Source organism: Falco cherrug, chromosome 2, assembly GCF_023634085.1.
Source record: "Falco cherrug isolate bFalChe1 chromosome 2, bFalChe1.pri, whole genome shotgun sequence".
Classification (NCBI taxonomy): Eukaryota; Metazoa; Chordata; class Aves; order Falconiformes; family Falconidae; genus Falco; species Falco cherrug.
In genome coordinates this window covers 106,200,661-106,489,018 of record NC_073698.1, presented here as the reverse complement: position 1 = coordinate 106,489,018, position 288,358 = coordinate 106,200,661, and the positions used below count along the sequence as shown (strand labels likewise).

The window sequence follows — 288,358 nt, the reverse complement described above, 5'->3', positions numbered from 1 at the left end:
CAGGTGTACTGATAAAGCCTTTAAGTGGACATGGTGGCAATAAGGGCCTTGCCATTTTCTTATGCTCTATGAATAGCAGAAAAAAATAATCTAGTAAAATGCACAAGGAAATCCAGCTACTATTAAAAAAGTTTATGCTGCTCCACAAGTTTGCTCTGCTACTGTGGGAAGATTACTAGGGTCGTGTGTGTGTGTGTGTGTGTGTGCGCGTGGGGAACTGGAGAAAGCTGGGACCTAACAGAAGCATAGTATTACAGAGAGCTTGTTCGGGTAAAACACAGCTATTGTTTTCAGGATGATTGGCATGCACAGAATCTACTTTACCACAGCTCCCTAAGCAACACATCCTGCCAGCTCAGCACATGCTGATTGGAGTGGAGACACCGCAGCCAGGCTCTGTGGTGCTCCGTGCAGGAATGGGAACTTGATGGTACCATGCAGCTGATAAATTGCACAGCAGTTGTCATATGAAGAATCGTCACACGGCTGCCGAGCCAACCACTGTGGTGAAATTACTACCCTCAGATGAAATAATCTCACTGTAGTACCAACCACACCTCTACCCAAAGTCACTCACTCACTTCTAAAGTATGTTATCTAAACTCCCCAATTACCACACTCTGATTTAGCATTTAACTACATACAAATCTGTGCATACAGTTAGGTCAAGCTGAGCCACTGCCTAAAGTTGTTATGAATGAAAGGACTTCTAATCAAGGGAGTCAGCCTTGGGAAGGATGAGAAACAAAGAACAGATACCGAAAAGAACACCATTACCTAAGTTATGCAGAAAGAAGCCTTCAAGTGAGGAAACTTCTGGCTATAAGAGGAGACAGGTTGATAAGGTGTTGCAATCCACTGACATTAACAGAAGATTAGTTGAAAACAGGACAAAGATAATCATGGTAGTGGGAGATCGTGGCTTCCAACTCAAATAGTCCCCCCGAGAGAGGGCAAACCCCCACTTGAACAGCATGTATAGTCAGTAGAGAACTTCAGCAGCGCTGTCTGAGGATGTGTACTAATTTGCATTTGAAGCGAGGAACTTGTAGCCAATCTTGTGTGACGAATGAATATACTATGTACCATGAAGTATAAAAAGTGAACAAATGAGGGGAGAAGTTAGGGAATACTCCATCATAAATTCTGGGATTAGTCAACAGGCTGCCCCATAGGGACACCTATCGAGTAAGAACTTTTTTCTATGACTAACCCATGCTAGCTGTTAAGTGTATTGTTTTAAGCTTGCTTTGCAGTCAGTGTATTACCACTGTCAATCTCTAAACCTTGTTCTGTCACAAACTTGCATTCTATATAATAAAATCTTCAGCTGAAGTTCATTTTTTTATAGATCTTTTGAGATTTGAGTACTTGTTATAAGGGATTTGACTCAGTGACGCTGTCTGCGGAAGGTCCCCGAGTAGTTTAGTTAAATCATCCCCTGATACAGTGGGCTGTCGAAATGCCGGTAGTGGACAGGCTGGCCGGACCCAAGGGTCTCATCTTTTTTGGGAAACCAACAGACTGATCAAATATAAAGGGTTTGAGGACACACACACTCACACACACACCCCTTCTTAACATGACAGCTACTTAACCTCTAATTTCCCTTACTGCTTAGAGCAGGTCTCTCTAAAATCTAACTCAAGGCACCACACAAGTTCAGTAAGACAGTTATTTTCAGAAGCTCAGTAATTTCCACAGGCAGTTGCACAGCCCTGTATGAAGTGACTGTGATCAACTATAACAGTAACTTTTTTGTGTAAATTAGGCATGTCCTGTATCACACTGGGGTATAACTAACAGGGAAATAAGAAACCCCACAACCAACAACCAAACAAATCTCCCGCACCAACCAAACTCTCCATGCTATTTTCTTGGCCATGTAGCATTTTTCTTCACAGATTTTACAGTAACTCCAAACAATTAAAAGCTGGATTTCAGAATGTGAATTAATGCCCTGGGGGGACATTAAGTGGTCAAGAGATAATTACAAAGAATGCTCTTGCTTGCTAGGTTGTATGTAAATAGCTATATACTTACATTCTTCCCTGCTGTATTGAGGATGCCTTCTGTGAACACTGGTAAGTGAAGCGCCTTCAGCTTTTTCAGCTTTCTGGACCTGGTTGTGATTAGGCCACAAAACACTGCTGCAACAGAAGGTAGCACCTGTTTCTTGTAACACACCAAGCCCAAAATCAGTGGATTCTCTTTGCTCCAAAAGAGTTTGTGAACAACTTGAGATGCCTCCAGAATTGCCATCTATCCATTTTGCAGAGTATCTAGGTACTGGGGAGTCAAATTGTGGGAGTAATTTTCTATCAGTCTGATGTCTGAAGTTAAAAAGCTGGTGTCTGGATGTTTTTGAGCTTTCAGGATCAGAGTCTAAATCCTTGTTTTGTGCATACTGTATGATCCAGTTAATTTTTTTGCTCAAGATATTTTTTACTTCTGCATATGGACTTTTAGAGAGCTTTGATCGTGGACAGTCCTGATTTGCTATTAAGTGGAATTTTTCAAAGCAGTCTCTGTGCCCCCTTAAAGATCTTGTATGTAGAAGATCTGACTTTGGTACTCCTGTAAAGACACAATAGAAAAAAATTCACTTATTGTATACTCAACTCAATTTTTAAATTTTTACTCACAACCAACCAAGAAAACAAAAACTTAACTGATGCTTTCCTATTAACGGTCTAATGACTGTAGGCGACAAGGATATGCGATTCTCTAAAATTTTTGAAATTCCACTCAGTCTTGAGTCCTTAACATAGAAAAGGTTTTCCACTCAGGAATCTCTAGTGCAGGATTTAACAGACTACCTTGCATGTGCCTCTTGGATGATAATACAGACAAAGCAAACTGCTAACTCTACATATTGCATCGCACCCACAAACAAGCATATAAGCTGCAGAAGTAAAATAATTGCAAGCATTATCAGAAAGTTCTACAGAACAATACTGAGGACCATTCTGAGAGCAGTCATTTGTGTTCCCATCTTCTGTGGATGATGCTATGCGCCACCTGCTCAAAAAACATACTGCAGTGCGTGAGCTTGTCACCCAAGTGGTCAAACATAATTCAGAATTCAGCCCTCATTCATTTTTTTTTTCATTGGTACAAGCCTGCAGCCTAGCTAGGTAAGTTCTAATACTTTCAACACCTGTCAACATTAAACTGTCCTGAAATTAATTTCATGTGTGCTGGTTTTGGCTGGGGTAGAGTTAATTTTCTTCAGGCACTAGTATGGCGCTAGGTTTTGGATTTGTGCTGAAAACAGGGCTGACAGAGGGATGTTTTCACTACTGCTGAGCAGTGCTTACACAGAATCAAGGCCTTTTCTGCTTCCTGCACCACCCCTCCTATGAATAGGTTGAGGGTGTACTAGTAGTTGGGAGGGGGCACAGCCGGGGAAGCTGACCCCAACAGACCAGAGGGATATTCCACACCATGTGACATCATGCTCATATAACATTACATATAAGGCTGGGGGAAGAAGGAAGCAGAGTGGACATTTAGAGCAATGGTGTTTGTCGTCCCAAGTGACTGTTAGGCATGATGGAGCCCTGCTTTCCTGGAGACAGATGGCTGAACACCTGCCCGCCCATAAGTAGTGAATGAATTTCTTGTTTTGCTTTGCAGCCTTGATTTACCTAATAAACTGTCTTGATCTCAACCAACAAGTTCTCACTTGCGCTCTTCCAATTCCCTCCCCCATCCCATGGGGGTACATGGGAGTGAGCAGCTATGTGCGGTTTAGTTGCCAGTTGGAGTTAAACCATGACATTGTGTAAGATGAATGTTTATTCTCCTCTTTGTCCTCCTTCAAAGACTATCCAAATAGCTATAGCAGGTAACCTACTCAAACCTCAAATTGGTAGTGATTGACATGTTGTAATGGAACACCATCTGTGAAGATAGACAGTTGGTGAGTGAACACAGATGACAGGAGAAATGACTATTTCAGGTAGTTAATACTACTCCAGAACAAAATTACTTTCTGCAACTTCAGTGGATATTTATTTTTCTTCAGATTCACCAACACAGTAGATTTAGTCATCAAGTCCAGGAACAGTTCAACATTTACCTCAACAGCCAGTATACTACTTGGGAGGTTTCCAACATCATGAAAAACAATTCTGTCAAGCTCCTCATTGCAAATAACAATGTACCTGTGAACCACTGGCTGTAAGTGCTCAATGCTTACTAAAGCCAGAATATTTAAATTAACATATGGTAACATAATTTGATCTCTGAAACTACGCAACATGACCCAGCGGCAGCCATTTTACCTTTTAGCACAGAAGGAAGTATATAAAAGCAATTAAAATAAAACCTATGAAATGTAACACATAACAAAATCTGATAATAGAGACTTCAACGAGCAATTAGCAGAATGCTACAACAGTTCTCAGGTATATCTGACCCTCTTAAATTCTTGTGGTAAATTTTAAGCCCCCCACCACAAATGACTACAAAGTGATAAGCTTTTTTTTAAGTGATTAAATTCTGCAAAATCTCAAACTAATCTCAGAAACAAGCTACAAAAGTACAAAAGTAAAATTCTTAACACGAAACTAGCAAAAAACAAATCCAAGCACTTAATTTTGATTATCTCTGTTGCTGGTAACTGGTGTTTAAAGTTGGGGAGTTCAAACATTGGGAGCAGCCAGTAAAAATTTTTGATTTTCCACTCCTTGGGCAGCATTGAAACTCAAAAGCATTACTTTTCTGGTCAAGTTTGTAAGAGCATACGCCAAATTTATGGGGCAAAATGACAACTGTGTGGGAAATTAAAGGACAGCAGTGGAATTTATTTTGTTCTTAGCGGCAGGGGAGAAAGGTAAGGTCATGAAAACAGACACTTCTGTCCATGAACTAAGCATCAGGACAAACAAAAACCACATCCTAGCCCGAGACACCTTTTAAGAAGGAAGTTCTTGAGCAAAGTACAAAGACAGATGTTGTATTCATGGGTACAGAGTCAAGATTCTCCCTCTACAGCTCAAAATATCAACCTCTTTCAGCAAATAAGACATTCACTAACTTTTCTTAAGCTCTACATGATCTACTGCCTACTTGCAAGGCTATCTTCCCTCTCTATCCTTACAGAGACTTTTAAAAAAACCAAACACATTTCTAGTGAAAACAAGGAAAGACAAGTCATTTGTTTTCATGACTTACAAGCACAATTTAAATACAGCAAGTATGCTTAACTCAAGTAGCATAATGGAAACACTTAAATCTTTAAGCCATCAAGGAAAAGCAAACACTGTCAACTGAGGTTATATGGCATATATTCACAACCTGGCAAACCCTACAAAACCAGAACGATTTGTTCAATGTCATCTGCTTTACCCAAGTGATTCTTCAACATGCCACACTGTTGATTCTTACAGTGATTTCTTTTACTTACAGAAAACAACGTCAGATTGGCTGAAAAACAAGTTTTAGACAATTTTCTATACAACAACAGTCAGGAACCCACCTAACAACTTGACCATAATGTGAGTGAATAAAGCCAACATCTTCTGATCACAGGACGGAGTAATCCTGTCTAAAGTAAATACTTGAAGATTGGGAGAAGAAGGAGGAAGAGAACTGCATAAAGCACAGTCAGAAAATCTGAGACACATACAGTTTTGCACAGACCGTTTCTGTGTTCATGGCTACCTAAAAAAACCCACTTAAATCCTTTGAGGCCTTCCATTTCATTATTTCCACAAGAATAAATGTGACGTGTCCAGTAAGATGGCAGTGTGTGCCCACACAAAATAAACACACCATTTCAGTTACAGAAAAAAAAAAAGAATGAGTGCATCACAACTTTATGAAGCCCCATCTGATTTTTATGTTCAAGCCATAAACCCAAGGTCACTCAAGTCTCTCCTCCTGACAAATCTTTTAAAAAAGAGCTCCGGACACTGTTATCTTCCCCACTTGAGGCATGCTGCTCAAAGAAATCTATTTTATCAGAACTCAGCAATACCAGATATGCCAGAATACCAGTAATATCAGAAATTAGCAACCATTACAGAAGAAAAAAAATGTTTCTTCTGAAGTCTAGGTTTTGCTATTTATATGCCACATATTAGCCATAATGTCACTGTTTCTGCACACAGAACATGTCACTCCAAAACACTTTCAGTATACAATAACAATCCCTTCCCGCCCGCACACCCCTCCTTGAATTTACGTACTTCCCCATCTCTTATTCCACTGAAAATCCAGCAAGGGTCTAGCTAAGTGCTCTTCAATACAGTAAGGAACAGAAAATGTAGAATTGCTAACAGACTTGCTTCAGATTTCACATAGCTGGTCTGGATTTCTACGGTAACAAATACATGCAAAAAAACCCCAAACAACCCTCAACCTTTCTTGTGTGCTAAGGTGATAATTAGTCCTTTCCTATACAGAGAACGTGAATAATATCAGCCACTAACCTAAAAGAGCTGAGCATTCATAGCAGCTGCTGTGCCAGCACAAACTAGTAATGACATACCAGTATTACAGCAAGTAAGAGTATGCTTCTTTGACACAAATACTTCTGTCATGGGCAATACCATCAGCTTTATGAGGCAGAAAAGATGCCTATTTCTCTTTGGTAAGACTTAATACGCTACTCAGATTACTTCATATTTTTTCCTTCATCATAACTGCAAAAAATCTGCCAGCTGGTAAACTGGCATGATTAAAACAAATGATATATAAAGATGACTCAGTATTAAAAGGCACATTATTCAACAATATACACAAAGAGACAAATAAATCAAGGCAAGACTTCTGTGCATTACAAGTAGTAATATCCTAATTTTGATAAACAGCTATTGTCAGTTCTGGTTTTTTGGTTTTTTTTTTTACAGGGTTTCAGTTCTGTCTCAAAGTTCCTGTTTGCTAATATCCATCTCAATCTTTTTATTTTTTGGCTGGTTGTTCACATCAGCAATCATACAACCATCAACTTTTTTCTCCCCACATTCGTAGGTATATGTATATTTTCCCCTTGTCTTACTTTCAAGAACAGGACTGCAGACTATGTCCAAGTACATCCTACCCTTCGTATTTATTTTTTCAGAGAAGGAAAAAGAACTCCAAAAAGCCTACAACCATCCACAGCAGGAAAGTTTTATCTGCAGGTGAAAAAAAAAAAAAAAAATCACAAAAATTCAGGAATATCTTGAAGACCATATCTAACTAATTTAAGACAGCAGATGCTATCAGGAAACAAGCTCATGCCAGAGATCATTCCTCAAATGAACAATATTCACAGGGGATGCCAAACCTCAAGAAAAATAATAGAAGAATGTAAGTTAAATGTTTGCCATCCATTATTTGCTTCCGATTCCAGCAACCCATGTGTCCTAGATGAAATATGAATGGCACCACTTCACTCAGCAATATCTTTGAATGTTGAGCACTTGTAAGAACAGGGCTGCTTATTTAACAGCTTGGTATTTAGGCATTTTTTTTTTTTAATATTTCAATTTGTAAGCCATGCAAGGCCGAAACTCTTCCTCTATACTGGTAGAGTTCTCAACATAAGAGTCCTAATCCACTTCTGCAAAACAATTTTGTAAATGAATGACCAGCGATCAGGCAATTTATAAAGTAGACATCACAACAGTGTGTACTAGTTATTTGTAAGTGCAAAGTATCAGGCAGCAAGGAGAGTATCTGCCTTATAACAAGGTGTGTAATCACACCACAATAAATTCCATGCCATTTTAAAGTATTTGTACTTGAAAGTAAATCAGTCTCCATCCTATTAAAGTTTTGGGTGGTTTTTTTTTTTTAAGAAGTCTACAAAGACTTTGTTTCTATCTTTGCAACTGATTCACCAATAACTATGTATAACTTCTTCCTGATAAAGATACAGAACTCAATTGAAAAATTTGCTCAGATTTATCTATAAAAGCTGGCTAGGATTATTGTCTTATTTGGATATTATTATGAACAAGTTCAATTCAAAAGGAATGCTCTTGAAGACTACTAGACTATTACACATATCTTCATAAATGTTTCCATTAAAAGAAACAGTGATCATGAGCCTGGTGTTTGTCTTCCACTTTTTTTTTTGTCGCCCCCCCCCATTTGCTTGTTATACATTTGTAAAAAACATTCTTATTTGGTCTTTCAGCTCCATCAATTAGAAATAATGTTGAAGAAAGCCTGTATTCCTTTCTTAGCAATTTATAATGCAATGATGGAAACTAATTGTTTTTGCAAGGTTGAATAACCTTAGCTTGAGCAGCTGAAGAGGAAAAAACCCCCAGAATTTAAGATGGAGTGAACTAAAATTAACAAGAATACTTCTATACACATGAATAGTCACTAATAAGTTTGTACTATGGCACTAGTTAATTAAAGCTATATTAAAGTCCCTTTAAAGAATTTACAAATACTTATGGGTAAGATTTATACCTGACCATAGAGAAAGGAAAAGCTGTCTTCTCAGTACAGTGCTGGCATCCACAATACATACAGCTTCCGTAAAGGTGTAAAGTACATGTGATTATTAAGGACAGTCTAAAGAAGAAAAAAAACACACTTCATAACACAAATCTGTACAGTATTGGCAGCATGGGTGAATTTACCTGTTTAAGTCAAAACACTTAGAAAAGGTATACTTCAGCTAGTTGTGGAGGCTGCCTTCACAGCAAGTAAAGAAACACTTCTCAGGCACAATTCACCTCATCTTAAACCGTTACTGTAGAAAGATTTGTGATAAGCACCCATGCTTTTTCCTTTAATCCTGTAAGTAAGCAAGAATCCTTGCGAAGGGTGCCAGTCCACTGCAGTGTACTTTTAAGAACCCAGCCTTCACTAAACGTTCTGAAATGTTCCAACTGCTGCTCCTCTCAGCTGTCCACCTCGCACATTATGCACATACCGTATCATCTGTGAACAGGGATGTTTAGCCAGCTCACGAAACGGTTCCTGAACATCTGCTAGCATCCACTAGGAACATGAAGATCCGATAAGCTCAAGTATGGTTTACCTAGGGCACAGGGCTCAGCACTGCAGCAGACAGGGAAGTGCTTCACAAGACGTTAAATGTTCACATCTGCCTATTTTAAGTCACTGCTGCATATCAGTCTGCTTATTAAGAGTGCTCAAAGAGGGGGGTTCTGAAAAGTAGATCCCAAGGCCTGTTCAAAATACATTGAATAAAACCAGCCTGTGATGACCTAAGACAGCAAGTCATCCAGATGTCTAAATGACAAAGGGATGGAGAAAACTGGTATTCTTCAGTCGTACAATTCTGCCGACACTGAAAAATAGGATCATTAGAGACATGTATCTCCAATACATTTGCCTGACAAGACTTAAAGCCAAATGCTATTTTTAAGTGTATGCATGCAATTTCATTTGTGAGTTAAGTCTATTTATTAGACTGCCCAGAAGGAAAATGCCACTGCTATTCAATAACTTCTAAAAACAGACACCTGTAAAGACCAGATATTATTTTGTTCTTAAATTAAAGTTCTCTCCTCAATTTCAAATGATAAAGCTGATGCATTCCGTACATCAAGAGCACACACAAATCATCTCCCACGGCATTTCTATTAGCTCATTTATATTCTAGCACATAGCAAGGATGTACTATGTAAGACAGAACCAAGATCCAACTGATCCTTCAAAAATATTTTCAAAATTCATCTTCCCAATAAACTACTGAACTATCTAAGAAGAGAATTTACTACTGTATCAGACAAAGCAGTACATTCAGATGAAAACTTTACTACTGAAACTACTATGTTAAAGGTGTCTCATACTTCGTAAGAAAAATCAGTTGAACTGACCTAGAAGAGCGTGAAAGGCATGAGACAGTATTTTTGTATTCTGGATGATGACAGGTAAGTAACAACTGCTCAGTTCACTTGTTTGCATGTACAAACCTTCCAAAATCACACACAGACAATTCAAAAATGTACTTTTAGCAGTAGCCATACAGGTCTACTATTACTTAGTGGTACTTAAACAGCACTTAAAGATTAAGAATACCATCTCCAACTATGTTTGGACTTGAATTCACAATTAAGAGGTTTACTGGAAACTGCAGCAAGTTCCTCAAGTCCATTCAAGTTTGCAGAAGTGAGTCATACTGCTGGAGTGCAAATGCTACCCTGAAACAAGTTTTCAACTGTCTAGCCTAAAGGGCAATGATGAAATGTTTTAGCTTTTGTTGACAGAGTAACGTATTTTATTGGTTATTATTTCATGAACATTGAAAAAATAAGGATATGCATGCATTCTGTAAGCAAGAACAGAATGAAATTAAAACAGCAGTTTCCAATCCTTTCAGTTATACCTTACAATCCGTTTTGTTTCAGTGAGATATTCTTTTGTAGGGTGCAAGAAGAAAAAAGGAAAAATTTGAGAATTTGAGTGCTTACAGCTTTTAACAACTAAATCCCCTCCCCTCTCCCTATTTCTTTTTAAATGTGAACACAGAATGAGGATATTACACAAGATTTTAAAGACCTTAACAGGAAAAAAGCCATGCACTAAGGCAGTTTTGTTTATAGCATCTTTGTCTCAACCTGGAGACTGGGATGCACCAACTTAATACTGAAATTGCTTCAAATGCTATGAGTCTATCAGCACTTTAGAGGACCACGGAAATGTAGCTATCTTAACATAAGTCAGGGAATAGATGCCCACTATCTGTTCTTTCGTATTACAAGACCTGGATATGGACTATCATTTGCTGTTCAGCCACTGTTCCAACTCTAAACAGAAATGGAAGCAAGCCAGTTTGCTTGTCAGCTAGCATTCTTCAAGATGTTATCGCAGTTAGCAGCACCAGATAAGCAAAAGATTGAATAAAAATCAGCTCAAAGAATCAGATTTTCCCCTTCTATTACAGTTTTGTTTCCTTTACAAACCCTTGTCTTTCAGGAAACTCACAGATTTTCAAATAATTCTGCATTAAGACATACCAGCATAAAACCAAGTTAAGATAGATACATTATCAATGACAAATAACGTAATGCTAAATTGTAATTATTACAGACTTTCAACTTTGAAACCTTCAGAGACAAGTCCCATGTTTGAACAAATACATTCAAGTACTAATTTCCTGAAGCTGGGATTTTCACAGGCATTGTCCAGAGGATCACAAAGCACGCATTAATGAAGGACACATCTGCACTGCACAATGCATTCCCATGTGAAGGTATACAAACAACTCCAAGCAGCGCCACCGGCAGCACAATAGCTTACTGCTCTAGCTGCCTCTGTCTGGGCTGCGAAAAACAGGCTAGGCTGTTAGATCCTGGTAACCAGAGCATTAGAGGGCACAGCTGGGTATCAGCGCCACATTCTTACCCAGAAACCCTACAACCAGAGTTTCAAAGCAGCTTGTAGGGACATCATACTCAGGCAGGTGGTTTTGTTTTGTTCATATATACAAATACATGAAGCATTTATACATACACACACATATATTCTTTTGTGTGTTCAGGTATTTTCCCCCTACCCTCCAGTTGTAACCGCAAATCTGTTGTTAGCATTATGTATTTCCTACCAGAATTCAGTTATCATTCTTCCATACTTTAATGAAATAAAAAAGGAGGAGGAATTTCTCACAACTGACCACAACACATGATTTCCTGGCTTATGCAGTCTAGTTATATGTGAATTTAAAATGTCTCCTGTTTCAATCCACAGATTGCTACTCTGACACCTACTTAGAAAAAGAAAACAGTACACAACAAACTCTGATGTTCATTTCGCCTGCACAAGGAAAAAAAAGCCAACATCAAACTCTGGCAGATCCAAACTGCCAGGATAGTCTAAACTTCATCTAGAACTTTAAAGCCACTGTACAGAATCAGCTTAATTTCTCAAAGTTTTAGTTTAGTATTTTGTATGTAAGTACTGTACATACTTTAAACTTTAAGAATCACATTAGTATTCTGTTGTGCTAAATCACCTGATAATTATCCTTCAGACATGCAAGCTAGTTTTGCAATGAAAGTATTTATGCACAGCTTAGTCCACTCAGCGTGTGGACTCCTCAAACTAAGTGAGCTGAAAGAGCAAGTACTACAGGGAGAAAAATACTGTCCTTTCCATACACACTGCCTCCCCACACTCACCCCGTTTAGACTGAAGATTAGCACTACCAAACTCTCCCATGCATGTTCTTCTTTCCCTGTTCATGAAAGGCTAGTAACATGTAATAGGAGAAAGTTTAAACCTCCATCTTGGGATTCTGCATGACTGTTTTCCCTTTTCTAACCTTTTTTCAGTCAACTTCAGAGAAACAGACCCTATAATCCATATACATCACTCCTGAATAAATGCTGGGACAGACACTGCAGCTGAACTCCAGACAGCACTCAAACTAGTGGTTTCTGTCAATTAACTGAACTTTGTAAAAAACAACCACATTTTAGGCTAAGCTACCATTTTATTTCATTAAAGAGCTAAAAATTTGCTATTAAAAAATTATGATGGAAACCTGACTTTTGACAAAAACCATAAAGGTTTTATGACACAGTAAATAACTTCCTCATTCAGAAAATCAGCAGTTATTTAATTAAGACAGACCATAGATCAGATTTTCTGTAGTCTTCTCTATAAAGGACTATAAGAATAACTTGACGACTCCCTGCCCCCAATTACATATCACTATCAAGCTGTTGTCCACACATAATAAAGGTTACAAAACCTCACCCCGACGGCAGCAAAATAAAGGCTGAGACGTATCACAACTGTGATCCAGGAAGAGGTCTGTTGAGTCATCATAGATGGGGATGGTGTCAGCTTTGCTCACTTCTAATTACTCATCTTAATTAACCAAAACAATCAACAACATTACCATCTACATGCAAGCAAAACTGTACAGCTGTTGAACTCGGATGTCAGAAGACACAAAGATTCACCAGTACTGAACTAAATGTAATTAAGTGCAGCAGGTAAATTGTATTTCTGTAGTGTTTCGTTTATATACATTTGAGACAGTCTCTTTCAGGGGGGTTCAGGTGATCAAGTCTTGGGCTAGATCAGTTTCAAGTGCACAGATTTACCACAGACAGCTTTAAGCTATCAGAAACTTGCCTGAAGGAAAACAGAATTGTCCTCATGAGTTTTGTTAAAGCATTAGAGTCTAGACACCCTTTTAAAAAAGGAAATTGGGAAAGCTGCTTCCAGAATTTCATACATAGATTCATGGAATCATAGAATCATTTAGGTTAGAAGAGACCTTTAAGATCACTGAATCCAACTGCTAACACTGCCAGGTCCACCAGCACTTGCACATGCATCCGCAACGCTCCCTTCTAACCTGACCCAACTCCCAGTGAGGTCGGGAAGGATGGAAGAGGTGCTACACACTCCCCTTAAATCAGACAGCACTTAGCACATGCAAGTTTGCAGAGTGCTGCAAACATCCTGTGAGATGCTGAGCTGTGACTAATAGGCTGCCTGTTATTGAACAGCATTTCCTACTTCACTGAGGGACAAGTCACGCACGCACATCAATGCTAAAAATGAGCAAGCCTTAAGCACTGTCCTAGCTGTTGCATTAATATCTTTTTAGAATAACCTATTTCACTCCCTCGAATTACTTAAAAATGTGTTTTATCGCTTGGATCTTTAAATATGATGGTAAATAAAAAGGCAAACTTTTAGTGAGAACAACACTTATTTGTAAGTGTGGGATAGCACATCTACAAAATTGATAGAACTTATACTTGATTCTGTTTAACAAGTAGCTATGATATAATGCAGCTGAACTTCATTAAAATAGAAGCAGAAGGTCAGTATGAAAACATCCACTACAACATTCAGAGTTAGTGAATTATTCATCTCACTCCCTACCCAGGGCTGCCAAATTATTTATTTTTTTAGATGTAAGTCACAGTCTTTGTCACAGGAAAATACAGGAATGTAGCAGACATGTCAAAAGTAGGAAGGGCAGAACCATGGACATGGTAAAGGGCTGGCTCATGCAGTGGTTCTGCTACAAAGTCTTACGATGATTCTTTATAAAATGTCACTCACACAGCCTCTGCTGGCCTTAAGCCTCCTCTCCCTATAAGCACGTTTTTTCAAAGTGGTACAGAGAACACAGAATATCAGAAATTGAGGCATTTTGATGCTACAGAAATCAATCATATTAATATTTTTCATTTACTATGCAAAATAAAAGGTTAAGAATGGTTCATGTAATTTCAGGTGAGCTTTCATCACTGTTCTGCTCCAGTAGCCTTCCTTTAAAATTAACTGAAAATTTAGAAGATTATGCAAAGTAGTCTGCTGCACAGATTAAGTCTCTACTATTATTAAGGCTACTTAGAGTTCCAGGAAGGAAAAAAAAAAAAAAAAAAGCTGTTCTAGCTAAAACACGAAATCATTTTGTAAAGTAATATCCGTAAGAAGTAACTTCAACAAATCCACAGCTTATCGCAAAACTGAGCACAGACAGAAACCATCCAGCGATTTTTTAATGTGTTCTGTTTTATCTGTTTCACCACTTCCAAAAATAAATTACATTCTGAAGGTAACTGAAGTACTTAATTCTCATTATGGCAATATTTTTTTCCTCATCTTAAAGCCTAGAGAGAGAAACATCTTAATCCCACTCCACACTGAGAACTGTAGACCTATAATTTTAAAGCAGTAAGAAAACTCAAGCAGACTGACAGGTTGTCTTATGTTAGATTGTTGCTCTGACTTTTATTGAAAAGTGCAAATACACAGGCATATACCTTCTAAACAAAAGCATTAAGCATTCAGACTACTAATGAAGTATGAAAGTATTGTTCAGATTAAAATATATTGCCTCTAGCAGCAAGAAAGACCTTAAAGGCATCACTTTTTAAAAATCAAAACACAGTACTGAGTCAGTATTTAAAAGTGATTACAATTTACTAATGCATTTTTCAGATTTCTGTAACATAAGAAGAAAATTTTATTACCTATACATGCATTGAAAGTCAGATGCAGAATTATAACTGTACAGAATACATAACCTTACAGCTCCCTACATTCCAGTCAAGTTTTATGCTTCTAGGGTTCAGAATAAGTGACTAGACCACTGGGTACAGTGCTCATATCTCACAGCACTTTCCACTTAGAAATACTTGATCTTAAGACTTTTAGTGTACTTTCCTATGTACCAAACACACAACAAATCTTACTATCCGTCATCAAGAAACAGTATTATCATGATAGTGTTAAAATCTTCCCATTCAATTGCCCCATACCAATACAGATTATCTTAGGCAGTCACATGCACATACAATTGGCAAATACTACTTTATATAACTGGAACAAATTACTTTGTTGCCCCCAGAATAAAGCGATAATGTTTATACTTTCAAAAAATGCTTATTTGAATTCAAGGGAAGTAACTAATCTACCGCTCATTCATGTCCAACACTTGATTCATACACGGAGAGCTGCAAAAAGATAGGTAAGTTCTTTAGCAAAACAAGGTTTGAAATTCTAAAACTATAATTCTGGAGGCCAAAATGGTATTAGAAGACTGGTCTTTTAAAGAATGGCCAAAATTGCCACTTTATAGTTTGCAGACTTTAAGAAGGTTTGACAATAAACTCAGCTTTATCACGGTACATGTATTACCACGTTATGAAAGCAGTAAGAAATAATCTCAATTATTTCTGGTGAAAGTGAAACATTGATTCTGCTTCAAAAAAAACCTACTATGCTTTAAAGTTTGCAGTAAGTTCTGTGCAGACACCTTTAACTATTGAACAAAAACCCTGAATAAAAGCAGAACATAAAACTCCTAACCTGAATTAACATCGGAGGTCTAATATCAGAAGATGAAATTATCACCAGGACATTTCAGCAGCTCTTGAAATGAGGGTACATCTTTACACCTAGAGGAGCAGGCGCTAGAGCAGCTACGACACCCACCTTTACTGGAAACGAGCTACTCTGCAACCTGACTACTTTGGCCAGCCAAAAAAGTTTCTAAGCACACACGTTTTCAAACCTAAGCCTTCTGGAAAGCTTTGAGATAAGCTCAGTCTGCGTTCAGCTCCAAGGTAAGCAATCTACGACTGAAGCTCGCACAAGATGACTCTTACTAAGACGTTACCTTCGATGTTCAGTTCAAAACAAACGTGGCAAAACGACAGCGTTTCCTTCTCGGTCCCCAGCTTGCAGACGCTGCAGACGTTGTCATCGTCCAAGTCGATGCTCACAAACTGCTCTTCGTTCATAGTGCCTCTGAGGGGGGAAGGGGGGGGGACAAGGGACGGGACCGTTACTCCAGCCGCCCCCCAGGCGAAGCCCCGGCCGCCCCCCGACAGGCAGCGCCCCAGGCCCGGCTCCGGCCCCCGCTGAAACCGCCAGCCGAGGGCGGGACGAGAGAGGCAGCGTCCCAGCAAAGTTTCTTCCTCGGGGCACGGCTAGGGCAGCGGCCAGACCGCCCCGCGGGCCCGCCCGGGCCCGAGCCCTCCCGCCGCCTACGCGCCCGCGTACCCCTTCCCTCCCCCCCCGAGGCTGCCCCGTCCCGCCCCGCTTCCCCTCCGCCCCGACCTCAGACCCCTCATCACCTCCACCCACCCCGCTCCGCACACCGGCGGCGCGAACGCTCCGCCACCACCAGAGCCGCACCGGCCCGTCCCCGTCCCGCTCACCGCCGCGCCGCTGCGGGCCGCCGCGCAGCCGCCCCGGTGCCGCGCTTCACTATTGTTCAGCCGCCAGCGCCTCCGCCGCCGGAGCTCGGCGCCAGGCACCGCCCGCCGCTTCCGGCCGAGACCACGGCTCCTGCGGGACGGGGAGGCCGGGCGTGCTGGCGCCGCGCTCCGCCGCATCCCGGCGGCTGGCGTCGCCTCAGAGCCGGGCAAGAAAGGGCGACAACGCGGGAGGGGCGAGCGACTACGGCCTCTCCGGGCCTTCGCGCGGCTGCAGCGACGGGAAGCTCCCCTGCCCCCCGGCTGCAGTTGGGCTCGCCCAGAGCGCGGCGGCTGTGGTGCCCCGCGCGGGGGGGCGGGGCGCAGCGCTGAGGGGAAGCCGCCCCGGCGCGGCGGGCAGGGGGAGGCGGCGCTGCCGTTCTGCTCTCTCGCCTTGGGCCGCGTTCCGCTATTATCGCAGCGTACATTTACGTTTAATTAGCTGGTGGTGTGTAACACAGCGTACGCTTGGGATTCGTGTTGGCTAGGTTTTGTTAGAAGTGAAAAAAATAACTTGCGTATAGGAGCTGAGACCAGGGCGGGCCGGGCGAGCGGCCGCGGGGCGTGAGGCCGACCCCCGGCAGCCAGCGTGCGGAGCGGGAGGGCCTGCGTGGAACTGTAACTGTGCGGGGCCATAGCTCAGGGTGGGGTGATTCCAACCTGAACTTTCTAGGGAATAAAAATAGCTCCTCAGGGACTGGTGGTTTTCACTTCATGTAGCTACGGAGGAAGGAAAGCAAAAAGTTAGTAGAACAGGGTTAACAGTCAAGTGTGTATGAAAGGAAAATTGAGGAGAAAGAATGTGTGAGAAACACATGAGAAACAGTCTTAAAAGTCCCAAGTATACATATTTGATGTGATGGAAAATACTAAGCACAGGTTATAAGTATGATCTGAATGGAAAGTAAACCCAAGCGAGGTCTGTGCCTGCACTTCGTAGATGAAGCCACAACTGGTAGAATGTACTGTCTGGAGAATTTCCACAACTGACAAATTACATACAACGCATTCCTACATGTCAGAGTAGGATTACTTATGAAAGAACTATATAATCTTCCAGAATCCCCTCTGTCAAAGCATGTCTCTACAGTTTTTATTGTTTCTGTCACTGTATTAACTTGGGTTTTTTTCTTCAATTTTATCAAAAAGAAAGAGAAAAAGGAAATCCCATGCTGTGCTAGTCCCATACTTCACAGCCATTAAGTAGCAAATTGACTTCAGATCTGCTTCTGTCAGAGGATGGCGGGACATGTTTCATCTCAGAGCTTCCTGAAATCTTCCTCAAATTGTTTTTCTCATGGGCTGAGACTGGACTTGGGAGAGGGGTTGCATTTTCTTGTCCCTTTGTCCACTTTTTTTTTATATACTTGGAGGGCAAAGAAGCAGCACCCTGACTTAATTGCAAAAGCAGTATTATGACAGAAAAAAAATTATATCAGCCTGGGGTAGAAGATTTAGAAACGGTAAGGACTGGACAGATGATGGTAGAGGATTAGAAAGTCCATAAATATCGGAGTGTTTTCCCTTTCAGAATCAGATATAAATCCAAAGGCTATTGAGTTTCAACAGCCCATCACCACAGTGCAGCAGCAGCAGCTGTGAAATCCAATGGCAAAAAAGCAATGAATCTTGTTAAGAAATGACATGTGGGAGACAGCATGGCTCTCAGTAATTGAGCTGCTTTTTTTGTAAAAAATTGCACTAAAATATAGAGATCATTGCAATAAAAATACTGAAAGAGAACCAATGTTTCAGGCGCAAAGTTATGAAAAAGCCTAGCAAATGCCAAGATGAAGATAGTCTGTGCATTCTTAGCACATGCATGCTGCCCACGATGTGGTTTATATCTGTACATACACATGTATATTTCCTCCCAGGTCTCTTGATTCATCAGTGCATGTTATTTGAGCTAACAGGTTACTTACATTGGGAAATTATTTTAGTAGCAAACAGATCAGTTGTCTTTTTATAGTTTTTTTTTCCCTGCTGAGTTTGCATTTTCATTATGGAGAAGCTTTGGCAGTGATCATGTTTTAATAATTCCCACTGCTTCACCTTCTCCCAGCTGCTTGGTTGTGTTGCCACAGTATTTTATTGTAGATTTAAAAGAAAGAAAATTAATTCTACCTCAGATTCATTCATTACTTTGCTTCACAGTGCAGCCCTATAAGCACTGGTGGAAGGCAGCTGAAGGGGTAATCCATGGATGAGAATCAGTACTCTGGCATCTGTATCATGAAATCATAGCTTGAGCTTTATTAGGATCTTCACTCCAAATAATGAAAAATCAGAAATGAAAGCTTGTGTCAGTGTTTTATAGACATACTTAGTTCCAGTTTCCTGAGTGAAGGTTTAGAAGTTCAAAAGTGAAAAAAACATTTTTACTGAAAAATACAGTGTTAAACAGAAGTCCCAGGGAGAGATGGGGTTGCTTGGGCATTATCAAAAATATGCAGCAAATACCCAGTGAAGAGAACAAATAGTATTGGCATTCCTCAAATGGAAGTATCTGTGTGGGATTCCATTTGTAAATTAAAAGAGACTCAGGAAAGGAGAAAAGTTTATAAAGAATTTTGCTTTGAAACTCAGTGTCTACATGAGGTAGGTCTGCCCAGCTCCCCTGAAAGCATCTAAAAGGAAGCATTTCAAAATCAGCCTGGCTTTTTTCTTTTCCATTTCTGCTCTCTTCATTCTGCTCTCGCATAGGCTTGGGGATATTTTTTCTTCTCTGGTTGGTCAGGCGATGGGGGCTTTTCCAGGCACTCTGGCAGTTGTTCATATTCTTCAGGCAGTTCTCTGTCTGCAGCTAATAAACACACATATTTTGTCCAGCTCTTCTGTTTTTTTGTATTCTGCTGGGGTTTTCCTAGTTTGTTGTTGCTGTCTTTTTAAACAGATGTCTTTTTTATTGTGTTCTCTAACCTTTCCTAGTTTATTTTATCTTTCACCTGTGCAAGACTGGATGAATGTAGATAGGAATACTTTGCTGTACCCCAAATCTTTACTCCTCTATTTTGTGACCTGTTTTCTCTTCTTAGTCTCCCAGTCCTCTTTTAACTTCACTCAGTGTGCAACCTTTACTAGAATGATCATTTTAAACCTTTTTTGACTAATCTTAGTTCCCTTGTTATAAAACCTAATTGAAGAGAGGTAGTTCCACTTTTGTTCTCCCTGCCATTTCCTTTCTATTGGATCTGGTGATCTAATGGGTGCTGCAAGGTGAAATGAGTCACTGAGGTGATCAAATACAAAAACAACAACAAAAAAAACAACTACCCCCCTTCCCCCCAAGTTTTTCTTGATCAGCTTATTGAAATGACTATATCTTCTACTTTATGACTAGATTTGGTGTAAGGGGGTTTGGGGTGGGAATGCGACTGACCTTGTAGCAGTCTGAAATTGCATCAAACTCGATGTCGTATCACCAGTTTTATCTCTTACTTCTAGTCCTTCTGTTCATTTATCTGGTCTCTTTGCTGTATCTTCCCGCCAGGCTATGATCCTATGATCCTCTTTTTGGGAGCAATGCCAGCTTAAGTATTCCCGGCTTCTATCCATTTCCCCCGTTATTCTGATTTTTTGTTGGGTTAGGTACTGAAAAGTAACCAATATCAGTCAGATTCCTTGAGATCTCTGTGGAAATTTAGTTTTGTTTATTAATCAGTGACAGAAGAAGGTGTAGGGCTGTTCTCGGTAAACTTAGCACCAAATTTGAAGAGACACTGCTAAGGAAAATTTTTAAAGCTAACCCCAATACCACTGTTCTAATTCACAGATATCATCTCAGTAAAACCAGCTAGAAAAGGAGATGTTCATTGTTAAGTTTTTTGGCTTCATGATTGGCCCCTGAAATTAAATATCCAGGCAAACTGAAAAATTATTCCTTGGAAAGTCATGTCCTATCGTTTCTGAGGTTAGGAAAACAAATCTGCAACTGTGTACATCTAGTAGGCCACACAATGGAGGAAGCTGAGCCAACCTAAAATTGCTGCTGAGTCACAGCACCCAAGGGTGGAGCAACTGCAATTTGTGTCTTACAAACAAAGGCTTATAGCAGGTTGCTGGCTACAGTGGATCAGAGACATGATAAATCAGTATGTGAGTATTCAATTAAGTCCTGAATAGGAGACAGAGGGAGGGGGTGACTTCTCTGCCTTCACATTCTGGTAAAAGACTTCCTAGTGACTGGTTTATCCAGACTTTCTGTTCAGAACACACGTTTTCCTAATCCAAACAAGATCTTATTGATGAATTATAATCATGAAATAGCACTTAATTTCTAGGTGGTGTTTATGCATTCCTTTTTGATCCATAGATTTAAATATCCTTTATAGTACCTCTTGCCCCTTTAATAACCAACAGTGTTCTTTTTACACTTCTTTCAAGGTTTACTGAATGTGTTGTCTACTGCCACAGCCTTGTTTCTGGCACAGCCTTGTTTTCCTCCTTGATTGTCACAATCTACAAGTTGTGGATGTCAAGTCACTGAAAATGCTCTCCCAAGCTCAGCATGCCTTCCTTCTGCCCAAATCTCAGCCTTCTATTCCACCTTAATCTCCCTTGACCTCTCAGTATTGTCTGACAGTGTAAGTCATTCCATCATTTCTCAGTTCAAGACTTTATATTGGCTTTTGGGTTCTGTCCCATGTGCCTTCCAATTCTTGGCTATTTTTCGTAAAGCAGCTGATTCTTGTTAATCAGCTTTTAATCAGGATCTGTAATACATCCCCCAAAGTCCTCACAGCTGCGAGCCTTGTCTCTAGTTCTCTTACTCATGAACCTGGCATTGACTTGTATCTTATTCTGATGATTCACAGCTCTCCATCTCTATTCTGGCCTGTCTTTCCACACCTAGCGAAAATCAGTACCTTTTTGCCACCTCCTTGAGGGCAGCTACCACAGCTTACACTTAGCACAGTACATCGAGGTCCTGTTTTTTCTCTCATAAACGTCTCTTTCTCCCTCTTCTTACTCTGAATGCCACACTGCCCTTCCACTCATTTAGGTCTTTAATTTGAATACCGCTTGCAGCGTAGCAGTTTCTCTGGATCTATATGTGAATACTGTGTCTGTAGCATCTTGTTTCTTGCTACGTGCCAATTAGAAGATTCAGCCTTGTTGACTGTCTCAGCGCCCCTGTCACTTCACACCTCAGCTATTACCAACTTCTCTCTCTCATGCCTATGACTTCCACTGTGTTCTCTGAAAGCTCATTTGGAATTGCACTGTGAGGATTATCTTCCTTGCTGATGTAATGTCTATGCCTCTCTTCTGGCTTTCTGTTTCATCAGCATCAAAGGCAAACTCATTGTCCTCTTCAAAGTTTCTGATCAATTGCCTCTGTACTGAATCAGCTTTATTGTCGCATCAGCCCTCATGTACTCTGTCAGTAATACTAGTCTTCACTGTCTCATTAGTGTATTTCTCAATCACCTTTGGCCTTTTTACAAAATCCTTTCTTTGGTGGAAGTTCCTCACAAACTTTAAAGGAATTAGTTTATGCTGTTATCTCACCCAAGACTTATTTCTGCGTTGCTGCCTAGAGCTGTTGTTGGAGCTGAACATGTAAAATGCAGTCACTGTGCTTTGTACCTTTCATTCTCTTCAGTTGTTCCCTTTTACTAGAAATGCTTATGCAATTGTTATCAAAGGCTTATGGCTGCCAAACTGTGGTCTGCTGAATACCATCTTAAGTAATCTGCAGCCTCATGTTGCTTGAGTAGAAGTTTTGGCTAATTGGTATATAACATTATGTGAGAAATTTTGGGAAGTGCGAGAGTGCCGCTGGATCTCCCAATGTGAGGACCATAGAGTAACACAAAAATCCCTGATTTTTGGTAGGAGAATTTTTGTAGTAATATATTATTACAACATCAACACAGTGTTATGAAACCTACATGTATACCTACAGTGTTATGAAACTTCTGTGGGCTTTAATGGCTTTCCACATGTTGAAATACCAACCTAAAAAGTGTACAGCAAGATAGTTACCTATCTGAGAGAGCAGAAAGATGTATATCGGTGTCTACCATACATGTGGCTTCTGAGCTACGTGTTTCAGTATTTTAGCAATTTCAGTATCTGCTACCTAGAAAACTGATAGCATTAGTTGTACTATCTGAACACAGTATGCTGTCTTTGTACTACAGTCTTCTAGTGGCAGCAAATGCAGGAACACTGTCCTCCCAATTTTTTTTTTAATCCTGAAACTGCTCTTTAACAGGATATCAGAAGTGACACACATTAAGTGGTTCCTTCCCCTGTTTATTTCCTAGAGCTAAAAAGTTCAGTAGACCAACGCCCCCCCCCAAAAAAACCAAAAACCAAACCAGAAAAGTCAAATACGTGTGTAAAATTGTACCACAAACTAAAAGCATTCAGTGAAACCTGTCAAGAATGACAATCTCTTTTGAATGCCCTTGTTTGAATTATTTCTTCTCTACACTCTGTGGTTTGATGGTAGTAATTCTGCAGGTGGTAGGATGCCTCTGTGATGGTTGTGCTTGCCTCAAGAAACATACACTTGATTGAAGTGTCAGCCTATAGTTCTCTTCATGCTCCTTCTGGCCCTTCCTGAAGGTAGAGGTGACATTTGCTTTCTTTCCAGTCCTCAGAAATGTCTCCTAATTGCTACAGCCTTTCGAAGAGGAGTGAGAGTGGCCTCACAGTGACATTGGCCAGCTCCCTCAACAGTCGTGGGTGGATCCCATCAGGTTACAGGGCCTTGGGTATGTTGAGGTTTTTTACATGCTCCCTAACCTGATTCTTTTCCATGAGTGTTAAGTCCTCCTTGCTCCAGACTTCCCACTAGTCTCATGGGCCTAGGTTCCTGGTCTTTACTGGTAGTCAAAGGCATTGCATACCGTGACATTTTCCATGTCCTTTGTCACCAGATCCCCTGCCCTGTTAAGTAGTGGGCCCACATTTTCCCTGGTCTTCTTTTTGCTGCTGCTGCACCTGTAGAAGCTCTTTCTGTTACCCTTTGCATCTCTTACCAGGTTCAGCTCCAGATGGTTCTTGGATTTCCTAATCCCATCCCTGAACATGCTAGGTTTCTATGATGTTAATTCAATTTATCAGCCTCTGAAAAATGCAGGTGGTGCCCCGTGCGTCTTCCCAATATACGTGTTGTCTCTATTAAACTTAATGAGAAGCCAAGGCTGTGTTTTTGTGTTTTTTTGCTTAATTAAAATTAAAATGACACATCACTGTGTGTATAGCCTGAGACTTAATCTCCAAAGAGTGTCACTTAGTATTAGTCTCATTGTTGACAGTGGCCTAGTTTCCATTGATGGATTCATTAAAAGTTTTAGTCTGCAAAGTCAGGAAAAAGTAGTGACTGATAGTCCTGAACTGAAATGAGGGGGAAAAAAAGCTCAAACCCAACCTGTTTTGTTAATCCGTCCATGTACATGAAAACAGCACAGCAGGATTGGGGAACTAATCCTATTTCAAATCAGATGCCTGCTGATTCTATTTAATGAGCATTATGTCTGTTTCTTTTTTAACCCTAAAATATCATAATACTAAATACAGCATTCTGATTCCTCTCCCCCCCCCCCCCCCCCCCCCGCCTTGTACTTTTGTACTTTTAAATCTATTTGGGTAAGGTACTTCCTTCTGTAACAGCACAAAAGATGGGTCACTAACTACCATATTCACTGCTAAACCACATGCTGAATTTCATTCACATGGAAGTACCCAGAAAATGGAATTAGCACAGAGTTCTGTAAGCATTGGTACTAATGACATTTCCTACAGATTTGTACCTTGTGAGTAAACTCTGGTGAGTAGGAAGGAATAAAGTAATGGGAAAGATTGTTTTAGGATTGAGACACTCAAAACATCTTGCTTCTCACATATCTCTAGGACTTAATAAATGCTTTGTACTTTCACATGCACTGTTTTCCAGTATAGGGGTACTGTTAATATCTCTCCACCTTAAATTTGCAAAAAATTGTTGAGACTTTTGTCGCTCTGCCAAATATGGCTGAGATTGGAGAAAGATCTAAAAATTATTAACAGGGGTTAAGGAGGATGACTAGACAGATGCATTCTTTGAACAGACCACCATAGCTATTCACAAATGTGGTGAGACACTCCGGTTAGGTGGTCCCCAGAAGTTAACCAGGAAATCACATATATTCTGGGAACCTTCCCTGAAGAGCTCTGGCTCTCATGGTAACAGGTGATTTTTTTTTTTTTTCTTTTTCACTTAACATTTGTGCGATATAATGAAAATCAGCAGTTGTCTGTTACAAATACGACATGACAAATTCATGTGTTTCTGTACTATGAAATGTAAACAAATGATGACTGTGTGAAATCAAAATGAAAATAAAAACAAAAAGTGAAAGAAGAAAACCAGATCAAGAGTAACATAAAGGTTGTACTGTTTAATAAATACTAGTAAAACATTGATGAGAAAATTAGCCACTGGGATAGAAATCTGATCTAATTTATCCAAGTTAATTGACCACACATCAGGAAGAATTTGAGTATCTACAGTTGAGAACCTCTGCATGAGCTATAGGTTTAAGAATAGAGGAAAACTTGAGGTACTTGACTTGTCCTTATATTGTCTTAATAGTACAAAAAAATCTTTAATTTATATAAAATAATGAGATATGATTATACTATCTTAATATAAATAAGGTAAATTCACTCGTGCCAAACTGGCTGCAAGTTTATTTGCTACTTGGCCTTCAGACTGTTGCTTGTAATCTTATCTTGTGCCAGTGGGAAGCCTAAGCTTACATCTGTCTTGCACCTCAAATTTATTCTGATACTATAACTTTTGCTTATCTTAACTAATGCTCAATTGTCTTAGTCACTCTTATAATGTATAGCATATTCACATGCTGTCACTGCTGGTTACCATACCTATTTCTGATACTCTATTCAATACTATACTCAGGGCTACTAAAAACATTAGGACTGACAGACTTCCAGATGTCATAAGTCTCACTTTTTTTTAGAACAGAAAATTTAAAAGCCCAAAGCTAATATATCGTGTCTAGTTAACCAGTTAACGAGCTTAATATTCCTGCATACCAAGTGATTTTGGAAGATAATGGGTTAAAGCACAAACTATCTAGAACATGTAGAACAATGCTCAGGTCACTGGAGAAGTATCAGCTATAGGTCATTCCCGTTGTTTGTGACAGATCAGCATCTTCAGTGCTAAGAAAGATGTTTGCAGTAGTCCAGCCTGACATCATGCATAGCTCAAGCTGGGGAAAGAAATCCAGAAGTTCTTTTCTCAAGCGTATGGATTGTTTAGTTGCTAGAGCTGTGGGCTTTAGAAAGACCATCAGTTTTTATGAAGATGGCCATTTTATTATAAAGAAGTATCACTTTGTAAACAGGCCAATGGTTAATCAACATCACTGTTAACAGCATGCAAATTATTTCTAGTCTAAAATGCCTGGGTTTAGCCTCTGGATGTTGTTGGGTGGATTCAGTGTATCAAAAATTATGATAATTTACATGGAACCCCAGCAAGGGACTTAAAGTACAAAACCCCCATGACTTTAACAGCATTCAGATGCTGCTTGTCTAGATGTCATAACATACTTGCTGCCTTATAAACATTAACAGAAAACAATAAATAGTAGGCAACCTACGAAAATGCATATTGACAATACTGGGGAGGCATTTTTCATTACCCTATGCCAAAGGCCATGTCAGCAGAATGAGTGAGTGCCTAATGTACTATTTTAATTTGGCAATATTTACATTCCTTGATAGCAATACTTGCACAGAGTCCAAGGTAGGGAAGAATTAGATTTACATGGTCCAATTTTATTGATTATTGATATTAGCTTATTATTAGTCTGATAGCTATATATTGATACTAGGGGAAATAGAAATATATTTATTTATATTATTTAATGTTGTTTATTGTGTAATGTGTAAAGCACATAAAATATATGTAAAAATGTTATGTACTGGCAGTCATGAAAAATCAGTTTTCTAGAACTGAACTGTATCACTATAGATGTATCAGCTGGAAAAAGATATTTCGGAGAATAGAAGCATTTGTTGTTAAACAAAGTTGTGAGCATCTTTATGCCGAGGAAGACTTTGATTTAAAGCTTCTTCTTAAACTGATCAAACCACTGCTATGACACAGCTTCTCCAAGCTCTCTCTTTAATGTTTGCCACCCAGCTCCACTTCAACCATCAGCAAAGCTCCCCAAGTAAAGCAAGCATGACTACATCTATGCTAGGGTGGGATTTTCTGTTTTATTCTTCCTGGCTGGGGAGCAGCCAGCTGAAAGCCATGTTTCTCTGAGGGCCATCTCACCAATTATTAGGTAAAAGGCAGCATAAGTGCCGACTTCCTTCATGGAACTACCACACCACAAAGCTCCCTGTCTCTGCATTTTAAAACAGTAGTTTGATTTTTTTGAAGGGAGTAAGGTAGTTCTGCTTATTCTCTCAGCATCTACTATATTGTAATTAATTTTCTGTCCATTTCAGAATTTCTGGGAAAAAATTTATCCTCCGTCTCCAAAATGTCTTCATCTTAGATGTCATCTAGAAATACATGAAAATAATATAGAACAAGTTAAAATGGGTAGAGAATTAATTAAAAAATTGTTACCTACATATACAGAAGTCTATGTAAAGGAATGCTTGCAATAATGATTAGTTCAACGTCCTCTTCAGCCTAGACATCCTTAGTATCCTCTGTTGGTTGACTTGTTTAATCTTCAAGTTAGGGCAGCCTTTTCATGTATACAAGAAGCCAAGAGTCTGCTCAACAGTAGAATATTTGCAGTAGCATATTTGCAAAATGCATTGTGTCGTAGTAACACTTGATGTTATTACCTGAATAGAAACTTGTGACTTCTCCATTAAAGATCAGTTAAATAAGGCTAGTGCATTCAGTCACTTCACCACATAATTGACCAATTTTTATAATTGTTATATATTTCAGACTTTGCATGTTGTGAGCAGTGACTCAATGATGTGGCTGATCCAATAAAGGTATTTGTCATCATCCCAAATCAAGGGTGATTTTCTGGATAGCTTGGATGATTCTTTCTTCTGTGCAGCAGCTTAAAAGGCAAAACATTTTGGACTGTTGAATCACAAGCAATTCTCCATGTTATATGACACACATTATAACATTCAGAAAAGAATAAAAATTTGCAAATGCTGGGTTGTCAAGACTTAAAGGTAAATGGAACAATGGGAGATTTCTAGTTCTAAATATATCTCATGTATAAAATTATGTTCTGTAAACAAAAGCTATACTCCATGGACTAGAGCAGCCAAAAGGATAGACACGGCACGGTAATAGCATAATAGAGCTGACCTACTTGAGCAAGCTGTACAGTAACTAGCTTGTAGCTCTGGCTCTTTTTCAGTAAAACAGTATGTAACCTTCCAAATCAGCATGCAATTTGAAACATAAAATGACCAGATATATCTTTTGGCAATGCAGTTATTAACTTCTTAACTTTATCTGCAACCCACAAGGCCACCTCTTACATCACAGTGATGCAACATCTCCTAATTGAAAGTCAGCTTTGTACCAGCCGAGGACACGGGCTGCAAAAAGCAGACACAAATGGGGAAGATATTATCATTATTTCTTCCTCTGTCTCCCATACTCTACCTGCTGTCTCTCTTTGATTCTCTCTCTCAATCCCCCCTCCACTTGCCCATACAGAGAAAAACCCCTTAAAACAGTTTTGGTTTTGGGTTGTTTGGGGGATTTTTTTGGGGGTGCGGGTGAAGGTGATGGGGTGGAAGTGGAATGATACATGCTGGCCATATGGAATGATCTCACAGTGAGAAACTGAAATTTATTTCTTAAGATGTTTCTTGGCAAAGTAAAATTGTGATCAGGTGTGTCAAATAGCATTGCTACTCTTTTTTTTTTTTTTAAGGGAAAGATAACAACTGGCTGATGAAATCTTGAGGACTGTGAACAAAATCTGAACGAAAGTTCTCTTACTTTTCGGTGCAGGTTTACTTAGATGCTGTTTATATTCATAAGACGTACAGGATTCAGACCTAACATTTCACAAGTCTGCCAGATGCTCTGACAGGGTTTAATATTTCTGGTTAGAGCTTTTTTAAAAATCTAGCTCACTCATTCACTATCCTTCCTGATATATTTATCTAGGGCACATTTTTGTACAAGCTATAAAAAACGTAGCAGAAAAAGATCGTTGACCTGGAGATTTTATGGATCTTTAACATTTTGAAATTATTTCATAACTATAATCAAATTGTTACTGAGTGTAGGAGAGGCTACGTTACAGTGATTTTCTTCTGAATTGCTACTGGTTTTGCACATGGTGGGATCCCGAATGCAGCTGTTTCTGACTGCTCACATTGGGAAAAATACCCAGGGAGACATTAATGCCAAAATCTAGAGGGGACCACCTGAATAAACAGAGGTAGAAGGAACCAAAATTTTTAGAACATATTTGTAAGGACTAGTAAGATATAGACAGAAAAAATGAAGGTCACAGCCCGCTATTGGAAAGTGAATTCTATCATGAGTATCCCAGATTTTGATGCCACCAGATACTCATACAGCCCACTCACATAAAACCTCATAAATTCAGTGGAAGGATTAAATTTCAGTGGGTTTTGGCCCAGAGGGTACTAGTCTATTCAGTTGTTATCTTTCTCATTTTTTGTATGTTCTCTCACTTGGATGTATGGAAAATTCCTGTTTCTTGCTGCAAATCACCTGGCTTCTCAATCAGTGTGTTAATACAGAAAATTTGATGAGCCACAAAATTAAAGTGTTTTATTGTACAAAATGGAAGAAATAGTGACATTTGAGACTGCTTTGTAATTGTAGCAGACACAACCCTGATTCATATGTCATCTAAGCTTTGGATGGCTCCAGGTCTTCCACATCTCAGTAGTGTGTCTTTGGCTTATCTTTACCTTTCAGAGTATGAGTAAGGCTTGTGAGTGTTTTATTTTTATGTATTTTCTCATCTAGCAGCTATGCTCAACCTCTTTGTTTTCTCTAAGCTTGTCACAGAACTTAACACCTGATCATGAAGTTCAGCAAGTACAGTGTTAACATCAAGGGGAGCCTGCCTGACTTGCATGCTGATGTTAATGAAGCTGTGAATTGTGTCATATTAACCTCATTTGCTTCCCATATGCTTGCTCTCATTTTCCCCTCAGAAGCTGCAACTCCACTTTTCATCTTCATTTGTATGCCCAAAATGCAGCCAGCTTAATTACCAATTATAACCTTACTCATTTAAAAGCTAAATCAACTGGAAACAACGCTAAAAAGTGTCTCCCTAGAGGAGAACTAAAGATTTTGTGTTAATTTTCTTCACGTATTTTGATTAGTATAAAGCACTATGTAACTTACAAGTCAATCTCCCCAAATGATGTTAATTTTAAATCGAGATGACACATGCATACTCGTGGGATGCCAGTCAGAGCAACCTGCCTTCTCTTCCTCCTTCAACCCTGACCTGCTGCACAAAATTATTTCTCCCTGGGAAACTGATAATGAAGCACCATAGCACCCAGCTCTGCCAGCAGCTTTTTATTTATGTCCACCTTTTCTTGCTTTATTTCTTTACTGCCTGACCTGTGCTATTTCCTCGAGTTTGGAAGTCACTTGTGGGTTTCTTCTAAATGCAGTTCCTTCCATCATCTTAGGAAAAAGAGAACTCCATAAGCTTCCAAGTAGGTTTCATGGGACCCTGTCAAGCCATGGAAGGCATAATAGCTGTTGGGCTTGATTTACTAGTGATCGCCACAAAACACCCCTCCAATCAATACTGTAAAACTCTCAGACACTTCTTAGGTCCTGAGTGAGTTTACGTCTCCTAGTAACAGCAGTAAAGGCCAGAATAACTATAAGAAAACTAAATGTGGAGAGCTGCCATTCTTATTTATGGAATATTTGCATGATATAATTTATCATTTTGGATCTATTTGGAACATACCACCCTGTCTTTATGGGAGATGCAAGATGTTTTCCAGCTGTTCTTTTCTTACAGATCTAAAAGTTTAAAGTATTGAAAATTGTTCTTTTTTAATAAAAATAACCCAATGCAACTAACAGAAACTACAATAAATCTTTGGAAATGAATGAAATACTTGCAAAGAGATGAACTCATTGCATTTACATTGCCAGTAGGTCAAGTGTGAGCAAAACCTAAGGCTGAATGTGACTGTTGTGTGCTCCACATGTGCAGCAGCCCATAGTCTCCATACAGAGCCACTGGCATCCATCCCTCATCTTCTTTTGGGAATGAAAGGCTCCAGACCTACTTCCATCCTGGGAAAAAGCTAACAGCATTCACAGCTCCCTTGTCTCATACGATTCATAAAGGTTTTAGCCTCTGACTTAGCAGAGAAGTCCTGGTTACGCTTCCCCTTTCATACACCTGGAAGTTACTCTAAACACAACCTCATAATAAGATTAATACATACCTCTGCATTTAACAGTATCTCTGGTTTGTGCCTTTGATTTATTTGACCTATGAGGAGTTTATCGACCACCTGTCTGGCTGTGATAGATAATATTCTGATCCTAGTAAAATAAACAATAGTTTTGCTGTTATTCTAGACAGAATTAGGATTTTCCCCTATGTGTCTCCCTTCTGATTAATTATACTGTTCTTTCTTAAAAAGTGTGAAGGTAAGCTTTTGTTCTGTTCAGCTTGCAATAGGAAGGCCTGAAGGGATATGATTGCTCCTTTTTCCTACAATGAACAGATGAATGCGATGGAAAAGGCTTGAACACCAAAGAACAGTGGTTATATGAAAACAAATGTATGTAAACTGGCACAGTACATTTCAGCTTGAAACCTAGCAGAATGTTTCTAATAGTCAGAAAAAGTGAGCTAATTAAAGCAGTGTGATGAAAAACCTAGACAGTTTTCAGATGGGAGTTTCACAAGTTTATGGAAGATGTAAGTATCTGTGAGAGCAGGGTGTTGGATTCATTGACTGAAGTTTTCTGTTCTTGTCTTATTTCTGAGGTCCTTTGTCCTTAACATTATCATGTCATACACAAACACACAAAAGGAGATGAAGCTACAGTGCAGGTAATATCTATTTCACCAATTTTTCTTTTTCCACATTTCAGCCTCCCTTTTCTCACACTGCCTGACATTTTTATTTATTTACCAGTTCCTGGGAAATATGTCGTTTTTAATTTCTCTTTAAGCTAAAGGGCAGGCTCTCAAATCTTAATGAAGAGCACGAGTGCACTGTACTCATTGAAAAACTGGCAGGCAAGAAAAGAAAATTTTGAACTTTTGAAGGTGCTTAGATGGGGATTTTTCTATGAAGATCTACATACTGGCTTTAAATATTGGTTTTGAGGGAATTTTCACTCTGCCAGTTACCCAGGAAGCTTGCTCTTGGGAAGAGCTGGTGCTTTTGGAAGCACTATGGAAGAAACTCACATTTATACACCTCTTACATTGCACTGGAGATGGTGGCATGGTTCACAAGCCACCTTCTTGTCTTCTATTTTTAGCATAGAGAAGTAAGCGCTGTGAGCCGTGCCGTGGAGGCCAGCACACAATGTTTCAGCATGCTTCAAAGGAACATGTTTCAGGGGTTTTGCAGCAGCATTAGCATTACTCTTACCTGTGCCTCTGCAGTATAGGCATGGTTCATCTCAATGCCTAGTGATTTCTGTGAGCTTTCTACTTCATGATACTTAGCACCTTGTTATGAGGATTGAGTGTTGTAAGCACAGCAGCAGGTGTGTCCCTGAGTTTAGCTGCTCTATTTATAGAGTTTTCCTGCAAGCGTAACCCTGCAGCTGTCATTCACATTGTCTTCCTCCAATTCTGCATGGCACTAGGCTGGGGATGTAATAAATGTCCTTTTATGAACACGGCCTTCTTGGAGAAATAAAGATTAATTGCCTAAATAACATAATATGTAATTAAAAAAAGTATGAAGGAACTTTACATTTAATACTTACAACATCAGGAAACTCTGAACTGAATTTTAATATAGCAATATATTTTATTTATTAGTTTTTACTTAAAGTAATAAATTTACATCGAATTGCCTGTGAAAACGATGTACATTTTTCGTACATTTTGTACAAAAAATTCAGCAAGACAGATTTTCTGCATAATATAGTGAATAAAAATAAAAGCACAGGAGAATTGATTATTGCATTTCAAAATTGGTCATAAATTTACAGTTAACTATTAGCCATTGGTAGGGTAAGTTATAAGAGTAGGTAGAATAACACAATAATTTTTTTTTTTTTCTTCTGAAGCTGGTGATGTGTGGACTGTGGTAAATGAACTGGAGCAAGAGACAAGAAACCCCCAATCTTACTTCAGTTCATGTTTTGTGTACAGGAAACTTCAACAATGATGTGTCTCATGATATGTATTTGCAAAAGAAAGGGGTTGTGGACCTCTAGAAGCAGGCTTGGTCATTGTGCACCATACTTCAGTTCTGCATCAGACACAGTTGACTGAAGGAAAGCCAGGAGAAAACAGGTAGCTGAGCTCAGAACAGGACATCTGTGCACGGGCCATGTCCTTGCCCTCTGATGAACCTTTACAATAACTCAGCAGTGTGAAAAAAAATTAGTAAAACTGAAAATTGTGTCTGTTTTTAAAAATCATATCTGCTGCTTAAGGAGAATGTTATTCTATTGATTTAGACTAAGGTGCCATTTTGAAGACTTTCTTCACAGCAGAGGTGCTGAAACATAATCTGTTGTAGATAAAAGCTTTTAGATAAAAGCTTAGATTCTGGTGCACAACTTTATAAGAGGGAATAAAACTGCAGCTCATTTTACTGCAGCTAAATTAGAGAAAATGCAACAGAGGCTCACTCAATTTTTTCCCTGATACATTTCCACAAATAATGAACCAGATCTTGCCAGCACATCAGCCCCACAGGGGACTCATTCCCAAAGCTTAAGTATTATTTTTCTTTCCATCTGCTCCACATGGAGCTTGATGTAAGCTGTTCTTAATGTCTTGTGAGGATGACAATTTCTTGAAAGTAAATGCACTTTTCATTTTCTTCTTTAGACAAGAAAGATCTTATTACTACCTGTCATGGCTTCTTTGCTGCAGTTGCCATTACAGGTTTTAATTGGTGATTCACTAGTTTTGGAGATGAGGTTTTAGAGTCCATAAAACTGTAGGGAGTTAGCACTCAATCTAAATGGACCTTCTGAGGATATGGGGAAGCCTCAACAATGTTACATCTCACAAAAGGCCATGAAAAGCAGTGCCTATTAATTTTAAATCGTTTCACAGTCAACTGCTCCTTCCCAAAACTTTGTTTATTTCATATTAGACTTTTAAGTACATTCCAGGTTGGAAACTAAATAAATGCCAAGGAAATATGCAAGTTCTTCCTGCCAGGGATCTCTCCCAGGCCAATTCCTTTGCCCTCATCTACCTGAAGTGTTTATGTACCTGCCTTAGTCTCTGTGAAGGATTAGCATAAAATCCTTATTAAGGGCCAACAGATCTATTTTCCAATTATGGAAACGGGATCAGTAGGAAATTACTAGCATGCAGTTGCAACTCCCTCCTGATTCAAAGGTCTCTTCAAGAGCTGAGCCTCTGGGGAGCTTTTTGCCTATGGCTCATCCCCAGGAGGCCAGTGCTTGGTCATGCCTCCTTTTTTAATACCCACCTGGCAGTACCACGACCTGTGTCAAAGGGAAGATCTTGTTGCCTGACATGGAACAGCAGTCAGCCAGTGAGTGCCGTGGGTCAGCAGCAGGAAGGCTGGAAGCAGCTCAGGCAATGGCAGCTTGAGCTGGCAGCCAGTTATGCCTTAGGTGTGTGGGCATGAAAAATAGCCAGGCTCACTGGCTCAGCGTGGTGGGAAGGGAGTTTATGGGTACCAGTGCGCTGGAACGGGAAGGTCAGTTGTTTCTGCTGACTCCCTGCACCCAAGACATGTTTACAGCATGATCATCTGGTATGGAAACCCTCATGTACTGGAGTATTTCCCTGTGTTTCAAAACACCTCTAGGCACACCTGAGCCCCTGCAGCCTTTTCTGGGCTGCAGTAGCCTGCTCACAGGTCTAAAGCAAGCCAGGGACTGCTCACAGCTTTTCCTGCTGTCTCTTGCCTTGGATCCTGGTATCCTATGGGCCCTTCACCTGACCTGGACATGACCCATGTGGTCTGGGCTATACCTGAACATGTGAAAAAATCAGATCTAGGATATTAGTCTGAGTGGGGTGAGTAAAGGCAGTCCAGTAAGATCTGCAGTTCCCAGGGGAGGTCTCTGACGTTCTGTGGCAACACTGTGAAACCAGGGAGCAGCACCTGCAGGTGAAACCGGAGGAGCATTAGCTGACTAACAATCTGTAAACACTAAATGTAAGGAGAAGTGAGGAGAAGGGCTGCAGTGACTTTTCTTGCTGTTTGCCTCTCTCATTGCCATGCCTCTGAGACCTCTGTTAATGTTGCTTTCTGTTTTGTACTCAGACTAGCTTCCTACCTGTGCCAGCCTTTTAAATGTTTTTTTCCCTGCTGAAAGTCACTTAGAAATGACATACATAGAAGTATGGTAAAGAAAACAGGCAATTCACAAAGGAAATTAACTACTTCCCTTTCTCCATGTTACTTTGTTTTTTTAAAGAAAAAAGGTTTCAGTGACTGTACTGCAGCCTAGTAGCTTCATAAAAACACTGTTGCTAGTAACTTGCAATGGGATTTGTACTGATTTTGCAAGACCTCGGGACGAAGGCTTGTCAGATTTGTTTTGTTTAAACTTGTCTTGACTTTTCTGGAGCTTTGTCTTTGTGTGTTTTAGATGTGACAGCAATCTTTCTAATGACTAGGTGACTATGCGCGTTTTTTTATCTTTGGTTATCTTGTGTGGTATGACTGTAATTTTACACAGATAATAGTCACAAGCAGTTATTCTGAATGGAACAAAATATTTACGACTAACACAAAGACACGGTGTAAGGAAACACAGCCCTGGTATAACAGCAGAGGCCTTCAGAAGTGGAGCACAGGACACTGCTTAGAGGTGCACAGGCGTGGGCTGATCAGAGATAGGGCACAGCATGGCCCTGGAGGCCCCTTAGCTATACACAGCTCACCCACAGTCCTTTACAGAAATACAGACCTGGAGCTAAACACAACTTTTTTTAGGGTAACGAAAAGCACAAAGAAAAAATGTCTGATCTATGTAAAACACACCATATATATAAATTGAAATGTAACATGGACTGCAGACAAATGAAGAAAAGCAAGGTTTGAAAATGTTAGCAAATATATAAAAATAACTCTAAGCAGATCCTAAGGTGGGGAAGAAGATACCATCAACATCAAGCTCGTCCTAGTGAAGGAGCTGGGATGCTGATGGCTCACTATACCCTCCCCCCAGATTGAAGCCACTGGTCTTGAGAATCAGAGGGGCAGTGACACGGTAGCATGGCACCAGAAACCAAAAAAAGGTAGATATTAGAAGTGTGTGTAGAGTATTTTTAACTGTATCACATTATTGTTATTATTGTCATTATCATCAAGTAACTTCTGAACCTGCTGAGACCAAAATGAAGAGAAGTGTCAAAGTCTCAAATATACCATGCCCCTACTAGCTTGGTGAAAACCAATGCTCAAACAGGAGACCTTAATTCTCCCACTGAGGAAAACGCAAGAGAACAGTGTTACCCATTTTCTTTGGCAGCAATCAGTGCACTGCTGCATGTTATCCCCTGCCCAGGGGACTGGTAGAGGGAACTGGAGGGAACTGGGGCTGTAATAGTGAGAAGAGGTTATTTAAAGGAAAAGGACATATTTCTGTAGGAAACCTGGCTTAATAGTTCTGTTGTTCATGGAAGCACTATTCTCGTGACACTTTTGGACATTACATTCTATTACATTAAGCCATTTAACTTAAGGAAAAAATTCCTGTAATTTCAGTGAAATTTCAGTTTAGGCCCTGGGTTTGCAGGAAGCTCAAAAATATTTTCATTTACATCAACTAAATGGAAAACAACTTCTGGTTTTTTCTTAAGATCAAGAACCATTGAATATAACAGAGTCATTGACTTATATCCTTAGATTTCAGTGACTTCATAATCATGCAATAATCAATTTTAAGATTTTTTTTTAAAAAGATTAATAATGGGGAGGGGGGCATTTAATTAGGAAATCTGAAACTACACTTCAGCAAGGATGCTGAAGAAAATAATATCCTTTGAAGTGCAGCTGAATGCCCCAATTACTATAATTTTTGTAATTACTTTTTTCTTTTTTTGAAATTGAAGTAGATTAATTGCAATTTCCTCTCACTGAAACAGTGGGAAGTGAAGAAAATCATATTGAAGATAAACTCTCTTCACACAGCCACAGCACGATTCCATAGCCCAAAAGACTGAGGGCAGAATTTTGCTCTGGCATTGGAAACAACATTAGAAGAGTTTGTAATATTATGCCTCTGCAGAAATGAAAGTCACTTATCAGAGCATTTAGGTCTTGGTGCCAACGAGAAGTCTTCTGCTGGACCATAGAAGTAGTCTGTAATCTCCTACAAGGACAGGATAATGAGCCCTATCTATCCAATGAATTCAACAGCAGCAAGCCTAGGCTCAGAGTCCCTCAGCAGAGAGAGATACTAAATTGATTTCTATACTTATATCAAATAGCCTCATTTGATTCCAGTGGGGATAATTTTTCATTCAAGCAAAGATCTTGGCTTGAATGCAAATGTTCCTTCATAGGCATCCAGTGAATGAAAGCACAGTGATACTTACATGGAATTCGTTAGTTTGCTTATTGTTAATCATCTAGGAGAAGATAAGTGAATCTGTTTTCACTTGTTCTGATGCAAGGATGTCACCATCACAAAAATGATGCAAATGCAAGCAGAGCTTGATCCAAGCTGTCCATAGAATTATTTTGTACTGTATAGTACATTTGTAGCATTACTGCTTATGGGGTTGAACATTGCTTGCTTGCTGTTGACATAATTAAATTGCATCTCAGCCATCCAAGTACATTATTTCTGCACTGTGAGTTACCTTCTAGTATACAGCAACTAATGGTCATTAGTCTGGAGAAAAATGCAAGACCTCTGTAAAAAGGATTAACTATTGTATACCTAACAGCAAAAGCAAAGTGCTTTTTGTCCAATATCAGATCTTACAAGAGGTGATATATTACAGCATCCAGGAATGTCCAAGAGCTTTGACAAAGCTAGGTGCTAAGGGAGAGAACCTGCCTGTGCCTGATTTACTTAAAAAAGAATGATATATCTTTTTTTTATATCTGTTCCAAATCTCCTGGTGAGACTGCATTATTGCTAAGAATATAGCCAGCAAGGTTTGTAAGGAGAAGGAATAATTATACTGGGAGAGCTTATGGGTCTGGGGTGTTAGCCTTTTTTCGCCTAGTCATACAAATCCATCTAATAACATGTGGTTTCTTCTTTGCATTATTATTATTAGTATTACTACTACTACTACTACTACTTCAAGCAAGTTAAAAGCTGTAAACAGAACTGCATCTGACTGTACAACATGTAGTAGTGCAACATCTAACCTTGAGGGCACCTCGTTTCTCCCAGAAAAATCACAGTCTTCAGCTGGGAACCTGGGCTTCTTCTGTGATGCATGAGAAGAACTAGGTGCCTGAGATGATGTAAATGCATGCAGAGCAGGAGACAGCCACAGAAAACACTGAAAAACAAGTGGGTCTGCTCTTGTCTTGGCCTTAAACAATGTATTGTGTTTCACAAGTCCAATTCATCAAGCTCTCTCCAAGTCTCTGTGAAGAAGAGACTATTATATGAAGTGCATGTAACAAGACATACAGTAACTTTATTTATCTGATACCTCAGTATTTAAAATTCTTGCCGAGATAACAAAAAAAAATAGAATAACGTTCTGCCTCTGCCTGAGAGGTTGTAGATCTGTATCTCTCACCTCTTGCAAATGGTCTAAACATGAGACCAATTCAGAAGAGAGGACCCTTACTGTGTCTTCTTGAAAAGGCTTCAATTTGCAGGAAATTATAACAAATTTATTTGTCCCGATAGAAGGGGTTTGGTATCCCTGCACAGAAAAAAAATATGTGGATTTCTGTCCTTGAATATCCTATGTGATATCAGTTTAATATAAACTATATAATCTGTAATTGAAATTGTGCCTGAAACTGATGTCGTGGGTATGCTGTGAGGTTGTCACTTTACATTTGCCTGTGCAGCTGAGGGAAGGAGTGAAAAGTGAGGTCACTGGCTCACATTTAGTCTGGGATGCTTATTTGCACAGTACTTTCAAACCTTAGACAGCTGCAGGCACAGGTATGGTTTAGGCACCTTTGGAACTAGGTATCCCGGTGCTTCAAAAGCCTATTGAGTGGAGGATGTTCCAGTTTCTCCAGCATCTTCACCTGAAGTGTGAAATTCTGGCTGTGTTGAATTGCAAAATTCCCATGGTTTTAATAAGGCTGATTATTCAGCTCTGAAGCAGAAAGAACAAGGACTAGAGAGTAAGAAAGAATGACTGTCAATTTGAGGAACAAGAATAAGATCATCAGTGAGTACGGACTAGGCCATTCCTTTTCTTCTTTCAGATTGGCTGAACTATGAAATTTATCTCCTTCTGTAAGTTAGCACTATGTATGCATAGGCTTTGTAATTTCTGCTTAAGCCATCCCAAGTATTCTCTGACTTCTAGTCACATTGTAAAAGTTCAAACAGAAATAGCAAATAAAATATTAAAAAATAAGACAATATTGAGAAATGCAGCAAACTTGATCAAGACAATTGGTTAATGAATTTATACAGTGAGAGAATGAGTAGGTCAGAATGCTTTGCACTGTACAGCAAATGTAAGAAGGCTGAACAAAGGCATACTGTCTAGTAAAAGATGGTGTATGGGATGTACAAAGGGTACAGACATTTCCTCTCCCCTAAAATAAAGCGTGATAGTTTAACAATAGCAAGCTGATTACACACAAGACAGAGTTGTTATGTGGAACTCTGCCAAAAGATACAATAATGTTTAGGCACTTATACAACTTATTTAAAAACAAGTGGAGAAACAAAAATATTTCCATTATAACAGCATGAAGAGACTCACAAGTTGCACTAAACAAGTTGCAAGCAAACTTCAAACTCCTGTGTGTGGGACATATGGACTCATACACAAATAGTCACGCATGCACACGTAGTCGCTGAATGACTGGAGGTCAGAATAAGCCCTTGTTGGAGAGGTTACTGATAACTATCCACTACAGAGACTCCTCTGAGGCTTCCAGTGCCAGGTGGTGCGAGGGACAAGCTGTTGGACCAGGCAGACCCTGTGTTTGATGTATTATGGCAGCTCCTGCGTACTTGGAGCTAAGCACTGATGCTGTGATATGAAAGGCCCATAGGGACTTTAGTTGGCTGTTCTGTCAAAAGTACTAGCTATTAGATATGTCAGAGCGTGCACTTGAGAACTGGACAGACAGTGTATGACATCTTTGAGGGCTCATTAAAAGGGCTCAGTCAAGTTAAGCTTTTTGTACTTTCCACTGACAATGCAGCTTCAAATGCTGCTGTCTAAACTGAGAAATATCAATCCAAGCATACCAAATATGTGCTTTCTTGTTGCTTGGCAGTGATTTGGGGATCCAGGCTAAATCATTACTAGTCAGAAAAAAACAGTTTAACGTGTCTATTGCTGCCTTTCATCTAGTGCACAGGCAAACTTAGAAGGTCATGTTACATATTTGCTTGGGTATAGGACATTAGAAAATAGAAATCTATTGCTACAAGGTGACTGAACCTAGAGGTGAATAAGATAGATGTTAGATATAAAATGTCCAACAATGACTGCCAGAGTGAAATTTCTGTGTCAACATCTACAAAATTAATTACGAGAAATGTTCATATTCCTAAGAAATAAATTGTGTCACTCCAGTGGCTGTATGTCAGTTTAGTATAAATAGCAAGGGAAACGGAGATGCTGCTGCTGCATACCACAGCTTTTTTTCTGACAGGTTCCCAAAGCCAAATCCTATCATTGGGTTACTTAACAAAATTCACCCTGAATGCTAGAAGGACAAGGAAATGTTTTGCCATCAAAGGAAGGTGTGCAAAGAGGCAGAGTGAGGGAATGGCATATTACTTCAATGAAAAAAAAGCATGCAGGCACCATGTTGTCCTGTAGGATGGCTTCAGGCATCACATGTTAAGCAATTTGCAGAGAAGCTAACTACTAAAAATGTCATTTTGTTTCAGACCCCTTCTACCAAGCCTGGGATATCAGCCCAGGATGAAGGCCATATCACAGTTTTCTACTGTGAACAGAGAAGCTCATGAATAGATGGAAATATTTTACATATATCGGAGTACAGGTGATGAGGAGGCAGTTCAAAGTATACCTGAAATATTAAGGGACTAGACTCATATGAACACACTTGGACACATAATATTTTGGAACACATGTTAAGGTCTCTGCTGGGCTGTACACTTTAGAATAGAGCTGGTGAGGGCTTTAAGACATGGTATATGAAAGGAAGACCTGTAAGAAACAAAAAAGTCCCTTCTGTTCAAGCAGATGAATCAATACAGTTTGTGACTTTTCTGAAGCCCAGCAACCAAACAGACGCTGAGAGTTTTACAGCAGTATAACAAATGCAGCTCACTTTCCATAGCTCGCTCTTTGTGCAGTGGTCTTATTTCCATTGCTATTCACATAACGCTTGTTTGGATAATATGGAACAATATATAAGCCATAGCCCTTTCTAACTTGTGTACTTGTTGATTAAATAAGTGCTTTGATAGCACTCTGTAATATTTATAAGGTAGATTTTGGTTCTGAAAAGTCATCAATGTTCCTTTAAGTGTCATTCATGTTACTTTGTACATTTACTGGCAAAAATGAGAGGCACCAATGGTGAGAAGCTGAGCTAGACTGAGCTATGGCTTGACTGAGCTGTAGCACGGTATATAATTTGTGACTCACCAGAATCAGTAAAGAAAATATTCTTTCATTAAAAATGCCACATAGACCTGAAGTAATTAGATGCAAGTAAAAATTGTAGTCTAAGCCATTTGAACAATCTCCTGCCAGTCTAATTTTCCTTAAAAAGCATATAGGTATAAATGAGGATATTTTATAATCCCAAGTGGATTAAACCTTTTATCTCAGCATGCCATGATGTCTGAATGTCTTCCTTTGTGTTCGTATGACAGTATGAATAGGAATTAGTAATGCACATTTACTAAAATAAACCTAAACATTGGTGCTCACAGGATTTCACAGCTTTTGCAAAGTGCAGTTAACTGAATATTGGTGAAAATCGTCTTCTGTAATGGACATCTTTAGGAATTCCATATAGTTGTATTTTTCAATGGGCAGGACACTTTTCACTGATGGAGGCTTTCTTCAAAGAACATTTTGATTTTTCTTCCACTTCTAAATTGTCTCTCCAGAAAATATTTAATGCTGGATTGGAACAGACTAAGCCAAGGCATTTTGGATTCTTAGTTTCCAATGATCTGTTTTGTGTAATGATCCCTTTTGGGTGACCTGATGAAATGCCTTGTGTAAGGCAGGCCTGGGTTCCTGTGCTTCTGTTGGCCTTTATGATCTAGGTGTGGCATGGTCTTAACCACATTGTCTGCCATCTCTTTTCTTGTTAAAACAATATGGAAGAAAAACTCTATTTCATATCTATTTCATATGGAGGACTGTGACTCTAAGCACTCAAACTGTGATGTGCTCAGGAGGAGAAGCTGTCGGAGTAAGATGGAATGAAACATTTTGACATTTTAAAATTCCATTTTCTCAAAAAAATTAATTCCAGCAAAAAAAGAATGATGCTTTGACTCCTCATGCTGTTTTGGGAGAAAAAGAAGATTTTTGAATGGAATTTTCCTCTCGATATAATGTAGAAATTTGCATAGCTCCCTGCGGTATCACAATGTATCATATGGGATTTTAAATTTCCTGCTGCCCTCCTGTGGATGAAACAAAAAATTACTTACAGTAACAATGTGGGGGGAAAAAAACCAAAATAGGGAAATAACTGCCTTAGTAGAAAGTAAATTCCAGATAAATTAATAAGATTGTCTTGGGACATGAATGTGATTTCCAGTCCTCAAGGAAACTGTTGAAATCAGGCAAATCGGTTTTAATTTCTGTCACACTTTTCTGCATCATGTAGACAACAGTTGGCTGTGAAGTGTATTAAAATCCTTAGAAGAAAGCCAGACAGAAGTGCAAAACATTTTTATGGAGTACATCGATGCTAGACCAAGCTTGTGATCAACCAACAAGTTCCAGGATGACAGAAATCACGGGAGTCAATCTAAACGGCCCCTAAAACTGCTGCCATACAGAGCTGGGCTGCCATACGGGATGTTGAATAATTTTTGGTTCTCCTTTTCTGTCACTGTAGCACAGGATGGATGGATCAATTAGAAAGCTGTCTTGAACTTTAGATCCAGGGAATTCCTGGATTTAGAGTTCCTGTCAAACTGCTTTGTCATGAGAAGATGAAGAGAAATGACACAATAAGTTATATCTGAAATTAACAACAGAGAACAAACCAAGAAAGATGCAAAACCAAACCAGAAGGTGTTGACCACAGGCAACTAACCTGTCTGTGGAAAATGACACATGCTTTCTGTTAACCACTTAAGCCCCCTTTCCTAAGACAACCTCAGATCCAAATTTGTTCTTTCCAGCCTGAAAGATCTTGAGAGGCCAGCGTCACTTCTAACAGTTGGTATTGGGCAAAAAGACAGGAGTTTCACATGACAGCATGATCTGCCAGAATATGTCATGTCACAATTCAAAACAGCATCTATGAAACAGAGTAAATTGCTTCATGTAATTTTTTTTCCAAAATTGTACAATATTTTTTAGAGCAGATTTTGGAGTTTAGAACCCAAATCCTGAGTGCAGGCCTGTAGGTCTTGTGTTCCCAATCTCTTTGACAGTGCTCCAAATCTCACACAGACCAATCACCATTTGGTCGGGTTGTGCTAAAACACAAATGGAGCTACATCATTTTTCTGGGGCTGAAGACAGGGCTCGAGGCAGGAAGAGTCTTTTTATTAGTAACTGTGGGTGTGTTCATAAGATACTTGGCTTGGATCTGGGTATGAATCTGTATCCAAAGTGCCACACTCTGACCTCTCATTCTTTTGGGGTGGATTTTATGTAATATTCAGGGAACGTCCGACCTGACACTCAGTTGTGTGGGTTCCTCATTTCCTTCTGTATTGGGCTTCATCAAAATTTGAGTTCCAAACTCTGGACAACCAGGACTGAAGTTTGTCACTTGGACCTACAACTCTGATACCTATTTTTTGGGTTGTGCCTCTGCATAAGCAAGGTGCTACATCCAGCTTTCGAACAAACAGGCTGATGTGTTACAGGACAACAGATTCCTAAATGAGTGCAGATTTCTGTGCTGTTATAAAAAATTGCTGCTCCTGTAATATGCATATTTTTTTGTTAATCAGACACTCTTACTCCATATATGTATTATAGAAACATACAGAACTTGACAAAATGAAAGACAGTCAATATTTTGTACAGAAGCTTTAGAGCTGAGGTGCAGCACAATTTTGTTTAATTAGAGTTGTTTAGGTAGTGGTTATTATCTACAAATAGATCTATGATACATTTTGCCCAAAAGAAGAGAAATGTCAAAATGAATGTTAAGAAAAAAAGGATTTAAAATTAAAAGAAAAGTAAACAAAAAACCCCAGAGACCAAAAAGAACAGACACTCAAAAATTTTGATGGCTCAGGATTATGGGTATGTTACAAACTCTTAAAAAGCATTTCAGAAAGTCACATCTTCATAGACAATATAAGAGAAAGATGAAACTGATCTGTTAAGAGTGTATTATTACTCTTTGCGGAAATATGTACTGCACTCAATACATCTCTGAAGAGCAATAGAAGTATTTATTATTTATATATTGTATTAATTAAAAGTGCATTTGGGAAAAAAACAATAAAGCACATTGTTCTAGAAGCTATATTTTTTTTTTCTGCAACACAATACTAGAAAATACAATAAAAGAAATAAATAGAAAGGATAAAAAGATAGGTAGTGTGGGGGATTGATTCTGTCTGGATGACAGTGCACACCAAGCTGCTCCATCATTCCCCTCCTCAGCAGGACAAGGGGCAAGGAAAACAGGATGAACAAGAAGTGAGGGAAGGGGGCTGAACAGGAGCATGTGTGCAAGGCTCCAGGAAGGAGGAAAGCCCGGGCACTATTTCTTTTCTCAGAAGAGCAACAGAGACGGGTCAGGGTGCGATGTTTTTCAGAGAGCAAGCAGCCTGTGGAAGAAGCAGTTGGTGAAATGCTGCCAAGGAGCACAAGCAGCAAGCACAGGGCATGTCCTCAGATACATGCTTGTCTGGGTGCTTTGTGTATGTTCTGCTCTGGAAGACTCTTTCCTCTCTCCAGCCCTCTGCTGACGCAAGGATCGCGTGCCCAGTTCCCCAGCAGTGCGTTGGGTGGGCAGTGGCACTGGGGGAGTCGTCAGGCGCTCGATGGTCTCCTGCAGACACCTGCATCTCTCTTGCAGCTGCTGGGTGAGGGCAGCCTGCTTAGCACTTGTCTGCTGGAGCTGCTCTGCCTCCTTGCAGCCTTCTGGAGAGCTTGCCTTTCTCAGGAGTTGGTTCTCTACCTCCAGAGCACCGTGTTGTCTCTCCAGGTCTTCCAGGGCATGCTACAGACAGGCCTTCTGCTCCAGCAGCCGGCTGGCCACAGCCGGTGCCCAGGGCCCGTTTCCATCAGGGGACAAGAGCTCTGCGTCTCCTGGTGGCCCTGGTGCACAGGAGGGCCTTCAGGCCATGCCCCACGGTGCAGCCCGTGGGAGGGGCTGCTGCGCACCACAGGACCCCGTTCCGCACCACGCTGCCTCATGGCTGAAGGCACGGGGAGCAGCCTGTCGGCCACCCAGCGCTGCTGCCAACAGTCACCACCGGTCGCCTTTGCTGGGTCCGCGAGGGGCGACAGCCCCCTGAGCCCATGTCAGCTGCCGCCTGCCTTCCCCAGGCAGGAGCAGAGGCAGCGTCTGCCAGGGGTGGGCGAGTGTGACCCTAGATATGGGGTCTCCTGGCTGCAAGGCCACAATGGAGGGGTGGGTCAGTGTGGCCATATGTGGGATGTTCTGGCCCCACCCACCACAGCAGATGAGAGGGGCACTGTTGCCTTCTGTGGGACGTCGTGGGCCCCAGCGCACAGGGCATGGGTGTGTTAGTATGACCGGGTATGGATTTCATGCCATCAATCATTGCCCCATGCTCCGGTCTGTCGGGACTCCTGTGCAAGGCATCTTGTCCTTCAGGAGAGCCAACAGCACTTCCCAGTCTGGTGTTGTCAGCAAACCCATGCATGGAGCTCCCGCATCAATAGTGTTGATAAATATTTGGAATAGAACTGGCTCTTGAATGGAACCCTGAGGAACACTGCTGGTGACTGGTCTCCTAGAGGCCCACACCGGGTCTCCCCATGCCTCCACATTAGCCACCAAGTACACTCAGGTCCTTGAGTGAAGCCAATCCCAGAGGCTGTTTTGCCTTTTCCCAAGGGAGGAGCGATCTGCACCACCCACCCCATCCGTTTGCCTATATGCTTTGTGGGCACCTTCTCTGTTTCCTCCCATGGCAGGCAGGGGTTTGGTTTGGGCGGGACCAGGGGAGTTAGCATACCCTCCGCTGTTAACCGGCAAAGGGGCTGGTTTAAGTCACTCTGTTGGCAGCACTGGGGTCTTCAACCAACCATGGCCCCTTGACAAGTAAAGAAGAGGAAGGCCAATGGTTGTGCGCTTGTGTATTGTTTAAAAGCAACGCTCAAGAAAGTGTTGACTAGCTCTGGTCCTTCAGCTTTTATCAATCGGATCACTCCCTATAAGGCATCTCAGCTGCAAAATGCAGGTGGGTTTTCTCAAAGAGATGTGGAGCTCTTGTAAGTGGTTCATCCATAGTTCTGCAGTGGTTTATTTTCATGAACATTAAAATCAGTGTAAGCTTATAACAAACTGTTTGCTTTTCAGACACTTTTGGGCTAGAAACAACTCAAGATTTTATGTTTCCAGCGAAGAGGTATGTGAGGTAGGGCAGGAAAAGCTTCACGTGATGTTTCAGATGTGGTATTTCTGCAGAATCAGGAAATACATACATAGAGGCAGACTGAAAGAAAACAAATATATACTTTTTTGAGTTTTCTTATATGTTGTTTTATTATTCTCACCATAGCTGAGGTAGTTCAGTTGTTTGATGTATAAAGCTATAGAGATTCCCAGGATTAAAATGAGATGATTGGTCTGTGATGGGATGTCTGCACTATGAGCAGTCTGTGGCATCTTTACAGGTCAAGTAATTGTGGAACTGCTGGGCACTTTTGTTCCCTTGAACAAATGTTCCAGGAAGGGGTGACATCAGGCTGGACCGATAGGCTGAGGCCAGCTGTGTGAGGTTCAACAAGGCTCAGTGCTGAGTCCTGCCCTTGGGTCACAACAAGCCCACGCAGCACTGCAGACTCAGGGAAGAGCGGCTGGAAAGCTGCGTGGTGGAAGAGGACCAGGGGGTGCTGGTCGACAGTCAGCTGAACATGAGGCAGCAGCAGTGTGCCCAGGTGGCCAAGAAGGCCAAGAGCATCCTGGCTTGTATCCGAAATAGTGTGGCCAGCAGGACTGGGGAAGTGGTCGTCCCCCTGTACTCTGCACTGGTGAGGCCGCATCTCAAATGCTGTGTTCAGTTTGGGGCCCCTCACTACAAAAAAGACATGGAGGTGCTGGAGCATTTCCCAAGAAGGGCTATGAAGCTGCTGAAGGGTCTGGTGCACAAGCCCTAAGAGGAGTGGCTGAGGGATAAGAGTTAACTTATCTGAAAGGATAACTACCTGAAAGGATTTGTAGGCAAATGGGCACAGGTCTCTTTTCGTATGTTACAAGCAATATGAGATGATCAAATAGCCTCAAGTTATGCTTAAGGTTTAGATTGCATTTCAGAAAAAAAATTCTTCAGTGAATGTGCTATTGCTCTTCGGAACAGTCTGCCCAGGGAAGCGGTTGAGCGACCAATGTACGTGTGGTATGTCGATTTCCAGCTGCTCCCCTTGCCTCTCCTGTATTTCATGTAAATTGCTCTGCTGAACTTTATTTTACTTAGAAGAAGTTCATACTGATGGGGGTATGGCTCTTAGGGACATATATTAGTGGTGACCTTGGCAGCGGTAGGTTAACCTCTGGACTCAATGATCTTAAAGGTCTTTTCCAACCTAAATGATTGTAGGATTCTATGGTTCTGTCACTTAAACATGGTGTTCAGTTAATCAGAGCTGTGAAAGCAAAATGCAAAGCTTTGATTTTGTTATCATTGACATCAAGTGATCTTGAATGTTTCCAGGATAGCAACACTATTCAAACACAGTTTTGGATTGTTGGGTTTTGGATGCTTTTAATAATGAACCCACTTTTTGGATAAATATTTTGCTGTTACGCATGGGACAGGCACAGCAGAGCAGAGAGCACTTCCCAAGATTACTCTCGCTCTGCTCGGAAGCCTTCCCTGCGGCGATGTGCCTTGGTATAAGTGTTTTTCGGGGCGCGGGGGCGCGGGGCCGCGGGGCCCGGCCCGGCGCAGTGTCTGGCGTGCCCACAGGGGGGCAGCAGCACCGCACCTTTAGCGCCGGCACCGGCAGCCGCCTGCCCGGGGCGGGGAAAAACGGCTCAGCTCTGCTTCCCGGTAGTCGGAAAACTGGAGCCCGGCCAATTTTTTTACATTCTGCCGGGTCTGTGTAACTTCTGTGCGCAGACTGGCAGTGCGGTGTGTGAGTATTACAGTGCTTGCTAGGGATGGACTCAAAGGATGTGGTCGATTTCGGTTGATTGACATTCATAAATTGGGGATTTTTGGACATGTGGTTTCTCACATGTAAAGCCAAAGCACTTCTGCAAAATGTGCTGTCCATGTGGTTTTAAAAGGACACCTTCAGGAGAAACTTCTCCTGTGTTTCTTTAATATTGTTACAATTACAAAGAATAAGAAATTTGAGAGCATGTTAAACTTAATGCTTCGGCAATTAAACTAATACTAAATCAGCAGAAAGCATGATGATATACATGGTGATGATATACAAACAGTGGTGATATGTATATAAGGTCACAAGAACCGACCTACTTTGGGGTTCTTGCTTTCCTCCAAAATGCCTGATACTGTCAGGAACGGGATCCTTCATCAGACAGATGTGAGATCTGATCCGCTGGGGCAAATTCAGTCTGGTCCCAGACCCATTTTATAAAGTGATTTTCAATGTTGCTGTAGCTTACAGAAGCAAAAAAGTCCATAGGAATCAGGCTGAGAAAGCATGGAGTTTCTGGACGGTGTTATGCCCATGCCAGCTAAAGGAAGGACTTCTCTAGGGTGTGGGTCATGTTCCAGGATGCTGAGACTGTTTCTGCCTGGACAGGAGTGACCAGACGGAGAGTGACTGGGCTTTTCCTTCCTCTGTTTGCATTCACTTTCTCCCCTTTGAACTACCAGGTCATCATTGCTAAGAACTTTAGTCATTACCAGCAGTAAAATGCTGGGCTTTGGGACAAAAGTCATGTTTGAAAAATGACCCACAATTCCTCCCTCCTCTTCCTCCTTTTTTTTTTTTTTTTTTTTTTTTTTTAAGTGCATATGCACTGGACAATATTTCATGTTATTGCTGTATTTAAGATGTTTACCTGGAAAAAAATCCTGAGCTTTTGTTTATCAGTGTTCCTGGCTCTTCCCCCCACTCAGTCTCTGATGCTGGAAATCAGCTACTGATCCTGACTGTAGCCCTTCAGGTGAACTTCTCAGTAGTATTTACATCTCTGACTAAAAAAAATTTAGATACTTAACTTGCACAACATTACCGAATAGGGATTAAGTAACTAAATGTCTTTGAGGATCTAACTCTTAAGGTGTACCTGCACAGAATTTAAGAGCTGTGCACAGGTCATCAAACTGGTAATGATCAAATTAATCTTGAAACAGGAAACAATCTAGCTGAGTTCATTAGACTTATTACTTGCCCTGATGGTTGTAGTTAAAATAGTTTGGAAGCCAGCCTGATACATCTGGCTAGCATAGCGTGGGGCACACCCTGTGGAAGTATCATTGAAGGTAGACACCATCTCAAAGATCTCGCCTCTGTTCCCCATTGCATTCTGGAGGTGAAACCTTGTTTCTAAGTTTGAGGATCCTGATTTTAGCCTTGCTGATTTTAGAGTTGAACTCCTCAGTCATTACAGAGTTGTTCTCTTTCCTTATAAAACAGCCTTTCTAGGTAGGTAATTGGAAGTCATCTAATGGAATCAATCAATCAGATGAGGCATGGCTGAAAGGAAGAAGACCTACTTCCTCATCCCGTGTCCCTGCCCTCTTCCAGGCTTTTTATTCCTTACTTTTATCAGACATCTTCCTTCAGTATGTCAAGGGCAAGTTATAGGGAAGATAGAGCCAGTGTTGACTTGTAAGTGCACACTGAAAGAGGAGGCAATGGTCACAAGCTGCAACAGCAGGAATTCTGAAGGACTTAAGGGGTGCAGCAGGCAGGAGGAGGGAACAAGTTGTCTACAACAGATATGGGAGGACAAATGATCTGGTTTGGTCTAACCTCACATGAAGCCTCATGGTATATTAAACTTCAACAAATATTCTGAATAAACTTGAGTCATGACAGTGAGTTTATAATGGAACAGAGTTTTGTATCATGTTGTTAAGATGTTTTTAATCCAGAATAAAGAATTTTTAAGCGGGAGATACTGTATTGTTGAGCTACAGCCTGAACATAGACTTTCTCCAGGCAGCTGTTTTATTGACTGCACACCCACACGGGGTAGCTCACATGACCAAAGAACTGAGAAAAGCCTTTGTTAGAGAACTGATAGCACATTGTAACAGACATCATTGAGATCTATGTTTCTAATTAAAGTAGGAATAACTAGTTTTGTTCTTGTACCCAGAGCTTATATTTTACTATGCTTTTGCATACACATTGTATGTATTATTTGATTATTAAGTGACAGCCCCCCTGATTCTCAGCTCTGCAAGTGAGATTTATTTATGCTTATGCATATTAATAGTTCATCCTTAAAAAGGATCTTTTTAAATTAGCATTTTATGTGCTTTGTTGAGTAGACAACGTGAACAAGAATGAAAATGGGAGGAAACGTAACAGAAAGAGACATTTCATAGATGGTGCTGTGGCAAAGCTAACATTACAATGAACTGTGATTAGGAGTCTTGTTATGTGAAATAATATTTGAGAGAGACAACCACAGAAAATAAATGTTATTGAACTACCATATAGTCTTCAGTTTTTTTCAACGTTTCTCTGTTTTGTTTTGATTTGTTTTTTAATTCCAAAGCCTTAGTTTCTTTATTTGTTGCCAAAATCTTAATCCCTTATGATCAGAAAAGTAGTATCTTAAAAGCCAATTAATGTCCGAGTTAAATCAAGTTTAAGAAACTGCATATAGAGCTATATAAACCTATTTGTGTTTTATATAAATGGATAGCACTCCTAAAAGAAATAGTAGGTGTGTCCTTGAAAATCTGTGTCTTTTGATTAACAGTATAAGGGATTCAGGGGAAGGTAAGGACGGAAAATATTCTGCTAGGCCTGTGCTTGTCAAGTTCTGAGGTGTAACTCAGCAGCAAGACAAAAGGAACTGCAAATGAAGGATGAAGCACCTCCTTACCCATCCACCTGCCAGGGGCTGGGTGCTGTGCTGAGGTGCTAATTGACTGTGAGTCACCTTCCTGACATGTAGGCACTAGAAAGAGAGAGATGCACTATACAGATGTATTTTGGGTTTCATTCAGCCATCATATTATTTTCTGGGTTATGAGAGAGCACCATCATTTATAATCTAAGGAAAAAAATCTTCTCACATCTGTTAGGCATTTGTCATATGAATGAGAAAAGACAAATCTTTTCTTAGCAATAGCATGAAATCACTACTCCAAATTCCCTCTAGCTTTAAAAATAGCTTTGTGCTACAAACACCATCACATCAGACTTGGCATCAGCAAAATTCTTTAACAAAGGAAAGAAGATTTGGTCAAAAAAGGGTCACTTTTACCCCAAAGCACAGTTTTCTTTGGATCCTTTCTACTTTTAGTGAGTAGAAAATAAGGGAAGGATAATCTTTTCCTGTGAGATAAATAAAAGAGACCTCAGCCTATTCAGAACTGTAAAAAGAACAGTAGGATAATTTAAGAATGAAAATCCTTTTAATATTCAATTTTTATGAAGTGAATACTATGTGATACCTTTAAATATTTTCATATTGCTCATGCCAGATTATAAAAAACTTTTCCTTCAGAACAGTGCACAGATATTTCAAAAAATCAATGTCAGGCATTTAAATGATTCTCCAAAAACATACACCCCAGAAAAAATTTGCTACTGTAAGACATGATGAGTAACCTACTGTGTGTTATTTTGTACAATTTATACAATTTTACAGTTTTTACAATTCACATTTTCACCTCAAATTTACTATTTTTTTCTGTTGAATGTTGCTGAGTACTATGCTTTTATTGCAGCCTGATTGTTTTTATTATTGCTTTGTAGCATGATTTTCACAGTGTAATTCAGATACACGATTTATCAGAAAACATTCTGAGATTTTAGGTTAGACCTTGAAATTACAGAATCATGGACTCATAGAACAGCCCAGGTTGGGAGGGACCTTGAAAGATCCTCTGGTCCAGCCTTTCATGGGAAAGGGAGACTAAATAAGATTATCTAACACCTTGTCCAGTCGCATCTTGAAAACCTCAAGTGATGGGGACTCTACCACATCCCTGGGGAGGTTGTTTCAGCAACTGACTGTTCTCACTGTAGAAAAAAATTTCTTTCTTACATCAAGATGAAACCTCTACTGGTGCAATATGTACCTATCACCCTTTGTCCTCGCCACATGGCTCCTTGTGAAGATGGAGCCACTGTCCTCTTTGCAGCCACTCTTTAACTACTGGAATTCTGTGATGAGGTCCCCCAGACCCTTCTCTGGGGTGAAAAGACCTAATGCCTTCAGTCTTTCCTCACAGGCTAGCTCTTTGATAATCTTCATGGCCCTCCTTTGGACCCTCTCCAGTCTTTCCAAGTCTTTTTTGAGTTGTGGGGACAAGAACTGGACACAGTATTCCAAGTGTGACCTGGAGTGACAAGAGCTGAGTAGAGTGGGGTGATCACATCTCTATCTCTGCTAGTAATGCCCCTGTGGATGTAGCCCATGATCTCATTTGCCTTCATTGCTGCAGTGGTGCACTGCTGACTCATCTTCAGCTTCTTGTCCACCAGGACCCCTGGGTTCCTTCCAACAAGTCTGCTGCTCAGCCACACAGATCCTAGCGTGATATGGAGTCATCCACACCAGTGGAACTACACTAATTCTCAAAGACAGACTACCAGGCCCACAAAAATTCATTTTTCTGTCACTTTCATTTTTGTAGTAGAGCCACTTTGATAAATAGTAATCATTCAGCCAACCTTTGCCAACTAATGTTAATTAGTTGAACATTTAAGATTGAGTATCATGAACCATTCCTTTATTTTAATTATAACTTTAATGGAAAAAAGTGCTGGTAATTTTATTGCCCTTATTATTTACTTTAAGTCATTCATTTTGATATGTATTACAGCCATCTGTTTCATGTATTAATTTCCCCATTCTCCCTTCTATTATGCTTTTTTTTACAGTGTTTGGTTATCAATTTTAGTCATTCATTGTTAATATGATCAAAGAGAATAAGTATGACAAAAAGACTCTGGGGTTGTGATGCTTGCTGTTATGACATCTAACTTGTTCTGATGTCCTCAAAAAAATTCATGGTTTTTTTGAGACAATATTTGACTGATCTTCAAAAGACGTGGGAAGAGTAACCTGCCTTGGATGGAGATGCCCAGATAAGTGGGCCTTTCTCTTTTTCTCAGCCTAGCCATCTAACACAGGATGAAAAGGCTGGCATGTGTCCAGTTGCAATCCACAGTCCCGAACCCTTGGCTTAGGCAAGCCTCTTTTTCCATGTCCTCGAAATACAGCAAAGAGATCCTTTCTTTTAAAACCATCGTGGTAGCTGTCATGCTCTTTTATACAGTATCCTCCTGTGTACAGCGCTGACACAGGCTCGATTCAATTTTCAACATCATTCCACTTCCCTAGGTCCTATCAACCTGATGTCTAGTGGCCTGGCTCAGACACCAGCGTGCCTTGGAGATCACATAAATGCCATAGGTCTTGATGGCCTCATTACCTCCAAAGGGCTCAATGAGAATTCAGTTCAAGGGTGGATCATGACCAGCATATTGGGGAAAATGTCAGCAGACCAGTTAGAAAAGCTGAAAACTGCTGTGTATCACCAGCATGGCACACACAAATGAAAATATAAACTTGGGATTTGGCTTGATGCCTGCTTAGAAAACAAGTGTCTCTGAATTTCCTCAAAGACTACAAATATGGTTTTGCACAGAACTGGTTCCATAACTTCCTGCACTGCTACTGCTCATTTTTTTCTTCCTTTGGAATGTAGTCTTAAATTTTTAGTCATTAGATGTCAGCCTTCCTTTGGTAGAATCAGAAATTTGAAGATACATCATACTTTTTTAAAATTTTCACCTCTTGTTGAGATCTGGGTTTTTTTAAACTAAAGAGTAGAAAAGGCAGAATTAAGATAATTAATCCAAACCTTTGTTAATCTTTGCTAACTGTATAATATTAATTTTAAATTGCAAGTAAATTGGCTACAGCAGGTTTCCATGAGAAATGTTTTCAAATTATAAATTATACAAGTCTTGAGAAGTACAGTTCACAATGTTCCAAATATTCTACAAGAACAATGCAGATCTTTTATTTACAATTACAATATATTAGGCAAATTTTCAGCCCACTTTAATTTTAGTTTAACAATTTTATATATCTATATATAGAGAGATATCTATATCTATATATCTGAAATTCTTTAGCTTAAAATATTTAATTCAGAGTAGCTATCAGAAAAGAAGGTTTTCTTCTTGTTAAGTAGTAAAGAATTATTTATTTCATTTCAGCACATGTGCCTGGAGAGATACACATTATTTTCATACTCTTTTCAATCATATTGAATAGGTAAAAATTATAACCAGGTGGGAATTACTGTCCTGCTCCCATCTGGAAAGCATGAGATGTGATTTAATTTAAGAAACTTACTGATACTTACTTTTATTCTTTACTTCCTTCCTGCCACTCTGGTTATGCTGACTTTTACAATACAGTATTTTATTGAGCCTGGATTTGAAATTATAGCTTACCAATTCCTTACAATAAAAATTAAGATCTGAGATAATGTCTAGGAACCTATTAAAAATGTGCCGTTTATATGACATAAAATGAGCAGCAACGTTCTTGGTTTCCAGGTTTTCCGTTAATAGTTTCATGTAAGCATAGTGACAGGTAATGTGATGTCTTCTGCTTTTCAGCTGAAGCATGTGCTGAATAAAGCTGTTTAGTTGCCTTTATAGCTTTACCAGACTGGTGAAAAAAAGGGTCCCTAAAAAGATATCTTAAAAAGATATTTCCATGTAATAGAAATGGGGAAGTGGGCTGGAACACCGATAACTGCTGAGCTGCAGCGAGAACCTCTCTAGGACCCTGTTTGAAAGGTGGTAGAGAGCCATAATTTTTCCTTTCATACACATGACATTAAAAAGGTCGGTGGCCGCTAGATCCTTTTCTCTAAGAATATTCCAGCATTGCTAGTGTAAATATTTAAGTGAGCACTGCAATCTTTTTTTTAATCTCATGATCTTTAATTAGGTTAATGAGAAAGTAAATAATAGTATAAATATTAAAGATGTGGATGTCAGCTTGGTATTTACATAAATTTAAGATGAAACTAAGGGGATTCAACTCAAAGGTGTCATGTTGAAGTCACTGTGTAACTTCTTAATGAATGGGCTTGAGAAGGTAAGAGTTATACTAATGCAGACCCCTCAACTACATCCAAAATAACACCCTAGAAACCACCGATATTAATACTTATGCAATATAGTGTTTATGCATCCCAAATATTGAAGTCTTGCTCACAGAAATGTGCTCTGAACTTGGAAAGTAGATGATCAAAGGTAAGGGTTGTAGCAATATGCTTCGTGACAGCTGGATCTTTGTTATGCAGCCACTTCGTGCTGCCTTCAACTACAGGGTCAGGGCTGGGGACTCTCAAGCCACACAGGGAAAAATCTCAGTTCTAAAGGAAATGTGCTCATGGACCAGCTGAGCAAGAAGCCAGCACTACTTGTAATTGAATGAAATACACAGTAAACTGCATTGACCTGTACATATTTTTGAACAAAACAGGCAAGAGACAATTCTCTGGCTCTTAAGCCAGTAGCATGGCCTGGCTGCATCCACACTTCAGTTCCATGCGGTTCTCCATGGCCCTAGGACAAAATAATAATATTTTTCAGTCTGAAGCATTTGGGAAAATGTGAGAGCTGTGTGGTCACATGATGCTAATAAAATTTATTATCTGTGCCGGCTTAAAACATAAGGGCAAGTAAAAGATGCAAAGCCTAATGGGATAATGTTGGAGGAACGCAGCAGATGGAGGGACCTAAATCAGGCAGACCACCTCTATACCTTATATTGGAAATAGCCCTTGGCATGTGTATTTCCTCAAACATACCCCTGGCTGCCTGGGACCATGTGAACAGGCAAAAGCTGTGCTGGGAGCACACAGACTGTAAGCAGTCTGGAAAATTGCAGACCAGAGCTTCAGCCTGAGCGTGTGCCTTTATTTACTAGCACAGACATATTGCCTAAGGGCCTGATAAGCTCAAAATAAGTCTCTCTGGTGTGTCCCATTTGCTAGGTGAAGGAGACCAGATGACTTTAGGAGATGCTGTGCTGTCGCAGAAGTGTAAGTGGTATCTTGACTGTCTTCAGATCTCCTCCTGTGCATTCAATTGTTTGTAATTTTTGCTGGTTTGTTCTATTATGTTTTTTTCAGCAGGGAGACTATAACATAGTCATCATCACAGAAACATGGTGGGGTGACTCACATGACTAGAGCGCTGCCATGGGTGGCTACAAACACATCAGAAGAGATAGTCAAGGAAGGAGAGATGGTGGGGTAGCTCTGTATGTCAGGAAGTGTTTTGACTGCCTAGAGCTTAATGATGGTGACAATAGGGTTGAGTGTTTATGGGTAAGAATCAGGGGGAGGGCCAACAAGGCTGATATCCTGGTGGGAGTCTGTTATAGGCCACCCAACCAGGGTGAAGAGCAGCTGGGAGAAGTCTCAAGATTGCTAGTCCTTGTTCTCATGGGGGACTTCAGCTTACCAGACGGTCTCTGGAAATACAAAACAGAGCCAAGGGGAAACAGTCTAGGAGGTTTCTGGAGCGTGTGGAAGATAACTTCCCAACACAGCTGGTCGGTAGCCAGCCGGGGAGGTGTCCCTCTGGACCTGCTGTTTATGAACAGGAAAAGACTGGTGGGTGATGTGGTGGTCAGAAGACGTCCTGGGCAGTGTCCACAATATGATAGTTTTCTTTTCTTGGAGAAGTAAGTAGGGGGGTCAGCAGAACCAATACCTTGGACTTCCGTAGGGCTGACTTTGGCCTGTTTAAGAGCCTTGTCAACAGAGTCCCTTTGGAGATAGTTCTGAAGGGCCAAGAAGTCCAGGAAGGCTGGACATTCTTCAAGAACATAGCCTTAAAGGTGCAGGAGCAGGCCATCCCCATGTGCCAAAAGATGAGCCAGCAGGGAATGAGACTGGCCTGGCTGAACAGAGAGATTTGGCTGGAACTCAGGGGGAAAAAAAAGAGTTTTACCACCTTTGGAGGAAGGGGCAGGCAATTCTGGAGGACTACAAAGATATTGAGAGGTTATGCAGGGCTAAAATTAGAGAGGCAAAAGGCCAGCTAGAGCTCAGGCTGGCCACTACTGTAAAAGATAACAAAAAAATGTTTTTACAAATACATTAAAAAAACCCAGCAAGGTGAAGGGTAATTTCCATCCTTTATTAGATGCAGGGGAATGGCGGGGGTGGGGTGGGGGTGGACATTGCCACAAAGGCTGAGGTACTTAATGCCTTCTTTGCCTCAATCTTTAGTGGCAAGACCAGCTTCCCTCTGGGTATTCAGCCCCCTGAGCTGGAAGACAGGGATAAGGAGCAGAATGAAGTCCCCACAGTCCAGGAGGAAACAGTCAGTGACCTGCTGTTCCACTTAGACATGCACAAGTCTATGGGCCAGATGGGATCCACCTGAGGGTACAGAGGGAGCTGGCAAAAGAGCTTGCCAAGCCACTCTCCATCATTTGTTAACACTGCTGGCAAAATGAGGAGATCCCAGAAGACTGGAGGTAGCCAGTGTGATGCCCGTCTACAAGAAGGGCAGGAAGGAGGATGCAGGGAGCTACAGGCCTGTCAACCTAACCTCAGTGCCAGGGAAGATTATGGAGCAGATCTTCCTGACTGCCATTGTGTGGCATGTGCAGGACAGCTGGGGGATCGGGCCCAGCCAGCGTGGGTTTATGAGAGGCAGGTCCTGCTTGATGAACTTGATCTCCTTCTATGACAAGGTGACCCACCTAGTGGATGAGGGAAAGGCTGTGGATGTTGACTACCTGTACGTTAGTCTTGAATGCTGTCTCCCACAGCATTCTCCTGGAGAAACTGGCTGCTTATGGCTTGAATGGGTGTACTCTACGCTGGGTAAAAAACTCACTGGACAGCTGAGCCCAAAGAATGGTGGTGAATGCAGTTACACCCAGCTGGCAGCCAGTCACAAGTGGTGTTCCTCAGGGCTCAGTACTGGGGTCAGTTTAATACCTTCATTGATGATTTGGGCCAGGGTATTCAGTGCACTCTTAGTAAGTTTGCAGATGGCACCAAGTTGGGTGGAGTGTTCATCTTGAAGGTAGAAAGGCTCTGCAGAGGGATCAAGATAATCTCAATCGATGGACCAATTGTATGAGGTTAAACAAGGAGAAGTCCCAGGTCTTGCACTTGGATCACAACAAGCCCACGTAATGCTACAGTCTTGGGAAAGAGTGGCTGGAAAGCTGCCTGGCACATCCAGCTGAACATGAGCCAGAAGTGTGCCAAGGTGGCCAAGAAGGCCAAGAGCATCCTGGCTTGTATCCAAAAGAGTGTGGCCAGCAGGACTAGGGAAGTGATCGTCCCCATGTACTCAGCACTGGTGAGGCCACATCTTGAATACTGTGTTCAGTTTTGAGCTCCTCACTACAAGAAATGCAGAGGTGCTGTAGCATGTCCCAAGAAGGGCTACAAAGCTACTGAAGGGTCTGGAGCACAAGTCCTGTGAGAAGTGGCTGAGGAAACTGGCGTTGCTGGGGGAACTGGATGACAGTGCACACCAAGCTGCTCCATCATTCCCCTCCTCAGCAGGACAAGGGGCAAGGAAAACAGGATGAACAAGAAGTGAGGGAAGGGGGCTGAACAGGAGCATGTGTGCAAGGCTCCAGGAAGGAGGAAAGCCCGGGCACTATTTCTTTTCTCAGAAGAGCAACAGAGACGGGTCAGGGTGCGATGTTTTTCAGAGAGCAAGCAGCCTGTGGAAGAAGCAGTTGGTGAAATGCTGCCAAGGAGCACAAGCAGCAAGCACAGGGCATGTCCTCAGATACATGCTTGTCTGGGTGCTTTGTGTGTGTGTTGTGGTTTGACCCCAGCTGGTAATTAAGTACCGCGCAGCCGCTCGGTCACTCCCCCCTCACCCAGAGGGATGGGGAGGAGAATGGGAAAGGAATGTAAAACTCTAGGGTTGAAATAAGAAGAGTTTCCTAATGGAAATAGAGTAAAAATGAAAGAATACTACTACTACTACCACCACCACTACTACTGCTGACAATAACAGTTTTATTTGATCCACGCTTTCTATGGTTTTTTAGCCCCTGACACCCCCTCTAGACCCTCTTCATCTTCCTCCAAAACAGGCGAGAGACAGAAGAGGTAATAAAGAGGATCATTGCAGTTCTGGTTTTCCAGGTCCTCATCTGAAACTTCTTTGAAACGAATCCTCTTGTGCCATCTGCCAGCTCTCCCAGATACCAGCTGTCTTCACTGACGTGTCCAAAGACATGAACATACTGTCCAGCAGTTAGCAGAAGCTCCAGTTCCGGCTGCAGACTGGGGCCAGCAAAAGGGTCGTAGCTGTATCGAGCTACGAATGTTTGAAGCTTTTGTGGTTGTGGTCCCAGAGCCTGCTGGATGGTGCACAAATTGTTGGCTAGTGGTCCCTGTGCCGCACTTGCGGGGTCCTCCTCTGACAGAAGGACCCTTTCTCTCATGGTTTTCAGTTTGCACTCTATCCTCCAGCCGGCTTTGAAGACGGCGGATGGCTTGGGCAGCAGATTTTTGCTTCTTTACCACTCGTGTTAGTTGCCCCTGCAGGTCAGCGCTTTCAGCTTGAAGCCTTTCTGCCCAGAGCAGCAGCCCCTGAAGGCGAGAGTTTTCTTCCAGCAGCCTGGCGTTTTCAGCTGCCATCTCCAGAAGCCACCCCTGTAACACCTCACACCTTTGCCTGAGGGTGCTCGCGGACTGTGAACCCCCTTTGTCTGCAGCCATTTGTGCCTGAAGCTCTGCAGCCGGCTTCCGTGAGGCTCCATTTGCCTTGTCCTGTGCCAGCCAAGCTCCGTCAGGCTCTCTCCTCTCTCCAGCCCTCTGCTGACGCAAGGATCGCGTGCCCAGTTCCCCAGCGGTGCGTTGGGTGGGCAGTGGCACTGGGGGAGTCGTCAGGCGCTCAATGGTCTCCTGCAGACGCCTGCATCTCTCTTGCAGCTGCTGGGTGAGGGCAGCCTGCTTAGCACTTGTCTGCTGGAGCTGCTCTGCCTCCTTGCAGCCTTCTGGAGAGCTTGCCTTTCTCAGTTTTTTGTAAGCTGGAAAAGAGGAGACTCACTGGGGACCTTATTTTTGTCTTCAACTACTTGAAAGAGGTTGTAGGCAGGTGTGGGTAGGTCTCTTCTCCTATGTTATAAGCGACACGACAAGAGGAAGTGGCCTCAAGTCGTGCCAGGGGAGGTTTAGAACTGATATTAGGAAAAATTTCTTCACTAAAAGGGGGGTCAAGTATTGGACCAGGCTTCTGAGGGAGGTGGTGGAATCATCACCCGTGAAGATGTTTAAAAAACACGTAGATGTGGTGCACAGAGGCATGGTTTAGTTGTGTATTTGCAGTCCTGGTTTAATTGTCAGACTTTCTGATCTCAAAGGTCTTTTTCCAACCTAAATGGTTCTATGTTTCTATGGTTTATTCTATGAGATACATCCTCAAGGGTGCTGCAAAATATGATTTGGGGTATGCATGCACTAGCTGGTCTTGTCTGAATATCTGTTGTATTGTGATTGAAGTTTGATTTCATAATGGAAATGGCTCTTCTGCTATTAAATCTCTAAATCCTCCCATTTTCTGATTCAGAGCAGGTCCTTGAACCTTGTCCTAAGATACTTTTTGTTGTTATTTGGCCGTTGGGCACATCTGTAAGTACAGACAGGAACAGTCACTTTTATATTCAATCTGATGTGTGTCAATTTATTAGAAACCTGAAAAATCTGCTGCTGCTTCTTTTCTTGGGAGGCAGGGTGAGTGAACAATTTGAGAAAGCATTATGAAAGAGGTATGTTTGAAACAAAATAATTCTGCGTAAAAATGATGGGAGAGAACGATCTGAATGATTTTCAGGCTGATGATTACATGAAACTACCCTGGTCTGTCTTAGCCATCTCAGTTCAATTTTATAGGAATAGAAGTGACAATAAAAAGTGTGCAAATTGCAAGAACCAATTTTTGTGAATACTTTTAAGAGTGAACAGAAATATCTGCAGTAATTCTCACTGCAGAAAGGAAAGGAAAAGAAGCCTAAAAAGGGGTATTCATTAAATGTTGAAGAAATGGTCCACATTAGTGATGAATGTACCAAATTGTCGTCACAATCTAATTTTCACTTTTTTGAAAGTAATTAACCTGTTAGCTCATTGTGTTTATAGGGACAAAAGGAGGTAAGGCTTTTAAATGCATGCCATTTTTAATTCCTTTTATTCTATTTTTATCTTCACCTTTTGATTTTATCTGCAAAGCACTTAAAAGCTTATCTGCAAAGCCTTTAAGAGCTTCTATTCTGAAGGCTTAAGGAGCCTTTCACTGTCTCTGCATGGAGAATGAATTCATTTGCTCTTAGTACCAGGCCCAGATGTGTGCAAAACTTCATGACACAGAGGAAATTTACTCCTGTAGGACAAAATCAAAATGAAAAACCCTCCCTGGCCCAACATTTATAGTAAGAGAAGTTCTTACCTGCAAGAAACCAAAGTATCTTGCTATCTAAGCACCATTCATCATTTTTAGTAAGTCTGCCTCTGTGATGATTTGAGACAATCCACCTACAGAGTTTATGAACTCCATGTGAACGTATGAAGTCTGTATATGATATGACCAAACTGCCACCTGCATTTTGGATACACCAACTTTCACCTTCTCTGTTCTCTTACCATCTCACACCGAGTGAAATCCCAAAGGGGCATTCGGTAGAGAAACTTGGTAATTCAGATGCAAACATCCTAAACAATAAGATAGGTGATCTGGAAAAGAACCAACCAGTGAGAAAAACCTGCCACTGACCTGTGACTCCCTGGGCAGGTGTGCAAGACTGCCTGACTGAGGGACTGAACGCTGTTACAGGCTGAGCCCTCAGCCACTTCTCAGCTTTACCTTGTGTAAAGAGTACGTCAAAGAGTCCAAAAAGAAGGATGGGTTAAGGGAGTCTGAATTTTATGAGCACGTTCCTTCATTTACATGTGCTTATAACAGAGCTCATGACATACAGAAATGTTTAGAAATTGCAGAAGCTGGACCTGGCATACAATGCTTGGTGTCCATGCCTCTGCAAGCAATGAGCAGGTGGAAGAAACATCTGATCATGAACAACACTGCGTGTTTATGCTCTGACAGTAATGCTGAAAAGAACAAATCCTATTTGCTTTGACTTATTGTCAGTGGCTTTGACTCTGCCCTTGTATCTCTGCTAATCTATTCATTTTAATGGCGAAGTAAAAATTGATTTAGTAGAACAGTCGTATTGATTATAGACAAGAAGGTCTTTTTCTTCATCATTTCATGAAAAAAATTTCTCCAAGTGGCCGTCACAACTCCTACCTCACTATAATTCAATTTTAGGTCCTAACAGTCTTTCTCAGTTATACTGAAGGTGTTTTACTTCTGTTAGCTGTCTTGCTGTAAGAGACTGAGGGCTGCAGTTTTCAAACAAGACCAATTAGGCAGGTTCTCTGAAAGTTCTGGCTTTGTAAGGATTTAGTCACTGAACCTAGCCACTAAATCGAAAGTAGTATGTGATGGAATTCAGGCAGAGTAGAAACACAATGGAGACATATTCTTGTACAATTCAAATAATGGAAATTTTCTACTTGGTTCAGTAAGAATTTTTCCATGAACCCCCCATAGTGGTCATAGTATTTGCATTTCTTTTGTATTACATATAAGTGAAAAAATGTCTGTATTTATGTTTGCATGTTATATAAATTAAATGTGAAGTCTTGAGTCTCCTGTTCAACTCTCAGGTTTCTTTATCAACAGATCCTTTCAATAACAGGCCTTTGTTTTTGCATGTCCCTCAAGTGTACACTTGCTCTGTGTTTTATTTTACCTCTGTCCATATTAATTTAAGACCAAGAAAAAAGGGGAATTACTGCTACACAGCTTGCTTCAAGTTTTATTGTCTATAAATTTTGTTCCTTTTCTTTTGTGTATAATGGAATTATATTTACCTTTTTTGTTGATGTCTGCTATTACTACACACATCTAATATATCTACCAAAAATTCTACATTTGTGTATAAGAAAATTCTTGGTCTGATGTTACAAGGCAGTGAAACTGACATCAAAACCATGAAATATGGCAAAAGAAAACAAACCAGTTCTAAGCTAATTTGACTATCATAACATATTTCAGTTACATTTATAGGATCACATGGCATACAGCATTCAGCTGAATGGGACTACAGTCAGAGGCAGCTGTGAGGCCCCGTCTCAGATCTCTTTCCGTATAAAGGTATGATATATACTTCTTATCATAGAATCATAGAATCATTTAAGTTCAAAAAGACCTTTGAGATCATCAAGTCCAACTGTTAACCCAGGACTGCCAAGCCCATCACTAAACCATGTCTCTGAGCACCACATCTATGTTTTTTTTAAATACCTCCAGGAATGGCAATTCCACCACCTCCCTCATCAGCCTGTTCCAATGCTTGACCACCCTTTTAGTGAGGAAATTCCCAATATCCAGTCTAAACCTCCCCTGGCACAACTTGAGGCTGTTTTCTCTTGTTGTGTCACTTGTTATCTGGGAGAAGAGACCTACCCCCACTGGCCTACAGCCTCCTTTCAGTTAGTTGTAGAGAGTAATAAGGTCCCCCCTGAGTCTCCTTGTCTGCTAACTAAAGAACCCCAGCTCCACCAGCTGCTCCTCATAGGACTTGTGCTCCAGACACTTCACCAGCTTTGTTACCCTTCTCTGGACACACTCCAGCACCTTTTTGTTCCTCTTGAAAGGGATCTTCTAGGCCACAGAATCCTCTTCCTTGTACTGTGTCCTGGTTTCAGCTGGCATAGAGTTAATTTTCTTCTCAGTAGCTGGTGCAGTGCTGTGCTTTGGATTTGCTGGGAGAACAGTGTTGATATCACAGTGATGGTTTTGGTTGTTGCTGGGTGATGTTTATACTAAGCCAAGGACTTTTCAGCTTCTCAGGCCCTGCCAGCGAGAGGGCTGGAGGGGCACGGGAAACTGGGAGGGGACACAGCTGGGACAGCTGACCTGAACTGGCCAAGGGGATATTCCATACCGTGGGATGTCATGCTCAGTGTATGAGATGGTGGGAGCTGGCTGGGGGGGATTGCTGCTCGTGGACTGGTTGGGCATCAGTGAGTGGCTGGTGAGCAGTTTCATTGTGCATCACTTGTGGTTTTTTCCTTGAGGTTTATATATTTATCTTTCTCATTTTGTTACCTCTCTTTTCATTACAATTATTAATATTATATTAGTATTATATTTTACTTTATTTCAATTATTAAAGTTTCTTATCTTAGCCCACGGGCTTTACCTTTTCCCAGTTTTCCTCCCCATCCCACTGGGCTGCCGGGAGTGAGCAAGCAGCTGTGTGGTACTTAAGTTGCCGGCTGGGGTTAAACCACAACGTACTGGTACCATTCGTATAAGTGGGTAAATATATAACAAACACATCATATGAAGTCACTAGGGAAATTGGCCAAACTAGGTCATACTGAATAAACTCTGTTTCTCCTCTAACTTGAAATACAGCAAAATAAACAGCAAAGACTATTTAGGACTTTCAGATGGGATTCATTGAACTTTAGCTTGTCTAAAAGTTAAACATCTGGTTAAAGATAGTTCTTCAGACTATTCAGGGCTAAAATGAATCATTGTTGAGGTAAATGCACCTCCAGCAAGTGATTCATCGCTTGCCAAGATAAGTATGTGGTACAGGTGTGACGAAGTGCTGCTGAGAGGTTCCTGACTTTCCACAGGTTCTCAAGGGAACCCAGACAATCAGTGTTCTCTGATTTTCAGTGCACCTTTAAATATCTAAAGTTAGCGAGACGAATCTCTGCCAAACTGACTGAAGAAAAGCACAGTAATGACATTAAATTGCAGAGATTACCTCTTTGCTTATGAAACCCAGAGGTAACAAGAAAATGTGAAGTTCACCGAGGTTTGTCTTTTGCAAGGACGCTGGGCTCCGCAGGAAGCTTTTAAGCACCTCCAATCTCAGGGTTTCTAGGATCAGACCCTGATGAACCAGAAATAAGCACAGCTTCAGAACCAAAATGATTCAGCTATGCAATGTTCATAATGCATAGTGAGGTCAACGGAGAAGCAAAATCTGTCTGTGTATTCCAGCCAGATGTGTATTCCATGTATTCACCACTCACAATCCTTTAAGGCACTTTTATTCTACTATTCCAGGTTCAACTGCCAAGCAGATACCAATACAGGTATATTCCTGGGCACAAAATGTGCTGAAATTAGGTTAAAGGTATGGTTGGCTACAGTTCACCAGAGTCAGGAAATGTGAAATTAAGCCTGGAACTACGTACTTGACACACCGTTTTCTGCTCAGGTATTGAAACTCTCCTGAGGACGGTTTGCTGATTGACCACAATGGCCCTGAAGAGAGGCATGATAAGAGACAAGGTAAGATGGAGAAATCATGAAAATGAACAACCGGTGTACGTATGTAGTCTTCACTGACTTTCAGATACCTGCTTTCTGTCCCAAAACTTTGCAATTATTTTAGCATGGTGCATGTTTTGGTAAATTTCCTTTAAATAAAAATATAAATAAATCCCTCTACCTTTCCAAAGAATTCCCAAACCCAGACTACATGGAAGCTCAGATAACTTTTTAACATATATTATTTATGCAACAAAACAAGATTTACTATACCTGTGAAGTTAGAAAGAATGACTGCATTCTCCTGTGGTCTGTAGTGTCAAGCGTGATTTGGGAGAAGTTAGATTTGTACAGCATCCTGCTGTCAAACGTGGCCAGCAGTATGATGCAGAAGGTGGTGGCTTTTTCACTGGAACAGAATCAAAACTTGTTTCTTCTCCAGTAAAGAGAGGATTGTTACTGAATTTCTGTGAAAGACATTAGTTGTTGACTTTTGGCATTTAGGTGAAACAGCCAGTCGACATTTTCTGAAATAATATTTTCATTTTGGAAAAATGACATTTTATCAAGACTTCTTAATCATCCTTTGGAAAATGTGTCTTTTGAGGGGAAGCTCCCCTAGCTGTTTGATTCAGCATATTTTGTCTGAGTGTTTTCACTTAGTTTTGGATTTTTTTGCAAAACTTAAAAAATGGTTAGTTACTAATATGTATAGCAGTGCTATTGTACACGCTTGAATGGCTGCTGACACATATCTTTTCTTTCTTCTTCACTGTGTGATGTAGTCAATCTTTTCAGTCCAGCCTTAGGATTTCATGGCATCAGATCTTAACATGGACGGGTTCCTTCGCCTCTATACTGATTGGGAGAAAGTGACACATTCTTCTGGGGAGTGAATCTTCTGAGCAGCCGACACCAGTTTAAAACCCACCTTGTGTTGCCAGCAAATATAATCTAAGCAAGCCTCTTTGAAATTGCAGTATTTCGTGACCTTAATAATTTAATCATACATTTGAAGCTCAAGTGTATCTGGAGTTGCTAAATTGGAAAGAGCATATGAATGTTTCTGGAACAACAACAAGGCATGAGTGTGATGCAAATCAGCTTGTAGATTCATCTGCACCTTGACAGATCCAGTCATAATCATACTATTTGCTAACTCCCGGGGAGGGACATTTGTGTGCCCTTGGCACCCCCTTCCTCAAGCCTTGTCCTCTGTGTGGTCTTCAGTGACCTGACTTTATTGTATCCCTGACTGCTGTGGCTGAAGTGGAGGAGAGAGAAGCATCCAGCTCGTTCCCTGCTGGGTGGTACTCAGCTTCATCTGCCTCCACATCAGTCCTCTGTGCCCCTGGTGTACTTTGCTAACACAGCTACTTACAATTCAAGGTGTAAAATAATAAAAAATACAGAAGTATACTGTCTGAATGCTTGCTTTTTAAGTGTAGAATCCTCTCATTCTTGTGTATGTTTTTAAACCAAAGATCGTGGGCAGAAATGTTCTTTACAACAACGTCTTTCCACCTTGCATTTCCCTGTGGAAATTTCTTACGATCTATTTACAGTCTCTTCATTCCAGTTCTGGTCAACTGACAGTTGCTTGAAGAGGATTTCTGTGCTTTTATTTGGAATAAAAGTGACACATTGAAGCATCCATGGTCTGACAAACTGACTGCTACAGAACGCAGATTCAGAGTCTTAGCTGTTTCCATTACGTTTCGCCACAGCACTGAGCTGTATTCTACTAATCACAGCAGATGGTGGCAGAAAATCCTGTACCCAAGTGCTCTGGGAAAACTTCAGCCTACGGCTTCCCATCCTTCTTCACTCCCTGGATGTACACATGGCCTTGGACAGGTACACATGCACTGCAACTGCATGCTGTGCTTCTGTCTACAGTGGATTTTCTCTTAGACACCTGAAACTTAAAAAATAAAAAATGCTAATGTTGTCCATCTCTTGAAAATCATTACTATTTTAACTGTTGTCTCATTTTGCATTGAGTTGAAATGGTGTCTATTGGTGTATATTATTGCTCACATGCTATTGATGTCTATTAATTTTCTCGTCTTTGTTGACCCGCCTACAAGTCTTTTAGACAGCAGGAGTGGGAAATGTTAAGGAAAAAAGCACCCAGTCATGGACACTGTTTATACAAATAAAGAAGTAATGTGCCCAGTGCTTTCATAGCTAAATGAAACGTGCTTATATTTCACTGAAGAGCTTTAGTTCCAGAAGACTTATCTGTTTATTCAAACATTCACCATCTATGGGCACCCTTTAAAGTTTTTTTTTTTTATTATTATTATTTTATTTCCAGTCTGATCTTAAAATTTGAGTCATAAAGATCATGTAAAAGGTAGAAATGACAAAGTTGATTAATGTCAAAGTACATTTATAAAATGATGTACTTCCATGAGAGGACCAAGACACCCATTATTTTGTGGATTTCTCCAGTTTATTTGATTTAGATATCTGATAGCACTAAATTCATTTTTGTTACTTTTTTTTTCCTTACAAGCAAACCAGAAATGCTACAATAACTTTTTCATGAAGTATATGAAAGCTTCTGTTTGCAAGCAATTCTGAAAGTAGGATTTCAGAAGCTAGAGAAATATAAGATGCATAACATGAGACTAATGTTGAAGGATTTTTCCTGAGTCTAATTGCAGTTATTCTGAAGTCATCTGACAAATGAGTTTTCCTTTTTCTTTTCCTTTTTTTTTTTTTTTTAAATGTAAGCTTCTAACCTTAATGGTTATCGAAGACAGCCTGATGGAAGTAAACCTCAAAAATGTAAGTAGCAGTAGACAAATAAAGATGTTCCACAGTGAACCTGCTAAAAACCCATTTTTTTTTAAAGCCAATCTTATGTTTTTGTGACCTGATTTCTGATTTTTGATTGCTAAGATGAGAAAGAAGGGAAGCTAACTAAAGGCCAACTATAACATCATCTAATCACAACTAATCTCCTAGGCCTGGCACAGTCTGGATTTGGGCCAGGACACAAAACCAAAAATGCTTTACTGGCAGTGATAGATGACCTCAGCTGTCAGTGGACAGAGGGCAGACATTTCCTCTCATAATTCCTGATTTCTTGAAACATTTGTTTCTGATGGCCATCAGATAATGCCATTTCATCTGACAGGAGTGGCAGGGCCCTTGACTACAGCACAAAATGGATGAAAACCTATTGAGAATGTAACATTTAAAAAGTAGCGAAGGGAAACAAAGTCCATGCTACTGACCTTTTACTAGCTGAGTCTCAGAAAAAGATTTTTTTTTCATTGTTTGGTTAAGAACTGTCCATGGATGAACTGAAGTCCATGGATGATTGAGGTGATGCTGACTGGGTCAAGAGAAGGACTCAGAAGGGTTTTAAGCAACGTTCAAGTTTTCTTTTGATGAAATCCACTCCATATTCACAGTTGGTACTTAAGTCTCCATAGCACTATCAATGAGTAAGATTTTCTTCAGTCTTTAAACGGCTTCAGAATTTCAATCTCATTTAAAACAGTTTATCTAGAGTAATTTTTTTTCTTTTCTTTGTGGTCTAGAGCTAGGAAAGATACACACACAAGAAGTGTTCAACTCTGCATGATACTGTGACCGATCTGGAATGGTTTAGTGTTTCTTTTCAGCACCTTGTGTCGCTTCCTGCAAATACAACATGCAAAACCTCTCAGAACTGAAGGATCAGTCTGTGACTTGACAGGTTCCTGTCTCAAGAGCATGTCCTTCAAAAAGAGTAAGCACCCACCTTTGCAGGATGCAAAAGTCTTCTGGAGGGCCAGCTCTGGCCTGTGGACTGAACTTCTTCAGGACCACAAGCACAGTCATCATCTTCTGCAACGGGCAATTCCTTCACTTCTGCTTTGTGGAGCTTCCTTCCTTCGGAGAATAAGCAAGACTGACAGAGATGTGAGAAGGAACAATTCCATTATTGAATGTCACAATAAAAATGCATGCAGACATAAAGAAGAATGTTGTGTTTGTGACAGTTGAAGAATTTTTAACTTCCCAATGGATATTTAATTTCTGGATAATGGATAACTAACTTCTAGATAGACATTCTCTTCTATTACAGTGCGTCGTTCCTTCCTTTTAAAATAAGTGCTAGCAAGATGAGAAAGAGATACTATTTTCAACCAAGAGTTAAAATGACTGCAGAGTATTTGAAATTAAGTTGGCTGAAATGTTGGCTGAACTAAAAAAGCTATTAATTATTTGGCACATTAGCTAAATGAATCCTCGATGAAGCCCATGAACTGAAATCTGAGGTGAATTTGGCCTGTTTCTTTTTAGGAAAGCATTTTTTTTTTTTTTTTGTGCAAAATGGGTGCCTTCAAATCTGACAAGAAGTTAATAGGACATACTTAAGGTCTTGGCAGTGGATTGATATTGTTTTCATACTAAGAGGTTCTGTGAAATGCTTGAACTCATTCAGGATGCCATTTCCCAGCTTAGAGCAACAATTGCAATCCATGAATCTATGTAGAATAAAAACGATCATTACTATAGTAAGGATGTGTTAAAGTGCAGGGTCAATTAAAAATGCGTGAATAGGGGCAACTACATCTTGAAACAGTAGTATAGTATTTTGGAACTTAGAAGGTGAAGATTTATACATTTAAATTTGGGTGGGTTTAATCTTTAATTTTATAACTGTAGCCACAAAGCTTTGCCTTTGAGGTTAAAAATGTAAAGAAAAGACTGGTTTATTTTTTTGTGATATAAGCAATTATTTAAATAGAGCTCATTTAGAAGAGGCACATGATTCAGGAAGTCAAAAGGCCATATTCAGAAACTGCTGAATCATAGTTGGAGCCCCATAAAGAGAGGAAAAGAGCCTGAAATTGGTTGCAAATGTAAATGTTTTTATTAGGCCTCATTGCCAAGGTTTACTGTCCAAGGATATTTACCTCACATGTGCTTTCATTTCCAAGAAAAAGATAATTTCCACATATATTATGCTTCCTTTATAGTAATTTCTTATAACATACAAAGTATTTAGAAGTTTCAAGTTCCAGAAAGATTTGTAAGGAGTGACCGAATTCTCTGTCTAGCTTTATAACTCCACATCACAAACAGAACAGAAATGGTTGAACAATTGCTTTACTATTCATAGTTTCACATAATGCACTTGAGAAAGGGTTCTCTGTTCAAAAGAATTCTTGATCAGTCCTAGTACATATTTTTAGTTCATTCTACATGTATTGAAAGGAAATATTTCAGGGGAAAAAATACGATATAACAAATTTTTGAAAATTGAAATGACAAAAATTGCAATTTTATCAGAGCTATAAAAAAAGGTAGGGGTGTCCCATAGCCAGTGAGATGGATAAGGCAAGACGTACCATCAAGACTGAAGTGTATTTAATCTCTATTGCTGATCACTGCACAGCTTTAGCTTGTTTTCATCAAACTAATTGATGGCAAATGGAGCAGATGCATGATGAGATTATATCCCCAATTTATGGCACGCTTATAAGAAAATTTGTCCTTTTTTTTTCCATTACAAGTATTGGAAATTTAGAAAATGCACTGGACTGGAATTGAAGTAATCTCTTCTGCTTGTTTAATGCACTGCAGATTTTTCTTATTATTCTAAGCATATCACTTATCATAATCCATTTCAGAAAAAAAATTAAAATAGTTTTATGTTTGGTGTATTTTATAATTAAATCCTTGGCATTGACACTTCACATACTTGATTCTAGGCTATGATAATACATTTAGTATATAGAAGTTACTACAGCTACAATAGAAAACAACAGATCCAGAATATTATACATACAGGTAAAAGCAAGTTATGCAAAGAAGAACCAGAGTTGTTATAAAGTCCACTATATTTAATCTTTCATTAGGATACTCATTTTACATACCCTTGTTCTGACACCTGAAATAGTGACAATACTTTTTACGTTTTTGTATTTCTCATGAAAAATAGTTATTTTCAGGCAACATCCCATTAGCTTCTTTGAGCTAAGAAAAATAAAAGTGTTTGTAGTGTGTCCATGGTAACAAGCTCCAAACAAAACACTTCAAGAAAGCAAAATTTTACGTAGGGGATGGATTTGTGAACAACTATAGCCTGAAGTACAGCTTCTTCTCCATGGCGTCTCAGGGGAGATGGCAAAAGTCACAACAGGAGTGCCTGAGCTGAAAACTTCTGAAGGATCAGGACTGTCTGCCTGCAGATGCAAGTACCTGAGTGGGAATGGACAAAAATTCCAGCAAAAGAAGCTCCCTTCAAAAATGATTAACCCGGGGAAGAAGCATACGTGACCAAGGATAAGAAACTGGTCAGAGAGTGAGTTTTTGGGTAGGGATGAGGGAGAAAGGGGAATTGGGCCGGTTCTGCTGGGAGCTTGGAGGATCCAGGAGGGACACTGCCTGAGGAGCTAAAAGCCACTCAAGTGAGATAAGCAAGAATGTGTTGAGACATAGTTGGGAAAAGAATGTATGCTGAACTGGCTGAGCTGAACCCGCCTAAGATTAGGGTTCAGGCCATGAGCTGGGCAGGAAGGCTGAGGCTACAGTGAGGAAAATGAGAATCTAAGCCTCATTATCTGTATTTTAACTACAGGACTAGTTGATTTATTCCCCCCCCCCCAAGACTTTTGCCCCATTTTGTGTTGCTGAGACGGTTCCATCACTGAGAACAGCGTTGGATGATGCAGAAGTTCGTCATTAAAACAGATTTGGTTTTTCCACACCTCCTGAAGTACACAGAGACAAACAATAGCCAAATAAACTGAATCAGGTTGCAGTCTGTTACTTTTCAGGCATACAGAAAAACCCCTAGAAGGTAACTACTGAGGCAAAAATATCTGGCATATATATTTATCCAGTATCACTAAAATGGTTAGAACTATTCATCAAAATAATCCTCCATAGTTTATTGATTGAGGTGTATTAATAGGTACTTGCCTGAAAGACAGACATAGTCCGTATTGAAAATATAGGATATTACAGTTTTAATGAGATTACGTTCCCTAGTGATTTCACATTTTTCTCCTTCTTCATGGAACCTGTCAGCTTCTGCTCAGAGCCCTCATCCTTTCACACATTGTTATCTTTATAAAGGGGATAAGACAATATATAAAATCCACTTAAGTAAAGGTCTCCCTTCACCCAGCATTATTGCTGAGATCCTTACATTGGCAGCAGTTTACCAAAGCACAAGCAAAAATCAATTTTAATTAATATTTTTGGCTTTAATGAAAAGTGATTACAGAACTGGCATTTTAGTTAATACTGTTGAGATTTATGGTGGGGTGATGCTAATTAATTTTCTGTTGAATTGCTGTGGGCAATGAATAACTGCAATAAAATGGCAGATTTGCTGATACCAGGACTATATCAGCACTTCAGAGCTTCTTAACAAAAGGGAGCTTAATGGTTTGCAGGTATAATTTTCATTACTTCTCATAAACTACACATTATTACTTCTTTGTAAAAATGTTATGAACGGCCAACTTTGTGTATTTTATAATGAGGGCAATGTCTTTTCCCACAATTTGGTGTCAGCATATGCAAGCCTTCTGTAGAATGTGATAATATTTTAGGAACGCCTAGATAGGGAAGATTTTATTGGGTCAGAAAATTAATCTTCATTTAAATTAATTCCTGTATATATCATTGTTATTCTATCATTAATTTTACTGTTTTTCTTAGTCGAAAGTTATAATTGAATAAGACACTTGCATTTAGACTTCCAGCAGTGTGTGTCAAGAGGACTACGTTTTGTTGTGTGCTTGAACAGTGCCTGGATCTACAGGCATCTGATTCCAGTTTAAACCTCCAGGTGCTATCCTAGACCCTACTGGCTCTGGGGGTGTTGGGCTTCATCTAATTTTCTTTAAGCTGTGGAAGAACTGGCACAGCCTCAGTAGGTTCAGAGCAGTCACTATTTATGAAACAGACCAGCCCCACTTGAGTCAAAAGAAAGCACTTCATACAGCCTGCATCAAATCACAGCTGTCCGGTTTTGTAAGTTGTGGAGCTCATGTGAAAACACAGAAATCCTAGAGCTACAGCATGGGAGGCAGTGCCATAGGACTGGCGAATATTTACCCAGCATTTCTGTTACTGACCTCCAGAAGAGGTTGACCTACCATAGGTGGGTTGATATCATGAGCAACGGACGATGTATCTCCTAAGTGCAGGACAACAGAATTGCTCACAAGGAATGATATCTACTCCAGACTTAATGGAGATATTATGACACCAACATCTGCTCCTGAATGAATGAAGTACTGCCAAAAATATTAAGAAAGTGATGAGCAATGGTTCCTCAAACAGTGAAATCAGCTGAAAAAAATCAAGGGACTTTTTTGCGTGCTTGTTTTTCCTAAGTAAATGGTCAAAAGCAGGGGTAAATTCCTCTTTTAGGTTTGTACTAGCTTTAAGCTTTTTTGGTAGGTATGAGGAATTGAAACTTCTGCTTTAAGCTTTTTGTCTCTAGTGACTGAGACCTTAAAAAAACACTGAAAAAGAAAAGGTTCAGAGGGAAATCATGAGCATTGCTATCACTTAGACAGAATTAAGATCCCACCTCCAAAGGTAGGTCCAGCTGCAGGTGCCTATCCCAGTCACCGTTTAACTCTTCTAACATACATGAAAGAATATGATGAAATTGCATGACATACTGCCTACAACAAACTGTTTTGGACAGGAACACTGGACACTTGTCATGTTTGATATAACCAGTTTACAAAATGGGTGGTTTAGTTAAGTTTGTTTAAAGAATCACCATCAATCACCATGAGTTAGAATCAAGCTAGAATGATTTACACAGAGATCAAAGACACAAAAGGGTAAGGGAGACCCTCCTGTTGAGTCACAAGGTTCAGAATAGATCCCCTTGTTTTCTAAACTTTTAATAGAGCTTAGGTACATCTAGGTCCAATCTTAGTCCCAGACTGGGGAAACAGTGTATATCTAAAGGATGTCTGATGTTTATTCACAGTTTAAAGCTGATCATAAGATGTTAGCAGCACTTAATCTATGACTGTGACATTTACAAAGAGAATCGATAGGATTTATTTAAATTACAAAAGTGGTTTAGTATGCATCCAAGATGGTAATACTTATACTATACTTATTATGAGATACCTAAATCAATTCACACACACACGCACACAAGCACAAAAGAGATACATGTATAGAGGTACATGCACAAAAGAGATACATGTATAGAGGTATATGCACAAATGTACAAAGGTATACCTGTTAAAAGTTCCCCTTGAGTTCGGTGAAATGCTCATGTTGAATGCCTTTCCATTTCTCAACGGGTGAAGGATTGAACCTCAAGAAGCAGGGGTATCAGCCCAAGCCCTGTCATCAGCTTTTGGTGATGGTCCCACTAGGATCACAAACCTGGTGTTTTGTAAGTGGTGCCCCACTTAGAGGGAGGTGCTTGTCACAGCCTGCTGTCGTCCAGGAAAGCTCAAAGATTCTCACTCAGGACCACTGTTTATAAGGTTGTGAGATGATTGGCTTCAGTCATCAGTAAATTTCCATCCTGGCCATGACTTGAGTCAGTAATTTTTTCAAAGTTCCAATAACAATGGTACTGTTCCACTCAGGTTAGATCCAGGTCAGGAATGTACCGGGTCTGTCAGGGAATAACTGACTGTCCCCGCTCTTGTTCTCTGCCTTGGCCAGGCCACAGTGGTTGGTACAGACAGTGTCATTCCCCACCTTAGCCATGCAAGAGTGACTGGTACGGTTCAGGGGTGCTGAACCGCCCAACTCCTTGCACAAATGCCAAGGCCTAATGGGGATTCCTGAGGTTGCAGGTTGGCCCAGAGAAGGCAGCAAAATGCACCACCACACTAGCAAAAATGGTTGCACCTTGTCCAGGGTAGGCAGTTATTTGGTAGTGGTAATTAAAGTTTTGATTTAAACAAATGATATAATATATAATACAATTAACAATAGTCTGAATATAATTATAAGGACATCTTAAAGACATTTTTCATACTTTAAGTCTCAGAAAACGTTCAATAATATAAAAAATATTCTTCTAAAGTTGTAAGTGCTTCAGGTATTGCACTATATATATATCTGGCGGTAAATTCTTGGAGAGCATAGGACCCTAAATATTGATACCAAGTAGAGTTAAGAAGGTACACAAATATATTGGAAAATCTTTCTGCAAGTCCTAGGTTTGAAGCAGAAGCATATGAGATATATCTTACTTGCACAGTGTTTTACAGTGATGACTGGTTTTATTATGGTTTAATAAGGAAATGGCAGCTATGTGATTACTTTATGTATGCAGGCATATGTGTGTCTATTTCTACTCTGCTTTCAAATATCTTTTGAATCTCCTGTCCAATTTTGATCAAATCTAAAAGAGGAGAAGATATTAAGTTATTAAGTTCCTTCAAGTGGCTGAATAGAGGGAAGAGATGCTACTTGTCTACGATCAGTAAGCGTACTGAGGAAAAGGCACACGCATGAGCTCACCCTTCAACAGGCATGGGAAAATCACAGCAGAGAGACTTTGAGATAAAAACCCATCAGGCAACATTAGTTTTGATGTTCACAGACTGACTTGGTTCTCCCTGTACCCCACCCCCCCAGCTGATGAAAATTTACTGTAGGCTGTTTTCTGCTTTGTTTGAATAATACCCATTTGCAAGACAACTGACAAATTAGGCACTACATCAGTATCCACGACTGCCACTATAATCCTGAGGGCCAGATTATTGCTAGTCCTGGATGGATGCACAGAGAAAGGTTGTGTGTACCATTCTTCCAGTACATCCCTTGTTACAGAGAAGCAGCAAAACAGCTCTTATGCCATGTGGTCATGCAAAGTTGCTCACTGCTAGCATAGTCATGGGGGAAAAAAAAAAAAAAAAAAGAATAAGAAGGAAGAGGCTGGATTTCAGCTTCCCAGCCATACTGGCTTGCATTCAGGACTGTAGATTATTAGAGCTGGTCTGAAATTAAATAATTTTATCTTTTATCTAAACAATACCATCAAAACATTTGTATTTAGTAGTAGATAATCCTGCAGTAGCACAAAATACAAACAATCTGAAGTTTGTGATGGTACTTGCAATATAGGGATGCTCAGTCATTTTCGCAGGAAAAAACTTTCACTAGCATATTAGTGGGTTTTAGCAAGAGGTATAGGCTCTAGGAAGAGTGTAAAAACTAAGAGCCTTTCTTAGTGACTGAGTAATAAGCAACTGAAAGTATTCAAATTGTCATAGAAACCTGAAAATGAAAACTAAGCCCACAGTAACATTGTCACCTAAAGCTGAATGTAAAATTTGATTACACTAACATCCACTACATCACTAACAAGCTTCCTAAGTACTTAAGCTACATTAAGAGCTAGGAGATAATACAAAGCTGGTGTGCTTAATGGTTTAGACTGACATCCATTATCTCATCTAGAGTTCCAGACATGCTGCACCCAAGAAACTAAAAAGTTTACGTCAAAATGTTTTTAGTCTCTGGTGGGTATCAGTCCTTTAGCAAACACACTGTGCTGGTTTGGGCAGGGATAGAGTTAGTTTTCTTCATAGTCACTAGTATCATGCTAGGGTTTGGATTTGTGCTGAAAACAGGGTTGATAATAGAGGGGTATTTTTATTATTGCTGAGCAGTTCCTACACAGAGTCAAGGCCTTTCCTGCTTCTCACCCCACCCCACCAGTAAGCAGACTGAGGGTGCATGGAAAACTGGGAGGGGGCACAGCAGGGAAACTGAACCCCAATGGACCAAAGGGATATTCCATACCATATGACATCATGCTCCACATATAAAGCTGGGGAAAGAAGAAGGAAGGGGTGGACGGTCAGAGTGATGGGGTTTGTCTTCCCAAGTAACCATCATGTGTGACGGAGCCCTGCTTTCCTGGGGATGGCTGAACACCTGCCTGCGATGGGAAGTTGTGAATGAATTCCTTGTTTTGCTTTGCTTGTATGTGCAGCTTTTGCTTTACCTATTGGACTGCCTTTAGCTCAACCCATGAGTTTTCTCACTTTTACTCTTCCAGTTTTCTCCCCCATCCTACTGGGGTGCAACGGAGCGAGCAGCTATTGGGGCTTAGTTTCTAGCTAGGGTTAAACCACAATGTACAGAGACATTTTCAGGATGTATTGTGGTCATCAGGCTTGACACAAGCATTTTGTCAAAAAATGACAAATGTTCAACTTCTTTTGGGCTGCTTCTCCACTTTGCCAGCAAACAGTTTAATGTGCCTATCTTATCCCCAAAAAACTCAAGACTCCATGAACAGCTCTCCATTCAACCCTCAGCAGCACAATCGCTGGGATGCAATTCACAGCAGACTCAAACCACCCCATCCACACTGCTGTGAAACAGGCTGGAGAAGAAAACAAATGCTGGGTGCTCACCTTACACAAAGGTTTCAATCAGACCTCAACTGAAGGGAGTTTAAACTTCACTCAAAATACATGTTGCTTTTAAGCACAGCTTTGTGTTTTGCCCCATACAAGGAGCCTGCAATTTAAAAATAGCAACCCTGACCACCCGTGCTTCACCATGCATTTTTAGTTGCCCTTTAGCCATTCTCCTCCTGCAGCAGCATTTTCCTGGATCTGAAACACAACATGAAGTTCTAATACATTTTCTGCATGAGAAAATGCCACCCTGCTTGGCAGTTTTACTCCACTCCAGCTGGCCGTGTTTGTCTATGCTTGCCACAGTCTACTGTTGCATGGGAACTGCCAGATTTGGAAAGGAGGGAAAGCCATTTGGCATTAGCTCCTGCCTCAGCCCCCCCTATTTCTGATGAGCTAGTCTGTGAGAGTGCCCTTTTGCTCCCCTCTAAAGCACAGCACATAAAGGACCACGAGACTCAGAAGACTGAGATGGAAAAGAACCTTAGCAATGGAACTTCATTAAGCATGTGCTTGAAGTGCAGCTGATGAGAACTGGAGGATTTAGGCACCTTGCTATGGGCTTTTGTAAGTTACAGTCTTGGCCTGGTGAGTTCTTTCTAGCTCAGTTATGGTGCCACAGCCCTTAATTTAATACCCTTCCTGAAGTCTATTAATGAGCAGTTTCCTAGAAATTAAATAATGGCTCTGGAGCTGAACACTGGAATTGTACAAGGAGGAAAACCCCTTCACTCTCTACTTTGCATTCAGCACAGTGGTTTCTCATGTGCACTCCTTTGTTTATAGCCCCTCAGCTAATTTTTGACCTATATGTTCTGTTCTTATCTAAACCAATTAAAATAATTCTGAGAATAGGATTTCATGACACACTGATTAAATGCTTCTGTTCAGCCTAAAAGGCCACAGTCTTTGCCTTTCATACTAATTTCATAACTGTGGTGAAGAAAGCAATCAAGATTTTCTGGCAAGACTGGTGCTTTACGGATTGTCATGAATGTTTCCAGCAGTCCTGTTACCCTAACATATAGGGCCAATCTGAAGCAATATAAATATTTTGAATGGGTAGCATGTAGCTGTGCAAAACACACTGGAGTGTCTTAGGAGAGGAACCAATCCTTAAGAAGACACAGTTAAACTTAACTGTCTTAGTGTCCTACCCGTAGGAGGGAAATGGTCTCTTTTACTGGTTGCGGGCAGTTGTTTTCACTATGTACCATCTGCACTATTTTGACGAGCACACTAGAGGATAAAGAAGTCAAAACTAGTCCCCCCCGCATACTTTCTCTCTCGCTCATCTGTCCTCAGAAAGAAGATCAGCAATGCCCATGACTCTTGCAGATGTCAGAAACCACCACTCAAAGACAGTGGCAATATCACCTTTGGCAAAGGGTGAAAGCCACCACCAGTTTAATAGGTACAGGGGTAAAAAGAATGCACTCTCTCGTCAGGAGCTAGAACCAGAGGTCATTCATGAAACACATAAAAGTAACACTTCAGTCCAGAAATCTCTTTTGCATCTCACCTTGGCCCACAGGAGATGGCCAGGTATCATCTGAACGGCATTCTTGAAGCAGTGGCCCAGCTAATGCTGGTCCCAAACTTGGACAGCCTTTTCCTCCCCAGGCTGGCACCATGAAACTTTGGTCTTGGGTGCAGCAACATGTAGAAACACATGGTTGGTCCAGTCTAACCCATTGGAGTATCTGGCCTCCATGCTGGTTTTATGCAACACGCATTGAGCTCTATGCTGCTGCTGAACTTAGATGCTGCTGATAAAGCTACATAAATACCCATTTCTGAGGCTAAATTTATGCAAATGTTTTATGTATTTCCTATAATCCTTCCCCATATACCTCAGTTCTGCCTCCCGAATTCCAGTTCATTGACCTCTGGTTGTACCAATTGAATCTTTTATTTATCTACTAAGCACATCAGGAAATGAATGTGATTTCTATTGAAAAAGAAAACACAATTAGCATGTTCCAACATGTTTGTTTCAAGCTAGGTAAAGTACGTAATACTGCAGACACCTTCTAAGTGTGTACGCTCACTGGTCTTCAGGTCTTTATCTGACTCTGTAGTGTGTGGAAGCAAAGGTTATTTACATTGATCACTTAATCTAGCTTTAAATATGTCACTAATTTATAGTAAGAGAACAGCAGACAATGAACAGGTGGAAATGAAAAAAAAAAAAAGAGAGTGAATCAAGCATGTAGATTATCTCAGGAAAAAAACGTTTTTAATTTTTGGTTTGTACCTTGACATTTCAGCAAGTCTGGGGCATATAGCACATGAATGTATCTGCAAAATATTTAATGAGGGACTTTACATGAGCTCTGATTTTACCTGTGGTATTTGCAGGCCTGCTGTCTGTAGGTTTTGGAAGACATGGGGACAGTTAAAATGTAATACATACATCTACATGGCCAGGCTTAGCGCAGTGTGATGGAACCTGGATTAACTCTGAATTAGTTATCTCAGGTGCAGAAGGAAGCTCAGCACTTCTCCTGGTCTAGCTACCTTGGCTGAGAGTATCACATTGCTTCACAATCCCCAGTACCTTCACATGGCATCATGGAATATTATATACTTATACCCAAAAAATAAGGTTTTATGAAGTGATACTCTATTATTTTTCTTTTGAAGGCCATGACTACTACCAAAACCCAGCACCTACTGTAGATTAGGTACCTTAGATTTTTATTTATAAACTCAAAATGGGTGAAAACCTAACTCTTCGCTCTGAAAATGCGCAAGTTTTGCGGTATTTTCAATGGAAATTTAAATTTTGCAGCAGGATACCAAACTAAAAGTGAAAGTAATCAGCTAGTGACCTGCTCTGTTTCATCTATTTAACTTTTTATCTACCTCAGAAAAAAGGTTTAACATATATATAGATGTATATGTATATAAAAATGGTGGTGAAGATAGCAGAGTCTCTTGTATTTCCATGACATATGAGAGTAACATTTAAAATTAATGTCATATTTTAAAGTGCATTTCTATTCTCAGCAAAGACTAGATAGTAATTTTCAATTTTTGGTAGTAAAACTAGCTTCAGAGAGGAAATGTTTTTAACTGCAAATGACCTTTTCTGCTCACAACAGTGCTACGAAACTGCCTAAATAAAATTACTCATGGATTTTTGGCAGCAGAAAATTTTCTGGACATAGGAGTGAGGGGAATTTATTAATCTCAAACCCAATATTTTAAACCAATAGAGGGTGCTTGATACCAGAAAGCACTGACTGTTAAGTAATATCAGGCAAATGTTAGATAGTGAATATCAAATCAGCTCACTGACACAGCACAGGTCCTAGTGGAGCAGCATCACATCGCAAAACAATGCAGCACTGACTTCTCAGCAATAATACTAAAATCTAATGGGCCTGTCCATCACCTCTGGACACCTGTGGACTGTCTCTCTGCTGCCTGCTTTGCTCCAGCTCAACACAGAAACACAGCTCTCAGGTGCTGCCTGCCTCCAGGCTGCTGCTTTTCCCAAGCAGGTCCATGAAGCTGGCCATCTTCCCTGCATAATTGCTGCTTTATGCACACTTTAATCTTGGAGATCTGTAGCTTCCCTCCAAGGGTTTTTTCTGGTCCTTCCCAAGAAAATCTTCTTTCAGTTGTCTCTGTTGGTCCCATCTGGTCTGTATTCCTGCTTTATTGTTTACTGACTTTCTGGAGCTGAGATAAACAGATATGACAGATACTTTTCCTTAGTGCTTTTCTTACCTCCTTCCCTCCCTCTTGCCCCTCCTGTTTTCCATGTAAAAGGTGAGAGACTGAATCTGCCGAGGTTCATTTTACTTTGAAGTTCATGGAATTTAGAAGATTATACTCATGGAAATCAAAATGGCCAAGGGGTCTTACTGGGGTAAGCTGTCCATGATGCGCCTACTGTTATTAGCCATTTCTGACGCATATGCCTTTTAATTATTATTACAAGATCCATACACAATGGGAACACAGTCTACATAAAATGGACAAACTTAAAATACAAATTTACCTTCAAAGATACCAGCACTATTGTATCAACACCATCACTGAAGCCTGTAACTTAAATGTAATCTATTGGTAAAACTAAATTTTAGTTATAATCTGTCACGATTTCAAATTTCTTCTGCATGCACCAAGCCTGTTTGAGACTTCTAAACCTCTCACTAAAATGTTAGGGAAAAGTCTCGAGTAGTAGCTAAATGGTACATATTTAAATGGTAAATTAACATGCTTGACAAATGGAAAGGGCCATCTGTGATAAGGACAAGATGAGTTTCAGTCAGAAGATGACTGAGTGGGAGGAAATCTTCCTCCAACATCTGTTTGGCTTGTTTGGATTAATCCTCTCCAATTATTCTGTACTAGGGAGGATGGATGGGTGGAGAAGCGTGTTCCAAAATCGAAGTGATTGATCTCATGCATGCAGGAGTTTGAAAGGTCAGCTCAGTAAAAGGGAGACTCACGAGAATTTGACTAACTGAGCTAGATATTGTGTATACTGAGTGTGGAGGGAAAAAATACATGCCAGGTCCTTCATCCTTCCTTGGCCACAGCAGGTGACACAGTCACAGTAGGTGATAAAGTGAGGGACTATTCCCTCCCATATTCTCCTTGCTCTGTCCAGGGCAGTTGCCTTGAATGGGCACGTAGCAGCCAAACATATCTCACAGCAGCTGGCTGCCCACTTGTATGTTTTGAACAGGTGACTTTCTACACATTCACTACCCTATGTTATTGTTATCACTTCGCATCTTTATTACACTAGCTCTCAAAGGGTCTGGGTGGATACATCTCACTGTGTGGACAGGAGACTTTACAAATACAAAGCACAGCCCCTGCTCTTGTGTTTACTGATGGTCTTCTCTTTCTCCCAGTAAACCCACCCATCTGTGCCCTCTGGAAGTCTCACAGAGTAGCCAGCTTAATGAATTTCTAATCTAAATTAACTGATAAATTAATAAAAATTATGTTATTTGAGTATGACGCTTCTTAGACTACCCTGACGCTTACACGCAGTTTCTTAAGGAATTCAGAAGAATTTCAAGTAGCCCATCTTCTATAGTACAAACATTTTAATATAAAGTCCTCGTCCAATAATCTGTGATTTGATCAGATGTATACGAGGCCTCTTCCACTTGTGTCATAAGCTTCTCTCAATAGAGTCCTTCAGCAGTAAATCAAGTGCCTTGTGGGATCCCCAGACCAACAATTTTTCTAGCACACTCTCCTTCACTTAAAGCTCCAGGGTCACGTATTTGGAAATACAGACAAACCATCAAGGCAAAAAAACTACTTATGAACTTTTCCTACCTTGAGTATGCTGTGGAAAGTCCCATCACTACCTATGGCAAATGCCTACCACAGATGTTAATGTGAATCATTGTGTCTGAAATGCCAGACCTCTCTGCATACAAGAACTTGGACCCACAGACAACTGTTCAGTATAATCCAGGGTAACAGTGCAATAATTAATGAGCCAAAATTTCTTTTAGTCTCCAATTTCTTCGCTTTGAACTCTCAGCAAAATGTTTAGGGTCTGATTTTATATGTGTAAATCTGACAAGATTTGTAACAAGTTCTCAATGACTGTATTTAGAGATTCAGCCACTTGATTTAAATGAGAACTGTCTAAATCCTTGGAGTGGTATTGAATTATGATGAGAAATAATTTCTTTAAAATACAGGAAATAACTATGTTTAAATGTATGAACGACTGCAGTATGAATTTTTTGCTTGGATTCTGAGTTATAGAGATTTTCTCCCTGGAAAAAGTCACGGTCAGTACAGCACACTAGAATTTTTATAGGCATAACAAAATATTTAGTTCTGGCAGCAATTCCATTGATTGAGCAAAACCTAAAGATGTATTCAATTGTCTATTGCCATAGTTTTCAGAGAACTGGGAAATAGAAGTAATACATAATTATTCTTCTGTGCTGCAGTTTAAAGTAGCCTATGCAATTTAATTTTTATTTTGCTTGGGGTTTTTTTTCTTCTTTTTTTCATGCTTTTTCTTTTCTTTTTTCTTTTTTTTTTTTCCTCCAAAGTGTAAACTGGTGCATTACCTAAATAAATGTAAAGTTTGTGTACAAGTGGGTTTTAACAGCTGATGGAGTTATTGATATTTCATTATTGCAGGGCTTACAATCTACAAAATTTTTTATCATTCTTTTCCAGTAAATCAAGCCAAGGTTACTTCCAGAAACACTAGTTTGTGGAGCAGAGGAGGAAAGTACCTCTCTGTTTTCACTGTTGTATTTTCCATCCTGGTCTTCCGGCAGGTGAGGTTTGCTCTCTGAGGAACCCATCAGTGCTAACTCAGGTGGACAGGTGGCTGCAGAGCTATGTGAAATGTTCCGTTCCCCTCCCCCACCCCCGCCCAGCATTTCCAGTCCTTGTTGGCTGAAAAGGTGAGAAAGTATTGCCAATTAAGATGACCACAGCAAGTGATTTGGAACTTATGCATGTACAGCTAAGTCTGATTGCCAACAAACCCATATAAAATAAGTCATGTTAGAGAATAAACAGCTCTGTTCTATGGTTCTGTGACAGCTATGCAGAGAGTTATGCGTGAAGAGAAAGGGCTTACTGATTGTTAAATGGCACAACGGATGAGAGGAACAGTATTCACCTAATTGTATCCCATGCCCTTTTGGAGATAAATCCCATAGATTGCAGCTGAAAGCTGCTTTTCAGAACTTAGCATTTCCATGTTGGGAACAGGATTAAATCAATGTATAATTGCATTAGAGTTACTCTTTACTTATTTTACAGTTTTGCAACAACTTTATTGGGGGATGGATAAAATCCGAGTCAATATCTACTACGATAAAGCAAAGAGATCACTCAGAAGAAGACAAACATTTAAGAATATTATCTGAGCCAAGAGCATGTGGAATGTATTAGTATATACTACTGATATTCTATCCTAGCTCCGTTGTCTGGCCTCTTAATCGATAGCCCCATAGTTTTATTGATTTTATGGGAGAGATAGTTGGTTCTGTAATGAAGGGTAACAGTAACAGCTCCTGCTGCTAAGCATTGCCAGCAGGCAGCTGAGCAGAAACCTAGTTGGACCTCTGAGCAGTACACTGGCCAAAGCTGCCTGGGAAAGGTGAGAAGAACACTACATACCACCCCAGGTCACACAGAAGCTGGCATTAAGAACAGCACAGGATTGTGACTTGGGTGTGAAAAGCTACTGTAGGTAGAGGAGGCTGTGAATTGGTGAGAAACCTACAGTCTAGAGCAAAACCAGAAAGGAGAATATGCAGAGGAGTTTGCTCTGCAGAGCAGAATGAGGATTTGGTGCTTGGAGTGTGTGCACACACGTGTGTGTGTGTGCGTAACTACGTATTAGGACAGAGGAAGGGAACAAAAGCCAATACTGGCTATGAATAAAGGAAGGATCATGTTTTAGAGGTGCTGAGCACATAAAATCTATATTTTCAGCTGTAGCAGTTGTAATCATTTGGTGCTTCTTTCTGCCTGTACAAGGCCCTGTCTGTACCAGAAATGCTGATCTGAGAGGGTGAGAGAAGGTAGAAATAACACAACTGGGGTGAAGAGGGCGGGGGAGCTCAGGCATTTAGTGCTCCTCAACTTCTATCTCTATTCAGCTGAATACATCAGTAGGATGCAACAGTGGTCAAATGCAAGTCAATGAAGCTGACTATGGCAAAGCTAAATAGATGATACAAGCAAATACCAGTGTATTTATGAGAACTTATACATAAATCATGTAGTGACTTAATTATTGCTCCAGCTTTACAGACCAGTCACTGAAAAGGGAACGTTGCTGTTGCAGAATGCAGTAGTTTCTGTAACAGGCTATCATTTGTCCTTTTAATGCTGTCTGAGAAACTCATCTTTAGTCCACATCTGAATAGGAAAACAGCTGTGGCAACTGTGTGGTTTATATTGGCAAGCAGTCACTTCTTAATGCTGATGAGAGTAGAGGTTAAAATTGAAACATCTCTTCAAATCCCAGCCATCTATGACAAGGCAGAATTTATTGCTCCTATATACTGTGAAATTTGGGTTGGCAGAAATCACAGAAAAATCAAGCACTACTGTAAAGACGTGCCAACTCTCCTACAAGGAGAGAAGTATTATTTGTGGAAAATACACCTACAGGAAGGCATAAAAAACTGGTGGAAAAGTTACTTAAGCTGCCAGTTATAAACCAGCCACCTTCTGTCTGGAACTGCCTATGCCAGAAATGACATACCAGGAAAGAAATGCCTAGAACAGAATACTTTTTTTTAGAAAGAAACAACAACAACAAAAATTGCAGAGGAAGTGCTCATGAGGAAAGAGCTGCTTTCAGTTGTGCTTATATGCCTCTGCTATGAAAAACCCAAACCATTTTGTTTTCATAAATGCACGTGCAGAGCAGAGAGAGGTGCACCTTTAGGAAGAAAAGAGAAGCACCCACCAGTGGGGTTATGTATTGACGGCACCTGCAGAGGGGGAACAGTCCAGATTCTGCTCCATGGTTCTCCTCCCCAGAAGTGGATTTGCACCTGAAAAAGCCTTAAAAGAACAAAAAGCCTCAAGTCAGGAACAGTTTAACAGAGCCATTTCAACACCCACTCACAGCTTCTTATCTGCTAACACTATTGTCTTCTTTAATTCATTATTACACCTTGTTTTCCACAGGATCCCTGCATCAGTCTTCTCTCTGGTCAATGCATCAAGCAGAAACACTGAAAATAAAATGGTCTTTCTCATCACTAATTTTATCTTCAGTTCTAGTTGTCATAATTTTTTTTTTATTTTATTTTTAGGTCTGGTCAGTAGTAGAGTGTTTCACTCTAATAATAAACATTAATTCTACTCATGTGAGATAAGGGGCTCCCATTAGTCTCATTTTTTCAGATAAGGCAATCGAGGCTGAGAAGAAAATTGATGATCTATTAATTTTAGTGCTCAGTATGAGACACATAATCTGACTTTTCAAGGAACTTAGCGCTATAAAGTTCTTTGTTTATATGTCCATACGGCATCATGAGGTAAGACTTCTCAGAAAGTTAATTGGTCCAGGATTAGAAATGCAGATACACACTGCTTTCAGCACAGCATTGTACATTAATATTTAAGGTATGTATCCCACTGACTTCACTGTACATTGATATTTAAAGTATGTATCCCACCAACTTCGGTTCCAACAGTAAGTGCACAGCATTTCTGCAAAGATAATACCCAAATTGCAAGGCAATGGACTGGAAAATGAGGACTCAACTGGTGAACGTTTGTAAAAATACTCCTTTGAGTAATGTACCCAACATCATACCCAAACACCTATGATGGATATCATCTTTCCCTTCCTGCAGTCTGCTCTATTTATTATATACCTTTCAACAGATGCAGCAAGAAAGTCCAGCATTTTGTAGATGTAACCGCAAATCTCTTCTTTATGCAGAGGAGATTCATCCTGCACAATTTAAAGGGAAAACTCCCTATGGAAAGTGTTCTGACTGAGTAATCTAAGGCTGCAATGAAACATACAATGAGTTAATTTGCACGAGCAAACTTAATTGTAGCATTCTCTCACTTGCATCCTTGATTCTCCAGCTGTTTTCAAACCTTGGCAGAGGTAATTTCTTTTTCCTTCTTCCTTCAAGCCCCCCACCCCTTATTCCCCTGAGGTATTATTCAATAAGGGGATATTATGCTGACACCCAACCATGTCCGCCTCTAAGCTTACACAGCAGCAGCAACAAGCCACTCCTAGTCACGCCCTTACCTCCTAGTGCCACACAGTGAAACGCTTTGCTGGTGTGGACTCTGCTAGGTGTTGGATCATGGATGACAGCAGCTTGACCGTCACAGTGTTCATTGCTATCTCCTTTTGATACCCGTTCACTCTACATGTCAACTAATTGAGAAAAGGTTGGTGCCAAGAGCTCAATTTCTTTACATCCTATGCGGAATATATAATGATGCTGGAAGTCCTGCCCTTTGGAGGACAGCAAACAGCCGCTGCCTTTTACAGTGCAAAAGACTTCCTTGTGGAATTGCTTCCCCAGTATCCAAACAGAGCAAGGCACCAGCTAGTTCATTGTTGGAAGAAGCTTTTTGCTCCTAGCATCTCCAGACATGAGTATCTACCACTCTGACCAGTAATTTCAGAGTAAAATAATGAGAACAAAACCTGGGACATGCTGCAGAAATGCACACACGGAACTGTGATTTTGTGAAGGATAATAAGGTAGGCCCCATACAATGGATTGCTAGAGATCTCAGCTTCAGATTTCATATTATGAAAAGAGATGTGCCTCTGTTAAAATAAATACAGCTTGTTAAAGGAGAGAGATAGATACTAGAACTTCAGCAGAGCTAAAAGACATGTATCACAGTTACTCACCTAATATAGAAGAGAATTAAGCAATATTTGTAGACAAATTTAATGAGGTGCAGGATGTAATAACACTTAAGAGTTCTTTGGCCTGAAAATTGAGTTCGGCATTGGTAAGTTGTTTGAAAGGAATCTAATTTTTAGCTGGAGTGCAGCAATAAAATTTTTTAAAAAATGCAAGTAAGTAGCTTATAAAGACATGCTGTTACTTCATATTTGTCAGATTCTGTGGCTTCAGTTAATCTGAGGGAGATGTATTAAAGAAAACTGCTGTAAATTTCATTCCAGGAAGCAAGCAACATTAATGTGTGAAGAAACTAGTAAAGCCCTAAGAAGGCTATATTGACCATTAAAAAAAATACCTTTAAATGAAGACTTTGGGTTTTGATTTTTAGTTTTTTGGGCTTTTGTTGTCAAAGAAAGCTAGGACAACAAGCTGTGATAGGTAAAACAAAACCAAGGTTAATTAGAAGTATTCAGAAGCTTTCATGATAGCATAAAAATTCTCTCAAAACCTGATCAGGATTCCCCCCCCCCCCCCCCCCCCCAAATCACAACTCTGTGAAAATGTTACAAATATTGCACATGGAGAAGTATGGCCAGAGAATTTCCAGATGTTTTTCTGGACTTCCTAATTTATTTCCAAAATACAGAGATTACTTGTTTACTAGGTTGCAAAACTCTTTTTATCTGTACTGTATACATCTCTAGCATTGATCAACACAATACCAGCAGACATTAGAAAAAATTGTACTCAATGAATTGCAATAGGACCAAGAGATCACATCTTTCTGGGGAATTTCAGCATTTCTTTTCTGAAGCAGGTGACTTCCAGGTGATTTCTGGCCCCTGCTCTATCTACATCAAACAAAGAAGCATGGACACTGTTGATGGTTCACAGATTTGATCTCTGTAGAGCTCACACAGCTCTATGGGTTTAATATACTACCTCTTGCAAATCAGTGGAGGGATTCCCATTGAATTTGCTGGCCACTACGTTGAGCTCCAGGGACCAATAACGAATGCCAGGAAGATTTCTCTTGGGCTTGCTTTTCTCTGGCAGTGACTGTAATTGCGGTTGATTTCTGGAGGAGCTGCCATCTGTAAAGATCTGTGAGGGTCATTTAATGCAATGCTGCAAAAGCCAGCAGAGGGGTGCAGGACAGCAGCTGTGTCAGGCCAGAGAGCACCACTGAAATGTGGCTGAGGTGTGTGTTAGAACTAGAAGGATTTTTAGGAAAAAGAACTGTATTACAGTATTTTCCTAATACAGTACACTGTATTAGGAAAAGGGAATGGGATTACAAACAGGAAGCAAATGCTAGACAAATCTATTCTGATGCAACAAGATCTTTAATGAACAGGGTAATCAGTACTTTAAGCTGATATTCAGTCAAAAGGTACATTTTCAGCTCAGTGGTCCCTAGAAAGAAGAACTGGAGCTCACTCAGAAGAATTGGTGCTTTCCACTAAATGAATATTTCTTGTGGCACTTCGAGATGTCATAGTTGAGCCTAAATTTTCCACGCCCTGTATCTGAGAACTGGTAGTACATTTTGGTAGGGTTGCAGGCTAGTAACAGCTCAAGCTATTTCTGCTGTAATGTTCTTTCTAAATATGCACAGAAGAAACTTGGATTAAAAAAATCCAGCTAAGAGGAAATGGTGAATTATACACAAAAGATAAGGAAAAATGTCATTGTTGCATTGACTTTAAAAAGTGAGGAAGGTGGAGATTTGCTTGCACTAGGAATCAGATTACCAAGACAGTAAAATGAGGAATTAGCAACAGAATAGATAACAGTTGAAGAGGTTATTAAAAGATTACAGAGTCTAGAAACTGATATAATAGAACAATATCTACTCAACCTATATTTCAGAATTCTAAAGCAAACTAGGAAAATGTGCAATAAACCTTTCACGGAGGCACACAGTATTGAGTTATTTGACAAAATAAAATTCTGAAAAATCATTATAAATCTGACTGAAATAGCTTTGCATTCCAGGGATAAATTTCTAAATATAGTCTTTAGGCTATGAAGAGAGAATTTTGGGTACTTCAAGAAAACAAACATGCTCACAATCCCCAATGGACATAGGCAAGCATTAGTCATTCGTATATGTATGTACACATGTGCATATATGCATATAAATGTGTGCTAGTTTTTGTAGCCTTCAAAAAAAATTCCTTTCTACAAAGCCTTAATTAAAAAAAAAGAAGTCATTCTCTTAATTTTATTATGAGCCCTGTGATACATAAGATTTTTCTTAAAGCTTAGGTCCTGGAGTCAAAACATTACATAAAATAACAGCAAAAGGGAAAAAAAAAAAGATTTTAGCCTTCTTGGCTATAAGCAAAAAGTTGAGAGCATGAAAGAAATGCAGAGTAAAAGCTCAGAATGTCAAAATGATCCTCCTTAAATAGAAATATCTCATCACTTCAGTTCTAATATGATTACTTTTGCAGGGCTTGCCCTACCTTTTTTATTTTTAACTTTTAGGATTAGTTATAGTGCAATCTATTCAGCCCTACAGGCATTTTGATGACACAAAATGCAAACAAAAGTGCTTTTGTGTGTGCCTCTCTGTAACTCACCGAGGGCTCAACAAAATGGTAATGGTTTTGTTCCTGCTTTAGACACTATCTGGGTTACAGATACCTGTTTCTCCTGAAAAGGACAGAATGCAAAACCATGATGCTCCAGCCAGAGCAGGTTGAGTTGTCTCTCAGACTGGAGAGCTTTAGAAAACATCGGTGTCTCCAGGTAGACTATCTGTTGTTACACTGGCAGTAACCACAGTCAATCTACACCTACATTCAGCACAGTTTGTTTGTTTGTTTTGTGGGAAATCACAACCAAATTACTGAACTGGGGTAAAATAACGTAAAAATGTATCTTCATAAAGCCATAGCCCTAGACCTTGTGTAGCTGATCACTATGTCCTTTTTCAGTGTCTCCATATTCCTTCTGTGATGGTTCAGTAGTAGCACTTTCCATACCAATTATGCTTGACTAAGAACCACTCAAATGAAAACTTTCTGGCCCATACTAACAATGAGATATGTTAGAAGTATCTTAAAATGGCATTGCCTAAGAACATTCCTGCGTGATGGAGTTGAGTAAAAATGAATTCTTTGGGTTTCTGATGAATCTAAATAACTTGGAACAAAATACCTGATTTAAGTGTAATACAAAAAATTTGGGTTTATTGAATATTTTTCTATTTCTAAAATAAAAAGTGTAAGAAAAAAAAACATGAAATTTTTTTTGACTATAATAAGGCTAAATACTTCTTTAGAAAACACTGAAATAAATAACTTTTCAGAGTTCCCTTTTCCCCTCCTATGAACAGTTTGACAAATGGTCCCAAACTTCAGAAAAATAGTCACCAGATTTTTTTCATTCAGAAATATTCCTCCATATTTTTCATCCAACTGTAGTGCCTATTGCAAAAAAATCTATTCCTGATCATGAGAATGTGTGTGGTGTTTCCCTAACATGAAATGCATATAAGAAGTTCACCTTTATTTACAGGACAGATAAAGTTCATGAATTATGATAGAGCATGCCTTGCAGAAATGGTACAGAGTTCATGCTTTTCTGTGCAATGCAAAAAAGCCCACCAGGATTGGAAAATTTCTGAACAGTAATAACAATAGTAATAAAGCCTGGACGGTAAAATGTAGAGGAAAGCCAGGAATAATTAAAGATTTCAAGAAAGAAGAGAAGGAAACTTGAAAATCAATTGCAATGTAAAGGAATCCCGCAAATATGAAACTCAATTAACTCCATGGAGCTGGGAATTGGGTTTATTTCGTGTGATATACTATTAAGGTGAAATGCATGCCACTTACAGAAAGCCCTGTTACTTTTCTTGGTACTGCACTGAGGAGGGGGCAGGGAGTGGGTTTGGAGAGGTCTTAAGTACAGCATCTTAATGGGTCAGGGTCTAATTGCTAAGCCCCTGGGCTAAAACATCATTTTTGAAGCTGACACCTCCAGATGCTGAATGAGCAAAGCTTTCTAGCAGGCCTGCAGACCCCACTGCAGCACACAGCCTAGAAAAGGATATTTAAAATCTTTGCAGTTTCTATGAGACATTCTTCTGAGAATATATAGATCACGGATCTAGAATCCTTTCCCCAAGGGGTCTCCTTATTATGGGCTGTATCAGTAACATAGGTCTCAGGTGACGGAAGTTGTCAGACTACCCTCCCCGTCTCTGTGGTAAATCACTGCTTAAGTTATAGGCAGGTACTTTCTGTCCAAGGTGTACTTCATTCTTAACCTCCTTTCCTTAATTCAGGAAGTGATTTTATGCTTGTTATTCAACAAAACATCTTAGTGCTTCCTTAATATGTATTTTTATATTATGTGTATATATATATTTGTGTATATATATATGTGTTGAAATGCACTTCTGTATATCATATATATATATGATAAAAATGTATCATTTTTAATAAGAGGATGCATATAAATTGCACGTTGAAAAGAAAGCTGGGCTTCAAAATGTGCTTCAGGTTAGTCACGTTTGTAGCCCTGTCTGGAGCTCATGGAAGAGGAAGGATATGCCCTGGTTTGTTCGAGTAGGTGTAGAGCTGCGGTGCCATATCACTTCTGGAGCTGACTTCGTAAACCTCCATGGCAAAGCTGTGTGGGCTCATGGGCTTACATCCCAGCTTGTGAGAAATTTACCCATTTTACAGGACAAAGGCACTGAAGCTGTGCTAGACACAACTCACTTGCATTTGGTAAAATCAGCTTGAGTTTGGTAAAATCCTACTCACAGCCCATTCCCCAAACACAGCTGACGTTATTTTCCATAGCTTCTTGCTACTGCTTTCCCTGCTCTTGCCTCCCTGCTTGAGCTCAGCATTGGCCTCGCAAAGGTAATGCCAAGCTGAGAGAGGGGAACTCATCTGAATTATACAGGAGCAGATGCATACATATGTGCATACATATATTTATGCATATGCTTTTCAGATTGGGCTTGAAAATCCCCAGTCCTGAAGGGTGGAAGGCCTGGCTGACAGCTGTGTTCCCACATCTAATACACTAAAATTATCACTGTATCTAATTGAACCAAACGAGGACTTTAGGGGACAGGACCTCACCATATATAGGTTAGAGAGTAAAAGGGAAGTGTGGAAAAAACAAGGACAATGACAAAGCCAAGACAAGGATGTATATGAGATGTTTCTCATCAAGAAAGTGAGGCAAGCCCTGAGTGGCAGCAGGGGAGAAAAAGGGCTAAGGGATTTTGAAATGGCTTGATCCCTTTCTGGGAGAAGCTGTATGGCTTAGCAGCCACAGTGGAGTGGGTGTCCTCTAATCTTTTTTGAAGGAAAAAGCACCACCACCTTTCCATAGCTGTCAACAGTTACATTTTAATACAATAAATACACTGGAAAGCAGACCTAGACAAGGCAGTTATAGTATAGCATATATAGTTCCACCTCTCAGAACACATTACGATGCTTGCTTTTTATTACTGATTAATTTTGTTAGACTTTACAGCCTTATCAGAATGGAAATCATAAAGAATGAAGCCAGATGTTACTGTTCCTCCAGTGAATTCTTACTGTAATTAATTTCTTCATCAATAATTAATTTTCAGCAACAGTTCTTTGGCATCATGACACTACTAATAAAACAATGCAAATATTAATACTGCTAAGTTATTCTGTACTGTCTCAATATTTAGATAGATTTTTTTTTTCCTATCAAAATACCACAGCACTAAACACTGTATGGATGCTGTAATGGTAAACATGAAAAGAGATGGACTTGTTTTCTCCATATTTATGTTAAAACCTCACAGTAAATCTCACAAAGTGAAACAAAGCTCCTGTGATTGTAATACACATACTTCACAAGGGATTTAATTTGGGACGAATCCTGCACCGCTGTAGAGCACTACTGAATCCTAGTTCCCAAGAAAAGGGTCAGTAAGGGCAAAGGAAGGTACTGGAACAGTTCCTCTGAAACATCTGTTAGGCAAGAATGAGGAGCAAGGGCTTCAAGCCACTGGCAGGGCTATCAAAAGCAGTAACTTCTTATGTTTACCTTAGAAAAAAACAATGACACTTCAACATCCTGTTAACCACCTAGGACATTTTTTAAGCACTTTGCATTTACCCAGAATGTCTTAACTGTTCTTCTCATGCTCCTTTCTTTTCTCTTTTGCTACATAAAATAAAAAAAAAAAATAATTTAGTACTCTGCTGTAGAGGAATGAAGCTGGGTTAATTAGCATTGATAATATACAGCTGTGTGCTGGCTTCAGCGGCGGCGGGTTGGCCGATGTAGGTAAGGTGCAGCTGTGGCTGGTTCTGTTAAGGGGTTGAGAGCCAGTGAAGAGAGAGCAGCCGAGGAAGAAGAGGGGAGAAAGAAGTAAGAGAAGAGAGAGAGTAGGCCCTGGATGAGGTGAGATGAGGAGAAGGCAGCAGAGGGATTGGCATGAAGAGTATGCTGGTATGAGATGGTAAAAGACCTTGTTGCAGCTGGGTAGTTTGGAGAGTGCTGCAACAATCTTCCAGGAAGAAGGCAAGTCTCCTGCCAGCACTGACACTTACCTATTTTAAATCTGGACAAAGTGGGCCCTATATGTTACAAAGTTACCTGACATCATTCCTTCAAAGGCCTATGAAGGTGGTCTAGTTCAAACTAATTAACGTATTTTAGGAATATGCTGAATCTAAGAGGCTTAAATATGGCATTAAGTCCCATTCCCAGTAAAAGGAATCCAGAAGTTCTTTTCTTCTTTCAGTCTTAATGTGAGGGTATTAAGTAATTATGTGTTTTTCCTGTTGATGATTGTCATTAGGTCCTTTGCAAAAATCCCATTTCCTTAAGGAAAACTGTCCCTCAAACCAGTTTCTTTAATAACAGAAACTCATGTTATAGAAAAGGCTGACAGTTACTGTACTAGATTTGGGTTCAGAAGACTGGGAATTGAGACATTCAAACAAGGAATATCCACCTGTAACAAATAACTGTGTTCTTTGTGAATACCAGATACCATGGACTAAAAATCACTGCAGATTCATTGATGTAATAACTCATTTGGGTACCTGAGTGGCAAGGTCCTATTTCTTGCCATCACACTGATGTGCCTGATGAGCTTAAAGAACTAACTTTGACCTTAAAGAAGTTGCGTATGTCACTGATATACCTTTATTTTTACGGCAGTCATAGGGTAACGATGACTGCTGTCTTTGTAAAGCATTTTGACACCTCGTGATACAGGAAGAAGTGACTTAGCTAGGTTCACCAGTTTTTATTCTTGTTTTTTATCTTCAAGATGCTATGGACTGAAGACTCAAGTGTGGAGCAAAGGAATAACAGAGGAGATTTCTGGTCGTTTTGAGTAAGAATGGAAGAACGCAGTCCACAGCAGTTGCTTTCTATAACAGAATTAAAGACTAAAGCACAGTGTGTTTATCTTGTTCCTATTACTATCAATATGGCAGCCTGTGGAAAGAATACTTGCATTCTTATCTACAGATAAAGCCTTGGCCATTTGCTCTGGCCTTTCATTGGAGGCAGTATACATCAGGGACTTCATATGCAGCGCTGTTTTTTCTTAAGAAGCATTAAGGGGAAGGTGATGAGGAGCAGAGAGGTTTCTGATGGGCCACTAGGGAAAGGAGTTACTGAGTGAAAATGTCAAGGTAGAAATTCTTGGCACAGTATTCAAGACAGGCTCTCAGGACTTTTTAAAATATGCCTTTAAATCTACTTACAGTCTGGCTGAAACCAGATTTACAGTCTATTTTTGCAGCTGCCAGTCTCCACTTAGAAAAGCTTTAGCATTGGATATGGATAGTGTACTTCAAAAGCTATACGGAGACCTTTGAAGTGCATGCAGGCTGATGTAGAGGCTTATTTGAAAGTATAGGTTTCCTCTGACAACAGGTATTTAGAAATGTTAGGAACCCAGAGGTGTTTGGGATTTCATCTCTCTAGGTGGATGAAGCCTTAGAGTTTACAACCAAATGTGTTTATGTAATTTTTCTATAGTTGCCTTATTAGTGTATGTGCATTGGTGAGGGACAGAAGCCACCTGGTTTTATTGTGATATTTTCCCACTTAAGAATTAACTAAGAATATCTTTGAACCTGTGGGAATAAACTCGGAAAATACCTATAAAGGGTCATCTCTTGAAGAAGCATAAATCAGTATCACTAGTATTTAATAAATCACATCTTTTAACTTTCAAATTAAAAAACTGTGCAAAATCTGGCATTGTTACCTTCTTTTGAACAACTTTTCGGTATGTTTATAGCATGTATCAAAGTCTGCATATTGAACAAAATAGTACCTAAAAATTTAAGTAACTACTTTAGAAAATATTTATGTAAAATAATTTGTCTGAAAAGATGGAAAATATCCTATTCTGTAAATAACTCCATTATTTATAGAGGGGTGGTTTTTTTTCAGTTATTGCAAATAACTATCTCAAAAATAGATAGGATACAAGCAAATCACTTTGCCTGTAACAAATTTTATTTTATTAACTGTATTATAACAATATTAACTGTAAATTTTATTCCAGGGGAGCTTACCTAGAGATATGTGGATGGTTAGAAGGTAGCTAACTGAATAGAGCACTGTTGATATTGTATAACAGTTCTGTACTGTTGACTATTATATTTCTATGAAAAATGAGAATTTGAAATAAAAAGTGGGTAGTTACAGTATAGATAGAACTACAAATCAAGTTTAAAAACTACATATTCACTTGCATTTTTTGTCTTTTTGCCATAGCTCTAGCAGAATGTGTAAGATACAAGTCTGTTTAAAAAAAAGGCAAAAAAAGTATTTGTTAAAAGAAAACAAAACAAATCCAGAATAAAGCCTAACAGATGTTTTTTTCTGAGTATGGTGGCAATTGATTCTGTTAACATACACAAAATAAATGCAAGAAAAAAACAACTCTAGGGAATGAATTATGCACATATACCACCAATGTTGCTTTTATTTGGAGTGCCGCTGGTGGACTGCCTGGCTGCAGAAGCAATGAGTTTAGGGTTATTAATTAGGTTCAGAAGTATTATGTGCAGACTGCTTAACTCTCCCACATCTCAGATTAATGCCTTAAATATTGGGCTGTGGCATATTCTGGAGTCTCTCCATTTCTCCTAGACCCGTGGAAGGTTTATTGCAAAAAGATGAAATTCGGAAAAAAAAAAAGTTTTGAAAAGTTTTCATCTTCCTTTAGCTATAATAATGTATTTTATCAGGTGATTTATTACTTATTAAAAATCTACTTATTTAAACACAACTGCCAGTTTAAATTTCGGTTTAGTGTAAGACTGCTGTTTATTGTCATACTGACCTGTATCTACTTTGTAACACCTTTTCATTTGAAAATGCCACTTTTACTAATAACTGGTGGCTCATAGTGAAAAATAATTTAGTATATGTGTCTATAGTACTAGAAAAGAGACATTTTATTTTTACTCCAAAGTGTGGCTTTCAAAAGGGAAAATATTTTGACCTTTAAAATAATCTCATATATTGTTAAAGAAGCGCTACTAGTACCTTTCTAATGCCTTTATTCCTTGGCATAAGAAAAGACAGATCTGCAGGTAAGCATACATGTAGAAAATTATACCTGTGGATTCTACATTGTTTACTAGATCTATGATAAACATAGTATAGCATTGGCCTGTGTCGAGCTGGTACTATGGTTTCAGAGACACCACGCTGCCTGTCTGAGCCAGCAAGCCTTCAGGATGCTATCCTGTACCGTACTGGTTTCCTGGCTTGGGTAACTGGGAGCTGGAAAGGTTTCTGTAACTGGGCTCTGCTGTGCTTTGGTAAGTGCCACAGCTAGCTAGGTCTGTGCTTTTCCAGATTCTCTAATCTCTAATCCATCCTTCTCTAAACTCTCTACAGTTTATCTGAGATGTTAAAATCTGTATGAATCTTGCTTCAAGTAAGGATCTAGAAGAACTTTTTCTGCTTTTAGTCTCATATATTGACCATCTACAGTTCCGTGATACACAGATTTTAAATTGACTAATGTAGATTGTTTGATTTTAGAAAATAAGCAAACATACAATTTTTTTTTTGTACAGCCAACCACTTTTTGTTTGTAATATAACAAGATAAGTGGAAAAAAGTATAAGAAAGCATACACTCATGGAGCTAGATCCACCAAACCAGGAGGAGAGTTTTGCACCAGTTTGTGGGGTCAAAGATGACCTGAAAACTAGAGTAGCTGGCAGCTGCTGGGCTTCTGTTCTATTTCAGGAATCTTCAAGCAATTGCTGCAGTAGTTTCTATGCCTTCTTCCCCTGCCATCAGCACAGGGGATGGTGGCCAGGGCCACTTTACTCCTGGCTGGTGTCCAGCTGCTAGAGCAGCTGGCCCCTTGAGGCGGCTGGCAATCAGTGAAAATCAAATCAGCCCTGTGCTGTGAACTGGTGCTGGAGTGAACTGATGCTGGGAAGCTTGCAGGATTAGGAAGGCATGGAGTTGGTATACTCCTCCTTCTTGGCCAGAAACATGGATCAGCATTTTCAGATGGCTACTTTCTGTCTCAAGAGGCCTTTCAGTTTTCTCTAATGCTTTAGAAACCTCACATTTAGAAACACACTTTTAGTCTTATTATAATGAAACTAGAGAGGTTAAAAACTAGTAAGAGAAATCAGGTCAAAGTCTTGGGTAGCTCAACTCCAGGGAAATTATTATATATCAAAACTTAATCTAAGGAGATATGAAGACAGCAGTTTTTACATGGCAAGATGAAACACCTTCTGGAACAAGTTTTGTAGGGGAAGGCAAATGAGAATGAGTCTCCTTGTTCTAGTGCTGTTCGAGTTTGTCTTCTCTTTTACGTGGACAATAATAATGTAGATATGCTGTCCTAGCTACAGACCGTGTATATAGGACCTTGTCTCATAAAGCCAATTCTGATTCGTCTTTCACTTACTTGGAAAGTCTGTCAGAGAGCCAGTGGCAGAGCTGACCAGGGCCGGCACCTGACAAATGACAGAGTACTTGATTCCCTTTTACTCTTGTGTGGCTTTGTTTCCCTGCCATTCTTAAAGGATAGGGAAAGAGAAAAATAGTATTTTGTGTCAGTCTTCTAACTTGATCCATTCTCCATCCAGACAGCCCCTCTGCTCATTCTACTCTGGTGCATCTTTTGTTGGTCCCTTGCCCTATCTACATAAATCTAAGACAGCACTTCTAGAGAAAACACCGCTTAATAATTTCAAAGAGCTATTGCTTCTGGCTTCATCAGTGCATGGTACAGCAGAGTAAAGAATAAAGAACAGACACAGAATGACCTGATACCAGTATTTGTTTGAAGACTGTACAGCAATACTTGTCCAAGAAAATGTGGTTTCCTTGGCAAGCATGCTGATGCCAGGAACGTGTGTCAATATTAACATCCCCAGAAAGACAGGCACTTTCTAAGGAGCAGCTTTCCATACCAGGTTTCAGGTGGTGAGAATCTGGTGCTTTGCCTCATTAACAAGCTGGAAGTACAAAGTCACTCTGAACTGATTTGGTGGTCAGTCAGCAAATGTAACTAGAGCAGCGTGAGTTTCACCTCAATTTAATCTCCACAATTTAACTCCTTTCCATCTTTTGAGCTTCCTGTGTATTGCTTTCTGGCCCTTGCTGCTATGAGATTTATCTTTAGCATCCCCAGTTCTTCCTCTCCAGCTGAAGGTTTCTCAGGTGAGGTAAGCAGTTATTTCGCACACACTGCTATATTTTTGAGGAGTGATTGGTGTCACAAAATATTGTAATTAGGAACAGTAATTTCTTTTTAACTGGTGAAGTTCAAAGGGATTGCAGGCACTTCTCACCTCCTTGCATTCCTCTAGAAACAAGGTGTTTTTGTGAAATTGGCTAGATTTCTATGGAAAGGAAAAAAATAAAGGCCCCAGAACCAAGATACAATGCACAGAAATAATAGCACATGCCGCTGAATCCAAATGGGGAATTCTTGTTAAGATAGTAACAAAGCTGTCCTCTGCAGCTTGCTTAGGCAGATCAAATGCCTGGAGATGCTGACATCTGCTGAGTACCTCAGCCATCATCACAGTGCTTACTGTGGCATCTGTGGTTTGTGCACAGGCTCTACTTTCTCAATTGTATGCTGAGTTTGAAAAAAAGGGCTTAATTATGTCTTCGAAAAGGTCCCATTACATATTTGATAGCTCAGTGACCTTCCACAAGGTTTTCCTAGTTTCTTCTCCATCAACCAAAAACTAAATTCCCGAACCTTTTGTATTCATCTGCCATCCTTCAATACTGTCCATGCTGTCCTAGCAGCCAGTGCCACCTTTTCTGGTCTGAGCCACAAGGCTCTCATTCTAAACATTTTCCACTATTTTCTTTGCAAGCACTGATGATAGCCTTACCACTTGTGTCATGCTTTATATCCTCTATAACTGTAATGATTTACCTCGTTACAACGAAGCAAATACCATTGTCACAGAATTCAAGTTTTTTTGTTTTTTTTTCTATGAGAGACTGCCGCTCCTGTTAACATGCATGTAAGTAATGGAACTAAACCAATCAGGGCCAAAATTGGGCCTTGGTGGTTTGGCAGAAATGGGGAGGTGCTCCCCATCTCAGCACCTAGACATGGCAAAAAGAAATACGATATTCAGATGGGAATCCTAATCAGTTGTTTCACAATAGAATAATAGCTTTAATACCTTTCTGCTTCTAAGCATCACATCTACCTTAGTCACAGATGCATCACATTGAGTCTTCCAACAGTTAAATTAGAGACAAGAGAAAGGGAGAGAGAGAATGTTCGACCTCATCTTACCTCTGCCTCCCACAGAAAATTCAATACAAACATTACATTTGGACTGGCTTGCATTGACAGCTGACTGATTGCTAAATTCACTACTGGCATCTCTGCCTAAATAAATGCAGTGAAGACCCTGGCCCTCTATTTCGAAGGCTCGCCTAACTGTGCACACACAAAATTGGAATAGCAGCAGTAATTTAGCTTCCTCTGGTTCTTTCAGGTTTTTTGTAGACCCCAACTGCCTCTTAGAAAGATTTGCCACTGCTGAATTTTTTTAACAGACCATCTGTCTCTTTTTGTATTCTAGAGCATTCTTCCCCATTTCTTGTCACGTTTCCAGCAGAGTAAGAAGTTAGTTGGACTGCTCGTGCTCTAAATAGTTAGCATATTGCTGTTCTGTTGCTGGTGCAGCAGAAAGAAGAAAGGGCAACCCTTTTTGCGTTCCCTTTCTCTGGGCAAGATGAATTTCAGTCCACTCAGCAGGGAAGGGTCTTGGAACCTTCACAGCTCCCCCAACAAGTTCACTTCCACCGAAGTCCTTACAAACTCAGGAGTAGATCCCTCCTGCAAAACCTTAGGACCAGACTGGCAATAGTACAGGAAGGCAAAAGGGACTGCAGAGAAGGTATAGCTTTCGCTGTTGTCATGCCCAGTTAGTTGAACCACATCAAGAACAATGTATTTGCTGCAGATCTCTTAGGCACCTGTTGATCACTAACACCAGGCATAGTAGGGATAGAACAAAAGTACTCTCTGGAGTGTGAAGCACAGCTGGAGAGAATTTAAACAGTGCTCCATGTTGCACTTTCAAGCTACAGGTGCCATCAAAACTGAAGGTGTAGGCAGAAAATAATTTTATTTCTGGGCATATCTGGTCCTGACAGTCATGTTTAACTGTTTCCAGTTAAAACAGGTAGAGAAGCTACTTATCATACAAAACCTGTGGATTCTCCATTCTCTAACAAAAAATTGAAACACAGCACTTGAGAGAAGTGAAAACATAGAACTCATTACCAATATAACGCTAAACAGTAGATTTTACTGAGTCCTTTACGGAAACCTGGGAAGATTTAAAGGCTAGTAATAATCCTCACTTGGCTTCAGATGCCTAGGGTGATGGTGTTTCTCTGAATGATTTGTACAGAATTGTCTATAGCCATTGGAGAGAAGTATGATCTTTTGGAACATGATTAATCTATTTTAGAAATCCACTTTAGGGTATGTTGAAGTGCTCGCTAGAAATACCTATTTTCTGTAGTTGATTACAGTCTAAGTAACTAACACTGTTGTAGTTACCTTTACTGCAGAGTGTTCTCATTTGACTAGGTAAGTCCCCCCCAAAGAAACTATTTTAAGATTCAGAAATAATCACTTAGGAAGACATTGAAATTGGCAAGAAAAGGAAGGCAGACTGAAGCTAATGGGAGTGATTAGTGCTCTAATTCAGCAGCCATCAGGATTATCACATCTGCGATACATTCTTGCAAGACAGCTTCATTGCCAGGTCACCACCCCCTGGCACTGGCCCTGTTTTCTGAACTCCAACCTTATGTCCTTGCTGAGGAAATTCTGAGCCCACATGACTTGCCCAGAGCCTCATGAGGCTTTGGAAGACCACAGTAAACAGGACATGAGATGACTACAAACTACAAATAAAACAGGTGTGTGGCAACAAGGCTGAAAACAACCTCCACAGAGGACTGTAGAAAACCATATACACAGCACATGCCAAGCCTGCTTGAAAAAAGATGCCAAAACAAGAACTATACTCCATTGCCATGCAAGTGTGTACAAACACAGTTGTAGGGGACACAGAACACGACTGAGGGATTCTTCACAGAAGCAATGGAAAGTGTTTCTGCAGGGCTTTTATACTCTTTTATACTAATAGGAATATTAGTATAAAAGCAAGTGAAACATTCACTGACTTATGCTGCGCATAAATATAAAGGCTGTCCATGGTGCCAAAACTGGCACTGTGAGTAGAAGATAAAATTTGCAGATAATTTATTGTTATTGCAGGATGATAAGATAAAACAAACATTGTACTGCAGTTTCTCTGTAATATAGGCAATGAGGCAAAAGACGTAGAAAGGCATTAAATTTGTAGCATTATCAGAGAAAATGAACATTACCAGGTTCAAAGCATGTCTGCTTGCTCCCTCTGTTAAGAAGGTGCACTTCTGGAAGGGCAGTTAATGTTTTTTAGGATGTAGGTGAATTTTCAAAGGACTAAATACCAGAACTATAGTCCTACCACAGATTTACAATTTATGTCTTTATAAAATTTCTCCTCCTCCTTTTTCTTTTCTTCTAAGGAATATAACATAAACAAGTGAACACTTCCTCATGTTGGGATTGGGCTATATAACCTCCAAAACCAACTAGCCTTACAACCTATTTTATCCTATATTTCCACAATACTTACAGGGGAAAAATTACTGGGGAGTTAGCTGATGCCATTTATGCTGCCTAATGATTGCCAGGGCTCTGGTTGGTTATGAAACCAGAGCACAAGCTAAGTTATGTTTTTTTTTAAACTTTCAGGAGAGCACCATTGTATGGGACTATCATTTGGTTCATTTATCTCACTAAAAAATTCAGCAGCTTGATAGTATGGACTGAGAATGATGAATACAGAAACAACCTGCTTACTCTTTTGGGAAAAGTAGTGAAAACATAGCAACAGGCATTTTTGAAAAGGTGAGAGATACTGAGATGCCAGTTCTAAAACTGTCAGACCCACAACTGAATAAAGATGGCTATATACTGTGTATTGGAAATTAAATGTCACAGGAGAGAAATGAAGCCAGCACGTTATTTGTCTGTGATGTTGCTAGACATAGTATCTTAAAAGCATTGATGTGCAAAACTGTTCAGTGTTCATGGATTCTAAATCTTGATAGAGAGCTTGGGATTCTAGCACTGCTGAGGTACTGTAACAGAAAGCACAGAATTAAACTGGCTGTACACAGCTCAGTGGGCAGTTTGGACTCAATTTCTTGACAAAATAGTCAGCCTGGCAGATTGGTGGCTTGTATGTTTATGGGTGTGAGCAAAAACAAAATGCCACTTGCCCAAAGAAAGGAGGTGGGTTTGGCCTCCATCCATTTATATAAAAACTGTATAATTCTGTCTATGAGAGGCCAGCCTCAGCTGAAACTTCCCATAAACTGATTAGCGCTGTGGTCAAAAGGCACCTGGCAGACTAATCATGTACTGAAAATAGAGATGATTTTTTTTCTATATCTACAAATGGATGCAAATTGAATGTTAAACTGGAATAGTCACTGGGGACTTGCAGAATGAAAAAAAACAGATAAGAGAAACTGAAATAAAAGTGCCTGACAGGATTTTTTCATTTTTGAGAGCCAACAGTACTTCATGATGGGTAACAAAGATTGCAAAGGAACAATTGTGTTAGAATAGGTTGCTTCATGGTTGCAAGACATGAATCTTTTAGCTGGACACACTCGAGATGAGTGACAACATCAAAGCAAAGTCAGGAAAGACAAGTCAAAAGCAGCATTGAGTCAATGTGGCCACAAGAGCTGGGACAGCCAGAGGCAATGAACTGGTCACCATAGCTAATGGCCTCCTCCAGGGACCGGCAGATCCAACCAACACACCCCCCATAGACTGTCTGAACACCACAGGGGAGCTTGTTGATAGTATTATGTGGAAAGCTGTTTCATTGAAGCATGACTAGCTATGGGCTTGGGAAAACAGGGAAAGTCTCTAGCCTACAAGGACTAAGCTTCTCCAACAGAAAATGTGGGCCACGGACAGTAAGGCTAGGCCTTTTTTGCTGAGCTCTGGACTTGGGGCAGAGAGCTGAGCTCAGGCATATCCACATCTTCATCATCTGGGACAGCTTGGGATAGCATAAACCCAGCCACCTTGGCTTGCAGCAGCAGCTGCTGACTGACCGCCTATGAAACTGCTCATGCATCTTCATAGGTCTTTTTTCAACATGACTAAAATATAAGTAAAGTAACAACACTAAAACACATTTAGGAAACAGTAAAAGGTAGAGGCAAACACCTCTCATAACGGTAAATTATGAAGTATTTATTTTCATATGTATATTATTTTCTTTCAAGTTAAATGTGGCCATGGGGATATAATTACTGATACACTGATACTTATTTTATTAAAGTGTTATTAGTTTAAATTTGCCAGCTTTTTATCAAATTTATAACCACACAGTTATAGTTCACATTTTATTTACAGAAACGTATTGATTTTGCTGGTTCCTAAAAGGCACTTGGAAGACATGGTAATGGAATGGGGACCTGCTTTTCCTTGCAGATCAATTAGTGTGAATTTCATGGACTATATAAAATGGACACATTTACAAAGCTCAGCATATTCTTTAGCTCCTCATGCAGCAGCTCCCAAGCCATTTAGCACTAGCGACATGCTTACTGGAAACTCTAGCAAAGTGAACCATCAAGCACAGTTTTTTGGCAGCCTCTTACACAGTCTAACTGAATTAATTCTGCTGATTATACCACCTGCAGTATTTACTTGATGAAACACAAGCGACGAAATCTGCTGCATGTATCGCTCTCCTGAATGCAGCACTCATCAGAACGGATGCCCAGGTTTAGTGATTGGCATAGGTCAGCCAGCACCGCAGAGGTGGGGATTCATTTGCTTAATTGATCTTCCTCATTTTCTCTAGCCTTACATATATTTTGCGCATAAACAGGCTAAATTATTCTTGTGAAATACTAGCTGAGATGTTTATATTTTTTTTGTTGTTGTTTACCAGACTGATTGACCAGATTGGTTCACACAAATCAATTATGTCTTTGGTTTGTTCAACGACTGTTAATTTCAATGATCTTTCTTGTTACCGTGATGGTGGCTTCATGTTACCATCTTGTGATTATCATTGAATTCGCACGGTAACATTTTGGCTGCTTGGCTAGATGACAGACTTTGATAAGTTTGTGACCAAAATTATTAAAAAATGAGGTCTTACAATCAAGTTATTCAGCTTGAGGTTCTGCTGAACATTTTAAACATTGATCACATCAAAACTTTTGGCAATGCCATTAGATTTTCTACTCATTGGATATTTTCATAAGTTTCTGATTTTCTCAGATTTTTGAATGTAATAAAAAATACAAGACAGATTTTTTTTCTTCAATTTTTAAAAAAAGGAAAATAATATCCCCAGACTTCTAAAATTCTGATTCAGGAGGGAAACTATGCTGCTTCATGCAAATTGTGGTTCATTTACATGCTGCCTCTCTTCTCTTCTATGGAGTGATCACCTCAAACTGTGTCGCCCTTCATGCACTATGAACAGGACTTGAGCATCAGCTCAGCAAATGTGAAGACTGCAATATTTGATAGGAAATAAGAGATAGGGAGTCCAGCACAAAAGAGAAAGTTACAAAGAATGAAAACAGGAACTGTTAAAGCAGAATTTTCTAAAATAAATTCAGGATTTACATTTTAACATTTCCTAAAATGTCAACTTTTTTATATTTCGGATTATTTCAGCAGTTCTGACAGTGATAGTAGTTGCATATTTTGCTTTCACCTTCCTGTGACTAGGAATTGATGTTGTTTAATTTTAATAACATTTATTGATTATACCTCAGACCTTAGAACAAAATAGAAGATGTAAGTCTACTTGAATTTCTTGAAACATAGGCTAGGACACTTTTGTTGTGTTGCCACACCCAGGTGTTTTGTTTGCATTCATTTACACTGACAATCTTTAAGTGCCTATTGCTTCAGCATTTAAGACACATCCATGACCTTCTCAGGGTAGCACAGTTTTCACACCCTGCCTGTCTACTGCTTCAGTTGCTGTTGATACCTGATAACTGTAAACACACAGTTATGTACATGCCCACTGCAGGCTGATGGACACTTGTATATATTATTGTACCTATGAGGAAAATATGGACTCATAGGTTCTTCTTGCAGGTACTCATAGGATAGCTCAAAACCTACACAAGTACGAGCCTTTGTTCAATCACTTGCTATGCAATTGAATTTGGGTCCCAGCACAGTATAAAACAAGCCTTTAAACATAAATATTGGTCTAGTGTTTGGCTTGGTGTTTGCTTCTAATTACATCAGCCATTATCTTCTCTCCAAGGTATGAGAAGTCTGTGACAGATATTTTGGGTGGAGTCAATTTGCTAGACAGCACCAAGCCATCGTGTTACATATGCAATCCCTCTAAGGTTAACATAATATTTAAATAACATTTATGACATACAGATTAAATACTTATAGGTTATTTCACAGGCTTATTGTATATTTTATGAGGAAAAAACCCCATATAATTATTTGATAATCCATTTTTCTAACATTTTTATCTCTGCAAAAGACAACCATAAGTTACTCCTGTGAAAGTGATGCTGGATTCATGGTTATTTTGCAACATTTTAAAATTTCTGGTATTATATACAGGCCTATTTGGTGTCAGTTTCATCAGATCAAGAGGATGAATGATTTTGAAGAGAAGACAGTTCTCAATGACCTTGTTTGTCCAAATTTTATTTATTTACACATGGCTTTTCAAATTGTGTATGAGATATGTGGAACTGTTGCTAACTTACTTCAAAGAAATTTCATAGATTAAAAAATAATTCATTATCTTCATTATCATTCTGAGGTACTAACAAGTGCTGACATATGACATTTTAAGATACAGCTTCTACAGGTTTTATGTACAAAAATTCTGGTGATCATAACTATGATTTTTGAGGTTTTGAATTTGGCAAAAATTATTATAAATACAAATTTTACTTTACCCTATTTAACTGAAATTGTTTTCCTCTCCTTCCTCCTCTTCCTCATATCAATTATATAATCTTCACTATTGATTTTTTCAAATCTTTCTCAAGAAATATTCTCAGCCACAACATATATGAACTACACATTTGAACAATGGTGTAATGCAGGGTATTAAATTAGCAAATTAAGTAGGTTGAGATAATTATTTTTCCTTAGAATTTACCCAGGCTTAATGTTTCTAAAACTAAGAGAGTGTACATACTTACTTTTTATGATATCCATGGTATAGGTCTTTCCCCTTGCTTTGTCTGAGCAGTGCAGTATGCCTGCTAATTTTAGTACAGAAATAGCTGGCAAATAAACATTTCTCTTCTGAAATCCTGTGGATCAGTTTGGCATTTGGGGCTAAAATATTTTTTAATGTGACGATACACCTAGAATGTTTTTTTCTCAGACAAGCCAACCAACCACTGGCTTGCTTTTTGCTACTTGACTGTATGAAGTAGGAGAGCCCTTTGTGTCTGGTTTCCCTTTTAAAGTTTCAGCGAAATTGATGAGTATCTATTTTAATTACACTGACTTATAAATCAACATTTTAAAAGGACTGGTGATTTATTTAGTTTTTTCAACGAGCCTTGATACTTTTAAAGGCACCAGGTATGTCTAATCAAAGATGTTCTTATGGAGAGTGGCATTAAAAACTCAAGTTAGTTTCTTTTATAGTCTTGTATTTCTTCAGAGTGACCAATATTATGGACTTTTACACTGAATTTCTTTTGAGACTTTTACACTGATTTTCTTTTGAGGAAACAAACACTTTTAAAAATCCCTTTTTCTTTTGTATTATGGGCTTACAGCCAAGATAGCAGGTGTGTAACAGAAAGCCAAAGTAAAATGAGCAAAGTGCAACTGGACAGCATACTATATGTAACAATAATTTTATATAACTATCATCATATTGGAGGACAATCAGTGAGTTTCATATACTAAATTTATTCTTGTCCAAGAGCAATAACTTCTTCGATAATAAATTAGCACAAGCTCACTGCAGTTAAAAAGTAACAGGCTATTTCAGGATTTGCAGTTTTTTCCCCTATTCTACTCTTTTTCATTATTTGAGTCTGTATGGCATGGGATTAGCAACAGAATTCCAAAGAAAACACTTATGCTTTATCTACTTAAAGTTTCACAATACTGGATTTTTAAGGAGATTATTTTATATTAGGGCAATAAATATTATTCAGATTTATATTGCAATGAAAACACTTAGCTTTCACACGTGGGGGAAATACCCAATCTTAAAGTAGTGAAAACTGCTTCTTATGATGGCAGTGGAGCAGAGAGAATTGAGGAAAACTAGTGATTATGGACAGCTAAAGGAAACTGCTTGGATGTTTAGATGTTCCTTGTCCTGGCACTCATCTGATAAGTCAAGTCCTTCAGAAGTGGTTCTTCCTTGGAAGTATGTTTAAAATGGAGTTAATTGGCATACCATTTGCCATGTGATGCCTTGCACCTGATTTTTTTCTTTTAAATTCTTTCCAAATTTGTACATGTGGGTGAAATAATTATAGCCAAAAAGGAAAATACTTCAGTGAGAAAAGAAATCAGAATAATTTTTTGCCCTTGAAATTTAGAATAGGAATGCATCACACTACTTATTAATTTACTACATTTCTTCTTAAAATGATTGTGCATTTACCTAATTTTATAGGTAAATCATTAACATAATGCTCTTTATATTATGCCCCCATCTCCACTCCAATTTTGCACCACAAGGTTGTTTAGGAGAACTATAAAACTGATATTAAGATTGTTTTGAGATGCTGAGTTAACCCACTCAGAACAGTCTATGGACCCCATTATTCAACTTTGGATAGCACAGCACAGCTATCAGTCTTAGGCTGGCAGCTTAACCTGCTGGTTTAAAGTCAACTGCTTCTTAATCTGCAGAAAAAAAACCCCAAACCCAAGACTTTTTCTTATCTCATTCCATTTATATTGTATTGTTCAGTCTCTGCCCATTCTACTTGACACAATCCAAGCTAAATCCTACGCAGTGACTACAGAATAGTCCCTATTGATAAAAATGGAGACACTTTTTCTTGTGTGAAATGTTTCCTTTGTTTTTTATGTATTCAGGGAAAAAACCATTTCATCCTTTCTTTGTAGGTACCGCTCTTCCCTCAGTACTTTCATTTGGTTAGAAAGTATTGGGACATAAACATATATAGCTTTATCTCTCCCTGGCTGTTCCCACACTGGAGCTGACATTTGTAGCCGTATATTGCTGAAAGCCAGAGAAATCAGCTAGTGTGTTTGCCGATGACCCAGGAAGCAAGGCAGAAAGCGCACACTTCCCTGACTGCTCTGACTGACAGATTGCTGTATCCCACGAGACAGCATGTACATATATTCACCTTTGGGTTTGTGGGCTTGCTTTCAATCCTCTGTATGCTCTGACTTGTGACTTGAAGCAGGCACTGGCTAGAGATTAGACACACACACACACACACACCCTTCTATGAATCTATCTGTAATTTTATCCGAATTAACAAACTTGAAAAATTCAAAATATTCTGTCATTCTGTTTTCCACCCAAATCACCTATGGCCTCAAACTGAACTTCAAAGTACTTCCAGAGGTCCAAAGCAGGATATATAATGGATTTTATTTTTATCTAGAGAAATGAAAGCTGTGTAAAGTTCTCCCAGCTCCTAAACAGGGCAGGAAACAAAAGGAGCATGTGAAGGGGAAAAGAAACACCCGAAGAGAACCTCTCTCCTCTAAAGGGCTCTGCCAGGGCAAACCCTCAGAGGCATTGGAGAAAAACTGCACCCAGATTTTCACTGTCAGACCCTGAACTCAAAGACCTGGACCCAGATTTTCAAAAGTATTCAATAATTCTGAAAGTGCTAGAAAGGGCTTGGATTTCTACAAAGTGCTGAGTGCCATTCCTCTGAAAATCAATTGCCTCTACAGTGTTTCGAGCCAGGCATATAAAACATAAGAACTCCAAATCACTAGCTGGTCTTAAAAAGTCTTGGCTCTGAAGCCTGCCAAGTCAGCACCTTCTTTGCCTACTTGTAAAAGCAGCCAAAGAAAGGAAATAGATGAGCCATCAGCTCTGAGCATAATTTCTACTGATTCAGTTCTTAGTTCATGAGCTAGCTGGAAGGGAAAAAGGGAAGCATATGAAGAGAATGTTTTAGTTCTTATAAGACAATTTCCAAATGCCTTTAAAACAATAAGTAAAACATTTGTTGCAGGAGTAGTTAGCCCTTCTGTACGCTCATAAGGAAGAAGAATCAATTAAACTTATTACTAAATACATAAAATCAGTATATTAATTAAGTCGTGTCCAGTTGCAGTAAATGACGCATCAGCAATTTTTTTTTGATATCTTATTTCGTTGATGACAACCAGTAATGGGCTTTCAGGCTCAGTACAGGCTCCAAACTCTGGGAGCAGCAGGTTGGGAAAAGCAGCCAAGAAATCTCTTGACATTAAAAAGCAGAGCTCTGTCACTAATTATGTTAAAAGTCAAGTTTGCAATTGCAAGTACATAGTCTGGGCAGCAAAGTGAATGTGGTAAAAACCATAACCCAAGACACTGGGGTCTGAGACTTTACCATAAACCAGAAACACAGTCCAAGTCTTCCCTGGACTAAAACAAAGGCTCCAAATTGAAATTTGTAGCTGAGAGGGTTTGGCAGAGGTCTAACTTGCTCAAGCTCACAGTGAATGAGGAGGTGATACAAGCTGCCTGTGAAAACTAAGGGAGACACTTGCCACTTTGTATGTTAGAGCATACCCACCTCATTGCACAGGCTAAGATTCCTCAGTAACTCTGCTTACTCTGGCCTGCCTGAGGATGGTGGGTTTCTCCAGTTTAATATAACTGTAGCTTACAAAACATACTTATCTCTCTCTCTAACATGCAGTACAAACACTTTTTAAAGTGTTCATATACATAACTGTCAGAGAAGTTTTACTTTGGTAAGGAATTTGCTTTTGTTTTTTCCCCATACACTACTGTTTTTAATTTGCAGCCAAAGGGAAGCCTTGAAAGATGTTCCTCAATAAACTCACAAGCTGACATTGAACACAGGAGTCAAGTGGAGGTCTTGTCCAACTGTTCTTTACAAGGATTTGGAGTCACAGGCAGGATATAAGTAAACTTCTGATCATGCAGAAATACGATCATTCAGTTGCTACACCTCAGCCTGGAGACACATCAGGACATCACAGAGCTCCCTCACCTTCTGCTTGCTCCCTACATGCTATTCCAAACGACAGTTTTAATCCCTACATCTCTAGATAGTTTGGGCTTTCCATCTTTCTTTTTGTGTTCAGTCAGTCAGTTACCTGGAACCCTAGTAAGGAGCCATTTCATGTTCTGTGTTTGAGTGCTGACAGCTGGACATTTCTTGAATTTCTTTATTCTCTCTCCTTGCTGTTTCACCAGAATTTAGGACCAGTGGGAAATTCTAGCCTAAGAGTGTCCAGCTTTTCCTCATTTCTCTAAAAGTATAGTCCAGCTGCCTTATGCAGGTCCACTAGGCAATGCAGCCCTGTTCAGACACTTAGGGATGAAATCCACAGAAGCACGATGGCTGAGTAAGGAGACAGCTAATTAAATAATAAAAAAAAAAATAATGCTTGGAAGGAGGAGTATTTGAATTCCAATTCCATTTGAGGGACATGTGACTTAGAGCTCCTGGGTCACAAATACATCTACGGCTGGTGACAGCACTTACAATGACTACTTTTTACAAAATATCTTAGTCATTGGCACAATTGTTCCTTTGCCAGAAGTAATTCAAACCTACAGATTTCAGGAGAGTAGTCTAGACAATACCAAGAGAGCAGCTCGTGGGGTCACTCTGTCAGTTGTTGTTATTTATTGATCTGCCATCTATTTTTTTCAGTTGGCTTTTTGTCACTGCACAGTCAATGTGCTGATTCCAAATTTTCTGGAAACAGAAAAAAATGCAAGGAATCATAACTGCAGATCCATGGCTCAAACAACTTCTAGGAGGTGGCATGCAGCTGGGTTCCGGCCATCATGACTCTGGGTGAGATGTTTTTACTGAAACAGTCAGATTTTGTCAATATTGCCCAGGGACATGTACAAGACTGCAGTAATATTTAAATTCTATAATTCCCCTTGATCCTTTAACAGCTTATCAAACAATGGTCCTAGTAAGTTGGTTGTTTTTTTTATTATTTTTGATGAGTGAATGCTTCTTAAAATAATTCAGACTGTGGAAATCTAGACTCACTGATCTAATAGCTTTCTCTCACTCTGCTTTCTATATAAAAGCTGAACTATATAACCAAGTTGAAACAAAAAAGCACATTTCACGTTGTTAGGAAGATCAATTAGTTTCAACAGTAAACAGAAATTTTATTTTTCACTCACAGTCTTGATCTTATAAAACATAATTTTGCAAAGAAAAGGCAACATTTTCTGAGCTTTCTAAAAAATATCCAACACTCTCAAAGCTTGTTCTTTCTCTGAAAGAAGAACAAATAACTCATTATTTTTAGCTGGCATTTAATGGGCTAAAAAAAAGAATCTGTGTATGAAACTAGTTCTGTCCTCACAATATGGATCAAATACATGGGAAAAGGTTTGCAATCAGCTTTCTCAGAATGGGGACATACAGATACTGAGTTGATGACCTGCAGAGACACATGGAAGCAGTAGCATGATGGAATTCACACTCAAGTGCACCTGCTGATCACTTCACCAGGACAGGCTGGGGTCTGCCACAACACATCTTGTGGGCAACCTGCTCCATATGGCAATGGCCAATCCACACTGTCATCTTACACTTGGCTTAGCACCTGTGCCCAACATCACCTGCTGGTGCATGTGGCTGTGTATGGAGCCTCAGAACAGGTGGCACAAATTTGAACATTGGTCAATCTCAAATTCTAATTCCAGTCATTCAACACCTGCAACGACAGATGAGGAACGTGTGATTGCCCTAAGTAAAGAACCTCAATACTTGTGCACTGCTGTGGTTTATCTGTCACTCCAAAAAGTCCACAAGGCCACAGGCTTTAAAAAGCCAGTGCTTTTTGGAGCTCTTACCCCACACTGGGCATGGCTTTCTGAAGAGCTATCGTAGCTTGCTCAGTTGTATCATATCAGACAATGTTTTATCCAGCTTTTGTCCTGTAGTTGAAGCATTTGCTCAGTAAAAGACTGGCAAAATTATGCTGTTGTACTGACCTCCTGCTTTCCCCTACACTTTCCAGGAAGATGAGAAATATGCATGTGGTTCCCCCCAAAACCAACCACCATCAAACCCTGGATATGAATTAGACTTCTTTTATAAAAACAAAATTCCTACATTGCACGTGGTAATTTAGTTGTAAATGTCTTAAAGGATTCAATGTGATGGTAGAAATGAAAGTACAACAGCTGGGGCAATTGACATGCCTGCTGCCATGGGAATGGTTCATGATCAGGCCACATTTTCTGCATATGAGGGGGGAGTAATAAAGCAGAGCTGCTGCTAACTCACTAGAAATGAGACTACAATTAGTGTGGGAGTCCTCCTCTCCTGAGGGGAAACTGGGTCTGAAAGGAAATCTGGGAATAGGCCAAAGATGTGTTAAGGTAATGTATCATGTGAGAAGAAAGTGGACATCTTTCCGACATGTTCATTACCCTATTCTGTCTTATTCAGAAAAGGTGAAGAGACCTGTCCATCTCTAATCAATACCATACCTCTCGTGGGCTTGAACAGATTGGATTATACTGAGAATTTCTGTATGGAGCCCTCTCTATCTTTCTTCAGACTGCCCAGAACACCATCCCCTACATCAACAAGAAACAGGTCAATTGAAAGCACAGGGGATGTGATAAACCTCTTCATCTAGCATGCCTGGCAGGGCTCCAGGTGAATCATACACTAAATATGATAGTGGTTTGCTCTCAGGAGTCTGTGACCACAAAGCTCCTCCAGGGAGAAGGAACATTATCAGCTTAATAAGCGATGCTTATCTGGAGGCTGCTGCTAGAATTTGTAGGTTGCATTTTCAAGTCCTTTTCCTTTCAAATGAAGCACAATGTTTGAAAACACACATCAAAGAGTTTACTTGTTTCCATTCCTCACTTTAAACAATGTGCAAATCCTGTTCCTCTTTTCCTGGAATTCCTGTGTTTCTAACCTGGTCCATACCTGGTCCTTACTTGTTTTTTTGACTTGCTTTATCAACTTCCTTTGTCTTAATGGAGAAATCAAATTGAATTGACCACTAAACCCCTCAGAGGGGTTGTTAGTAGTATGAAGTGAAATCGTTTTCCAGAAGAGAGAGCTTCTGAAAGAGAAGGTACAAGGAGTATGACCATCACTGCTGGGCAAAATGAGCTAGAAACAGGAACAGTTGTGTTACTGCCAGGGTACCGGCTGCTTTCAGTCCTTTGGCTAACAAAGGTACGCTGAGGAGTTCACACAGAAATAGATGTGTGAGTTCTCCAACAGGATATTGATTGACACCACTTAACTGCTCTGAATTTGTAGAGCAGAAGGGGAAGCCATATCCTACAGAGGTGTACATTGGTAGGTGCTTTCTTCTTCATTCTTCCTGCCTTCGAGAGTCACAGCAACACTCATGCTTTTCCTGGTGGGCTCCTATGGGAACCACCCATGAAAACCCAGTTCCTTACAATTTACTTTCACTGCATTCCATTTGTTTCCTCATTTAGGAAACCTAAGTCACTGGCACAGGAGGTGGGAGACCCTCAAGTGTCTTAGCTCCTCCTGCAGGCAGTATTTTCCAGCCAGTTGTCTATTTCCTTCTGTGGGACTGGAAATCATTGGCAGTGTATGCAGCTTTGGCCAGTCCAATAGTTTATGAGAAATCACTCACTCAATATTCCCCTGTATCTACAATATTATCCCATATAATATACAACACAGAGCATGTCCAATAGCCTTTACATGCACTGCAGCTCAATGGTGGCTTAACCTCAGCATGACTCTGTGGTGGGCATTTTTGTGGTATGCAACTACAACTGCATTTCTAGCCTGTACATGGAGTTAGGGCTCTGTGGGCTAGCAGACAAGATAAATGCGATCTATCAAAACAGTAGTGAAAAAAAACTGTTGACAACTTACAGGAGCCTTCATACATGATTGTGCCAAATTAGTAAACAAATTGACTTATAAAAATTTAGATAACAATATCCACCTGCTCCCATGACTATGGTCGATGTCACTATGGAGGGTCATGCTGCAGGTTATGTTAAATTTCGCCATAATCAAAATACATTGTCTTTATTACATGGAAGTTATAAATAGACGGCTGTTTTTCATAAGTTTCTAAGAATCACCAGTCCACCACACTGCACACAGAATGATCTCTTGCATTCGTTTTTCAGAGAATGAAGCCAAAATGCTTTATTTCATATTCTGGACCTAATACTAACCTCATTTGTTTTAAGTGAATTACTTGTGTAGTAATTCCAGCATTTCCTATGTTTGTTATCCATAGCAAGATTCAAAGTTTGGCATGAACTAAAATGGAAACTGGAATCTGCAACCTAAAGCATCCTAATATAGCACTGATTAACAACATCTCCACACACATGACCTAGGAAATGACAGTCATGCTTTGAAGGAGCTGAGCCTATGGCATAACTGCAGGTCACAGGGGGTCTCCAGAAGCACTGCTTCAAGTAAAGGAATGCAAAACCAGCAAGGACCAAAGAGTACAACTAGGATACACACCTTCGAAAAATCAAATGGGATTGCCAGCCCCTGAAGTTAACTTTGTAGTGAAGAGGCAATTGTAACTTTGCAATGAGACCCAAAGTCTTGCTGAATCCAAGATTCAGGATCAAGAATTTAGTGGGCCTGAATAAAGGTCTGTGTTGCTCAGTGTCATGTTAGAGAAGCGTAATGTTAAGTAGACGCTCAGAGAAGGCAAAAGCCCACATACATGTGGTATTTCTCCCAAATATTTCTAAAGCATCTTCAGCAAGCTACAGAAATCCCTGTATTTCTATGTACTTTTCACAGTCTCTTGGTGGTTTTAGTGGATTTCTTTTCTTATTTGCTTATTTTCCTCCTGAACCTATCTACAAATTAAAACACCCTACATTCTTCTATGAAAAAAGACTTCCACCAACATACCACTCCCTGTACAAAGATTTATCTCTTCTCATTTTGAAGCACATTCTTTTTAACTTCATAAAACATATTAAAACTAGAAACGGCTTCATAGCAATGCTCCTATACCTGACAAAGTTTTCTGAATATGACTTGGTCCATTTATAATCTTAGATTTTATTCTTCCATGTTATAAAAATTGTCAATGCCATAGGTTTATTTAAAACATATTTTTGAAGTATCTTCCTCACTGGAGTTTTTTTTTACAGTCTTAATTCCAATATTTTTTAGAGGACTATAAGTGGATAGAAACACCTGAAAAGAAAGAGCTTTAATCCTTAGAGTCCCAAACACTAAACATAGTTAATGCCATTGTAACCACAGGAATGATACTTCAGTCACCTATGTGACTCATACTGCTTTTATGAATGATTTGAATATACTCTTGGCTGAGCTTTAAACTGATCAGCTTGTGGGGTACGTATGTATACAGGAGAAAAATTATCCATTGAAATGACATGACTGAAAGGGAAGGAGCGAAACTGTACCAATTTACATACGATGAATACCTGATTTATGCACAGTACTTGGATCAAAACCTGCTTTGATTTTCAGCCCAGACAGGAAATTGATTTGCATCAGTTTAACATAAGTTGGAATTTGACTCTATTTGTTTTCTGCTGGAAAATTTCAACACTCATTCACCACAGGCTGCACTAGGTGTACTTACTAGCAATGTTGCAAAATGTTTTTTAAATGCTGCAAATACAGAAGCTAATGTTTTAGCCTCATTTTGCACTCACATAGGAGATTCCATAATACAAAGTGCATCCATGAGTCTAGCCCTTTAGCTAATATTTAATTTTTGTTTGTTTTAGATTTAGGATATTAATTCTTTTAAAAAACCCAGAATTTTAGTAAATGCAACATGCTGGAAGAATGTTTTCAGATTCTAATTTGGTAGCAGATGTTAAACTTAATATTTCAAAAATCCATAAAATTACATTAAACAGCATCTTCTTTCTATTTACCTTTCTAATATGATGCAACATTGAGTTTTCAGCTGAAACAGTAACCACTAGTATTCTGGACTCAGAATCCTAGTGTCTGAGTTCACAGTCTAGCAGTGCTCAATAAACCCCAAGTTGTCTTGTTTGAGGCAATGATGACTTTTTAAACCTATCAGTGTATGCGTGATGTAGACCTGATATTTCTAGATTCAGATGAATAACTATTAGGATAACAGATCCCCATCTTCTTGGGTCTTTCATTATGGATGTAGTAGGGCTACAGCTCTCTCAGGTGTAAGCTAAAAGAAAACTCTAAGAAATTAGGTCTCACCAGTTTTCTGCTAAACCATATTACTTTCTTCCATTTAATTAATCTTTGCAAAGTAACTAAAAGCAGCCATTGGAAACTAATAGGTACAGTACCGCCACCTGCAAATAATAAGACAGTTTCAGTGTTTTTACCTTAGTTTTAGGGAAAAAAAGATTATCTTGTGCTTATTTGCCGAGGGTTGGTAGTATGAGTCATGTTTTCAATCTTTCTTTTGCAAGTCATATTCACTGGGCACTTAAGAAAAGTAAAAAATTTGAATCAGATGAATTAGATTCTCTAAGCTCTTGACCTTTCCGTAAACTATCAGTGTTATAAGGCTAAAGATAAAACAATGACGTTAACCCCCATTGCCACTATTAAGTGTTAGAACTCAGTAGATAAACAATTAAAGCAGTACACTCCACATATGAAGACTATAGCCTGACCTTTCTCCTCCCTTCGTATAATCTACAGTAGTATTTTTGAGTCTGGGAACTCTAGTGTACATCTATGTACCTTAAGATAGTATTCATTAAATTAATTAAAAATGTAAATAAATTAATTACAATTAATTTTTAAAGAAATTTCCTGGCTTTAGATGGAACCTTCCCTTGAATACTGTCACTTCCCCTTTGTGAAGACTGATTTTCAATCATATCTATTTTAACCCTGCTGCTGGCCCAAATATTAGATGATGCTTTGGGTAAAGACCTTTCTGTATTAACTTGTTGCAGGAAACTTCCAGGAATCTGGGCCTCAGAACTGTCTTACATGAGCTCTGGGATGAGATGAATGTTGGAAGTCCTATGTTCCTAAAACAGTGATGGGACTAGGACTCTAAGCCAGAGCTGTAGCCACTTCCCTATAACAATCACCACATAACTGCCCAAAATGTGTATTCATATTCTCTGGAAATCCACAGTCTTTCTCTGTACTCATTTTCTGTGTGTCCCCTTTGGTTTCTTCACCTGTCTCACTCTGCACGGCAGCAGCTTCTCTCCCCAGAACATCGCTTGCTCCTCCCACAGAAGGAACAATCATAAGCTCCCCCTGAGAGATATCAACTTGGCCAACATACAAGGAAGGAACTAGTGGAAAGAGGCAGAGTTCACCCTGTTCCAAATCAGTCCCTTTCGTATAACACACAGCAAGAAAAGCAACAACACAGACTCTGGCCAACACAGATGTATAGCTCTGCAGTTCCAAATTATATTCCTTGCCTGCCCTCTCTGCTGAGACCTCTGCACAAAGAGTTTTCTTTCAAATACAGATTCATCAATATTTATCAGCTAGGCTACTGCCAAAGCAAACCTTGAAAAAAGTTTAGCCAGATGCTCCAATTACCTTACGTTAACAGTGGGCTCAAATGCACAGCTGTTCAAAAACTAAAAGGTATTTTCAGTGAGACTATGATTTAGGCAGCACTATCTTAAGGGATTTCTAAGCTCATGAGAAGTATGGTTTGTGTACATAACACAAGGGATTTGCATAGATAACACATAAATCTATTAGGAAATAACAATAGCTTTGGCTCACACAGCCAATAATGTAATGCTGCAAAAGCTGAGTACCGGGGACCACAGCATAAACACTTTGACCGGGGAGGGCTGACTCCATGGGCAGAGGGGATGAAGTATAAATCAACCAGCAATTATTCTCTGATCTGCTTGAAGACACATATGTACCATGATATGATAAAATTTCTTTTCTTAATTTTCAGCTAGCAAGGTTTTATTTCAATCTCATGCAACATTGTGTGGTAATTAAGTTAAAGTAGAGACTGGCACATCAAGCTGGCAGAAACATTATTCTTTTGGAAGATGCATTCACAAAATCAATAGGAATCCATTTGGGAAAGTGGAGTAATTTAGAGAAATATCCACTATCCTTATTTCAGTTCTGTCTGTTTACTGAAAACAGTGTGGAAAGAATTGGAAAGGCAATGTACACTAAACATCTACATTTAAGAACGTGCCAACAAAAGATTGTGTAGTTATTACCAAACATTTTTTTTTCTGGGTTCCATAACTTCCTTCCCTTATACCAAGAAAGACTTTCAAGCAGTTTAAGCAAAAATACTTCATGTGGAATCCTATCATAAATCCTTTAATGCTTTAAAGTTTATTCTTTAAACTTATATTACATTCCTCCAACTTTAACTCTCTTTTAGGGTACATCTGACTTCGTCTGATACCTAGCTCATCCTAGAAGTTTTCAGCAGTGACTTATATAAAAAAGACCTTTGCAAGAGCTACATATTTACAAATACAAATTAACATTGAGTAAAGCTTCAGTTGGTATATGTAAATATGCTCTTTCACTAGGCATGTTGCTTGCCATTAGACTGAGATCCAACTTCATATTCTGTAGGGCACACAAGGATAATGGCACAGATTTACCATCATAAAATAACAAATCTGTGTATTGGCAGGCCTCACAGCAGGAAAAATTTGGCCACACGAAGCATGGACATACGGTTGAACTTGTGTGAAGTCAGCCTGATCACACAAAATGTAGAGCTTTCTGTCGGCTTTACATCAGCTTCAGGAGAACTGGCATTTGGTCTGCTATAAAAAAGCCTGCTAACTGATCAGTTAACCTACTAGATTTTTTAAAAGAAAACTAAATCAGCAGACTGAGATCAAATTAAGGCTTTACAGCACATGGTCACCATGTTTTGGACATTCGTCAAAAAAGAAATTTTAAAGGCACAGAGGAAGGCTGTCCCTACGTGCTGAAAGACAAGCCAGTGGGGAAGAAGACCAGCCTGTCTGAACAGCTGAGAGTTGTTCCAAAGCTTTGGCTGGAACTCAGGAAAAAAAGGAGAGTTCTTTGGAACAAGGGGCAGGCAGCTCAGGAGGACTCTAAGGATGTCGTGAGATTACGCAGGAAGAAATTAGAACGGCTAAAGCCCAACTAGAACTTAATCTGGCTACTGCCATAAAAGACAATTAAAACTGTTTCTATAAATACGTTAGCAACAAAAAGAAGGTTAAGGAGAATCTCCATCCTTTATTGGATGCGGGGGGAAACTAATGAAAAGCTGGCTGGCTGGCTGAGCCCAAAGTGTGGTGGTGGATGGAGTTAAAGTCAGTTGGCAGCTGGTCACAAGTGGTGTTCCGCAGGGCTCAGTGCTGGGGAGAGTTTAATATCTTTATCTATGAACTGGACGAGTCGATTGAGTGGACCCTCAATAAGTTTGCAGATGACAGCAAGCTGGGGGAGAGCATTGATCTGCTTGAGGGGAGAAAGGTTCTGCAGAGGGATCAGGACAGGCTGGACAAATGGACCAACTGCATGAAGTTCAACATGGAGAAGTGCCAAGTAATTCCTGTACATGGGTCACAACAACCACATGCAAAATTACAGACTTGGGGAAGGGTGGCTGGAAAGCTGTGTGCTAGAAAAGGACCTGGGGGTGTTGATCAACAGCCACTGAACATGAGTCAGCAGGGTGCCCAGGTGGCCAAGAAGGCCAACAGCATCCTGACCCGTATCTGAAACAGTGTGGCCAGCAGGACTGGGGAAGTGATTGTCCCCCTGTACTGGGCACTGGTGAGGCCGCACCTCGAATCCTGTGCTCAGTTTTCGGCCCCTGACTACAAGAAAGACATTGAGGTGCTGGAGCATGTCCAGAGAAGGGCAGCAAAGCTGCTGAAGGATCTGGAGCACAAGTCTTATGAGGAGCAGCTGAGGGAACTGGGGTTGTTTAGCCTGGAGAAAAGGAGGTTCAGGGGAGACCTTATCACTCTCTACTGAAACTACCTGAAAGGAGGTTGTAGCAAGGTGAGTGTCAGTTTCTTTCCCTAAGTAGCAAGCGGTAGGACAAGAGGAAATGGCCTTAAGTTGTACCAGGGACAATTTAGATTGGATATTAGGAAAAATTTCTTCACCAAAAAAGTTGTCAAGCATTGGACCAGGCTGCCCAGAGAAATGGTTGAGTCACCATCCCTGGAGGTATTTAAAAGATCTGTAGATGTGACACTTAAGACATGGTCTGGTGGTGGACTTGGCAGTGCTAGTTTAATAGTTGGACTCAATGATCTAAAGGTCTTTTCCAACCTAAATGATTCTATGATTCTGTGATCCTGGCTGGAAGCCCTCAGATGGGGTTTCTTGCATGCCAAGCCTTGGCTTAACTCTTTTTTCACAGTAACCTGCCTTCAGCTGTGAAGTCAGCTTAGTAGGTCCCTATTTTGACAGCTCTGTCCTTTGCTTCTTAACCTTCTGTCTTCCCTGGTTGTGCACCCAGACAACTGCATTGAGTGGCCATCATATAAATGCAACTAGTGAACTGACCTGACCACTGAACTAAAAGCAACCTGTCCTGCTAAGTCACTTATTTTTCACAGAGATCTGTGAGCAGTTCGCTCTGTAGACTTTAACAGCTATAGGGAGACAACCCACACCACAGAAGGACAGCTGGGCCAAACAGTCAAAACTGCTTTTCTCACTTTGACTGCAGAAGACATTCAATCCTTTGACAGTCAGTCCCTATTTGGTGGCATGGTACAGCAAAAAGCAGCCACAGACATAAAGCAGACTTCCAGCATGAGGTATCTGTGACTATAGGAGAGGTCTTCTCTTCATAGTCTTAAAAGTAACCCTTCTGATTGCACTTTCTGTCTAGTTGTTGGTATTTCATGGAATTCTTCAATCTGTCATGTGTTTGGCTTTATGGGAAGGTTATCAGCTTGGGCAGATTATTACAGTTCCTTTGGGATAACAGGAATACACCACGGTTAATGTAAAGGCTCAGGAACTCCTCAGTACACAAGCATGCATTTTGTCTTCTTTATTGTAGCAGGATAATCCTCTTGATCTAGCTTTTGACTATCTACGTCCTATGGTACTGACATACATTCCCTAAGCAAGGAGATGCTGGAGCTAATGATTTTCTTTCAGCTGGTTGCTGCCACCCCCATGTCAGAAGGTACCACCCCCTGCAGAACCATGATGGGAGGTTTCAGCTGCTTTTTTTTTGGGACAGTTTAAACTAAGGAAGTAGAGCAGATGGCGAAAGAGCATAGGGAAATAGTTAATGTTTATTCACATGTTTTGCATGAACTCACATAAACCACTACAGCAGGAAAGGAGCCAGCTTTTTTCTTACAGGTTCAAGAACCTAGAGTTCCAAAGCTTCAGACTACACTGATGCACACTGCCTCTGTTCAAGTGAGCTCAAAGACTCAGAAGAAAAGATATACAGGGAAGACAAATCCCCTGGGATCTCTCCTTCAGCTGAATACACTTTGTGTGCCATTTCAGCTGTCAGGACAACCTGGACCTTGACAAAGTTACATACTTCTCTGAAAACTGAGAAGTTTTCCTTCACTGCTTCTAAAACTGCATGCATCAGACGTACAGTGAAGTAGTGATTATAAGCTGTACATTTGTTCAGGTCCTCATCCCATATGTGCAGTAAATGAAACAATAATTTCAGTCCCATAAGTAAGAGGGAAATCATGCAAAAAGTAACTTTATGCACTCCTCAGGAGTTGTCTGAGTTGTGACCTATTCTCTTGCTATTCTATCTTGCAGCTTATAAATAAATAAAAGCCTTTTAAGCAATTAACATTGCAGCACATTCTGTGTATTCTCGTTAACTTAAGCTGTGCTCTCTGTGGATCAAGTGCCTAAAATGGGATGTACCACCTGGTGGAATCTCAGAGTGACGATGAATGTCTCTGTTCTGAAACAGTGCTTTTACCTTCCTATTTCTTGTAGTTGTGGTGGATCTTGTGGAACTTCATTTCATCTAAACATTGCTTCATTTTAGTCCTATTTATATTAATTTGACATTCTGAGTTTCTTCCATTTTCAACACACTCTGGCTCTTTACCTAACATCTTCTCCTTTCGTCATCTCCATTTTGAAAAGAACATCTCCTTTTTATTTTAAGATTTATGGATATTCTATGTGCATGCACCTTGAATTTTGACCTTCATTTCTACTTGATTGCTTTTAATTTATTGTGCCACTGAAGCACAACTAATTTATTGTTAAAATAAAGTGCCTTTTTATTTCCCCATAACGAATGGGATCGAATAATACCTGGGTTCCTTGGTGGAGTTTCAGTGAGTTTTCTATAAAATAAGACCCAAGACTACTTTTTTTATTAATTCAGAATTATTCTTCTTGTATATTAAAACAAGAGTTGCTATCACATAAAAATACTACCCACGGAAATATAATCTATTACTTATTCAGAGATTAGCAAAACCTAAATTGCTAGTGTCCAAAAATCATGAGTGACTCTCAAGATAAATGCAGCGATATGGTTTAAAAGTCACGGATAGTTTGATTAGGATTGCTCGAACTCCACTCCCATTACATTGTAAGCTACTCTGAGTTACCTAATGCAGTTGACTGGATGTGATGGGCTTGTGGATGAGAAAGGTGTACTTAAAAGAAGAAAGGACCTTGCTTTGAGGAAAAGGTATAAGATTTGCACACGGCTTAGGTGGTACAAAGCGAGTGATAAAAAGTCTAGATGAGTAGAGAAACCTGCCAGGTAAAAAGAAGAAAGTAAAATTATAGGAGTTCTAGGCCAGCTTTACTGTCCAAAGCAATTAACTATCAGCAAAGTAGTCCACAGAGAACTTTTATGAAAAACTGTAGATGAAACCTCTTCTTCTTGTACTGCATAATTACTTATACAAAAAATGTCATTTATATTGGGCCAGTCAGAGAGAAACTAAATGAGTAGGGTTCCTTCAATTTTCCTTGCTAAAGTAAAATGGCTGATCATCATAAAGTAAAATGATGAACATAGCAATAAACACACCTGAAGAATAAAGAAATTGCCTTAGAGTGCTTCAAAAATATATCTTGATTAACTAATAGGTTAAATGTAAAAAACCTCTACTTTAATTGTAAACAAAAACAATGTATCAAAATAGATAAAGCTTGAAAATTAATACAAAGAAATAGCTTAGAATGAGTTGGTCACAAGGCTGTATAACATCTAAATGGATCTGCCATGTTTAATGCAGCATTGACCAATGTGTAAGTTGAATTATTTGTAATAATCATGCTTTTGCTCTAAAATGTTAAGCTTGGCCAGTGCTTAATTAATTCACCCTATAGCTATACGATTTCCACATGCAGTTTCCTTATACATAAGGCAAAGATTCCATCACACTATAGTGAAACTAAAAATCGAATTCTTTGTTTCCAAACTTGGGTATCTATTATAAAGCACAGAGCTAAGTGATCTTGTAAGGTATGACCACTATAAGGCTTCTGAAGATGGATTCAAATATGTATTTAAACTTAACTTTTCTAAGCTGAATACCTGAAAAAAGAGGATACTGGACTTCATGCTTCTAAAGATTTATAGGGACATCCATACTGAGCAAAGAGTTCAGAGAATCCACTGAGTGGTACCAAATGGGACAGGGATAGTCGTCTAGTGCAGGCTGATGCTATACAGAGACAGTTGCTTCCCTAAGCGTACTGCCACATTGCTATAGTCTTGGGGTGACTTAGCAGCTATGGATCAGTGCTCTACTGATTCTACTATATTACTTCTGGCTTCGCTGCAAGATGGAAATGCTCCTACCTCCTTGCATTTTAATTACTGCCAAATTGCCAGCCCCTTCTTTGGCCTATGAAATTGTAATCCTTGTCTCTGTCAAAAGACAGTGAAACTAGGGCTTGTGGGAATCAGCAGTAGCATTTATGAAAAGCAGGATACAGAAATTCTTATAACTAAACCATGGTAAGATTCTCTGAAGATACAAGGAAATGGTGTAAAAGCAAGAAATATGTGGACATATCGGTATTTACCATATGCTAAAGCTAAAGCTCATATCATAGAATTATAGAATGCTTTGGGTTGGAAGGGACCTTAAAGATCATCTGGTTCCAAGCCCCCTGCTGTGGGCAGGAACACCTTCCACCAGACCAGGTTGCTCAAAGCCCCATCCAGCCTGGCCTTGAACACTCCCAGGGATGGGGCATCCACAACTCCTCTGGGCAACCTGTGCCAATGCCTCACCACCCTCAGAGTAAAGAATTTCTTCCTTATATCTAATCTAAATCTATCCTTTTTCAGTGTAAAGCCATTCCTCTTTGTCCTATCACTACATGATCTGTGAAAAGCCCCTCTCCAGGTTTCCTGTAGGCCCCCTTTAGGTACTGGAAAACTGCTACAAGGTCTCCCCAGAGCATTTTCTTCTCCAGGCTGAACAACTCCAACTCTCTCAGCCTGTTTTCATAGACAGATATAAAACTCATTCAGCCAGGGAGTCAAGAATTTGTCCTCTTTTTTTTTTTTTTTTTTTTTTTAAATAATATATTCTCTTTCTGCTTAAATCATTAGCATTGCACAGAACACGCTATTCTAATCAGATTTGTCAGAATGCAAATAAAATATGCAATTTCCTATTCTCTTTCTCATATTCCACCAATACCAATTTGCTAATTCACTCTGGTGGAATACCAGGTGTCCCATTGTGTAAAAATGTTTTTAGTCATAAGGTAAATGAAAAGTTCATATCCCATTATTACTTTCCCCATCATTTTTTATAGTATCATATTTTCCTTTATGCTCTTCTTTTCTATAGTGTGCTCACGCAATAGCCCATCTGCAATACATAACTAATGACATGCAAGGTGTTTCATTAGAGTGTGCCTTAGTTCTGATATCCCTGCTTAGTAAACAGAAATGCACTATTTTCTCAGTTGCTTTACAGTTACTGATTACTTCCTTAATAGATACAGTTTATGGAAAATACAATCTCCTGTATCCTTACAGGAGATACCAATCCTGTGACATCAGCACTGAAAGATTACCAGATACTACACAGTATAAGGTACAGTAAGCAGTGATTATACTGCCTGCCAAACTATGAGATAGCCATTTCTTGTCACAAGCTCATGTGATCTTTGGTTGTGAGTCCTGAAGTTCTTTTGTATGAATCTTCTGGTTCTCTCCCCTGTCCCTCTGAAAAACAGCTTTCCCTTTATACAGAGTTGTTACCAGGTTAGCAAGACTTTCAGATACATTTGTTTGTTTGTTTTTCTTTACTTTGAAGTAAAACTGTGCAGAGGAAAAGCTCTCCCTAAGTCAGATGCAGCCAAAATACACTTTTTTTTTGTTGTTTTCTGTCTCTTGCTTTTGCTGTGTTCCAACCACACTATGTGAAGGAAGGAGGCAGATTTTAAATTAGGAACTTTAACACTTTTCTTTGGTGCTTAAGACTTCAGCTAATATTTTCATTCACTTTGCAGTTTGTCAGCCTGAAAAGAATGGCTTGGGTCCTCCAATGGAGCTTGTTACATTGACAGAAAACAAACAAGGGATGTGAAGTGCAGAAAGAGCCAGAAGACTGTCACTTAGCACTCCTGTACACTCTTCCCCTTCTACAGTTATGCTAGGTATCACAAAAGACCAAAACCTTATTACAAACTTCAATTTGATATACAAAGTGGGGTTATCTAATATAACTGTCATCATCAAAGGTTTTATGAATACAGTAATATGAATTCTATTCAGTAAAAGTATTTAATATTCCTAGGAAGTGAGCCTTGATCTTTTATGCCACATGGGACAACAAATCCTCAGACCATGTTTTTTGACCCAAACACTTGTGAAAACTTCCCTTACAGTGAATTTATGGGTTGAAGAACAGTGAAGAAACAAGGCTAATGCCTGTAATCCTGCAGATACTGCCTGTACCTATACAATTGGAAAAGTGTTTGCCTAGACATGCTGTAATTTTGTGGTGGAAGGAGACCTCAGTACTCAGGTTTCCATTAGAAGGGAATGCTAGATGCATGGGCACAGAGAACTCATTTCACTAACAGGGAAGAAAAAAAACAGAACAAACTAAATTGTGCTGTCACTGCTCTGTCTCCAATACTTTTTGTGTGGTTTTAGGCATCTTGGTGGCTAAAGACTTCCTTTCCATTTCTCCACAATTTCTTTGACAGAAATGCCAATAGAAATCCATGTTTATTGTTAAAAGAAGCTTTATTGATCTCTACTCAGGCAGATCTAAGAAACTATTTAGAAGTCAGCTGCAAATGGAGCAACATGCTGGAAAGTGGCATCACAATGGCTTTTTTGCCTTGTCCTTTACTGTCCACCACCCAGCCAACATAACAGAAACAAGGGAGACAGAAGGTACAATCCCAAGGTTCCTCACACAAATCATATCTGCAGTCCAAAGACAACAACCTGCCTCTTCTGTTATTCAGCACGAGACATTTTGCTAAGTATATTTCAACCTGACAAGTATCTCAAGAGACTTAAAACACACATCATCATCATCTTGCTGTGAATCCATCTACCTTACTCTTACATCTGAAGGGGTGGATGGATGATATTTCCAGCATTATTCCCCATGGAAAGAAAGCAAAAGACACATTAGGACTTTACAAGCAAGCTGCAAGCTGAGAACTGCATTTAAAAATGAGTCAGGTTAGTAGTCACTTCCCATGGACTATCAGGCACTAACTGTTACTAAAAACATGATCAGGAAAAAGCTCTGCTCTTACATTATGGGTTATTACAATTTACTCATTAGGAAGGCTTTTTAGTACTAGAGAAACCTGTTCAAATGTACGTTAGTATTAGTATTAGTATTAGTATTAGTAGTATTATTGGTATCATCATCATCATCATCATTCTTATTTTTAGTGTCTTGCAATATTGTCTATCTGGCTCGGCTTGCTTATCCCTAATAATCAGCAAAGTGACCTGGCTTCTACTTCATACAAACCAAGCACCAAAGAGCCTTGAAAATCAATTTCAGAAGTGACTGAGTAGCAAAATTGCACAGCAAGCGTGTATACTGAAATGGTGCTGATTTGTAGGGCTTTGTAAATCACACAGCTTAAAAAAGAAAAAAGAAAAAAGAAAAAAAAAAGAGAAAAAGAGAATAACAATCCATCAGTTCTTCCATCAGCTTAAGAGGAAGAGCTCAGATTTGACCTACAGCATATCTAAATTTACAGACTTCTGCCTGTAGCTCACTAAAATTTTGCATGCACAGAGTGATAAATGCATTCAGTACAAAAGAACACATTGTTTTCTATTCTAATAACTTTATTGTTTGAGAGGTTGCCCTTCAGGTGAGAGGTCGAACAAGTAGGCTAAATATCTCAAGAAAATTTAGTTAATGAAAAGTGTCATTAACAGAAGTAATTCCGTATTTGAGAGCAGCAAACAATGTTTTCAGATGTCAACAGTTGAAAGGAACTGGCTGAACAATTAAAAGCACTTACAAGTCCTTTGGGGCTAGTTAGAATTCATTACGTTTTTGTTTCAGATGTTGTTTGCTTTGGCATATTAAGCTACCCAGAATACTCCAGCATCTTGAAAGTATGCCTTAGCAACCTTAACGTCTTAGTTCTTGTCTGATCTACAGGGAGACTGATGGTGTTGCATGTGGTACTGCTCCAGAAATGGTACCTTCAGAGCAGCAAATATCTATCCACTGCCTTTGAATACTGCTCGTCTTAAACAGTTCCAGTTGAAACAACTACTATTATATTGAAGTGGATAGAAGTTACTATCCCAAATCCAGCTAACACTTTTACTTATATTCTTGCAACCTGCTCTCGGCAGTGACATTACCCTCTATGATTTGCTGCAGTGCTTCAGTACATGAAAAGAACACAACCCCTGAGTGAAACATTCTGCTGTTCTTGTGGAAATCCATTTCAGAGTCAAAATCACCCTTTCCCAAACAGATTTCATACTATACAAGGGAACACTCCATCCACTGAGCAGGTACTGCCCTGTTGCACTGCTCTGGCACATCTTCCCAGGCTCAGACCTTGGCTAGAACAAAAAACTTGTAAATTATCCCATCTGAGACAAATGTGTAGAAGGCAACCTTACTCCCTGCATTTGAGGAACTGTGTTTTCTGCAGTCTTCACAATTTATCAGTATCAATACACCATTGTGGGTGTCATGTCACATGGTTTTTTTTCTCAGTCTATCATAACTTGCTTGTTACGTAGGCTCATTTCATAATTTTGGAAGCTTGATGCTGAAAAGACCTACTGTGGGATTAAGGTCAACGTAATACCAATTGTGGAAAAAAAAGTGGGTCTTTAAGACCTCCTATGTTAGCTCAATTTTTGCTCATCACTAAAGATTTTCCCGCATAAAGGAGAAAATACCTCATTGATCAAAGAGCAGACCACCGTCACAGGGAGGGGGAGATAGATGCACGGGACCAGAATGTGCCAGTGAATTTCAGACAGTGTGAAGCAAATGAACAAATCAGTGCAACAGAGCAGAATGGAGGAGTGGAGCAAAAGAGCTACCCTGTTACCTCAGGAAACAGGTGGCTTTTTAGAAGGAAAGAGAAAAGACATAAATGATCTTCAGGAAGGAAGGAATATAGGGAACAGGTGTAACTGCAACAAAAAATACAGGAGTCGAATTGTAAGCAGAGTAAAAGCTGGCAAGCACTATGAACTGGGAGATAATAAACTTGATTTTTGCACAGGAGACTAACAGCTAATGGCAGGTCTGTTAGCAGAAAAGTTATGAACAGAATAGGTTTAGCAGAAGATAAGTTTGTCAGTGAGTTTAGTTGGAACACAGGGAATCAAAGTTCAGTGATTTTCATTACTACATCTTATGGAAGCTTTCACTTGATATGTATAAATATATAGAAAAACCTGCTCAGATCTCAGACAGAAGGACATTTTAACACAGTGCCTATTATATCATTATATATGGAACTGGAAATGTCTAACACCTATTAGATTGTCAAATAAATTAAAAATCGTTAGTACTTATGAAGGTTCTATAGCATTTATCTTTGGACAACATAGAGATAAAAAGGTCTGTCCTCTTGTCAGTAAAATTGATGCTAACTAAGCATCATGTATCAAATCACTAAACTAATGCTGAAGTGAAAAAAATCCTTCATTTTTATTTCAATGAAAACAAGATTGAGGAAAGAAAACCTGCAAATGGAAAAAATAACAATTGCCAGGGAAAGAATTACCGTCACAATGCTTCTGAAATAATATTGTAAACAATGTATAAAAAGTAGAAGCTAAGGTCTGTAGCTTTTTCTTCTAAACACTGAATAGTTCTTACTACAGTACTATTATATTATAATATGACTAGGAAATGCTGCAAATGGATCTAATTATTATTATAATCCTAACATTATAATGTTGAAGTCCTTGTCAAATGTTATTTCCAAGACATAGAGAGATGTCCTACAGGCAGGAGAATTAAAATAAATAGATTAAATAATTTCCTACTGGTGAGATATCCTAAAAAGCTAATAGGTTTAGATTCCAGATCAGATTCTGTAGCAAAGATATTTGATTTGCTTGTCAGAATTTAAAGATCTTACAGTGCTCCATCAATCATTATGTATAAGATAGATTAAGAAGAAAAATCAAACAACAATTACAATCCAGACAAAATGTTGGCAATGTGTATTAGCTAGGGGACAAGTAGGATTAGGATTGTGCCTTTAGTCTAATGTTTTCAGCAGTCTTGGATGTAGGTCTAGTTAGTACTAGTCCATGTGCTCTATTGTTTCAGATACACAATAATAGTTCTGTTTAAAAAAAGGTTGGCTTGCAGATACAGTGAACACTGAAAGCCTCCAAAATCTGGATGACTGGATCTTATTTGTATTACTTGAGCGATAAGTATTGAATCCAAGACAGACAAAATAAGTGAATCAATGTCTGCACTGATAGGATTCTTCCAACCCTGTCAGCTTGCTTTCACCTGATTTCAGAAAACTGTCCCAGTAATTCTTCATTAAACATCCACTCCCTCTGTAAGCAAATGTTCAGAATTGCTTCAGCTGTGAAGGGATCTTATGGTTTGAAATATATCACACTGGAAATAAGACTAGTCACTTAATGTGACCTTTGTGACGTTTGAATAGTTTCCAGATGACTTCCAGACGGCAACAGTGCCTCTTTGGAAGTAACTCTTGCCTGATTAAGGGAATCAAGGTATAAAAAAAAAGTCTCCAAGTGCATAAATATTATCAGTCAGGTCAGTGGTGTTCCAGTATGAGCCAATGTCCCTTATCTTACATTATGTTGATAGGACTGCCATCTGTTACACTTAAAAGCTTTCAAACTGAAAGAGAAGGAATATTCTATTAGCAAATAATTTCTGCTAGTGTACCATCTGCACTTCTGCTGCTGAGGCCTGACAAAAAAAATCACCTTTGATATCCTTTAGCTTACAATTGTCTCTCTAGAGTCTTGTGTGGTGCTGTTCGACAGACAGTGGGTCCTGTGGAATCTGCTCACTTCCCTGCCAGGGCACCTCTCACTCTGAGAGGGGAGAAAAGGAAAACACCTCACACTTTTTGTGCCTTTGGGAAAGCAATATGTTGAGTGAACAGATGAAGAGTGGTAGTGGAAGCTATGAAGTTTGATCATGTCAACTGTGAAGCCACACACAACCACCACAGATCTTGTCAGAGTGAGAATATTGTTTTCTTATCAACCGTGACTTCATGGTTCTGTGCATGCTTGGCATTTTTTCAGCTTCATAGAGCTAGCTACCAAAACTACCCCTGTTCAGTGCACAAGACCCCTCCTGCCCAGAGGCAGATAATTCTTCAGATATGAACCGTTTCACATCCGAAGTCCTGAAGACAGTTCTTTCATTTGAGAATGACACAGTACAATTCCAGACCATGAGCTGCTCCTGAGCAACCAGCAGTCCAAGAGATAGCTCCTTTCAAGGTCTGTACCTGGCTTTGTTCCTCCCCATAACTCCTAGCTAGTGTTATGGTCACTAATACTGTCAGCAATGCATAACGTTGTGGATGAGCTTTGCTGTTAGTGGCTGTAGGGACCTGGATCTTGAGCCTTACAGTGCTAAGGTTTAACTCTCCACTCTGCCACAGACCTCTGTGAACCACTGTTAAATCACCATTTCTCTGCCTCAGGTGATAAGTTACACAGCAATTTCCCTGTTTCTCAAGCATTTTGCAAGGATACATGCTCTGGAGTCAGTGAGAAGAAAGTCAGGTGTTTGTGATGCTGAAATGTGCCTTGTGGCAGTTCAAAGAAAACAAGGACAGGCAGCAACTTATGTCTGGAAAATCCTTAATACGTAAATTAACTGAGGGACAAGGTTGGTTTAACTATTGTTGTGCAATGGGAAAAAACTGTCTTTCTGAAATAAAGGTGTAATGTTTTTAACAAATCAATGATTAGTTATACTAATGACCATAATTTAAATTAGATGTATTGTCTGTGGTAGTTTTATACTCAAAATACTGTTATGGGTAAAGGCAGCATCCTATTTATTGCTTGTCTAATTAGCATTTTTACAGTCAAATACTTCAAATTATCCAATGAAAAAAAGCCTCATTAATAAAACAAAGTAGTTACAGGGACAAACCCACCTTCCTAGTATTTATTTACCCCTTGTCTGTGGTTGTGTCCTCAACCTCATGTCCCATTCCACTTCGTTACACATTTTCTCACTCCAGACTTTTCCCTTTCCCCTGCTCCCAGGGAGGGGGTGAAATCTTCCCTGCAGCCCCCCAGTATCCCCGGGGCCATTTGTCCAGCAGGTGCTGCCTGGGCTGTCAGCCCCTTCCCCAGCAGCGCTCCCAGAGCTGGAGCTCAGCCAGGCTGGGCCATGGGGCTTGGCCACGGGGCGCCTGGTCAACCCAGCTCAGCCCTGCCCGGGCCAGGGGCAGCCCAGCCACCCCCGGGACCTGCCACAGCCTGATGCCTGCTCCCAGCAGTGGCATGTATAACCATACTTACCGGGTTACAATATAGTACTGTTAATTTAAAATAAACAAAGGGAAGCAACACTGAATATGACTAATCTGTACTTAATTTCACGCTGAGGAAACTGAGATGGGAAATAATGTTTTTAATCGTATAGAGTCTGTTGAAATAATTGACTTCCTTCTAATTCCTTCTTCGAGAAAGTGAACATTATACATTCTCATAATGTATTTCATAAATGATGAGTGATTCATGAACGAGCTGCCTGTGATGAAGAATTCAAAACATGCGACCACAGATTCAAATCTTAATTGAATGCATTGTGTTTCCTAGTAATCTGATAATAAATCTTTCATCTTTTAGTGGTATAGCCAAAGTTACCAGAAAAATCATTTGGCTTTCAATAAAGAGGTCAGCCACTCTTCTGCTTCATTTCACCATATCCTGAGTTACACAAAATAGGTAGCAAATACTTCTCATTTTTCTGTAGGTGTTCAGCAACATTATCTAACGCCAATATTCAGATCTGAAAAAGGACATTACTTATGCCTGAAAGGATACCACGAAATAAATCCTCCTAGTATTAAAGATTCACCTAGCTATACAATTATTTGGTCTGAGAAATGTGAATTTCCTTTCTGCATTGCAAATTTAGGCCTTATTTTACCAGAGCAAGCCATTCCCACTCACTTGGCCATGAGGCACCTATTAAGGCCAGCTCAGCCTAAGGCAAGCCCAGGGTCTGTGGCCCTCTGGTAGCAATGGCAAAATCACATTTACTGGGTTACACACTGCATCCATGCTTCAGCGCTGACATCAGTGGGGGTGCAGCCTGAGAGGTACTGCCATCCCTGTGGCAAGGAACACAGCATCACTGAATCCAAGGGGTACCACGAGAAGTTCTATGCCACAGTGCCTGTTGCTGCACTGACACATGGCAGACAGTTTATTACATAAATGCTCTTGGATGCAAAAAGTAAAATATTACTGTTCCTATCACAGAATGTATATGGTTTTTTGTCTTAAACGTGCTTGCCACTCCACTTCCCAGTATTCTTTCCGAACAAAACAAAAGCACCACTGACACAAGCTGCTGCATTTCAAGGGAAAAAGTAGCAAGTCTTTGTTTTTTGAATCAGACCCCCTCCTTTTGTTTAAATCTTTGAGCTGCTTTGCTTAGTCTATGACAATTCAATAATTATTTGCATACCATTGATTTTCTTCTAAAGCTAAAGTCATTAGACCTTTGGCTCACAGACAGTGTTGCCAAACCTAGATGGATAGAAATCATTGCATAAATTTAGATGGTAGTTACATTCTGACTCTGAGGTTTTCTCCTGTTGTTAGATTGTCAAAATAAAATGCTGAACAAACACTCATGTCTCGTATCATTACATTTCTTGTTGAAAATTACTGGTCGATATTTGCTTGCACATTAACTAATAGCACTGAGTATTTCACTGCCCATACAATATCATAGTTAATAGTAATTGCGATGCCTCACACGACAACAAAAATTGGCTTAAAAAAATCAATAGATTCCCTGTTTTGTGTCAGGGAAGACAGATGAATAATACATTGTGTATTTTGAAGTGATTGTTTAGTCTGACACATGGTATTCAGAATTACTTTGAATGATAGGTATGATACACTGTAGAGCCAAATTCTAATATGAAATGCATCTCTGAGTGCCTTTGTTACTTCTGTTTAGAGACAAGTCACTGCAATAGTGTCTTAATGAATTTTCTAAACAAAAATGTGTAAAACAAGTTTGGAGTTCACACCACGAATTTTGCCTGGCTGATGACATTTGTGGATTGTTCAAGTTAGAGCAACATAATTTGGGCTCATGGTGCATCATGCATGTGACATCTAACTCTGTGGTTTGAGACAAATAGAATATACATACAGAATAATAGAAAACTGATTTACCTAAATTAACATACTTAAGTTTCAAATATAAGCATTCTAAGGTTCTTCAGAAAGAGGAGACTGACCAAGACATCTACCAACACAACTCACCAAGCAGGTATGGGCCTGCAGGCTATGACGGTAATCTTACACAAACCCATCAAAATGGAGTGGCTTTTCGGCAGCTGTTTAGACTGAAAAATATTGCTGCTTTTAAGGCAAGAGTTCTCTCAGTTTTATCATAATGATCCAAATACAGTTTTTGTAGTTTAAACCCAGGGTTTTTTCATAGCAGATATATTAAGGATGCAATATCAATGACATTTTAGCATGACAAATTATCTCCCTTCATACTCACGGTAGAAGAATCTCTTCTCTTTTGTTATCTGAACAAATAATGGCTTGCTGTAAGACTAAAGCATTGGTTATATTGTGTGAAGGTTTAATATATCACAAATTCAGTGTAGATAATTGCTAAATATACTTGACTGGTAATCCCCTCAGCACCTCCTTATCAAAGACAGTATCTTTCCTGCTTATGTATGTATTTGTCTGCATTGCAGCTTTGCTTCAAACTCGCTGTCTTTATTCCAGAAACATGTGCTGGAGTTTTGTAGCAACAAATAATACCTGAAGGGTAAATCTAGACCTGAAATATTCTAGACCTGAAATATTACAGTCTCTGTTTTGCTGGGTTTTTTGTTTGTTTGTTTGTTTGTTTTTTAAGTTGTGCGACTTACATGACATTTCTTTTCCCTACATGGCCCTAAACCATTTCACTTTTGTATTCTTTTGGGTTTTATGTAGCAAAAACAGAAGACCAAAAATTACAGCTAAACAAAACCAAAGACGAGTACGTATTATATTGACTAGCTACATTATGCAGCCTTTGTAGTTCTTTATTTTTCCTGTCAGATAGGAGCACCTTGAAGTCTCAAAGCAGTTTGATGCATTACTCTTCTTACACAATGTCATTTAAAAAGCATGCAAAATAAACATTTCCAAAAACTACCATTAAAATTGACCAGTGTAGGTTAAAGGACTATAATGCTTTTATTTTGGATGTTGAGATGTTACTGGTGGAAACAAGCATCCCGTTAGAATGCAAATAAGAGAAGGAATCAAATGAAAGAGGTAATTTTGATGGAGAAATGTTAAAATATGAGAACTAGAACAGAGCAATCAGGTGGTAAAGTAGTCTGTGTGAGTGACTTAGATGAGTTGGAGATTTGCCTGATGAGAGAAGGATAAAAGAGAAATGGACACATGGATATAAAGATGACACAAGGGAAGAAATAGGAAGTATTTAGCAGAATGAAGTGCAAGGGTACTGAGAAAGAGTAAAGAATCTGAAAAAACAGAAATTAACAGAGGCGTGGCATGTCCCTTTTCTGCCTGTAGGATTTCCTGACAAGCACAACGCTGTGCGTCTGAAGACCAGTCTCAGCTCTGCAGCAAATATTGATGCTGGTTCAGTGTGTGCAGCCAATGTAGGCAATGGACTACAGTTAAGTATAGTAATCAAATAGATTCTCATCAATGTGGTGAAGCAGCTTTTAGAGAAGGCCTGAATGTAATTGCCACACCAGTTAATTGTCTCACTGCTATAAATTAGCCAACATTTCAAACATTTTGTCTTATCTTTATTTCTTCAATATCGTTGTCAGATTCAATAATTGAATGCTTTGAATATGCCTCTACCCACAAATCAATTTATCATACATTTATATTTTTCATCAAAACTGGTGAAAATGACCAGAACCTTTAATCTTCGCTCTTTTCATGGCATTTCTTTTGCACTGCTGTCAATAACTGACTTCATCAGCTGCAATTACAGAGCAGTGTGATTGATGATTTCTTATTAATTTTCTTAACAAAAATCACTGAATTGTGTAATGTAATTGTAGTTAGGTAATGATCTGCTTTATTTTGCTATTTCATCCTAAAACAAAGCCAAATAAAAATGGGAAATGATTCTCCACCACAGGAAAACAAGTGGGGACCCCTCCTATTATTTCTTACTAAACAGATCCTGAAATAAAGCAACTTCCCTGACGATACTTTTCACTTTATCCCCAGGGTCCAGAATCTGGAACTACTAGGAAACAGCTGTGCTATCAAAGCATTCCTGTACAGAGGTCTCAAAGACATCAAAAATACCAAACTGGAACTGAATGTTCAGAAAACTTAGCCTGAGCAAGTACACCTCAAGATAAAACTGCATTTCTTATAGAAAGAGGGGGTGGCTGGGGGTGGGGGTATGCCTATTTTAAAGGACCAGAAAATTTGCTGGGAAGCCAGCTGCACATTGGGAAGAACTAGTGGGTAGCAGCAAGTGCCTCAGAAGTCACTGCATACCACTTCTAGTAGCAACTGGCCATAAATGGAATAAAAATAAACAAAAATAAAGAACCTATTTTGATTATTAAGGAAATTATTTTCATTTTTTATGAATTTTTGCCATAGACTTCTGATGATGATGTGGCAGAAAGTCCTTTTACTCTGATGCATAGGAAACAGAAAATAAGAAAATACGTGTTTTCCTGGAAAGCAGATTATACAGGGTTAAGTAATCTGCCTTCAAAAAGCCAAACAGATATTTTTCTTTTTCCTAATCTGTGATGTCCAAAACACTAAGTAATCAGAAAAAAAGAACTGGAATTGAATCAACTTCTGCAGAATGCATCAGATAGTTCATTTGCCACATGTCTTTCTATCATGTTATTTCTATAATATTCTAGGGAAATACGTAATTTGCAATTAATAAAGCCATATCAGGATCACAGAAAAGCAGAATTTAATGGAATTCACCTATTAACAGACCATTCTGCCAATGATTTCCTGTAACTGAGCATCTCAAAACCCATCCTTAAGATCACAGGATAATTCAGTTTGGAAAGGACCTCTGGAGGTCTGTCATCCAACCTCCAGCTCAAAGGAGGGTCAGCTACAAGGCCATATAGGCTGCTTAGGGCTTTGGCCAGCTTGGTCTTAAAATCCTCAGGGGATGGAGCCCATGAAGTCTCTCTGGGCAACCTGCTCCGTTGTCTTTCTGTCCTCTAAGAAAAAAATGTTTCTCCCTATACTCAGAATAGACCTCTCTTGTTTCAGCTCATGCCCACTGTCTCTCATTCTCCTGCCATGTGCTGCTGTAAAGATCCTGTACCTGCCTCTTCAGCAACCTCCCTGTATGTATGGGCAGGCAGCTGTTAGGTCCCCCCACCTCTGTCTTTTCATCTTTTCAACCTGGAGAAGCCATGGCCCACCAGCCTCTCCTCACAGGGCAAGTGCTCCAGCCTTTGACCGTCCTGCTGTCCTTCTGCTGAACTTTCTCCAGTTTATTGGAATCCTTCTTGTATTAGTAGGTCCAAAACAGGATGCAGTATAGATTTGATATGCCAAGCGCCAAGCAGGGGTGCATAACCCTTTCCTTTGATCTATCGGCTGTGCACCTGCTCATACAGCCCAGGGTGCTGCTGGCCATCTCTGCTGCCAGGGGAGGCTGCTGGCTTATTCTCAGCTTGATGCTGGCCAGAGCCCCAGGGCTTTCCAGCAAAGCTGCTCCCCAGGCTGGCAGTCACCAGCCTATATTGTTACCAGTGATTCTTCCTTCCAAGGGGCAGGACTACTCATCTGTCCCTTGATGATTTTCATAAGGTTTCTTTTGGACCATTCCTCAAGCCTGTCTAGATGTCTCTAGATGATAGCCCTGCCCTCAAGAGTAGTGAAAGCTCATCCCAATTTGATGTCAGCTGCAAACTTGAGCACGCACTCCATCAGCTCCTCCAGGTCATTGACAAAGATGTCAAACATGACAGATCCCAGGATAACCCCCACTGGTATTCCACTTGGTACTGGCCTACAGTTAGAGTAGGGCTTATTACATCAGTCTCTGAGCCTAACCATCCAGTCAATTTGGTCTGTTCATCTGGACCATAACACCATAATTTGAACACAGAAATATTGTGGAGGACAGTGTCAAAAGCTTTGATAAAGTCAAGGTAAATGACATCTGCTACTCTTCAATCCACAGACCTAGACATTTCATCTTGGAAAGTAATCAGGCTGATTAGGTATGATTTACCCTTGCTAAATCTGTGATGACTGTTCCCAGAAGTGCTCTGTGGGACTGAAGTGCAGCTGACCAGTCTGCAGTTCCCTGGGTTGGTTACTTGGCCATTTTTTGAAATGAGGGTGACATTCACCTTGGTCCATTCATCAAAGGAGTCCCTGCAATTTCCATGCCCTTTCAAATATGATAGTGGCTTTGCAAGGACATTGACCAGTTCTCTCACCACCCCTGGATGGTCTTGTGGACTTGTACTGGTCAAGTTATTCCTGACTCAGTCTTCACCTGCTGCTGGTAGCTCTCCTTATTGAACACTGCCACTAAGCACAGGGGTCTGGGAAACATTGTGATATAGTGGTAGAAGCACTTCATGTTGCCCTTTATGTCTTCATATGTCTTGACTCTAGCTGAACTTTGGTTTTCCTGGCACCATCCCTTCATGCCTGAACAACTTTTCTGGATTCCTCCTTTGCAGCCTGTCCCTGCTTGCATCCTCAATATATAGCTTGTTTGCACTGGGGGTCATGAACTCCCTGTCTTGCTCAACAGTTTGTGGCTGAGTTGCATGGCAGCAGACCAGAACTCTCTCTCGCAGGACAGTAATTTTATTGCACAAAAGTCTCCCTGTATTTCAGTGGGACACATGCAACAATTCATCCTTCAACACCCCTGCATTTTATGTGTCTTCCTCCTGTAGCATAGCTAGCCATCTAAAAAGTTATATCCAGAATCCCTGTGCTGTACGCAGCCAGAAGTATAGTTTAAATACACAAACCATGAGAACTCCATTAACCTTTTATGCATAATAGTATTTGTGGGGAAAAAAAAGCGATAGAATGTACTTCACAACAATCTGGTGTTTTTAAGCCGGGTTTCAGAGAGCAGGCATCCTGAATTCGAAGCATTCCTATGAAACAACGCGTGAACACAAACACTAAAGTAAACAGAAAAGGAGACAAATAAAGTCTCCCTATCAGTGCTGTTCCTCAATGGGAGGAACAATATGAGCAATGTAACACCAAATCAGCTACTAGTATAACCTAGTAGTTAATTCCTTAGCAAATGAGAGGAGGGATGTGGCAATTATTCAATAGAGTCATTTTTAAATAGATCTGAAAAGCATGAGTAATGTCTAAACTATTTTTTCATTTTCGTGTAAGAAATTTTGTGTAAGAAATTGGATTTGTCAGCTGACTGAGATACGTTACAGACCTTTACAGAAAGCAAGACAGAATAAGAATCTTTATATGCCACTAAGCACAAGAAACACAAAGTATAGGCTGGCAACCTTTGGAACCCTCTGGCAGACACTCCCTGTTCAGACTCAGAAGCTAAGTCAGGAAGATTTGCCTTTATTGTTTGGATGGCACAACAATCCAAATATTTCCACTCTTTGCTCAACAGTTTGGATGATGTGTTTTTGTCTAGAATAACGTGGAAAATATTGAACATTATACAAACAAAATGAAAAAGGCTTCTTATTCTGCCATATTAAACTTGATACTTCTAGACCTTTCCAAACACTTTAATCTGCGTGTTTTATTATGGTAGGGAAGACAAATTTGGAGACATGGAATGAAATCCTAACAGCAAATTTGTGTGAAGTCCACTGTTACCATACAAAGATAACAGTTTTTCCTAAGGAGGCTGTCTACATCAAGATAGGTTTAATCTAAAATTTAATATCAGCTTTTATGACTGAAAGAGAAAACTGAAATAAAACATGAGCATAAATGAAAGAAATTATACAGAAATTACTATAATTATGAACATCAAAGTTACTTATCAAAACTCCATCTTCTTTATGCTAATTATTTTCCCAACAGATTATTCTGAATAGGATGAAGCCATCTCAGTTATGAAAGAAAACTAGTGTTTTCCCGTTCCCTGATAATTAGTCATTCATATTTAGATAGCCTTCTTTCACTGCTGCACAGGTGCCTCAACCTTTGCCACACAATGTTGAGCTGTATTTAAAGAAATACTCTTTGAATATTTCTAAAGGAATAATAAAAAAAACTGTATTAACAGCTTAATCACCCTGCATCTCACCAAACAAGAGATCTGTCATGTGAAATTCATCTTTTTTGTCAGAAACACGCACAAAACGGTTCTGACAGACTAAAATATGACAACGTTGTATCAGCAAGCCTGCTTCAGCAGCCCTGCTAATTTAACACCCTATTCAGCAGATACTCCATTTCCGTGGCTGCTGGCCGTGAAGTTTCGGTGAACTTCTATGGGCTGGCACCTGCAAAGCTTAATTCCAATTCAATAAACGTAAATTCCTGCCTTTCTCATTGCAGATATGTTAACTGCTGACTATGGCTATGCCTGTCCAGCAAAAGCATGTCCTAATCACATATCTATATATAGAAGTCAGCATTTTATGTCCATCAGACTTGCAAGCTGATGTCTGGATAGGCTACAACTTTTGACACGTAAGTGGGAGGAAAATCCATGAAGAATGATGGAAATGCAGACGTGCTCAGAGATGTCAAAAGGAAAAAGGTTCCCTGATCAATGTATTCCCATCTGTCTGTACTCTGAAGAAGTTATTTACTTATGGCTGTAATAAGTCCTAGAAACCATTCAACAAAAAAAAAAAAATCCAACAAAACAAACACTCCCTGTCCATCCATCCCGTCTCACCCCCCCGCCCCGTGTATTCTGAGCTCATGGATAAAACAACTCACCTGCATAACCTATTCATTGTCTCATGAGCCAGGATCTTGTAACGGAGAGCTACTGCCAGGATGCCACACTGCATCTACCATAATGCACTTCACTCTTCCACTTACACTGATTGGTGCATTACAACTGATTTAGGCTAGACAGAGAGTTTATGTAAGATTCAATAAGGGAAGAATGCTTCTGAATGCCAGGACGTCTGGTTTTGCAATCTCAGCCACAAAACAACTCAAAATCTCAATTCTGAGTGATTTTAATCAGAAATAGCTGAACAGTGAAATTCAATGTTCCCATGGAAAACTGTCATATCTGATTCATAAGATAAAAAATTCATTATTTTTGCTATTTAAACTGATTCAGGATTAAAATCTAATGAAATAACCAATGAGATAGCAGTCTGCTATTCCAAAAAGTTCCTTAAATGAGCATCATCTATAAATAGAAAAAGCAATTGTGAATTGTCATCACTGATGACATCACTGATTTCAGTAAATAGAAATAAAAATAGACATGATTAGCTGTATCACTGCAAATACATAACATGAATGAGCAGATCAGTCCAATTTACAAGGCTATGGGAAGAATTACTTGATATTATTACCAGACCACACTGACTGATCTACAGTGGTCTCCCAATTCAATGCTGCTGGTTCTTTGTAGTTTTGAAGACCATTTACAAATATTAAAAATTAATAAAATAATAAAATAAACATAATTGCTTAGTTGCTTGAATGGGTAGGAGGAATTTCTACTGTTACTTAACCTAGATTATTGAATTCTGTTCAACAGTGTGTGCACAGTACAGGTTTTATAGTAGTAGAGATTCTTAATTTAGCTTTTAAACAAGCTGATTTATAAGCTATATATTTATATAGCTACCTAGTTAAAACAGGAAATTTGGCATGGTCTAATTAACCATGTAGAGATAAAAACAGACACATGGCACTGATGAATTTATATAGCCAAACTTTGACAAAGATCATAATGAAACATCACTGTAAGCATCTGTATTTCAGATGACCCAAAATAGCCCCCTTTCAGCTGGTCAGAGGAGTCTCAGTTAATGAAAAGTCCCACAGCCTTAAAGCCAGGTTGACAAGGAACTGCATGAGTTACTGCCTTTGCTAGTAAATATTAAAAGGGATGAGAGGTTTATGTGCTGATACTAAATTGATCTGGTTTGATCTCCTTAAAGAGAGGATATAACTTGAATATACTTATTTTTATTATCCCTCTAAACATAAGGACCATTTGCACAGTCTACGCCTCCTTCTTGACCATCACCCCAGTGTCACGTGCCTGGCTGCTGAAAGACGAATGACTGGCAGAACAGAAGTGGAAGTGCAGAGAGCTGAACACCAGAAATGTTGAATCACAATTGTTCTCTAGAAGATTTCTATCTATCCATTTTGGGAAAGATATATTGGCTTGCTGATAGCTGGTTGTCCATATGAAACTTTCATTGACTGGTTCTGTGGTGGGTTTACCTTGGCTGGAGACCAAGTGCCCACAAAAGCCACGCTGTCACTCCCCTCCTCAGCTGGACAGGGGAGAGAAAATAAAAAAAGGCTCTTGGGTCAAGATAAGGACAGGGAGATCATTCACCCATTACCATCACAGGTAAAACAGACTCGACTTGGGGAAATTAATTTATTACAGATCAAATCAGAGTAGGGTAATGAGAGGTAAAAACTAAATCTTAAAAAACCTTCCCCCCACCCCTTTCTTCTTTCCGAGCTCAACTTCACTTCTTCTACATCCTCCTCCCGCAGTGGTGCAGGGGGACGGGGAACGGGCATTGCGGTCAGTTCATCGCATGTTGTCTCTGCTGCTCTTTCCTCCTCCTCCTCGGGGTGGGGTGGGGGGCTCCTCACACTCTTCCCCTGCTCCAGCACGGGGTTCCTTCCATGGGAGACAGTCCTTCATGAACTCCAGCTTGAGTCCTTCCCATGGGCTGCAGTTCTTCATGACCTGCTCCAGCGTGGGTCCCTTCCATGGGGTTCAGTACTTCAGGAACAGCCTGCTCCAGTTTGGGTCCCCTGCAGGATCACAAGTCCTGCCAGCAAACCTGCTCCAACATGGGCTCCTCTCTCCATGGGGCCACAGGTCCTACCAGAAGCCTGCTCCAATGTGGGCTGCCTATGGGTCTCAGCCTCCTCCAGGCATCCACCTGCTCCAGTGTGGGGTCCTCCATGGGCTACAGGTGGATATCTGCTCCACCATTAACCTCCATGGGCTGCAGGGGGACAGCCTGCCTCACCGTGGGCTTTACCATGGGCTGCAGGGGAACCTCTGCTCCAGCGCCTCAGGGACCTCCTCCCTTCTTCTGCACTGACCTGGGTGTCTTCAGGGCTGTTTCTCTCACATAGTCTCACTCCTATCTTCTGACTGTAGTTGCTGTTGTGCAGTTTTTTGCCCCTTTCTTAAATACATTATCCCAGAGGCACTACCACCATCGCTGATGGGCTCAGCCTTGGCCAGCGGCGGGTCCACCCTGGAGCCAGCTGGCACTGGCTCTGTCGGACATGGGTGAAGCTTCTAACATTCTCAGAGAAGCCACCCCTGTAGCCCCCCCCACAACCAGAACCTTGCCACACAAACCCAATACAGGTTCATAGCATGACAAACTAGAAATGTTTAATAGGAATTCCCTGAAACAATAGGAATACAGGGAAGGACTTGAGGACAAGAATGGAGATAGAAGAGATAAGAAGTAGAATGACACCACACTGCCAGTATTCAAGGTCAAGGTGCTGAGAGAGCAGCAGGAGGAAGACATAAGAGGAAAACAAATCAGAAGGGAGGAAAATATGGGGGTATATCTCGGGTATCTTTTCACTGTTATTTGACATAGACCTGTCTTCACTAATTCCTATTGACTAATTTCTGCTGACTTCAGAGGGCTTACATGGTAGACTTCTAACACTGTGAAGGAGGGTAGGAGTTAAGTAAGGACAGTATGTAAGGCATGGAGACAGTAATCAATTTTAACACAGAAAATTCAAGACACTTCATGGATTTGCTAAATAATATGGGTTTCATTAATGTAGATATCCCCAAGTAAAAATGAATCTGAGGTTCATTATACTAAATCACTAATGGCTAGAAATTAAAACCTGTAATGCTAGCTCATATTAACTTTAATTGGAAATTTTAGTTCCCCAAAACCTGTCAATCTTCCTGTCTGTTCACAGTAGCCTGCCTTTAGTTCAGATCTTAACAACAAAGAACAAAATGCCCTTGCAGTGGTTAGCCTGGAAAAATATTGCACAAGGAGCCTGTGATCCACATAGTGATTAATCTAGGTGTATGCCTCTTCATCATAGATGTCATGTGATTGCTATTTAGTCAACATATAAAGAGAGTCAATGTATAGTTAGTAGATGTACATGTAGTCAAAGCATGTTAATCTTGAATATAGGTACAGTACCTTGTCATGTTCTGTTGAAATATTTTATGCACCTGTTCAGGAACTGCAGCTTTCTTAACAAGATAAGAATATTAGAATGCATTATCCAAGGGACTCCTCAAAGCTAAGTCCATATTCCAGAACTGACTCCTATCATTGACTGAGAAATCTGTACTTTGACCCAGACTCCATATGAATACCAGCGATTTTAGAGCTGGTGAACTGTAACTGGGATATGTGCAGCATGCTGTGCCTTGACCATACGTCCATCTGATACCATACCATCTTGGGGTTTCCAGCATCACAAATAAGTTATAACTGGCTATCACCTTTTCTGAGATATTAATGAACAGTTATCTGCTTTGCAAGTGCTTGTGCATGTCATGTGGTGTGGAAAGAACTGGCACCTCCTCAGTGCAAAACAGCCCTTAAGCTTTTTGTTATGCATACAAGAAGGACCTGACCTCTGTCTCTCTGTCAAGTTATCTGAACAAATCTAATTGCAACCCATTCAGGGTATGTGCTGTGTGAAAGTTATCACTAAAAACCACTGATATTGCCTTTTTTTTCAGTCCTACACAACATGATGAACCCTTATAGTGAACTGCACATCCATAGTACGCCTCTGAGCAGCACACAGAGTAATATTGAACTGTGGCAAATAGTGCAGTGGGTTATTTTTGGAACGAGGAAACTCCTTCCATTTTCCATAATGCAATAAAATATACCACTGCTTGTACTTCAGTGAAAAATTCACAACTAAGCCTTCAGTCTTTCTCTGTTTTTAAACTATTGGAAAATGAACAGCATGCTGAAGCTCTGTTTTAACTGGTTTTCCTCACTGATTTGGCCTCATTTCACAAGTGTAGACTCCTTATGCCAAGATTTTATACACTGTTTTTTCTTTCTCTCTCTACTGTGCCAATAAAAATGTTTTTTTCTTTTTTTTTTTTCATTTGAAATCTTATATTTATTACTTTCAGTGTCACTGTACCCTTTCTATAAGTGATAGGACAAGGGGTAATGGTTTTAAGCTAAAGAGTTTAGATGCAGATTAGGTATTAGGTTACTGTGAGGGTGGCAAGACACTAGCACAGCTTGCCCAGAGAAGTTGTGCACGCTTCTTCCTAGAAGTGTTCAAGGCCAGGCTGGACGGGGCTTTGAGCAACCTGGTCTAGTGGTAGGTGTCCCTGCCCATGGCAGAGGGGTTGGAACTGGATGGTCTTTAAGGTCCCCTCTAACCCAAACCATTCTATGATTCTGTGAAATCTATCATGGAGTAAAGTGCAAGTCAACAAAGTAATGTACATACATCAAGCAAACTATTTACCAGTTAAGGTACTGTGGTACAGATAATATTCTTTGAAACACACTGTAAGGTAATGTTCTTAACTGTAACTGTAAATTCTGTAGTAAGCCAATAAAAGTGTGCTTTTATGCTGTCATAAATGTCAGGTTTTAAATATCTTAAGATGGCTTAGCTGGTTTTAACCTCATCCCTATAGAATTGCTCCTTTGAATTAAATGGGAAATACATTTTATCTATTTTTCCTTCAAAATTAAAGAAAAAAAATCTGTATATTTAGTGGAGCATCCACAGAAGATCTGTAATGAAGACCTCTAACTCCTAATAGCCTCAGACTTACTGAAACGGTACGGTCACATAAAATAATTATCTGGAAGGTAGCTGCAGAAGTAAAATAGATACCCACAGATCATCCTCTCCTATTTATCTGGATGGGCCACCATAAACCAGAATGATCTGCATTCAGGCCAGAACCTTACCTTAACAGAGCAATTCTTAGACTATCTAATGCAGTTGGCAGGAAGGTTTAAATGTATTTTTTTTCAAATGTTTTGCTGGTAAATTAACAAACCCAGATAGCAAAGGGATCCATTTGGTGGACTTAACTCTCAGTGTGTGGGCTGAGCGGTTGGTTAGACAACCTTCAGGCTGACTGCTGTCAAAAATTTTAACAGAACCATCAAGTTGTCCATGAGAACACAATACCATCTGTAGCAGGCATTACAAGTGCATTAAAAAATGCAGATCAATAGGTATATTGATACATATACATATATATTTCTGAAATATTGTTATGATCAGGCAGATTCACCTCAATTTATTTCCATTGGCAGGCAGGCATTTTCTATTAATTTTCATATAGAACCTCTTAGAGTTTTCTTCAAAATGGTACATAACGAATGGTATACAAAACTTGGGTGTTGCAAATAGTTGCCCTCAGACAGGCCACACCACACTGATTTCAGACTTCTGGGTGTACTGCGTATCAGTAACTTTCAGACCAAATTTGCTCAGTTCACATGCAAAATGGCGTTTTGTTTGGATTTTATTACTACCAGTTCTTTCAGAGCATCTGTAAATCTGAAAGCCAAGCTACTCTTTTTTTTCCCCAGCTCATTTATTCTCCAGTAGAAGCAAGGTCTGTGATGGCCTAATTTCACTGCGGTTCAACTGGGACTAGTCTTGTCCCTGGTGGGTTTTCAACCTGTGTAATTCTATAGAAGGTGTGAGAGATGAGGAGATTACACGTATAAAACCAAATATATCATGGAATGCATTTTCACAGCTGTAACTGTGTGTCAAAATAAAATAAAAAACCCCAAAACCTTCAAAATTTTGGAAACAGCACATAAGAAAGTAAGAACTGACAACCAACCAGATGTAAACCATTCTCCTCTGGTTTGTTACAAAGATAATCCCAAAAGGAAACCACACACCTTGCAGTACTTGCTCCCTTTAAATATGCACTTAGATAAATGAACACTTAGATAAAACAAAATCAGGTCTTTTGCACCAATCACTTTTTTGACAAATTCTTATTAACACTTTGTGTAGTCTGACAATGAAAGTTCAAAGTTTTTTATAGAGCATTTAACACAGTACCTCTTCCAGTACAGAACTTACTTTATGTTGTTACCATTTCTAGTTCTTCTGAGCACTTAATTTTTTTACACTCAGTTTATTTGTGCAAATGGCATGCTGCACGAGGTCTGTAAGTACAGTATGCAAATCTTTTTTAAAAAAACATGAAATTAATTACAATGGTTAGCATTATGGTAAGAGCTGAGGTAGGGAAGTGACTATAGTTATGTGAATACTGAGCGGCTAACTTATGAATACTGTAAATATTAGAGATTTTTGAATATTGAAGACAATATAAAACCAGAACTGTTTTTACTGCCTTATCTAGCAGTGAAGAGGTTGCCAAGATTTCCAAGCACCTGATGGTGTCCCAGTGACACAGGTCAGAAGACTAAATACCAGCCAACACAAATGGCAGAAGAAAACTGACATTTTTCTCTTTCAGGAGAAAGGAGGATGATTAACTTGCAGATTAAATTTATCAAAAGAGAGAATTCTAATCTAAAGTTCTGCTTTGAGTAAGACAGTGGAACACAATGCCCTAGCAAAGACAATACAAGTCACCAGCGATAAAAAAGAAGCAAAAAGATCCTCAGAGTTTCTATGCAAGCAGATACTCATCAGCTCTTTGCTGGAATACTTTGTGCTCAGCATTATTTTTTGTGCTGCCCAGTTGCCCAGAATCTCTGATCATTATGGTTACCACCTTCGCTAGTGCGATCCAGAAGGAAATCATGCCCGTCTCAAGTAGCAGACTACTTTAAAAAGAAAACATAGGTAACATATAAAATCAGTACTGTTAACCTTATTTTACCGACTGGGATCTGAAGCACTGCCAGATACATTCCAGGATGCTGGAAAAGCTAGAAATGAAGCCCATCTCAAAGCTCAGCTTTGGTGACTAAACTACCCTGTCTTATCAGCTTTTCACTTAATTATTGTTAGAACAAGACTGACAACTGAAACAGGGCTGAAAGCTGCATCTGGTCTTCTGAATGCTAACATACTGTTATTATGGTTACATGTTTCAAATTATTTGATCCCATATGAACTCACTTTATATGCTTTCACATCAGAATAGAAGAGGTTTAGGTATTACTAAGGTTAGGCTTTGATTAGCAATCAGAACCAAATACGACTTAGGCAGTGCTGCAGACTTACTATGATTGCACACACTGCCTCAAAGCTTCCACCCATTGACACCAGCTTACAGATCACCAGCAGCCCAGCCGACTTAGGGAAATAGCCTTCCTTAGTGGGTACAAGATGTTCAAACTTTGAAATAGCCACACAGATATTTGACAAAATATTTGACACCCATCTTGACAACTGTTCCTGGATTCTGACCTTAAATGCAAGTAATAACACTCAGCTTTGTGAGCTGGCACTTCGTGAGTGAACTTCAGAGAAGAAAACATGCAGAGATAAGCAAGTGAGGAGGGTAAAGGGTAATAGAGAGAAATAGTGACAGGAGGGGATAATCGAAATAGGAACTAATTAGTGTCAGATTTTCAGTAATTATGGTGGCCTGAAATGAAATACATACTTTGGACATTAGGCAAATTTGAAACAAGAAAGAGAACAGAAAGGCAAATCTCTCTGCTGAGCACAACACAGATGTGTAAGACACTCAGGACCTCAGCAGTATGCTGCAGTTCCAGGGTGTAGTTGCACGAGGGAAACATGAAGAATAGTCTGACCCAGCATCAGCCACAGGGCATTCTGCCCAGCAGGCTGGGATGCTTTTAGAGTGCTGGAGCACAGATTTCTGAGGAGAGAGACAGGCTGAAGAGTGCACTTTCCTAATCCTCATTTCAACCCCCAAATTCCAGACTGTGTTCCTTTAGAAACAAACCTAAGGCTAAATGTTTTTCAGAAAAGGGCTACATACACTAACTCTCAATCCTAAAGTAATTTAAGTTTCTTACAGGATATGTCCCTTCCCACCATACTGTAACTGTCTCCTTTGTGTTTCATTTTTGTCATAACGTTGTCCCCTGAATTTGGCCACTGTCAAGAGGAGAGGCTTAGAAAAGGTCATTCACTCTTGGGAGGAAAACGCTCACTTGTTTTGATTCTCTTAGTAGGTGAATCCACTGCAGTGTTCAATTGCAGGTTCAATACTCCACTTTCATTATGAACTAGAAGTAAGGTATTATTGATCAGATCCAAAATGAAAACAAACCTCTGTATTTATACATTTACAATGCCCTTATTGTAATTATTGGTCTTGAATCTTCTCATTCACATTTCATTTTAGGTCTTCCAGGTAGAAAAATTAGACTATTCCTACAGGGGGAAAATTCTCCTTTCTGATCAAGTCTGTTTCAAATTGTCAAGATTAAATCCAGTGTATGGAGAGAAGTCAGCTTTCCAGAAAAGCATCCTCCCTAACTCAAGCACTTTTTGTGATCATTCAGTTAACTTTTGTTCTCTTTCTTTATTTCACAAAGATGACGTGAGTAATGATTATTATATTAGCTTTGGTACCATGGATGCTACAGCAGACTTGCAGCACAATTCTCTTCCTCCTCAGGGGATTGATATTTTTATTCACAGCACAAGAAAACCTAGTTTGTGGACAGAGTATTTTTTCCCCATTTCTGTTTCTTTATTTGGTGTTTTGATGCAATAAATTGATTAGATAGACTAGCCGGTAGTTTCATAATCCTGTTTTGAGCCTACCAGAATTAATTACTGTTCACATAATACTATTCAGGAAGTATGTTTTAAAAAGCAGAATACTCATTATGGTATAATTTTCAAAGATGCCATCCACATGCTATAATTCCCAATAGTTATGGGGATGAATGCTTGCATATTGCAAAAGGGCAAGATAGCAGGTGAGGAGTTACCCCAGTAATGCCAGTCAGTGCAGTGTGTGGTCCTGGGTGAGGTTGTCACAACACAGTTCTCCCTGATTAGATGAGGTTTCACCTGCCTGGCTGCAAGTATCAGTGTTATGCCAACGAGTGCAGATGAGGTTAAATAGCTACAGAATGGATCTGAGCCCAGGGAAATGACTGGCAGCATTTCCACTAGTTTCATGCCACTTTGTGTCTAGCCTTCAGCGTGGTCCTTTGTACAAGACTTGAGACAGTTTTTATCCAATTCCCTTGCCTCAATCCACAGTTCATAAAAAGGCATGTGAAAGTGTATTTATCTGGAGACCTCTTTAACAGCTTGTTTGCTGTTTAGTAAACAGTTCTCGGCATCCACAACTGAAGTAACTTGACAGTTGCACTTACAGATTGCAAAACTGGGGTTTTGGGTTTATCTTGCCCAGCTTACTTTTAATATTGCATTTTTATCTGGTCTGTTCCTCAAATGAAGAAGAAGAAAACCTCAGGCCTTTTTAATGCACAAACACAAACAACTTCCATAAAGAACTTACTAGAACACCTAAAATTTATTTCTGATGGCTAAATTTATTACCTAGATCAGTGCTGAAGGGTTTTCTCTCACTAAAATCTCTCTACGCCCTAAAAGTCTGCCAGTTATGACTTAAGTCCTTTCTATTACAACAGCCTTACTGAGCTTCTCAAGTTTATCAGTGAATCAAAAGGGTACCTAAGGTACGTAAGCAGTACAAAAATTATGAATGTGGCATCCAAGGCATCTTTAAGGATGATTCAATAGGGTGATCCTTCAACAAGTGGACTTAATGAGTTCAGAGAACCATTTCAGTCAGTTACAGAGGTAAAGATAACTAGAGCTCTAGAGCTTCAGCGAGAAGCTTGGGAAACACTTTTCTAGATCTTACAAAGTTACAATTGCTTACTTTGCTATTTATTATTGCTATATGTGATCATACTTACCCTTAATCAGACCTTGTCATTGTCCTTGCAAATATATATTTTTTTTTCCACTAAACAAACACTTGAAGATGATATCAGGGTGACATTTGGGGAAGGATAAACACAGTCGTATTTTTGGTTACAAATACAGAAAAACAAAGCCTTGAAGTAAATCAACATTTATGTTCCTTTGCCACTTTTGTTTTGTACCTTGCATCTGTAGTGATGACACTTGAAAGCACACCTATTGCACACTTGAAGAACTCTATAGCTAGAAATGACTGAAACATTAATAACATTGGAAGTGGTAAGACATATTTCTATCTGTCTATCACTATTAAAGGAGAAGTTGTTGCCACGGTAGTGGTGTATATCTAAATGTTACAAGAGCTTCAGAGGCTATTGAGTTGATTCTGTATTGAACAAAGTGAAGTTAGCCAATGATGACTCATGTCCTTTCCATCACAACTTAATAAATGGATACAGAAATTATACTGATTTTCATGGATAAGCAAGTAGGTTTGAAATCTGAAAACTCGATGAAATATAAATTATGGAATATGGACAATATGTGATCTCATAACAGGGTGAAAAGTCCACCGCTTGAAGAAAGTATGCTAAACTGCAAAGGTTTATTTTGACACACTATCACAACAGGTTTGGGGTTTGGTTTTTTTTATGTTGTTTTGGTTTTGGGGGTTTTTTTGTTTGTTTGTTAAATGCAGTTTGGCAAACTTCTTGTGTTTTTAGGATTCTCTGAAGCCTTGACTCGAACTGTACAAAGTTTTAATGTGGAATACCTGGTTTGTCATAAAGTGGAAAGTATTAATGTGAAAGTAGTAACATGACAAGAGTAATTTCATTTAATACCACAGAATGAAGAAATACGAAACAAAACCTAAGTATCTGCTGTTCTCAAATGCGAATCTCAAACGACAATCGGCTTCCAGATTCATTGCAATTAGAATTATTAGGTAAAAATTGATTTTACCAAAAGAGATTCTCTACATAATAGTTTCCTCTCAATTTACTTTGTAGGGGATTTGAACCAATATGCCTCCACAGACTGAAGTTTCCAACTAAGATTTGTTTCTATAAAATAAATTTTCTTTTTTTTTTTTTTTATAAAACAGAAGTGAAACTTCTCAAATGTGTAACTCAAATAGATTTTTAACCAAACATTAAGAACTCTTCCAAAGTTACTTTGTCCAGCTTCTATCATAACTATGATGATATTTTATTAGTCAGGGCCTGAATATGCAAGTAGACCCTCTTGGTTATTTATCCATATACCACAGTCAGATGAAAAATCTGAAACAGAGTACTCAGTCATCAGAAAGGTAAGTGTACAGGTTATTCAGAGGTCAAAAAGATGCAAAATGGAGTTCAGTAGTCCTCTTCTTTCCTGAAATTTGCAAACTGGTTTAAGAAGTCAGTGAGGAGCTTTTTCAGCCTTTGGAAACAGTGTGCTCTCCAGCTCCTCAGTGCTTTCCTCACTGTTTTAGTTCTTGTCCCTTCATACCCCCAGAAGATGGCAGTGTAGGACTCTCTAGGAAGTAATAGTAGGGCAACAGTTTTGCCCAATTTCCATCAGTAGTGCTTTTAAAATTATTACTTTTAAAAAAATTAAAATTTGTGCCATGAATTTATTCACATTCACTGCAGAGGAATCCATCCTTTTCCAGGCTTCCTTCCATTCCCCAGGACCTTGGGCATGTCAGCTACCCAAACATGCAATGTGCATTCACACTGGGGGAGCACCAGCAAAGATATTTGTAGAATATGACTTTTAATACTTCACATCTCCCACATAATAAGCCCAAATTAAAGCAGAACACATAATTAAGTCCTGGCTTCCCTGCAAGATTACCAGCAATTTTGGACAGATCACATGGCTCAGGACAATCTCAGATATGGCTCTGTGGGGTCCTGGCAGCCTGAGAACATATCTTAGATCTTTGGGAACAGTTCAGTGACATCATGTCAATCGAGATTAATAAAGTCCCTGAAGAAACACTGAGTTTGTATTATTTGTAGAAAGAGGATTCCCAGGTCTTGAGTCATTCAAATCAGCAGTAAGTCTCTCATGGGCCTTAGGGCAAGCAGGGCAAGGCCTGCAACACAGATGAAATCAGAATAGGGGTCTTTGAGATATTTCAGTTTTGTTTATAACATTTGGATCAGCAAAACTACCTTTAATATGCTCAGATACTGAAAACTTTTGAAATACAGTTCCTATAACAGACAGCTGAACCACTCGTTTCTAGCTTCTGTGCTTTCAAGATGGGGACAATCTTGATATGACTAGACAACTGGGAACTAACAGTTAAGGAGAGACAAGAAAAACAACATTTAAATTAAAATTTAATTTCTGCTCAGACCTTCCTACAGCACTATTTTTAAACATTTGCAAGTTCTCTAAGATACCTTGCTGTTATTTTACTTTCCCCAATATGCTTAGGAAAATGTTTGAAATACAGTACCTTACTGTATATGTAATTTAACTCATGCCTTTTTCTGATGCTTTTAACAATTAGGCAAAACCAATTATTTCCTGAGCAAATTCAGTACCACAACAAACCTGTAGCCAATTCTGCCAGCTAAGACCACGACTTCCAGGACAGTTCCTGTGCAGCCACTTGGCTGCAATCCTTTAGTCCGTCTTACTAAGAAATGCTCTCAAGTTTTTGATATTAGGCAGCTGGAACAGCCACAAACACTAAGATATTTCCCATTTAATGTTTCAACCAATTTTGCTCCCTGCTCATAGTCCAGAAACATGTACCTTGTATATGCGACATTTTTTTCTTTCATCTTCAGCAAAATAACTTTATATTGTCAGTGTTTTTCTAAAAGAAGAGAGAAAAGAGGACCATATGTAGAGATATGCCTACAGCATATCAGTGGAATAGAGGTTGGGAAAATGAAGGTGGTTAAAATGGAGATAAAGCAATATCCAAAGGAAAGGATTCAACTAGTGAGAGATTATGATGTATTAAAGTACATTTACGAGTGGGAAATTTAGTCCTAACTTGAAAAATACTAAATGTTTAAGCAAGATATATGACAGAAAGGAAAAATCAGGAATTCTCTGGACAAAACCACATGGTTCTGTCAGGAGTGGGATTGCTCAGCTTCAGTGGAAGACAGGAGAACGGGCTGGTCTCGTGTAAAAATCTAGGAAGAAAAAGGAGAATCTACATAGAAAAGAAGAGGAAAATAGCCTGATATTTGTATTTTGGGGAAAATGATAAAAGCTAGGAAAAAGAAAGTAGTAGTTATGCTTTTATAAGTACAAAGGCACTTTGTTGTCACCATCACCTGACCCCAGACAGGCACACTCTTGATCATTTAATAACCTGCTTAGTTACATGTGTGTTAAATTTTCAGTTCCCCCCCCAAACCCAACTTAATCCACTTTTAAAAGGCACAACTATCTATCGTTAGTCACTTGGCTAAAGTCAATCTAGGAAGACACAGCAATCTAACATTCCCAATTGCATCAGTTATGTCTATAAACTCTCTAAATTCAAGCAAAAAGATGGATGCCCCAAATGATATAATCAAATATTTTTTTCAGTTTTATTACTGAGGCAGCTTATATAGAACACAGGAATTAGCAGGGTTTTGCAGTGGTTTGAAACAGATAAACTCATGCTTACAGCACTTCATTATTTTGTAGCTATCATCATTCTACTTGGAAAGTGGGGAATATTATACTCATACATACACAAATAGAATATATACTAAAACATTACATATATTAGTATATTTTTACATATATATATGTTTATATAATACATATTCTCTAATTCTTGATGCAGCTTGGGTCTCCCTGAAACAAAGTGCTAAAAAAAATAATTTTCCAAGCTTTTTCTCCTACTGAAGCAATCATGATTAAACAACTCAAAAAATCCCAAAGGTTTTGTCCACAATGTGATCTTTCAAAGATGAATGAAAAGGTTTTCTGTTGCTGCTTTTGGGTATAATTTCAGTTCTCATGAGCAGTTCTACTAGCCTGATGCTTGCAAATTGCTAATTTGTATGAAGCTAATAAATGTCAAAGACTGATTCTATAGTAACTTTTAGCCTTTTTTGTTCTATTTTAATATAATTGCTTATTTAGTTTTATTTCATGGAGCTATGAAAAGTAACTAACTTTTATTGTTACTTAAGTAGTATAATTATTTCACCAAAGTGTTAGCACGATTTTGGGAAAGAAGAGAATCCAAACACACTCAGAAACTTACTGAAGTGGCCTTCATTTAGGAAGATGATCTGGAAAGGTTAAGAGTAATACTTAATTATTTCACCTGTGGACTAGCCATACAGTGGAAGCTTTACCAGTAATACTAACTCTCCAGTTTTATTATATACATTCCCTAATAGCTGAGTTGTTCTACAGCGTGTTCACAAAACTAAACATAAGAGTTTACACCACATGCAGAAGAATGGCCAGGTGTCTGCAAAAGGAACAATAAACATTCAAATCAGTTTTCTGCAGTGAGTTCCTCGAAGAGGACATGACACATTTTCCATCCCATCCCCTCGTAGATACAGCCTGTCATTTGACATTTAACCTTAGAGACCTGAAGCATCCCAGGTTTGGAAACTCATGAAGCTATGGGTCAGCTTGTGCAATATAGCATTTGACAAGAATCACTTTAACAAGCAGATATCCTTAAGGTATTCCAGATATTTAAAATCAGAATACGTGTTCTATAAGCTTATTACATAGAGCTTTCATTGTAGGAAGTGTATTCAGCATTCATGGCATGCCAGTATTTGTTTTTGTTTAGGTTTAGCTAAGACAAAATCCCCCAGATATTTTTGTTTTTGTAGTAGTATCCTGGGTAGCCTATCCTATTGCAATAAAAATAGCCTTTGCCAAATGTTCTCTAGGAACAGAATCATCACCTATTTCCTTCTATAAAGCTATACAGTTTTTGTCAGGGATTTGCTTATCAAAGTTTTCATATAGGAATTCTTATTTCTTAAATGTTTAGATTTCTTTTTTGTGCTGCACATGGCAGCAGTTGGCAGCAGTTGTCTTTCCTTCCTCCTTGAACAAAACTTCTCACCCTTAAAACAACTGAAGCTTTAATTCAGCAATGTAGTCACATGAGATTATGCAGTCTTCTCTTTAAAGACAAAGTAAAATCTACTAATTAGACTTTCTAGAGAGGATGAATTTGTATTTCATGCTTTGTATCCATTAAACTAGCTGCTGCAGGGTATTTTGTGTGTGGATTGACTTTGCCCCTCCCCGAGGGGTTCTCTTCAGGAAGTTGCTGGGAGAAAGGCATGAAAGGAAAGGAGGAAAACAGCACAATTTAGGATCAGTAGCATGTTCAGATGGTATCAGTTGCCAAAGCTCAGTTTTAGACAGAAGCGTGAGAGCCAAGCCTTTAGAGTTCCTGGCATCCCTAACGTTGATTAGACCTCATTGGGAATGCAAGAACAGTAGTTAAAACTGGCGTTCCTGCTTCTGCAAGGTAAGGAGGATCACAAATAGCTTAACTCATGAAAAGAGATACCAGTATGTGTCTGGAAGTTGATTAATTCTGTTTCCTGCTGAATCAGCCACCTTATCGCTGAATTAGCAACGGTTGACATCTGCAAGTGAATTAATCTCAGTTCTCCAGGAATCAGAATCACGAAACCGTGAGGAGTTGCTGACACCCTATTACCACCATCTGAATTACGGAATGTTTTGAGACCATGGTAGTTCTCCTTATTGAAGGGAGATCTATGATGAAGCTACCCCTTACTAGAGAAGCAATTCCTCAAGGTGTAGGTAGCCTTAACAGCCTTTGCATCTGGAAAACACCACCATTTGTTCAAGAGTACAAATCCATGGAGATTGCTGGTTTAGTGCTACATGTTAGGTTACAATAGCAGCATCAGAATAGCAATATGACATTTGGTTTAGCTTATTCCAGAGCTTCAGCATCACAGTTCATTTGATTCCAGTCAAAGAACTAGATCATGTCAATGACCCATTCTGTCTAGTCTTTCAAATTAAATGCTAAAAGGCCAGTAAACAAAGCAGGGAACAATGTAGGTATAGCAATGTAGGATACAAATATAAGTCTATCATCTTACTGTGTAAATACCAAGCATTTTTCTTAATTGGTATACTAAAGGTTAGGTGTGCTTGATGTAACAAGTCCATGCTTTTGCAGATTTTGCCTTATTTACAGCTAGCTACCAGATGAACACGTTCCCCACCACACCATTCCTCTTCCCAAATTTATACTTATAAAAGCAACCCATCTTTGTTACAGAAAGCTTTTACTTTTAAACTGTATCCATACACAAAAAGTGCAAATGTACACAAGTCTGGAACACTGGCTGCTCAGGCACAGGGCTGAGATCCAGCTGCCCTGGGATTCAGTTGCCAGCAGCTGAACCAAAAAGACAGGAGGCCAGAAATTTGAAATTTTAGAGGAACACCACCACTTACCACCCCTGCTGCTTCCAGCAAGGGGCAGCTTTTGGGAGCCTTTGATTTGCAGGATTTCTGGCTAGAACAAAGCCTGAGCTGTGAAGGACTGTGAAGGTTTCATGCAGGAAACATGTTTTTGTGTGGGAACGAAGGAGAAGACAAAGGTAGCAAAGGCAGGAGCACCTAGCTGTTAATCCTCCTCGTACTGAAGCCTGAGAATTAGGATGATTCCTTCTCTTACAGAGGAATTAAAGATCTAAGCCACTGGATGGGAAGTCCTTAGTCATTAGGTAGGCTGGCTATGGGATGCAAGCCGACCTATCCAGGCCAGGAGGAAAAGACTCAAACAGCTATTTGTATGATGTAGACTTTGAGTAATGTTGCCAGCATCAACATTGCCTCTTTCCTCTGCTTGGAAGAGAGAGAAGCAGATGCTCTACAAACTTTGTAACACAAAGATGTAAGCTTGGTGAGAGTTCTTGCTAACAAATTGCATGATTTGATCAGAACATATTAGGAAACAGAAAAAGGTTGTAAAACAAAGGTGGATTTGGGGATTTTTTTTCTTCTTTTCAAACATCGATTTGCATTACAGCTTAGTGCATTGAAAAGTTGAGACTATGACGAAAGAAAACACTGACAGGCAGGACTCCTTGTTCTGCTTAAGAAACATTAAGTCCTTCCCAGAGAAGGAGAAGACACCCCAACCTTTCACAGCTGCCTAGTACTATCACCTCTTCAGCTGACATGTAGATGCCATGTCTCAGCATTAGAAGACAGCTAAACCTGAGAAGGCAAATGGGCTTATTGGTGAATCGAGATGAAAAAGACAGGTGTGGCAGGGAATAAGAAGGTTCTGCATGTGGCCGTATCATTGCAGTTAGCAGGAGATCAGGACTAAGCAGCACTACAAAGTTGCTTTCACAGTATTACAGGGTTTACAGAAGATGATTCAGACTTAGCAGGAGGAGGAAGAATGAGCTGCAGCAGAGTTAGGGGAAACCTAGTGCTGAAAGAAGAGGGCCAAGACATGTTAACATTGCAGGATAATCGCTGTAACACTCACAGGATTATCAAATTAGGAAAACAGGGTAAGGAGCAGAGGATTGGTAAAGAATAAGCATTGGTAGAGTGGTGAAAAACTGAGAAATACATTTCAATAAAGTGCTGAAAAGGGAACATCACTATGTCCTCAAAAATAATATACTATTCTCACTTTGTCTCCGACAGCCTAGACGAACCTTTTCTGTTGATAGGCACAAATACCTCTAACGGTAAGAAGAAACGGCAAAACACAACCCACAGCTCAGGTTCCACAGAGAAAGGAAGGATCCTGAGACTGTCAGACAACTGCTACTGCTGAGCAGACCTTATAGTCATCAGTCTATTGGTTACCACGCCTTCTTTGAATCGTGGGTTGTTTGGTTTTTTTAAATGCTAGAAAGCAGCTGAGAAGGAAAGAATGGGTGCATCAGCCTAGTAGTCATGCTTTAAGAAACAGATAAAATTTTTAGGGGTAAATAACAACTTGACTGAAGTACAAGATAAGATCTGTACTCACTCCCACATTGTTACTGATTCACAAAAGCACTGGATCAACCCTCTAGCATACCTGTCCAACTCAGTTGTCACAATAGTACTTAATAGTAAGCAGAAAAACAAGGTCTGAAAACTTAATGAGTGAATCTCATGACATTCAAGAACAAACCTGCTGTCCAGAAAGTCTACAGAAAATTCCAGACTGCAAAGATTTTGATAAAATATATGAGCACAAAATAAGATTGGACAATCACAAAGGTCATAGCAAAAAGGAAATGTGCAGTGCATCTTTCATGCAGGGTACAGTAGCAAGGCTTACAGAAAGCTGCTGGTGTCTGTAATAGATACAGACCCTAACATCCAAATGAAGTCCTGTCATCATCTCTGGTACACAGGGAAAACAGGGTATCACAGTGAAAGAACAATATTAATCTTAATATTTCTACTGTCACAAATTTGCTACATGGTATTTGATGAACGCCAATAACCAGGATTAAAGCTCTCATTGAGACAAATCAAGTAGAGGTATGCAGATGCTTGCGCTCACCCAAAGATATAGCTTATCTCCTCCAGTAGAGGCCACATGGACTTTGAAGCTGGGCACACGTCTTCAGAGGATATTGCTGTGCACTTGCTGCTTCCCCTGAGAGGACAGAGGAAGTGGCTAGGAATTTGACTCAGCTGTGAACTCCAGTGAACCACTATTTTTACTCAGAAAGATGAATTTTCTAACAATATTTGTTTTCAGTTACCTCTTTGCCTTGAATATGTTTTCCTAATAAAGCTTTAAAGTTTTCAAAAAGTTCATCTTGGCAATTCAAAACATGACTTACTGACAGAACTGCTGCTCACTTAAGTGTTAGTATTTTACATCTGGTTGGAGAATCAGGCTGAATTAACATATACAGAGTTTCATTCTACCAATTAATGTGATCCAAACCCAAGAAATATTAATAAATTCAGTTTGTAGACATGAAGATTTTGCTTAGGAATAGCTTTAATGGGATTTTAAGGGGAGGGAAAATCATGTTATTTTAGTAGATACCAGATATCACAGTTTAAGAATGCTTTAAAAATCTGTGAATTTAAAATTTCTGTGCTAATATATAATAAATATCCCGTGGCCTTTAAGAAACCCTGTTTATCTAAAATGGTTTGTTCATTTTTTTTAAAAGCTACTTCTGCTATATGTTACATCTAAATGGATTATAATAGAAGGAAATTAAATTACTTTGGTCCTCCTTGGCAGAACTTGGTGTAACTGTCAGTCATACTGCATTGCACGTACAGCCACAATGGCATTTTGCACTGTGCAATGCAGCACTATGCAGAAATACCTGAGTTAGCACTGAATTAGCTGGCTTCAGAGCTGTACCGATGAAGGTGGGAACAGTGCCATTCTAACCGGGGTATCGCAGTTCAAGTCAGTGCACCTCACTGGTCCCAGCTATGCAGACCACTAACATTTTTAGATGCTTGAATAACGAATGATGGCACATTTCCTTTCTTCTCCCCTCTCTTCTGTTCATCTTCTTCTTTGGACTCACGTTATCTTTAGGGGTGGATGGTACCTCAGATGCTGCTAAAGGGGCGTGAAAGAATCTTAAAATTTCTCTAATCCCTTCCCTCCTCTAGTACATCTTACATCTTCTCAAATGTTTTTAGCATCTGTACTGAATTCTTTTCCGTAACTACAGAATAAAAAAACACAACAAACCAACATTAAAAATATAATGCTATTATAGTCCCAAGGAAATTGGCAGGAGAAGCTAAGTAGCTTAAACCGTTTTTGGAAGCCAATGAGAGATGAAATTGATAGAGCTCTAGCAAAGTTACTTAATAAATTATCCATGTGCAAGCCATTGCACATGGTAAATGTACAAAATTCTTTTCTTCTCCTACTTTCAGTTGTATACCAGGGCAGCTTCAGACTGCATCATCTAGGCTCATGGGCAAATGACAGAAGAATTTTAGATATGAGTGGGAAAACTAAACTAAAAATGAAAATAAACATTGCTGAGAAATGAACTGAGCTAACAGCTGTAACTCAGATTTTAAACAGCACTTCATGAAATCAAAGTACATGGCACTATCACTTTGGTGAATGGTAAGATAGAGGAAGTCTTAAGGCACCCCAGAGGACAACTATTCCAACTTAATTTCCACTTTCCCCCTTTCTAGGCTGGTTTTAAAATTGATTAGTGATACTAAATAGTAACAATCTTTTAGGATCGGTCAAATCTGGTCTATAAAGTGTTCAAAAAGCAGTAAGGAGAAACACATCAGCATTTAATGACATATTTATTCACAAATCCATAGGCTAAATACCATGAAGTTATCCAATGATTTAGCTACCTTACAAAACAAAACCATTCAAGTTTATTCATTTTCTTCTGTCATTTGGCAAATAATTTGACTTAGACTAAAAGTTACCTTGGGAAAGTACCTAGCCCTGATTTGAAATACTTTGAAATATTTTGAAAGCTTTATGTTCAGCTAAACTATTTGCTTTCTGATTTCATATTCTCCAGATTAGGAAATAAAACCTTGCAATATGGCAAAATAATGATACCAGAGAAAAGACAGTCTGCCTTTCAAAGAGTTATTTCATGGACATACAAGATATTAGGATTTTGCAATAACGATTATAAACTTTTAATGCACTAGAAGTTATTCCTATTCTAGGTACCAGAACCTTGAAATATGCATTGCTAGGTTTTTGAGTTGCAATACAAATACTGTAATTTTTTAAAATTCTATGTTGCTCTGTTGCTTCACAATGCCACCGTGTCTTATGTTCATACATTGTGGATGAAACCACAGCAGCAACAGAGTGAATCAGTGAGTCCTGTTTCCACTGTTTAGAAGGCCCAGATGAACTTTTGCAAATTATCCAGTTGCCAGGTCTGGGAAGCAATTATTTTTAAGTGAAAGTGAAATCACCATTTCCTGAAAAAAAACACCAAACAACTTCAACTATGAAAGGGATGGGGAGAAGCAGAGATTAATAGGTAGCTTCTTAGCTGGTGCAAAGTAGCACTGGTAAGGAAAGCTCCTCTGGTGCCATGTCACCAGGCTCTGTGTTTTCTTTCTGCAGGAAAGAAAGCAGCAAGTGGCTGCAAGTAAGATGAAGACAAGCCTGGAAAACTTCTGCAGATAATTATGAAAAATCATACTCAACAAAAAGACTCAAAAGGTCTCAACACAACTGCATTTATTCTCACCCCTACCCCACCACCCCCACCCCTTCCTCTCAAGAGACTTGTGTGATGAGATGTGCAGAAAACAGTGGAATGCCAGGAAAAATCACTGTATATAAAATTTTGGCTAAGAAACCAGCATAAAGCATGTCAAAAAATTGCTGCATAATTTACTAAAGACAGAATTTGGGTTTTTCTCTGCATATTATTAATTCCACTAGAAAAGTGATGGTATTGTGGATGCTTGGAGAGTTTCTTTAGCTATGCAAATCTACGACTATTTAATTTCAACATGGCTTTAGGAGTTGGCAAGCTAACAAAGTTTTGCAGAGACGTAAGAAAAAGAAAGAAGACCTTCTCAGTATCTATGGCTGGTATTCAACATAAGATTCCCATCAGTTTGGAGGGTTTCATCCATTGCTATCCATATGTCATTTCTGAGACAGCAGGAGACTTTGCACTCAGGAAAACTTGTAACATCTTTCTAATTTTCCCCACCTCCTTTGGCTGAACTTCACTTGAGAACCAAGATAATTCAGACAAACTTGAACTCCCTCATATTTGCAACACAGGAGTAGTTAAAAAAGATATAGAGCCGAAAGGCTTTGATTACCAGATATTTTAAAATTCTTATTGTATTCATGACAGGTTTTGGTCATGCTTTTTCTGCATACCATCAGTTTTACATGAAGAAAATGCTGAATCTCAGATGCCATGGAGATTTAAGATAACTTCTCCATTTCAGAATGCATTGTTCAGTACATCCAGTTTTAGATCACAGCTCAACTTACCTATAGATGTAGAAAAAAATATTTATTGGCTTGGAAGACTAAAACCTACATGTAAAAAAATCTGTATCAATCAGACAAATAATTCTGCCATTAAATCAAAAAAGTTGGTAGCAAAACACAGCAGTGCTTGAAATAACTTTCCATTGCTACTTATAAACTTCCAAGGTTTTATTTAGTAAGAAACTGATCTCAGGTAGCTTTAAAGCTGTAGGAAATCCATGAAGTGTTTAAAAAAACTGATTAATCTGAGATGTATTGACTTCAAAACCTGGCTATAAACACCAAAATGGAAAATGACTTACCAATATGCTGTACATATATGGTCTATAGCTGAGTTCTGAAAAAGATGAAGTTGACTGGCAAACCATCAAGTAATTTGCACACAAGGTGTCTTTTAAACCTATCTGTAACGATCTATGCCTTTTAAAAAGCAAAGCAATCACAAATACACAAAGTAACAAAGGAACTCTACAAACCCTATTTGTAGAAAAAAACTTAACCTGGAAGAACAAAGTCTTTAAAGTGGTCCTTTGAAGAGGTCCAAAGAGTTACCCCAGGGTATTTTCAGAGTGACAGTAAGGTGAATTTGACTGCAGTATCTTCTCGGGCAGTGAGAAAAGGACTATCCAGTATGTACATACCTGTATGGATGGATAGAAATACATTTTATAAGTTGGCCATAGTACATTTGTGTTCTTGCTAGGGAAAACCCAGAGCGGGAAAGTCTATAAAGCTTTTAACAGATAGGAAATCCACACGGACCTGGCTCTTGATCCCGTTCGCCAGCCGGCAGGCCAGTCCCTAAGCCCGGCCGGCCCGCCGGCGGGGGCTGGACGTCAGCCGCACCCCGAGAGCCGCGGGCGCGGAGCGGGGGTGGCCGGGGGGTGGCCGCCGGGCACCGGGTACCGTTGCCGCTCCCTGCCCAGCTCCGCGGCGGCCGGCGAAGGGCTCGGTGCGGGCTCGCCGGCCCCCGGCCCCCTGCCCACCCGAAAGCGGGCTGTCCCCGGGCGGGACCCTCAGCGTCGCCGCCGCCCCCGCGCCGCCGGGCGCCCCCACGGCGGGGTCGGGGCTCGGGCTGGCCGCCGTCGGCGCCTGCCGGGGGGCGGTGCGGGGGCGGTCCCGGCCGCCCGCCTGGGCCGGCCCTCGGCGAGGGGAGCAGATATAGACAGGGCCGCGGGGCGGAGGGGCGGCGGCGCGGAGCAGGGCGGGCGCCGCTTCCCCACCGGCGGGCATCGGCCTGCCCTGAGCGTTTCTCGGAGGGGACCCGGCAGCGGGGCGGCCGCTATGGGGTCCGGAGGCGGGCTGGGGCTGGCAGCGGTGCTGGCCGTCGCCGTGCTGTGCGGGCCCGGGGGGCTGGCCGGCCGCGTCCTCAGCGGTGAGTGCGGTGGCCGGAGCGCCTCGGTGCGGTGCGGCGGCCGGTGTGGGAATTCCGCGCGTACGGGAGCCGGAACCGCGGAGGGGACGCAGTGGCACCGGACCCGCCCGCGAAGTGACCCGCGTGCTGCGGGCGGGCTGTGACACCGGCTGGGGGGCGCGCCCCCGCCGCGGCGGTCCCCAGGGCTCCGGCGGCCCCGCCGCTCTCGGTAGCGTGCGGCGGCCGGTGGGGGACCGGGCCCGGCAGCGCGGGGAGCCGCTGTAGCCGCGGGTCTTCGGGGGCAGAGGGCTGGGCTGGCTGTCCGGCCGCTGCCGCGGTCTCGTCGGTTCCTGCCGGTGTGGTGGCGTCTTGCACTGGCCGATCTGTAGAGCTGATTGATCGCCTGCATAACGCGGCTCCGTTTTCATTGTTCAGAAAGACAGAGCGTGTACCTGCTGTGCTGCCTTGCTGAGGAACAGCTGTACGTTGAGGTTGGTTTGCATCTATGCAGGAATGTTTCTTCTTTGTAATAGAGTTAGGAGGAAAAAGCAAACTTCTGAGAGCATACGGGGTAGTCCTGGTACATGTAAGCATGTCTACAACTCTCAAAATTGAGAGGAAGACAATACTTCAGGAATCTGTATCTAAACACGAGCTTGGATTTAATTTAAGGGCTGTAGGATCACTGTATTTCCATCACACAGAGGCATATGCTCAGAAGCAGCTAAACTTAATGGAAAGGCTATTTTTAATTGTATTTTGAGTCAAATCCTCCAAGTTAAAGCTAACCCCCTCTTGGAGGCATGTTGCGTGTGCAAGCGCATTCATAAGTCTTTCTTGAAATGAAGATTTACACACTTGACTGCACTTGTGTGTAAATCTCTGTGTACCTACCTCTCTCCAAACTGATCTAGGAACACCACGAATTACTTCTGAATGATTGTTTCAGAGGCTGTCATGATGGCACGTCAAGAAAACTTTTTTGTAGGTTTTTTTGGTAGCAAATATTTGGTTACTGAATTCAGATACCTCTCTTCATTGCTGATGGAGTGCAATAAGCGACTGTTCTTGTGATGTCTTATTTGAAGCAAGTTTACATGCGGAACTGTGATGTGCTGTTTGGCTTCTGGTAAAACTGCACCTTCTAGGAAACGATCTCTAAGTAGCAGTACTTCCAACGTTTTGAAAAAGCTTGCCTGCCTGAAGTGCACCTCAAAATAGTTCATCTGCCTCTGTTGTAATATGAATTATAGAGTCATATATGATACAGCAAAGCTCTTAGTTTATTGATTTGTGTAAATACTATGTAACACTTATTTTCAGGAGTAGTGAAGATCACTCATCCATGAGATGCATTTTACATTAGTAGCCTCAGTCAGGAGTCCATGTGGGGCAAAGAAAACCCTGTCCCTTAATCTTACAGCTGAAGCTTCTGCATTTAAGTGAGATGCAGCAAAATGAATAGAGGTCCAGCTTTTAAAACAATGTGTAATATGTGTATGCTGCTTAGTCAAACTGTTCCTGGATGCATTTAAGACTTTGGGGTTTTCAAAGAATATAGGCTCTAGACCGTATTTCCCCAAAGGACTTCAAAGCATGCGTGTCATGTCACTGTATTATGCAGCTAATGCGTGGCTAATAGAATACGGGAGACATCTGGAAGTGACTTACAGAAGGAACCATTTCTGTACTATCAGGTGTATCAGCTGAAATTGTATTCCTTAGATAAAGATTCTCTAGACAGTAACAGCCAAATTTATTTAGTGTGCTTATGCCAGAATATTCTGATATACTGGCAGGAGAACTTTTCATTTTTCCTCAGGGACCACACCCCTATCCTGCCACATGCACATGGATAGGTCTAGTACTACTGGTAGTTGTCATTTTTTTTCAAACAAGAAATAGTACTATTGAATTATGGGGGCAGTGTGTGCTGTCCACCTGACTTCCTTCTAGCTTATCTGTATATCTTAGGTAAGAATCAACAGTTTAGACTTACAGGCTTACATTTAAAATCATAAGTCTGCATCTTAAACAGACCTGTTTCTGAAAAATTGCTGATTTATGCTTCAATCATGATAATATCGAATGCATGGAAATCTCGCTGCTCATTCCAAAAAAGTTAAATGCATATTCCTATCACTTGAATAGAAACTGTTCCTGAAAGTGATTTGAGTGTTGGTTGGACCTTGTAGAATGGTTCCCATTTACTGCAGTTAGTTTGCAGCAGACCTAGAAATAATTGCAAAACTGCAACCATTTTGACCATAGTGTCACGAAGGCAGAGAAGGAAGGATCAGCCTTTTCAAAATGCCTCTTCCTTAGGTAAAGGTTTTCTGTTTCTTATTCCAAGTTACTTACCCAGGATATAATTAAAGTGATTATTGGCATAAAAAAATTCACACTTGGGTGTTATTTCTTCATAATCTTTAATTTAGGAATTCTTGAAGAGCAGTAATACAAATGCTTTGTAATTTGTAGTGTAGTTAAACAGATGTTTTGTGAACAGTGCTCACAGCCTTCATATTCTAATATCTAGTGTTGCCAGAGAATTGATTCTTAAAGAAAAAAAATCAAAGTAGGCTCAGGAGAAACTGCTGAGTCTGCCTTGCTGTCCCATGACATCATGAAGAACAGGAGGTGATGATAATGCAGTTTGCAAAGATGCAATTACTTTAAGTATCTATTGGGCAGGAAAAATGCAAGCTAATCTTATTACTAATCATTTAACAGCCTATGTATTAATCATAGATGTTATAGTTTAATGACTGCTGTTTGCTGTCTTTTTGTATTTCTATGGCTTCTTAAATTTTGCTCTTTGTTGCTATGCATCAATAGCAAACTAAATACTAATATGGTATTTTAAAGAAATACGGATCTAATTGAGTGTAACAGTATTTGGATATATAAAACACTTAATGGAAAAAACTACAAATATTTGATGCGTCATGAAACGACAAGAGTTTCCCCTAAACTTATTTGCCTATTTGCTTCAAATGCATTTAAAGGTGTGGATACGTTCATTCGCACAGATTATGACCAGGTTTAAGCTGGTCATAAAGTATTATAAAGTAAGATAATTAAAGAAGTATCTTCACAAGTAGTGAACTGAATAGATAACAAACCCTTTTTTAAAAGGCACAATTTAATTTAGTTCAATTGGCTTGGCCTGCTTGTTACGCCTGAATTTTTTCTGTTAGACTTTCAAGTATTTTCTGTAGATGAAACCTTCTAGTGTGTTGTGGGGTTTTGTGTTTTTTGGTTTTGGTCTTTTTTGTTTGTGGGTTGGTTTTTTTTTTGTCATGGACTGCTAATTATACTAAATTTGTAGCTCAGAACTTGAGAATTTATAATTTGAAAAAAACCTGGCACTCTCATCTATGGGATACATATGCAACAGTTGTGTATTGAATGTAATGTTTTGTTGGGAATGCCCAGCATCCAGTTCCATACTAGAAAAGCTTTTAACAGACACACTTGCCCACATGGTATGAGATTATTTTTTATTATTATTCAGCTGTAGGTCTCAGTAATCACTAAAGCTGACACTTTGAGAACTGAGGGAAGTTTGGCACTTAACTCCTAGAATCCTTTTAATTCCTTTCCTTATGCACCTATTCTGAGCAGTGGCTTCTTGGGGACAAATCAATGATCTAGGTTCTTAAAGTGAAATGAGGTGATGGCTCTTGGATATAATACATGTTTCTACTAAACAGGCCTTGCTCCTAACCAAGAAATTCCCTAATACCATGTGGGAAGATATATTGTATGAGGTCAACTGCTGTGACTGGTGTATGGATGAGAACAGTTTTGATAACCTGAGGTGTGTGATGGTGGATAAGTCCTACAGCAGTGTAGAAATATCAAAGTACTTAAACTTCTAGTGTTTTGTCTCAGGTGAGCATGCTACTTATCTAGGAATATAACTTCTCCTTCTTAATATCTTGTTTAAACATAGAGGAAGGCATTGCAATTCTCAAACTCATGATTGCCAAGTCCCAGTGCCATACTTGGCTAACGGGCTCAAGAAAAGATACCTACCACGGAGGGAGCTACCATAGTGCGGGACAGTGTGGATAGCCTGCTTGTCTGCTACAGCCTTTTCTTGCTCCCAGTGAGACAAGGCTGGTGTACAGTCCCAGCGCAGCAGCTAGGTGCAGAAAAGTCCCTTGCCTTGTTGAAGTCATGTTCTGTACCTTGACTTGACTTTGCTGTTAGTTCAGGTCTGATCCTATGCAGATCAAACCCGATTATGAGATTTTTGCAGGAAAACATGCTATGGTTCATAAAGCACTCTGTTCAGCACTTTCTTGAAACTTATTCTCATAAATATTTTCTCTTTGCAAATCTTTCATGGATCAGAAAATATATATAGTACTAATGTGAGATAAATAAGATGAAGCAATGACTTGATTGTAATTTCTACACTGTAAGCCCATACTCATACCTGTCACTTGCTAGTTGGAAATTAGAGTCTCTTGCTTAAGCAGTCCCCATTCCACCACTGACAGACAGCAGGACCTTCAGTTCCAAGCAATCTTAGAAAATGCTGGGTCCCTAACTAAATCTAAATGTAGCTGTAGTATGTAGCTAATCACTCTAAAAATGCCTCTTTCTTGCAGTTGTCTACACAGTGAGGCCAGTGAGTCAGCTCAGATGTGGACTGTGAATAACTAAAGTTTGGTGGGATGAAGCCCACGCTGTATCTCAACGGTTTCTTCCTATACGTGGTTGTATACATGTGATGTGAATTAACCAATCATGCTTTACTTTCATATGACCTTATTATAAGGATAAATTACCCTAAGAGAAAAATATTCTAACTTATTTCTTCTCCCCTCAAAGGTCCTTTTTATTTTTGCTTTAAGTGAACTGTCACCAATTGTAAGATCCCATGTGGTTTGGCTTTTTGCGCTTTTTTTTAAAGTAGAAGGTGAAAGAGCAAAGCAAAAAAAAAAGCAACAAATTTGCTGTTGCTTTCTCTTTTAATTGTGGAAGTACTGCAGAAAGATGGTCACCCTATTGTACTTTTGTACTGAGATGTATGTGAAGTGTTCTACCCGAGGAAATTAAGTCCGTATATAATGGACTAAACTAATAGAATATAGTTTATATTCTTATATATTTATAGTCTATATATAGTTATATATTTATATTCTATATATATAGTATATATTTATAGTCTATATATATAGACTATAATAGAATAAACTAATTTCACATCCACATGTATTAAATTTTACATACATTTGTGGCAAATACAGGTATCTTGGTAACAAATCCATGAAAATGCACTTGGAAAAAGGCAGTCAAATTTTGCTGAAAAAGAATAAGAGAATGGACTGAGCTTTCTCTGGATAATGATTGATGAAGAGTGTATCTGCAGTGACTAAAGACTTATGAACTGTTTCCTTCTAGAGAATAAAATAAGAAATAAGCAATTAGCAGAAACTATCAGAAGTACTTGAATTTATGCCTGTGGGATCCTGTTGAGGGACTATATTGATGTAAATAAAATTAGGTATGTGTGAAAATGCCTGCTGGTTTGGGACAGGAGAATAGGAATATTCCCTGCTCCCCTAGGCTGGCACACATTATACTTGAGCCATTCAGAGTCTACAGTTTTTGTCAAGTCTATTTGACAACATGCTAACAACTTACTAGCTGCCATATTATGTCTGTCTTAAAAGCATCTGGGAAATCTGTTCTGGTCTTCACAGCTACACCGAAAACTATTGATGAAGGGACTTAATTTGCCAGTCATGTCAGTGTTTGTCACTACTTATGCTTTTTTTTTATTAAACAGCTGAAATGATGGAACACTTTTGGTGTGTCTTTAGGCTGTGATGTATTAAAAAATTATACGTTGGTGTGTATACAAGACTAGTTAGAAAAAATGAAAACAGTCAAGCAAAAACACTGCTAACAGCTTCAGCAGTAGGTGGGTTTTTAAAGTTCTGGTTAAATAGTGCATATCCTGAAGCAGACTTGAGGATGTGTACATCTTTCTAACACATCTTAGTTCCTCTTACTTTGAATAGGCTCAAATAGATTCCACTGATACTTGGGTGTTACCATTGGCCTACCTGCTTGTGTCTACAGGGTTATTTATGCCCATGAAGAGTGTTATACTTTGGGTAGTTATGTATTTTTTAAAAAACATAATTCATTGTTAGGGACCCTGAGATCCTAAGTATAACTTGCAAAATAAAATGCTTGTGTTCCATACCCTGTGTTTTTGGTGACTTTTTTCTTCTTGCCAGTTGAGAAGATGCAGACTGTACCATGCTGAAACGCAAGCTTATCATGTCTATGGATACCAGCGCTAAGTTTCCAAGTGCATTGTCCTCATGCTTGGTGATGCCAAGGAGCTTGCATTGCTCACCGTGACGATGTTACTAGACCTCTCAAAAAGAGACAGGGGAAAAACACAGGTCTGACAGCAGTCTCTGTTCCCTTCTCCTGCATTAAAAGGAAGGCAACTTCCCGTTTTTAGGGAGTTGTCTTAGCAGCTATGTTAGCACTTTGCATGAGCCCCTAGGACAGTGCAGTTGTGCGCAGACACCTTTATAGAAGCAAGTGTCTGTCTGCTGTGATGAGCCCTACGATATATACCTGTAAAGTTCACATGATCAGAAGAGAGGAAAAGTTATTTAAGGAAAAGCTAAATGAATCTCAGGCTTTAAATTTACAATGTGCTAGATATCTAAAACAGAACTGATGCCAAAAAGTAGGTGTGTTTCACTCAAAGGAACGGAAAACTGTCAGGATTGTAATGATTTGATTTGGGCTAGGGGGAAGAAGTACTTTTATAGACTTCTTTTTTTTGACACTGACGTATCACTTGTATCAGTGACTAAAACTGTTTCATAAAAATGGATATTTATTTTCAAGTTGGAGACACCCTGTATTGATTTACATAATTGTAATCATATGTTTTCCTGCAAGGGTAATTATGAATGTTGAAGTGTTGCTTAGCTTCTAATGAGATTTAGACACCAAGCTACTTCTTTACCGCCCTGTTATCAGTGGCCTGAGATACCTGCCACATGTGCCAGGGCTGAGAAGATAACTAAGAAATGAATGTGTGTGTTACTTTGTGAAATGAATAAGTCTATGTTGTGGTTTAACCCCAGCCAGCAAGGAAGTACCACACAGCCACTTATCCCTCTCCCACCTCCCAGTGGGACGGGGAGGAGTACTGGAGAAAGTTAAAACCTGTGAGTTGAGATAAGAACAGTTTAACTGAAAAAAAATATTATATAATAACAACTGCAATTAAAAGGGAGCTAACAAAAAGAGAGGAATAAAACCCAAGAAAAAATAAGTGATGCACCATACAGTTGTTCACCACATGCTGACTGATGCCCAGCCAGTCCCTGAGCAGTGATCAGCCCCTCCTGGCCAACTTCCCCGCAGTTTATATGCTGAGCATGATGCTCTAGGGTATGGAATACCCCTTTGGCTAGGTTGGGTCAGCTGTCCTGGCTCTGCTCACTGGCAGAGCATGGAAAACTGAAAAGTCCTTTACTTAGGGTAAGCACTACTTAGCAAAACCTAAAAGATCAGCATGTTTTCAACCTTATCCTCATACTAAATTTAAAAAAAATACAGCACTGTACCAGGTATAGGAAGAAAATTATCCCAGCCAAAGCCAGGACAGTCTGTCTGTCGCTTACCTGCTTGGTGAAGATGGCAGCCTTTCATGTGGGCAGGTATTCTAGTTCCCAGTACATCAAGAACAAGCTGGTGTCTGAAACTCCACATCCCTGACTTTGAAAATCTAGACAAACTTTGTAGCCTGCTCTGGGGAAGGCAAATCCTCCCAGCACTGTATTCCACACAATGAAAAACTTACCTATGTTTTGCAGGACAAGGAACTCTTGCTTGCAGCTTCCCAGGACCTAGAATGGCACAGGTTCTAAGCACATAGAGGCTTTAACAAACCTTCCCAATAATAATCTATTCAGATCAATACTTGTCGTATGCATATATTTTTTAATCATCTTTTACTAATTGGCTATCTTGCTGCAATATGCAGGGAAACTATCAGATTTCATTTAAATTGCGTTTGTATTCAGCCACATGGCAAAATCCAGGTGTTAGTGATAAGTAATAATCTTTACTATTTAAATCAAAAGTGCCCAATGCTCCTTTCAGACTGTCTTCTGATTGCTGGGTTTCGTGCAAGTGTGGCTATTATGGGTCTATTGAGAGTAGTGTTATTCAGTAATAACCAAGTCAACTCCTTGTCCCTAAAGGTGCTTAGAAACATAATAGCATAACTAGTAAAGGCTGATGTACAGATGAAAAGTCAATTTCAGCAATAAATGAACTGATAAACACTTCCCATGGCAAAAGAAAAAAATAAAGGCAGGGACTGGGTTGGGACAAAGCTTCTTGTGTAGTGTCATATTCTGCATAACTGTGTTAGATCTCTGTATGAATGGTACAATACAGTACTTTTTACTGACAACTTCAATCATCCCCTGTTTTCTTTCTCTGTGAAAGTTGCAGTAATCCTAGAGATGGCTGTTTGGCTGGTGTCTGAGGACCTCTATCATCGTCTTTGCTAATTCACAAGATATGGGATGATTAATGGCTAAAGATAGATTCTGGCCTGTGTTTGAGAGAGGAAGAATTTGCTTTTTGCCTATTATTTTATACATGCTATCTATACATCTGTAAGTTTTACATGCTAATGCCTAGGAAATTAGCAAGAAGGGGACTCCATTACCAGTATTGTAAGAAGCCTGGCTAATAGATGAGTTTTGCACATTAGAAAGGTTGGGGCCAGCCAAGGTAAGCCACCTTAGACATTGTCTGCATGCTAATGGCTGTATGATATGATTTATACAAACTGTCTGCCTGTATACATATCTACCTGAAGTACAGCTACTTAATAGGCAAATGTGGCCCTCAGCTATTTTATGTAATCCTTTAAAAGGGACTTGGAACCTCTGGGAGTTTTTCACAGAAGAAAAATCACTTTAGACAAACTGTATTAAGACAATTAGACACACCCCCTAATGCAGACAAAGTATAAATCAATAATGAATGTGTTTTCTCTCTGCAGACTTGGTTATTAGGAGAGTGGGAGAAAAAAGTACCTATTAAGGTATGGAAGAGTTAGCTTTGAAGATATTAATACAGATATAGGCTGGCATATGATTTGTATAGCAGTTGGTTTTTGAATGACAGAGTTGTGAGCATGTGGAATTCCTTAAGCTGCTCAGGAGCGTGAGCTGAGCAATATCTGTGATTTGAATACTGGCTGAACTAAAGAACAATGTGTCTTCAGTATCATAAACCTTGGGAGAGAAGATGGCAATTTGCTTTTATCATAAATGAAGACAGAATGTAATTATGAAATCTTATCACAGTAGTATTTTTTTAGAAAAAGTAATATGAATCATCAAAAAAACCAAATTAAATTCAGTAGATGGACACAAATATGATGCAGTAAAACATCATCATCAGTAACATAATAGAGCAAAACATGACCAGCAGCTGAACCCAATCAAAATCTGACTGGATGATACAAAGGTCACTTGACAAGATGCATCAGCTTTGAATCAAAATGTGATTAGGAAAATTTAATACCTTTTAGCCTCTTACTGGTTACATTCTGAAGTGCATTACTGGAACTTGGCTTGGAGCACCCTGTGACATGAGGGCAGGTGAAAACAAATGGTGCCCAGTGTCCTGCATGCTGGTTACGCAGCCCCTGAGGCCAATATGCTCATACAGGTTTAAGACCAAGACTAATCTTCACAACACAAGCAGAGAAATATTTTTTAGCCAGTGGAATATTTTGGTAATTTATGTAGATTTCTATCTTGCTGTTATTTCATGATCGCTTTCACTTATGTCCTTGTGTCTTTATTTTGCTTATTTTCAGAGGCCCCCATCAGCCTCATGCTTGCCTTTGGGACTCTGATCAATGTTAAATGTTTCACATTCCTTTGTACCAAATGCTTCTTCGTGTTTTCTGCTGAATCCTTTATCTTGGGAAGAAAAAAGTCACGGTATGAAACCGTGATGGACATTTCTACAGCAGGCTTTGTGCATCCCGTTGTTCTCTCCTCACACATGCTATGCACATATGGCTGCTGTTCCCCACAAATCTAGGTGGATTCTAATGGCAGCGGACCCAGAACTTAGTTTGTGAAGTTCAAGAGTAAGAGGAATGGGATTTACCAGCAGGGAGCTTATCTTCTACCTGACATCTTCAAAACCTCCAGCTGAGTCATGGGTATTCCTCAAGATAATGGTACCCCTCCCTCGTGGCCCATGGGGGTGTAGCTGGGCCTGATGCTCTTAAGGAGAGAAGTCTTTGAGTTGGGTATTTTATCAGTAATTTCACTTCTAAATGACATTTTGCTATAACTTCTGTCATGACAGACCTAAAGGAACCTATTATTTCTGCATAATGAAACATCATTATTAAAACATAATGGAGACATAACTGACTGAAATAACAGCTGAGAACTTGGTTGTTTCTCCTTTTCTTGATGTGATTTCCACCCCCCCCCCCCCCCCCCCTGATTTATCTGTAGAAATGTTTTAACTAAGTTCCAAGTATTTCAGCTAAAAGCTATCCTTGTTTTAATGTTGATATCAACACATTTTGCTATGGAGCTGCTGTGTGACATCCAAAGATGGAAACTGATCTGTATGGATGGAGGTGGTAGGTAGCACGTCTTAGAGCAAGTATTGCTGTACTCTTGCTTTCTTCAGCTAACAGGATGGTGAGACAAAGTGAGTTCATGTTCTCTGCAGTAGCCAACTAGAGCTGCTGAGGCTGAGGGAACAGGGCCAGAGCTGTGTGGTATGGCTGGTGTACGTAGGAGGGGTGGAAAGAACAAACCTGGCGATGTTTCCATTAAGGAAACTGGGGAGACCCAATCTTGCAGTTTTCCAGCTGCGAAAAGAGAACAGTCTTTGTCCGTTTCTTGTTGCTTCAACACAGCACTCTCCCCTCAACAGGCAGGCAAGCAATTGCTGATGAAAAGGTAAGGCTCACAGAAAATGGTTCACGACACCAAGCCAAGAGTGGTTTTTTTCTATTTCTCTGCCTACTTCTGACTAGGGTCTGGTCTGTTCTGCTTGAGTGAGGGAAGATGGGTCAAGGATTAAGGAGCTGATACACTTCATGAAAGGAAATATATAAGCACTCCACATCTGCAGATAGTCAGGTAGAGGTGGTTGAAACCTTGTCTGAGCATTTGTAAGGGAAAACAAGAATCAGTTCTTGGATCTTATTAAACTAAATAGATCTTTGGCCTCATGCTGAAGGGAGGACTAAATACAATAGCATGCCTTTTTTTTTTTTTTCCTCTCCCTTTCTGGGTACCCTGTGAGGAAACAATTATTTCCTTCTTTCATCTCTCAAGCAGCACAGGGCAGATTTTGTGGGAAGGTTGTAAAAACCTAACTTGCCTCTATTTATTCACGTTGCATAGTATCTTAGCTGATTCATTCCAACAGACATGCTTACAAATCTAGTTACTATTCAATTGTGATAGAAAAATTGGAATTCAATTTATGCAGTTGAAATGGCAAATGTTGCTTTAGAATTAACAGTGGAGTCTTTGCTGCAAAGATGTTAGAATGTAAAATAGCCCACAGTTAATGTTTCCATACTTACCTTGTCTGCTACACAAGGTAGTCCATTCTGTAATTTTTCATTGGTAAATTATTTCTGCTTTGTAGTCCAGAAATTAGTAGAGAAAGCTGTAAAAAAAAATGAAGCTTGAAAACTTGACATCTCAGCATGTTCCAAGAAGAGTATAAAACATCAACTGATTTGCCAGCTATTAAGGCACAACTGCAGATTTCCATTAACACATTGAACCAGCTTTGCTACAGCAGCTAAAAGTCCCCTTCAAAAGAAGAAAGAAAAAATTCAGAGTAGGTCATTGCCTAAACACAGGGACTAAATTAACTACAAAAAAAAAAAAAATTTCACAGCTTCTTCCAGAAAGCTTACTACTCTGCATCACGTACTTCGTTCACACCGGATGAGTCTTAATGCCAAATATTTCTTGGTTTCTTGCTGTTTTCTTTGTTGTCTTCTAGAGGTATATTCTTGCACAAATGATCAACCTGTAAGAAGGAGATATTACTTCTTTTGCCACAGGTGTAGAGAGCAACAAATGAAAGAGAAGTAATTTAGGAGTTGGGTTGTACAGAAATTTTCACTTCAATGCTTTCACTTTGTAATACTTGATTTTAGAGTTATTTAACCCTGCACAAGCATCTGCAATAACAATATCCTCAAAGATTGGGGGAAGGAAAAAAAAAAAAGTCTTCACACAGTTTCAAGATTTTTAACTCACTATTCATTTCACATAAACCCTTGGGCCTTCACATCTGTATTCTGGAAGGCTCCAAGAGGGCTTTCTGCTCCGAACACACGACACTGGAAAGCTGGGCATGTATTAGGGGCTGTGGTGGCACCTCTCAAGCTGCTGTGCTGCTGTTGTGCATTGCAAGTGCATGTCCTTCTCCCACTCTGTACAGTCCCACCTGCTTTCCTCATCTTGGTGCAGGTGATGGAGCTGAGCCTTGACACTGATGCAACCTCTGTGTTGGAGCAGTACACAGCACAACTTAGGGCTTATAGGCACAAGCTTTATAGCAGCTAAGAAATTTGGCAACATGAGTGTCCGTGCAGCAGCTGACTGGGAGATAAGTACCCTGGAGAAGCTTTGTCAGTTAACCAGAAAAGACCTATTTGTCCTGTTGGAGAGGTCATTTGATTCAGGTTTTGGGAGCGTCACAGAAGAGCAGAAACTGTGCATGAGAACAGAAAGTGAGGGTGGTGCTTCAGGCACCTGAGAAACACATGGGGAAGGGGAGTGGGTGCACGCGTTACAGATGGAAAGCTGTAGCTGTTTCCTGTGGAAGGGAGGCACAGCACATGAATTGAGATCCATAGTGGCCAGCCCACTCATCTCGGTGGATTGAATGTTTATGACTAAAACAGTGACAGGGTTATTTTGATACCTGAATTGCTCACTTACTATTCAAGGAGGAGTATGTGCACAGAATGAAAGGAATTGTGAAAGAGTTTATTTCTAAAAATTTTCAGGGAAATAAAAAGAACAAGACAATGGACAAAGCACTCTCCATAAATCTGCATATACATCTTGAACTGATGTTTTCAATCCAATCTTTAATTGCAGGGAGAGGTGTGGTCCCCTTTCCTTGCAAAATATTAGTATCCTACATAATTCAGTGCCAGCCTTGGTATATTTGTGCTGTTATGGACATATGTGTACTCTGGCAATAAGCCATTGTCACTCACCCAGTGGAGAAGAGCAGCATTTTCATCAGCTTCTCCTTCACTGTGCACTCTATCCTGTAATGAGACAGAGCTCCCTGGGAAAATAAAAAGGTTATGATCATGTTAACAAAATTTGAATTGCAGCATTATAGAGGAAGGGAACAAGCTGTGATTTCACATGCAGCTTTCATTTTTGCACTTCCCACTTTTGAGCATGTGGTGTTATTGCTTTGATACATTGGTAATAGGGGTATTTTTTCTTTTGTTCAAAGAAGCTTTATAAATAAACCCATTATCTTATATGCATCTCTAACAAGGGGTCTGCCCCTTGATTCTTCAGCACTATTGCCCTGCTAGGACTATGGCTCTTACTAGTTGATTGATAGCAAGGCTCTTAACCTATATGAATAAAGGGAAATGGCAGGAAAGGAATTGGGATGTACATGGCATTGTCAGGACATTATCAGAGAAAGTCCAAATAGGTACTCTTTTCTGATCTCAAAGCCTGGCTTTTTTCCACAAATATCTGTGGCATAAGCTTGTCCTTACATTAGGTTATTCTTGTTCCTGTATAATTTTGGCAGATTAACAACTCATGAACAAATGACTTTTCAGAAGTCTGCCTGCCAAGCCAAAGTAAGAATGAGACTGCAAAGATGCATCTCTTACTAATGGTCCTTTTCCCAAATGAACTTTCACAGGGTATTATAAAGAAAAGGTTTCAGAAAAAAAAAATTTAGGTAGATTGCAAGAACTGTGGGAAACACTAGAAGGCTACACGTGTTTATCCCTACTGCCCCTGTAATTTAGCTTTCCGCAATAAGAAAGATCTGAAAAATAAGAGTTACTTTCAGATTTAGCTAAAAGTCGTGAGATGATCCTGTTTTTACATTCCTATGTTCATGTAGCTTTGATACAGTCTGCTTATTCTCTGCAAATTCTTGGATCTGTGCTCTATGCAAGTAGAGAAGTCTTCAGTCAGCTCTTGTGCTGTATGCAGTCTGCTATGGGAAGTATGCTACTTGTCATTACATACAAAAATGAAGCAACGCTAAAGCAAGAAGAATTAACTTTATTGTATCTTTTAGGCTTTTTTGTTCACTTTGATGTTTATTCTGTGTAGAAAAACAGTGGCTTAAAAACCTTAAGTACAGCTTAAATTATAGGATGATGTTGCTGTTTCCCAGTCCCAATTTACAATTTTATTTTCTAAGGTAAAACAGCATAAAATGTCTTCAAAGTTAAACCAAAGGATTATTTACATGATCATGTATTTGGATTTGCTTAAGCATGAGAGTAAATACAATTTTTTCAAATAGAAACCTGACATGGTACAACAAAATACTGTCCTTGCCAAATTTTCTAGTAAAATGATAGTTTTTTTTGATTTCTAAAAATCTAGGTATTGCCTGTTATTTCTTTGTTATCCTTCAGTAATTCTTCCTTAGTTAGTAAAATAAACTCTCCTACTTTTCTTTTCCAATGATAAACTTCTATACTGACAATACTTGTTTTAAGAGTTGGTTAATTTTTTTCCTTATATTTACAACCCTTCTCCTGTCCCTAAATAAACATACTGGATTTCAGCTGCAGCTGATCAGCGAGTTTGTTCATTCCACATCTTGTGTATGTTGAATAAGCTCTAAAGAATCTCACTAGTTGAAGAAGGTGATAACTGCTTTTTCTTTTTAGGAAAAAGGCATGTGTCTTGGCGAAAGAACGGGGATGGATAAGCACTATTTCTTCATTGGCTTTTGATTCTTTCCACAGATACAGCTCTGAAAGCATCACAGGGGTTTTTTTTATGGTATCTGGATAGTATTGTGGTATCTGGCAATACCTGGAGTTTCTGTTGGCTGTGTTAAGGGTTGTTAAGAGTGTGCCTGCCTCCTCCAGCACCTCTAGCCCCAGGGCTCCCTCCAGCCCCAGGGCTCCCTCCTGCCTGGCCACTGGTGCCCAGCGCGGTACCCAGGGCCCCTCTCTGAGATGAGGAATGTGGCTGCTGCCTTCCCCTTCACTGGTTCAAACAGTAGCAAAACTGAGCAAGTATCTCAGTGCCACACCGACAGGACATGGCCATGGCCATCATGCAGACTGCCACAGAGAAGGCGCTGCCTTCAGCAGCACCCATGTGCAGGACCCACAGAAACACAGACAGGCAAGTTCCCTCCTTGTCAGCTGGCAGGGACAGAAGGTCACTAGGGGAGACACACATCCAGACACGCACACATCATGTTTTACTTATGACTGGCCTTTCTTACACCACTTCTCTTATACCCCCTTCTGTCTATTCCCCTTTTGTTCCTCCCCATTCCCTAACCCCATATGTTCCCTCATCAGACTGCATATTCCAATCAGACCCCACAACATCCTTATCAAGTTGCAAAATGCTGTTTGTCTGCAGTTTCTTGGTAGACCACCAATTTGTGTGCCTGAGAAGGTGGTTTTTTGTGTGTGTCTTGCCATTATGTTTTCCTGTCAGGTTTATGTCTCTGTACTTTGTTTCTTTTCTTAGTATTCCTTTTTGCACTGGAAAAGTCATTGACCAGATACCCTTAAAAAGGCAGACACTCTCCTTCCACACATCCTTACAGGTTGTATTTAGCAAATTATAGCAAATAGTAACTGTGAGGTCCTTGTAAATACAGCCTCTCAAGGTTAAATAGCAGAATCAAGGAATTGCTAGCTGCTTCCTGCCACTAACATTGAGAATTTTAAACTTTTTTTTTTTTCCTGATCAAATAGCTTTGATTTCAAAGTAGAAGTGGAGTTGGTCTATTAGTATTAAAAAGTTAAGAAGATACCCTACACACAGATCCTGGCTTTAATAGAGGGGTCTGATGGTGCAGTTCTTAAAGCAGAGAACGTTTTTCCAGAAGGTAGTGGGACGCTTCAGTGTCTTAGAGAGCTTCACAGGCCTTGGGAAGAAAGCCATATATTCCCATTAATTGTATGACATCTGATATTTAAGTTAAAGCTAGGGTTTTCAGCAGTGTCAGTGTGTTACCTTAAGTCCTTTCACATGGAGGCACAAGAATAAAAACCTACTGTCCTCCATCACTGTATGTATGCTGTGCTGTTTTTGGGGTGGGTTTCTTTAGGGTTTTTTTGTTGGTTTGTTTTTCTTTTTTTTTTTCTTTTTTTTTTTTTCCAGTTGTGGTATTTGTTACTATACTCTAAACACTGTCATATTTATACTTTTCAGGTCAAAAGGTGTGCTATGGTGACTTCAAGCATTCTTGTTACAAGTTAGCTTACTTCCAGGACTTGTCTAGACGTGTGGGCTTTCAGGAGGCCCGCCAAGCTTGTGAAATTGATGGTGGGGCTTTACTGAGCTTGGAAAGTGAAGCTGAGCAGCAACTAATAGAAAACATGTTACAAAACCTCACTAAATCAGGCTCCGGGATTTCTGATGGTGATTTCTGGATTGGGTTGTGGAGAAGTGGTGATGGACTAGCCAGCTCAAGTGCTTGCCCTGACCTCTACCAGTGGGCCGATGGAAGTATTTCATCATTCAGGTAAGTCTGTAAAACTGCTTATAGAGAAGGTTTCATGGAAAGAAATGGAAAGTGAAATATCTGGCAAGTCTTCTAGAAAGAAGTTTTGAAAACTTGTTGCCCTATGAAGTTAGTAGCATTATTCCTTAACTTCTACAGATAAAGAGGAGCTGCCAGCCACTGTTTTGAATTTGAAGCTGTAAAGGGATGGCATAGTATGGCTTCAGCCTACAATTTTCTTTGTTCCCATCTCATGAGTTTGCCTCTGTATGGCTTTTGGAGATTTTTCTGCCACGCATGGAGTCTTTAGGATGTGGGCTGAGAGCCGGCAGACAAATTCTTCAAGACTCTGGGCAGCTTGAATCAGGGAGCTATCCACCAAGTGAATGAATGCATGTTATTTAGAGGAAATTGTTCTGTTTCTACCCTGTCCTTTGAAAAGCCTTTAATTTCCTGACTAAGTAAAAAAACAGGGTAGCAGCAGCTCACAGGACCCAGGGCAAAGGGACGGGTAAGAGTCAGGTAAGAAGGAAAAGAGGTAGCAGAGCGGTGGAGTGTTAGTTCCTCAGAGCTGCTTAAAAAAAACTCAGAGATTTTTTTAAGATACAGAGATGTGGAGCCCAGGTCCTAAACTCCTTTCACAGAAGGAGTTGTGGGAAAGGAAGCATATCTTTGAAGAGGATGGGGCCATTGGGACTGACACATCTTCACTGATGTAAACTCCTTTACTTGGCATCCTGATGAACCTTACCTTCAAAATGTGAAAGTTTGTCTTTATGTGTACCACTAGAAATTGGTATACAGATGAGCCTTCCTGTGGAAGTGAAGCCTGTGTTGTGATGTATCATCAGCCGACTGCAAACCCTGGTCTGGGGGGGCCATACCTTTATCAATGGAATGATGATAGATGCAACATGAAGCACAATTTTATCTGCAAGTATGGCCCAGGTAGGTGTAAATAAAATTATATTCCACAGGAGGGACACTTTTTTAGAAAAAGCAATTGCCTCTTCTTTTATTAGGGAATCTGCAAATGTCTTGCGGCCTGTGGTACTGATTGCTTTGGTCTGTGAGTGCCTGAGCTGACATTAACATGGGATGTAACTTATCAAATCTAGTGGTAATTTAAATAAACCTGTTTGTATTCAATAAGAATGATGGTTAGCTTCACTGCCATGCATTGCCCAGTTTACTTTGATTTAACTCATTCACTAGTTATTTTATTCTCCACAAAGTGTTTTAAGTGTCCACTTCCTATCTCCCTTGCTTGCTATCAAGTACAATGACCAAGACATCTCTTGGTCTTACTGTAAAACAACTACACTGTCCTTGTAGTTGCAGACCTCTACCATTTTAGACCAACTTGTGTGATGGCTGTTTCAATAAGTTTTGGCTTAAATAGTGAAGTCCAGAACAGCAGGAAGAAAATTCTGCATTTGTGAATGTAAATTTATACATATGAAAAGCAGATGCACACTAGTTCAGATGGTGACAGAAGAAGCCAGATCTTGGGCAATTTGGCTATACTTCCAGACATGACATAGGTTCTGTGTATGTCAATAGAGGAAACATGAACTATAAACTAGAACTTAGTGCAAACAGAAAAAGGACATGAAAAGTAAACTTTCAAGTTGAGCCTGTAACAGTTTCTAGTTTTGGTGGTACTTACAGTAAATGAAAACTTGTTTTTCAGCAAGATCATGCAAATATTTTCAAATAATTTATGACACGTCTGCTTTTCAAAAACTAAGCTGAAAGTAAGAATGCATATGAAATCCTACTCTTAGCAGCTATTTGACCTACCTAATTCTTCAGTTTGCTACCTGCTTTCTTTATGCTTATGATCTAGAAATAATCATACTCTTTGTAGAGATCCATCTGTCTGCAGAGATTCAGGCTATTTTCTTCCTGCAGTTTTGGTAGACAGTTTTCTCACTGTCTAATATCTTAATGGGGATATTAATGACAATTAATATTGCAAGCAAATATTAAATACTTGGAAGACTTGATATACCCACATATTTTACCCACCCACCCACTCACCCCACCCCACCCTGCCCCAAATCTGATCCTGCTTATAAAATTATTATTGACTATCACTATCTCCAGGAGCTCAGTTACCATCTTGGTCACATAGGCCATTCAAGGAACTGTGACATAAACAGTTTTATCACTTTTACAACTGATAACAAGTATTTTGAAATAAGAGAACACTAAAAATATTTTAAGTTGTTAAAATAACAACATTTTTATGTCAGACAATGCAGGTTTGATTAAAAGAGCTGGTTCAAGTATATTTCATATCTTTAAAAACAAACAAATTTAAGTGAAATAATTATTCTATAACAATGAACTGCTACCATTCTAGTTGAGATATAATAAATAATTTTTTTTTATATTGTTTTCACCATCTGAAAAAATGCTGGGTATTTTGGCTTGGCAGAAAACAAAATGACAACAGTAACAATGAAAATGAATTTGTATTTCTTTCACTATGTTGAAATATATTACTGCTGTGTAATGAGGTACATAATAAGGCAGACCATATATAGGTAGATTATTATTATGACTGACATTGTTATGCAGCTAAATATAGTACAACTGAATTGTAGCTATTTATTTTTCAAGCTGTTGGAATAGTGCTTTCTAGCAAAACAGACTATTCTCCAGAAATGTATTTTTCTATCACATGGAGGAGCAGATGTATAAATGTATATAAATAGGTGTATGGTATTTCTTTCACTACCTGAAGAAAGTACCACAGTGTTTGTAAGAAAATTACATTTGCTATCTAAAACCTAGTGAGACTTACAAATGACTTTTTTTTTTTCTCCCGAAATCGCTGTAATAGCTTCAGCATCAACCATTTGCAATACAAAATACATCCATTTTACCAGGAGTATTAAAGTGCCACATGCAGATTGAATTTCACTTTGTTATCTGAGTATATTGTTTTTCCACAACTTTCCTGTCTCTTTAGTATATTGGTGTATGATACCAGTCATAGGCCAAAACACAGAGGCTGTAGGTGACCATGATGAAGTTGCATCTAATTGTATCAGCAGCAAATTCGGGGCAGTGCTCATTAAGCAGTCTTATTCAAGCAGCAACTACATTTCTGGTAGTCACATTCATTTTCCTAAGCCCTTTTTATAGTACCTCCCTTGACAACATTTACTGTTGCAATATTCAGTCTGGCTTTATATCATATTGATCATTCAGCAATCTTAAATTTAATTATGGGTTGGTAATTGCAACCACATTTAGTTCCTGTCCAGCTCCTGTAGTTTTGATTGTGCAATCAAATTAAAAACTCATCTCCCCTTCTGCTGACTAAAGCCAGCAACTCTGATATTTTGATGTCTTTACATATGGCCAAACATAACCAGTTTTTACCAGAGCAGATGAAATAATTGCCTTTGTTCTAGTAGGCTTTATTTCTTCTTTGATTTCTCCCAGCATTTTGGTCTTTCGTCAGGACCCTTGGAACTGCATGCTCATAACACTATCATGCTAATATAATCTTACGTTAAAGGAATGTTATTCAAACAATCATGCAGGTTCCATTCCTATGCCCAGTATGAGGTAATTAATTCTGTAATATTTGTAAACATTTACGTGTAACAAGAGCCAAAAGTTTAACTTGCAAACCTCTGCAATCCAGCTCAAAGTGATGAATTGGTTCTCCAGTTCTGATGCATTACAAGAAATATGATACTATAATTCCTGTTTCGGTGATTTCACTTCCTTATGTGATGTGTTAGAATCCACGGCCCTTGATTTGTATTTTAGGGCTGCCTTTTGCAAAACTAGACTACATGAAGCTGACATCTAACCTCACAAACTTGCACTGTTTTGTTTTGCTTCATAGCCAACATTCTGTAAGCTTTACTTTGGAAAGGTGAATAAGACTATAAGTATTAAACAGAAGCACTTCTTTTCTTATGTTGTTTTAGGATCGTCTGCACAAATGTAACTTTGAATATGTTAGGAGTTTTATTCAGCCCAAGAAATTAAGGTATTCAGTAATTTAGTCGGTAACCTAGCAGAGGCCACCAAGAATTGCAACTAGAATAAACTATAGCCCTTTTCTAAGGAGCAAAAAAATATGAACTGGAAGTGATTTGACACTAGTTTGCAAATAGCCTCTGGTAAAAAGATTAAATGCTGAAGAATTAAACAATTATTGTTTTGAGGAGTGTGTCTGTTTCTCTGATACTGCATGCAAAATGATGAAAACACCTGTTTTATTACACAAATTTTTTTGTTCTTCAACAATCAATTTCAAATATTGATTTAACAGATAATGTCTTACAAAAAGAATTAGGAGACAGAGCGGAGCCAGATTACGGTAAGAAATTTTGAAACATTAAATTGACTTGCAATGGTAAACACATAATTGTAAGGATAGTTTACGAGAATTTACAAAATAACTCAAATATAACAGGCATAGTTTAGAACTGAAACAGGAAAAATGAATTCTTCAGAGAGCAATATCTTCAAATATATGGCTGTTGTTCAGAACAGCACCATTCATAATTCTTGTTCCAGATGTAATCCCGATTTTGCAATAAAATTGTGTTTACACTTATATATCCAGCAGTTTAATCAATCCTGAAAATGCTCATTTTCCAGTATAAATTAAGATGTAATTAGTATTAATTTTTTTAACAACATAACAGCCATATTTTTTACTCATTATTTTCCTAAAATGTCTGATATCCTTTTCAGATACCTTTCCAACTGTGCCAGCAGGAAATCCTTACGACACGAGCAAACCAGAAGATCAGTATCATGTTATTGCTACTGAAACAGGTAATGTGGTTGTATGAATTGAGTGTTCTGGTAAAAATATTAACAGTGGACTCTGTTAAATGGATCTGTAGCAACTTCCATTATTGTCAATGGGAGGAAGCAGTCTGTTTTCCCAGGAAATGCCCTGGAAATGTATACTTTTGAATAACATTTCAAGAGTCATTCTCTTTGTAACTGTGGAAACAAATCATTTCCATGTCTCCCCAAACACTGAACCACATCTACAGTTTACCAGTCCTTGAAATCTGCACCGTTGTGTCTGATCCTGGTGAGTCTCTGTCAAGGTGCAAGATTTCACCAGTATGCACTCAGCTAAGGAGCGTCTCCTTCTAGGCTGTGGTAACCAGTGCCTTGCCCCTCTCCATCTCCTCCCCACCTCTTTCCCAACACATGTAACAAACATGTGATGCATATATTATCTTTTATATCTGATACTCGGTACTCATAACAAAGACACAAATGAGTCGTTCCCAATAGAGCATGAATTGTTCAGTTATCTGTAGAATAAGCACTGTGCCATAGCTCCCCAAGTACCCTGTGTTTAAGGAACACCACATGCTAAGAGGAGTTAAATTCTTTGCTGAGATTTCTAGTAGAGATGGCACTTCATATCTTGGAAATGGATACCTACTGCCTAGGAGTTTGCTGTAATGCCCCAGCTACTTCATTTAGCAATTTATGTCCTGACTGGAGGCCCGAGGTTCATGAAGAATTGTAGCATGGCCTCAATTCAAGGAATTGAACATCTCTCAGGAGCAACTCAGGATTTTACAGGATTACACCATAGGATTAATGAAAGCTGGTGCTCCGTTTCCACACTGTTTGGCTGGATTTGAGCTGGTTTTCCTAACTGATTTTCCCGTTGTTTGTAACCCCGGAGGAATGGATATACTGATGAAGTGTATTTTGAAAGGAATAATACTGTTTATATAAAACTCATGAACGAACCTAACCTGAACATTCACATTTATTCTTGCTAGTGAAAATATGTTCAAAAGAGGACAATGGATAAGAAAGTCTCCACAATTTGTATGTTAAATGCATACTGTTATAAAACATGGGCATATAGTTACTGAAAAATAGTCGGACCCTTCTGGAAGTTGTAGATCCCGTCTTGTACTGTAGGCAGATAACAAAGTCTTAGCTTGTACCATTTCCTACTCCTTTTATCCAGGGACCTGCAGGGGAGCACCTTTAGCTCACTCCTGATTAGTCAGGGGAGTGTATATTTGTCTTCTAAGGGGAACGGGGAAACAAGAGCAGGATTTGTTCCTCTTGTGGTCCTGCATGGGTGAGAATCCAACATGTAAGGGCAACTCAGTAGACAGGTTGTATGGACTGTAAAATTAATAGGCTGCGAAATGTACTCTGTTAAAATACTTGAAATTTCACTTACAAAATTGGAAATCTCTCATTGATGCATATATAAAATGTAGAATTTAAATCCTTAAGATATGTTTTGCATATTGCAGTGGAAGTGCTATTTTATTCTTGATATTGCTGAATCTTTTTTGAGCTTTTTGTATAGAAGGAATGTATAAATGTTCTTTTGTGTAAGAATGTATTTCTGATTTTTTACTCACATGGTTAAGAGTATTTCAACATGGGAGACATTAATGAGAACTTTTGTCTTGTAGGTATAATTCCAAACCTAATTTATGTCGTAATACCCACTATACCACTACTGCTGTTGATACTGGTGGCTTTTGGGACTTGCTGTTTCCAGATGCTTCATAAAAGGTAAAATATACTAATCCATAATGGTCTTATAATGCAGAATTCATATTTCCATTGGCAAGCTATTCATACTGAAAGACTGCTTACACCTGTCCCCAAATATGCAAATAAGCATCTTTTCATCTATTAAAATCCAAGTCATTTACAGCTGTTACAACTGAACATTCACCTTCAGGTTTTTCCACAACATGCTGAAATAGTTCCAGGTCTCTCAAAGTATATTACCATTTGGACTTCACCTGTTTCTGAAGAAGATATCTTTGCTGACCATTTGATAGGCTCAGCTATTGTCAGCACTTTTGCTTCATCTCTTCCATCATGATTACTACCTACACAACATCTGGGCTATAGGAAATAATAGTGAGGTTCTCACTGATACAGTGTGAATGCAAGGACTCATCTCACTTTCTGACCAAAAGTGCAGTTTGTTCCAAGGATGAACCAAAGGGGTCATCAGCTGTTTGACACTGTTTCAGTGTGCGTACCATACCAGCAACAGATGGGCCACTAGAGCAGACAAATTGAAAACAAAATGAAAAAACATGTTTTGAGCCACACGCCAGTGCAACTCCTTTGTACATCATATATCTGCTGAAGATGTATAAAGTATATAGATATGTGTACATAGATGTAGTATCAAACAGATGTGTTATGCAAATAGGAAACACTTCAGCCTATGAAACAGGATATGTTTTGGTCCATGCTTTAAAATTCTTTGGATTTTTTATCTTTCTTAAAATAGGATATACCAAGATATGACAACATATTTTTTTTTTTTTCCCTGATCTAGTAATTCTGAAACTTTCAAGGATACTTTTCATTCTGCAGGTTTTTTTCAGGAAGTTCTCAAGTTAATGTAATCCAGAAGAGTATAAACTGAAGTATATTTTATGGGTAAACACTATTTTGGTAAAATAACAAGAGTAATAAACAGAATCACAAGCTGTTATCCCTGTTGAAGAGCAGGAATATTAGTAAGAAATATATCACATCAGTGTTTTAGGAAATTAGAAAAAAATTTCCTCTTTTTAGTCTGTATTTTTTTTTTGTCATTTCTGTTTAGCATTTTCTTCAAATGACTGAAATACTTTATTTCAAGTGAGAAAACATTCCAAATGCCAAGTCTGATTATATCTGTATGAGTGAGTGTACGGTGATGTTTGCAGCACTCCTTAGTAATGTGTCTCATTGAAACAAGTAACCATAAAGAAAAGATATTGTGAGGTCTGCATCATAAACTAGATAGTGTCTTTATTTTATGCTCTTTCCTATAAAGAAAAGGAAAATGTGAACTGTCCAACATGTCTTACGGTAGACAAATCTCTGCTTGTGAAAGTTTGTATCCAAACCTCAGCCCTGGCACGGTAAATGGTTGGAAACTCAAAGCAAAAAGTGTAATAAAAGAATAATATGTGTAAAAATAGCAATGATATAAGTAATCTAAATCTGGGAACCCTTATTATAATGGACCTGGATTTCCTGGTAAGTATGATATATGTGGTCATAACTTTTCTGGCAGCTCTTTTTCTCTCCAGAAAAGGTTCAGCTCTCAAATATTCCTAGGAAAACAGTGATTGATTCATGGCCCACTGAAATCAATAGAAATAGTAGTATTGACTTCAGTGGGCTTTGATCAGGCCTTTGAATGCTATAGCAGTTCATCCAGAAGTAATTCACCTGAACTTCCAAGATTTAAAAAATGCATGACACAGATATTGGAAATACATCTTGGAAGATTGTACTTTTTCTGTTAGCTGATTAGTTTGGTAGATTAAATGATACAAGAATCAGGGAGAAAATGGATTTGAATAAAACCAGGTAATTTTTTCAGAATGTTCATTTTGGGTTGCACCAAAGCTGTCAATTAAATAAAACAAATTTTCTTTAAAATTAATTTAAGTCAAAAGATGATATTCTGGTATCACCAAAAATGAAGTATTTTATTTTTCATCTGTTGAAAAATAACTTTGTTTTAAAAAAATGTTTCCCCATATATTTTAAATTATATTTCACATGTGATCTACCTTGCAAATTGTTTTGGTTCATCACAAATAACACAATTCTTGGGCAAAAAGCAAACTTAAAAAAGAGGCAACCACTTGAACTGATTAGATGGACACTGTAGAGCTTTAGGAAAGGGATTCTGTCCTGCTGGGGAAGGAGGGATCCCCAACTTCCCAAATGAACCTGACTTCTCATTCTTTTTTAGGCTTCCACAACATGGTGACCTTTCCTCTGAAAGCCACAATCCATGGCCAACCAGGACATGCCTAGCTTGAAAGGTCATGACTAATTTTGCCTGGCGTTGGGCTCTTAAAGGGTAGTAATAAGGCAAAACAAAACATCTTCCCTGTAGCTAGTAGAAATGATCAGCTCATTCATGCTTAGATGCTCTCCCTTTCATTTCTTCCAGGGAAGCAAGGAGAAACTGCTTCAAAGACCCATCTCCATTATCATCTGAATGCCTTGCAGAAAGTTTAAATTCCAACCTGGTATATTTCTCAGTTTCTATGATTGCATTTCATGGTTGAAACAGCGATATGCTCAAGCTATTTATTGCATCTTCCTTACCTTTCTTACCAAATCCTATTTCCTGAACCAGATGTATAGCTGTTGAAAATTAGCATAGGTTTGCTGAAGATAAGCTCATTTTATACAACTGAAGTTCTGATCCAAGTTATTAAAAAAATGTTCCTGCTGTGTGGCAAGGGCTGTCCATTCAAATTAATTTACAGAACATACCTGATTTTGCTGTATTAATCTGGAAGAAAGTAGCGAATCAGTTTTTTAAAGAAGTGCTGAAACTACTTGATTCATTGCAGTTGCTTTGTTTATAGCATTGTGGCCTGATCTAAAGTCCACTGAAACCAAAGGGAGTCTTTTCAATTAGTCCAATGGGCGCAGGTACATAATGCATTACTTTGTAGGACTTCAGAGGTAAGTCTGGAGAGACTAAAACCTACTGTACTGTCCAGCTCCCTCAAAGTACATTTAAAATCAATGCAGACTCGCTTACATTTACACACCAGGAAAGGAGTAAAACTAAATGTGTAGGCCTGTTGGGATCTTGACTCTCAGGTTTCCAACTTACAGAATTATGTAGGGCTGCTTCTCCACCTCTGGCTTTCACTTAATTTGAAAATAACAACAGCGTGAAATATTCTGGCCAGAGACAAAAACATTTTGATAGAAATGCAGCTGCAGTAGCTCATGAACCGCCTCTTCTACTCAGTAGACTGCAGCGTGCTGTCATCTGCCAGGTAAGTGAGGGAAAGTGGTGTGTTAAGGCAGCCGTAGCAGAGATGCTGCTTCAAGTTACAGGGTACCTCAGGGCTTCCTGTAAAGATTAGAGTGAACATTTTTTTCAGTATTGCAGAACAGGTACTTTTGGAACAAGTTTTTTGCCTTTTATTAAAAAAAACCCACCACAATACAAAACCTGCTATTGACAGTTTTGAATGAAAACTAGGCTTAAGGAAGCTTTCTACTCATCATTCATTGCTAGGAGTCTGATTCATGTGCCATTACTTCATTAGAAGTAGGTCAAGCCCTGAAGGGAAGAGGCTTTCTGGCGTACCAGTACCCACTGGCACCCATTGGTGTATCGCGGTCACAGGGGTGCAGCTCCAGGATTCACACGGGCAGGGTTGTGGTAGCCCCTCGGGGTGGGTGGGCTGCACCTTGAGCATGTTGGTGTGGGCCTGGGGGCATGTGTGCTCCTGTCCCTTATCCGTTCCCCCAGACAAGGGAGGCAGCCAGCCTGTCACCACCCTGCTTGGTGTCCACACCCACCTCTGAAAAGACCACTCTGAATGAGTAGGTGCAGTTGAATGGGAACTGAAAACAATAATTAAAAAAAAAAAAAATGTGGACCAAGTCAGTTCAGTTCCTGGGAGGAGCACTGCTAAGCAGGGTGGTCTGGTAACTTTGGTAACAGTTGTTCACCTTGTCCCGCTGCTGTGGTGTTACGCTTACTGCAGCATGGGCACGACCCTTTTGTGGATGGGGAACCTATGTTATGAAAGCAGCAAAGGTGGCCTTTAAACAGGGAATGAAATACCCAGGTCTGATCACAAACCTGAATCAGGACTGCAAAGGCACAAATGCACTGAAAACAGTTTATATTTTTATTTTTCAGTAAAGGAAGAACAAAAACCAGTCCAAACCAGTCCACACTATGGATTTCAAAGACGCCTAGGAAGGACAGTAGCATGGAGGTATAATGATTTACTGACTGAAAACAAAGCAAAAATAACATTTTGCAGTCAGGCTGTATTATAATGTTATCAGAGAACATTAGCTTGGAATGGCTTGAAAATGCAAAGGATCTACAAGAATGAACTGTAAGCTCCCCCTTGAGGTGAATGTTCAGATCATTTTTATATAATGTTTGATTATTAATTCAGTAACAAAATATGCCATGCTAAATAAAGGGTATGTGTTTATTTTGCTAAAAGTTGTAAGTTAGCTAGTTGTGAGAGCAATGAAATGAAGAGCATTTGAAGTTTTTATGGGGAAATATGTACAATGTATATCAGTTTTAAGACTGTTTGTAGTTAAACAAACCCTCTTTGTTTTCTTTAGTCTCTCATGCATTGTACCCTAGTTGATGTACTGTAAATGGAACTGACAATTTTACAGTGTAACAATTATTTATCTTTGCATAAATGTTTTATACAAAATATTTGTTTAGTATTTATTTGCACACTTACAGTTTTTGATTCTCAGACACACATTGTTTTATTAAACATTAACATGGTTGCTGGCAGAGATAGCTGCAATGTTGTGACATTGATCTGATGTGGCAAAATTCAAGGATTCATAAAAGTAATTTGATGTCATATAATGAATCCATTTTTCCAGGGAATGATCATAAGTTTTTGACATAATGGTCCAAGGTCAACATAAATAACTTGGCAAGTGATACCTCGTTAATGCGCTGCCGTTTGAAAGCAGTCGTTAGTTGTTTAAGTAAAATATTCTTTACTTTTTCTGAGGAAAAAAAATAATATCACAGTGGACAAGAGTTTTAAGATTAAAATTACTTTTTTTCAGTAAACCTATTTAAAAAATGCATTAAAGATCATTTAAATATAGCTCATAGTTTGTTAGGAATAATGTAAGGTATCAGAGTGAAGACAAATGGCTTTTCTTGGAAGTGGCACTAATAGATTGATCCCAGCATTACTCAGACTATTAGCTAGAAAAGCGTTTATTATGTTAATTGATAGACAGGTTTAGATGTAACCCTAATGCATTTAAAGTCTTCTTTTAGAGTTATTATTAATATCATTAATGTCCATTCTCTTTGGTTCCATAAGAGCTTTCTGTGCCATAAGAATAGTTTCACCAGCCATTAGGCGCAGATCTTTGCGTGGTAGCAATAGCACTCTGATTTGTTGATGACAGCCTGGTGCAGTAGTGGAAAGTTAAGGGGTTTTCCTGCAGTTTCAGCAAGAGTTCAAGAGCATGAGTTCAAGCTATTTGGCTTTACATTAACACAGATTCAAAACTACTACTGTGTGGAAGCTGGGGAGAGACGAACAGAAGCAAAACTGTATTACTCTGGGTTACCTACGCTGTGCTAGCTGGTGTTGACCACAGCTTTGAGTTCAGAGACAAATGTGTATGTGTATTTTTCTAGATAAAGAAAAAACATTTAAAAGTTCAATATCACTAGTACTAATTGTGCAATGCTATTGCTGAAGCACTTTTGGAAGCATCTTAAAGTTACTGTTATGCTATGTTTTTACTTCCTCTTTGAAGAAGCTGCCTTCTGTAGTTGAGTTTAAGTGTTGCTATTCCTACTTCAAATATTCTGTAGTTTTTCTTGTAAGTCACAACTTTCTTTGCTTGATCACTTACTTCAATTTCCTTTGTAGTGATTATAAACAGACCAAAAAATACTATGATTCTGCATGATCACCAAGACCAGAATTGTTTTTCTCCTGACTTAATCATTGCTTCACTCAACTGAGGGCAAGAGACTCCACTTTCTTGGGAACGGTTGGGTAAAAAGAACTTAGTTCTTTTTATGGTCTTGAAGAATTAACTCCCTTTAACTTAATTTAAGGATTAATTATTTCTTCAAACTTTGTACTTCCAAAGGATGTGTAAAAGTGTAACTGTTGATATTATGATTAATGGCACAGAAGTGATTTCCATGCAGCAATTAGGAGAAAGCAAACACCTTCAGATGCCTTTCTTACAAGGGTGAACGTGATTGATTACTGGGCAGTTATCAGTATGGGCCAGTCTTAAACTCTGTGTGAAGGCCAACGGAAGGTGGCATGCAATGCTTTTATTATAATGTACTCAGATTCTATACGTAAATAAGAAATATTGGTTATTGGGACAAAATATTTCCATATCATATCACCTGCTTAGGGGAAGGAAATAGTTTCCTTCCATGTATTTCCTTTACTTAGGATTTTTAAGTTTCTTTAGCTTTTACCTAGTATCTAGGAACAACTTCTTATGTGGAAGACTACAAATGATGCACAGATCAATCCTACAGTATTATAACTCTCAACTTTAATCTGGTAATTCTTTTCCATGCAAAACATACAAATCCCATACATACACGAATTCTTTTGTCTTTATTTTCCTTATTTCCACACTCAAAAGTGAGATAGGAGTAAGGATAAGAGCAGAAAGGGGGGGAAATAGGTGTGCTGCACACTTCCAGAGAGAATACTTACAAATTAGACTTTAAGCTGGTATTATGTTTGGATTTTGTTTGGGTTTAGAGAATCCAGAAAACCCACAGGTATATATGTGACATGGTCCATTAGTAGCAACAGAATTGCTGTTTAATAAGAAAAGCAAACAAAAAAAACACCCCTTGACCTTCTGTCTTTCATATTCACATTAAAACCTACAGAACAGAGAAAGGAAAATTACTTCCAGTTTCAGGTGACAGTTTTCATCAACTAAAGCCACTTCAAATAAGCCTGTTGGCTTTTATGTATAGCTATGGGGTCCCCTTGCAGTGACCACATTCCCTTCTGCTCACTGCCTCTCTAAATCACTTCCAAATGGCAGCAGTAGGTGAGGCAAGGAACTGAAGGAAGGACAGTAAACCTTAGCTAGTCCTCCGATAGATGGCATGGCTTCAGTTTGTCATTTTAAAAACATTATATTCCCACTGCCCTTATTTTCCCCAGGGAATATAATTTTTGTTTTATTTCTGTAGTGATCGCGGCCTTTTGCAAGCAAGAAGTGTCTGAGAGGAAAGCTCTTGTTTCCTTCTCTAATCTTTTAACCTTTTTTGGGTGCAAGTGAGTGTAAGTCAGCATCAAGCTTCTACCATCCCATTTCAAAGTATTTTGGAACTGTGACTCAATTGAAAATAATCCATGCTGCCCATGTATTTTAACTTGGTAACGACTGGTTTCTCCACAGGTTAATATGCAGGCAACTGACGTAGTGGAAGCTGAACGGAGGTTAGAATGTGGTCAACTAAGGTTATGTTAGTTCTATCTAGATATAAATTAGTTTATTTTTATAAATTTTAATTTTTAATTATGCTAGTCTATATTACATATATGTTTCTATACCAGAGTTTATAATATCAATTTTTTCAGTCTGATGGGCTGGTTTATTACAGTATAACTGAAAATACATGTATGTATTGCATTTTGGGAAGCAAAAATTACACATAAGTAAAAGTATATTACTGTATTTCTTGGAAGCACGTTTTTCCAGTGACTGTATCTGCTTTGAGATGGCTCTTGTATTATATTAACAGACTGAAACACAATTTACGATAGTGATGTATAGTAAATAATGAAGAAACCATGTCACATTTTAATTGAGCATTTTAATGTAATTGCTTCATCCAAATCAATTTATACTGATAGCAGAATACACTTTATTTTCAGTGGCTGTTTTCTAGTAAAGGGGAAACAGTAATCCACTACAAAAGACAGGATTTGCAACTTTAACATTTTAATGTTAAAAACTGTGTGGTTTATATGAAAGAGTCTAAAACATTTTATCTTCTGTCTGGCTTCATTATATCTGCCTGTGTTCCTTGTGGTCACAGATGTGTTGATAAAACTAAATATTTTATGCTTGAACTAGTCCCCTAATGCTTATGAAGACCTGAAAACAGTTTGGGACCTGGTGTTTTTTATCAGTGACCACCAACCTGTGCTTGTAAGCTAGCCTTGTATTTTGAGCGCTTCATATCTGCATTTAGTGTTGTAAGCACCAAGTGTGGGAGCTGCTTACAAGAATCATACATCATGTGTAGATACACATACACAGTAAGTTAGAATGCATTTTATGTTTTCATGCAGTACTTTGGAATTAAAGAGATATTAAATTTGTACATTAGGCTGAAAACAAATAAAGGAAATGCATCATATTACACTAAGACACCATTGAACTTAAGGCATTTCAACAAGTAGATAATTATATTTTAATAGAAACCTATCTAGAAAAAAGCTCAAGAAGATAAAAACCCTTCTTCATATTCTTTCCCCTTTAGAATGCTGTAAGGGGCTGTCATGATAGTTTTTATACAAGCACAAAATCAGTATTAAAAGTCACTAGTACAGGAAAAGCATGTCATATATCAAAGGAAGCCTATTACTTCTTACTCACCAGGAATAGCCAATACTCCTTATTGTCAAACATTTTTAGAAAACATTACTTTTCATGAGAGGAGGTTGCAGTATTGTGAGCCTTGGTGTACAGAAGCACATATCTATAATTGCTTGAAAAATTGCCAAAACACTTGTCTAAAAAGAAAGCTAAAAAGCTGTGTTCAAACCTTATTTAACTCTATTCATTCCAAACAAATTACACAAGAGAGAACTTTTGGCTTACAGTCAGTTTATTCATTAGAAAGCAGCATGATACAAGATACCAGCTTTTATGCACAATCCATAAACCTCATTCCAGAGCTTTTTATAATAGACAAGACAGAAGAACTCCCATGAGCCCAGTTTAAAAAGATAACATATGCCTTCACTTTGGATGTGGTGAGATTCCTGAAGAGTTTACTATGAATTGAAATGAAAATGCACATTGAAAAATACAGTGTAAAAACATAAAAACAGGTAATGTTTGACCTGAAAAAAATAATTTTAGACCATTTTTCAATAAAGCATTTGCAGTTTGTAAACTTTTTTTTTTAATGCCCATGTTTTGTAAAGCCCTCCACTATGCATTTAATGCACTGATGTTCAAAGAAACTTTTCCCATGGGCTCATGTAAAAGAAAAAATAAATTATATAACTATTTATTAAAAAACCCACAGCATCTATTTCAAAATTTTGCTTTCCACTGGTAATGGAGTTTTCAATAATTAATATTTTCCTCCCCATAATTTAAATATTTATTCAGTTTATCTAACTATGAGACTGAAATGCCACTCTGGTTTACATCATTATACAATGGCTTACTTTCAACCTTTAAGTTCTATTGCTATCATTAAAAGATATCAAGCTAATAGATTATTTTTTTGATCCAGTCCACAAACATGGTGACTCGAACATACACTCCTGGTCTTTCGTGAAGTGCACATTTATAGCCAAATGATGTTACACCAACCAAAAACCACTTGTTATCATCTTCAGATGTCAGAGGGCCACCTGAATCTCCCTGCAATATGAAATTCAAAAGTTAAAATTGAACATTGTCAACTCTGAAGCAGAGCCTGTTTATGATGCTTTGTTTGTGTTGATCTTTAATCGTAGAAATTGTATCCCTATATATCTTGGGCAGCAGAAGTGAGATCAATATGAATTCTTCCAAGTGGAAAAATTATTGGGATAATCCATTTCCTTTTTTTTCTTTTTCATTTTTTTCTTTTTTTTTTTTTTTTTAAAAAAAAAAGGATTCAGTCTTAAGCTCTTACCAGTCTTTCAGCACAGGACTGAGTTTTAACTGATCTTTTTTTTTTGCTTATTACTTTTAAGTTTAGCCCTTCATCTTCCACAAAGCCTGCATAAATGTGTAGGATTATTTTTCAGTTGAGTCTATTCAGCCAAAATGTACTTTTAGTTTCAGTTGCCCCAAAGTTTCAGCGGTTTTGAATTTAGAGAAAAAGATGGCAAGTCTGCCAGAAGAGGAGGCGTCCTTTTCTCACACCTCCTTCTGAGTAGTTTAGCAGAGGTCACATTGCAATAGTGTGGGATACCAAATTTGATTGATCCCCCAGCCTGAGTGGTGGATGAGTCAGCCATGAGTGTCTTGTTTTGATGAGGAAGAAAACAATGACTATTTTTCATTGTCTATCAAGTTAGTTGAACCAGAATTATTTTTGTCTTCTCACAGCCTTGTGAATGGAGTTTTACAGGAACATTCTGCAAGGATTCAGCCATTAAAATACTTCTGCCCATAACTCTAGGGCATCCACAAATGTTCAAAGCCTGTGACAGCAGCCTAAAGGCTGACGCACTATCAGGACTCACTTGTTCATCTTTCCTTGTGGTTGAATGGTCACTGATCACAAGACTGGCCACTGGTACTCTGTATCAGCCTATGGTGCTGCACTGCTTTCTTTTCAGTATGAGGTTCAGAAGCAAAAAGGAAAGAGGAAAGCCACGGAGGCTGCAGGAATGGCAAAGGAAATTTGCATACACTCTTCCTTCTAGACTAAACTAGTCGAAGTCACTGCACCTGATGAAGGCTTAGGTTGTGAGTGCAAGGCAAGAGAAATTATTTGATAGTGCTTCTCATCAGACTTGAGGAGAACCAGCCAGTCTCCATGCTATAGACTCCATGTTGCTCGAAGAAAAATTATGTGACAGCCAATTCTGACCATATCCTCAAGGAGAAGCACTGTGTTATAAGCAGATCTGGAATGGATAAAAACCAGATCCCCAGGAAGCAGCATATGTGATCAATGCAGAAAGGCAGCCTCTCCAACATACTGTGGCATCTACTTACAGAAGGTCTCCAGTCTACAGATTCTGGGGGAAACCAACATCGCTCTCTCTCCTTTCCTGTATGAAGCATTTCTGAGACTTCAGTCCATTTGGTATTTATTTCTCTGTAGTCTGCTTTTCCCTAAGCTTGACCCTCTTTCCTTCAGGGAATGACTCATCAGTAATTATTCAAAGCTTAGTGCAGAAAATATTTATCTTCCTTCCATGGTTCTTTATGTCAACGTGACACAAAATAATAGGTTTTTATCTTTTCAACTTGTATCCTGATAAAGTATTAAATGGGCAAAACACTGCGAGTAGAAATCACATTAATGGACAGTGATGGTTCTGGTTTTAATGATTAGGGGATCAGGGAGCATTTTACTCAATAATTAGATGTGGTATATGCTAGCAGTGGAAATAAGTTACTTGTATTTACCTGACAGGAATCTGTTCCTCCCATGTCATATCCCGCACAGATCATATTCTCAGTAATAGTGTATTCTGGCATCTGTTGTTGGCATTTTTCATTCAAAATGAGAGGGACCTTTGCTTCTTGCAATATATCTGAAGTGGGACCTGATGAAAATACAAAGTATGTTTAGCTGCTGTGATAAATAGCGTACATCCCGCTCAGAACACTGATGGTTTTGTTCCAGTTCCAGCATGCTAAGCATGCTACCGAGCAGCAGGAAACCCTGCCTCGCTGCTGTCCTATTCAGGCTTATACCCCTGTAACACAGTCACTGATTAACTGGTGCTCATTAACTGAATCCTGTCTTTCATTTGTGTAATGGGACTGAATTTGGTTATAATTAAATCAAGATTGCTAAAATCAGTGACTATGAACTCACAATGAGGAGATCTAAGGGATCATTAAGGGCTTAGGAGCTTGGATTGTCCAATGTTTCCTCACTATTCATTATGTAACTTTGATTATTTCAAGTTTTTTAAAAATTTCTTTTACTAATTCCTACTCAAAATTTTTAATGCAATTTTATTCTGAAAATGTAGAAACAAATGTGTACAAGCAACTGTAGAAGTGAAATGGCATATTTATTATTTCACAGAGATTTCAAATGATATGCAAACAGAACATAACATTTTACACTACAGTCAGTATGCTTGACTTCTGGGGAAAATCATTTGCACATTGTCAGAAAGACTAATCTTCCTCCTCCCCCACCCAGTATCTGACAATAAGATGTACATATTTCATGTTGAGAAAAGTAGTCATCGTAACATCTAAGGGGATGCAATAAGTTTTTTTCATAGTTTAATGATCCTAGGTATGTATATTTTCTCTAATAATTATTTTATAACTCTATTACTTTGCTTTAGAGAAAGAACAGTGGAGGAGCATAGTTCCCAAATTTTCCTATGGAGGAATACCTCTCTAAACTATTTTACCTTAGCAACCCCTGTGGAATCAGGAGCAAGCTTTCCCTCACAGCTTCATGCCTGTCATAATTTTCCAAGCAGATGACCCACCTTCATTCATAATACGACCCCAGCCAGCAACAGAGCAGTAAATTCCTGGTAAAAACTGCTGATTTTTTTCTGGTAAACAAATAGGTTGTATGTAATCTGTGAATGAGAAACAAGCAATCACTGTCAGCCTCTTCCCTGTATTCAGGGTTTTATGAAGTCACATAAGAAAATGTTCATTAATTCACACTCACTTTTTGAGCAAAATACCCAGGAAGTACTGGAATGACTCCAGAATGATTAAGTTGTGAAAAATGTACACCCACCCCATCACCCTCGTATTCTTAGCATAGTTAAGAGTTTTGCATAATAGAGTAAATCTGTTTTGTGGGAAAATAACGACTCACCTGTATATTGCACTTTGTATTGAAGGTGCATGAGAGCAATATCACTATCCTTTGTACGCTTCACATAATGAGGATTTATAACTATTTGATCAATAATTTGAACTACTGTTGCAGGCTGTGTCATATCTGATTGGTCATACAAGCCAAGAACTGCTTTCCATTGAGATGGTTTTAATTGTCTCCTAGAAGTTGCAAGGAATATTCACAATTATGAATGATTAATGAAAGTTTTAAAAAATATGTTAGGTAAAATGCTAATCTTTAACCTCATGGTAATTCATAGCATTTGCACATTTTGTCAAAATAAATAGAGTGTAGTGGATGTACTTACAATTTTGTGATAGTAATACTATCTTAAACATCTACACTGTAGAAATATGTGGTTCATTTTTTGTGTTAAGCTTATAATGCATTATTTATAAAGAATTAATCAAGCAGTAGTGCAGAGGAGGAAAATACATTAACTAAATTACTGTGGCTTTTTAAACACTGTGAAGAATACTGCTGACTGCCCACCAGGCAATTAATATCAGTCCCAGTTAGAAAATTGTTATGGAATATATAAAGAATAATAGGTCTAAGATGTCGCTGGAAGTGCTGCAGCTCATAGGCTCAGAAAATTGCTCTCTTAATTTTTTAATCTAAATAAAAAAAAATGCCAAGACAAAATGTGACATAATCTGCATTTTTTGCTGAGCTACACATGCTTTTTTGAGGCTGTATTTAAGTTAGGGAAATTAATTATTTGCTATTTTTAATCAACCAGTTCATAGTTTTAAAAATTGTAAAAAAATATGTTTTCAGCCTGATTGTTGTACTGAATTGGTTTCTGCTGATCTTTTGGTTTGACATCAAGAGGTTATCTGGTTCTAAACTATGAGCATTTAAGTTAAATGTTCAGAATTAAGGTGTGAAACTGCAAGCTCCCACTTAGGAACATTCCAGCAAAGTCAAGATGATAAAATTTAAGAGATTTAAGTGAAAATAAAAACGTGATTTAAGTGAAAAGGAAGTACCAAGACAGGTGTGGATTTGTTGTATGAGAACTAAGATGGCTTAGTCCTTCTCATTTCAGTGTCTTTGTGTGGAATATAGCTCCATTACTGTATTGGCATAGTCTCCACTGCCTTACTACTTAGCTATTTATAATGAAAGTTCTACTGTAATTTTGAATATTAATAGATTTTTTTTTTGCCATTCCAGTTTCTTCTTCTTGCCATTCCAAGTTTTCTACAAGACTTGGGTTTATTACAGATGTTATGGAAACAAACACTAGAAAATATTTAAATATGCATAATTTCTTCGAGTGGTACAAATAACACCATCTAGAGGATAGGTAATACTGCCTAATCAATGCACATAAATCTAGATTCATTCCAATGATGAACAGTAAATCTTGATCAATTTATGGTAATATACAGGAGGAACAGGCAACGCTGAGTTTACCTTTATGAGGTATGATGTCATCCTTTATACCACTGGCAGAGATTCAACTAATTAATGGAGGCCCACATTAATTATGGGTTAAGTGCAAATGCTCAGTGCTAATACCATATATTTAAAGTGCAATTCTTCATTGTTCATAAAATGGTGCTTAGTTTCTGTGATTCTCTGCTTTAAAGTAAGGACTGAAGGTTTACCAGAATGTAAAGGAGCCTTTAGCTGAGCCCACAAGTGGTTCAAAACGTAGTAATTAAACAGTGAGCTGGCTGTCAATTTTTTGTATCAGTGTCATAAATTATTTGTAATCTGATGCATCCTTAATGAAACTGCATATAAAACAAGTGTTTCATCATCATTAAAATAAAAAAGACATGGCATGGGTGTCATATGGCTATCTTAGCTAGTTGCAAAGATGCCCTGGAGTCAGTGGAGAGAGAGGTACTTGTGAATTTATATTAACTTCATATAACAGTAAACATCTAGAAACCCTCTAAAAAGTGCCACTCCCCAGTGATTTCCTTTGAAAGTGTGTTTTGCTCTATCCGGAATTGATCGATGGCTCAGGTCATGCTTCAGCCCAGCTTTACTGATTGATGACTGTCCACCATTTGGATACTTGTATGTTGTGGGATTGTCAGAATGTGTGAGCTTCTGAACATTACCCGTATACACAGTGTGCTGCTGTCACCAGCCATTCATCACTGACAAGAGAGGCTCCACAAATGGGTCTGGAATTAAAATGGAGTGAAACTATCCAAGGCCAAGTCCCTCTTCTGGCATCACTTCCACCTACAATCCTTGTTCCATTGTTCTGAGTTACTAGTTGTTTTCCACAAGCTAAAAAAAAATAATAACAATAAAATAAAATAGATTTGTAGATTTTTAGGGGGATATAGCATGTTTTATTAGACTAGTGAATATTCTTATTAAAAATAGGCTTTGTAGTAGTATCCAAACTGCTATTCAAAAATACTATTATTGTGGATTAAAGTTTGGTGGTTTATAGCTGAAATCAAGGTGCAACTTTATAACTTAGATTTAGATATGTTCTTCCTCAGACCTTCTGGATTTTTTATATATGTGTTTTCAGTATAGACCCATCTCTAGTGTATACTTAACTCTGAAAACAAGTGAAGACTGTAACTTTTCCTGTGTTTATCTGATTACAAGTATAGCTTTTACAGTCCATTCCCTAACCTTTCAATTCAAGCTATAAACATTAGGCTTTATGGACTGAACAATTTGATTTCTGTGTGAAATATTCCCAGGGTATGTGTACTTACATTTTATATTACATTGCAGATGAACCACCAGGTTGTTCAGACAGTGTTCTCTAGAATGAAAATGCAATTAATCATAGTATCTACACACCAGATACCTCTAAGTGACTGTCAAATATATACACACACATATATAGAAGTGTATATAAGCATATATATATACTTAAATATGTAAGTACATTAGATTATCAGTATCAAATGGTTAAATTGTCCAACAAAATTTAATTAGATATTTATTATAAATACACAACATTATATTATATATAATACTAATTATACACATTCCTCTTCAATGAACGCTTAACTTGTGTTATTTTGCAGAAATAAAAGTAGACTCCCCTTGAATTTTAGGGAAATGAGTCATCTGTCTGTGACAGATTCTCAACAAAATTGTAACTGCATATGCTATTTTTTCTACCTTTTGAGATGTTTTCAATACCTTGCCACTAGAGATCAGTGTGACCAAAGAATTCAAGAGCCTAGTTTGATATGACTGTATTTTTTTACCAGTTACAATGCACTCTAAAATATATAGCTGCATATACAGGATTAGAAATTATTTAGCAGAGATATAAAGCCAGAGCCTGAAGAGCACATGACCACAGATCAAAACTACTAAGCATTTCTGGTACCCAGAGGTTTTAAGATTATCTTCATAGCTGGTAATGAATCTGAACACTTGGGACAGTGTGTGTGTTAGCAGTTTAAATCTGATACATACAGAAATATATCAGAGAGGGGAAAAAAAATCTGCCAATGGTTAGTTTGCAGTATGCATTTCCACATAATTTAAAAATAAAAAAAGGGAAGGATACTTTAAACATGAAACGGTATTATGTATCCTTCACTCTGCTCTAAAATTTGGTATCCGTTGTGAGGGAAATAATGCATGATGTGACCCAGCGTTTTCACAATGGCAGAGTGGTGCAAGGGCAAGTGGGAACTGTAACCACCCCCCACCTCCCCAGTTAGATTTTCACTACAGAGCAGGTAAGAATGAGACATGCCTCCAGCCCTGAATATTCTCACATAGCCATTTTCCACTTCAAGATAGATAATTTTAAATCTGTAATTTAAAAACTGAAAACCAAAATCTGTGATTTGTATTCAAATCTGTATTGACTTCATAAAGGTGTGCCTTGGTAGTGAGACAAACACAAGGAAGACAACCAGAAATGCATAAACCTGCAGGAAACCAATACCATTTTCTGCATAAATTTCGTGGCAACTAAATACTCTTGACCAAGCTCCCTCCATAGGAGGTGGGCAATGGTACTATATATTAGCTCCTTTATCCAATCCTACCTTCCTTTTAGATAGATTTATAAACTAGTCAAACTAACATCCAACATGACAGATTTGTCCCCTTTTTTTCACATTGAAGCAGGGAGTTGCATGTAATGAGAGTCTCTGTCCCACCACTAGTACCTACTGATTGCTTTAGTAGAAATTACTTCATGGGCTTCTACTTTTTCTTTCTGAACCTAGCTGCCAGTATGAAAACCACTTCCTTGCCTGCACTTCCATTCACCGGTCCTCAGTTGCCTCTTGGTCAGCACAGGAGAGTCCAAAAGGCAACAGAGGCATTGCATGTGCTGAATACCCATCCTGTGTGCTTCTCTGAGTCTCATCTATGAAGCAGCATGCCGGGAAGAAATGTGGAGTGGTTGAGACGTCTGTAAATATGATCTTCACTTAGGACTAGCAAAAGCAATTATGCCTGTGGAATCTCCTCACATATATATTCAAGGCAGGATTTTGCCCTGTTACAAAGCTATCCTGCCAAGAAATACATTACCTAAGGGCATCAGAGAACAGTTTCGCTGTCTCTGCCACCACAGCTTTCAAGTCCTATGATATGCACCCTCTTTTGCTTCTATGGTAGTTACGCTTGAATAAAGACCAAAGACAATGTGAGAAATACAATTTATAATTTGATTACCAGTTAATGAATTTGGTGTGGTTTTTTTTTTTTTTAAATTATCAAATCTGTGTCATCTTTCTATTATTCATTATCTGTACCAAAAAAGTGTGCAAATGTGCAAATGGTGTCACCCTGTGAAACGATTCCTATCAGCTGTCCAGATGAAACATGGTAGAAGATACCTATTTCTTCAGCAGATATACAACTTAAGATAAATGAACTTATTCCATTTCCTCCTGCATTAATCACTTTCTAGTGTTTAATAGATATTAACAGAAGACATCTTTAAATCATTACTCTTTAAGATCTCTTGTGGCAATGCTGGTTTAGATATCCACTCAAGAAAAAAGAAAAATAGCTTGCAATGATATTCCATTAGTTTAAGATACTTGCATTACCAATGAGAATGACAAATGTTTGGGATCAGCAGAGTAAGATTAAACCATAAAATGTATTTTTTTTTTTTACTGTAGATAAAATACAGCATGGCAAATTATGAATTAATTCCTACTTTGTTACTATGTGGTATGTTTATGAAGGAAATGTAAAAGAATGTGGACTCGCTGTATTCAACATGGTTTCAGCATTTAAAGCAATTAGACATAATTTTCTGCCTTAGTGCTTTTGGTAGGATTCCAGAAAAATGTGTATAATAACCCTTCTTATAAGTAGAAAGATAATACTTGAAGTCATATATATATATATATATAATTTGATCATAGCAAGCCTTTCTCCTTTTGGAGGTGTACTGTAAATCCCAGAATTACCTGAGAATATAATACTGTGCTAAAGTTAAATTTTTGTGTAATCTGCAAGAAACTTTACCAGAGTATAGGACCCTTCAGAATCACTTCAGCTGTTATTTGGACTGAGAAAGATTAGAATATAATTGAATGTATGCCAAGGATCATCTCATCTAATGATTCACTTCTAAACGTGGAGACAAATCCAGAAGTCATTTTCGAGAGGGAATGATTTTTCTATATATAGATATCTGTATGTGGGTTGCTTACTTTAGTAATTAGTCCTAAGTCTGTATTAATAAAGTCAATGGTTTACAGAAGTTCACTCATCATATTTCAAGACATCACCTTCATGGATCACACTTTGGAGTGCTTATTTTTACGTTGACTACACAGAGAACCTAGTGTGATAACCACTATGTAACTATGGGTGAATGCCACTCCAATTCTTCTACTATATTACATATTCATAATTAAAGATTTCTAGATAAGAAATGTTTTGTAAAAATAGCATTATTTATCGTTTCTAAAGTAAATGTATGAAGACTTCACTTAAGATTGTCCTGAATGCTAGCTAAAAATGTAGCAAGCATCTCCTTTTAAATTTACGATAGATGGACAAGAATGGAAAGGGGAAGAGTGAGTTGCCCAGTGTTACACAGAATTCAGCAGCAGACAGAGAATAAAATCTGGGTATGTTTATAGTCCAGACTTCATATAGAATCATGTTACCTCTCAGATAAACTTGAGCTAGAAATTAGTGTAGAAATGATCACCACCATACTTTATTTTTTGTATGAGGAAGAAACCTCCATCTACCCACCTTTTTGTAAATATTAGGCTGTGGTTCACTGTTGTGGTGATGTTGACAAATGGGCCATCTCCAGTGAATAATACAGTTGATGACATATTTGCATCCCTGGAAGGAAAAGACACACGTGCATAGTTGTAGGTATTTTTTTCCTGTTCCACCAGTGGAGGAATGTTTGAGAAATGATTATGGTGGTTGAATAAACTGCATCATTTTATTCCTGAAATAATTACTATTTATCAGTTGATATTTGAGGCTTGAATTCACATGAATTAAAATGCAACTCACCTACTTTCACTCTTACATCTTACTCTAAGATTTATAATACTACAATAATATTGAAAAAGACAGAAATTAATTATTTTAATAGCATAAAAGATCAATTTCTGTTTTTCTGTGTAACAATGAAGGGTTTGCAGTACCAATTTTTAAATATATGGATCTAAAACTTAGCATGCAAAATGGAACCATAATAGATGAACCTTGGAAGATCACAGTTTTGCTTTTTTGAGGGGAGATAATTACATCGATACTATACTTCTGTGCCTAAAGAAGAAATGAAACTATTTTATATCATGAAGAACCTAATGGAATAAATGCCACCTTCCTTAGAAATTAGTTCCACCTTGTAGATCTGTTCAAATCAAAATAACTGTTTGTGGAGTAGAGTCAAGGGTGTCATGTATGCTATTGAACAGGACAATTCCTCTGAAGTGGGGTATATTCCTCAACTAACTGTTTTTTTGTAATTATGGCCTTTTGAACACCAAGAATTCTGTGTGTTATCAGTGAGATAAATTGTTTTAATGTTTACAACCCATATCCAGATTTACTTTATAACCCATTATGCACCATATATTTTGTGATACTGCATATGACCAGCTTGGAACATACACCCAAGAAACATATTTGCTTTCTCTTGAGGAAGCATGGGGAAAAAAGATAGCTGTGGTCAGACTACATAATTTTTTGAGGGGTGACAGTGTACTCCCACCTGAGCCTTTAGCCATACATTATCTCAGGTGCAAGAGGAGAACAATTTGTGCAGGTTTAATACACAGGGAGCACCTGTGTAGAAGGAAGCACCATCTCTTCTCTTCAAGTGCAGTAAATCTCATTCTCCTGGGAAGTCTAGAATCATCCTGCAAATTTGCTGTGTATGGAGAGTAAGACCGGCCATAGGAGAAAGGGGTTCAATAGCTCTGCTGTGCCACTAGGACAGCTGCATGACCTACCCTACTGAAAAAGTAATTACTGCAGCATTTCTCAGCCTGGAAATGATCAAGGCCTTAATGCTGTCTCTAGATAGATAGGTAGATAGTGTCTGTACACTCTAGTTCACAGACTTTTATATTGATAAAACACTAGTACACTAATACGTATTTCAGAAATTACCCCAGAACCCTGACTTGACCTGTTAGATGGTCTGGGAGAGTAGTGAAGTGCCAACCCAGGTAGGTAAAGTCAAATTATACAATGAAGAACTTAAGTGAGACCAGTCTAATCACTGAGCTACAGTAAGTACAAATGTGTGAAAAAGGCACTAAATTGTTTCTTTGAAAAGAGTGGGCCAGGAGCTTTTACCGATGTAAAAAATAAACATGTTGTCAGGAAAAGCTTAGAGTATGTACATTTATGAATATCACTGGCTTATATTTTACATGGCATATTATACCAGGAAACTTCAAATGAATGCACGTGTGCTTTACTAGATTACTCTAACAGACTCTGTAATAGGGCAAACACTATAAACCTTCCAAGTCAAAGCTTCCACCAACCTCATAATACTCGTGAAGATCTCTTGACTCACCTCAGTATCTTTCTTGGTCTTTTTCAGCAAAGACTGAGCAAACTATTTCCCACTCCTCTGCTGAAATTTCTGGATTACAGTTTGGCACTTCTCTGAGCTTCTCTGTAACCACAGGAGCTTTATTAAGCTTTTTGAAATAAAATCTAAGCCCTTTTTTGAGAAAAACATTGATAATTTCATTTAGTTATTTAGTGCACTGAAGCACACACAACTGGAAATCTCTAAGCCTTTTATTGGTAAATGATGAGGATTAAGGATTCCTGTAAGTATAAGAAATCTTGTACTTTTTTTCCTGGAGATATTCAGTTTAGTAACAGGAATATAGTCTCTTCTGCAGGTCCCCAAATGCAGTGTCACAGGTCTCTAATTTCTGTTTTGGAAGACGATCTTTTAGAAATCTTTCAGGTTGTGACAAAAATGCTCTTTAAGAGGCTAACCTAGGTGTTAAGTAACTCTCAATCTATTCAACATGTTCATCAGGCAAAACTTTCAGAAAACTTAGAGAACAGTCTTGGAAGTTTATTATGCACAGATGTAAAGAGATATCTGTGCAGTGAATTCCTCAGATATTATTGGTTTTCATGTACCTAAATACTCTATGGATCACTATGACTTCAGCCTTTCTGTTTCGTAAGTGCTCAGTAACGATAAGCAGTTACAAATGTTGTGAAAGATTCACATTAAGTGGTACCATGCTGAAAAAAAAATTCAGAATAAGGATAGAAAGAAGTATGATTGATAGCTCCAGTTCTTTTCCCTGTTTAAAAAAAACCAACAAACCAACTATTTTCTTATTTGAAGAAAACATGTTCACACATTTTGCAATTAATTGTTTAGTTCTCAGGCTGTGGAATGTTTGCAGTTTGTTTAATTTGTGTTTGAGACACAGGGCAGTGTTTCTTTTTCATCCACTGATTTTTCTGACAGAAAAACAAACAATGAAGAATAGTAGTAAATTACAAACAGGGAACATTTTCTTGGGCATAAAAAAAGCTTTGGTCATGTGAATTTATATGAAGAGCTGCTGTTTTCTAAATGCTTGTGTGCACACAATTTTATATATGAAAATTTGAAGATGATAAATAGAAGTAACCTCTCTATACTTTCTGGATTTGAAATGAAGCTTCTTAAGCAATGGGTTTAAGCAGTGTCTGATCCGAAGTGAAGCTGTGGACCTACAAAGCCAAAAAAAGTCATTGAGATTCCTCCTGTGGCTTTCAGGTCAAAGTGCATATTATTACTTGGTGACAACTATCGGGAAATTAATTCTATCACCAGATTATTAGGAATGTCCTAATTCTGGTTCTTAATGCTGAAAACATTGAGAACCAGGTTCTTACATCCAGCATATGACACTCATTGGCTCTACAGAAGAGTAAGATCATGCTCTCTGTTTATTATCCTAACTTACCCATCAGAACACAATTTTTTTTTGTATAAATTTTTGGGGATCATTTCCACCCCTTTCAGGCTATGTGTTACATTCTTAGCACACTGAAGAACCTAGGTCTGACATTCAAAGGCAGGATTTTCTGAGGTGTCTCCAGGAACTAGGCATGTAGCTACTACTGACCATTCATTTGTGGGGAGGATGAAAACCTAACTGACCTGGAAATCTCAACTCCAATGACCTCATTTCCTTCTCAAGAATTTTGCACATTTATGAAGAAAATACACTGCAGGGCTGAGAGTGAGGCTTAAAATCTCAGCCCTTGTTAGACTTCTGGGTATGGCAAAATTGCAGTCTGTCCCCATTCCTGCATGCAATTCAGTGAAGACCCAGATGGCTCTGCTCCCAGAGAAACAAGAACGTTTCACACCCGACTAGTAGAATGTTGAAAAGCTCAATGTTGGTTCAAGGAAAAGTGATGCTAACAATAATCGGGTTTTAACAGTGTTGTCAGATGCACACAGTTGCAAGTGCAAGCTGAGCAAAGGGTCTTGTTCAGGTTTCTCAAGTGCATCAATTTGTGCACCTTGCACTCCAGACTCATTAAGAATATTTGTAAATGATTTACCTAAGCTATATTTTGTAGATGAACGCATAAGCATGCCTGCAGATTTGCTTCCTGTTTGGCACACATCACAAATGTGACAGTCACAGATTTGAAAAACGGAGGCAAAAAGATTCACATTTGTGTTTTATTAGAATCTGCATGGAACATTGCACTTTCTAGCCCTGCTACATGAATAATTGGGATATGCTACAGGACTCCTATAATTTCAGTTCTTTTCATAAATTAAACAGTAAATGAGATTAACAAATATATAAGCAATTAACAGCAAAAGTAAATTGTTCCAGATGAACCTTAGCCTCTTTCTCTAATGAAGCATGATTCTAGGTAATTATTCAGTATGGGAGCATGAGCTATAGCCTACTCAAGACCTGTTGTTACAAACATCTGTTAGTAACAAAATTGCTACAGGGGGATTCATGGAAGGCAGAAATAGCATAGTGCTTACAGGAGTTAAATATATGTATATACATATGAGTATTTTATCCTATTCTGTAGGATCAGTAACAGCAGTAGCACCCGGGATATGAGAATGTGATGCAATTCAGGTTTAAAAATATTTTTTCTTGACAATGGGAATATGTAATAAACTAAGAAACGGAATTAAAAACATGTAACTAGGGAATGTAATAGGATTATTTTTAGCAAGTATATCCAACTAGTTTATATAGACAAACTGAAGTGTACTGCCACAGAATGTTATGGAGACAAAAGCAGAAGTAATTTTTAAAAGGTAACAGAAAGTACCATGGAAGACAAAGTTCACTGAAGCCTATCAAAAATTAAAAATGTAAATTAAACTAGTAGACCACAAAATGACTAGTGTCCAGAAGTTATAGAGGGAAAGGAGGCAGGGCAGGTGGAGAAAGAATCAGAGGAAGAAGGCTACTGGCTACTGTAAAGAACAAGGTATTTGACTAGAAGAACATTTAGTCATCGTTTGCATGTTCTTATATGCATGCATAAATGAGTTAACTACACACATAAATTACAATCAGGATTTGTGCATACAGTTATCTGATATTTATGTAAATGCAGTACTTACTCAAAGGGAAAAAAGTAAAAATAAAAAAAATCAAATCCAGCACACATTCATCCAATGACTAAAAGTATTTTCAAATAACACTTGGATATTTTTCTAAGTCCCCTTAACTCTGTGATTTCTACAATTAATTTATCAGAAGGACATTGGCAGACATCCTACTTTGGTCAGAGACCAACATAATGAATTGCAACCTTAGAATTTAATTTGATTATTACTTGGATAAGTGACATTCCCTAAAAACCTCAGCACTGTAGGAAAGCTATTTATTATTCGGTGAATGGCAGTGAAGTTGCATACAGTGTAAGTAAGGCCAGAATTTAGGCTATTAATTTTACCATAGATTGAAAAATACAACACTTCTGCACTCAAACCTCCCCACCATTTCCCTGGAAATTCTGCTAAACAGTGACCGACGCCAAATGTATTTTTTCAGTCATATACTTCCCTCCTCTCTCCCCCTTCTAAGTGTGCCTCAAGAGAAATAGTTTCCTCACCCAATAGCTCAGGTCTAATGATAGGTATGAAATGGACTGGGAACCCAATAGCAGAATAGCCAGGTGATTATCTGGAATTTACTTGAAATGAACATTAGTATGATAACAGAGCAGCCAAGGCTGCCGTTTGCTCCAGCTTTATTCTTGAGCCATCCTTATAAAAGTTAAGATGTAAATGGTGACATAAAGCGACAAAAGACTAATACCTCCACATCAGTCTCTCATTATTCTCCATTATGTATCCACATGCCTAATCTGCTATATTCAGTCATCAGTCCTGTAATGAATGCCATCAAAACAGGGTCTGTAACACTTACAAATTTGTTGGCACACCAAGCACTTCACTTGCCACAGAAAAATACTTTTGCCCTTTTTTTTGATGGTAAAGACACCAGTAAAATGATGAGGAAAACACCAATATACTGCAAACAAGTTACAAGGACAATAAATGTTTTTCACTCACTCTAACCCCAGTAGCTGGCAAACACTGTCTGAAGTCTGTTCATTCCAGTCATCCGCACATGCCAGGTGCCACGTCTTCCCAATTCTTGCCTGTACCAGCCCTTCAGTGCTTAGAGAACCATTAAGCAATCTCACTGTAGACCAAACCAAAATGAACAGAAGCATTTTAGATAGGTGGCAAACCACATTCCCCACCACCCCAAGCAAACAGAACTGTAATATTAACAGACATAGTATTGGCAGCAAAGACCAAAAAAATGTTAAAATAAGTTACAGTGGTAATAAACCCAGCATCTCCAGGATGTTGTGTTCCCACAGGAAGGAAATGTTATTGTCATCTCCTTCTATATTTCTGCCTCAGGAAAGTTTCATACCCTGTATTTTGCAAATGTCTCATGAATAGACAATAAACAGTATATTTTCCATCAGTTCTAACCAATGTTTTTCCTTAGCCAGCAATATATAATTTCCAGACACTATGTGAAGCTTTAGCTCAGTAACACTGACTGGAAATAAGGTTAAAATCAGAGCTGACAGAAAAATTGGATCTTCCAGTTCCAATTGCCATGAGAATTTTCACTGTTTTCATTGCATCTTTAGTTAAAGCACACACACAAAAAAATCAAATCTCCCTGAAAACCAATCTTCCTATCAAAACTTCTCCCCAAACAAAATATTCAGAAATAAAATTCAGAAACTCATTAACTATTTGGTGAAAAATCTTATGCTATTGGCATAGTAAGGAAGGAAGTTGGACCATAAGGCTTAAGAAGGTCAACAGAATCCCACATATGTCTCAGGAGCTACAAGCTGCATTTCAGGCAAAGGACAGTTATTGCTAGCATAAAGTAGGGGAAAATGTATAATGCATTTGAAATTTACTGGTTGCCAAAATAATTATTATAAAAAATTTTAGTTGTCCAGAAAACATTTTTCCACCAAAATGTTTCCAGAAAAAAAGTAAAGCATACATACTATAGCAAAAAAAGAAGAAAAGAAAAAAAGAAGAAAAAAAAGATTTTTAGGAATGCCTTTTTGACACCTAGAGTGCATGAATGAAAGAAGTGATATACAGTGATAAACTAATGATAAACCTCAGTCAAGAGAAATATTTGAGCAGTCTTGAAAAATCAAATTGTTTGTATTGTGAGATTTCTCCAAATTACTTTTGACATTTCTCCTCTCTTCTACTTGTACTATAATTCCTTTTCCTTTCTCCTCATCAGATCCATGTTCTCCAAATATATTGTTGGTAAGGAATAAAACACTGAGTACTTAAAAACTGCTTAATTAAAATGTCATATATTTTAGAATTCTGCAAAGGAGAAGGTATCCTATGCCTTTTCAGTCCACAAGAAGTTTCAGAAATTGAACTATTTGAAAATGACAGTTTGTGTAGTTCCAATTGCCACTTCTGATAAGAAATTGAAATTGGTTTCAGGAAAATGGGCAAGACTTTTGGACACTGGAAAGACTCGATGTGAGGATGTCTAATTTAATTTCCATTTTATTTAAAGGCTTAGATTGATTCAGCCTATGTTTGGATTAAATGGGTTTTTGGAAACAAGTTCTTTAATGTGGAGTAATTTTTTATGAAGTAATAGACAATCTATGGAAGAATAAATCTTTGGGAAAATGTACGTCATGTTAATGTAGGTGATGGTTACCTTGTTCAGATGTTCTTTAGCAAGGACTGGAAAAACCCATTCAAGTCCTCTTTGCTTAAGAAGAAACTGAAGTGAATTTTATTCTATGCATTTTAAAGGAAGAATATGTTTGCAACAAAATAGTTAATTGCACTAATGTGAAGACTGAATCTGTGCCTTCAGACATATATATGTATACATATAGTTATATATGACACATACACAGACAGACATATATATCTGCATGAAAAAGATGTTGAAATCAATGAGAACTGCCAGCACACATCCAAGGACATACCTGATCCCTAGCAGTCCTCTTTAAAACAAAGGAAAATTATGTTGTACTGAGCTTAAAAGCCCACTTTTAACTTTTCCATTAGTGCTCCATAATAGACTGTCGGAAACAGCAATTTAATTTCTGTGCTAGGCCCAACATGATTTAAACATTAGTTTTACATTTACATTATTGTTTAGAGAATGCTATTTCCATGTTACGTGAAATGAAGCCAAATACTGTAAACCTACATTTTGGAAAGTACCATTTTACCAGAGGAATAAGCAACAGCAGCTGTTGGTCTCCTGGTAGGAGCCTGCACATCCACTATGAGCAATGGATGCTGCTTTTGCAGCTGTGCAATCCTGCCACCCTAAGGCAATGCCTCCACAAGCTGGAATCCAGGCAGGCTGCAGGGTGCCATGTGCTGCAGTTTGGCTTCACACCCACAAAACTATCTAGGAGTTTCCAACAAGAAGATTCTTATACTCTACTCTGCGCTGCAGAATGTATACTGCTGTGAGAATCAAATTAATTACAGCAAAATGTGATAGAATTTGGGAATACGAAATGGATACAGAAGGAAAGCAGGTAATGAATTTCCATTTAATTTTGAGGCCATTACAAGCAGCCACCGTTTTAAGCATAGAGGAACTTCCTACCTTTTCCAGAGGTCTTCATGACCTCACATATGCTTTCTCAGAAAAGTGACTTTGTTGTTTGGCCCTGAGAAACTCAAAGAGATACTGCTGTGTAAGTTGGCATGGGCTGCACACAGCTGCAGTAAGTAGTTTATGCTAGCTGAGGTTTTGTGGCCATTCTCCTAGGTAATTCTTGCCCAATATGCATGTATTACTTCTCTTTGTATGAAGGAAACCTTACTGCACTTTGCTTCATCAGAGCCGTCTTCGCACTGAGGTAGGTTGTCACAAAGGTTGTGCAATGGTATACAATCCCCACTACCACACTGATGCTCATCAATTGCACAAGCTCCTGAAGGAAAAAAGGAAAGGAAAACAAATCTGTAACTATGAGGAAGGTTGATGTTCACTGGAGATCATACAGTTCACCTGAAAGAAAAGTTGAGTGGATAGTATGCAGAACCCTTGATTTCCTTTTCTTTCCTATCCATCTCTTTTTCAAAATAAAGATTATTTTCAGATAAATAGAAGCCAATTAAGAATGAAGTCTGTGATTTTATACCTTGTAGTTTCTGCTATAGTTAGCATTGCTTGTTTACTAGTGTTCTTCTGTTACATGTAATAAACTTTGGAGTCAAATCCTGATTAAATCCTGTCAAAAGGGGCTAATGATTCCAAGTTTCAGATGTTCAGCACTTTCACAAAAGTTTAGAGACCTTAAAGTATGTCAAGTCAAGCACAGTAGTAAAGAATCACTGAAAGGCAAGAGTCTCCTTTCGAAACCTATCTTGGAGGAAAAGGGGAAGAGACAAAAGTAACAGAAATTTCAATATCAGTTGCGTAACAGAAGCAGATCAGATAGAGAGCAAATATAAAGTTATAATTCTTTCTATGGCCAAAGTGTATTTTTAATGGCACTGTTCTATATATTTGGGGAAAATATACACTCATAAACTCAAATTCTATAGAAAATTTATTTTCTTTATTTTATCTTCCTGGAGTTACTGACTGAAGCATTTAATTATCTAAAAGTCTCATTTAAGGCAAGATAATTGCTTTGCTTTTGAACTTTTAATATTTATATAAAATGATTTATTTATTAGTCAGTAAGGCCTGTTGTACAATATGGAATCAAAAGAATATGGTCTATAAAAGGACTGAACCAGATTTTCATGTGTTCAGTGGCCATAACTGATGCAGATTTTCCACAGAATTCAGTTCTTACTCAGACAAGCTTTTTATTATACTGCATACTACCCAATAGTATTTATTTTCAAATTATGCTTCCTTTTCAAAAACTCAATATTTCATGGCAAAATAAAATACAAAGAATAATTAGCTTTTTTTGGTAAAATTAATTTATGTACTGACAATCCTTTTATCCTTGGGCCTGCATGTTAATGACACTAGTCTCTGTCCTTTGGCTGCAAGGATCATGAATAAGCATAATTTTCATGCAAATGGAACTTTTAAAATATATTTAACCAGAACTGGCAATGGCATCTTCGAGAACTCTGCCTTGCTAAGCTTGATTTTTATTTTACAACAAAATATGGGCAAAGCTGGCTCAGCAAAGATGCTGAACCAGCTAAAAATAAAAAGCATAGTGTTGGACTGAACAAATGGGATAGAGAAGGTAGAACAAGAAGCAGCAAAATGGTCATATGTCCATATAAACCTACCTCTCAGCCTTGCACAATGGGACTAAATGGAGCTGATTTTCAAAAGTAAATCAATGCTTAAGACTTTTTTTAAAGATTATGAAAATTGATCTTACTGTTAATCTACAAAAAAGCTGCAGCTAGCTAAACATGCTGGGAGATACTTTTTTATGATGCTTAAAGTAAGAAAAATATCATATATTCTTGTTGACTTTCTGTTCATGGAAAGGAATGGTACTTCACACATCTCTGAATACAAACTACTTTTTCCTTCACTTTGTTCTGCTATCAGACTTCCACAGAAGCAATAAAAAGCCTCTAATTAACTCCATCAAGATTTGGCTTAGAGTAAGTGTTTGTCCTAGTAAGCCTATCGCTCTTCCACATACTTCAGCATTTGGGTCCACTTTGCATAGTTTTAGAGAGCTGGTTGGTGAATTACTTATATGAGTGACAGTCTAATTGCAGCCCCCCAAAAAACCAGAAGTCTTTCAGAAGGGAACTGGCTGGGACCATAAACACTGCTGAGCAAATATGTGAAAGACTGTCTTTCCAGGTCCTTCACACCTTAAGGACCAAATTTCTAAAAGTGCAAGAAAGACCATATTGCAAACAGTAATTAGAGTTACCATATACATTTTTCTCTTCTAGTGGTGTGACTGATAATATCTTACATATGCATTTAAGAATACATTAACAACACTTTCAAATGAGTCACAAAGTGATACTCTTTTTGGGGTCTTGTATAGGGAATAGTTTGTATTTACCTTCAATAATTGAATAGGTTTTGGTACATTTTGAGTCAATTTTTCACATAATATCATACAGATTTGCAGGAGATACAGACATTGGTCCAATTACACTAAAGCAACAAACCCATCACTTTTCATGCTGGAAAACATAAAGTACAGATGGGTAACTGCTAGGCTTTTTCTCTTTAACATTTTCATATTTCGTTGATCAAATCGTGAGAGTCACCTTCCACTTTCCCCTTTTTCTCCAATGTATTTGACCAGTGTATAACCTCTTAAATACAGGTGTTCATGTGCTTACCTAGATGGTATCCAGTAGTAAAGTTTGCAAGAAATCCCTTCTTTGTTGCAGATTTATCCGTAAGGAGGATTACTGTCATCTGGTTTGTTGTAGAGAAGACATCTGGCAATAGCCCTTGTCCTGTATAGACAGCTGTTCTCCAGCAGAACATGAATACATTTAACCAGTTTTGTTCTTATGCATTTCAAAGTGTTTGGGGTTCGAAAACAAATATTGCTACTACATGAATACAATTATTCTGCCAAACCTAACTGTTATTAGACTGCAATGATCAAAGTTCAAGCCCAAATTTGACATAGCCATATAAAAAATAAGGTTCAGCTAAGAGATTATGCTTGTTTTTCCACATACATGAGCAGTCTTATTTATTGAGAAGTTAATTTCATTTGGATTGCATAGAAAGCAGAGTGTATGCAAACATTTGGGAAATGTGAGGTCACATACAGTATGCTTTCTCATTTTCCTCATAATTTCTGAGACCCAAAAATGTGAAGAAAAGTAGAATGAAATTAGGGATAATTAGTTTTCTTTATATTATATCCATCAGTTTGCTTCCAGCTCTCTGATTACATTCATTTTAGTACCCAATGGTGTTACTTGCCCAAAAGTAAGGAATTGGCTCCTCTGCCATCTCTGATTTCAACTACATCATAAATATTTTCCAGATCAAAAACCTGAAAATGAAGTTGAATGTTTTTTCCATTTTCAGCATTTAAGTACCATACACCTAGAAAATAATAACACATGCACACACTAAAATCAGCTTTTTGGTTGTTACATTTAAAGTGTCATTTTCATGTTGAAGTATTTTTTGGGAAAATTGTCTCTGCTAAACTGTTAAGAATCACCCAGGGGACACAGAAGTCTAAATCTTATCTTTGAAAGCAACTTATGCTGTCAAGATCCAAAATTCAATTGATTCATTCTCTAAAACACTTTTGAAAACTGGATTTAGGCTCCTAAGACATATACACATGCATGTTTTTACCATTCTGATAACTGTGTCCCTAAAATAGCAAAGCTAATTCTTTTGTAACTGTGAAAATGTGACAAATAGTCTTGTGACTTAAGTCTTATTTGATAGTAAGATAATTTGTATAATCAGTGACAGAAGCCTGTCTTTCAAGTTAGATGTCTTTCAAGAGAAGTATTTGCTTGTTTAACCTATGCTTTATCATATGTAACCTATGTTAATATGGATACTATGGAAATCTTGTAAAGAAAGTAAAAAAAAAAAACCACCAAACATTTTTTTTAATCTATTCATAGAATGAGAAGTATCTTCTCACTAGTAGGAATCTCATTTGGGAACTTGTGAAATTAATGCCTGGAAATGAAAGCCATATCTCAAGCGGGACAGAAACACAAAATTACAGCTCTTGTGATGAGCATCCCAACACAATTCTCCAGTTAAAGGTGAAGTAATAAATAATTAAAATTTCATTAAGAAGCAATGGCAAAATTCTCTTCCTTGCTTCATCCATCAACAGCACATAGTGGGCCACGTTGAAACTTTTTCACTTTTGTCATCTGTAGCTCGATGTAAATCAAATAACATCAGTAGAATAACGTTTTCACTGGTATGTTAAGAAACACTCGATAAAGAGAGGATCCCTTCCAAAATGCATGCACACGTTCTTTGCCCCTAGGTAAACTACTTAACAGAAGAGATGATATTAACCTGGCAAATACATTGAGCTATAATGTTAAAATGGGGACTTTCAGCACTTTGTTTGTTGTGGCATTGGCATAAAGGTATTTAACATAATAGGCATGCATGATGGAATTGGCCTGTCTGAACCCGTTCCAAGGGATTATCCTTGTCTTCATCACTTTTTATTCAAATGGCACAATTCCTTAGCTTCTGCTAAGTGCCATACAGAGTTTACTTAAAAGATCCCATTGTGTATGGCTTAATATTTGCTTGACAACATCTGACTTGGGAAAGCAGATTTAGTATCTCTACTTTTATATGGCTAAACTTTTCCCAAGACTTGGAGAAGAATGACTTACAGAAAGCTTGATTAGGATAATGGTTTGGGAAGTTTTCAGAGCTGAATGTACTGTTTGGCTCCCACAGTTCAACTGGACCTCCACAGTCAGCTGAAAAAGAAAACATTTCAAAACCATAATTAACCTATTGTCTTACTTTTGCCTTCCATTGTATCAAAGATAATTTAGAAAAAAAAATTCTGAAGAGGATATTCAAGCTAACTTCATCACTGTAAGGGTTCAGTTACAGTGTCATTAATATAAAGCTTGAATGGTGAGTTGTTAGAAGCCAACACTGATAAGGACACAGCATTGAGGAAAAAACACGTGTAAGAATTTCACTGTCCTTATTAGTTATAGTGTCAAAGTCAGACCTGCTGACACATACAATCGATGCATAGTGTTATGTACAGCTATAGTCCATATATTGCTGTTTGTGAAGTGCTAGTGCCCAGGTACACAACTGTATTCACGGTGGTGCTATGAGAAGTCTTTGGCATGTAGCTAGGTGAAGGACACAGGCTGTCCTTCCTTTGGTGATTATTGTTCTGGAAGCTGTGCATATGACAGAAAATATGAAGAAAAAAAGGTGTGATACAGTCAACTGTATAATTTAATAGGACATTATTGTAAAAGGTAGAAAATGTCAAAGAAAGAGGGAAAGCTGTTCCCACTCTCCCACCCTCCCAAATATAACCTGTTTATGCAGTTGACTTGTATGCCTTGCTTATTACCCAATTGATCTTGCAGCATTAGCAGAGATACTCAAGTATAAAGCCCATTTTGTCATCTAGAAAATAAACTTTATATCAAAAACACCCTTACACTGTTAGATTTCATCAGCAGGACCCCAAAAACTTTTACAGTTAAACTGTGTAAATGGTCAAAGTACCCATTTTTTTTTCTTTGAAAAAACTGCTCGAGTAAGAAAGGTTTTTATCATAAACTTGTGTATGTACTTATATATAAAAATGAACAAAATTTAAAAGCAAATATTGTAGATATGTATATACACAGATGTAAACATTCACACACATAGACATATCCAACAGTACATTACATATTCAATATTATCTTTCAATATATAGTTTAGGTGGTGGTTTACATCCAAAATATGTCAGCTTCATATTCAAAATCTTTACTTCATGTTAAGAAATCTTATTTCTTTTCATTTCAGCTTTACCATAAGAATGAATTTTGGTGTGTTCCCTCTTCTGTTGTTTGCAATTACTTTATTCAAAAATAAACAGGGCTCCTCCACCTGCTTCAGGAAATAGAAGTTAAAACAGAAGAAATCTACCTTTTTTTATTTTCCTTTGTTGTGGTTTTATTCTTTGAATTAGATTTTATATTTTTAACTTTCAGACTTTGGCTAAACTTTTAACGCTCACCCCCTTATAGCTCAAATTTTGCGTTTCATTGTGTCTGTCCATATTGCACACTCTGAGCCACTTGCCTGGGAACTAGGGACATAATCTACAAGTCCTACTGAGTTTGCCCAATTGAATCCCACTGGGAGGAAGCCCCACTAAATACAAGAAAGATTCGAACTTTCTCATGACAGCCATCTTCTAGAACTTTCTATTTCACAAAATCACTCCTGGCAAGAAAAGCCAAACTCTCCAAAAGGAAAAGGAACTGTTAACAATCACACACTGACCACCAAGCATATTATGATTTAGCTGTATGGCTCACAGTGAGGACTACTTTCTGTAAATACCATTAAAAACAAATATAGACTACACTGGCTTTTTTTATAGCACATTACTGCACGTACAAACAGACACACAACTACTGTAAAGTTGCATGAAAAATACATGATTCTTAGACATATCATCTGATGATATAAGCAGAGCAAAACCAACTTTCTTAATAGCAGAGTAGGGGCAACTTATGGTGAAATCTGATCTGGTGTTAACTACAAGACACATTAGTAATGATCTTTGTTCTCCTGCGCTGAAAAATGATGGAAGTAATTGATTTTACTCATGTCTGGAAAAACTGTTTTAAAAATTTCCAGTGATCTTTAAACACAAACTTATGTGGAGTTATTTGTATATCTGTCACTCGTTAGAGAACCAAATAGCAATCAGCACCAATAAACTTGGTCCTTTCATTGAGCATAACAGATAATTTTCTCAACACTGTAGAAAATATATGACATATTCATAAAATAATCCTCTGTGCTTTGTCCAAAACATTAATTTATATCGACATACACATCTTAAGTGTGGAATCTACCCTGTAATTTCCACACTGTTTGTGTTAAGAGACAAGTTATAAATCAATACGAAGATGAAAGCAATCCGGTTTAGATGAAAGTGTAAGGCTGACAGTTTTCTGCAAAAGACAAAAGCAAATCCAGCTTCCCTATCCCACCACTAAAATATATTTTTTTTATTATTCCATAAGCTTTTGTGGCAGTGTGAATGATGCCAGTGCCTCTTACTGAAGCTCTAAGTCTAGCAAAAGAAATTGGCTCAGCTCAGATTCTTTCATCTTTTGTTTACAGACATGACATTTGTAGTGAAAACAAGTGTTAGTAAGCTCATACCATATCTATCAAAGTAATTTCAGACTTCTTTGAAGATGATTGATAACATATTCACTTTCTTTTCAGCAGGTTACAGACAGCATATGCCTAGCATGCCTCAACAAATTTATGCAAAAGATTAGGTTTTTTACCCAGCAACAGCTTAGACTGTTCTTTTGTATCATATTGAAGGACAATATGGATCCTCTCTAACCTGTTTCGTAAATAGTTCTATGCCACATGACCAGTTCCTTTTTTTGAATATTAAAACTTCATCGCCATATTTTGGGTAGACATCTATAATTTGAACGATATTTCTTTGGTATTTTCACAGCAGCACTAAGCTACTATTTACCACAGGGTCACTCTACCACTAATCATTAGACCAGGGGTCCTCAATCCAGCCCCCGGTATTTACAGACACACACACCCCCCCCCCCCGGGTTGGGGGGGGAAACCAAGCAGCCGCAGATCTGCCACTTCATCTGCGCGCCGGCCCCTGTTTAAAAAGTTTGAGGACCCCTGCTTTAGACTGATGCTAACTTGTGAGGTATGTTTACCAACAGCACCTGAATGATGGCTGGAGGTGGCAGACATCAGCACCTCTCCACAGTATTACTTTAGTGAAAATGACAATCGAATTCCGAAATTCACTTTGGTAAATTATAACTGAAATTACTAGTGTTATTAAAATTTAATGTTGCTGACAGAGACATGTTCTTGAACTTTATCTCCCTGTGTCTCAGGATGGAGCTCTAAAACAAAATTTTGCTCTTATAGTTAGAAGGGTTTGTTTTCTTACCTGGCCTAATGTGGTAGATTTAGAAGTGATAGATTTCATAGAATGACAACATTAGTACATAGTGCTTCAACATAAATACAACTCAAACAGTCTTTTTCTATTAAATTTAGACCATTTTTATTTACTATATGATGTCAAGAGGGCAACTAGCTGTGCCTTGTGACAGTAAATCTAATAGCACACGCTCCTGGAACATGCTCAGTTTGTTTTAATGATTTGAAGCCATCTGTGAATAGATCTTTTGTAAAAATCTCTTTTTTCCCAAAAGGTTCATGGCTCTTTCACAATAATTTATAAAGCCCTATCAAATATTTTAATTATTTTTTTTCTGTGAGACCTATTCATATTTGTACCAGGTTTTGCTATGAATGTGCATGGACCTGGTTAACATCGTATGCAATCTTTCTTCATTTTTCATGTACATTTTCTGGATTTATAATGATGGGTACAGGTACTTTTCATATTTTTCTCAGTGAGATTTTTCTAAGTATCTCTGTGAAACTGGAATGTTTTGAGGATGCTTAAATGTCTCCGCTTTCCTCTAAAAGACTCTGCAACATGATAGGTCTGCATCAGGCTGTACAACCTGTCTGGGTAAGTGCATATGCACTATAGGTAGTGATGTTTCATGTTTCATTAACTTCTACTTGGAGAAGATTCAAAAATGTGCAAATAAAAACAACCCTTTTCCAGTTTCCCACTGAACCTGGGACTTAGATGAGGTGCCAAGAAGGCAGTAAGACCAAATGAGCTAAGGCACCATCAAGCAGGAAAAAAGCCCCATCCATTACTATTAACAGCAAGCACTTATAATTTTTGCCTTACCACAAATAGTAGAGTTAGCAAAGGCAAAATTGAAGGTATTAGGCTTAGATTTTGACACATTCTATAATTTATGCAAATATTGAAACCTCTCATTAGATTAGGGAGTGGAAAGAGTTCATTGATCGGGGTTTTTTTTTGTCTACTCATTACCTGAGCTGCTGACTGTCCTGCCTTTCTGTTTCCCTATTTAAATTTTTGTTGAAACAAATATCGCTTCACATTGGAAAGAACTCATTCATTCTGAGCCTTGTTCCAGGTAATACCTCCATTTTGGATATTAGACACTCATATTGTGCTCCATTCTTAAACCATTATGGCACAAATAGATTAATTCCCCTAAATAGGGGAGTTTTCAGTGTGCATGTGTTCTCACAGCTTGGTGAATTTTTACTGTTGAGACCTCTACTGATATCATTATGTGACTTTGCTCATTCTCTTATTCCCCAGCTACATTATTTATAATTTCAAATACAATGGTTATAATTTTAATTCTCCTTCTTCTTCCTTCCCCCTTCAGTGGCTTCCTGGAAGCTTTACTAATTAAAGCTTTTAGAGGAAAATTCTGAATTCTTTATCCTTCATTCTTTCAAGTACTCATTGCTTAAACTGTGAATCTACCAGTTCTGTTGCTATCAACAGAGTCATGGGCAGGGAACCTGTTCCCTAGTACGTTATCCTGAAAATAATTTTATAATGGTGAAGAAAGATTTTTATAAAAGTGAAAGCTGGAAATTCTGAATCACTCATACACAAGTACAGTAATAGGAAATGGCAATCAACTGTAATATAGTGTTTACTTACTAGGAGCTGAAGGAACAGTAGTAACAGTTGGAATCGCAGTTGGCTCTATATACAAACTTTCATTACACTTTCCCTTTGTCAGGCCAATGTCATCCAAGGCAATATCACTGGGACCACGCTTTTTAAAGGCATCAAAAATAACCTGAAGTTCATGAAAAAAAAATATAGAATTTTATAATTTAATGAAATATTTTTCAGCTTCCTATACTGAACCATTGTGTCATCCTTCTTGAATGTTCCTATTTCCACTGTAATTTATGCTGGTGCTATACTCAGAGGAGGGCATCAGGGATGAGACAGAATTCCTCACAAAACAAAACAGCACTATGTAAACCAAGTGCCTCATTCTAAAGATGCAGGAACTTCTTTGTATAAATTATGAACATAATTTAAAGCTATTAAATAACTTTACTTTTTATATATAAATATATGTAACTTTTGAAACACAAATACTGTATCACTCACCAGTCCAAACTTCTCCCGATCTACGGGCATATCTTCATGAAAAATTGGAATTAATCTTTCATGAAAAATGGAATTGTTATTGTACTTTAATATCCACACATTTAAAGCAATCCTGCTGTCAAGGAAGTTGTGCTGGTGAAATATAAGTAGGTATAGCACTCTTCCTGACATAATAAAACACACACTTGCTGAGAATCAGATGCAGCCAGGTCACAGAGGCACTTACTTCCTCAAGTGGTAAATGTATCTTTCTGGCAGTGTTTTTGCATCAATCAAAACTATTATAGCAGGACAAGCTATCCCAAATACCTATAAAAAGAAGTTTCAGTGGGGAGTTGCTGAGGGAAACGCCTAACATAAGTCTCCTCCTTTTGTTTACAGATAAAAGTCAGGTCAGTTAACCATGTGGCACCAGCAAGTGCCTGGAACACACTTCCAGTGAATTATTCTGTAATCAGTTAGTGAAAACACTGCTTCAGAATAAGAAGTTATTTAATTTAAATCTTCTCAAGTCTTAGTGCCTCATATACTCGCTCTTGAGGTGTTAAACTCCACATCAGATTTTGATAGGCTTTGAACACCCTTGTTTTGTGGAAAGCTCTCTTTCATGATAACATTGATCGATTATCCCATGACAATGTTAAGGTTTTCTGTTTTCTACAATAATAACACTTTAAATTCCAGAGTAGGGAAGGGGTTGGTGTGACAATTCAAATGGAGACTCTTGTCTTCTGCATGTTAATATTTATTTGATGACATGCATTAGTAAATAGTACTAGATATTATCTTTGGATCTGTGGATCACTGGGTTCATTTGGCAGAAAAAACGGATGTCAGATTAGCTAAAAAAAAAAAAAAAAAAAAAAAAGAACTAGCAGTTTACAAACCTTAAATTCAGATGTTTCATTTAAAGTTACTTGTCCATAATGCCAGTTGTTTCCATAGTTTCCTTCTTTCTGGAAAATGATCTTTTCCACACCATGCTTATTACTTACACTAACTCTTAAACGATAAACATTAGTACTGTACATGAAATACCTAGAGGGGAAAGAACAATTTTAGAATAAAGTGAAATTTCATGAAAAAATATCAAGCTTTTTACTTTATAAAATGTTTTATGGAACAAGGGCTAATTTGCACATGAAAAGAAAAAGAAACATATGTTTAGATTACACCTAAGTTTTACTTGGTTATTTGCTAAGCTTTCTGCAGAAGCCTAGTTAAGCTTCACAACAAAAAACATTTCAGGGATTCTTAACATAATTTCTGTATAGAGAGGAATATTGGATGCAAGGTGAAAAATAAAATAAATTAAAGCTACCTGAAAGAATCAAACCTTTAAAGGAGCCAAACTTTCAGGCCTGAAATTGAAACCAATCATGGAATTCCAAACAGAAGCAGGCTTCTGTTGCTGGCATACTGACTTGGATTAATATTATATATGAAAGAAAGCTATTTGGTTTTATTCTTAAACAAAGTATATGTTTAGGAGTTATGTAAGGATACCAAAAGCTAAGACAAGATGAATCTGAAGAGTTCAAAGGCAAACTCAGAATCCGAACTCTCTCTTCTCTGAATCCAAGTCCTATGGGTGTTGAAATATAAAATCCTGCAGGATAATGACCACATTTTAGTCAGTACAAAATTAATGATTTGTATTTTTAATGAGAATTTTTACATTAAAAATAATATCAAGCACAGTCAGTGTTGCATGACAGAAGTTTCCTGACACAATAACCGTGAATGATTATATTCATCAGTCAATGACACATTAAAATCAACTTGTAAGCTTGCAGACGCTCCTCAGAAGTAGACATGAAATAGGTCCTTTTGAAGTCAGTGGGAGATCTGCCTTTTATTTGGTGAAGGCAGTGATTCACCTGATTGATTTCTACTTAGTTTATAAAAATGTCTTCCTGTTTGACATTTCTTATGATTTTGCAGAAAAAAATCCTGACATTTTATAATTTTTATCCACGTAATAATGGGAAATATGAGTTGTATTTTGAGGGTGGTGAGGGAATGACTACATGAATATTTTATAGCAAGGTGAAGCATTATAAACAAGCAAAATACATTATTTGGGGAAACTGGGGTTTTAGCTTTTATAAGTTAATCCTTGTAGCTGGGAATTTGGACTTCATGTTCCCATACAGAAATATAACATGAGGCCAGCCTACAGAGGCATTGCATCACAAGAAAAGCAAAATTTGGCAGAGTTTGAAGTCCTGAAATAAAATTCTTAGTCTATTGAAATAATATCTGTAATTTTAGATTTTATTCTATCTAATACATATATTTGCAAATATTATATTCAGAGAATCTACAAATAATTATAAATATAATTATATAATATGGATTATATACACACTATATTCTGTTATTTATACTTCTAGATTAGCTAGCTTTTCCATGTGGGAGGTTAAAGTACCTGAAAATTACTCTAAAATCTGAATCAGACCTTTCATTTCCTATGTTGACTTAGAAAGCATGCATTAAAATATACATGGTGTCTAGTTTTGAGAAAATGAGCATAGCATTGTTTTTCAGAAAAGGTTTTCACATAGTCAAAATGACAGTTCTCTGTCTTCGTTTCATCAGTTCTCTGAGTATTCAGAATAAGTTGCTGAGTATGTATTAAGTCCTTTGCTTTCAAAGAGCATCAAAACAAAACTACACTCTCACTGAATGTATGTAGTAGCTAGATATTAATGATGCAGCTCATGTTTTTAGTTCAAACACGTTGTAGAAATTTGAATATTCAATACATTAGCAATATTACACATAGCAACATTACGTATGTCAGCTTAGATCTAGATAGTGAAGCAGAGCACCTAAAATAAATTAACATTTCAAGTGAGCTAGACATCTTTGTCAAGTATTTTATTAAACAAATTTTACATTCTTTCATCTGATTTGTATTTCTAAGTAACAAGCAGAAAGACAAAACAGTGTTCTGAAGATTGTTTAGAAAATGTGCATTTACTCAGAGAGAGGTGGATAATTTCTATCCAATAACATGATAAATAATATTTTTCTTTTCCTGGAAGTAACTTGTTAAAACTTAATTTGCGTTTTCCAGTTATTCATCACTGAATAAGTTTTGTATAAGTCTTGCATAGAATACATATAACCACTGCAAAATCTAAATTATATTAATTAATTTTAGCTGGACTGAAGAATCAGCTGAGAGATTGACTGATTTTCCCGCTGAAGAAAAAAAAAAACACTTTTGGAGTTTAATTCTGGGATAAGCATTCATGATATACTTTCCAAATCTGATTCCTATCAATATTGACTCTTTTTATATAATCAACTCTTCCAATTAAGTTGGTTTGCTATAGCAGTTGCTGGAGTGTTTGTATGTTTTGTACATGTGTTGAAAATTAGTGTGTCTGGTGTGTGATTCTAACTGGGGACACAGCTGCCCAGCAGGTCCACTTCATGTAAAACCAAAATTATTTTGTGATGACCATGCAGATGTCACCAGTAGATAGGGATTAAATAGAAGCAATTCCATTAAAATGTACCTATACATGTTTTTTTTCCCTTAAGGTAAACATGCAGTTATTTGACCTATAGTACTGTTGCGTAACAGAAATTCCTTTCTCAGGTAAGGCACCTATATATATTAATATTTTATAGTAATAGCATTGAAACTTTTCAATACCTCACACTTTAATAACTTCATATATTTCTTTACTTCTTCTTTTAGTTTTGATGTATTTCTACAAGATGGCAATTAGTAGCATAAAACATTTTGTCTGGCAGCTCTTACATATTTTTATGGCAGAATAAAATTACATCCTAATAATACAGTATGAAGAATCCATTGTACATTGCTTTAACATAAGCTGAATCAAACTTTTCCTTTAATCTGCAAACAACTTCTGTTTGATCTTACCTGACATGTTGCCAAATGTATGATCAAAATCAGGACCACTCATAAAGGGAAAGGTAGGACCCTGAACTCTTTCCCAGTTTGAATCATCATCTAAATCTTGTATCCAGTAACAAAAGCCATCTTCAAAAGTGCAATTGACTTTCTCATAATCTGTGAATAAGAACCTCTAGTAAATAAAAATGGTAGAGACATTTTCTCAGAACTACAAAGGAGTGAGTGACAAATAATACAAATGTTTAAATATGCTTTAAAACTGGAGCCCACAGTAACTCAATTTCCTCTTCTATGCGATGCAACATAAGTACTGAAATAAACGTGACATTTATACTTATTAACAGAACACTATTGCTGAAGATGGCCCTACATGCTTTCGCACTCATTCACCAACCTTCTAACCTTTTTTTTTTTTATCCTTCACCAGTAATGTGGTGGAGGAATGAGAGGACCCCTTGCATAGCTAACACTCAGGGCTAACCCTGCCCTTTTCCTGTTTTCTCTGCCAAGGTCTGGATTGCTCCAGCTGGAAAAGTACCAGGGATGCCCTTTTCCTTGTCCTTCTCCTTTGCTCCTTCTTTGCTCATATTTGCTGCCACATTCTCATCACTTCTCATGAAATTTTGCTCGGGGTCTTTTCATAGCACCCTGAAGTACAGGTCAGCCTCCAGCAAGGGCTTCCACATATCAAGGGTTTGATTGCACTCTGGATGCTTCCTGCAGCATATCCCTTCCCAGTCACATCCCCTATTCACATCCTGCTCAAAATTTAGCAGCTGAAGAACGCTTCACATGTCCAAACTGCATCTGATTTTTTTTTCCTGATTACCAAAGAACACCAATGCATGACTCATATTGCTGAATTTAGTTGTCACTGTAGATTTTATTGCATCTTTTTCCAATGCCTATTTACTGAAGAGGTATTTTCCTGTATGTTAGTTCTAACATTTGGGACTACTGCTTGTGGCAATGAGTTAGGACATCAGAAACTCTGGAGAGCAGATACTGTCAGGTGATCAAAGAATAATGATTAGTGTCAGTGATTCAACAGTATTCACAGGTGAACAAACTAGCTGAAAGGTATCTGATGGAGATATGGTCAGAGTTTTACTCTTATTTAAACCGATTAACTTTGTAAGGCATCATCCTACCGCTAGATATAGGCCTGTAAACCTGTGGACAGTTTTACTGAAATCAATGATTTGATCTTTAAAATAGGATGAAATTTCTCCAAGTCAATCTAGTTAGTGGACTGAGGCCAGAAAATACTGCTTCCCTTTTCATCTACATTTTATCGAACTGAAAACATAATTTCACCAAACTTTAGGGATAACAAACAAATACAGACAGAAGAAAACACTTACTCTTTAGTTCATTTGCATTAAATGTAGTGTATGTTGCATTAAAGCCATTGTAATTTTCAGAAGAAGAATCAGATATAAACTGTGCTGTAGCCTCATGAGAAAAAATGTAAATATTCTCAGGATTAGTCCCTGAGAGAGAAGCTGAGAAAAAATAAAGAATAATACAGTCAGAAAGAAAACAATCCCGTGCACATTAAAATCTCCAGTGCTGTTACAAAAATACTGTGGATTAGCTTTTTGAGTCTTAAAAAATGCTTTCCCTCTTGTACTATGGTTCTGCCTACAATAGCTTCAAAACCCTGAAGGCATTTAGCTGTTTGGCTGCCATATAAGTATTCTGCACATGCCATCTCTCATATTCATCAATATGGGTATCAGCTAGTGGAGAAATGCCTGTTATAGTACAAATATTTAATACTATAATCTTCATAACCATGCTTATTATGCTATCAATGTTCTCAAAACTCACAGCTATGCACTCTGAAACTAGAATCACAGTATTGATTACATATTTTTGTTACAAATACTTACTCTCACAGTTTAACAATTAGCACATATACTTACAGATAATGAAAGAGTAAAAGAAAATGTGAAATTACATAGGAATTTCATTTTGTGATGTAGACATGAAGCATACGGCGCAGGAACAATTGTAATGATTCAAGAAGTGACTGGACCGTGTGCTAAATCATCTAGGCTCCCTTTTCCATGAAAGGTTAGACCAGAGGACCTTTCATGGCCCCTTCCAGCTTGAGCAGTTCTATGATTCTATCTAAATCTAAATTTGGACTTTGAATTTTAAAATAATTTAAATTCACTTATATAATTTCCATATGTGTGAAATGAGAGGATTGATACAAGTAATCGTAAATAGTTTCTCCTCCACCTAAAGCTGCTATGATGCCAGGCAATGACAGTTAGAATAATGACTGTATTCAGGGTAAAGAAAACCCTGAATTCCTCACTGTTCTGTGGAAGTTTATGCCTCCTCTCTTTCTCTTCTCCTTGCCCAGTTTTGTTCAGATAGAGAGACTTTACTTTTTGGAAGAGGAGCTCTTTACCTACTCGTAATAATATATATTTGAAACAGTGCCATTATGGAAAGACAATGGGCATCATCTTTCACACTTTTAATTACATGTGCATTATTTTCCTTCCTCATTCCCAGGCTCTTTTAGTTAAGTGGAGACTCTTAATCTGGAAATGTCTTGTAGTCCTTCTTTCCTCTACATGTGGCATTTCTAATAGTTGGAAATCTATCCCTCAAATTGCACAGGTTTAAGCAATCCACTGGACAGTCTGACATTGTCTTTGTGGTATCACAGGTCAGCCCCACAGCAGTCTTTAAAAACATGGCAAGTTAATCGTTTCTGCAGAGAACATTATTGAAGCAATCACATCTAAACTGAAATTCCAAAGGGGACGTCAAATTCAAAGCGGTACTGAAAAAGCAGAATTTCTCCATTCTTTATTTTATGAGTCTTACTTTTCTAATTCCCATTCCCTCTCTGCTTCCAAAAATAAGGATAAATAATAAAATATCTTTCTGACTTATCTCTATATATTTATCTTCAAGTATATGTCTTCTGACTCTGATGAAATTCAGCTGGATAGACTAGGCCTTGTGAAAAATGGGCAAAATCCCCGTTTTCCAGAAAAGAATATAGAGACAGAGAATCAATACTTCAAGGTCTGAGGAAAGCAATGCCATGCTTGTAACGAATTCCAGTAAGCAACATAGTACTTTTCCCAACGCTTTTCAGTTTGGATGCTTTCATTTTATGTTACAGGACCTTCTGACAGTATATTTTCAATGAAACATGGACCCCACAACACCATGGCTCTGGTCAAGTTATCAAGATTGTTCAAATAGGATCTTGAAAAAAAAAAAAGCCAGAGATTTCTTAATACATTAGGAAAGCATTTTTTGGTCACTTTATAAAAGTAGATATGTATATCAAGATCAGTTACCTAAAGAGTAAATTTACAGATGCATTCTTCCACTTAAACATATGCATTCAGTTTTTGTCACTTAAAAGTACTTATTTTACCACTTAAATCGTATTAATGGAAAATAATATCAGCTGAAAAATAACCTTACCTCTTAAGGTCTTGTTTTGTCCTATACCTTCAAAAATATTTAAATAGTCCTCATACTGCTGTGTATCAAAAGAAGTGAAGTTCAGTTTAATGGATAACCCTTGAGGCACTCTAAGATAACAAGAGAAAAATAAACCTCAAAAATGAAAGTCATGTTCTAGTAATATTTTTTGACTGTAGTAAACTCATTACGTGCTTGAATGATGTTAAGTTCAGAAACAACGTGAAATTACATTCATCAAGATAATTAATCAAGATGACCTATTTGGCTGACTTCTAGTTTGTAAAATTACCAAAGGAATAGGGCATAAACCTTTTGTAACTGTGCAAGTACTCACTTACTCACTGGAGTTAAGTACATTTTAGGAACTGAATCTTCTAAACTCTAGAATGAGATATTCAGCTGAACAGTTTTTTGCGGGTTTTTTTTCTCTTTCTTTGCATCTTATTAGTTTACAGTTACTTTTTAATACGTTACTAATAGATAACATACCACTGCTCAGCTGAATTTCCTAAAGTCAGAGGAATAGTAAAGTAACATGGTATCAATATGAATAGCAAGACAGCAAAATCTGTCCCCTGAAAGTCCAAAATAATGTCTCTTATGACAGAAACAGGATTTGCATAAAGATTTGAGGATTGCAGATCCATTGTTTGGGAACATGTTATCAAACCTAACCATCATCAAGTAAGATTAATAACAAAAGGCACTTTAATTAAAGTATAAAAAATGCTGGGTTTTATTTTGCTGCAGTTATGTATGTTCTTTCAGTAATCTGTATCTAAGTAGTTCTCCCATTGCTTTCCACCAAACATATAGGGTAGCCTGAATTCTAAAACTCTACTATCAAAATCAGTTTAGCTTCCTATACCACTATTTATTGTTTTCAGGAATTGAGACACACGATGAAGATCACTTTTCAACAGCAACCTGCTGATGCTTGTCAGTACTGATTAGTAAATATTTGAATATTTGCATTTGCCTTTGTGTGTGTTATATATTTCTCCCTAAGAAAAAAAAAATTATCCTTGGTTTTAAAAGAGTAAAACATAGTTGAAAGGTAATCTTTCTTTCAGGAAGCTAATCTTGCAAAGAAATATTGAGCATACTGCTTTTACTTTTAAAAGGAGAGGAAACTCCTTCATTTGGAGAAGAGTTAAATGGGGTGAAAACGTAAAACCTTTTCCTAAAGGTAATGGGGAAATATTTCTAGGCAAAGAAAGGCAGAAGAGAAATCAAATCTTGGATATATTATAGGGTGACTTTTAACACATTTTTATAGGGATAATACAAATCATAGGGCAAAATGTCTCTCATTATGTACTGGAAAACTCAAAAGGTTCCCTCATAAAAACAATTCTGTTCAAAAGGGAGACAAACTTTGGCACCACATTGAATTTTTCAGGCCTTTATTGTCAGCGTTGCCTGTTTTTTTTAAAGCAGATACTTGGAAAATAAAACCATATAATTATTTTTGTCATTGGTTGATCTGTAATTACACAGATCTGCAGCACGTCCTGTATTATTTGCAATTACTCATGATTCTTTTCAAAATTAAACTTCTGTTAGCTACATAGCTGATACAGATATCTACCTAATACAGTGTTCCTTGCAGCCATAACAGCATTTGAAGCAAAATTAACAGCTTAGAAGGAAGTAGTGTCTTGAGACATAACTGTTCATCATGCTCAAATTCTGCAACACCATAAACTGAGGAACAAGTCCGGTCTAAATTCTCAAGGATACAATCTTGTGCATTTACTGTGACACACCTGTATTTTAAAACTGGGTGCAGCCAGCAATTATTGGTGAATAGTGTTGCTGAAGATAAGAAGAAACTAATGTACTAAACAGAAAGAAAACCATTACTTTTTCCTGAAATTTCATGGTGAAGACCAAAGTCCTGAACAAACTTAAAGGCTAGCACTTTCAAAGGAGCACTGGGAATAAGAAATCCAAATCTTATCCAGTTTTATAGGCATTTCCTTAATCTTCTTTGAAACTCTTTTACCAATTTAACACTTCTTAGAATCAAAGAACAGCCATTATTACAAAGACATAATAAGAATTGCTGCCCTTCAAAGCAGTAACTTCTGAATTGGCAGTCATTGTAGGGATTTTTAGGAGCTTCAACTTGCAATCATCTCACTTATTTTAGATGTGTACTTTAATATGAGATTTATCACGTACTATGGCTGTCTTTTTTTCTCCCTGGCCTATGAAGCGGACCTAGAATGTCAAAGTCAAATAGCTGTCCCTCCCTGTGGGTATGTATCCTTGATTAAACAAATTCCACTTCTTGTGCTTAGGGCTTAAAAGGCATTTGGCGCTGTTATGTCAAATAATATTCATGTTTTTTTAAAACATATTCCTACATGACTTAGGAGCATGGGTTCTATTAACTCCCAAATGAAATGTGTACCCATAAATTATAAGGCAATTCTTGAAAATTCTGTCTGTTAGTAACAGTAATATAATATAAAAACATTACCTAGTGACTAGTATCTACTGTAATACTTTGAAACACATATCTTGCAAGTATTTTATGTGATTTATTTTGAGCTTATAAATATGTTCCTGTGCATGCATATTATAAACAAGATGTATCAAAATAATACCAAAGAATTTTTGCAAATGGGAAAATTATTGATATACTTACGGGTTTTAGGCATACAAGTTTGTTTTTTTTTAAAAAAAAGTTACATAAATACAAAGGAGAAAATGCTATTACATATTTTTTATGCTGGAGTATTGGAGAATAGAAATGGCAAAAAGCTGATGTACAGGAAATAATATCACCTCATAATAAAAAAAAATGTTAGGTAGAAAATTATTGGAAAATGGCTTACAGTATAATCCATTGGCAAACAATATTTGCATTATACGGTTTTGGATAATTCATAGAGTGAAAAAACCCAGAGGAATCAGTCAACATAAATTTTCCATCACAAACCGCAGCTGTAAAGATATAATGAAGAACATTTGTCAAAATGCCATTTGAAAAACAGAATCAGAACCAAAATAAGGGTGACCTTAGGTACTGGTTTACGTGGATTACTTTGGAAATTCTTGGTAAGCATCAATGGGAAGACAAAGTAAACACTACCAACTCCCACTTCTAATTCCTATGACTATTTGATCTCAAAGTACTATATGAGAAGAAAAGCAGTACAGATAATTCATTTTTAAATTAGAGACAATCCAACTAATCCAAACTAGTCCAAACAATTTAAACTCAACAGTTGGATTTGACTAATCCAACTCTCTTTCCTTCATTTTATGTTGTACATTGGTAGGGAAACAGGATCTTGCCTTAACAGTTCTTATCTGCAGCTACTTTAAATCAGGAAACTGTGTTTGCACTACCAGAAACAATTTGATATCATGTGAATAAAAGTAAGAAGGGATATGGCTCACTATTTCTACCTCCGTTTTTATGAGCTTTCTAGTTCCTTGCCTTATATATTACAAAGTACTCAAAGAGATAAGTGGATAGCCTAAGTTTCCAGCCAGCTATCGAATTCATTCATCTGACGTAAATGTCATCCATCATAACATATTTTTTCAGAAAGCTTTTGTTAGTTTTGTTCCCTTTATGCTGCTATTCCATCCTATGCATGTTCTTCAGTTTAAATTTTTTTAAAAGGTATTTTAACCTCAGCAAGATTGGAAATGCTTATTCATGTAGAGTTTTTTATTTCAGCAGATACTGAAGCATTGTTGAAGCTTTTGCTGCATCTCGTGAACTTTATGTTAGGAATCTGTCTGATGGTTTTCATTCAGTTTTTCAGAAAGCATGATATAGCTTTCAAATAAGGATCAAATCAGTCCCGTACATGATTATCTGGAGGGGTAAGGACAAATTCATCAATTTGAGACAGGTAATCAGAAATTAGATAGAGCTTTTCATTAACATCAGAAATGAAATCATACCTATAATGACTATCCACATTATGAATAATCAATCATATTGAAAATTAAATGGAAATTTTATTGAGCGTAGTCCTCCTCTGGGAATTTATATGTAAAATGATAAATCAGGACTCCTTGTCTGTTCATTTTATATGTGTAAAATTCTTTCTTTCTACCACTAGCAAACACAACATAAAAATTAAGCTTTATTTCAGACAGGCTCAGGCATACACTATTAATAAAGACTGCAGAATGAACTTCACTAACAATGATATGTTTAATGCATAAGCTGGAATAGAAACATATTCCCTTTTGCAATCTTTATGGCCTTTGAGAGGAAAACAGAACACACCAAGATTTTAAATAGATAGACAAAAAAGGTCCATGAATGAAAGAGTTACTAATTGTATTACATTTGTAACAGAATAGGCTACAGCTTTAGAGTGAGGTATTGGTATAGAAGTAATTTTTCTGTCCATTTTAATTCATGTGCTTCCTGTCCTTACTAATGGACTAATATTTACAACCATTTCCCATTGGAAAGAATCAAATCAGTGTGAGAAGGAAAGTGCCCAGCTTGTTATTAATGAAATGTGCAAAAAAGTGGTACTGTTAACAAGGGGTTAGCAAGACACATCCTGATCTAAAAAGGAGTTCAGAACACTGGCAGAAATAAAAAAAAGATAGATCATACTGTTTTAATAAAATTAATGACAGAAGTTTGTTCTTGTCAACAATTAATTTATGTTCTTATTCCCTTTTATTTGATTCTTCTTATCTCTTAAGATACAGTGAGTAACTTGAAACAGGACAGAAAGATTCAGACAAAAGTCCTTAGGTTGCTTATCCACAGCCTGGCAATAGTCAGTGCTCAGTATCAGGCATGAGCATGAGGACAGCTGGGACTACTTCCTTGAAGAACCTCCCAGTGCTTCCGCATTGCAGGGAGGAGGCAGATGTGGGCAAAGGAAGGCAGGATCACAGAAATCATTACATTTCTGTCTCCTTCTGGAGCCCTCAGAAAAGCCTCAATTGTTCTCCTAATAAGACAGGAGACACCTTTTGTAGGAACCACTTTCACTGCTCCCCAACATGCATCTTGCTGTCCATTTCTATTCACTTGATGTTGCATACAGAGCTCATTAGGAGGGCTTAATCCTGTTATCCTTGAATTGCAGGGACAATCTCCCCAAACTGGTCAGATCAAGCCCACATATTTTACTTGACAGGACCTTTCTCTGCCAAGGGCAGTACATTACTTCCTGGCTTACGTATGATTAAACTCCCTCAGTACTGTAGTGATGCTGTGAGGTAGGGAATCACAAAATGTTAGTGTAGCCATATAATAACCACAAAGAGAATCTGCAGAGAGAAACACCTCCTGGGATCAGCCTCCAGCCTCCCTTGCCTTACATGCTACATGGCTGCTTTTCAGCAATGCCAGCCATTATTAATAGATGCTGTTCAGACATTCATATTTCTCTAGAGAACCTTTTATTGAAATTGCTGACTACATTTTTGTAATGCCTTTTGTCACTGCACTGCATTGCAGGGCCAGAAAGAAACCTTTCAAGGCATTTTTAATCAATAAAACAAAACAAACAAACAAACCCCACAAAAATAAAAGGTGTTCAGTTGCCTGAATCTCTACTGAAAATGTGAGATTTTACTGAATTCTGTCTAATGCAGGAAGAGACTATTAAAATTCACCCTTATATCCTATATTTTAAAGCCACTAACATATTCTAAAATCAGAAATACTAGAGGGAATAATGAGAAAGATGAAAATGAAAGATGAAGTTGTCTAAAAGGCAGCAACTGTTTTGTGAAAAGCACTTGTAGCATGAATTATTAATTGGCTGTAAATCTCATTGTGAAACTCTGAAGCACTTCTGAAAATCTAGACAATTTTAGCTTTTATATGACTGTATTAAATTACTCTAGGGATGGGACATAAGTGAAAAATCAAATAGGTGGAGAAATTGGCAGGTATCCCCAATGTGCATATGGCTTATTGCCACTCATTGTACTAGTTTTGGAAAGTCTACTAAGAAACCTAAATATATGAATTTGTAAAAGCTCTGAGGTTTTGGATGGAAAATTTTAAGACTGAAAATGTAACATAAGAGTAATGAAGCAACAGTTTGTCCTCCAGGCAGAATTGTATTTCTGTAAGGTTATAAGCTGAAACTGCTAAACGAATGGTAACAATGAATTTCTTGGAAATACCATGCATCAGTGAAGACGAACAGGGGCAAATCATCCAACTCCCTGAAGTGGACTGTAACTACAGCTAGTTTCCTTATGACTTCTGTCTATTTTTACTTGTATGCACATTCCTGAAATTTTCAGCTCAGTTGTGCATATTCTTTAGTGACTGTTAAAACTGAGTAAGAAATAATACCCTCAGTTACAAAGGAGCAGGACATTCACAACTTATATTTGGTAGAGGCTCAGGGAGAGATGCAAATCAGAACCAAAAGCTGTGTGCATAAGAGGCTATGCCTACGCTGAAAAACTCTACTCAAACACAATGTATAACTTAAGCCACTGTGTAGTTTCCAGGGCACAGCTGAGTCATATCTACATAGCTTCAACTACATGTAGCTGAGCTTACTTTTGTTTGTATACACATGTATGAATACCACTTAAATTCTGTCCTATATAACAGGTTTGGCTGTAATATCTTTAACAAAATGTGAGCAAAACTTGTAAACTCAGAACTAATCATTCATAGTAACTAAAAAGCATTTATTTTGATGAGATGTATAAGACTACTTTTTAACTATAAGGATCTGCATTTTTATTAAGCTATATCTAAAATAAAATAAAATAAAACAAAAGAAAAAACCCAAACAAAATCCATGTCTCAAAATAACAGTATAATGGTAGAAATGAATGACTGAATCACTCTTTGTGGTTATGCTAGCTCAATGTTTGCTATGGAACAAAGGCCTAACTGAGGCTTCTGTTTTACCCAGCTGTAGAGGGACTTACTCAAAGTCCACCATTGTTGCAATCTAGCTGGATGCAGCTGTTATGCTAAAGAGACATCTGGATATGTTTCAGTGGATGTTCTACTGAAGTATTTTGATGGCTGTCTTCCCCAAAAAGTTCAGCTAAATCTCCCTTCTGAGTTCACCTTTTTTTTCTGGCAAAAATTCCACTTCTGACAGAAGGGGTCAGCATGTCACCAGCCTTCAGGAATCAGGCTTGCAGATTCTTGAAAAAAAACCCTGGTCTTTTACTTGCTTGTTTGTTTTTAAACCAGAGCCCAGTATTTTACATGTTTCTTAAAGCTCAGACCAGACTGCCTCCACCACTATTCTCAGGAAAGCTCAGAAAGCTGTTCTCAGAGCAGAAGGGAAATAAGCTTTCCAGATTGCAAGTAACTAATTCTACATTTAAAAAACAAACAAAAAAAAGGCTTAGGGAGTTAATTGCTCCAACTTTTCCTAAAACATTTGCAAAGTTATCTTTGCAAGAAAACTTTAAAGACTTTTAACTGAGAGTTGAGACTGTAAAGAGCAATGAAGACATTGACATGCATGTCTCCCTACAAAAAAGCTGCACACACACTTTGGTAGGCGGCAACGTAGTCAGACTCCTTAGTACAATTTCACAGTGTTCACTGCTACATGGAGCAGTGGTTGCTCTGCACAAAAAAGTGCTCAGGGCAACTGGACAGTCTGATTAAGCCAAACTCACTCACTGGCACTGAAGGATATAAACTTTTTCCATTAAAAACCAATCGGGTTTCAGGTTTGTAAGATTTTCACAGAATCACAGAAGGGCTGAGGTTAGAGTAGGGACCTCTGGAGGCCATCTGATCCAACTCCTTACTCAAGCGAGGTCCACCTAGAGCTGGGTTGCCCAAATTTTCACATCATGATCCTGCATCCCCAATGTGCTGCCAGCAACTCAAACATTTTCTGTCAGTCATACAAATGCTCCCATTCCCTAGTACTTGCTGTAGTGAGGTGCAGGTGGGTGGCCAACAGAGTTAGAGCTCCTGCCAGGGCTCTGGCAGCAGTCACACTCACCTGCCTCAGCTGCAAAATGCTGCCACTGCCTCCCCTCCACCCTGTCCCACCCCAGTTAAGTTTCTGGATGTACAATATCAACTTATCTGAGTGTTCACAGTAACCTGGGAAAAGCTGTTTGTAGTGATGTATGATGATATTCTTATTGCTGGAATCAAAAGAGGAACCTCTTTTCTGATTCCAGATAGGCCATTACACGGTTTCTGATACTAGGTAATGTGACTTCATAGCTGTATAGGGTCATAATTTTAACTTATTTGGAAAGAATATAATTCGATATTACTGGTGCATAACTTAATATAAAATGTCTATATTATTTAGTAATTTAGATAATATTTACTTATAGCATTAATATTTATACAGCAAAAAGTATGTTTACATTATTTTATATTAATATAGGCATATTGTAATATTTCTTTATTATTTATCAAACATATTACTCATTAATGAGAATTTTTAAAAAAATTGTTTCCATTTACAATATAAAAATTATGCGACTCACTCTTACTATTTTTAGTAGAATTGATTTGGACTTCACTGTGCATTTCATTGGCTATAGACTATTTACAAACTACTGACAAGTTTAAGTATGTTTAAAAAGACTAATTTATAGAGGTTTACATTCTTACCACATTTTTTTTCAGATTCATCTGAACCATCTGGGCAGTCCAAGACTCCATCACAAAATAAATCTTTTCTAATGCAGGTTACACCATCATCACAAAGTTCAGCAGGTGGCAAACACTCAGCTGAAATAATAAGGACAATACCAATAACAGCACAGCAGTAATGCAGTTTCACCACAAAGGAAAATTGACTTACCTCTGGTTACTTTAGCACAAATCAAATCAACCACTCTACTGTGCTTTTTACAAAACTGCATTTTTAGAAGCCTGGAATACAATGCCACATACTAAAAAGATAAATTTGCCATAGAATGGAGGAAGTTCTCATAAGTGACATGTTTTTTTAAACTCAGTTTGAAGTAGGGCTAAAAGAAATTTTTCATGAATTCCCATTTCCTTCCTCTACCCAAATAAACTACTTTATGCAACATAATAAATGACATTTTCCAATTTCTTATGCTTGAATAACATGAGAAAACTGTACTTTGATTTAAATACCAGTGAAAAGTCTCTGGTTTTGGTTGAATCCAGTTCTTCAAGTTCAACACATCGCAATGTTGCGTTCATGATGCTAAAGAATCTCATTTTCTAACCAGCATATCTTGAAAATGAAAGCCTTTAAGACTGGATTTTGAAATATCAGGAATATCAAAAATCCTATTCTTTTCATATTTACAAATAAAATTTATAAGTTAACAACAATTTTCTGCAAAAAAATACATGATTAGATCCTTAAAACTGTGGAATCCACTAACAGTGTTTTCCTAGAGCATAAATGCTCATCTACTGTGAACATGCTCTTTTAGTCTTCAGGTGGTTTTGGTATTAGACATCTGTAGAATTCAAGTAGTCCTATGAAAGTGAACAAAAACAGGCAGCTAAAATAAGCTTTGGAAAACTACCAATTTCAAAGTTCTTGAAAATTGCATTGAATTGTATGGAAACTGTTCAACTAGCACTATTCACATAGTTCCTTCAGGAAATGCTTACTGGAAAAGGTCAAAATTTCTTATGCAAGAAGGAAAACTATTGATTTGTAAAATTGATCTTCAGCCTTTAACCATTATTGTTTGAATTATTTTTTCATAAAACTGTTAGTTCTGTAACCAGATTAAGCAAACACTTGTATGATATTTTATTGTATATCAGTGTAAGTGACAAAGACTGAAATTGGTTTGGATGTATTGTAACATTTCAAAGTGCTTTACAGAACACCTTCAGTATTAGCGATGGAGACTGTAAAGAAGAAGAGCTGCCATTTTGCATCCAACTGGTAACTGAAACAAACCGATTATACTTCAGTCAAGCATTGAAAGTGATACAGTGCTGATGAATGAATTGGCACAGATGAACAGAGATGAAACTGTGCATTCTAGACCCAGAACAAAAACCCAATCAATAATCTAGGAATATGTTTTGCATAAGCCCAATACGAAAGAAAACATTGTTTACATGTACGATCAATTTTAGCTTTAGTCTTCAACTCAGAAAACTAAACAGCATTGCCACCTACTGGATAGAAATAAATTAACATTTTCTAATAAAACTGACTTTTTTAAAAAAAGCAAATTACCCTAAATTGCAATGTAATTGCTATACTCAACTAAAAAATGGCAGTAAATACATTAGACCCATTTGAAAATGCTTATAAATGTCATATATATTTCACCATTTCATAAGGCTAGGGGAGGTTTTCAAAGATTCAAACAGCTTTGGCTTTCTGTCCATGGAAGTCATGTGAGAGTTTGCTAAAAGTTGCTTGGGTTATTTTTTTTCCCAAAAAGCCTCAAGAAATAATAGGAAACAAAAACAAGCAGTCAGCATGACTGTCAATACATACACCAGTATACACAACACATATACCATTTTTCTACAATATACAGTCTTAGAAGTCCCTTCTCTTTGAAGATGTCTTGTTAGTCAAATCAAATGGACCCACATATCATCGATTAGTAGGAATGGGATATGAGAACTGAATGATGCGAGAAGAGGCTGTATGCAAACAGCGTTAACTCTAAGATCTCAGACTGTTTCATATTACTTCCCTGCTTCTCCCCAGTAGTAACCTACCTACAGTTGTTGAGGACTTGCTTGTGATGACTTGTCCTGGACCTAGGAAAACACAACCCAGGGTTAAAACTCTACTGGCTGTCTGGGAGCACTGCAGTTGCTTGGGCAGAACTAAGCAGCAGCTAGTCTGCTCTTATACTTGCATTATTTGTTGTATCCCCAAACCCCATCTTAGGTAATGATATGGTAATGCCAGCTTGAATGGCTTGATCCTGAAGGCCAAATGTCACAATAAACAAGAAAAATAATGTGGAACCCAAGTGTATTTTCAGTCATATTCTTTTAGCTTTAGTGACATGCTTTTAAATAATTTCAAAAGACTCTTAGAGTTGTTTAGGGTTTTTTTTCACTAAAATAACAGCAATGCTTTCCTGTCTTCTCCTGGTATGTTAAAATTCTGACCTGAAGTTGGTGTCAGGGAGCTTGTAATTAGACTCACGGGATCTGTGGAAACACGACAAGTTAAGACAACTTTAATATTAGTACTAAAAGTTGTATGTAGATTTTCTTATAAATAACATTGCTCAACAAATCAATTATCACAGTGAGCAGTGGAGCCTCAAACCTATTAAGTATTTGCATATTTACATACAGGCATACATACACACCTGTGTGTATACATATTTACACGTGAACAAATGCCTTGGTACATAAGTAGATTTCTATTAGTGATAGTAAACTGCAAAACATCCTGGAAAAACAGAATGCTTATTTGTGATTGCTCCAACACAACTTCCACTTGGTGGTGCTTTTAATAAGTCACTAAGGATGGCCCTGGAGTTTCCAGCTCCCAAATAGTCTTTTGTTTCCTCTTTGAATTTGCATTAGCATCCCTATTTACTATTTTTCCTTTCCACATTAAGTCTCAAATGTGTGAGTAGGATGATGATGACCTCAGATGAGAAAGATCTATGTGTGACTACAGTTATCGGATCCTGTCCCTTAGTTTATAAAATGAAGGGCCAGAAGGAATAAAGTGAGAGATTAGTAAAGCCTTCTCTATAGTTTGTCGTCTATCAGTTTTGCTGGTAGAAGTTGCTGATCATTTGACATCACAGACTTACTTTTCCTAATGTCCCTGCTCTCCCAGATCTACTAGCGCACAAACTTGCATGAGGACTTCCTACCAATTTTCTATCAAAACATGCTTACTTAGCAAACACTGTTAAGTGCTAGGCCGTGTTGTATTAAACAGATTACAGGGCATTCTATGTCAGCAAATTTCAGGACACAGTTCATCTGGCAGAGGGAGAAGAGCCCAGCAGAAAGTGCAGGAAGGGTGCAGCTGGATGGACTGTTTCCACACAGATACACTCAGAGAAGAAATCTTCATACTTATCTTCATAGTAGTTTCCAAAGTGTTATATACATATGTATCTACCTACATATCTGCCTATATATTTTCTAAAGAATCGCTATTTTGGAAGGAATGAAACATTCAAAGACCTAAAACATAGATGCATGCATGAGCAAGCAGTTCTAATAAAGCAGTTATGGGGAAGTTAAGTCTTGAAAACTGTTGAAAAAACCTGGAATTGTTACAGGAACTCCTAAAAGTGCACATGCAAATTGACAGCAAAAGCCATGAAAGGAAAAACAGGACAGTGACAGATCCATGAGTGGTATAAGCACAAATCACAAATGGTCAGTTACTGTGCAAACTCACTGAAGTAACACGTGAGGCAGATAAGGATGGTTTTAGGGTCAACAGAGCCAAACCCCAAGCATTCAGCAGATGTAAACATACCACATATGGTAAAACTTTGGCATATGGGATTTGGACTGAAAAGAGCAAGGATGCAAACAATGTTAGCAAATATACAAAAAGGACCTCAAGCAGACCCAAGAGCAAGGGGGAAGGAATCCACACCAGGAACATTATTGCCCTTCCAGCCTGGGCTACTAACAACTCCCAGCTCCCTTCCCTCTTCCACTGGCACCTCCACCACCTCCCAATTTCTTCTTGAGGATGATTAACAACATTGAACTTAGGACTCAGGGGAGCACTGAGACAGCATACCAGAGGAAGGGAAAGATAGGAGAAAATGTGTGTGTTAGCAGTTTTAACTGTATCATTGGAAATATATTGTAGTAGTGGTATACTTTGGACTATACACGTTAGTAGACTTATAACTAGACTAATAATATTATGGCTGTAATTAGACTATCAAGAAACACTTTGCTCCTATATTCATAGCTGCATTTCTTTAGCGCACATAAATTGCATGAAGCTCCTGGTCTGGTACCCTGCCCCAAAGAATTTGTATGTGATAATTTGTATGTGTATGCATTTTGTATGCAACAACTCTACTTGCATCTAGTGCTACAAAGCACCTATTGTACTCTTCAGCTGTCTGGCTGGCTTTTGGCAGGTGTGCACTCCGTGAATTTGTGAGACCAAGGAGTTGGTCTGCTTCATACCCTATCGTCAGAAGACTTCCAGTGATAGTGGAAAGAAAGTCTGTCAACCAACATTGCTCAGTATATCAGTAACCAAAGCATGAGAGTAGAACTCCCCAGCCTCATCTACCTGCCTAAATCTGTGAAAACTTCAGCTTGTGACTCAGCTGGCTGATGGAGACTCAGCTTTTGTTTTGATCAACTAATTAAAGTCTTAGTCTTAGAGCTTTTTTACAGACTTCAGATCACTGCTTTCTCAAATGGTCAGAAATGTTGGAGGGTGGCTAACTACCACTGAATGGACCCTAGCTGTCAAGCCCCAGCTACAGCTAAGGCAGCTTTACTAAGTTATACCAGCTGAACAGCAAGTCTTGTGTTTCTTCATATTGTAATGGCAACAAAAAATAGTTTCTCATTTATGAGAGAGACTGACCTGATGAAGTTAAAGGCATCATTGTAGGAGGATTTTCAGTAGCTTCTGGAAGAAAGCAAGCTCATTACAAACTTTTATATAACACAGTATCTAGTTTTATAGGACTTAGAGAAAGAAAGCTTAAAAAAAAAACCCAAACCAACAGCTGTGACTATTTTTCTTTGAGTCACTAGCAGCATCCTGCTTCCCTCCTTTTGACCATCTCACCCTGTTCCCGGCCTTTTCTCAAACTCTATGGTCTTCCTAAGGAGGAAAGGTCTACATTAATCCCTTTCAATCCTCAGTGCCTATTCACTGTATTACATATAAAATGTCTTCATCTGGGGAATCTGTCTTGACACTTTATATACTATGAAGATTTTCAGAGCACCTGTGTCTTATAGAATAATATTTAACTCAGATAAATGAGTTAAAATTAACTTGGGATAATTTGCAAGAAATTAAGTTACTTTTAATTACTGTGAAAACTGTGATTTCAAGCAAGTTACACCTGTGCTCTAGTTCCCTCCCTCTTCTGAAATAGGAATAAGACTTCTCTTGCAGAACAAAATGAAATATAGGATGCAAAAGTGCTATATATGATTATGATTGTTAATTAGTTAACAGTTCTTATTTTATTGAAGCCCTCCTGATGAATGGACAGATGATATGAAATGCTTCATGTGAAAAGAGGCATTTTAATGATCCACAACAAGAAAAGTTTGACTACTTCGAAATTTGTCAATAGATATGCAACCATTTAAAAATCTCTTCATAATTTTCTTTGGTGGCATTTTTGATGTATAATGAGCAATCACTTTCCACAGTGATGTGCAGTTGTTTAGAACAACTTATTATATGCGTTGCAAGTAGTGAAGAGAAATTAAGATGTCAAGACTCTGAATTTAGCCTTTGTATATCTGAAGTTCTTACTCAGTAAAAAATGCACTTTTTAGGATGGAGTAAGAGACATTGCATGCCAGATGTCCCACTCCTCTTAAAGCAACCAGTTACTACTTAATAGTATCACCAGCAGGTCTTCAAATGTCAGCTAATCAACTTCCGCTTCAAAGGATTGAAAATGCTTTTTATCCTCATCCTCAGTAAAGGTCTGGTTTGAAGGTTATTGAGGTAAAAAGAGGATTCCCCTTGATCTTGTTGGGCTTCCACTTAGGCTTTAATAAATTTTCTACTACTTACATAAAATCACCATATTTGTATATTTTCAGAATTTAAAACTACCTGGTCTTTAAAGCCACATTCCTTTTTTTCCATTTACACTTTACCTAAGCTTTAGATGAATATGAATTCTGCTCCTTGGGTGCACTTTTCCAGAAGCTACACTCTATTCAGTTTGTTGTTCTTGATGACATCTTTTCAATAAATGAGTCTTCACTCACTGTGCAGCTAAGCCCTTTTCCTTATTCTTTAGCAAAACAGAATGATAATTGCATTTACTTATGAAACAACACAGTTGGGGCTTAATTGCTTTAATTTGGGGGATAACAAAATTGCAAATTTTATGCTACATAAAAGATGAAATTGAGTGGGTTTCACTAGTAAATCACTACTTTGTCCTTTACTCACTCGTTAGTGAACATGCACAATGCTGACTCATACTTTCTAGTTGACAAGGTTGTAAAAGGTTCCTTCAGCTGCTACTGAAAAGTTCTGTAATGGGGAAGGAGGGCACCCATGAGTGTAAGTAACAATCCCTTTGTTGTTTGGGAGCCAAAGTTTTCACTCGCATTACCTGTAGTTCTCAATGACTTATATAGAGGAAAAACGTTTACTAGCATTACCTGTGACTTGTATGCTGTTCACATCAATTTTCAAAGTCTGGGTAAGATTAGTTTTATTTGTGTTGATACCCCAAACCAGCTCATTTTTTACTTTCTCAACTGTTACCATCCACGTAAAATAAAGGGTGAAGATCACAACAACACTAGCAACACAAAACAGAGAAGGTAATTGGTTATGCAAGCTAATGAAGTAAATCTGCTGCATGACTTATCCAGACAATATTTCATTCCAATACAGGTTCCATTTGCAAAGTCAGAGTATCTTTAAGTGTTGGCCGGCAAAGATGACACATAAAGAAACACCTCTTGATTATCAGGTAGGTTTGAACCTTGAAGAAACAGAGCTTTTTTTCTTTATCTACTCTTATTTTCATGGTGGAAAAAAACCAAAACAGCATTCATATCAATTGCTGCAATGGAGCTGAATTTGAATAAACTAAAGGAGAAGTGGGTTTATTGTTATTCAACAGGTCTTTTAGTTTAAGCTGTAAAATATTGACAGTGAATCTTCAAGTGTTATGGAATTTACATAATATATTCATGTTACAAAAGTATAATACCAAGTGATCACTTCTATAAAGCAAAAATCATCTGTGGATTCTGCATCTCTGAGGATGTCCTAAGGAAACAGTAATGGCTGAAAGCAGAGATATTTTGAAATCAGCGATTAAACTACATTTGAATTCTATGGAACATGAATTTTATCCAGTTTTCTGTTTACTGTCTCCCATCCTTTCTAGATACTATTATTAAGTTTCATATTTGTAGCTAGATTAAGGTAGTGTCAAAATATGGTGCTTTCTAAAGATTTACTTAAATTTAGGTGCAAACTTTTTTATTCTTATGCACTTGTACGACCCAATTGCAACTGACGCAATAGTGCTTTTTGATAGGGTTGATTAATTCCACCATTTTTCTGTGCATAGTTTGCATTTTGCCATATACGGAAAAACTCCTCTTTAATTTCTTACATATTTCTGATAACCTCTAAGCCATGCTGAGCAAACAAAACCTTTTACTGCTATTCTTGTGACTCAGCAGAGTTTCAAGGATGAAGTAAAAAGGAGATTGCCCAAAGAGGTAAACACTTTTTACACTAAAAGACAAAGTTTCTGAGGCAAAGTAATATTTCAAGTATTATTTCAAAGCAGAAATGAAGACAGAACCTTACAGATGTATTAAAAGCCAGATCCAACACTCACAGACATCAGATTTTCTGTGATTTCTGTAGTATTTACATCAAGATACAGGGATGGAATTGGTTTTACCAAATACAGATATTTATATTGCAGATATCTAGATTTCCTATGTAAACAAATAAGCTGTTCTTTGGCATAACTGACCTCCTAGGAAAGGCACCTAAATTGACCAGATGAGAAAACTCAAACCCCATCACTTATAAAAAGTGTCTTGAGCAACTAGCTCAGAGATGTCTCCATTACTGATGCCTAAATTTTGATGAGAATAGCCCCAATGTATGCACAGAAATCAGATTGTGCTGACTGGATCTGCCTTCGCAAGGACAAAAACCTAGAACTGACGTACTCCTGCCACTGTACACTCCATTCCCTTGATGTTGTGAAATCCTTCACAAAGTGTTCATACTTCAACTTTGCAGCCAATTAGGCTTATGCCTACACTGTTCCAGTCAAAAGATTGCTCTAATCCAAATTGGCATTCCATTTTTGACTTACATGATTTCAGAGTTGGCTAATATCCGTTTTTCTTTTGTAAGCATGGTCATTCAAATGAACTGTCTTGTCTGGATATTTATCCACTGTATATATTTAAGAAAACATTTGTATCATCAGAACAGCTGGGGTCACAGAATCACAGATCTGCATCGTCTGTTGTCATGTAGCATGTACTTTCATTTTGTGGTCTCACCTATAAGACAACTAATTATATCATTTATTTCTCGAGGTCTTCCAGTTTTTCTAGTCTTAATCTTTTGTCCTCTGTTTTGTTCTTGCCTATCACAGTGTGTCATCGGACCTTTATTTATCTAAAACTTAAGTTACTAATGATAATGTGACATCTGGCCCCCAGCTTAAACAGCTTTCCACAAGCAAGCTCAGCACAAACTGATATCCCTTCTTACTAGCTAATTTCCTACCTACTTCACTGTCATCACCTTTCCCATTTTTCGTTCTAAATTGGCAGTCCCAGAAAGGATTGCTTCTTTTTTATTTCTTCTAATCCTAAAGCATGTTTTTGAAGTAAAGATATGTCTTGAAGCTTCATAAGCTCTTTAGATGGCCTCATTCAGTCTCTGAAGATGTATTTTTTCATCTATTCAGTGTCCACTGAAGAACTTTCTAAATTAATAACATCATTGTCTTTTGTCCTTATTTTAAGTAAACTTTGTCTTATGTAATTACCCAGTCTCTGGTTTCTTGAATCTTTCATGGCCATCTTCAGGTTTCCTGTAGAAAAAAACCCCAACAATAAAACAAAATACAACACAAAAAAATGTGATTCCCCTTGAGTTTATAATGTTGTGGATAGGATGGAAGTGTGTTCTGAAACTGTTTAGTAATGGGAGACAGTATTACAAGTGTTTTGCTGAATCAGGACCTTATTGCACATGAAATTAACGCTACAGACCTCACTGCATATATGGAACTTTTTTGCCAGTGGGCCTTTAGTAGGACAACCAACATAACTGGATATTGAAAAATGAGGTTAAACAAACTTTAATAAATTAAGCAGGTCTTACTGTATCTACTTTATGGACTCCTTAGGACACACAGGGTACAGCTTTACCTGGTGTCAAATGACAGCCTCACTTGCTAACAACTGAAGGAGTATGAGTTAAGAAGATCCATGTCCATAGGGACATATGAGTATATTTCCATTCACCTTGGCTTATACCAGCAGATCTCTAACCTGAACTTTCTTCTAGATGGCAAGGGCCAGCAACCCTAAAAATGTAAAAATGTAGATGTTTTGTGAGTTGGTCTTAGGGCTCAGCCTTACTAGTTTGGTGAAGGCATGGACATACAGGAGTCTGAGAAGGAAGTCTGCCCAAGGGGAAACATTATTGCCAAACTTCCCACAGTAGCACTTGGAAGACATGAAAAGTATAATATAGGAAGTTCCAAAGAGTCTCTTGAAAAGCAAGGTGTTGGCAAGCACTCCTGAGAGAAATGGCTAAGTGAGGACTTCTGATGTTTGCAAAAATTAATTAAACTGTACCTACTTGAACTGGGAAATTTCACATCTCTGAAATTCGTTTTTCAGATCACTTGCTTGAAAGACATTTTGTATCTATATGGAAGAGGAAAATCTTGAACCAATACAGACTGCATTCATACTTTTAATAATAAATATTTTTTCATTCCCAAATCTAGACTACACAAGCAAACGTTTTCTTTGATGCTTCACTGATTTTCACAAATAAGGAATATACTGAATTCTGAAGTCAGGACCTGAAATATCTCATTTTGGAGAGAGGAAAAAGCCATCAACAGCAGGTCATGTTAGGGAATTCATATACTTACCAAATACTCTTTAATTAACTGGGGACCAACAGGTTCTTACCAATTGTTCAACATCAAAGGCAAGGACTTTGAAATCAGCTGATGATCTGTTTTGCAAAGCAGGAATGAATGATGTCCCAGAGAGTATTTTAAATGTTCCTATGTAGCCATGAGCATTCCCATCTGCTTTAGCTAGATAATTAAAAATAAAATTAAGTGTTCTGAATTATATAGAAATAAATGAAAAACTTTACATTAGATTTTATTCCACACAGATCATCAATACAACAAGTTTTAGCTTTCTGGTTTGCTTTGTAATCAGAGATATTTTGCCTAGTTCCGGTTTTAAAAAAAGTGATAGATGTTTTTCAATGTTCACAATAGTTACAACTGCAAACAAATTTATATGAATACTACTTGTCTTTGGGTTCTCCTTACTTTTATTTCTGTTTTAAATCCTGTTTTCCAGCAGTGCTGTGAATGTATAAAGGGGAGGTATGTCCAGTTATGTCTAACACAAGGAGCAAAGATACAAGGGAAGAATAATAGTGAATTAGATTTTTGTGTGTTCTGGATTAAAAATATTAAAAATTACTTTTTCACACTTTCTGTATTGAATGCTGTGCACTTTTTATATAAATGTATGCTGCTTTTGCTGACAACACTGGAAACACTAGTGTCAGACCAGTTAAACTAATTTTGACCTGACCTTTCTTATCAATACATGCATGAAATGTTGGGAGGTTTTATGAGGACACTAGGTGACTGGTCCTTATTGCAAATTTAACCTTGATTTTTAATACGTTACATCATATGAGGTATGCATAAAGCAATTCATGATACATTTTAAATATTTCCTTACTGTGTAACACACTGGAAATTTTCAGATAAGACCCAAATTAATGTGGTTGATTGATAGAAAGTGACTTTTGCTTACCTGTTACAATACCAGTGGTATTTTTAGGTTGCGTGTGAAGGCATTAACATCCAAAACAAATTTTAAGACAAAAGCAGGTAACTAATAAAATACTACAATAAACAGCTTGTGATGGAAGGCACAGCCTAGGGACACCAATTTGCTACTATCAACTAGTAACAGCAGACTACTTTGAGGTTCTTTGAAATTCATTTATCCTTACAACAATTGCAAATCTATTTAAACAAACGTTTTTAAATAGTAAAGGTTTGTGGTTTTTTGTTATATATGTCAAATATAATTTTTACAATGTTTTATAATTATTATTTGTACATGATTAAATTCTTGCCTATTTATCATCTAAACCCTAAGTCATTAATTTAAAGCCTGTCTCTAGATGCAATAATAAACCACCATTACCTTTAAGCTCATTTTATTTTAAAAGAATATGATAGTATTCTGGTAAGAAGGGAAGAAAGTCAGTAGGGAGAACAAATTTTAAAATCTGGAATGAAAAACACTACCAACTAAAGGTATAAACATGAATATTCTGACAAAACAGGATTATTTTAAAATATGGCTTACAGCTAGTTTAGTCTTCATGTGCTTCTGTATGAAATAGTATGGAATTCTGGTTAATGAAGGCACCAAAAACTTCAGTGTATCAGAATTACTTTTTCAGCTACAAAATTCACTGTAATGAAAAAATACATTTTTTGAACCTTTTGCCTAGCCTGTTTCCTTCTCCTCATTTCAAAACATATTTTTGCTATTAGCTGTGACAGCTCCATAGACTTAAATCATTTTCCTTTCAATTCAAAATCTAGATCACAGAAGGGCTGAGGTTGGAAGAGAACTCTGGAGGTCATTTGTTTCAACCCCTCTGCTCAAGCAGGGCCACCAACAGCCAGTTAGCAAGGACCACGTCCAGACAACTTTTGTATATCTCATCAACAATCTCATCAACAATTCTACACTGGGCTCTCACCAGTAGCTCACCAGAATTGGACACATTATTCCAGGTGTGACCTTACCAGGGCACAGTTAACTTATATCCAGAGGATCTTTAAACCAAGACTCTAGTTCCATTGTCATCCTATGTCAATTTTTAATTTTAGTTTACTTTGAGCATTAGTAGCTTGATTCTATCACATTCTCAGCACTGGCTAAATACTAAAAAAATTACCTTAACTTTACATGGGGCTGGAGTGGACTGTTACAAATGAGTGGCTTAGGTTAAATGGCTAAACCACTTGTTTGTGACACTGTCTAGTGCAGGATCTCTCTTACACCAACAAATGACTTATTTTTTTAATTTTAATAATGAAGATTCCAAGAGATGTAGAACACCTAAAGCTCCCCACAGACTTCAGTGGATTATCAATGTCTTTCTGAGAAAAACTTGATACCTGGAAAAAAAAGCAAAAATTCGCAATTTCTTATATTACTTTCTCTAGTTTATGAATTCCAGGGACCTCTCCTAATGTCTAAACCATGTAAATTCTTTTCTGTGGCTTCAGGACATGTTTCAAGTACTTGTATTTTTGCCTATTTTGTTCACATCGATTTCCAGCAGAGGAGGAAATCATACTCCCCCACCCCTATACCCCCCAGCATTAAAATAATAGCATGAAATAGGAAACATAATTCCAATGATAATATTACTGGTTTCAAAAGTATCAACATCTGCTAAAGAACTCCTGAAAAGGTTAAAGAGTGGTTACTTACCTCGTTCTAACTCCTGGATTGATAACCATGAAAGTACAATCAGTCCAACACAAACACACACAAAAAGTGCCAGCAGAGAAGCAAACAAAATTTCATAGTAACTAAGAAGAACATATTTCTTATCAGATGATTTTTGCAGCTTCATTTCTGTCTTGAGAGCTTGTATGATTAAGGACTGACAACAGACACAACCTGAAAAGGGGGGTAATAATCTACATGAACAGATATTTATAGGAGATGCTCGTAAATTAATTACACCATAAAACTACACTGACATAGCTTTTACAACATTCCTGAACACTCATATTCACGCACAAGATATGCAAATATGAAGAAAAGAAATGTCTTCAGAAAGGAAACATTTAAGATTGTGTCTGTCATGAAGAATAAGCAAAAACACAGAATTGTAAGGTTGGTCACTGGATTTGCACTATTTCTTGTCTTTTGATGTTTGAAAGTTAGTTTTAATATAAAATATTGCTGTCAGATGTACTGTTTATTCATTATTTTTGGTAATTCTTCACAAGTGCAGTTACGAGGACAACAGTGAAAGCCATATCTTTCATCAGTCTGCTTAAAAAGTTTCTTTAACAGTAATTTTATATATACAGGAACTGCTGGCAAATGAGTTGTTTAGTACTGTGCCACAGTTCATCAATGTGTTCAGCACTGAACGGTAATTGAGCAGTACAAATTTAATCTGTGTAAGACGTAGTTCTTTGACCATATATCTGGAGAACGAACCAGAGAAAACATGAAATGTATGCTTGTATTGTATTTTCTTGCCAGACATAAATGTGCCATGGAATACAAGCCCCTGATAAAGTTAAAGCATTGTGGATGGCCAGTGCTGCATCCTTAATAAAAACAAGACTAAATTAAACAATGTACCATCCAGCCCAAAACTTTTTATTACAAATTTAATCTGTCAAATCTTTTGAGTAAATCAGCTCCAAAAGAGTAAAGTAATACTGATTTTGTGTTTCATGTCCTGTGAGCTACTGGTTTTGACTCTGGATCAGAGACCCTAAATCCAGATTTATGGTATGACATTCCTCAGCACTCCTTATGGAACAGGCGAATCTGAGCAAACCAGCCATATTCTTGCCTGTAAAAGGAAAGGGAAAATAGTCTGAGTCAATCTTTGGAAGACAGGGGCTGTAGCTACCTATAAATCGACAGAAATTGAGATAATAAAAATTGGAAGAGATTAGAATAGCTCAGAATAAGACTCTTGGATGATATAACAGTTGTCTGCCCAGTCTTTGAGAACGGGGATATTTGAAAGTATCTGCAACACAACTGCTCAGATTGAAAGCACTCTAAATCACAGTCAAAATCTTGGCCTGACAGTAGGATTCTTGTTTTAGTGTATTACCATAACAGAATGAAAGAAATTCAGTAATATTTCACATTACTAACAATAAATAATTACCTTAAAACTATTAAAAAAAAATCAGAGCAGCTTAATCATACTGCCTTTATAGAGCAAGAGTAAACTCAGTCTGTATCCTGCAAATGTATGAGATCTTTTAGTCATCATGCTAGATGCTAGAATTAGAGTAAGAATTGCTTTTGTATATATTGTGTATGACATACACACATACATGAATGTGTGTTTTTATATAAATACAATTATGTGCATATAAGAGCAGATTAAATTTGTACTGGTGAACACTTTGCTTGGCTATTTTATGGCACAGTAGTAGCTCTCTAACTATTTGTGATTATTCAGCAATAAAACAAGGGGGTTAAGTGTCTATATTTTTCTGAATACTCACTCTATTAAAGAAATTCAGAATACGTCTAAATACCTCGCTTTGCTCAGTTATGCCTGTTAAGTTATTCCATGTCTGGCAGAATTACATAAATACATGATAGACAGGACGTGAGTGTGGCATGTTTGTCAGGGGGCTGGGGGCGGCCCCTGTGGGGAGCGGCCGGGGCTGCCCCGTGCCGGGCACAGCCGGTTCCTTGAAGTTAGATCAGGCTGTTCAGGGCCATGTCCAGGCAGGATCTGAATATCTCTAAGCTAAAAGACCCCACAACAACTCTGGAAAAAACACCTGTACCTATCTGCATCCTTATGTCTTACTGGAATTTAAGTTGCTTCAATTTCTGCTCATTCACTATGCAGTTCTCAAAAGAGTCTGGCTCTATACTCTCTGCAAACATCCCTTAGGTAGCTGAAGGCAGCAATCAGACACACCTACCAGCTTGTCACCCCCCAGCCAGTACTTGTACATGGGCTTATTCCATCCCAGATTCAGTACTTTGCACTTGTTGAACTTTGTTGAACTTTATGAGGTTTCTGTCAGGCCATTTCTGTCTTTTACTGACAAGTACTGCCTGTAGCTGGACTTTCCTCTAGCTATTCACTTCCTTCTACTCTTTTGTTCCTCAGTATTTTACTTGTCTTCCTGTTCATTCCCCTTCTGCATTATTAGCTGTCTAGTTCTTTCTTTTCATTATCATTCTAAAGTTCATTTTTCACTTTCATTTCCTCTGTAGACTGATAGGACTCTTGAAAGTCAGATTTGGTTGGTTTGCTACATGGCTAAACTGTTGAAACTGTGCAATCCATTCAGGAAAAGAATGAGCATTAACCAGTGTTACTACCAAATTAGAGAGGATTTCCATCTACTGCAAGTTGTGAGTATTCACAGGTAACGAACAACCTGCAGCACAGAAATTATTCACTGAAGAAAATAATATAAAATTAAAAATAATAAACCAGATTATCCATTCTATTGGCAAACACTTTGCAAATAGGAAACTAATGAAACTACTTGAATGTCATTTTCTAAGTTCTAGTTTTATGCCACTTGTGAACTATAGGATAAAACAATATAAATGATATAACTTAAATGATACAAAGGCAAATACTCTATTAATGTATTCAGAAGCAGAAAAACATGGCAACTTAAGTATTGAAAACTGATAATTTTTTGGAATTATTACTATCATCATACTGTGAAAAATGAGATTAGGTCATTTTTAAATAAATAGGTCATTGCCATGGTAGAAGCCTAACAGATTCACAATTTAATTTGTTTACGTTGTATCCACATCTGCAGCCCCACAGGTTTTATAGCCTTATTGGGCTGCTTTTGGTTTCTTGTTCAGTCTCCAGCACAGGGTGAAAATACTGCTGAGACAGGAGGGGATGTTGTGTTCAGATAATTCCTTAATACCCAGTCTATCACAAACATACCTAAAGCCTGACATTCCATTAATAGCTAGCTAGCTATGGGAAAATGTTTTGGTTACCCTCAGAGACTTGCCCTCCCCTAACAAAATGAATATAGAATTAAAAAAATAATAAACCAGATTATCCATTCTATTGGCAAACACTTTGCAAATAGGAAACTAATGAAACTACTTGAATGTTATTTTCATCAGCTTTCTTATGGTAGCTGTTTTCAGATGTCTATGGTTTGTCCCTTTTGCTATGCAGACTTCCATAGAGAGATGCAGAAAAGCAAATCAATGGATCTGCAGTGAAAGTGCAGAAACAGACTATAGGCTTATTTTAACTATTACATCATATAGAGAAGTTTAAAAGGGATCTCACATGGAAGCACAGCTTCTCAGTAAAGCCATATTTAAAAAATCCAAAACCTGCATATTGATTACCGTTAAGTCTTCCAACTGCATGTACTGAAGATGAGGAAGGTATGTGGCAGTGGTCAGCCAGCTGTCAAACTTTGTATGAAAAGAAAAACATGGACCTTATTTACTAAATATGTTATCAGAACTTTTAGTAGTTAAAATATTTTAATTTGTATAATTCATCATTTATTATTATTAGAACACAAAAATGGTGAAAAAAATTGGAAAGAGCTGTATTTTAGTCAAGTGAAAAGTATGAAGGAAAAATGTCTCCATTCTCCCTGCAAAATCATACATCGTTTGGGCTATTAAAAAATCAACCAACTAACCAACCAACCCCCTCCAAAACCAAACCAAAAAATGAACCTGGTTTCTGGGTCATGTAATAAGTATAACTGCTCAGAGGGCTAGGTAATTCAGGTCTCCATTAGGCTAAGGTATGTCAAAGGTGGGAAGATAGAGAAGGGAACTGGACACTGACCTCTGCCTTCAGTCCTGAAGCATTCCCCAAATTGGGGCTCTAGGTATATGTTAAAATAACAAGTGTTATAAGGAGGTGCTCTGGTAGATCTTATCACATGGGAGGATTTACTGGTAGTAGGAAGATATGCTCATGGGGTCATCTGAAAAGGGTGTTTATTCTAAGACACTACACAAGAACTTTCACATACACACCTGACAAGAAATAAGTTTCCTAGGGGTGATCACTAAACATATGGGATGTGTAATGTGCAAAATAATACAGTAATGGGTAACTGAATGCAATTAAGGAACTGATACATCTAGTTTATATGGAGGATCATACTGAAACTCTGACAAAGGGTTCTGAGGAGTTTTAGATTCCCATCACACAAGCTAATACCTATGCTGTTTTGAGCATTCACAATTTAATTAAATTCTGACTTCCAATAAGCCTATAACAAAAAAGGAAATAAAAAAGCATAAAATCCCCATGGATCCTACACAACCCTTGAAAAGCATTCAGAAATATGGATTAAAATTAACTATTCAATTAAATTATCCAAATGGATTTCTGGGAACTAATCAGTCTCCATGTTAATTGATCTATCTGGAAACTAATTAGAACCCACTGCTGTCATTAGCAGTTTTAATTCTTCAGACCAGCTTGGTGAAAGCAGAAAATTTACATAAAGCAAAAGTGGAATATATTACCTTCCCCACAATTTGGAGGAAGATTTTCTTTTAAAAAGAAGGTGAACAACAACCAAACCCCACCAAAAAAAACCCCAACAACCCCAAACAAAAAACCAAACAACCCAGCACCAACAATATCATAATTTCCTTTCTTTAAGCACATCCAGAAAAATTCCACAGGAAAGCATTGAGATTCTTTTCCACACCGTTGTCTGACTGGGTAGCTGCAGCTCAACATTCACCCACTTTTCCAACAATTCCCAGCACAGAATCCAAGAATCCTATTTTGTCAGAATCAGAGAGATGTGTTTCCTAATGGGTTATAATAAAAAGTGGTACAGATTTTCCAGAAAGGAAATCTGTGATGAATCCAGTTTGCTTCAGCAGAAAGGATCACATTGCTCGCAGGTAGCACTGGGAGTAAAGGAAGATTTTTCAGCTAAATTTAGAGATCTAAACATGAAGGGAAGAATTTTCTGCTGGAGGCAGTCAATCCTTCTTCATTGACTAAAGAAACATCATAAATAAATACTTAAACATAAATGTCTGCTTAGGTGGTTAAAATCGTGAGCTGAGTATAACATGATACCTTCCATTCAGAAACAATTTTACTCAGTCATATTGAATTAGTTAGCTGGCTTTGCACCCCTAGATGCATGTGCTTCCTTACTTTCCCCCTTATTACTCGAAGAAAAAAGGTGGGGATTGTGGGAACAAAGTGAAGATAACCGCAATCAATAAATGAAACACCAGTTTGTGGAGGCTGATGACAGAAGAAAGCAGAAAATAGCTTGCAACTATTTGAGTAATGAAAAGAGCATGTCAATGCAAAGTTCTCTGTGACAAGCAAATAAGACAAGGCAGGAACAGATATGGCACACATGGGAAAGAATCAGAGTCTTAACTGATAACACTGAATGGCAAAATAAACAGGTAAAAGACAAAGGTCAAGAGGAAGTAGCAGCATTATTGCTGCTGTGATTGAATTAATGTAAAAATCAATGTGGAGTGGTAGCTGAAACAGCAGTAAATTTAGCACAATGTGATAGTTTCTATGAATAAAAGCAATTACAGCAGCTTTACTGTGCATACAGATTTGTGCCTTACAATGTGGCAGCACTGAAAATTAAAATGGCAGGGGAATGGTTCTCCTCTGCCTTCCTTAGCTTTTACTCAAAATGACAGAATAAACGCAAAATACTTTTTCCGGTTTTTTTCAGTATGTATTTTTTTCTAAAGAAGCTTTGGAATAAAAACTTCTTAATTGTTGGCCACAAAAGGGCCACAAAACACAGAAAAGAAAAAGATCTGAAACAAATACTTAGATATGGGCTAGTCTAACCTTTTCCCACCTTATGTACACCATTTCATGATATCTATAACCTCTGCAAAACATGTGGAGAAATACTGCTTTAAAACTTCAAGAACTGTCATTAAAATGCATGCTTATCTTTTTGTGTAGTCTCTGGAAATCTTTCCCAAGATTGTCCAAGCTAGTTACCAAACTGTTATTCTTGATATGTGTTCAAAAATGTGTGTCTCAAAAATACAAAAAATGGGAAATTTCATGTTCAAATATGAATTAAAGCATTAAGAATGGTAATAGCAGCTGTTTGTCTGAAATTTAAGTGCTTTAGAAGTCCCAGTCTCCAGGTCATCTTGTTAAATCTCTGGTTCTTTTAGGCAAATTCACATTTAAAACTGATGTCTTTTCTTGCAAACCTGGAAAAACCTAGCAGGAAGAGTGAGAAATGCCTAAGCAGCAATAATTATTTCTGTTTCTAATCTATATAATCAATACTACAAAGACCAAAAAAGTTTGCACATAAGCATTTGGAATGATTTGGGAAATCTGTATAGAAAATCCAATTTGGTTTTATGAAACATTGGTACTCCTGTGTAACTATATCATGGATGTGACAGCATTCTTAACTGACAAATTCTGAAAGGGAGACCATAAGAAACAAACCCTCAAATATCTCCATTATTATGCCATTTTTTATCACCTCATATGGTTTATTTGTGGTTGACCACATCAGCCAGAGCAAAGGAATAATCAGATACACAGGCCAGATGGAGAATACTCAATTTAAAGGAGACTAAGAAGTAGTAAATCTGAAATCCCTGGAGTTCACTCATAAAAACAGTGCACAAAAAGGGGAGAAAGCTAGGGCCAAAGAAACTGTCAAAGGGCACTAATAAGCATTTACCTGGTGCTTATTTATGCTTACATTTGAAATGCTTTGATCTCTCTAAATACACATATTCCAAGGTATTTTGACAACATGATGCTTCTCGATGTTAGAAATAGTCTGCACATCCTTCCAAAACCATTTGGCCTCAGTCTTGCTCCTTTCCTTTTGAAATTTGTGGTAGAACTTTCAGCAGAAGCTGAGCCTGACTTGTGGAAGAATTACATCTGTGCAGAATCCTTTGAAAAATCCCACTTTACACTAACAACATAACAGTAGGACAATATGTGCTTGTTTTGAAGAAAAGACATGACAAGGAAACTATTGTACTCTATCTTTCAAGGTCCCTCGAACAAAACACAGATCTAAAGTTAGATCACTAAATGGTTTGACTGCTGATTTTCTTGTCCTCTATACTTGACCCTCAAAATAATTACTGAGCAAAAGATAATTTACATTTTTAAACACATGAGAAAAGGCATCCAGGTTAGACCTTTGTGATAATCTATCTAGCTTCTTGCACCAAATTAACTTTTCACATTGGACATTTGACAAAACAATGGAGAAATAAAGAATGCACAATGCGTTTCCTATTCTTATTTTTTTTTCATGATAATTTTAACAATAGCTGACAGGTAACACAGAAAGATGAGAAAAATGCTCTTGGATCTTGAAAATGAGGTCAACTAAGCATGTAATTGCTTTCTCAAAGGTTCATATAATTGGACTCATCTATTTGAACATGAGTTCAAGTCTTGGTCATTGTGTTCATATTGTTCCTCATTATCCATTAAGAGTGTTACAAAAATAAGACTATCTCTTTCAAAAAATGCTGAACGGCAAAAAGTTTTACAACTTTCTGTTGTTAAAACTGTTGATTAATTCTTTATTTTAATGTCCATTCACAATAGGAAAATACCCTTGGTATCAAATATGTATATATAAACACATGAAATGCTAACAGTGATATTTGAAATTGGATAGCTTTTGTCTATGACAAGCTTTCAGCCTCAGTTTGTCTCCATTTAAAAATCAGAATTGCCACTCAAAATACAATGAAACTGGACAGCTGAGAACACAGGACTACTCTGCATGAAAGGTCTTACTTACAAGTGTAAATCAACTCTGACAGATTTGATATGCTTTGGAGGGGAAAAAAGCCACAAGCCAAAAAGAAAAACTGTTCTCTTTTAAGTCAGTCTGAAACGCAGCAAAAAGTTAAGAAACCCACCACATAGTTAGAAACTAACTAAATAGTAATGCTGCCAAAAATCAGGCCTTAAAAATTTCCCTGTAGGTAAGACCAATATTTCAGATTTCATACAATGTTCTTTCCCTCATAGGAAGGGAGGGACAGGGAATGAGAAGGCAATGCTTCAATACAATTCTACTAGAAATAATTTTAAATTTTGTAAATATATTAGCATTTTAGCTTGTATTTATCCATCTTAATTTTTCTATACAAGTATAGAAGAGTTTCAGCATTTCCAGCTAACAGATATGTCAATTATTTCAATAGAATTGTCAAAAGCCTGTAATCACTACATTGCCTATGAACCCTCTGATTTTCCCCAACTTTGAATAAGCTACCCATTTTGAATAATTTACCTTTAAAAATGTGTCTTATTAAGAACTAGCCCTGCAAATGGATTTGAGATCTCTGTTCTCGTTTACATATACAAGTGATAAAAGATTACAGAAGTGTAACCACACTCTCAATTTTGTTGATAAACAAGAATGTAACACTCATACCGCTGTCAATACTTTAAACTTTAAATGGAAAATTAAACTGTTTTCAGTAACAAAATAATAAGATCTAATTTAAAATTAGCAGATTAGATTAAGTTCTACATACATTCTAAGGCATCATGGTTAGGATACAACTGTGTTGCAAGGTTTTGCTGTTACTACGAGCTAAAAAAAATCCATATATATTTAGGAGTTATTATTGTCATGGGGCAAAAGAATTTTAGCACAGTCTGCTAGAAACTGGCCTCCAAAGCTCTGCTCTGGAGGAATAAGGACCCATAAATGTAACACATTTTCAGACATTTATGGTGGTGTCAGGGCAATGCAGATGTAACATTCAGAATCTGTAAATGCTTAATTAGCAGAGTCCCACATCTTTTATAACAAATATTAAGCCTGAGTTTCTTCCCCCTCCCCCTGAAGTAACGAAGAATAACCATGATAGATGATGACTCCTAAAAGAACAGGCATGAAAAATAAAACCGGTTTATTGAAATTTCTTTGATTTTTCCCCCCTCTTTCTTAAATAAAATATTTTTCTACACTAGCAAACATCTGACTTTCTTCAATAAGCATACAGTTTCCTTTGAGGGCACAAACTGTGTCATCACATGAATTTTTTCAGTGTTTTTAAAAGGAAAGTATGTAGAGGCTGAAAAGAGCATAATCTCCCAGAACAATGGTTTTCACTGCAGTCACATGTGATCACATGAATAGTCAAATACAAAGAAAATAGGCAATTTCTCAGAATGAAGTGGTCTAGTAAAATACCTATTAAATGGTGTAATAATATGATTATGCAAACAATAATATTTATACAAATCAAAAATTTAAGAGATAAAGGCATGGTAGAATTATAGATAGCATTTATTGCTGTTATATCATTTATGTTTTGACTAAGAATTACATGAAACAAAACCAAAGTAACTAGAGATATTTCTGTTGGAAAATTATTTCTAAACAATTTTCTAAAAGAGCATGAAAAACATGACACTTTTGAAACAGATGGTATAGTTAACAGCATTTACACTGCCCTTGGGAAAGTCAACAGAATACACTTGCTAATTCAAAAGTCACAGAGATGGAGACAATTCCCTTGTTAAATAAAATACAAATGAGGTGAAAAATCAGGTTTTTTTAAGCAGTAACATACTCTGAAAAAATCAGTCCTCAGTGGAAAATAAAAATTCAGACGGTTAAGAGATTCTGGCAAAAAGAGATTTAGATTTGCTGAGATAAAAATTAAAGAAAAAATATGTTGGAAGGACATGACAAACACAGAAGAAAACTAAATTCCAGGTAAACCCCCTGCAAACTAAGGTAAAAAGAACCCAGAAATATGAGAAAAGTTAAAAAAAAAGTAAAAAAAGATTCCTCATAACTTTTGAAAAACATAAAAATGCATAGACTGAGTTGTGACATAATGTGCAAAGATATTTTCTGCCAACAGGAGTAATTCATGTGTTAATTATTACAGTTTTTCTTTCTTAAAGGAACTCATTGTTTACTCTTCTCTATATTAATGTGGAATTTCACATGTAACAGCAAAGAAATTGTTTGATAAACACAATTTTTAAAAGAAACTGTTGAAGGAAACAGTGTAAATTTGTTGTAAACTGAAGGATACAAATATTTTTTAAATTGAAATCTTAAAATGTAAGCAGGTGAGTATGTAAACAATTACTTCAGTGTTTTTGAATGTCTATTTTTGGATGAACAAAATGTGTCATTTCCAAAATACTGACTTAATTATTATGCACAACTCTTTCTAAATATGTGCAGTGAGGGTGTCAATAGGCATTTAAATAAAGGGATATGGTGGAAATATTTCAATTTTCAAAATACTTTAGCAAGATTACACATGAAAAAGTATTAAAGAAAATTAGTTACCACAGAGCTAGTGGATAGGTCTCTTAATGGGGACCCATAAAGTTGATTTATGTACAGAAAGCAAAGGAGAAAGCTTAATTTTCACTTTTCAGAGTAGAAAAGAGTCCTTCAAGGACTGGTGCTGGGATTTTTTTTGAGCCAGCTTCTTCAGCAATGACCTAAAGAAAGGAAGAATCAGTGAAATCTCTGTTTGCTGCTGACGTTAAGCTTTGGGTACTTGTCAGATGCACTAATGACAAGGATGTCTCATACCTGAATTAACAGGTAAAAAAGGTGGAACATGACCTTCAGCATCGATAAATGCAAGATCATACATCTACAAAAAAAATACCTAAAATACGACCATGTGGTGCTAAAGCTGGGAGTAGCAGTTATAACTCAGGAAAAAGATCCTGGGAGAATTGTTAGCAGTTGTCTGAAATCTTCAATTTAGTGCATGGTGGCATCCAGGAGAGCAAATTAAATATTGAGGGCACCATTAGGAAGGTTAATAGGAACAATAAAGAGGACATCATTAAAATTTACTTAAAACACTACTTAAAACCCTTGGGGCACTCCCATTTTGAGTGTAGCTTCTGCTGAATGAGCAGTTTCCATTCTCTGTACCTGGAGAATAACAGAGAAGCATTAAGGAGAGTTACAAAGCAGGTCAACTGAAGTTTTTAGATTTGGGGGTAACCAGGTTTCTACATGCTTCCTAAGTGGTATTTCCTATTGAGACACAAAGCATTCTATTAAGATTACCTGGATAGATGACCATTGATCTGGCAAAGTTGTTCATGCCTTGCGTTTTTTAAAACCCTACTTTATATATATATTGTTGCTTTATTTTTTAAATTTATTTTTAAATATAAGTCCAGTAATTATCCCAAGTTTACATACTTACTGAGCCTTCAACAGAATTTGGATTATCTTGTCTTGGTGAAGAATGAGAAACATGTTCACCTTTAAACTTTTGTATGGAAAGCTTAATACAACTGCTAAATGTGTCAGAGCACTACATTTGCCTGTGATGCTTCAGCGTGGTGCCAGTAATCTGGTCCCTTCCTAGCCCAGGAGTGATCTGCATATGAAAAGGTGCTCAAAATTTCCTCGACCAAATGTAACTTTCTTCAAATGAACGCCATCTCTGCAGTACAGCGGGATATGAACAAGCACATTCATGCCCAGTGACTCACGCCCAGTAACAGAGGTACCATCCTTCTTTTCTTGACACCCCAACTTCCAAACAGTAGCAAGGAGTTACAAAGGTACAAGAATATTGTAAGTATTTATAGTCTTTTTTTATTGCCAAACATGGTGTTATATGGCCTGGAATATCCCTTTGGCCAAATTCTATCAGCTGACCTGGCTTTGTCCCTGCCTAATTTCTTACCCACCCCCATCCTACTCACTGGAGGGTCAGAATAGGAAGAAGAGAAAACCTTGGCACTGTGCAAGTACTGTTCAACAATAGGCAAAACACTAGTGAGTTATAAACACTTTTAGCCACAAATACAAACCACAGAACTATACAGGCTGCTATGAAGAAAGTCAGCTCCAACCCAGCTGGACCCAGCACAACAGATAAAAAGAATACTTAATTTAGTGATGTAATGTATTGAGTAAGTAAATAATAATGAAGTAGATATGATAAACATTACATGTAATACAATGATATGAAGCATACACATCAGCGACACTGTGGGTATTAAATATCAAGAAAAAAAGAGGAAAAAAGTTAATGCATAAAAGTCATAATTTCAACAGTTAACACTACTTCGGTAGTAGGAAATTTTAACCTCCTGAGGAGGAAACTCTTAACAGCTCAATTCTGAAAAGTGTCAAGAACCCCTGCATTAACAAATTGCATGGTCAGGCCCATACTGTCATGTCATATCTTTCTTTTGTCATCTTAAGCACAGGGAATCACATAAGTTTATAAGCTGTAAATTATGAGATACTTGGCAGTTAGGCTATTTATTCTGACATTTTAACCTGTGGTGAGCTCTAATTCACCTCTTTCTGGTATCTCTAATATATCCTGGTCATCTTTGGTCCAGTTAGTCTAACCTAATGCAATGTTGGCACAATATACCTTATACACTTAATGTTGTGGCGCTTATATGTACTAAGCTACTAATTCTATTTTACAATATTTTGTATAACATAACAAGAATGGAATAACAAGTATAATGTTTGAAGAACATAGTTATTCACTGTATAAAAATGATTTAATGATAGAATTTTCTACGTTCTCCTACACTGAAGTCTACCAAGCCTGCACGTAACAACTTGGGCCCAGACCCATATCATCCTTGATATAAGTCCAGGCATTTTGTTATTTTCACAGTATTAGATCTGATGTGATCTGGAAAATGAAATGCGACTTCTTTTGAATTTAATTTTCCGATACGTCTTAGAGTAAATTCTAAATCAGTTCTCTAACATGCAACAAAAGGTACTATAGAAAAAATAACCAAACATTAACAAATATCAGTAACTTCTGAAAAGCAGATGGCTGAAGTGCTTAAGATATGCTTTATTTGCCAAACGCATTAATTTCAGTGAGTGTGTCTGCCTCTTAATTTGTGGACCATGTCAGACTTGATAGAGCTACTTTGAGAAAATTTATGACTGCGTTACTTATTTCATCTTCAAAAAACTCTGACATTTTTAAGTGTATTTTTTAAGACCCTGATTGAAAAATACTTGTTTCTGAAGTATCTTCCCTATGCTGCTACTTTTTACTTGTCTCTAAGCTGTCTTGTTCTGTCCTTTTCTCCTTTTTGTACTCTGCCAAAGTAGAATACTATCTAGATAGAATGCTATCCTAAAACTAAATTTATAAATTTGTTTTCATGTTGTACAAAACATAACAGCATATCCTTGTATTCATAGCCTAACTCAGTTTAATTGCTTTGTCTAACTACTTACTGCTTTGTTTAGTATTTCAAGAACTTTTGTTAATTCATTTTAAATAATCTTTTTTTTCAAAGATGCAAGAAGAATAAATACTCTTTAAAATGACAGTAGAGGGTTACATGATTTTAAAATTTAAGAGTGCCCGACTACAGAAGTTAAACATCTGGTTTAAAAAAAAAAGAGAGAAAGGAAGGAAGGGAGAAAAGAAAGAAAGAAAGAAGGAAAGAAAGGCAGGAAGGCATACAACTCTCTGGATTAAATTTCTTCTCCAGGAGTTCTCTCATTTCTGTAATCTCAGCTCTGTATATCCTGAATGAATCAGGAGAGTATAGTTCCTTCAAATAGTTATTTAGACAAATTTTGACTTAGACATTAGGGCTTATATATTAACACAATATAATTCACAATAGTCAAAAGAAAACAATTATTAATCACACTTGCTCTGATTTTATATTTCTGTAACAAGTAGAATACTCATTCATCTTCAAAGAAGGTTTTGTAGTTCCATATATTCTCCTTTTGTGAGAGGAAAAGATCCAAAATATTTTTTTCTTAAGAATCTTAATATAGTGTATGAAGAAAAAAAAAAAATCAATTTACCTCCTGTTCTCTACAAGAGTCCAGAAATTTGGTCTAAATAAAGCTTTCTGTGATTGTGTGTGTAGATATATTTTCAAAAATTCTGAAAAGATCTTTCCTAATAAAGCTTATGACATATATATGGTTTCAGCTGGATAAAGAAACTACATCACATTAGTTTGAAGAGATGAGTTCTATGAAGGGGCACAAAAGTCTACCTAATCCTTCTGGTAAGTTTATACAACAACAGAAAAAAAGTTTTTATTTTCTTTATGGAATAAGATATATAATAGAATATTTGGTAGTCCAAGGTTTTATTAATGGAAATGTATTTTCCAGTTTTAGAGACAAAAAACCTGAAACACATCAACTGTATTTCACAGGTATGCTCATAATAGCCAACAAAAAGACTTCGTATTTTGTATTAATTGGCACACTGCTACCAAAGAGATTAATGCACTATATGTGCAATTTATGACGTTATAGAATGGTCAAACACTGTAGTTTTCCTGAAAGTAAAACCAGATTCTGCTGAACTACTGTTCAGCAAAAAATTCAGGTTGGTTAGGTCTTACCTGCGGTTTTGGGTAGTAACTGGCTTATAACTAGTTGCATTTAGCTTCACTTTCCATGCTATCATAAAGGCTTAGCCAGGGCTTACAGGCTGTATTCTTCACATGATACAATAACGGACAAGACAGTTTCAGCCTCTCTGTGAATGGCAACAGAAGGTCACATAATCCTAGTAATATTCAGGAAAATGGAATGCAGAAAACAGATGAAAAAGTACAATATTAACCCTAGTCTTGTAAATACATCGTTGTAATAGAGTGCAGCCAAATATTTCATCTCCTGTCTGAATGTGTCGGAGTAGGAATCTGAGGGAATACACATGCCCTTAACATATCTAACACTTCATGTTCACTTTTATTAACATAAAATCTACATGCCTCAAACTATTGTAATCACCAAGCTAAAAATCTATTATCTAGGAAGTCATAGGCTAAAATATCGATTTCACCATCAAGTCCATATTAAAACCAAACAAAACAAATGCTCACAACCTTACAACAAAATGCTCAAACAAAAAACAGAGGGGGATCATTAAAAATCTTTCACAGAGGTCAGTATGCACTACTGAGAGAGTGACACAGGTAAAGGTAACTTTAGGTAGTGGACAGAAGTATTTGCATCTAGAAGCATTCTTACATTAGCATAGCTGGTGAAGACCAAAAGGCACTTCCATTTCTTTCCGTTAGCAGTGGGCATCCAAGCACAGTGGATGTAGAGGCTAAGAGTTAATGGCATCATTATAGCTGCAGTTCTTATGACTAGAAACTTCCATTTGTTGTGCTATTTAGAAAGGCTTTTGGAAACAACCTTTATTTGGGATGGTGGCTAGAGAGAATAGGACACTGAGGAAAAAACTGCTGTGAGCTACTCAGCCTGGGACAGAGTGGAGAATAGCAAGCCAGGTGGAAGAAATGCTCCTCTGGGAGAGCTGAGCCACAAGAGAGGATGCCACGTTGCTGCTCCCTTAAATGCGAAGGAATTCTGAATGAGAAGTGCTCAAGTCTGTGGCTTTCAGCACTCTTTCTTTCATCAAGGGGCTGTGGGAGTTCTTGTAACAGCTGAAAATAAAAAGCAGGGCTATTACAAACTGACTTTAAGGTTGTATTCTCATTACTGCACCCAAAGAAGAATCATACTCCTTCTTGTTAAACCAAACCTAAAAGTTGCAAGAAATTGTTGTACTATTTGAAAGCTTCTGCTCGCATGGCATAGTATTCAGCGAGAGCCTCTTTCTGGCATAGAAAGGAAAATTTTTATTCTACTGCACAGTCTTCTGGGAGAAAGTGAGATCATTTCAGCTTACTTAGTAGAGAGAACAGACTGTATTTTTTTTTCTTCTTTCAGTTTTTTTGCTGGTTTGTTTTTTTTATGGAGTATAAGTTACTTGGATTTTCTCCATTCCTCTTTATGTATCTCACATCAGGCAGGAATTTGAGTAAGTCACTGTCTATCATTATAACCAGAGTAAATGTGTAATGCTAAAACCAGAGTTTTAGCAATCTTTCTCTTAGGGTTTTTGTTTAACCCATTGAATCTTTGTAGTTACCTGGATTTTACCTCCTTCCCTAGGCAATAATCTGCTTCCATCAGCTGTGATAAGAACTTCAATTTATTAAAGTGGATGTAAAATAATCTAGGCTAAAGTAATTTTTAAGCTGTCTCCTATACCTCCATCCTCTTTCAATATAAAACCTTAATTTGAAGTATTCATAGTTTAAACTAAGAGGTTGTAAAACTCAGTGACCTTTAGGTGACTAACCACAACTAGGAAAAATTTACTGAACAAACACAGAGTAAAAAAACACCAGAAGTTTCTGACTCTAAATGCATACTGGAGTGAGAGACCAGAGAAGGCTACAGCTCCCTTAGTTTTCCTGAAAAATCCCTAAGCCATCCATTGTAGGGCAGGACTTAAATTTCTGGTGAGTAACTTCTTAACAGTTGTACTGTTGGGTAGTAAAACACTTCACTAAGGTTGTGTGGGAATATTTTTATTTATCTACATAACACACACAAAATAATTAAAATTGTATATATTTAAAAGAATGAAAAAAGTATTTATTAAAACTATTTAATAGAAGGCCCTTCAAATACATTTTTTACTTAGCAATTCAGTATCTACTCAAACATTGCCCACTAGTAATTAGGGCTGCAGAGACATACCTCTCAGTTTTGAGCATCTATATGTAATTTCTCATTAATTGAGAGCAACAGTTATATGCCTACAGATGTGCACATTCTACCTTCAGTCTAATTTTTCAGCAAAGACTTCAGCATTTAATCATCTTTGCTGTGAGCAGAGAGCTGTGTGGCCATGGCAATGACACTGTACACCTACATAGATTTGGTTGCTGAAGCAGAGCCTAAGACTTACATTTAGAAGAGCACACAAGCTCACACCTATTTGCAAATATGTCCTTAAGCCTTACTGACACTGAAACAAAAAAGCTGAATATAAGTAATTTAGTGACCTTAGACATCACAACAGACACAGCATGTTACAAGATAACAAAAAAAGAAAAATCAGTCATAAGACCTCTAGACATTACCATAATAAAAGCACACAAGTGATTTCAGATATAGGGCAGCAATTGTTTAGCTACAATCTAACTTTCTTTTTCAGGATGGAATTTGGTCCACAAAAAAAAACCAAATGCAGGAACATAAAAGGAAACCTTCTGCACCTTCAAGATAGCAACTGATATTGTTATTGAATGTTTGTTCTGGATTTTTTTCCAGGTTATACAACACAGAGAGTATGGCGTTCTTGAATACAAATGATAATAATTTCAGTGAGAAAGATGAGAACAAAAAAATAGATCTCCGAGAAAAACAGAACTACAAAGTTTTCTAGTAAAACCAGCTAAAACAGGAAAAAGAAAAATCAAGGGAAAGTGGTTCAGGTCTTCACAGAAGAAATTGTACAGTTCAGACCTTCGACTGGAAGAGATACCAGTATCTACAGAAGGAAGAAAAATGCTAGACAAAGGTGACCGAATAGCTTGATATGAAAAAAACACCCGTTATTGCACAAGTAAAATCCACCCAGTTACTTAGGGCTGCTTTTGATATAGTCAGCCGAAGGAAAGGAAAAAAATCAACAGCAAGAAACAGTTACAGATGTAATGAAAAGGTCATATAGGCTTCATGTTACACATTTTCCCTCTTAAAATGTTTCAAGTAAAGGAAATGAGTAAAGAACAGGAAAAAGCTTATCACCAAATTTCAGTAAGTAAAGAAGTTTCAAAGTTAGCCTTAACTTAGCCAATGACTAGAAGAGTGCTGAGGCGTTTTACTGTAAAACCGTGGAGAAAATTTAATAAAAAAATGCAAGAGGTCTCTTGGAAAATGAGCTATTGTAGTTCTGTATGATATGTTGGAAAGACAATTGTTTGAGTCAGCTGCAGCACACAGATGTACCGATTTTTTTTTTTTAAGCTTACATGAGGAAATGGCAATTTCTGTTTGCCCTTTGAAAGCTTGTAGTGCATGACTTTATTATGGATTTGTAATATAAGAAACAAAAAGGATGTGTCTTATAGCTCAAACTTTTAGTACAAAACACAAACTTACAATCTTTCTACTGTTCTTCCTAAATTCCTTAGTCCAGATAAGACTCATCTGAAAGGACTCAGGGAGCCAGCAGTGATATACTAGAGGTTGTTGGCTCAGCTGTGAAGGCCTACTTTGAGAGGCAGCTATGGTCCCCCCTCCTGAAAAACTTCAACATTATAGGCGGTGCTTTTTCACATGTTCTCAGTAAAGAGTGGATGAGTAGGAGGTCCTACAGGCAATAGTATGATGCAAGCAGGTGTTGCCCACCACACCTTTTTTAAAAGTAAAGGTATTTCTTCAGCTTTTGAAAAGCGGAGGAAAATATGCTTTTCCCGTAGGCATGTATTTGGCTATAGAAATTTAGAACTTGGGTTAAAATAAGAGCTTGTATAAAACACAGCCAGCTACACCTACCACGTGCTAGTGGCTTTATAGGACAAAAAAAAAAGAATAAAAATCAACCCATAGGCAAAACTCGTTTTGTTTATGACTAACAACTCACTTTACTGACCTAAATCCATAATGACTGCACACATCTCAGTTCTAAAACTTCATGAAAAGTGTGGATTTGGATGCTGGCAAACGGCTGAAGAAAAACAGAAATTCATTAAGTTGTGTAAGATGCAAATCAGGGAGGAAGACTTGGCTAATAGTTGTACTCCACTCATCCTTTGGTGGACTAGGATCCCCTTGGATTTCTAACAGCAGACTACAGCTATATTAATGTAACAGCATGACCCGATTTCAGACTTCAGAGTCTAACATATGTCATACTTACACTTTAAAAGTTGAACTCTTCTAGTAATTGAGCCCTCTGCTTGAGCTGTGCTCCTCCAAAAATACCAGATAAGAATTCAGGACCAGGAACTTTATGCAAAATAGAAAAGAAAAAGAAAAGAAGATACTGTAAACAGTGCAATTTTACAGGAAACTTCCTGTTATTCAAGACATACACTTACTCAGTTAATTCAGAGTCAAAAAGAGACAGTATGATCCTTCCCACAAGTTCAAGGAAGACACCTCACAGATCCATACCTATTGGATATCTATGTCCAAGAGTCACACAAGCTACTTTTGATTTGAGTGGTTCAGTAACCTTATTCAGTAACTACTCAGTCAGTGTGTGTGTGTACACATACTCTTCCAGACAGTCTGCACACTATAAACTTTCATTAAAGAAATCCAAATTGATTGGATGTTGACTGCTGTGTGAAGTTTTGCCCTCTAAGATGATAATTTTGGGTCTTTGTGCACATTTTATTTCCTCTAATATAAAATTATAGCCCTTATCTCTTCCAAAAGCCAATCATATGCTGGACTGCATAAAAAGTGTGGCCAGCAGGTGGCCAATCACTTCTGAAGCAGCTCAAACCTCTCCATTAGCTGCCAGGATCTTTTTCAGCTGGGGTATAGTAGGCCTCCGATCCTCTGTATTCCTGAATGCAAAAGCCTAAGAGTTAACCTCCAGTCTGACTTGGTGCTTTCTGGCAGAGGTTCCAGGTAGGACCATTTGGCCTGGCTGCAGTGTAAAGCACATTTTTTACATCTTGCTCTGTCTGGACTGGCCCACAGGCTACTGCATGAACTATCTCCCATTTAATTTGTTCAAAGGCTGCTTGTTGCCCTGGGCCCCAGTTGCAATCATTCTTCTTCCAGGGCACTTGATAGAGAATGCTTACAGTCAGACCGTAATTTGGAATATGCATTCTCCAAAAACCCACAATACCTAAGAAAGTGTCTTTTGTACTAGTTGGTGGAGAAATTGCCCTTTCTTTGTTGTTCACATACAGCAGGATCTGATGACACCCATTTTGCTCTTTTATTTGTAAAACTTGGTTCTCCTTTACAGGTCCTTTGACCTTACTTTGTTTTATGACAAAACCAGCTTTCAGAAGCATTTGGACTATTTTCTTCTCTTTCTCAAAAACTTCTGCTTTATTGCTTCACAGATTGATATCATCAATGCATTGCAGGTGCTCTAGAGCTTCACTCTTTTCCAGTGCAGCCTGGATCAGTCCATGGCAGACAGTAGAGCTGTGTTTCCACCCCTGGGACAGTCGAGTCTAGGTGTACTGGATGCCCCTCCAAGTGAAAGTGATCTGTGGCCTGCACTCTGCTGCCAAAGGGATTGAGAGAAATGCATTAACAATATCAGTTGTGGCATCCCACTTGGCTGCCTTTGACTCCAGTTAGTCTTGAAGTTCTAGCATATTTGGTACAGCAGCACTCAGCAGCCATGTGACTTCATTCAGGCCACAACAGTCCACTGTTAGTCTCCATTAGACTTTCACATTGTCCATATGGAGCTATTAAAGGGTCATCAGGTCATGCTGTTCACTCCTTGGGTCTCCAGTCAATGAATCAGCTTATGAATTTGAATCAGAGAGTCTCAGTTGGTGTGATATGGCTGCTGGATCACTACTGTGGTAGTGATCAGCACCTGTTCTTCAACCTTCAGCAATCCCATAGCAGAAGGGTCCTTTGGGACACCAGGCAAGTTAGACAGCTGCTTAATTTCCTCTATCTCCAAGGCAGCTACAACAAAAGCCTACCAGTATCCTTTGAGGTCCTTGAAATACCCTCTCTGAGAATTTAAGTCAAGGATGCATAAAGCCTCTTGTCAAGTCACCATGGGGTGCTTTTGCCACTCACTCCCAGACAGGTTTATTTCAGCCTCCAGTACAATTAGCTGTTGGGATCCTGCTGTCTCTACAGAAATACAAATAGGTTTTTCCCCTGTAGAGCTTGATGGCATTAGGGTACACTGTGCACTGGTGTCTATACTCCTTATACTCCTGTGGGTCTGATGTGCCAGGCTATTGGATCCTCATAATCCAGTAAACCTGGCTGTCCCTCTCCTCCACCTGGCTGAAGGCAGGGCCCCTGCAGTACTGGTCATAGAATTCTACACTTAATTCTTGAAAAAACAGGTGTAAAAAATATATATTCCTTTCTCTGGGGTCAGGAGTAAGATCAGCCCTTCCACTCTTCTTGGGGAACTGGAGACTGGAGCAGCAATTTTCCTGGAAGAACACACATTTGTGATTGTTTTCCATAGCAAGTTATGTAATTGTGTCTCCAGGGTCAAGGTAGGCTTTCCTTCCCACTTCCTCATGTCTTCATGGTCCTGCAGATAAAAACACAAAGCACACCATGGTGTGTACTTTCTATGTCCTCTCTCTTGAGCAAAAGAACTCATAATGTTAATAGCTGATACTGGTCCATATAGGTGGGGAATAGGATCTATCCTTGTCAAGTCACTGGAATAGTTTCTCCACAGATGAGACAATAGAGGAAGAGAGATTGTCTTCATATCTTTGGAGCTGGAAAACCACTTCATCCATTATCAGTGTCTCTCCATCTCTCCAGGTCGTTACTGCCAATAAGCTGGCACAAGACAATGCTCCGTACAATTTCCACCACATGGGTTGTGTGCATTGGATTTCATCTGGATGTGTGGGTAACTGTGCATTGTTCAGATCATAATACATCATCTCCAATTCCCTCGGGTACTGGATACCTCTCTCTATTGCAGTCCACTTACCTGGGCAACAAATAACATCTTCCTTGAAGAGGTACCTTTCCTTCATGGTTGAAAGGAGTCACCTCCAGAGGCTGAGGACTTGTGTCCCTCTTTCTATTGCCTTGTCAATGAGTGCCTTCCTTAGAAAGTGATACCAGTTGCTTTGTTTCCCTACCCTCTAAATCCAGGATACTAGCCTCCTTATCCCAGCGTTGGAGCAGCCAGGTGATAATATGCTCACCTGAATGATGGCTGAAATCTCTTTGCATATCCTGCTGCTTACTCAGGGATAGGGGTTGAGTGATTATCCTCTTGTTCTGCCTCTTCCTCTTGTTGTAATGGTCCTGTTTCATCCTCCTTTACTATATGCACTCTTTCATGTCCATGCCTTCTTGTGCATGGGGGTGATTAATACCAGCACGGGTTGTTTCTCTGGTTCAGCTGCATCACCCATTGCTTGTGTCCGAGTAGCTGTAGTGCCTGTTGTTGGGGTTTGGATAGCCACAGTGCTTGTCACAGAGGTTGGAGTAGCTGTAGCACCTGTCATGAGGGCTGGAGTAGCCACAAATAGTTGCTTAACCCTAAACAAGACCTAAACCACGTTTCTGGTTCCTAGCAATAGGACCATGCTGTTTTCAAAATCCCAAGGGTATTTCAAATTTTATTGTAATTAGCCTGGGGAAGAAGGAGAAGACATGGGAAGATGTCTCCTCCTTAGGCTGGCTCTTTGAGAAGTTAAAAGGTGTAATTATTAGTAGTTTCCAATAGATGGCTCCCGAAGTACAGAGGTGACAGCAATGCTGAGTACAAGTACCAGACTAGTTTCACAACCAGCTAATCTGTCATGCCATAAACCGGTATTACAACACACAATGCAATAACCTTAGCCCAGTCCCCAAAGGTGATAAAACAGCCCAACAGGCAACACATGGTACAAGTAAGTTGTTACACAATCCAACTCTGACAAGTAGCACAACTCAGAGCAAATAAACCAACATTGACAAGACTAATATAATGAATGTTTATAACAAATTTGTTCTAACATGCTGATGTCAGATCTGTCATTATCTCAATGCTTGGTGCCCCACATTAGGCACCAAAAAGCACTGTTGTGGTTTGACCCCAGCTGGCAGCTGAGTACCATACAGCTTGCTCACTTCCCCTGCCCCCCATGGGATGGGAAGAGAATTGGAAAAAGGTAAAACCCGTAGATTGAGGTAAGAACAGTTTAATAATTGAATTAGAGTTAAAATATAAAACTAATAATTATAATGAAAAGGGAGGTAACAAAAGGAGAGAGTAGAATAAAACCCAAGAAAAACAAGTGATGCACAATACAATTGCTCACCCCACACTGATCAATATCCAGCCAGTCTCCCAGCAGCAATTGGTTCCTCCCATCTAACTCTTCCCAGTTTAAATACTTAGCATAATGTTCTTTGTTATGGAATATTGTTGCAGCACAATCAAACTAGTAGACTGCAACAAGGCTTTACCCTTGGTCAGATTCTACTGTCTGTGCTGTCTCTCCTTCCTCCAGAGATCAGACCACACCACTCCTCCTCCATCCAGCCCCCTCTCCCACAATCCTCAGGGCTATTTAACCACTCAGCAGGAATGAGCTACACCTGCACATCATCCATGTCAATCAACCCACTGCCTCTGAGGCAAGGCCACAGCTGCATGTTATCAATCCTAATCAACCTTCATTCCTCTACAGAATATCCCTTTGGCTAGTTCAGGTCAGCTGTCCTGGCTCTGCTCCCTTCTGGCTTCTCATGCACCTCCTCGATGGCAGAGCATGGGGAACTGAAAAGTCCTTGACTCTAGGGTAAGCACTACTTAGCAACAACTAAACACATCAGTGTGTTATTGATAAATTCTTACATTAAATCTAAACCGCAGCACAGTACCACCTACTAGGAAGAAAATTACCTCTATCTGAGTCAAAACCAGGGCAATGCCCTGTCATTGGAAGTGTTCAAGGTCTGGTTGGATGGGGCTTTGAGCAACCTAATCTACTGGAAGGTGTCCCCGCCCATGGCAGGGAGGTTGGACTAGATGATCTTTGAATGTCAGTGCCAACCCAAACCATTCTATCATTCTATGATTAGACATAAGGTTCAATTGTATTGACACATGACCAGAGATGTCTCATTAATTGTTAAATTCCTTAAAATGGCTGTCATGAAAAGTAGTATGTTAATGACAATTACATTTTACTTATTCAGTGGAACCAGTACAGTACTTGTGCTTATTAATTTCAAATGTGCAACTCTAGATTACAGGAACATTCATTAAGATATATTTTTTTTTTCAATTATATTTCTTAGTAACTAATTTTGAAAAGGTATATTTATATTTTTGCACCAGCTGGCAAAGAATGTAAGAGCGGAGAATACTGGACTCCTCATAGATTGTATACTTGTTTTTCTTGAATCTGCCTGTGTTTAAAGCCCTTTTTTCTCCCCTGTATCTTTCTATCAGCTACAGTTTACATAATTCATTACAAAAATTCATTACAAAAATTCATTACAAAAGTTATTGAAAATAGAACTAATGATATCAAGTTAAAGCAGAAAATTCCCAGACTTCAAAATATAAAAATAATTTCTGATTGGGCTGAAAGGAGAAATGCATTAAAAACCAGAAGGGTTTATCTGTACCTAAAAAGCAAATAGTTTAGTATGAGTATTGTATGACTTTATAATAAAAAACCCATGATAAAATGAAACAGAGTTACAAATGGATGGCACTTGGTTAATTCTTAATTTTTATGTCATTTCTTTACCATTTAAGCCAACTAAAAGAGATAATGTATGACATGACAAGTTAATTCTTCTATAACACTACACTACATGAACATTATGTAATCTTATTCAGCACTTCTGTTATTAAAATGAACTTTTAATGCTTTGTATGTTTAGCTTTTACTTGTAATTTAAATTAATACCTTATGTCTTATAGATTGCCTTATCTTTTTTTATACAGGCTAGCTAGTTTATCACTACTCTTCTACTGCCAGGTAGTTTGGAAACCTGTATTATCCACACTTCACATAGGAAACTACTGGTGTATATATATGAAATAACTGAACATATTGAATATGGCAGTACATGGAAGAGTGGAATAGTTAGGAGTGCAACCAAAACAACACAACTTTTCATTTGTGTTTACCCCATGCTTCCTTTCTCTGCCCCATAGGCTGAGTTAGATATACTATGTACTCACTGTGATACTTTCCAGTTCCACATATAGCCCTTACCACGACTTCATAAACAAATAATAAAATCTTTCTGATATGTGCTCTAAGACATCAAAATCCAAAATGTTAAGCCTAATATATGTCAGATATTAGTCATAATTTGATAAGTTACAGAGTTACATTTCATTTCTCAGGAAGTTGCACCAAAACCTTTAGTTCTGTCTCTTGTTCTAGAAAAGAGAACTACTTACTAGTCACTCTTTAGTTCTTGTGAATTTTATTCTGCATGTTACTGCAACTCCAAAAGAGGATTTAACATTTCTGGCAAACTAAAACATTTTTATTTTTCAACATCAGAGTCCTGAGTTTAAAAATCATGTTCCTTGCTCAATTTGCCACCTCTTGGGGAAAACATATTAGGTATCAGGAGGCAGCCATTTTATTTATTGTTTAAGCTTATTCTTTTAATGTTATTCCTATTTTAACTCAGACAAATAAAACATTGTTTTCTTTTTCCATAATTAGAAACCAAGTTTTTTGACTCTTACTGATGAGGTTTTATAGTGCTGTCTGCATCACTAGGGTTTCTGCATTGTGCTTCTGTAGTTACATTGCCCATTCTGTTTAACTTTCATAGTGATGCTTCACTGCTCAGTGGAGTTGACATTAAAAATTCTAAACAGACACTTGACTGTGCGTATATGCTGTGCTCACTGAACACCAGTTCGGTACTGATGATTTTGGGACCTGCCTGACAGCAGCCTGTTTTCAGGCACCTTAAGATGTATCCTTCTAAAAGCACTCCCTTATAACGAATGGTTAGTCTACACAGATTTTAGGCTCCTGGTATGTCAAAGGACCTTTTCCAAGGACTTCAGAAAGTTTCTGAACATTTCTCTCTATTATCATGTATATTAAAAATTAAGAGATTTCCCAGAAAAATACACACCATAAAGCTTCAAATGCTTTCCTCAAAATTTCTGTATGCAAATTTTACTTTTTATTTTTCTATTATTTCTTATTCACACCCTAATTGCTTCAGTCCAGTTAATAATTACAGTTACTTCAGTGACATTAAGCTTTTGTCTTTAATACTAATTCAAATTAGAAATCTAATCAAATATCTATTTCCAACCAATGCATTTATTTTTCATAGTACGTTGTATATACTGTGATGATTATAATTTAAGTAGACATGAACTTTTAAAAAATCTTTAATAAATACAAAATTATGAATATAAGCCTAAATGTTAATAAAACCCCTCTCTTATTTCGTTTTGTAATTCTCATATTTTCAGAAAAAAATTAATTGGTTTAATCTAACTTTTCTTGTCTCTTTTAAACCTTTCTTGGCATAATTTTTCATTCTATAACATAAGCAGCACCCAGAGATAATATGTGATAGCATATTAGGCTGTCTTTCAATGTAAGTCGGAAATGCCTTATTTTAAGCTGTACTAAGACCATGCATGACATCCTTCTAAGTTAAGTGCAGATTTAGGTAAAACCCATGTGAACTGCACACCAGACATATTTCTCTCAGTCACAGTACCTTTTATGGATCCAAAGTGCTTTCTGGGCTCTCTAAAGTAGAATATTTTTTTTCCACTGGCCTGTATCAGAGTAAAATTGTACTCCTTGCAGTGGCTCAGCTATGCCAGACATGACTGAAGAAGGGTCAGAGACCTTTAATCTTCACTCCACGCCACTGAGCTGCTCACAGAACAGAGCACATGGACTCCTCACACTGATCACCAACATCAAAGTGTATCCAGGCAGATGATTCAGGGGATTTTGTCCTGATGAATAGATATATAGGATAAGTAGCATGGATAAAGGAGACAAATTCAGGATCTATATCCAGGATCAATTCAGTGGACTATATAGGGAACCAGAGTGTGGTAGCCCTGCAAGCACCCTGAATTATTCATTGCTCCCTTGAACTTAGACATCACAGTATGCAAAGTGACTAAACTATAGAGTGTCCCCTCCATCCACAGTAAAGGAGGACATTAGTTTTTGGTTGTTAAATAAAGTGGTTTTGGGGAGAGTCAGTCTTTACTTTGTAGAGTCAATACAAAATTCTAGCTAAATGAATAGCTGAGGAAAAAACAATATTGTTGCTTTTTTTTTTTTTTTTTCCTCTGGGTTGATCTCATTCAGACTTGGCTTTTTGTCTGGTCATTTCTTGGTGTCCGATGGGAAACATCAAGGAAGCTGATGCATCAGCTTTTACTATCTGCAAACTAAGGAAAAAAAAAAAAAAAAAACAAACCAATTTCATGGCACAAAAAGTCTAAAGTGATAGTGAAGGCAAAAAGTTCCAAATGCCATTATCTGCTGTCAGAAATGGATCTTTAAAAGCAGATAAAAGTTGATCATGTCCCTAAAGTAAAATAAACCAGGGGATGACAGAAAAAGATATTTATAGGGAATGAAGGGAAAGTGCTTTGCTTTGGAATCAGGCCATAAGGGAAAGTGCAGTTAAGGATAATTCATTTTACAATCTTCCCCAGGCTGTATTAGTCCTCTTGCAATTTTGCAGAATAATAGAACTAAAATGTTCTTTCCTGGAGCTGTGGGTTCAGCTTCATTAGGTCTTTTTTTGTATACTGGCATTTAGATAGCAAGGAAATATGTCCCTTTTATCACCCAAAATGGACAGATACAGATAATTAGGTTACATGTTCTAATATCTGTAACGATCAGCTAATCTTAGGGGTGTAGTACATTTGTTTCTTTAGGAATAGCCCACTGCTTTTTAGGAGTAATGTCAACTAACTCTTATAAATCCAGTTGATCATAGTTGGAAATTGTTAATAGTCCTGATACAAAGCCCACTCAAACAGGGAGACTCTCACACCACCATTGCTGCCATCACTGATGTCAGCTGGGTCTGAAGCAAGGCCTAGGAGGTCACAGAATGGTGATGATATTTAAAAAAATACATATATGAAAATCCATACTTGCATTTGAATCTTGCTGCATTACATATTTATGAAGGTTAATTAAAATTAAATTAATGGTGAATATCCCAGACTTCAGTGGTATTTTAAATCTTTATCAAAATACAAATTCTTAAATATGTATTCAATTAAGAAAACAAGTTTAAAAGTAATTTTCTAACAAGCTGTAATGCATATTGTTCCATTACTGTATTTATAAAAGTCTCAGCTTATTTTTGAACTCCTGTCAATATTTAAAAAGAAGCTAAGACACATTAAAATTCTCCACATTATTTCAACTAACCGGTCTACTCAAAAAACAGTGAAGTTTAGTCCAGTGTTTTAAAAATGGTTTAGGTGGGATAAGCTGGTGATCAACTTGAGAATAGTTTTAAAATATCTTGCATGTTCATGAACACTAAACAAATTAGTTGTTGAGGGAAATGTATTGTCACAACATTTGGAAAATCGTCAAGAGAAAATTAAACTGGGTTAATAATTTTAGCTTTGATTCAGTAAAGCATGGAGACATGTGCTTAAATCTAAGTATGTTCTATTGTACTTCGCTTAATCCTGTCTGTAATGTGCAGCCAACATGAACAAGTATATTAAAGCAGAGAACATGTTAAGAAAAGAGATGGTGCAATGTAAGATTTCAAGTATGAGTTTACATCTTTTGAGAAGATGGGCAGGGGGAAGTGGAAATCTGTCAACAAAAATAAGATACTAGGAGACAGTGATATGGTAACAGGAGACTTAAAGACCCATCTGAAAATGAAGATAATACACGATGTGTTTATTTTTTCTTAATGTAAAAATAATGGCATCTGGATGGACAAAACCCACAAATTTGTGTCACAGTGAGGAACACCATGCATCTTACTACTGGCATAGACCTGACAAAGTCAAGTCAGTCTCTAAGTGAAGAACGAGAGGAGTAAAAAAACCTCCCTCTGAGGAATTTCTGTTGAGCCAGGGAGACTATATAAGGGGAAAAAATCATGTTAGAGCTTGAAAAACACACTTGTAAGGAAAAACGAGCCAATAAAAAGAGCAAAGGAGTAAATATTACTTCCTTATTAGAAATTTTATTGATGTTAATGTGGCTAAAGAAGTGAATGTTAACAAGAGTGTGTCAAGGCCTCAGCCTGAAGTATGGTGGCCAAAACCAGATTAGAGAGTAGTTTGGATTAGTTAGATGTTTTCAGCTAACTGCATCTAAGGAACTTTTTCTTCAAGTACTTAAAAAAAAGGCAAAACACCTCTCTAAAGGAATCTTAAAATACAAATACTAAATGACTGCAGAAGGACTACCATCTAATATATTTACAAAAGAGAAGAAAGAGCTGTCTGAAAACCACAAATCTATCCGTGTGGGTTCAATTCGCAGGATAAATATCCAAAAAAAAAAATGGAAAAAATACTCCAACTAGCTGTAAGCACTTATATGAAACAGAGATATTAGGAAAACAGAGATGTTAGAACATGGACATTTCAAGAACAATTCACTCAGAATAATCTCATTTAAATTTTCTTTTTCTTTTCCTAGGAGAGCAGAGGTTTTAGATGTTTTGACTTAAGTAGACTTCTGATTCTGTTTTATACAAAGATTTCTCATAATAAAAATTTGCAAGGTTGATGCAATGCTTTTGAAAATTCAGTCTCAGAAGGCTGCCACCCGTGGTCTGGTATTTGGAATAATGCTTGTGAAAGGGTTTCATAAGGATTGCATTTAAGCAGAAACAACTGCTTAACAACATTATTTCTATGTAAACATAGATATATATACACAAAGTTAAAATATACACATTTTATTCTCCTGCTTCTTTCTGATTAGCTTCAGATAGGAATATTTTTGCTATTTATCTGAGCTAGCATCTACTATGCTTTGTCCAGTGATTAAAAGATTCCGATCTCAAAAAGCTAAATATTTTGTTCTAAACAGATTAATGACAAGTCTTTCTTAAATGCTTCACCTTGGAGTTTAAAATTAATGAGACAGTGAATGAGGCATGAAGCAAGTGAACTCATCTTTACTGATGCTGTAGTGTTTGTAGGTTACCACAGATAAATTTACTCCACTTTATTTTGCAGTGACTTCTAATCTTGCATAGAAATATTTTAGATCTCTGTGGGGGGAAAAAAAAAGAGTTTTCATTATTCTTATTCAAAGAATAATGAAATACTTGAAAGTTTAAATCCCATGCACATATGTTTTCCTGGCAGTACACTTCTAGGAAATGATTTCCAAATAAAAACCTCTTCTAAGTGTTGAAGGAAAACTGAGCCTTACCTCTGTGAAGGATTAATCTGGCCACCGGAGGGCAGCGCTGCTCTTCACCAATCTCATTTTCCCCCTTCGCTGTTTGGAAGGCAAGGAAGGACAAGCAAAACAAACCCGGGTTTCAGGGTGCGACTCTGCAAAGAACCCCTTTACTGCTCTTCCTAGTATTGCGTCAACAGCTTAAAATCGGGAAGATGCACAGAAACGTTCCCACAGTAAGCTATGTCCTGGATGTAGTTAATTAAACAGTGGGTAGGCAGCTATACATTACACATGTATGCTTTTTGGGGATGCTTCCACAATTTACAGTTTTGCCCTGGTTTTGACTGTATTGAGTCTATGCAATTTTGATAGAAATACTAGATCTCAGTTTGAGCTACACAGAAATGGAAGGATTTAACAACACAGTATATTTCTGAAAGTGACAGCTTTGATTTCCTGTTGTTGCTGTTTTGTTGTTATTGTTACGGTTATGAAATTTTAGAAAACTGCAGCAAACAAACTTTGTTTCTGAGAAAAGTTGCAGTTACCAGTAATTGTTCCACTTATGCTTTAAGCATTACATTTTGGTTTCTGAGCAACTACCAAAATTATTTTGTTCTTTCATTGACTTTGAAACTGATGATCACATATGTTAATTCTGCTTCTTGATAAAACGATTGCCTTTTCATAAAAAGATCAGGAAAAGCAACACATTCCAGATGGCTGCATGAGCTACTTGGGTATGAATCTTTCAGTAACACATGTGCCTATGTATCTGTAAGATTCACTTTCTATTCAAATCTTTGAAAACAAAGTACCATACCAATAAAAATTAATTCAGATTATTTTTGCTGAAATCTTACAGTTTAAGAAAGATAAAAAAAGGAGTAAAAGCTAATGCATTTTTTTTATTCAGAGCAATAGAGGTACATTTTTTTGCAGCATTAATTCTCATCTTCAGTACAGCTTATTAAGATGAGACAAGCATTTCTTAGGTTCTGCTTTACCACTAGCTGTGTAAATATTGCTATTTTATCAACTTCGAATGTGTGAAGGGGGTTATGATAAATTATAATCACTCAGGCTTTCCAGCACTGAAAAAAAAGCTTCAAAATTTTTTCTTCATGGAAACTTTGTTTACGAAACGCAGAAATATCCCAAAAGGCTTTGTAAGATGGTAGCATCTCCAGCATGGTGGTGATTTTATGCATAATTTACTGTAATATTTTTACAGGATTTTTAACAAAGTCCAACCACGCTCATCAACAGTGGTAGATGGGAAACATGACTGAATATGACAGAGGAGATTTCGATGTAGACCATTATTCCTGAGCAGAACAGAGTAAGACCTGTCCTGGGGAAAGAGTTATGGTCCTGAAACTCCTATCCAGTCACATAGGTTTCAAAAAGGGAAACCTTACAAGAATAAGGATGACTTTTTTTTGCAGTGATAGCCCTGGTTAGTTTGTTTGTTTATTTTAATTGCCAAATTAAATGGCTACTTGAAAAATCATTTATAGGGAGAATTTCTAAAATAAAGATAAGATCCAATTGTACCCTTGACTACATCTGTCTGTTTCTTGTTTTCCACTCACTCTTGCTCATATTACCATTTTTTAAAGGCTTGGGATACTGAAACTGTAACTCCCTGTTGGATAACTGGAAGGTCCCTAGACCCTTGTTGACTCTCTGTTGGCACACCTGAGCTTCTCTCAGCTGCAGAGGCAAGACCTGATCTGATATTAAATTAGGACAATTTTTGCATGGTAGTGACAAGACTCAAAATTGAACTTGGTACATCTACCAGCGCTTTTATATTGTCACCTTCCAGCTTGCTCCCCTCATGCCCAGCTCAATTCTAATAAGAACACTGTGTCTTCCAAATTAACTTTTTTTTCATGTTTTCATAATGTTTGGACCACAATCAGAAGCCATAAGGAGAAAGACAGACACTTCTTAAATAATTATTCTGTTTTCTTACTGATAAGGGGTTTTAAGCTGACAGGCTGCAATTAGTAAATAAGAAAAGTCAGCTCACTTCTCTTAACCTTTGAACAAGAAGATTGGAGAGCTAAATAGTCACAAATCACCTGCAAATATTCTTGATATCTCAGACGCTATCAACAGCATCAACAGCAAGGGATTTGATTTGAAGTGAAATAAGAGGAAAAACAGTTGACGGTTTATAAAAAATACCTCTGTAACTCATGTATCTACTTGTGTCTTTTTCTTACTCTTCTATCACTTTAGCCTTATT

The 288,358-nt window shown here is 38.2% G+C and overlaps 3 protein-coding genes and 2 long non-coding RNA genes across 17 annotated transcripts in view; 1 reads left to right on the top strand and 4 right to left on the bottom strand.

The window, feature by feature from the left end:
* Positions 1-16,773, bottom strand: part of C2H21orf91 (chromosome 2 C21orf91 homolog) — a 21,016-nt gene extending 4,243 nt beyond the window's left edge. The window contains exons 1-4 of one of the 4 annotated variants that reach the window (XM_055702680.1): positions 16,620-16,773; positions 16,076-16,204; positions 2,044-2,577; positions 1-820 (exon numbers count right to left, since the gene is read on the bottom strand). The exon at positions 1-820 is cut by the window's left edge and continues 2,685 nt beyond it. In XM_055702680.1, the coding sequence (XP_055558655.1) occupies positions 801-820; positions 2,044-2,577; positions 16,076-16,199 (678 nt within the window). In that variant the 5' untranslated portion in view covers positions 16,200-16,204; positions 16,620-16,773 and the 3' untranslated portion in view covers positions 1-800. Of the gene's footprint in view, positions 821-2,043; positions 2,578-16,075; positions 16,205-16,535 lie in introns of all 4 variants that reach the window. The other 3 variants (XM_055702676.1, XM_055702678.1, XM_055702677.1) reach the window with 3 other exon arrangements.
* Positions 16,774-65,361: 48,588 nt separating this feature from the next.
* On the bottom strand, positions 65,362-69,673 carry LOC129735410 (uncharacterized). Its single transcript, XR_008731003.1, has 4 exons — positions 69,612-69,673; positions 69,100-69,508; positions 66,125-67,775; positions 65,362-65,845 (listed from the first exon to the last, which is right to left on the bottom strand). It is a non-coding gene; the product is annotated as an uncharacterized LOC129735410 (long non-coding RNA).
* A 10,804-nt stretch (positions 69,674-80,477) lies between these two features.
* On the bottom strand, positions 80,478-166,125 carry LOC129735390 (uncharacterized). The gene is made up of 4 exons (XR_008730967.1): positions 165,712-166,125; positions 161,627-161,722; positions 86,684-86,781; positions 80,478-81,933 (listed from the first exon to the last, which is right to left on the bottom strand). It is a non-coding gene; the product is annotated as an uncharacterized LOC129735390 (long non-coding RNA).
* Positions 166,126-166,260: 135 nt separating this feature from the next.
* CHODL (chondrolectin) lies at positions 166,261-211,592 on the top strand. 10 transcript variants are annotated; one of them, XR_008730998.1, is made up of 9 exons: positions 166,261-166,445; positions 182,921-183,233; positions 184,003-184,160; positions 187,516-187,563; positions 187,944-188,027; positions 189,665-189,767; positions 192,178-192,256; positions 193,903-193,981; positions 206,691-211,592. XR_008730998.1 is itself a non-coding variant. In XM_055702717.1 (8 exons), exons 1-8 carry the CDS (start codon positions 166,355-166,357, stop codon positions 195,647-195,649), a joined length of 879 nt encoding a protein of 292 aa, XP_055558692.1. In that variant the 5' UTR covers positions 166,261-166,354; the 3' UTR covers positions 195,650-198,140. The 10 variants fall into 10 exon arrangements, 7 of the variants coding, with proteins under 7 accessions (XP_055558692.1, XP_055558691.1, XP_055558696.1 ...); XR_008730999.1 differs by lacking the exon at positions 206,691-211,592 and adding an exon at positions 195,647-198,140; XR_008731000.1 differs by lacking the exon at positions 206,691-211,592 and having other exon boundaries at positions 191,974-192,256; positions 193,903-193,972.
* On the bottom strand, positions 198,278-256,098 carry TMPRSS15 (transmembrane serine protease 15). The gene is made up of 25 exons (XM_055702753.1): positions 255,954-256,098; positions 253,371-253,501; positions 253,030-253,097; positions 252,209-252,253; positions 249,828-249,970; positions 243,147-243,341; positions 237,412-237,520; positions 234,563-234,672; positions 232,462-232,602; positions 231,104-231,253; positions 228,706-228,808; positions 228,087-228,237; positions 226,735-226,876; positions 221,795-221,884; positions 220,383-220,508; positions 219,782-219,913; positions 217,309-217,419; positions 214,508-214,640; positions 208,693-208,788; positions 205,206-205,255; positions 204,585-204,759; positions 202,480-202,661; positions 202,136-202,231; positions 201,084-201,223; positions 198,278-199,376 (listed from the first exon to the last, which is right to left on the bottom strand). The coding sequence occupies exons 1-25, from the start codon at positions 256,096-256,098 to the stop codon at positions 199,221-199,223; spliced, it is 3,120 nt and encodes a 1,039-aa protein (XP_055558728.1). The 3' UTR covers positions 198,278-199,220.
* Between the last annotated feature and the right edge of the window lie 32,260 nt (positions 256,099-288,358).

What these genes read in the sequence shown, in the direction of transcription:
- TMPRSS15 (XM_055702753.1), bottom strand. Translation starts at nt 256,098, where the DNA reads ATGAAGCTGCAAAAATCATCTGATAAGAAATATGTTCTTCTTAGTTAC. An exon ending in TGTGAAATTTCCCAGTTCAA is followed by an intron (nt 252,254 to 253,029) that starts GTAGGTACAGTT and finishes TTTTTTCTACAG; the next exon opens with GAAACCTGAAGATGGCCATG. An exon ending in GAACAGCATACAAGTCACAG is followed by an intron (nt 243,342 to 249,827) that starts GTAATGCTAGTA and finishes TAAAGTAACCAG; the next exon opens with AGGTAAGTCAATTTTCCTTT.
- CHODL (XM_055702715.1), top strand. Translation starts at nt 166,355, where the DNA reads ATGGGGTCCGGAGGCGGGCTGGGGCTGGCAGCGGTGCTGGCCGTCGCC. An exon ending in TATCTGCAAGTATGGCCCAG is followed by an intron (nt 184,161 to 187,515) that starts GTAGGTGTAAAT and finishes TTGATTTAACAG; the next exon opens with ATAATGTCTTACAAAAAGAA. An exon ending in TGTTATTGCTACTGAAACAG is followed by an intron (nt 188,028 to 189,664) that starts GTAATGTGGTTG and finishes TTTGTCTTGTAG; the next exon opens with GTATAATTCCAAACCTAATT.